Source organism: Cygnus olor, chromosome Z, assembly GCF_009769625.2.
Source record: "Cygnus olor isolate bCygOlo1 chromosome Z, bCygOlo1.pri.v2, whole genome shotgun sequence".
NCBI classification, from domain to species: Eukaryota; Metazoa; Chordata; class Aves; order Anseriformes; family Anatidae; genus Cygnus; species Cygnus olor.
Window position 1 is genome coordinate 46,220,807 of NC_049198.1, and position 253,652 is coordinate 46,474,458.

General features: G+C 39.5%; 3 protein-coding genes and 2 long non-coding RNA genes across 16 annotated transcripts; 2 read left to right on the forward strand and 3 right to left on the reverse strand.

The window, feature by feature from the left end:
- Window positions 1-34,196: 34,196 nt before the first annotated feature.
- DIRAS2 (DIRAS family GTPase 2) lies at window positions 34,197-48,706 on the reverse strand. 4 transcript variants are annotated; one of them, XM_040541495.1, is made up of 4 exons: window positions 48,364-48,706; window positions 43,740-43,853; window positions 36,284-36,419; window positions 34,197-35,040 (listed from the first exon to the last, which is right to left on the reverse strand). In XM_040541495.1, exon 4 carries the CDS (start codon window positions 34,999-35,001, stop codon window positions 34,402-34,404), a length of 600 nt encoding a protein of 199 aa, XP_040397429.1. In that variant the 5' UTR covers window positions 35,002-35,040; window positions 36,284-36,419; window positions 43,740-43,853; window positions 48,364-48,706; the 3' UTR covers window positions 34,197-34,401. The 4 variants fall into 4 exon arrangements, with proteins under 4 accessions (XP_040397429.1, XP_040397428.1, XP_040397430.1 ...); XM_040541494.1 differs by having other exon boundaries at window positions 36,232-36,419; window positions 48,364-48,703; XM_040541496.1 differs by lacking the exon at window positions 36,284-36,419.
- A 48,762-nt stretch (window positions 48,707-97,468) lies between these two features.
- SYK (spleen associated tyrosine kinase) lies at window positions 97,469-155,892 on the forward strand. Of its 6 annotated transcripts, none has more exons than XM_040540906.1 (14): window positions 97,469-97,853; window positions 119,604-120,060; window positions 121,542-121,702; window positions 135,295-135,433; window positions 136,887-136,968; window positions 138,018-138,064; window positions 139,819-139,887; window positions 146,610-146,703; window positions 147,368-147,545; window positions 148,847-149,056; window positions 149,483-149,672; window positions 150,988-151,128; window positions 151,485-151,597; window positions 153,602-155,892. In XM_040540906.1, exons 2-14 carry the CDS (start codon window positions 119,647-119,649, stop codon window positions 153,672-153,674), a joined length of 1,911 nt encoding a protein of 636 aa, XP_040396840.1. In that variant the 5' UTR covers window positions 97,469-97,853; window positions 119,604-119,646; the 3' UTR covers window positions 153,675-155,892. The 6 variants fall into 6 exon arrangements, with proteins under 6 accessions (XP_040396840.1, XP_040396844.1, XP_040396846.1 ...); XM_040540909.1 differs by lacking the exon at window positions 97,469-97,853 and adding an exon at window positions 97,946-98,090; XM_040540907.1 differs by lacking the exon at window positions 97,469-97,853 and adding an exon at window positions 97,963-99,057.
- Window positions 155,893-162,263: 6,371 nt separating this feature from the next.
- LOC121062135 (tubulin polymerization-promoting protein family member 2-like) lies at window positions 162,264-168,360 on the reverse strand. 4 transcript variants are annotated; one of them, XM_040541779.1, is made up of 4 exons: window positions 168,239-168,360; window positions 162,980-163,156; window positions 162,673-162,826; window positions 162,264-162,527 (listed from the first exon to the last, which is right to left on the reverse strand). In XM_040541779.1, exons 2-4 carry the CDS (start codon window positions 163,147-163,149, stop codon window positions 162,345-162,347), a joined length of 507 nt encoding a protein of 168 aa, XP_040397713.1. In that variant the 5' UTR covers window positions 163,150-163,156; window positions 168,239-168,360; the 3' UTR covers window positions 162,264-162,344. The 4 variants fall into 4 exon arrangements, with proteins under 4 accessions (XP_040397713.1, XP_040397711.1, XP_040397710.1 ...); XM_040541777.1 differs by lacking the exon at window positions 168,239-168,360 and adding an exon at window positions 163,969-164,050 and having other exon boundaries at window positions 162,980-163,153; XM_040541776.1 differs by lacking the exon at window positions 168,239-168,360 and adding an exon at window positions 163,248-163,347.
- Window positions 168,361-189,677: 21,317 nt separating this feature from the next.
- Window positions 189,678-190,996, forward strand: LOC121061582. The gene is made up of 2 exons (XR_005815170.1): window positions 189,678-190,354; window positions 190,770-190,996. It is a non-coding gene; the product is annotated as an uncharacterized LOC121061582 (long non-coding RNA).
- Window positions 190,997-201,257: 10,261 nt separating this feature from the next.
- On the reverse strand, window positions 201,258-218,354 carry LOC121061585. The gene is made up of 2 exons (XR_005815172.1): window positions 217,658-218,354; window positions 201,258-201,418 (listed from the first exon to the last, which is right to left on the reverse strand). It is a non-coding gene; the product is annotated as an uncharacterized LOC121061585 (long non-coding RNA).
- Window positions 218,355-253,652: the final 35,298 nt, after the last annotated feature.

Sequence of the window (253,652 nt, forward strand, 5' to 3'; positions counted from 1 at the left end):
GACATTTCCATTTATCTGTAAGCATATCTGTCTTTGTAAAGATGAATATCAATGCATGTTCAACTATTACTTTCAAAACACGATGAACACTAAGTTAGACTTAGAAGCACAGTACAATAGTGACACAATAGTGATAGTGAAACCATATTATCACTTCAGTCTGACATGATAAATTACCAGCATTGTTGCCAACATTCAAAAGTTTGATGTTTACTTTCTTGTAATATAGACATACTTGAAAGAAAAGATTGGATTTTTTAAACTCTTTGTGAATAGAGGGTTATGCTTAGTGGTGCAGAGTCTAGCTGTGGGCCCATAGCTAGAGGTGTCCTCCACAGGTCAGTGCTGGGTCTGGTCTTGTTCAGTTTATTCATCAGCGACCTGGACGATGGAACCGAGTGCACCCTCAGCAAGTTGCTGACAACACAAAGCTGGAAGGAGTGTCTGATACCCCAGAGGGCTGTGCTGCCATTCAGAGGGACTTCAACAGGCCGGAGGGTAGGGCCAAGAGGAACCTCATGAAGTTCAACAAGGGCAAGTGCAGGGTCCTGCACCTTGGGAGGGACAACCCCAAGCACCAGTACAGGCTGGGGGCTCACCTGCTGGAGAGCAGCTCTGCAGAGAGAGACATGGGAGTCCTGGTGGACAGCAGGCTTACCATGAGTCAGCAATGTACCCTTGTGGCAAAGAAGGCCAATGGTACCCTGGGGTACATTCACAAGAGTGTTGCCAGCAGGTCAAGGGAGGTGATCCTCCCCCTCTACTCAGCCCTGATGAGGGAACAGCTGGAGTACTGTGTCGAGTTCTGGGCTCCCCAATACAAGAAGGACATGGAGCTACTGGAATGAGTCCAGTGGACGGCTATGAAGATGTTTAGGGGCCTGGAGCACCTGTCATATGAGGACAGGCTGAAAGAGCTGGGCCTGTTTAGCTTGGAAAAGAGAAGGCTAAGGGGAGACCTCATTAATGTGTATAAATATCTGAGGGGAGGGTGTCGTGAGAATGGAGCCGGTCTCTTTTCAGTTGTGCCCAGCAACAGGACAAGAGGCAATGGGCACAAACTGAAGCACAGGAGGTTCCGGCTGAATGTGAGGGGGCACTTCTTTACTGTGAGGGTGACAGAGCACTGGAACAGATTACCCAGAGAGGTTGTGGAGTATCCTCCTCTGGAGATATTCAAAACCTGCCTGGATGCCATCCTGTGCAATGTGCTCCAGGTGATCCTGCTTGGCAGGGGGGTTGGACTAGATGATCTTCAGAGGTCCCTTCCAACCTCAACCATTCTGTGATTCTGCAATATTATGAAAAACACTGGTTGTAACGTGTATGTTTAGTGAGCGTAATTTAAACTTATCATAGAATCACAGAATGGTTTGGGTTGGAAGGGACCTTAAAGATAATCCAGTTCCAATCCTCCTGCCACAGGTAGGGACACCTCCCACTAGATCAGGTTGCCCAAAGCCCCATCCAGCCTGGCCTTGAACACTTCCAGGGATAGGGGGTCCACAGCTTCTCTGGGCAACCTGTGCCAGTGCCTTACCACCCCCTGAGTAAAGAATTTCTTCCTAATGTCTAATCAAAATCTACCCTTTTTTAGTTTGATGACACTACCCCTCATCTTCTCACTACACTCCCTGATAAAGAGTGAACTTCATTCATTCCTCTCCAGTGAAACATTAATCCTAAAATCTAGCTGACTACAAAATTAATTTTAATAGTTTTCTTTCTCAACTTCTTCTTCTTCTGAGAAATGTTTTATGCTACTTTATGGCACCTTGCAAAGATTCCCCCCCCCCCCCTTTTTTTTTTTTCTCTCATGCTAATATGTAGTAGAAGTTAAAATTGTCAAGCCTCCAGTTTCAGAGTTTTCTCAAAACAGAAGCATGCTGTCTGTGCAATAATTTTGTGTTCTTTGTAGCAAATACTAATGTCACAACTTTATAGATGCTCCAGGTGTATTGTCTGTAGTGGGATCAGTCCTTGGCTCACTGTTTTTGAAATGACTCCCTCTAATTCAGCTTTAGCTCTCTGCTCAAGAAGTTAGTGGATATACTCTCAAGATATGCCAAAACCTTGCAGCAGTGTGAAAATGTGTGTAAACACAATCATATAAAACTACATAGGGAGGTTCAGACAGCTTAGGCTTTCTGAGTTCTCTGGATTCTTTTCCTGAAATAAAGTTAGTAAAGAACAACCACTGAAGTTCTTGTTATGATTCCGAAGTTCTTGTTGTTTTTGTTCTTGTTACTTTTTAACAAGATGCTTTAAAGTATTTGCAAACAGTGTTCATGCATGTGATCTGTGTTTCTGCTGAGGAGCAGAGGGGAAGGTCCAGTCATTCATTTGTGATTAGATTTGGCTACAAGCTGTAAAGATGACCTAAATTTATGTGGTTTTCAAAGGAACAAAGATGTTTGTGCTGGCTTTTACCTTGGGTAGGACACATTTCTAATGTGCATGAGAGCTTTACACCTTTATGGTTTATCAGAGCTACAAGGACCTATAAAGGTTGAGTATTGTGTAAGAGAAAAACAAAGGTGTCCCTTTTGCTTTTGTTTTTGTTTGGGTTTTGTTTCTTTTTCTCCTATCTATGTAATTGTTTACTCTGGGGGCGTTTAGAGAAGAATCTCTTGAGATAGTTTCTTATTTCCCTACCAGGCCCAGCCAAGTTTCAGATTTGTGGAAACTCAGAAAATGAAAATTAATAGGGAATAAAAGTTAACCAGACTTTTTCAGATGACAGATATGATTAATTTTTAATCTAAGTCATTAGGCAGAGGAGTTAAGCCATCCAAAATTGCTTATCTTTCAATACATCTGTACTTAGATTTATAGATCTATACCTTATAACTTTGTGCTAATCTTTTAATATTTTCTTTTAATATTTCTTTTCTCTGCCTTCCTTCCCCTCTCTTCTAAAAAATCTTTATGTCCAGAGATTACACTCCCTTATGTAAATTATTACTACATGAAGTGGAAAGAGAAAAGAAATTGATCACCAGACTTTTATGTTCTCTTAACCAGAGTTATGTGGAGAGAGAGAGAGTGAGAGGGAGAGAGAGAGGGAGAGAGAGAGAGAGAGTTAAAGTTGACCTGTACAGAAAGTAAAGTTGGTAATGACTTTGCTGTAGTTCAATGCCTTAATCCTGCTTGAACTTGTAGCTGAGATGTGAATTTATGTGATAGCATTCTCTGACATGGCCTTTTCAGATTTTATGGTCTTATCCCTTATTATATTTTCGTATCTTAACAGTTCAAGGGGACAGACTAGCACTGTTTTACTCAGAAGGCCTAATTAACAGTGTCAACCCAACGAAGTCTCTTATGACTTGTCAGAAGTGTTAGGTGACAGAGGTACACACACTGTCACTAAATATAAAATCCTGTGTAACAGTATCCTTTCAGAACACTGCTTCACATGCAAAAAGGGTGAAGGATTTGTGGGGGAAGGGGAGATAAAAAAGCCTGTTCACATTTTATGTCTTACATTTTATGGTGTTTCTTTGAAGAAGAACTAAAGAAATGTTTCTTTGATCCTACCAACTCAAATACCTTAATGAAACAACAAAGCAAAACTGGAAAAAATTTGTAATATCCTGAAGCATCTTTGACCCAATTTAGCTAGTGCAGTGGATACAGAGCTCATTTATTCACAAGCAGAGTATTTGCCTTGAAGACATCTGGCGTTTTCATGCATGCCCTCAAACCATTTATCATCTGAAAATTAAGTTATGAAATTAGACCAATAGACAATTATTTAAGTTGGATTGCTTTTATGCAAAATAGCTTATTTGGTTGCTGAAGGGAATCCTCTCAATAAGTCAATGTTTTTTTCTCTCTCTGAATGATGTTATAACTTACAATTTTCAATTTCCCTTCAGCCTTTGCAGTTACTTCCAATATATAACTGGAAAGTGGACACTGCACGGAGTGGATGGGGATGCAGGGTGCATGCTGCACATCCAGCTAGGTGGGAGCTGCTTTCCTAGCAACAGTTTTCCAAATGGGACTGTACAAGCTTAAAGGAAGTCACCAAGCTGAGAAGGAAGGCTGATCTGCCAGCAGTCCTGGTGTTAGTTCACCTGGGAAAATATTTTGTTAACTCATAGAGTCAGAACTTGGAGCTGTTGTCAGAAGGAGAGAAAGATTTGGAGGAAAAAGACGCCATGAGATGCCCGGAGGACCAATGTCACCAAATCTAAAAGATTACTTGGAGCAACAAAGAAACTGTGGGTGAAGTTGAGATATTGGAGCATTGCATAAAGTGGCTCCCAGGCTGGTTAGTAAGTAAGTAGGTAATTGTGAGTTCTGGGAGAAATCCATACTCAGCTGTTGTGCGATTTGACCATTAGTGAGGCAAAGAATCTCCGTCACCTTATGACAATATCCAGAAACCCAAACTGAAGATAGCATTTAAATTGTAATCAAATGCATTCCATTGTGCACTTGTGGGTTATGAGTCCAAAAATTCAGTGACAGTCCAGTGTTTGGATATATATATCAGCTTCAACTTATATATCAATTTCAAGTTGAAGTTGTATATCAACGTCAGCACCTGTCAGGGTTGTTGGAATGGTCTGACAGAAGTGTTTTGTGTGACAGTGACATTTTTTGACACAGAGGTGTTTTTTCCCTTTTCAGCATGCATTGTGGCCTTCAGCCCTGATCCACCCACTCCACCCCTGTGGGGCTGGACATGCTGGCTCTTTGTGGTGCAACATAACACCCTGAGCATACACACAGGTGTTTTTTTGTTTGTTTGTTTGTTTGTTTTTTATGCAAGTAAACCTGCTTATATGGAAAGAATCCCTTTCCTGAACATTCAGACAGAGCACTTACTCCTTTGACAGAAGGAAGAGGTCCAGAGAGTGAGGGACATGACATTTGCAGATAAAGCTGCACCTTGTATTTCATGAAAATGCTTGGAAGTATTTCCCCAGTGCTCATCCATATAATTCAGAAACATTTCGTCAGTAAGCTAAGAAAAATATCTTCAAATCCTCTGAATTCTCATTTCAGTTACTAATAAATAAAATATTTCAAGAAATAGTCAGCGCAACTTCTGAAGGACTTCTACCTCAGACCACTGTAATTAAGAAATATAATTTAATATCCACAAATAAACAAACTTGATACATGCAGATATCTTTCCTTAGATTACTCTACAATGACAAATGGAGAAGAGACCATGTAGAAGTGCATTAGTGGGTGATGATTCATAAGTAATAGTCTCAGAATTGTTTGTTATCAAACGATTCACTCTCCTAGTGAAACTATGCCACAGGAGATCTTTTTATCACTATTCCTCTTTCCTCCCTGAGGCAAAACAGTTACAGCTTAACCCAACTGCAAATTCAAATAGAATGAGTATTCTAGGACTAGTGGAAATTGTTTTAACTTCACTTTATTAAAGCCAAAAGGAAATTGAAATAAAATGTACAATTTAATACTATGTTACTATACTAATATAGTATGTAATTACATTGTATTCAGCTATAAAGCAATTGTATTCAATAGCTCATAAGCAAATATTGCTTTATTTATGTATTTCTTTACTTTTATAATGTAGTTTTATACCTATATAAATTGCGACTGGTAGCAAACATATATATCTCAGAAATATTTTGTAATTAAATACAATATAAGAAAATCCATTCTATAGGAATGTTACACTTGTCCTCATTATCTCTAAACTAGGCAAAATCCCTAACAGTATTCCTTGAATACTGCAAGAATCATCATGTCTATAGTGCTTTTCTTACAGTCATAAAACATCAGTGCAGTTAAAAGAAGTTGCACGAGAGAACCACAAGCGTTCTAACTCAAATCCAACATTTCTGTGAGAAAGGCATATGTCTATATTCTCTGACTGTTCTTTCTAGAGGGGAAAAAAGAAAAAAAAATTAAGATAGTATTTAAAGCTTGGAGCTTAAAAAAAATAAAAAAATAATAATAGAATGATCAAGGTTTCAGGTGGTTTTGAAACTCCTTCAAAACATTCATGCACGTGATAGACTGAAATTAATTAGGCTGGATGATTAACTTTCATAGTTCTACTCTAAAAGCTTTGGATCTGCTCAACAGTAGTTATTTATTTTGAATGAATTTTCCTAGTCATGTATTTCTAACTTGCAGTTTTTAATAGGTCATACAGAGAAACATCCAGATTTGCCAGGTAGTAAGATTTCAGTCATATTTGTAAAGAGTAATTAATTGTGATGGTTAACATTGAACCAAGGTACTACTGAGTTTGAGAGCAGAGGGAAGCATAAGGGGACAAAAGTATTAACTTTTTATTTTATGCAATTTTAATTATTTTTACATAAGGTTATTTTGCAAATTTCTACCCAAAATATTTCCTAAAAATACTTGCTTTTTATTTATATTTCTAGTGTCTCTTCCACTTTCTTCTGTTCAGATTTTTTCTTTTCTATTTGCAGCTAAAGGAAGAAGCTGAATACTTTTGAATTTAATTAAAAAAAAAAAAATCACAAAAAGATCACAAGCTAGCACTGATTTGGAAAACATCCAGAATACAAGAATATGGATATTTCTGGCAATTATTTAGTCTACTAAGAAATAGTAAAAATGATATTTTTGTTTATATGAAGGTCAAGCAATTTATTAGCTGGTGATCTTATAAACACTATGTTAGCAAGATTTCCCACACATTCAAGTTAAAGATAGCAGCTGCTTCATCACTTTTGTGCTTTAAAATGTAAATTGCCTTGATGTTGTACAGAGTGTAAAGCAGAACAGGAGAGACACTGTTCTCTTGCATAGTATCTACTGCATAAAACAGTTCACAGCCTTAGTACCATACAGCAGAGAAAAGTAGATCACTTAATTAAAATAAATAAATTTTCACCAATCATTTCTCCCTGTCGTAACACAGTGAAAGGGTTTTTTGATGAAGAAATGCATCCCAGTGCATGGGGACAGGATGCTTCATTTCAGCTAAAATGGAGGCCTCTGACAGATTTGTAATATACGCAAAATGAATATGTTCCCATTCATATCAAACCTGAAGCCAAAAATTTGCCTTGGAAAAGGAATTGAAATCATCAGTAAACAAAAATAAACTTGAAACTAAAGTATTTCATATGAGATGAAAGAATATAGATAATTTGATTCTGCTAGGTTTATATATATACTGGAACTCTTGTTAAAAGAATATGTTTATCTTTCAACTCAGAAATGTATTCAATATTCACTTGTTTATTTTCATGACAGTAAGATGTTCAGTGTTTCTAACAGAGTCAGCACAGCAAGTGCACTAAGTGGAATTTATTTCCAGGTGAGGGTAGTGATGTTTTCTTTAGATATAGAAGCAGGACTGTTATGTTACCACACAAGCTTAGCTGAAGCTAGTTGCTTTTTCAAGCTTAAAGTGGGTGGCTTCCTAATGACACATTGTGGGGTTACCTCAGCAGCTCTGCTCTGTTGTCAAAAGCAGAGTTTTTATGCTCCCTGCCTCAGGAGCAATATCTCTGATGGCATTTCAGAAAAGCATGACAGAATGAGCAACCACAGGCGGAAAAGAACAGGGCAATTTTTCAATCAAGTTAAAAAAAGAAAGTGCTCAGGAGCAGAGGCCATGCTACATAAAGCAAATGTAATGACACAACATACGACAAAGTGATTCTCCTGTGCTTTTCTGCTATTCACCAACTTTGTGGTAATAAGCCTCAAGTTCACTTAAGTTCAATAAGTATATCCAGGTAAGAATGTCTGGTTCATGTCCACTATATAGTCAGAAGAATTATTGTGGTTTTTGTCTCATACTTTGCATAAATGTTACAGCTTGGAACAGGGTTCACTTCAGCTACAAACTGATGCTCGCATTCCAGTTGTGAATTAGTATTTAATATCACGAAAGTATTATGTAAGCAGGTTTATCTAAAGGTAATGAATGGCAAGGTTTGCCCTCAGAAGTTCTTTCTTTTATTCTTTTCTTTATTCAAAGGGATAGAATTGGTTCAAAACATAGAAGATTTTGGCTGCACAAAACATTTTGTCAGTTTGAAGACAAACCAGATGAGAGGTTGTTTGCTTTGCATAACCATAAGCTTGTCTGATTTTTTCTCCCCCTACTTTGGATTAGACTGATAAAAGTAAATCTAGGATTTCCTTCTTCTTCCCAACAAACATCTGTTAATTCTAATGGGCTGGTCAAAATCCAGTGGGAATTGACATGTGCTGTTCACCTTGTTTTGTTTTTCTTTCTTCTGAAAACTTTTCATTTCTATGAAAACAAACACCACTAAAACAAACAAACAAGCAAACAAACAAACAAGCAAAGGAAGCTTTATTTAGAAATTATATGATTTCAATGTTTTGCAGTCTTACTTTTAGCTACTCATTAGTTCTTTGGTTTACTGAAATGAAGATTTACAGTGTTTCTCCCATGCTCCCATGCAAGATTATACTTTCCCCCACTGAATGGAAATGTCTCTCTGTGTTTCAGTATGTAATCTCATGAAAAAAAAAAAATCCTTAAAAATAGTATTTATTTGCTTATTGGCAGAGGACTTCAGCAGTAATTTAGCAGAAGACTGCCTCACTGTTGCATTTGGCTACACCCCTTTCTTTCTCTTTTTTAGCCTGTTTCTACTTTAGATTTTACTGGTTTGTACTACTTATTTGTAAAATTCACAGTGCATATGCCAAACATTATGACCCTATTTTCATTGAGTTGCTATTTTCCCCCTAACATTGCTGCCTAAGTAAAAACAGTTTTGTCTTTCTGGATTCTTGTCTCCAGTAAATTTTATTGGCAAATGTAGACTACATTATGTTAATGTGAACTTAGATATGTAACTTCCATGGCTCTTTAAAGGGAACTTAACACCAAGTCTAAATATTCAGATTCTGCTATTTAGTAGAGAATGTATTTTCATCATTCCCATATTTTATTTTTATTTTTTTTTTAGTCAGTATTTTATGATGGCCATTATTTTCAAAAAGCATTTTAAGAACAGTTAAAATTGGATGCTGAGGGACCATAAGAGTATTCGGTCAGTAGATACTGAGGTGTATACATGACTAAAACCATAGGATTACATAAAAAGCGGATGCTTCCCTTTGCATGCTATTGATAGCCTGAACATGTGAGATACGGATACACCTGGTTTAGGATTACATTATTCAATAACACAAGGTGCAAGATCTTAGAGATTAATAGCAATCATTTCTGTTAGGTATGAGCTTATCTGTTGGAAATGATAGAATGAGCTGGCTGTTACAATCAATCAAAAGATGATAGTGAGAGATGGTGAGGGAAAAAAATGTAGATCTATTATGTGTAAATCATGTTTTTTCAGTAGATCAAAACAAATTAAGACTGTTGCTGGTGAGGCTTTTTTTTCGTCTGATGTACTGTTCTGGCAACCTGTGTTTTAGAAAGATAAATTCAAAACAAAAGGAGGTTTGGGCAGGCTAAAAAGATGGTAAATAATATTTAAGTTAGAAGCTGGAAGATGATTTCATACTTTCAAAACTTGAAAGTTCTGGTAGTTAGTGCTTTAAAGAAGAGTTATGGGGCCAGTCCTTAAGTTATTGCTGTTAACTGGAGCATGTGCAGCTTGTGAGGAGGACAATATGATGTAGAGGTCTTGTTGTTTTCCCTGCATGGGACTCAAAGATACTTTTCCAGCCTTACCTTTCTTTTCCTACCTATGAAAGTCTGTGTAGCACCTGTTGTTCAGAACATCTTTTTATAAATAAAACACTTTTGCAATGTTAGAATGATATGTGTTGATTGGGTGCACGACAAAAACATTTAAATATTCTGTTACACATAAACATTTTAGAAATATTAATGGGGGGGGGGGGGAAGGGGAGAGAGAAGGGTAGGAGAAAGGGAGAACAGTAATAAAAAATAATATATGATTGTTTTACTTAAAGTTCCCCTGTAAGATACAGACTTAGTTCTTCTGGATGTTAATTAGGAAACTGTGTCAGATATTCCTTTTTTTGTTTGTTTGTTTTTTTTTTTTCCTTCTCATGCTATTTCATTTCAGTTATTAGAGATGGCATAAACATACTATGGGAGAAGTCTCATTACATGTTATTTTGTTCATCTGACATGAAGACCTACATAAAATCTTGAAGAGCAGTTGTTGTATTCATTAATAAACTTATTAGTCAAGGTAGCAATGATCTAACAGATGGTGATGTGAAAAAGGAGTTATATATAATGCATATATACATATATACGTATAATATAGATATACTCTCTAGGGAGAGAGTCTCAAAATCTAGTGCAAGCCAGCTACCTCACTGGCAAAGTTCTAGCCTAGTTACAGAATTAAATAGAATTAACAACAAATTTGGAAGGCACAGCTATATGAAAGCACAACAGTCTTTGACCTACTTGATTCCACTGACAGACCGCTAAGGCATTTTTCCAGTATTAGAGAAATTTATTAAAAATGCATTTGGTAAAACCACCATACTGCCCAGATGTACTGGGTCAGTTATAGAATAGTGGAAAATTAAACTTTTCCTCTTTTTTTTTTTTTTTTTTTTTTTTTCCTGGTGGCTCCATGGCACTTCTGCCAAGCAAGCAGGCTGGAATCCTTGGTAACCTGTGATCTCTGGGCTGTGCCTGGGAGCTAGGGACTCTATTAACCTGTCCTCCTCAAGGACCTGCCTGTCTTCTAGGATTTTGGCTCATGGGGCTGCAGTGAGCCATCTGGAAGTCCTGAATGATCTTCCAGGACAAGAAGCTTTGGGTTTCATAGCACAGGGCTTCCTTATTAGGGTATTTCCCTGGATTCTATAAAACTTAAAAAAAAAAAAAAAAAAAAAGGCATTTTTGTGCCAAACTGGATCATGTGAAATTGCAGAACACTGAAATAAACCCCTTGAAAATGAGAAACCCATTTAATCCAATTCTAAGAATACTGTTTTTATGTTTAGCAGGGTTACCCCACTTCTCGATTAAATTAAATTTATGTTTTCCTAGTGAGTTGTTAAAGAATGCAGATAGTGAAAGTAGTGCTCAGTTTAACAGTGCTAGCCATTAACCCTGCAAAATATCCTAAACTAGTAGTGAAAATTATATGCCAACACCACAGTCTGATTGGGCAAAACTAACTTATGTAAACAATTTTGTAATTAATGTGATGACAGTGGTAGTCTAGGTTTAAAATTATATAACATTAGGGCAAGATACACTGTTCTAAGAAAGCTTATGGAAACCAGCATTATTATAAAGGAAATAAAAAGGTGTGCATTGAAATCTGATCTTGAAAAAATAATCTATATTTTCAGGCATTGGGCTGGGTTCCAAGTACGGTTTTAGGAAGTCTAAAAATGATTATATTCTTTGTAAATGTTGTTCTCATTTGCATGGTGTGTCTTGCTCTGAATTCTGTGCTGAAAATAAACCATCCAACAGTCAAGAGGCATAAAAAGTAACGCTTACAGGATGTGAGATCACTCTCCTTATGAAATCTCCACATGGATATATAAAAATAATGCACTCTTTCTAAGGCAAGTGTTATGGCACAGGAAATGAAGATCAGAAAAACTATCAGTGTGTTTTAATGAGGGCAAGATAGTGTATCATTTCCAGCACTGAATGGAGAAATTTTAAATTCAAAGCCCAAATAACCACTTCTGTGATTTATAGGCTAAATCCAGGTTGTATAAGCCAGACTGTGCAACTCGGAAGTGTGCTGTTTCTACCTAAACCGAAGTATTCCATCTTAGACACCTAGGAGTATCAATCAAAGTTGTCCTTCCTGGCTCAGTGACTGAACCTTCACTGCCCTGTTGTCTCAATCCTGCAGATGCCTTTGGGAGCACCATACTTCCTGGATGTTTGGTGAACCAAGCTATTGGGGCGTCCTCAAAGCATACAGCTTAGCTGGCTTGCAAGAAGGAAATATTGAGATACCTGGATCTTAATGGTATACATCAGAGTATGCCTACAAGAAGCATAAAGCAATGCAAAATAATCCATATTTAAAAACAACAAGGCTGGAAAGAGCCAGCATGGGTTTATGAAGAGCACATTGTGCCTGACCTAGCTGACTGCCCTCCCTGATCATTTAGTTGACTCCATCAATGAATGGAGAAGAGCAAATGTTGTTAACCTTGACTTTAGCTGGTCTTTCAGCATGGTCTCATACCATTGGTCCTTGTAGCCAAGCTTGGGAGGTATGGATTGGATGAGTGGGCTACTAGGTGGGTTAAAAACTGGCTAGATTGTCATGCTCAAAGGGTGGTGCCAACAGTTGGAAGGCAGGTGTTGGACAGTTACTACTAGCACTCATTGGGGAATGATTCATCAAGTTCATAAATGGCATTGAGTTGTGAGAAGCAGCTGATAAACTGGAAAGCAATGCTGCCATTCAAAGGGAACTTAATAATCTGAAGAAACAGGCTGATAAAAACCTCATGAAATTCAATAAGGCACATGTAAACTCATGCCCATGTGATGAGCAAACTCCATGCCATACTGCAGGCTGGAAAGGACTGCTAGAAAGGGGCTTTGCAGAAGTTGCGAGGGTCCTAGTGAACAATAAACTGAGTATGGGTCAGCAATGTACCCTTGCAGTAATGAAGGCTAACCGCTGAACTAGCAAAGCGTAGGAAGCAGGTCGAATAAAATTATTACTTTCTTCTATTCGGCATTCATAAGCCCTCAGATGGACTACTGTGCAGATTTTCAGGTCCCCCAGTACAAAAACAAGTCATTAAGAACCTGGAAAATAGCCAGCAGAAGCTATGATGGCTGGGTAGCTGGAGCTGATGGCAGGATAACTTCTGTGCTAGAAGATGCTGACAGGGGGTTGTTGCGCAGTCTTAAGAGAAAGGTATTGGAAGGATTTATTACTATGTCCAACTACCATATGAAAGGGTGTAGAGCCACTCTTGCCAGGAGGTGTTGTTAGACAGGAACAGGGTGAAAGGTTACAGACTCAAACTACAGCAAGGGAATTTCCAATATACTAGGAAAAAAAAAAAATCACAATGTGGGTCATTCTCCACCATGACAAGTGCCACTGGGGAACATCTGTTATGAGAGAAATGGAGAATTTGACTAGGAAAGGTTCTGAGCAGCATCAGACATCTTTGAATATTTCCTTGCTTTGAACAGGAGTTGGGACTGGATGACTTTCAGAAGCCTTTTCCAACCTGTATTTTCCGTGTTTTTTTACTGCAGCACCCTTAAATCACACTCCTGCTGTTATAGTCAGTGGCTGCCTAGATGGACCAAAATGTTGATATGTGAGATCACTATCACAGTAGTTACATTACTTGGATAAATGCCCTTCCTCTGTTATAAATTTTCTGTGTCATCTGGTCCTCCATCCTTCATCCTTCACTATCTGTGAGGAAGGGTAATACTACTTCTTTACCTTGTAGATGTGCAGTAAAGAAAAATGTGTAAAACATTATGAGACAGATACTGTAGTAGCATGCGGCATATATGTCTGATCACTACCTTTCTTGTTAAGAGCTGTTTATTCAGATTGTGTTTTCTACAGCTGTGCTGAGTTCTATTTTAGCCTTTCCTGCAAAGCTTCTGGCATCAAAGTCCTTATTTTCTCTTCTCAGAATGGAATCAAAAGCCTATTTTTGTTGTTGTTGATGATGTTTTTTTCACTACAGATTAATTCTCTGATCCCCTTTCTAGACATTTAAAGGTGGCATACAACAAGAAAAACTAAAAGAAAAATGGGAAAAGATTTAACCCCTTCCCCTCCTACCACCAGCAACCACGACCCCATAAAGCAGTAGTTTTAATCTGAAAAGGTTTGTTTCAAAATTGTTTTCTTAATTTATTATATTGCTAGCTTTTGCCTTAAATTGGTAACTTTAAAACAAAGCTTATAGTCTCCTAGTGATTCAACACTAGCAGTCTACTTGCAGTATTTTTTACACACTTTCACATTCTATATCAAACTATATCATTCTATATCACTCTATATCTTTACCTATCTTATCTGGACAGTCAACAGGATGAACAAGTTGTACTGTCACACACATTAAAATATTTTAATCTCAAAGCCCTTTAAGAGGAAAAAATTAATCTGAAATATACAAAAGTGATTTTTATTAACAATGTAGCTGACATTTGATTTCAAAAACAAAACTCTATCATCAGTATTAAGCATATAATATAAACAAATTATTTTGAAATATAACGAAAGTCTAACCTAAGCTGTTTATTAAAATAAATTATTTTGAAATATGACAAAAGTCTAACCTGATTATTACGTGATTTTTCACCATAGTGGTTACAATGTTTTTTATAAAAGCACTCTGCAACGTAAAACACTAAGTCATCCATTTCAAGTGTAAGAAGAGTTTACTAGGCTGACCATGGAACAGTGGTAAAAGTAAAGATTGTAAAATTAGAATCTTCTAAGGTTATCTGTCATAATCACTTTTTAACCTATTTATCAGCATTACAGAATATTATTATTAATAAGAAAGTAGTTCTCTAGTTTTTCTTTCACCTTTATTTTATGTAAATCTCTGCAGTCTGCAATCATCAGTAATCTGGGATTATACCAATGTTGGATTATCCAACAAGAAAACTGGGTATGGAAATTATTTTTTTTATTTGATTCTTACATCTCATTACAATGACGTTATTAAGAAAAGTGGTTAGTATCACTGAGAGAACGGAAATTAAACTTGCCTTTTATTGAACAATAGCTTACGTTTAAGGATTGAAAATTTAGAGTCAGATTCTTTAAAATAGCAGGAACACTGTACACCTGAGTAAATTTTTAATGAGTTGGCTCATTTTTAGATTGTTATACTCAAACTTACCTGATTTTACTGCAGCAATTAATCTTTAGGATGCCTTTATTCATTCTAATTATCTTGATGATGTATAAATGTATTCATCATAAAATCAACTTTATGAACATGCTGTCTAAAAGAAATGTTCCCTTTGCATTTCCTCTCATCATTATCTTGCTTTTTATTTCAAAGATTGGAATGAATAAAAAACATTAGCTGAGAAACAACAAACCAGTATAATATGTCTTTTCAAAACCAAATTGATCTTTTCTGTGGTAATCAAAACATGCTGCTGGCAGTTTTCAGACTTCTCAAATAACATGAACAAAATTAGGAAAATTTACAGTAAGGAATGAAGATGCAATTCAGGTCCCCTCTCATCAATGACAAGATTTTTCGGACACCAAGAACAAGTGTTTCTAATATTTGTGTTCAATATTTTTTCTCAATATATGTGCTGAGGTTTATACATATAATGTAATGTATGAAGTTATTTTTGAAGTTAATCACAAAACTTTGGATCCCTGACAATCTGAATGTGCAAGTACATTGACTGTGGAGTAAAAATGCACCCATAATAATATATTAATGTAACATTAATAGTTATAAATTACATTCTACACTGCATATCACCATATTTTGTATTATTTTCTATCACCTTTGTCTGTTTTAGTGTGCTGTTTGTGTCAAAGGAAATATTTAAAGTCAATGCCTGGTTTGTTACACAGCACTGGGTGCTGCCATTTTTCTGAACAGCACAAACCACTGTGTGGCCTTGGACATAGGAAACAAGGATGCAAATTAAATTGGCAGTTTCATTGCTAATTGGTAAGTTGCTGTTCCCTCAGATCACCTCAACCACCTAGAAACTATTGCATGAAAATAAATCTACGAAAATAAACCTAGCTGTGTGATAATAATCGTGTTCATATGGTTTACTTCCAAAGATGTTGGAATTGTTAACTGGATGCCCTTAAGTGTGTGCCCTTAATATTGGTGTGTGTGTGTGTGTGTGTGTGTGATACAACAGATTTCAGATTTAGTTCATCTTCTTCCTGACATTTAGCATCATGCTTTGCTGACCCCAACCTTCTGCAAATGTCATATATTGTCAGCTCTCTTCTTGATTTGATGGCATGTAATTGAATAGGACGTGACTTGAAGTGGTAGTATTTTTGAAGTGAAGTTATTATAAATGTATTTAGTTATTTGTCAGTAACCAGGTTCTTAGAAAACAACTAGATGAAAAGTTTTCACATAATATGAATACCTTAAATCTGGCTTCTGGAGCAGCTGTCTCCCTTTGGTCCCTTTCCCCTTCTTTTCCTGAAGACATCATTATCCACAGCTCAGACTATGTGATGGTAGCCCAGTTTAGAACCCCATAAAGCATCCTGTACCAGAGTTATGGTTACTTCCATGCCATAGCAAGAACTTGCTGTCCTGGCAATTGCTGTAGATATTCCTCAACTACTTGCCTTCCTCTGGCTGTGTTTTCAAGACCACCTATGTCCCATTGAGGACACCTGGATAGCAATTGGCTTATAGATTTTGCATTTTTGCTCTGTTTTGAAGAGCTGTGGTCTTTCATGTGAAAAGGAAAGGCACAGAATCATAGAATCATAGAATTGTTCAATGCATGTTCTGTGACTGAGAATGACCCCATAGACTATATTGCCTATTTTGGTTGTTTATCATCTCCCATAAAAGTGACATGCATACATGGGGTGGGACATAGCTATGTATCATGCAGGACTGAAAGAAGAAACTAGATTTAAGGAAAAAAAAATCATCTAGGAAAATACAATTTTCCCAGCTATAATTCATCCCTAATTAATCAGTGCAAAAATCTCATTTTCTGTTAAATATCATACTTTTTTTTCTTGCTGTTTTTTGTTATTGTGAATTGATTGTTCTTTTTTCCTGATTTTGTGAAAGATTTATTTTTGCATTTTATCTTGCGTACAGCACTCAAGGCAATACTACTGTGATGCACCAGAGCCAGCACATAAAACCCATAATAACTTAGGCAGAATATTGCCACCTAAGTTTTCAGTATTGTTCTTGATCTTTAGTTAATGGTCTTATAAATATTTATAAAACAAACAAACAAATAAAAACTCACATATTTGAAAATATGTTACAGGTATTTTTTTTTTCCTAAATGCTTAAAAATACTGCTTCTTGAAGAGTTGTATCTGGATATTATATTACTCTGCAGTCTGAATCATTGACCAGAAAATCTGAATTAAATAGTAGGTTTGATTTATTTTTGAAGGTAACATTTCAAGCAGTAGTTATTTCAGCAAAATCAGATATTTCCAAACCAGGGAAAAGCAATTTCCTTCTTCTCAGACACTCAAGTAGCAGTGAATAAGAAAGCAAGTACTTTTGAACTCTTTGAAAGAGTTCTGCATATTCATCTTCCTGATCTTGAGTTCTGCAAATCTTTAAAGTTTGGAGGTTGCATACAAGTTTGGAATATGATCTGACTATCTATCCTTTAGATAGGCAGAAAAGCTAACACAATGGATGTTCGAAATCAACTATAAATCTTCCAAACAGAAGTCTTCATCTTTATACAAAGAAATGAAATGAAATGAAAACTTAATGTAAATATTATTCTGCCTCTATCAGTATTTAAAAATACTCTGGGTAAAATATGCAGGAGGTTGCCTGTGTTTCATGTATGTTGAGAGAATGATATAAAGTATTAAACAGTACATTTAAATCTGACAATAGACAATTACTATTGTATTAGAAATACTACTTTGTCATGGTAAACTTACTTTTAAAGATGTTAGATAATTGCATTTAACAGCATGCTAGTTAAATGTAGACCACAGAAAATTAATTTTAATAGGAATGGGTAACAAATTTATGTACTCAACCATTTATCACTGTGCATTTAAAACAAACAAAAAAAAGCCTGATCATAAAGTTAACGGTCATTAATCTGCAACATCATATGCTGCATTGTTAAAGTAGTCTCCAGTGGAGAAGTATACATCTGAAAGTATCACATTACATGTCTGAATGCACATGATAATAAAAACATTGAAGACACGGTTAGTGCTGAACCAACCACACTGCATTTAAGATTTGCACTTTTCAAATTACCCATTTTTTTTTCTTTGAAGGGAAGAAAAAGTAACTGGTGCAAAACCAGTCATTTAAATAAATTCTTTATTCTTCCAACTAACAGCAGTAAAACACATCTGAAAAAAAAAAATTAAAAAAAAGAGGATTAATGTCTTCAAATTACATTGGTATCTTCCCTGTGCACATACTTCCCCTTCCCAGAATGTTTTAAAGATGGTAAGGAACAAAACTTTAAATAAAAACTACTTTCAGAAAAATCTAAGCCACCATAGTGATCAACCATCTTGATAGGGAGTCAATCTTCTAGATAGACTGTTTTTCTCATTTTCTCTGCTTTTTTCTTTGTTTCTTTGTTTTAATGGATCTGTCATGATTAATCTCCCTTTGAGATTGCTTGCTATAGTAATCATATTGTCCATATGACTCTACGGTAATTTACAGAGTACTAAGTACTCAACAACATTTCAGATTTCTCATAAAACAAATCTCCAATCATTTTTGCTGGCAAACACTTTTGTGTTTCATAAAATTACGAAAGCCATCCTATTTTCCACATATCTAGACAAAAGAAAACAAACAAATGAACAAACAAACAAAACCAAATGATTAATAGAAACACAAAAAGATGCAATGAAAAAAGGATCTCCCTGCCCAAATTGCTGTTACCAGGGAAGCTTTTCTTGACAAGTGGGGATTTTCCTCCTACATCACTGTAGCTATGTCTAAAGGCCAGAAGAATTCCTTAATCATTCTGAACTAGTATTTATTATGTGCTTTTAAAAAATAACTATTTTTTTAAAGTGCAACCCACAGAAAAGAATAGACAAATCCCAATATTGCATTGTTCAAATGTTAATGTTTTGACTTTTTAGCACGTTTTTATGTCAACTTTTAAATAAAAAGTGATAGGATAAGCAATAATAAGCAATTGCTTACACTAATGATTATTGTAGTTCTTGTCATTGAACCAAATATTTTAAGCAGGATAAGCAGAAGAAATTATATTTAAGATGTTAGTCTTATTTGAGAAAACATAAAGAATATAAAAAATAGTAGCTTGGCAAACTTTATCTCATATATATATTTAAAATGTGCTGAACTGATTTTTCATAAGAGAATTATGTATTCAGTTGTTAGAATCTGCACAGGTATATGTTATTATTATGCTTTCCTGTGGTGCTAATAAAGATAGAATGGCTACAATTTAAGATACACTATAATAAATTTTTGATAACTCCTGTTGATTTCCAGAATAAGACAAAGAAATGTAGCTTTTTTTTTTTTTTTTGAATCAAAAAGAAAAAAAAATCCAATTGTTTCATTAAATTAGGAACTTACACTGTCTAGGACTTGAAGTAATGATATTTTTTTTTCTGCCACTTAAAAATCAATAGTAACAGACATACTATAAGGCCTGAAGAAAGAATCCTTCTCTTTATTATTTTTTTCCCCAAAATTTTTAGCCACAGGAATGGGTGAACAAAGACAAAAAAAAAGTTAAGAACTTCTATGAGGCTTTCCCAGGTAAAATATGGCTTTCTCTTTAGTTTAATGCAACCCAAATAGCAAAAACTAAACAACGTACAAACAGTTGTAAGAAAAAAAAGATATATATATATAGCATTCTCAGGATACCTTTTCTGTCTGTTTTGTCTTTAGTAGTGTCCAAATCCTACTGGAAGAGAATGCCCTGATAGTTCAGATGGTCATTTTTTTAAAAATAAAAGAAGCTTATACACCCAGTGTGCATCTCAAGCTCAATACTTAGATTGACTGCTCTTCATAATGAATCAAAATAGTGTACATAATATATAAAGGCAACACCCTTTAGTTAAATATATATGCATCCTCAGAAACATATTCTGAAACACAACCTCTGACTACAACACCTAGACACAATGTATCCACCAGTCCTACATTACACTGTTTGAATGTCCTATAATCTTCCTGGTAGTGCCATCTGCTGCTTCATGCACTTGATAATCCATTATATTGCAACCACTTTCTACATAATGAATTACCATAGTATATGCATTCCAATGCCATCTTTTTCCCTACTACTTACAGTACTAGATAACAGTGTGCTTGTTGTAAAGCCATGCATTAGAAGGATGGAATTGTCTGTTCCAGGATGGCTACCACAGAATCATAGAACAGCTTGGGTTAGAAGGTACCTTAAAGACCACCCAGTTCCAACCCCCTCCCATGGGCAGGGTTGCCAACTATTAGGTCAGGTTGCCCAGGGCCTTGTCCAACCTGGTCTTGAAAACCTTCAGGGATGGGGCATCAACAGCCTCTCTGGAGTGAAGAATTTCCTCCTAACCTCTAATCCAAATCTCCCCTCTTTTAGTTTAAAGCCATTCCCCCTCATCCTGACATTATCTGATAAAGCAATGAGTAGTTATCCATCTTTTTTATGTCCCCTTTAAGTACTGAAAGTTGCAATGAGGTCTCCCCAGAGACATCTCTGCTGTAGGCTGAACAGCCCCAGCTCTCTCGGCCTTCCCATGTAGGAGAGGTGCTCCAGCCCCTTGATCATCTTTGTGGCCCTCCTCTGAAGCGGCTCTAACAGCTCCACATCCTTCTTGTGCTGGGGGGTCCAGAGCTGGATGCAGTACTCCAGGTGGAGCCCCACAAGGGCAGAGTAGAGGGGGACAATCACCATGACTGTGATGGATCACAGAAGCAACAGAAAATGAGGACTTTCAGGCTCTGTCTGAGGTTATATATGTAATGTCATTATGTCATTAGTAAGCATGCCTCTTCTGCCAGTAAGTATTTTACCCTATGATGAGGACATTGCAAACAATGACACAGTTGCCCAGTTTGTCTCCCTGCTCAGTCTCCCTTCTGGTGCTTCCATGCTCAGAGGACTGGGAAATCTGCAGCAGCGGATGTGGAGCAGACTTTACTCTCTTCTTCTGTTACTGGCATAGAGTACTTTTACTACTTGTCTCTTCTCTGCTACCCCAACATTATTTATTTATTTATTTATTTTTTCCCCAACTATTCAACTCTTCAGCATAGTTCAGGCTTTCTAGATGTCCTCTTACTCCCACTGACCTTCTCTAGACCTCTTCAGCACATTTCTTAGTATGGACTCGAAGCTGAAGATAATACTTTGAGGCTTTTCTAGGTGGTTGAACTCTCTTACATTGCTGTTTGCTCATCTACATTCTTTTCATGTTGCAGTCACTTTCACCCATACTGTCTTCTGCTAGCCTACTCTCCATCATTTCTTCCCTATTGATTGACAATTACTGCAGACTGGAATGCACCTTTTGCTGTAGAAAAACCTCTACTTTCAGCATCCGAGAAGCAAGAAAATTTGCCACCACTCCCTTCTGAGACTTGCTGGACACATGTTTCTTGCTGAATTCTTTTCCCAGCTACACTTTGGACTGCTGAGGTCTTCCACATATCCTGTTTGTATAATAAGTATAATAATGCCAATTCCATTATTGTACTTTAGGTTTTAAAAACACTTTTCTCCTTACTCTTCTATATCATTATCTGTCTGGAAAGGTCTAAAATCACTAAAAGAGTCTAAAAAGGAGTGTTGTTTTAATCCAATGTCTATTAAAAAATGCTCCTGCATTTGTCATTTTTTAATACTCAGAGGTAAAATTAAAAACATAAAATTCACTCATACCAATTACAAAATTTTAGCGTATGAGAAGAGTATCAACAACACTGTTCAACACATTTCAGTTTGTGTGATAAATCTTACAAGCCTTGTTTGACTGGATTGGGTTTATGTGGCAAAGGTTTACTAACAGGAGGTTGCATGGTGGCCTCTGTGAGCAGAGCCCAGCAGCTGCCCCATGTCAGAGCAGAGCCAGCTCCAGCCCGCTCCAAAAGAGACCTGCTGCTGGGCAGAGCCGAGTCAGTGAGCAACGCTGGTTGGGACTCTGGGAGAGCAGATTGAAGAAAGAGGAAAAATAATCTGCTCTGCAACAGCATCTGGGAGAGAGGAGTGAGAAGCAGCCCTGCAGACCCTCAAGTCAGTGCAGAAGGAGGGAGAGGAGGTGCTCCAGGTGCCAGAGCTGAAGTTCCCCTGTGGCCTGTGGTACAGAGCCATGTGGGAGCAGTTCTTGAAGAGCTGCTGCCTGTGGGCAGCCCCCGCAGGCTCAGTTCGGGAAGGACGGCATCCCGTGGGAGGGACCCCATGGGGAGCAGGGGCAGAGAGGGACCGTGAGGGAGCGGCGGAGACAAAGCGTTAGGGACTGACCGCAGCCCCCAGTTCCCCATTCCCTGTGCCGCTCAGGGGGAGGAGGTAGAAGAGGGTGGATGGGGAGAAGGTGTTTTAAGTTTGCTTTTAGTTTTCTGTGCTGTATTCTGTTATCAATAGGCAATAAATTATATTTATCTCCATATGCTAAGTCTGTTTTGCCCATGATGATAATTGTTGACTGATCTCCCTGTACTTATCTCAACCTATGAGCTTTTTCCATTGTATTTTCTCCCCTTCTTCCTTTTCAGGAGGGGGAGTGAGAGAGCTGCATGGTTGTGCTGGTGTTACCTACTGGTGCTGGAGCTACTCAGAAGTGCTAAACCACCACATTGTTTTTGAAATAAAATGTTCAGTTGCAAAGAGAACAGATTTCAGAAGATATAAGTCACAATTTTGTTCTACGTTTTTCCTTAACAGAATTTTTATTTTGCATCCCATCTGCAGAATATCAGAGAAATCCCTGATTATATACATATATTTAATTATTGTTAAAGTAAAAATTAATAAACATGAGAGATTAGTATAAATAAACTCAATACTCCTGTATAAGCAGTATTTATTTTAAGAAGCATATGATTTCCTGGGATTTTCAAAAACTATGTTAATGTTGAAGAGAATTAATAATATTAAAAAAGTCAGTGAAGACAACAGCTTTTGAAATATGGTCACCTTTTAGCTGTGAACTAGGATGGGATCTTCATCTCAGTCCATATAATCTATTAACAGCCAGAGGGCCTTAAGCAGCCATCAAATTCAGAGGACTTAAAGGTGAAGTTCCCCAAATTTATACCCGTCGTCCTTAACCAGCACTCAGTCACGCAAGATTAATTGCAAAATGTCATATTCAGAAGATACCTATCTGTTTTAATTCATGATCCACAATTCAAATTCACAAAGTATTTCAATCTTTTCCCCATAATTCCATTAAATGTGAAAAGTTTCACTTGATGCTAAATGCGTTTCCACCTAAGAAGTGTTACTTCTTTGGTCTCTCAAGTTTGCTCTAGTTTAACCTAAGTAAATTCAGAATAGTGTCATTGACTTCAGCAAGAGATCATCATGACCTCATGACTTCAGCATCTCCCCTGTGTATGCCTCTAATGTGTTGTTAATCTCTGCATGATTGTGTGTTTCCTGCTTGTGTAAATCATTTAAGCATGCAGTGCATTCTGCCTTTATTTTACTGACATTTATTAAAGTATTCAAATATGCTGTTTCACAAAACCCTACCTCAAGGTGATATTCCAAGTTTGTGCATGTAATTATTTTAACCTCAGGGAAATGAACGTGGCTGAAAGCATTTGAGCTGGAACTGTGAGTGGTATGTTTTTCAGGCATTCATCTAATCCGAGCAAGCAGCAGTGGGTTCCAGAAACTCTCTTTGTTTGGTCAGGCACTTTGGAAAGACTGAAGGGCATTGTTTTCCTTTCACTTGCTGCCAACCTGCCTTCTTTCTTATAAATAAATGTTCTTTATTTATAAATGTTCTTTAAAATGAGTACATAAAAAGTAATTTACAAGAACTGGTTTCAAAAATAAAAATAATTAAAAAAAAAAAACCTGCCAAAAAAACACCAAAAACAAAAAACAATGCTGTTTTGGAAATTGAGCAGTGTAAATAAGGATCACGTAATATTTATCAGCAATCCCTGCAGGTCTACAAATGCAACATTCTTATTTTTAACACAAGTATTCATGCATGAATGCAGTGTTCAAACCATCTCTGACTCTACTGCACAGAAAGCACTAGACTTGCACTCAAGAACTGAATTATGGTTGTGATACTTTACTAATTTGTAATGTTTAATCAAGGTTTTGTGTGAGACTTTGCCTGTGTGCCTAACGCTGTGGTTTAACCCGACAGACAGCTAAATAGCACACAACTATTTGCTCACTCTTCCCCTCAGTGGGATGGGGGAGAAAACTGAAAACAAAAGTACAAGAACTTGTGGGTTGAGATAAGGACAGTTTAATAAGAAAAAAAAATAAAGGACATAAACCACAATAACAACAAATAACAAAATGATTAAACAAATAAATGGTGCACAGTGCAGTTGCTCACCACCAGCGTACCAATGTCCAGCCAGACCCCAAGCAGTGGCACCCCCCCAGCCAACTCCTCCAGTTTTATTGCTCAACATGACACCATATGATATGGGGCATCCTTTAGGCCAGTTTGGGTCAGCTGTCCTGGTCTTGTACCCCCTTCCCATCTTCTTGCACGCCCCCAGCTACAGGGCAGCATAAGCAGCAGGAAAAGTCTTTGGCTCAGCATAACACTGCTCTGCAACAACTAAAACATCAGTGTGTTATCACCACTGTTTTCATCTTAAATCCAAAACACAGCACCTTACCACTCCTAGGAAGAAAATTAACTCTATCCTAGCCAAAATTAGGACAGCAAAATAGTACAAATTTTCTTGTTGGTCTTTTAACATAAAACGTAGTATAAAAGTATTATGCTATACATATCTCTTTCAATTATATCAATTATAAAAATTGTTTATATCTGATCCTGCTATTGTTTAAAAAGTAGAAAATAGCGGGAAGAAGTTTTGAATAAAACTCACATGGAAGGTCATTGGTCATTCTCATTCTCAAAAAGATCACCTATTCAGACCAATTCATTCTCTGTCTTTGAAAGCTGTCCAAATGTCTCAAACAGCACTGGAAGCTTTCACAATAGATTTGGGAAATCCCGCTTTTGCTAGTAGAAATATTTTATTCCAAGAATCAGGCAAGTTGAGCTGTCGCCACAAAATTTAACAGTTTCTGTTCTAATACTGGTCGGTTATAAGAGCAATATTTATTAATTTATTGCAAAATAGCCAGCCTTCATAAAGGATCAGAAGTGTTACTTGCTACTCATCATACATGTCCAATCCATGAACAAATCTAAGCCAAGGCCTACTGAACTTAATTTACTGTTGTTGTTTTTTCCCCCCAAAAAAATTTCTCAGTGATTGAACATTCAAATATTCTAATGTAAATGTTGTCTCTTTTTCACACTACTGGAGATTAAAAGCAAAGTCAATAGAACCACCATCATCCCCTGCAGGTAACTTTTACTCTTTAGTTGGTTGCTCCACATATCATAACATGAGGCAATTAAGAGCTTTTGTCATTATAGTCTTGACCTCAGTAAATAAAACTATCTTGCCAGTCAAAGCAAAAGTCAATATTTTAATGTACTGAATTATTGCTTCTTTGGAGACTGAGATGAGGACTCAATTTGCTTCACAGTAAAGTTAGCGTTAAAGGAATGCACAAGGATGCTGTCATCTAACATGGTCTCTCCTCTTTAAATTTCAAAGATAAAACTAACCATTCAAGATGTTTTCTTTTAAAAAGAAAATCTCCTGTGAGGAAACATAAATTATATCATATCTTACAGACTAAAAAAAAGTACATTCAAATCTTACGCAATAAGAATTTTTCTAATCTCTAGGTTTGTATCTACACTGGTAGACAAGGTGATGAATACCATTACCTTAGACCATTGAAAAGAAAGCTGTCTACAGCCTCCAAAACAGCATCAGGATAACAGAACGTGGCAGATGATAGGGTGAAGACAACATCCAGAGGCATCTGCTAGCTGGAGTGGGAACATTCTCCATGCCAGCTCTGGTGCACGCAGCCTGAGAGCTGCCTACCAATTGCCTGTGCAGGGATCGGATCTGTGCTGTAGCCCAGCAAACATGACCTGCAAGCAACCAAACTCAGAGGAACAGAGGAGGTACTGCAGGTTGCTCCTCCAGCAAATGCAGGGGCCTGGAAGTACAGTCTCTCCACACACACCCTGCATCACTTCTGATTTCTCCATGGTGGTATCATCAACGTGGTGGAGCAGCAGTCATTATCAACAGAAGAGGGGCTTAGCAAGTGAAGTTGGAGGGAGAAAGCTATGTTGTTTCACACTGGAATATTTTGAAATGAAAGCATGAGACTCAAAAACGTAAATTCTGAGGTGTCCAGAAGGAAGAGATTTTTACATTGTGTTGTGAATTTAAAAAAGATAATAGGTTTTGAAAAATTGTCAGCTATATTACAAGAGAGCACTGAAATCAAACAAAACAAAACAAAACAAAACAAAACAAAAAACTAAAGAACTGAGATTTTCACATCATGTGTTCCATATGTATTCTTTGTTTTCTAGAAGAAAAAAAAATGTTGTTATTCCATTTTTATGCATAAGAAATTTGGACACATGGATATTAGTCATTTTGCTAAAAGCCAACGTTTGAGTTAGAAAAGGCAACAGAATTCCTAAATGTCCCTGCTTGTACCTTACTTACAGGTTTATCTTTAGTCCTTAAAGTCCAAAAGCCTGTTGTATGTTACCATACCAAGTCCCAAATATAGCATCCTTGACAACAAGCTGGAAAATATGGAAACAAATTTATTCCTAACTAAACCAAGAATGAGTTTGGTCTCTGGCATTCGGAAGAAAATAAATAAAGAAAGAAATAGAACTTGCATGTACTTCCATTTATTTGAAAGTTAAAATACAAGAAGCTCAAGCTGTTCCTATTCAAGCTTCTGCTTTGTGTTCTAAAATACCCATTTTAGTGACATTTCAAACCATAAAACATATTTGTGTGGGAAATAGATGACTAATACTGTCTCTACAAATGACTGTTAAATTTTCTGTTGAACTTCAAAATCTAATTGCCATTGAATGCACTTTAAAAATCTGTGGCTGAAAGTAGTCCTAATATGGAAGTTTCTTTCCTAAACTAACTTAACTTACACGATCAAGTAGAATAGCACTAATTTCAAGTTTCTGAGGAAACACAGCTGAAAGACAAAAGACAACACAACAACAAAGGCAATACAGTTGTAGCTACTAGCTTATATTTAAAAATACATAATCGTATACACTGTATAGTATAAAATAATGTGCTTTCTTGTCTGCTGTGCAACACTGATTTTGTAATCTAACTTATATGAAAAGCTGAAAGTAGTGCTGTGTCACCTAAATGACCCAACAATGTAAACATAGCATAAATGCTATCTTAACTTGACAGGCAGAGCTAACTGAGAACATAGCCACCGGAGGCTGTGTGGTAAAGATGAAGTGTGTGACATTTAGGTCACATCTTTTTTGAATCCCCTCTCATCACCATGCTAGCCCACAGTATATAAATACCAATTTATACTGCTAGAGTGACATACCAATGTATTGGGTTTATGTGGCAAGGTTTTGGTAGTGGGGGGCTACAGAGGTGGATTCTGTGAGAAGAATCCAGAAGCTGCCTCTTGTCAGATGAGAGTCAGTTTCAGCCAACTCCAAAGGGGACCCGCTGCTGGCCAGAGCCAAGCCATTAGCAATGTTGTTTCTGCCTCAGTGAGAGCATATTTAAGAAAAGGAATATAAAACTTTTTTTTTTCCTTTTTTTTTTTTTTTTTTTTTTTTTTTTTTCCCCTAAACTCTTAACTTCCAAGATTAAATAGAATAGCACAGCTGGGAGAGAGGAGTGAGAACCAGCCCTGCAGACCCCCCAGGTCAGTGCAGCAGGAGGGCAGGAGGTGCTCCAGGCACACAGCAGCAGTTCCCCTGTGGCCTGTGGAGGAGCCTCCGGTGGGGCAGGTGGACGTGGCCTGGAGGAGGCTGCGGCCCATGGAGAGCCCCTGCAGGAGCAGGCCCCGGGCCGGAGCTGCAGCCCGTGGAGAGGAGCCCACGCAGGAGCAGGGGGTCTGGGGGGAGCTGCCGCCCACCCGTGGGGGACCCGTGCTGGAGCAGTTTGCTCCTGGGGGATGGATGGACCCCGTGGTACGGAGCCGTGTGGGAGCAGTTCTTGAAGAGCTGCTGCCTGTGGGCAGCCCCCGCAGGCTCAGTTCGGGAAGGATGGCATCCCGTGGCAGGGACCCCACGGGGAGCAGGGGCAGAGAGTGACTGTGAAGGAGCAGTGGAGACAAAGCATCGGGGGCTGACAGCAGCCCCCATTCCCTGTTCCCCTGCACCACTTGGGGGGAGGAGGTAAGAAGAGTGTGGATGAGGGAAAGTTTTTTGTTGTTGTTGTTGTTGTTTTCTTTGTTTGTTTTTAGTTTCTCACTGCTTTAGCTTGTTAGTAATAGGTTAAAAATGACATAAATCTCCCTGTGCTGAGTCTGTTTTGCCTGTGATGATAATTGTTGAGTGATCTCCCTGTCCATATCTCAATCCTTGAGCCCTTTGCATCATATTTTTCTCCCCCTTTCCCTTTGAGGAGGGGAAGTAAGAGCTGTTGTGGTGGAGCTTGGCTGCCGAGTAGAGTAAAACCACCACAACCTCTCTCGCCGTCCTCCACCCTGCTGCCCTCTGCTCAGCTTAGGTAACTGCCTAGTCACCGTCCTGATTTTTGCAGATCCTTTCCATGGGTACCTATCTGCACTGCATAGAAGGGGAGAAGGGCTGGATGCTGTTATCGAACATCCACTAGAAGTTTCTGCTTTTGAAGAACTGAGACCCTTCCTGGACTCATACACAGGTGGATAAATTAGCCATTAAGTTTACCATTATTTTTATAATGAGTTATAGATTTGACTAGGTCACCGAGTGAGCAGCAACTGTTCTCCACAGGCAACTAACAGTTGTAAGGTCCATAACAGCAGTGCTCATTAACACAACTCAGCGTGACAACTGAATATTGATTTTTCCTTTGAAAATATACCTAGGAGTCTTGGTTGATCTCAGAATTTCCTGGGAAATAGAGAGTTCCTGTAAAATCTTCACTTACTTCTGACATTTCCGTTGCTTTCCCCCGAATTATATTCCTCCAATCTACTTAATACAGTGATCCAATTGTGTAGGGGACAGGTGGGCCACAGCAATTCCCACAGGTAAAATCTGGAATTAAATTCATATGCCTAACAATACAGTGCCATCGTATTGTTATTTTAAGACTGTCTGACCTTGACTAAGTTATTAAGTAGGTCCATGATCTGTATGTTTTAAGGACCACACTGACCAGCAGCAGGAACAGTACCAAATAAGGAAGGGAAGAACCGAAGGTGAAAGATCTTTACAACATCGCTGAGCAAAAGCCTCTGTAAAGTAAGCATAGATTAGAGTGACTGGCACCTTGGTGCTCTCCAAATCTCTGTCTAAAAGTGAATGAAAATTATCTTTGTCCTCTTACACATCAAAAAAAAATGATTTACCATAAACTTCTTGGGGAAAAGTACCTCTTCTGCTGCTTTATTTCCTGCTTTTTTCTACCAAAATTAATACAAATACAGTGGCAGCTTCCACGTGACAGACGCTGTCATCCACAGCTTTCAGGGCATCAGGATAAAACTGCACTTGTAGGATTCATTTTGGGCCATTTCTTAATATCTAAATGAGGTATAAGTACATCTGATTGAATAATAAATGCTCCTCTGTGCTTCAGTTCCATTATGACTTCTCAGTAGGTCCGCTATGACTCATTATAAAAAGCAGCACTCAACCAAAGAAAACTACATGAAACAGATGAGGCTTAATGTTTTCTATAAACCTCATATTACTCTGGTTAAATTAGAGCAGAGTCTGTGTCCCTCCAAAGAGGTACCCAGGTCCATGCTTTCAAAGGTGTTAAATTTCTGCACTCCCTCTCATTCCAGCTTTAGTGGGGTTGGACTTTAGGTACCATTGACTAAATTAAATAAACATTTGTATTAATTAGAAAACATGCATAGAAAGTGAGTGGGACATAGTTAAAATGCCAGTGAACTACATGTGACTTAAATTTGTATTCATAACTTTGAATGAGGACATATGCAAACTAGGAATATATTTTTCACTGGGAAACAAGAGTTGTAACCAAAGGAAAAAAATAAAGAGGCAAGCAAATTTTGTAATGCTTGTGGTGTTTATGTGGACAAATAGATGGACAACTACAGATAGAAAATAAAATAATTACTATATTGTGCAAACCTCTGGACTGTAAATCCACTATTCCAGGGCAGGTTGTGTCAGAATCAGGACAATGAATAGTAAATGAGGGTGTATTAGAAGAAAAACTAACAAAAAAAAAAAAAAAAAAAAAAACAGGATCAGAGGAATTATAAGGAATTTCTCATAAGGAATATAAGTATAGGGGCACTGTTTACCAAAAATGAAAAGCTTTTTTGACTGCTATGTCACGTTACTTCACAGTGGTATGAAATTTGCATTCAATACTCAATATTTCAACATTTCAAATGCTCACTAAAGTACCTAAGTATTCATGCTTGCTTGTTGATCTCTTCCTCTGCTGAGAACATATTATGGAATACATACAGAAAATAATCATTTAACTGAACAATTTCTGAATTACAAAATGTGTTAAATTATTATATTTGACTTTTTTGTTTTCAGGTGCAATAATATATTGTAGTAGGAAATTTTGTGAAAACGTCAAACATTTGGTAGGGAAGAGGAGGAATAGCAGGATCTGTACAATAAGTTTCAATTTTTGCACAAGCGCTAAGTTCATATCTGTCATTATTTAAAACTAAATAATAGAATACAGAATAGCTTCCAAAAATATTTTGCTTTTTGATGGAAAAAATATACACCTACTGATAACCTGTGTTTTATGAGGAAGGTAGATTGTTTTGAAAGTTTAGGCGTTTGTCTCACTGTAATAGAGTAAAGGAAAATGTTAAATAGGACAACCTCTTTCACCCCTCTTAGGTCTTTCCAGGAGTCTATTTGTGTAGTTGCAGATTTTAGGACACTGCCTAACGTGTCTGAATCTATTTTGATCTAGGGAATTGCCTTCTCCACTTTTAAAAACGATATGCTTAATATACATAGGAGATAAACACAATGCAGGCACCAACAAGGCTTTTTCCCAAAACAAGTCTCCATTTAAAACTTTATTTTTTATGTTTGGAACATCACAGGAAACATAGAAACTTGTAGGCACAAATGACTTAATATCCAGTTTTTGAATAAAATATTTGCTAATGAAATCACAATGACACATTTTTGTGATATCTATATAACTTAATACATATGATATACATACAAAAGTCATGCGTTGTAAAGAGTCATTTTCTCTATATGTTTGAGTGCTAAAGTTCACTGTAGATTTTACGTTTTAAATATGTAATATCTCTTCCATACACTTTAAAGAGTTTATTAGACTAATATCACATCCCCAAAGAAAACACAAAATGTAATAAAGCTGTGTATTTTCTTTATATTTTTTCCTGTATTAAAAAAAAAAAAAAAAAAAAAAAAAAAGGATAAGTAATAGCAAAACAAATGTTTTAAAACAGCTGACATATATGTAAGATATGCATAAACTAGTAGTATAAACCAGAATGACAATGCAAGGGTATAAAATATGTTCTCTTTTGAATCTGTGGTCCATGAGTAATATTGCTTCTGTACCGGCATTGCTTTGATACATGCAAGTCCATGAAATAATTCATGGCTCATTATGTAACAGGAGAGGAATGAACTGGGAATTAAAGGAAATGGATCTTAAGACTAACATTTGGCAGCTACTTGTTTAATTTCCAGCTTTGACACACAATTACTCTTTTCTTTCTATGAGGCACATTCAGCAAAAGCCAGGGGCCAAATTTCAGCCCATAATGTCCTTGCCATCATAACCTTTTTGGTCTAATTCAGATCCCCTACTCTCTACTACCACAAGATTCTTCATCATGCAAATAATTTCTTCAGCTGAAATAATAACTCCAAAAGGATAATTTCTTTATATGGCCTTTTTTTGTTTTGGCTTCTATTGTAATTCCATGCTGGTCTCCTAGAAGTGTACTATGCATAATGACCTTTTGGCACCAGCCTGTTTGCCTCAGTGGTACATCCCTGTCCTTCTGACCTCAGTATATGACTCATTGCTCCCCAAGTGTAGTCCTGCTTTGGATTTTGCAGTTCTGTTAGTGGAATCCAGTGCTGTAAAGATAAGTATCTTCAACTATTTGCTTACAAACAGAGTAAATGTATAAAAATGTAGAAAAGTCATACTAAACATAGTGCTTTTGAATGTTTTGCATCCCTGATCTGGAAATAGTTTGACCTATTGACACACTGAGAAGGAAAAGATGCACTTAGCTGTGTAAGCTATACCAGGCTTCTTTATATGTTTTAGGAAGTATGCAAGAGTCTGAAGAGTCAGTCTGACCAAAGGCAGACAGAGCACTGGATGGGGACTGGGGAGATCTGTTTTTCTACTTTGGCCTATCACTAACCTAATGGGTACCCTTGTGTGGTTGCTTCCTCTCTTTGTGCCTCAGTTTCATCACCTGCAAAGTTAAGGTAATGATGCTATCCTTTTGTAAGGTGCTTTGAGACTTATGGAGAAAAAGCAATGCTTAAGAGTCAGGAAATTATTGCTAAGGAAAAGTCTTAGCCTTTTTTCCTGCTCTCTCCAATTTTCTTTTCTAACATCATAAACACCAAAACTTTATCCCCTTTAAAATCAGTAGGAGTTTTACACTTGATATTAATGCTGCCAGGACTTCTTCTGAGTGAACGACATAAATTGTGCTCCTTTCTAGATAGTGCTAACAGCAGTTTTTGCTCAAAGACATGTATACTATCACACTAGCTATGAAATATCTGCACTTTTGTTTGGAAAGGTAGAAGGTAAACAAGCAGTAGCTTTAAGAGCAACAAGGTAACAATTCTTAATGTCAACACTGCATTTGAACTGCTATTAGAAGACATTTATAATGCAACAGCATGCATACTACTAATATTAATACTTGACAGCATTTTCTCATAGTATGGTTTTGATGTAAATGTTTCCCTAAAATATGACATTGGTTTTATTATTTCAAAGCAGCTCCTAATGTGCAAATTGTAGCTTATACAATTTTGATGTGTCTTAAAAAAAAAAAAAAAAAAAAAAAAAAAAAAAAAGTATGTGCTTCTTTTATCTTTGATGATCTTTGTTATGAGTAGGATACATACTTTGCTCATTCATATATTTTTTTAAAAAAGTTTTAAGAGAAATCCAGAAAAGCTCACATTTTTTAGCATTTATCCCCTTTAGAAGATTTTGACAAGAACAGTTTCCCCTGACAGAGTGGTTTGAACCATTTTTTTTATTATTATTTCTATTCTGAGCCTTGTATTGCTCTGTAACACAGTACTGATTGTAACTCTTAATATGCCAAATCCTGTAGTACTTACCCAGCAAGTCTTCTGTTAGAGACTCTTGTGGGTCCTAACACCAGATGTAGGATTTGGCTCTATAAATAGTCACAGCAGTTCAAATTGTGTGTTTAAACAGTGAATATAAAACCCTTTAGACAATATAAAGGCAATAAACCTAACAATGTATGAATGCAAAACCATTCTAACTGGAATATAGTGATGGAAAGAAGTTTTACTCAACTAATATGGTAATTTGAACTAAACCTTTCTGTACTACACTGACCCCTCTCCAACAGCATCAACAAGCTCAACAAACTTCCAGTCCGTTTGCAGATCACACTATCTGTTCATTTATTCATCAGCAGTTCTTAAACTGAGTCTTTTCCATAGAGGCTTTTGTACAGAACTCCCCAGCCAGTCCTCCCTGGGAAGTATTCTGTTTGTATATACACACTGTTTTTATGATCTGACATTCTCCAATGGCAAACATCTGCTCTTCTGAAATATCTTGGGGCCAAAAGTACGTCATTCCTGGAGTGATAGGTGCAGAATAGATGATCTCCATCTCTGGCTTTTCCTCATCTTCCAGTTCAAACACTGCGTCATACAAGAAAGACATCTCATGCTGGGGGCGGTAGAGGAAATCCCCATTCCTTCTAACTGTGCTATCCCCATACTTCCCTTTAGTGAGAAATAGTTTATTTGGCAGATCTGAGATTACTTTACGCACACTGCCCCATCAGTCAGTACTGAAAATTGCACAGAACCGTTTGTCCACAGCACTCTTTAAGAGTACGATAACTTCATCCAACATGCAGTTATATGTCGTAGGCTTCTTTGTTGACCTTGGTTTTTATTCTAGCATTATACATTGCCTTCCAGTGCAGTTACATGCAAATACAAATGTTATGATGCTGACTTCCAAAATCTTCCACAGTATGCTAAAGATGAAATTTCTTTCCCTATGTAAATTATTAAATTAGGTATCCTGGCCAATCTTTTTTTTTTTTTTTCAGTTCCTGGTCTTTTTTCACTGATATCTAGAACACACAATTTTTGAAAAAAATTCATAGTAACCACAGTAACTCATTTTTTTTTTCAAATTACAAATATTCCTTTCAAAACAGATACCAATCAATAGGGTCTTGTATGGTTGTTTGCTGTCTATAGGTAATATCAGGCAGGTGAGACAGCATGACTGACTTCTGTTAGTGCAGTATCACATGAGCACACACTTGCCTTTCAGCTTCTCTTTCCTTTTCTGTTGCTTGCTTTTTTTGCCATCGATTTGTAAACTCACAGTCCTGCGTTTCTCCAGGTTTAACAGCTCTTGGAATAACTCCTTCACATTGTGGTTCAGCTTGGCAGAGGTCTCCATGAAGGCACACTTCCACTTCTTGGCCATGGCTTCTCCTTCACTGCTGTCCACTTCTCGATTTTGATTCTCATCATTTTTGTTCCCCACCAGCATTATAGGAATGCTTTCTATGTCTCCCTTAATCTGACATATTTGTTCATAGATTGGTTTGAGTTCCTCCAAGGACTGTCGGCTGGTGATAGAGTAAACCAAAATGAAAGCATGTCCTTTAGAAATAGAAAGACGTTGCATGGCTGGAAATTGATGGCTTCCGGTAGTGTCAGTTATCTGCAAAGTGCATATACTTTTATCACAGCTGATCACCTGCCGATAGGTGTCTTCTATGGTAGGGATGTAGCTCTCTCTGAAAGTACCTTTCACAAATCTCAGGACCAGAGAACTTTTGCCAACTCCTCCAGCCCCGAACACAACAACCCTGTAATCATTGCTTTGCTCTGGCATGTTTCTTGGTGTCTTTGTTGCTCAGCTAGAGAGAAAAATCTAGGAAGGAAAATAAGAAAAACAACAACAACAATGACATTAATGCAGGTAAATTCAGGGATTGTACTTATCTTTTCCCAGAAGAGAAATGAATGTGGTGGAAGTGATGACATAATCTGCAATAGTTAAGAAGACTTGTAGTGGGTTATAGAATTATTTATTTCAGTAGTAGCTTTAGAACTTGCAGTCCAGCCTGGAATGGTAACAAAAGACCATCTTCATCACTTCATGACTTATTTGAAATGAACATTGTGATTCTAAGTATTATTCTTACCAGACTAACATCACTAGAATAAAAAGCTACATACAGGAACTGGTATTTTGGCAAGGCCAAGGCCTGAAAAATTATAAAAACTGAACTACTCCTTTGTCATTAAATAAAGTGTCTTCAAATCATCATAGAAAAATTGAAATTCAGTGGTAGATACATGTACAACAGTCAATTACTCTAAATATCTTATCTCTTCATAGTTAGGGAATTTATCTCCAGTGCCACTAGACAACATGCATTCATGGCTTGTTAAAAGTATTTGTAGATTATTCAGCAATATCACCAGATTCACTTTGTTTCTAACTCTTTGGGAGTATGTAGCCCAGTTTTATACATTTTTCCATTTTCATTTCAGGACAAAGAGTACAACGTGATAAACCTAGATAGTTCATGTTCAGTTTGACTTTTCATTCTAATGTTTATTTCACAGCAGATGATATTCAATTGGAGACATGCTATACTTATTGGAAAGGTTGTGAAGGCATCTTCACAACATTTTTAAGTGGTGCATATTTTCAGGCTTGGCAAATTCACATGTCAGCTGTCACTGTGATCTCTGAAGTTAGTGACATTTGACAAAAACTATCTTTAAACATTGTGACAACAAATATTGTCATTATTATTAAATAATAAAAATGGTAAAGCTGTCAGAAGCTCTCACAGGATTGAAAGCTATGGTTGTTTTAGAATTCATTGAAATAAAAGTGAAGATGAATTTGTCCTCCTATCAGTAGCAGCTCATTAGGTACACAGCATGTACAAGTCTCATTTTTGTTTAGTGAGATGTAAGTAAATGAACACTAAACAACTGAACCCTAGGAGGTGAAGAGAATCTAGGATATACTTGCTTTTCAAGCCAAAACTAGATAAAATATAATATAAATATGTGGGACAAACTGCAAAACGTGGTGCACACTTACTTGTTCTAAGGAAATTGGGATGATTTAAGAAGGAATATTGTAAGTGAAATACCAGTCTCTTGTCCAAGTGCCCCAGTAGTAGTTGAAGTTGCCTGTTGTAATGTTGCCTAGGTAGCAGCTGATCCAGAACAACCCACAGGGCTTCCTTACTGAGTCAGGAAAGCCTTCAAGCTATTTCTTCACTACAGCTGAAAGAGAGGTTGTGTTGTGGAGCAGAATTTTAGGTTACCATTTTTCTGTGCAGCACAGGGAGAATAGCAGTAATGTTGTAGAGGTACAAAAGTGAGTAGAGCCCCAGTGGCCTTTCCCCAGTTGCCAGCCCACACTGAATTCTGTATTTCTCCATCTTCAACGCTATTGCTGCCTGCGCCAGTTAGATTAAAATTGTGCCTGCCCATGCTGCACTAATGTTTTCATTTTGCTGTTCAAGCATACCCTGATTTTGTTGTCCTTCTTGTCCAGGGCATCCCTAGTCTTTCCTAATTCTTATGTCTGAGTAAGCTGAAAACATCTGTCTTTACATAATGTGTTGGATGAAGGAATTGTATTTCCTCATCTGCCACACCGTAGGCGGAATAACCAGTGCAACTGGGGATGCTGATCCTGAGGCATAACGCAGAGCTGTCACAGCTCTGCCTACCCAGCCTGGCTTCAGGCAGAAGGCAGCTTCACCCCTTCCATCTCTCTACGCTGCAGTCACTTTCACTCTCGGAGACCTGCTTAAATATAGGAAGGAAAGGCTGATAAATAAGGGTGTTTATCCTGAGGCACTGAAGCAAAATTGTTTCTCTCTGTCAGTAGAATTCAAGGAATTGAATAGTCACAGAAAACTCCGGTGTAAATGTTTATATAAGAGGAAAACCCTCTGAGGAACAAGAAAAATGTGCAAACAGCTCATGCTGTTGAGAAAACAAAATCAAAGTAGGTAGCAAGAAATAAGAGATGAGGAAGCTAGCAGGAACCTATTCCACTGGGAATAAACCTATGCATAAGACAGCTGCAAACGGGCAAACTGAGAACAGTTGTAGAGCTTAGGGTTTTACGTGACTGCAGAGAATGAGCTACCATGAGAATTACAGGTTAATAATTTCTATGAGTAAGAAGGCAAGAGAGAAAAGCATGGCTGTTTCATCTCTGAAGCAGCTTAAGTGTTGCACAATCAGATAATATGTAGCCTAGAAACAACAGGATAATGAGGGAAAAAAAAAAAAATACTATGAAAAACAGTGAAGCATTGTGAGTAAAAATTAAAATTAAAAAGCTGCCTTAGTGTATTCCTTTTGTATTAAACTTCTTGCTCTAAGTATACTCAGAAATCTCCAAGAAAGCTGGCACATACGATTGCCTGAAAGTTAGAACAAATTGAAATGTGACATTTATGGTATAAAGTATTAAGCATTTGAAAAGCTTCTAAGGAAACCTGAAATGACACGGTAACAGTATTCAAATACATAACAAATTGTTGCAAAGAGGGAGAGTTTGTATCTGTAGTGCAGAGAATAGATAGATAGATAGATAGATGAAACAGGAATTAAAGTGTTTAAATTGCAGAAGAAGTTCATATTAGACAACAGACACTGATGACCCATGCTTAGCCTGCTGTCTACTATGGTCCCAGGGCCTTTTGCTACAGAGCTGCTCCCCACCTTTTGGGCAGCCCTCAACCTGGGCCATTGCAAAGAATTAGTCTGTCCCACATACAGGTCTGTTAATCCTAAAGTCCATCATTTATACCAACATAACGAATAAATATTAATTTATTTTTTGTCCTGCTCAGGAGCTTGGAGCAAACAGCATAGAAGGCTACACAAGGCTTTTTAATAGCATAGCAGAAAGGCTTCCTTGGATAATTATTACTATGTAGTTACATTCTCTTATGTGTCTCTGGTCAGAGATTCTCCTGCAGTGAAATTCATTCTGTGTGACTGCTGTGCACTTGCACCCGGTAGTGCATTTGTTAATGTGTTTTATACTGCCCTATTAGGATATTGACTTTTCTTCATCTTAAAGTACATTGACTAAAACACACAACAAGACAAAGTAAAGTCCACATTGTTTCACCAATTCTTTCTCACCAATGTGGGTATGAAAAAATGAAGTTGAAAAAATTTTGACTTTTCACTTGCATATCTTCTTCCCTTATCCATACTTTGCAAACCTGACCATTTCATATTTTGTACATACAAAGCAGCAGTTGTTTTTTACACTAAAGGACTGACTTATCCATGAGTTTGTGTCTAATCGACTCATTTGCTGCTTTTGCTATGTGTACAAATTGCATCAATGAAAATTTACTAGCATCCGCTAAAGTGTCAGGTTTAATGAAACTATCCTCACTTAAGAAGGCAAAGCACTTTTCATCACATGTATTCATACCCTTCCTGTTTTAATTGGTCATTTGCAGAGTTCAGAAAGTTACTGCATCTCCATGTACCTTTGCTGACTTAGCTCTGTTTTCTTCAGGTGTTCTCTTAGCACGAGGCCTCAGCTGCTGATCTCTCTGGGCTGTTGACTGGGACAAGGTCTGCTTCCAGTTCAAGCTTAGCTATAGACCTTTACTAGCTGCACTGGAATGCATTCTTTCACTAGCTGTTTCTGACATGCCAGGTAAAAGAGCCAAATCTTTATGAGAGAAGGATGCAGTTTAGGGACTGAGTCTTTTTGATATAAAACTGACCAGCTAATTAGATAAAAAATATCAAAAATGTCCATTAAAATGTTTGAAGGTACCTCACATTACAGGTTATGCAGTCAATAATTTAAACTCTTGATATTCTTTGAGTGACTAATTACCTGTGCGTATGTTATCATCTACTGAATCAGTGCCACCAATCCTGTATTTAGTCGCTGTATCTTCATAGTTATCTTCTGCCTTTAAATAGTTTTTTTTGGTCTCACTTGTCTATCCATTATGTTTATGATATGCCCGTTATGTTTGTATTTGATCCATTAAAAATATATTAATTCCCTTTCACTGAAAAAAAAAAAAAAAAAAAAAAAAAAAAGATAGGAAGGCTGAATTCCTACACATTAAATACTTAGGTTTAGAGTAGAGAAAGATTAGAATATTGTCTAGGCTGATGGTGCTAGTAAAACCTTTCTCCTTTGTAAGCACGTAAGAAAAAAGTGTTCATCCTCCAACCACAGTTTTGTTTTTGTTGTAAAAGATTTTAACTATGTTGCATAGTCAGAATTCCATGCAATGTCACATGTTGCAAATTTCTATGAAATTGTTTGGCTAGATGGTATGTTTTAGGGTGGCATCCATTTTATGAAAATAAACAAACACAAACAAACAAGAACTGATACTACATTTTTTACCTGGAGTCAGAGGCTTTAATTTTTTCTTAGGTGATCCAGTTCTTGAGCTTTTATTGCATCCTACTGAGATGTCTGTCTGATATGCAATACAGCAATTGTTAGGCACTATGTATTAATTTTCTGAAAGCTCTTTTTCCTAACGTTAAATCGTCTCATGGTAGTCACTGATTATTAATTAATTAGATAAATAGTTTATTAAGCCTAAGGAGATGTCTTTGTTTGTATTCTCATTGTTCGGAAGAAAATCCAGTAAAGTATGAGCAATACATTTAGTTCAAAATCTTACATTGATGTAAAATAACAAACTGACTATCTAATCATGACACCACTGTACAAAGATACATGGTGCAAGGTGGAGAATAATAGATAATACAGTTATAGATAAGATGAATTTCAGCATGGTTGCAAGGATGGTGGCAGTTTCATCATGTTGAAGATGGAAAAAAGTTACATGTTATATACAGAGGGTTTTCATACAATTTTTACTTGTCTGTAAAAAGGCATTTCTGTGGGAATACTTTCAACATATTTGCCAATGAACATGGACATAAACATAGACGTAAAGAATGGGGATTTTCCTACTTCTGGTATTTCCATCTATTACAACTAGACTCTTTCATTCTTTACCCTTCCTTTTCTTTGCTTACTTTGCTTTGTTCTTTTCTTATCAATAGAAATTATGACATATTTGAAGACAAAACAGCTTCAAAACATAAGGTTCTAATGCATGTGTAAAGCACTTTTTTATTCTTATGCTGAACAAAATGTTCTCTGAAAGCCTGCTTCTTGATGATCAGCTAGTGTAAACTGTGATTTCTTCTCTGCAGGAATGTTGTAACACTTAATTTATGTCATCTCTGGCTTTTATGCAGGTGTTGTTCTTGCTATCTTTGTTAGCAGAGAAGAATATTTTCATACTGTTAATGCCTGCGTCAGTGATATTTGAGAAAAGCCTTGGTCACAGATAAATATCTGTTCAAACATCTCATCTTTTTACATGATATTTATGTAAAACAGGAGGACAGCTGGCCAAGTTACATCTACATAATCCATCCACGCATGGATTAATGGTACTAATAAGGGTAATTAAAATTATTTGATGCATTCAGAACAAAAATGCTTCTTGAGTTGGCTTTGTCATATCAGAATTTCAGTTTATTTATACACTGATGAATTCATTGCACTTGAATTTCAGTAGCTGTTAACATAAGTATCAGAGACTATCTGGAGGTTGCTGCATATTAGATTAAATAAATAAATACAGGTTAAATATTATTAATTCATACTTGTTGCAACTTTTTAAATACCTTCACAAGACAAAATTACAGGCGGGCATTTTGGACCATAGCTTCTTCCATACAAAAAGAAAGGAAGTCTTGAAATGCAAAAATGTCTTCGAAATAAGCAATTGACTACATTTTCCTTAAGGTATTTATGCAGTGCCAGAAACCTTTAATCCAACTGACCAAAGATTTCTCTGGGTTTTCTTGTCTCTAGTGCAGTTTGAGCAAAGCGTCTTGCTTTAGTCTGAAAAAGTAATTTTTGCCTACAGCTGTTCCACCTAATGATAACTCTTGGAAGAGCAACTCATTCTTAGGAAAGGTAGTTTCACTGCTTCTGATGACTGATTACTTAAATTAGTTGCTTCCTGGGTCTCCAGCACCAGTTTTGTTGTTGTTTCATAGTAATAGTTCGGTTTTTGTTAGTTTGTTTTTTGTTTTGTTTGTTTGCTAATTAGTCTAAAAAAATCATGATGGGTGTCCCTCCAAGACTAAAGTTTATGCAGTTGGTCACTGACTCCTGATGAAAATAAACATTGATCTCCATCAACTCTGCATGATGGTAAAAAATAATGCTTCAAAATAAAAGCCAGCTTCAAAATCAGTGAAGACTGATCTGCTTCAAGATTCCCAGCACTGAATGGCCAAGAACCAATGTACTGGATTACCAAAAGAAAGCTGCATAAATGTTATGTATTGGCATCATAAACAGGAAATGGGTTCTGCTCTTGTGGCCTGTAGGTCCCAGGATCTAACTGAACATTGTTTCTGAAGTCTGCATATATAGCATTCATGTAGTATAAGAGCTCTTGACAGTAGAACAAACATTAACAAGATCAGTAATTTTGGCAGGTCAGTAGATGTAGCAGTTACACGTGATGTGAAAATTTACAGGTAATAACAAGTTATGTTGACCAAAGAGAATTCAACTGCTGGACACTGAAAGCAGCTTAATAATCTAAGATCTGTGGGGAAGTTACTAAGTGTGCCCCCCAGAAAAGATCTCACTCAACGGGGCTTTTGGAATTCCAAATTTATTTTCAGAATCAATAAATATATTGTTTGGTGTAACAGGCAGACAATGACAACCAGATGTTCTAAAGTATAGTTTGAAAGAAAAGCAATGCCAATTTAGTACTTTGTACCATTAGCCAGAAGGAAGGAGACCAGACGGAGTTGCAGACAAAATAGTGTCCCCTATGAAAATAATAAGTAAACAAGGTTGCATGTCATAAACCTACCTTTATTCTCTGACACACTGTCTTTATTATAGTATTTACTTGATATTACTTCTGAAAGTAAGAGGCTTAATCAGACATTCTCCTTATTCAACATACTCATAGGAAGCACAAATTCAATCTACAAATTCAGTTTGTTTGAACGGAAACATACAGTTTTAGAGTTGGACTCTCTACCATGACTGAATTTTTTGAATTTGAATAGAAAAGTTACTGTTAAAAATTAATAAGTAAAATGAAAACAGTGCCTCAGTCAGTACAATACTAGATGGGACAGAGAGCAGCAAAATAAAATTGCCATGTGCAATCAGAAAGGAATCAAAGTGGGTGCTTTGGAGGAGTGTGGACTAAGTGATCATACCATGTGCTTTCAAGTATCTAAGAAAGAGAAAAAGAAATGGAAAAAAAAAATCTCAGTATTTCAGTGTTAGCTAAATTGTTTTTTGTGTTTGGGGCCAGATTGTCCATTACATTGCAAATGTGTGTGCAGATACAGTCCAGTTACTAAGCCAGGGTATTCACACAGAATCACAGAGGATGGCTGAGGTTGGAAGGGACCTGTGGAGGTTGTCTGGTCCAGTGCCTCTTCCTAAGCAGGGATAACTAGGGCAGGCTGCCCAGGACCATGTCCAGGTGTCTTTTGAAGATTTCCAAGGAGAGAGAGTCCACAGACTCTCCAGGCAACCTGTGCCAGTACACAGCAACCTGCACAGTAAAGAAGTGCTTCCTGATGTTCAGAGGGAACCTCTTGCATTTCAGTTTGTGCCCACTGCACCTTGTCCTGGGCACCACTGGAAAGAGCTTGCCTCTGACCTCTATGCATGTTCCGTATTCATTGTAAATGTATACTTTTTTTCAGGGAGGTTCTCAGAGCTTTAGTAGACTCCATATATACTACTGCCTTAACAAAGAGTATGTAGAGTAGTAGAAAGGATAACACTCTTTCAGAATAATTTGTCAGTTTTCTCCTGTATTTGCAGAAGTGGGATATTGTCTTAAGAACACCTCTTTTAAAGGCAAATGTGCATTTAAATGAGGTAGAATCCTATTTACTATTCTGTGGTCAGATGTGTCATGTTCTCCTCTAGCAAATTGTCATGTTTTTATCATGCCCATGTTGAACATCTCATTTTCCAAAACAATGCCTTTTCAAAATTGTTTGAGCCCCTATAAATTATATCAAATGGATCTAGCAGTTTTTTTTCCCTTGCTAAATCAAAGAAGCCAAACCTATGGTTGTAAGAAAATCTTCACAAGCTCTTTTGACTAATATGTGTCCAGCTGAAACTGCTGCAGTAGTTTCACTAGGCAAGAAAGAACTGGAAAGAGAAACGGGAGAGAATTAGATATGTTTTCTGTATGGCCAATATACAGCATTGATGTCTAAAACTGAGTTCATTGAAGTAGTGTTTCATGTTGAAGAAGGCAGGACTGATGACAGAAAAACAAATTATGTGGAAGTGTCTATTAATTTCCTTTTCTGCTGTGGATTTATCTGCACAAAACGTTGAAGATGCTAGGCCTCACCCAATATTGTGCTTTGGAGTCAGGAGTATACTTCTTTTGTCTGTTGTGGTCCAAGACCTTTCAGAAGTAGCCCTTTAGTAATGTGTATATACTAATGAACTGGTACCATAAAAACAGATTTACCATATTTGAACCTACTTACCACATGAAAAATCTTTCCCACTTTCACAAACAGAAATGATATCAAATGCCAAGTTTACCCAGGGTGGACTTGTGTCCTACTGGTTGTCACTTTCCAGTAAGTGGATTGGGTAATCTTAAAATTAAAAAAGACAAAAAAAAGAAAAAAAAGGAAAGAAAAATGAGAATTTGTTGACTCAGTTACTGTTTAAATTCAGCTTTAGTTTAGACATGTTAGCTACTTCATTGACTTATCTGGCACTGCTTTCAAATTTATAATTCCATATATTGCGAGATTCATGATAAAAATCCCAGCATAGACAAGACAGGTACATATAAATGTATGCATTTACACAGAAGAATGCATGTGTCCATGGAAGACTGGCTTCTGTTCAGTAGAGAAAACTGTACAAAGACCAGTGGCCCTTTTGCCTTTCCTCCATAGTCCTCAATTCCTTAACGTAAATTTGAGAATATTTGTACAGGTCTTCTACAGAAGGAGAATCATCAAGAATCAAGGCTTGCTGACTTGTTCAAATGAATATAGATCCCATTGTTGCCTTTCCTTGCCATACACATAGTGATTGCTATCTTGACTACTGAGATACTTCTGGTATTCTTATACAGCCCAAATAATACCCAATTCAAAACAACGTGGATTAGGTCTAACTGAGATATCATTATCTGTCTTGCTGTCTACGTTGTGCACGGCTAGTCCTCCAAAAACAGTACCACCCAATGTAATACATTTTGCAATTGCTTGTTAGGCAAGAACTTGTGAATAGGTTAATGCAGTTGGGTTCAGGACCCAGAATGATCTCTGGCAAGTGATTAAGCAATGCAGTCCCATTGTAAATAAGCTTCCAGGCACTCAGAAGAAACCTGTGGTTCCACCAGAAATTGATGCAAATCAAAAAGGTTGAAAGCCAGCAATTAAAGTATAACTCTGTGGCATGATACAGGAATGACAGATCTCTGACAGGTATTTCTAAATTTTCACAAGATGATATTTGCTATTTAGGGGAAAAATATTTTTCTTTCTCCTGAATTTTCTTTAACAATTAATTTGCAAATCTGCATCTCAGAACTTTCACAAAAATGATTACTTTTCTTACTGAAATTGTCTTTTTTTTTTTTTTAAGAGAAAAGTAATTTCTCTTTAAAAAAGAAAAAAAAGAGGGTTTGCAGCAATATTTTAGCTATTGGTGGTAGCCAATATTTCATTATTTAAATTACTAACCTTTTCAGAACAGATAAAAGCTACCAGTCTATATTTTCAAGCAAGAATATAAAAATAAATAAAAGAGGGTGCTTCTCCTATTCTTAACTTCACATCAATTTTAAGGCAGAACTACTGAACATTTAATAGGTAGGAAACACCTGTAGGCCAGGAATGGATTTGCTCTTTTCATGTGACTGCTTTCCGAAATACAGATTTTAAGGAGTGAAGTTAAAAGGCTGTTATGACTTCATTAACACCTACCCTGATTCACCTGAAACCAATTCCATTACCTCCAGTCAGGGTGAGGGAGATCTTATTTCACTGCCATAGCAGACTGCAGCCCAACACAGTCAGAGAAATCAGAGAATTGTTTTTATCTCTTACACCGAAGTCTAACATTCAATTCAAATTGCTAGAGAAGAGGTGCTCCTGAACTCATTGTCAGTGCGTCTGTGAGTGGCTGTCTGTCACAGCCTTGATACCCTCTTTTTGACATTTTTCTTGTCTTCCTTTGATACTCATATCAAGGATACAATAATCATACTCATACAACTCATATAATAATCAATATTTTTTGGCATTTTCTCAAAAAGGTATGTTCTGTTTCAATTTATGCATACAGTTGCATCGGCACGTAGTCTTTGATCACTGCTTTTGCAGCAATAAGACAATTTTTTACATCTTTTAGTTTTACTGCAACATCAAAAGTGTAGTGAAAGGATCTTTTTGCTGACACAAAAAATCTTTGGGTGGAAACTAAAAAATAACTCAAAATAAGCTTTCTTTTTTTTTTTTTTTTTTAAATGTTGTCCCTATGAAAACTGTTAATTTGAAAGGGAAAGTAATATTTCTAATATCTATTTACATTTCATAAAATTTCATTTTTCTTCTAGTAGGTAAGACTGATAATTCTTCAATTACGTCTAGTAGCACAAAATGTTAAGGGGAAAGAAACAAATATTTGGAAGGAGCCATACATACTGAACCAAATCTTCCAAGTCAAATACTGTTTCAGTTTCTGTATATGAATGGCTTGGTACTCATATGCTGCCTGGAAGCTGGAAGGTTCAAATGTAGCTCATTATTTATTACAGAATAGTTACTGTGGTTCACTGCAAATTGAGAGCAATCCAAAGTAATCATGTCTTCTTAAAAAAAAGAAAAAAAAAAAAAAGAAAGAAAGTAAAGTATTAGGCTAAAAAGAAAATAAGTGGAAGAAAAGGGTGTATAATATAATATAGAGTTGAATGGGGTCATTCTGCAAGGGCATCTTTGAGCCAGAGTACTTTTTATTGCAATTTTTCTAAAGTAAGCTAAGCCTGAGGGAATAAGGCATACTCCATCACAGTGAAAAGGTGTCTTTGATTTTAACACATGATGAGGAGATCTTCACATGGGCAGATGCAGGTTAGCACAAAAGTTAAGTTATCTGGTGAAACTCAAAGGATACTAAAATCAACACTAGTAACAAACTTCAGAATCAGCACAATCAGTTTATATTTTATGCACTTTTTTTTTTTTGGATATTACAGACTGCAGTGCTGGTGTAGGATATCATCATCTTGATCTTTCGGGCAGAAGGAGGAAGGAGCCTTGCCTCTGAACTCCAATCATTTTCTGAATAACTCTGCTCTGCACTATGAGAAGAGAACATTATTCAGCCTGATGACCACCAGGGCTTATGCATCTGCTGTAGGACCACAAACATAAGTGCAGCACGACCTAGAAAAAAAATATGCTTGCATTTGGCTTTGTTATGGGACGTGGAAAACTGTGTTTCAAAAGACGTTGACCCATTTGCAAAGAGATTTTTCAGTACAGGCAACATCCAGTGAATAGTTATGTAGCACTGGAAGAGACCTTCTGGAGTATCAAATCCAATTCTTTGCTATTGCAGGCAACCATTTAACATAATCCTTTCCATTGAGTTCCAACCAGAAAACATTCAGAACCTTTTCTTTCTATTAGAGGAACAAGAAAGTAATTTCAGTACCTTGCTGCTCTAATGGTTTGAAAACATCTAGCCTAAGTGTATTCGCATCCCTTTTATACCCATTTGTTCTTTACTTTTCCCAGAGATGAAGATAAATAATCGTACATTGCAGTCATTCTACCGGACTTTCAGTTCCATAAGGCTATTGATTAGCCTCATTGACCTAGTCTATGTTTGGACAGCTCTTCATGCATGAGCCTCACAAACATTGTGTGCAACATAAGAGAGCACGAAACCTGGATGGATATCCATCTCACAGTCCATGAACAATGGCACAGATGCCATTCCATGAGAAATGGGCACTACTGTGTTTAGTCAGCACAGCTGGATCCCCTGGCGTCAGCTCCTGAAACATGAGTGAAGTCCATCAGTTGGAAAAGTAAAGGGGTGGGGGGTGTGTGGGGGGAAGCAGACAAAATAACTATCTGACACAGAATTAACAACTGTGGAATCTGCAAAACATTCCCGGTACAATAAAGTGTAAACACTGGCAAAGGTAAAACAGCAGTCAGTTGTAACAGCTTCAGTTATATGTAAAGGCATGTGGACATACACATCACGTACCTGTAAATGCGTGCATTTATAAGCAGGCATATACATATCCATGTACAATCAGGCACCCGTAAAAGCAAAAGATTAGGAAAATGCTTCAAAAATGAAATACATCAAATCTTGTTGCTCCCCTCTGAGCTCACCCAGCTGTGATTGAATGCTGCAGCATGCAGTACATCCCACATTTTATGGGAAAGACAGCAAGGAATTCTTACCAACTCTGAATTCATGTCACTCAGACACTTGAGAATAGCCCCCCCATTAATTATTTTTGTTTATTCAATTGTGAATGGCAAAATATTCTAAGCAAATAAAATATTTTCTACCTATGAGAGCAATGCTGCAAAGTTGTATTTGTTTCAAAGAAACACCTGGTGTTATTTTATTCCGGCTCAACATTTTTGAGTTCTTTCATCACATAGGGTAAATGTAGCTTTCAGATAAAAATAAAACAAAAAAATAAAAACAAACAAACAAACAAACAAAATCTCTCTTTAAATCACTGCAATGGCAGCAGTATGAAGTAGGACAAAATTCAGCACATTGAGTTTTAATGAAAAAAAAAATGTTATGAAACCATTACTAGTATCCCAACAGACAGAAAAATAATGTTATTTGGCTGGTCAGTATGCATGTGACCAGCTTCTGCCTTCCTTATCAGCCCCAGCTGATAGCATGCCATGTTCCCTACACACAATAACAACTTGTATCAGATCTTGCAGTTGTAACCCACGCAAAACTCTACTGACTTCAGTGGAAATTTTTCCTGAGTGTAGACTGTGAACGTTGGTCAGAGTAGATAAAAAGACCTCTAATTTCTTTGCAAAGCTATGCTTTCTGAACAAGGCAATGCAGAAAAGCAACAGAAAAAAAAATTACCTGTGAAAGAACAGAATGCTCCAAAAACTCTTCAGTTTCTGCCTGTCATCACACCAACTGTTCGCCCTCTCTGCTGTGGGTTTTCTCCGCCAGAAAGGAGTCCGCGTCTTAATCAGAGGAGCTGTAGCTCTGTTGTCTGCTCCCCTGCCTCACGTCCTGTGCTGGCTGCTGCCTGCGCTGGGGCTTTTGCTCCTGTAGCTACGCTCCTCTCCCGCGCTCTCCTCGAGTGCCTGGGCCGGGGCTGATGCTTTTGTTGGCTCAGCTGCAGCCTCGCTCTTTCTTTCCACTGTTACAGATGGACTGACTCCAGCCTCTGCTGGTGAGCCTGCCTAAATGGCGACTGCACAGCTCATCTAGGCTTTTAACTGCCACCTACTGAATAATTGTGGAATATGTGTATGTATGTATATGTATATCAGCTGTGAAATTCTGGGTTCCTCTCCAGATGCAGTACATTGTCACAATTAAACTTTAAGCCCTCCAAATATTTAGTAGCTCATCACTTAAAGCTGTAGTTTATGTTAACCTGTGCTTATATTTTTTTTGTTCTTTCCTTTCCTTTTTTTTTTTTCTTCTTTTCTTCCCAGCAGCTAAATATGGAAAAAGCCTGTTCCTTTAACTTTAAAAGCGTACAAAGCCTTTGGTTAATCCCCAGTGGGCATAAATCATCATAGCCCCATTCAAATCAATGGAACTCTGCTGATATCGGCTGAGAAATTCATCCTTTAGTTCCAATATTTATTTGCAAAAGCACAATAGAAATCAAGTACTAAAAACATTCCATAGAAACAGAATTCATCCAACAGAGCTGCTCAAAATTTCAATCACTGGAAGCAGATGAGACAAATTTTTGGTGTGTGGTTTTAGAGACCAGTGTAAAATAGTTTTCTTGGTTTTTATGGTCAAATGAAAAGTAAACAAGTACATTGTTTTTCCAACTTCAATTGTATTTTTTTAATGAAAATCCAAAGACAAGATCTAATACTTCCTTCAGCTGTTTACTTCTAAATCAGCTCCTAGAAATGCTCAGAAATGGTTTTTCTTTCCAAAGCAGAAGTGGGGTCCAGCTGGAGATGTACCCCCTCCAAAGGGAAGCTCATGCAGTGGGTCTCTCTGCAGATTCTTGGGGGAAGGTGTGGGGAGATGGTACTTCATAACCCAGCATCAGGGATGTGTAGCACCGTGGTTGCTCTAAGCCTGTAACACATAGCTGGGCTGAGCCATGAAATAAAGGGGGCATGAGGAGTGCTGCCCTGTGGAGGACAGGTGGCATCCAGCACCCCGGCACAGTGGTACTGAAAGTGTTCAATTTTTAGGCTTGCTGTGGCTGCTTAGAGAAGCAAGGGTCAAGCAGTTATCTCACAACAGCTGCCATGGTCTGTTAAATGCCATCCTCGGTAAAGGGTAGCTTTGTTTTCCTTGTTTTCATGAAACATTCATTCATTGTCTTAATGCTTTTGCTAGACACAAAAATGAAAAGGTTTTTCCTTTACATGTGCATTTTACAGACCTATAAGCATATTAGGATACTGGATGACTTGGACAATAAGCCCTGAGGAAGTGATCTGTGCTAGGTGCAGGTCTGGTGCAGATTAATCCTGACCCCTGCCTGCACAGGCTCCCAGACAGCAAGCCCTTGATCCGACCACGTGCTGCTCCAAGCCACAAGCCTGCTTGAGCAGCATGCTGGCAAAGCCCTGCCAGCAGTTTTGTCACAAGTCTCAGCGACAATTTAATCCTGTGTGCTCAGAGAATTGGTTAATTAGTATCCTGAAAGCAAGAAGTCAAGGTATTATAAAACCATAATTACTGCAACAAAGTAAAGCTTAATCTATAAACTGTATAATATTACACAGGGATTCAGCCTTTTCTTGTACTGCCTCATGATAGCATGAGTGCAGGATCTGGCCCCACTTATCTCAGAGTCTACAAAGTGCTTCTGTAGTTACAAGCAATGCAGCTTCCAGTGATTTCCAAAAGTAACAGATCTCAGACCTCAGCAATAGTGCGCTTATTACAAAAGTTTCTTTCAACTTGCCTTAAGAAGTGGTAAAAGTACCTGATGAGCATTAGGTTCATGGTTTGTGGCAACTTTTATTCACTCAATTTATTCTACAAGTCTGGGATATTTTAATTCTTGAACCATATTCCAACAGGAAGCATGTTAGAACTTTCAAGAACGTATCTTACAAACTCCGGATACTTTCTGAAATCGAGTTTACTTCAATTACAAATATCATCGGTATGGCCTGCTTCCAAAGAAAAGAGTTCTCTCACCTGCAGATCGCAGGCACCTGTCTGCACGGACAGACACAAACTGTAGTTCTACCGCTGTTGCCCCTGCACTCCTCCCACTGCAATCATGGTGAGATCTTTCTGAGCAGAAGTACAGAGCCGTGCCGATGCACTGCAAGGCACTGTAAGGTATATTTGTATGTGATTTCCCTTCTTTGAGGAAAACTATCATGGCAGCTTCTGCCCTCAGCAATGGCTTTATAATGCTGCTACATTTAACAGGGTTGTCCAGGTGTGGAAGGCTGTGCAGACTTCCAAAGTCCAGGCATGCCTCACCTCACCATAAATACAGAGGATTCACAGCCAGTTCCACAGGCCTCATCCAGGATGGTACCATACACGCTAGCAGCAGGACATCAGGGTAATTTCCCACCCCAGTCTGCCAGGGATGTTGCATTTCTCCAAATGCTGGGTGTCAGCACTGGGCAGTGGGGACACAGCCCCACAGAGGGAGCCTATGCAACCAGGTTTGCATCCCAATGCCTCATAAGAGCCTGTGTTTCGTTTGCAGAGCAACCAGGATTATAGAGGCAACACCTAAGTCCTTCAGTCCAGTCTTGCTTTCTTAGTGTTTCACACAACCCTGGCCTTGCTGTGTTGTTCACACTGAAGAACTGCCCCTCTCCCAGGGGCAGCAAGGACCTCTGTTGTGAAACCCTGAAATACGTACCAGTGTGCCCCATGTGTTGCTGAGCAGAAGGGATGGTGGAACGGGCAAGAGTACACATCCCTGTGAGACTATTTCTATTAAAAGCTTCCATCAGAAGGAAAAGCCTTATGCAACCTACACAATTGTTGTGTTTCTGTAACACTTAGGAACAAGAGACCTCCTTAGTTAGCAAAATATGAGCTGTCTTAAGCTTGAATGCACATTTATCACAAACTGCATGTGTGCTCTGAAGTACAGCTTCTGAGTCAAAATTCAACCCATGGCCCATGTACAGCTTGCAAAAACGAGAAAGCTTCTTCAGCTTCCATGTATGTTTAGGAAGAAGAAAGCTTGCTTAGTTGTAAAGATATTTTTTTTTCTCTGCAAGGCAGGACAAAATCTTGACAAAGAGCTGCCAGCAGAGGTCAAAGGATAGGCTCAGTTTTGTCTTTTCTGCTGTGTTTTTCTCCTACTAATCTTTCTGATTCCCTGGAACACTCCCACTAAACCACATCCCGGCTAAAATGTACACATCTTCTCTTCCATACATGGAAAACTACTGTTTTAGCTATGCAATGTCAAAGAAATCTAGTTCTTCCCTAAAACTATCCTTAAAAAAGGTTAATAGTTACCCTCGATCTTCCCACTGAATTTCTGAGTTACATTCAAAAATGAGTTAATGATATAGCTTCATCAGCAGTGTGTAGCAGTACATCAACTTTACAAAAGGTCTTAGCACTATTATTTTTCACAAAGATTTACTGGTGTTTTCTTCCAACAGGAAGAAATTAATCTTAAAAAGAAATTATTAGGAATGTTTGTCCAGGACGGCTGATGGTCAGCAGTGGATCTGTTAATGTCTTGTACTTGGTGCAGTAATTAGATTCCTACTCTGCAAAATAGAAATTGTATTTGCAAATACAATATGACTGTACAGGACAGGTTATCATAAAGGCTGTATTTTGTATTTGTGCACTACATTTAAATGGCAATGTCCACCATTTTGTAAAAGAATCATACAATTTGCGTGGTCTTTTTAATGTCTACACATTGCTTTGAACTTGAGAAGCTTTAAAAAAAAAAGAGATAATTAGTAAGTCAATACTGCATATCATTTTAAAAATATAAGAATCAAATTATTCACTGTGTCTTTACAATTTGGCTAATGTGCATCATAACCTACTTACAATGCACTGCAGGATGTGGCTGTCACTGGTAGAATTGCATCTTATGTGATAAGCACACTTTATTAAAACTCATACAGAGTGTTATCAGGCAGTATAAGCCATGCTACTGGTCTACAACACCAGTTGGAGTGTGTTACTCTAGTATTTTCGAGCTTTGTTGGTGGATAGATGAGATACTGTGGTCTTTTAATTCATCACTTTGCAAGGCAATATCATATTGCACCCAAAAGTTAAAACATTAAAATAAATAAATTAATGCTATAATAATAAACTCTTAACTGCTCCTGGCTTGCAGTAATAGAGAGTGGCTACTCCAGCAAAATGACAAGATATCCCTATAGAGAAGACATATATTCCTATAGACTGTAGAGGGAATTAGCAGTTTGGAGAAAATATATTCAGATCCCATACAGTATTTTTTTTTTCTCCTTTAGATTTCATTGGATTTTAGCCCAGGCTTTCTTACTGTTAATCAAAACTGCAATATGATGAACACAGCTGCCTTTAGATACGCTCTTGACTCACAATTTCCATTATTGGCTGTATTACTCTGAACCACAATTTCCAAGTTTTGATCTGGTTCCTGGAGAAGGGAATGACACAAGGAAACCTTTTTTCCCTTACTGCCTGTGTGAGGGTTGTAACTCTAGGGTCTGCTTCTGAATAATTGATAGCAAGTAGGGTTTTGCTGATGATTTACATATGAAGCAAGACAGAGCTTAATCCCTGTTAACTTATTGGATGTCAGATACCATAAAGGTGGTTGAAGGAGATTGACTATTGATTCTAATACCTGTCAAGGTACACAGGGGAGAGTGTTATTATTACTGAAAATTTGTAGTTAACTGCAGTTAACCTGATTTTCTGTGAAATGGGAAAAGAACACAGCACTGCTCTGTATTTAACATGATCACTTCTGAAAAGTATAATGATGACATTCATAATAACCAAAGAAGAACAGGAGTAAAATATATCTTTGTTGTGGAGAGCAAAAAAAAGCTCACAGCTAACTGTCTAGTTTTCCCTTCTCCCCAGAAGCAGGCATTAAATGATGTACAAACACATGCACACAGAAAGCAGTGATTTGACATCAATAAATCATACAGAGTAAATCATATAGCAAATCTATACGAAAAAGTGACTATGCCATGTTACAAATGCATAAACTATATTTAATATTGGTAATAAAGTTTTGTGAAATTTCTAAACAATTAAGAATACTTTGTAGCAAAACAGAATATTTCTGTCTTCATTAATTTATATAAGCACCCATCACATTAGTTTGGTATCAGTTATATTTAAAACAGTCTTCTCACTTGCTGATTAATATTCACCCTAAAACCTGCACTGTCCTTGACCCAAAATCACCCAGGGAGACTGAGGAACACCTCTGCAGAAAAAGAAGGTTAAGATACATGTAACTCTATAAATGTGGATGAATGACATTGACCAGATGAGTTGTCCATTGATCTTAACTGCGCTGCTCGTGGGTGCCAATATATTACTGAGCATAAATGCTTTTTTGTACCAAGCATTTAGATACAACTGAAAACAAAGGAGAAGCAAATTTTCAGAGCTGGGATTACCCTTTTCTTCAACATTTACATAGGACTTAGAATCAGCAAAGACAACCAAGCTACTACAAATGTAATTACAGCTCACAGCAGGATGAATGATATTTTAGGTAGTCAAAGACTTAAATCCACATCAGCGTAACGCCTTAAAAATTCGAAAGTTATGAAAGCTACTTGCATCACACCTGAAAATAAATAAGTCGATAAATGATTTAAAAAAAAAAAAAGAAAGAAAAGAAAAGAAAGAAATACATAACTGTGCAAGTCTTCGTTTTATAATCCATTTGTCTTGTACCTCTAAAAAGGAAGACATCACCATTCCGGTTTAAGATCAGCTGTTAGGTGTAATCCATTACAGAGCATACAAAGACTGCGTGGCCAGTGAAAGAATTATAATTACTGTACTCAAAATCATTGAAAAAAGATTTTATTTACTGTTATCAGCCAGAAATAGGGGATTCTGTATAAGAAAATAGCATTATTTACCTTTAATGTATTAATTATCTGTTGCAACATTTTAAACGTAGATAACATATAAATATAAATAATTAAAATCTGCTTAGATTTGATACCAATTGTAACAATACATGTGCACAGTCATCATATTACTTTTGCACTTTCAATAGTTCGTAAGATAGCCATTCATTAGGTGCTCCTTTGTTGATACAGAACAGTCTGAAATTTGATTTCTTCATTTAAGACTAATTGGTCGAAGCTGTGGGTATTCTCTATTAATGCTTTGGAGTGGAGCATACAAAATTTTAACTATTGACAGCAGAATACACCCTTTGAAAATTACATTAGTTTTGTTTATGCAAAGTCACAGTTCCCAATTTTCTCTTCAGTCATTATAGTTGCCCATTCTAAACTGAAACTTTCATCATAGGTTGTCTTGACATCACTAAGTTAATTGGTACAATTGCAATTGCAATTGCAGTGACAATAAGATGTGAGCAGTGAAGGGAAAAGAGCCCTCTATTATTAGCCAGATTGCCACTTCCAATTGCTTTCGGACTTCTTTACATATAAAGAGTAGAATCAGAGCATTGATACTCGTCTCCTTGTTTGTATCCAGAGGTGTGCATTGCTGTTGTTCATCTCTTCCTTCAGGATATACACAGAGGATAGTAGAACTGTGCAGCTGCTGATGGTATCCGTCTAGTTGGGCCCTATGATCTTTAAGTACCTTATCATCAACTGTTTTACGCTCCTAACCTTGTCATTAAATGTTAAATATTACAGCAGTATTTGACCCAGTGTACAAGACTGTTGGTAGCAATGTTGACAAGAGTCTACTTTCTAAGTAAAACCTGTGGTGTGAAAGTGAAGCAAGGTGAAGAACATGTCTATTTCTTTTTGTTTGTCATGTATTACAGTGATGAACTGATCTGCTTCCCTTTACCTGTCCCACTCTGTCAGCCCTTTACTCCATTGATTCAATCCTCTCATCAGCATTTCTGGCTTTATAGAGATCTTATGTGTGTCTGGCAATTTTTAACTAGCAGTGCTCCATCACCTTGCCAAGAATAGCTGGGGATTTAACAGGCTTCACCCTCTCGGCTGGGAAGAGTTCTGTCTTTTACACTGAAATTCATCTTTACCTGTCAAGGTTAAAGAAGGAACACAGAATGCCACAGCCACCTGACTGTTTTTCAGCAATGCTGGCTGAGTCTGCTAAAATCTCCCCAGGGTGATGGGGGCATGCAGACTAGGATGGCAGTTCTGACAACATTATGCAAAAATCAGGCTGTGTTCTCTGCTGCTGTACAGCAGCTTGCTTAGCTAACAATGCTTGTCAGAGTGAAAGCTGATCAGACTGCCCCTTCTACACATCCTGTTCCTGGCATTGATCAGGGAGGCTTGTACCAGCAATGGCAGCTGCCTTCTGCCACCTCACACTACAGGGATCTGACTTTGCCCCACCCCACCCCACCTAGAGGATACCGCACACTAACAAAGGCAAAAAGTTATATGTTTTTCCAATATGAAAACTAAGTAGTTAATGAAAATGAGAAAGACAGTTGATAATATCTCGGCTAGATTTCTCCTTGTCACTGCCTACTGATGTGCCAAATTTTTACTGGAGTTCCATGTAAAAGACAGGAATATCCCTATCTCCCACTATGTCATGGTGATGTTTCCGTTTCCTTTACAGTTCTAGCTATATATTTGTCTATTAAATGTCTTACTATTTAAAGAGCTTTTCTGGGATCTGTACAACTGATCATATCTGCAGAAGTATGTAAAATGTCCTGGCATCAATGACACCTGACCCTTCTCACCAATTCTTCTTGCTCAATGTTGATACCATTACTGTGGATTCACTGCAGAAGCCAATAGGTCAGACATATTTACCCTCTTTATGAGGACAGCTTCTGTTCCCAGTGGGTCTGAGAAGATTTGATTTATCCTTCAAAATAAATTATTGTGAATGAAACTTGTTAGCCACACAAAGATGTGGAATTGTCACAGCAGAAAAGAACAACATGATAGACATAATTCCTTTGTCCTGAATTATCATATTAAACAGCTTGAACAAGCAAATAAATAAATAAAACCTTTATTTTTTTTTCTTTACTAGCTATTAATTACCTTTGAGAACGTAAAGTGTGGGGTGTTTAGTGGACGTTACAAAGTTCAAAGCCACTTTGGAACCAATGTTAGCCAATGTTAACAATGAGGAACAATATTTCAAGACACAGTTTCAGGTAAGCAAAATTTCTTGGCAGAAATTCATCATTCTTATATAATTTAGGGAAAATTATTTACCTTTCTGAATATTTTTCCAAGTAAGTAATCTTATAGTTCTTCAAATCTTTCCCAAGCACATGCTAGATGATAATCCAAGGACAGATAACTACCACGGTCCTTCTGTGGGTAGAGTTGAGGCCTAGAGAGGTGAATTCATGTGTCCAAGGTCGTCTACTCTACAGAGATAGGGCTAAGAATAAACCCTGCTGAGTCTTAGCAGAGCTTTTTGGACACTAGCACCTCCTGCTAATTTCTTATGTTCATTATGAGCAGGTAGCTGTGGCCTCATGGACCAGGGTATTTAAAAGTACTTATTAGATCATTCATAAACATAAAGTTAAGTGATTTTCACTGGATTCTGATGATACATCTTCACTGTTATTTAAGGGGGTAGAAGCAGTTTTACTGTAGTTGCACGGATGACAGTAAATTTGCTTGCATGGAATTGTGAGTCCCTTTGGTTAGACTGTTTTCAGAAACAAGTTATCAGTAGAACTTTTGGATATCTGTGTGCTTCACATCAGTAATCAATAAAGACATAATCTGAGTCACATATAAAAATTAACAAAAATGTTTAAGACCCTGTTTTGTTGTCTAGACATCTATACTCTCTTAGTTTTCATAGCATTCATTAAAATGTATGCATTTTTATGAATCCCCAGAGGTGCTTGTTTTCCTTTTAAGGTGATAGAGGACTTGCAAAACTGCCATTTGAACACTGAAGAAATCCCGGTCTTTTAGCTTATTTTATTTCAGTGACAGTTCTTCAGTGAATAATTTTCAGAATTGTACAGCTAGGAGAACATCACTAACAAACTACAGTTTCTGTAGCCTTGGAACTGAAAGAGGCAGTGAGGATGAGGAAGGAGGAAGTTAATGAGGTGAGAAAACATACATAGACTAAATATGTAGGGTAGAGCTACCAGCTGTTGAAGTCCTAGGATAGCTACAGCAACAATGGCCAGACTCATTCCAAAGCAAGAAACAGCCAACCCTGCATCAAGGACCAAGGCATGTTTAAAGGTCAAATAAAAACAGAAAAAACTGTGCTGCTGCCTCCCTTCACTGCTGTGATAATACTTTTGGGAAGACTAGTACACAAATCCCTGCTTGCTGGGCTGGGTAATGTCATTAGTAGCTGTCTGCTCCAAATGGAACTGTGAATCACTGATTGTATATGATGAGGCTTCCCGCATGCAGTTCATGCTACTGTTCTTGAGTACAAAATACAGTTCTTCCCCTGTACAAAATATTCCAGCATCAAAAAGGTGAGGTACCTGTATTCATAAACTGTTCATGGGCATCTCAGATATGCCCACTTATCGCAGCTGGTTGCCTGTTGATCTAAGATCAAGAAAGAAGAAAAAAAGCATATGCATCCCGTAGGATGTCAGGAATGTGACTGTAATAAAAATGTTCCCTGCTTGAAATATAACAGCCCTTTCAGTGTAATTTGAATGCCTGCTGTTCATTTAAATTTCCCACTGTGTGGGCTGTGTGCTATTATACTGTGCAAATATAAAAGGAATATATAGCATTTGCTTTCCCTAAGAAGAAATAAGGAATGGTAACTTAGCACATTTTCATAAAAGCATAATCATATTTATTTAAGAAAATTTGTTCTTAAAATGAAGAAAAACTTAAGAAATTATACCGCTTATGCAAGGTAGTTATACCCTTCTCTTTGCCATTGTTACTGTACTTTAGGCTTTTAATATGCAAGAACTCGGCTTTGTGTAGAGCGTTATAGGCCTCCCAAGACCTGGACTGATTGTCATCATGAAATTCTTTGTGTAGACAACCCGTTAGGCACCTACTAGATCAAAACTCAAGTCCTCTGATTATTTCTCTTGAGTAAACATGCTATAATAGGATGCAAGAAAGTGGTACAACTTCTGTTTGTAAGCTCTGGGTCATTTGGAGTATGACTAAAGAACACAATGTAGACTATGCAGAGATACCTGAGTCTGTGCCAAATAAGCTAGCTCCAAAATCAAAAACAGCACAGTCATCTCAGCTCAGCAGTTCTCAGAATAATTGGCTCTACCAAAAAGTGTAGTGTGATGACTTCAGGGACATGATGATTGTACTTCTGGGACCTCTGCTAGTTATTGGCTCCTGTTCTACATGCCTGTTTGCTGCATTTACACATTTCCAAAAAAGCCCACCAGCTGCACAGTGGTCAAAACATTGAAGGTTTGCACTCAGAGCATTAGGACTTTACATAGCTTTATTTACTGTGGAGTAATGCAATAATTTACACTCATGTTAATCTAGGACTACTGCATACTGAGTCACTCAGAATAAGCTGACAGTCACTCAGGGACATAAATGGTGTATCTTACAACACAATTTGTCCTGAAGATGCAACCTTTCTGTATAGACAGCTATGACATGGTCATAATAGTAACACTCATGGCATAACATTCTAATTGTTTTTACACTGGGGCTTTGTGGACTTTCTCTTGAGACAGAAATTTTAGCTAGTAGACTTTTGTAACACCTACTGAAAAAGAAGAGATTTCTCAGAATAAACTGAATTTTTCTATGGGATATTCCTGTATAAGACAACAAAACTTGTGTGCTTAACAAGAGTTCTCTTGACAGTTTTATAAAATATCCCAGGGCTAGCTTTGAGAAGTCTGTTTGTTTCTTTTGCCCTTTCTAGTGGACACTTTTTCAAGAAGTAAGCAACCTTAGGCCAAATATTCAGTGGATGAACCTTCACTGAAATTACGCTTCAAGATGTGCCAGTTTACAGAGCTGAGAACTGGGACCTACCTTCTAAGTGAGTTCTAAATAAATGAGCTCTTTCCCTTCTGTAACACTGCTGCAGTCCTGGAACAAGGATGAATGCAGGTATATTCTGACCAAATCAATTGTGCTGGCACAGACACAGAATACACTTGCGTCAGCTGCTACCATTTCATCATTCTGTGAGTAACACGATCTCTTAAAACCTAGGAAATGTTCTTTCCCTGCTAAATTTGCAGACGTTTCACATATAAACCTGATCATTCTAATTCACTGCTCTATGGATTTTGAACATTTTATTTATAAAATATTCTCAATATAATTTCAGGGCCAACTATGTTGATGCATACAAATTGGAAATAGGCAGTTTATTAAAACAAGTTTTGGATGGGAATGTAATGTCTTGAAAAGTTTTTCTTAGAAATGACTTGCTAACCTGTCTTGCTTAACCACAAAGGAATCTCCCTAAAGAAGGGCGCTATCAGAAAAAGCAAGAGCGAGAGGAATAATTTGAAAGATTTTGATGAACTCCTTGTAAGTAATAGAGAAGCTCTTTGATTATTTCTATAGCTTGTATTTCATTGGAAGAATCCTCTTTGTTGAGATTTGAGATGTTCTTTAAAAAAAATTTTGAATTCAGTGAAATTTATAAGGACTACCAATGAGCATGACAACCATGCCATTTCCTTTGGGAAGAGATTGGTTCGTACAATAATCAGGTGAAGCTGCAAAGTCCAGTTACAGCCTGGAGGTTCATTTGTGAAAGTGACACTTAATATAGGTGTGCAGTCTGATACTTCAGTTAAGCCAAAATTCTACATCTACATGCCTGTTTGGTTTGGGGAGCTTGTCTAAATGCAGTATCCCAATATCTTTTTGTTGTTGGTGGTGGTGGTTTTCTGTGTTTTATTATTACTTTGCAAAACACCAGCACGACCTGCTGATCCTTGCTAACTTTCAAAATAAATAAAAATACAAGAGTTGAGTCCCTCATTAAGTCCATATTGACAAAAGATTATCTGGATACTGTACGAGTTTTTCCTTTCTACTGATTTCATTAATCTTATACTTACATATTATATTAATATATAATCTATATATATTTTTAATTGCTCTTGTCCAACATAGCAAGATCTAAAATTCAGTTCAGGGGTGCATAACTAGGTGTTGTGGTTATATTCTGCTGCACAGCAGAGCTCCACCACAACAGGTCTCTCACTCCTCCTCCTCAACGGGAAAGGGGGAGAAACTACACTGAAAACGGCTCAAGGGTTGAGATGAGGACAGGGAGATCACTCCACAATTACAGTAACAGGCAAAAGAGACTCAGCACAGGGAGATTAATGAAATTTATTACCTATTACTAACAAGCTAAAGCAGTGAGAGACAAAGAAAAAAAAAAAAAAAAAAAAAACACCTTCCCCCCCCATCCACCCTCTTCCACCTCCTCTCACCAAACAACACAGGAGAACAGGGAATGGGGGCTGCTGTAAGTCCCTGATGGTTCTTCAGTCTCCGCCGCTCCCTCACGGTCCCTCTCTGCCCCTGCTCCCCGTGGGGTCCCTCCCACGGGATGCCGTCCTTCCCGAACTGAGCCTGCGGGGGCTGCCCACAGGCAGCAGCTCTTCAAGAACTGCTCCCACACGGCTCCGTACCACGGGGTCCATCCATCCCCCGGGAGCAAACTGCTCCAGCACGGGTCCCCCACGGGTGGGCGGCAGCTCCCCCCAGACCCCCTGCTCCTGCGTGGGCTCCTCTCCACGGGCTGCAGCTCCGGCCCGGGGCCTGCTCCTGCGGGGGGCTCTCCACGGGCCGCAGCCTCCTCCAGGCCACGTCCACCTGCTCCACCTGGGGCTCCTCCACGGGGGGGCTGCAGCGTGGAGATCTGCTCCGTGTGGGACCCATGGGCTGCAGGGGGACAGCCTGCTCCACCAGGGGCCTCTGCACAGGCCGCAGGGGAACTGCTGCTGCCTGCCTGGAGCACCTCCTGCCCTCCTGCTGCACTGACTTGAGGGTCTGCAGGGCTGCTTCTCACTCCTCTCTCCCAGATGCTGTTGCAGAGCAGATTATTTTTCCTCTTTCTTCAATCTGCTCTCCCAGAGTCCCAACCAGCGTTGCTCACTGACTCGGCTCTGCCCAGCAGCAGGTCTCTTTTGGAGCGGGCTGGAGCTGGCTCTGCTCTGACATGGGGCAGCTGCTGGGCTCTGCTCACAGAGGCCACCATGCAACCTCCTGTTAGTAAACCTTTGCCACATAAACCCAATCCAGTCAAACAAGACTTGTAAGATTTATCACACAAACTGAAATGTGTTGAACAGTGTTGTTGATACTCTTCTCATACGCTAAAATTTTGTAATTGGTATGAGTGAATTTTATGTTTTTAATTTTACCTCTGAGTATTAAAAAATGACAAATGCAGGAGCATTTTTTAATAGACATTGGATTAAAACAACACTCCTTTTTAGACTCTTTTAGTGATTTTAGACCTTTCCAGACAGATAATGATATAGAAGAGTAAGGAGAAAAGTGTTTTTAAAACCTAAAGTACAATAATGGAATTGGCATTATTATACTTATTATACAAACAGGATATGTGGAAGACCTCAGCAGTCCAAAGTGTAGCTGGGAAAAGAATTCAGCAAGAAACATGTGTCCAGCAAGTCTCAGAAGGGAGTGGTGGCAAATTTTCTTGCTTCTCGGATGCTGAAAGTAGAGGTTTTTCTACAGCAAAAGGTGCATTCCAGTCTGCAGTAATTGTCAATCAATAGGGAAGAAATGATGGAGAGTAGGCTAGCAGAAGACAGTATGGGTGAAAGTGACTGCAACATGAAAAGAATGTAGATGAGCAAACAGCAATGTAAGAGAGTTCAACCACCTAGAAAAGCTTCAAAGTATTATCTTCAGCTTCGAGTCCATACTAAGAAATGTGCTGAAAAGTTGAAGAGGTCTAGAGAAGGTCAGTGGGAGTAAGAGGACATCTAGAAAGCCTGAACTATGCTGAAGAGTTGGAAAATAAATAAATAAATAAATAAAAAGTGTTGGGGGTAGCAGAGAAGAGACAAGTAGTAAAAGCAGTAGTAGAGTTAATCTATGCTAGTAAGAGAAGAAGAGAGTAAAGTCTGCCCCACATCCGCTGCTGCAGATTTCCCAGTCCTCTGAGCGTGGAAGCACGAGAAGGGAGACTGAGCAGGGAGACAAACTGGGCAACTGTGTCATTGTGTGCAATGTCCTCATCATAGGGTAAAATACTTACTGGCAGGAGAGACATGGTTACTAATGACATAACCTCAGACACAGCCTGAAAGTCCTCATTTTCTGTTGCTTCTATGACGCATCACAGTCACTGGTGATTGTCCCCCTATGCTCTGCCCTTGTGAGGCATTCCTTCTACACTGATCTGGGTGTCTGCAGGGCTGTTTTTCTGTCAGTTTCTCATCCCTTTCTCCCAGCAGCTGTTGCACAGTTTTTTTGTTTGTTGGTTTGTTTGTTTGTTCCCCCCCCCCTTTCTTAAATCTGCTCTCACAGATGCACAAACATCATTGCTTATTGGCTTAGCTCTGGCCAGTGGTGGGTCCCTTTGGAGCCATCTGAAACAGGCCCTTATCTAACATTTCTCTTATGGTAAGCACTGGACTGCCATCCTCACTCTGATGAGGCAACAACCCTAAAAGAATCAGCACATGAGCCAGTACAAAGAAATGTGATTTTAACTGTCCTTGTATAGGGTGACTGAAATAAGAGGTAACATTACTCAAACAAAACTTACACTGATGAAAACAAGTTGCAAATTACGCCAGTTTTTAAGCCGCTGGTATCTTTCACCAGATATTCTGCACGTCCATGTTGTGGCCTCACATTATCGACAATTGCCTCCCCTGTCCTCAGTACACTTTTCTTCATTGCTCATTTCTGGATATGGCTGTGCACCCCACACCAGTCACTTGACCCCATTAGTACATAACTCTGCAAAAGACTTGCTTGTTTGAAGTACAGTTCTGAAAAATCCCGCATTAATCAGCACTTCACTGAAGCCTTTATATGATCAATGTTCTGGTGATTTCCATAGTCAACCTTGTTCCACTACAAAGCAGCTAAGCCTGAAGTCCTGTTGCTTTCAGGAGAGCTGCCTGTGGCCTAATGGTCAAAGCTGCCTCACTTTGCTAATTATTTCAATCCTTTAGACAGGCTTGACTGAATATCATGGTTCAGCACAAGTTATTTTAAGTCTTCTGTTAATCTTTTCCTTAGACACTACTTACACACCAAGTAATTTCCAGAAATACTATGTCTAGGAATCAGAAAGCAAAGGCTTCTCAGTGAGATTCCCAATGTCTTCTTATAGTTGTTCTCTTGAAGTTTATCAGTGTCTAGAAATTCAGTACAGAAAGCTATCCTGAGACAGGACACAGTCACCGGAATAGATTTACCTCTCATCAGGTCACAAAGAAAGCTGAGAAGGAAGGCTTATACCATATTTTAGATTATGCCCTTTTTAGGAGTTCAAAAACTCAACATTTGCTGTCTGTTGCATTTTCTACAGTTCTGTGGTAACTGACTAGCAAATAACAGAAATCTCTGCATCCTCTGACATTGCTGCTATGAAGAAAAAAGAATAATAATAATAAAAATAAAATCTATTTAAGAAATCCCACCTTGAAACAGAATAAATCCAAGGGAGATTAAATTAATATATTGAAATAAATAATGAAATAAATTTTGTCAACAGATATTTTTTCTCCCTTCTGTTTTTGTTGTTGTTGTTGTTGTTATGAATTCATCTGCGATTTCTACAATAGTAGCTGACCAGTCAGAAGCAAAGCTAAGAAAAGTAAAAGTCAGAATTTTACATCCAACGAATTACTAGCTCTCTGCTCTGCCTCAGAGTTTCTTGGCATTTAAGTGTGCATCTCCACACTGTAGTAATCTGTTTGAATTCTGTCTTTCAAATATCTCCTTTCAAGTCAATACAGTTGTACAGGACCCGATTCTGCAGATGCTTCTTTCAGGGAATTTGTCTGAAACAGCTGAATAGCCTGAGTATAAAGCTCAAGAGTAAGATTTCTCGTAACATGTCTAGTATGTGGACAGCTAACACCTGAGATGAAAAAGGCCCCACTTGTCTGCTGTTTGAAAGACTAAGGATGTCTAGTTTGGGTCAATTTCTCTGCAACACAGGATTCAAAAAGACTGTATTTCACAGCACATTACTGTCCCAGGTCAGCACCATGTGAAGGACCCTATAGCAGTAGGTTGTGGCTCTTCAAGACTTACAATGGGCACAGATACATGTTACATGGGCACACAAATACATGTTTGTATTTGGAGCATAAGCAGTCTTATGTAGTCATGTGAAAACACTGCTTTGTGGTGCCCAACTTCACACAGGGAATTTCAGTGTTAGGTTTGCTGATGTTACACCTTGTTTCTGACCAACCCTTCTAGCAACCAGATATGGCCATTTGTCTACTCAGCATAGTAGATAAATTAGCATTTATTTACTCAATTTTCCCACTTAGGCCCTTTATGATGTCTACGACCGATCTGTGGGACACTAAGGGGTACACTGTGGACTTCATTGCCCAGCTTTTAGCCATTATTTGGATGTTTTTGTCACCAAACCCACGAGATTTTTCACGTTGGCAATATGGCCTTCTCCTTCCACCATTTGGACACAGAAGGTCTGGACTAAGGCCACATATATGAGTGACCTCTGAGTCTGCAGTTATATTTTTAATGATTTTTTTTTTCAAAATATTCCTTATCTAATTATTACTTAGCCTCCATTTTGTCAAGTGCTGAGGCTATTCATTTCCAATTTCCAGTGAAATTGGGTACATGGAAAGATTTTTTCTGCTCCTCACTGGCTTCATGATTTGGATTAGTTTCTCATTTTTTTGAACTCAAGATTACTATCTGCCTTGTGACATCCATAACATTGCTCCCACAAAATTTGCCTTTCACTGGTTAAGAAATAGTGTGACATTTCAACTGTTGGTGCAGTATATATTAATCTTTGAGCTAAGAACAATTAACCAGAATACAAGATTTTTTTCCTGTTCTATTCAAGTATCATAGAATCATAGGATGGTTTGGGTTGGAAAGGACCTTAAAGATCATCCACTTCCAACCCCCCTGCCGTGAGCAAGGATATCTTCTATTAGACTATTTTCCCCAAAGCCCCATCCAACCTGGCCTTAAACACTTCCAGGGATAGGGTGAATTATGGTCTGTGTGAAGTCTGCTATCCTGTGTGAAGTTCAAGATGGGACTCAGACTAATAACAGATTATGCTTTAAGCAACCCTGGAAATTTAAATTAAAGTACCCTGTGTTTCATGCTCTGTTCTGTGTTTTCAGGTAATTCAGAGCAAAATCAAGCTAAGGAATAGTTAAAGGTACAAAAGGCACAGACAATGTATAGCATATTCTACTTGATAATGTGAAAGTGGTTGGCCTAAGGGTCAAATTCTGAAAGTGGGTGCTTCTTGAACAAGAAGAAAGACTGTCAGCCTTGTCACCAATTTCTTGCTGCTAATATAAGAGGTGCAGTCTTTATTAAAGCAGTAATCTCCAATCTGTGTTTTTCCTTTATCTTTTGAATTCTCTTCCCCGAAACAGTTAAGTTAAGCTAATGCTGTCCTCATTTGGTCTCTCAGTGATCCTTTCACCCTTTGCCCTATTGTCATAGCTCTGGCCTTGCAAACCAGGACAAAGCAAATCCAAGCAAATAAATTAGCTCTGTAATTTCTTAGAGTGCAATTTTCTCTACAAATATTTTCAACTGCCTTTTCACAGAACAAAGGGCCTTAGATTGGAGCAAGTCATAGCTGCAACAATTTCAGAACCCTTTTCATTGACATAATAGTGTAAAAGGGGGTTCTGCAAATATTAATCACACCTATTACCAGTTTTAGTGGATAGATCTTAAGCACAAAATATTTTCATGTTAGTCATAAAAATTATTTTTACAAGAAAATTCTTCACTGACTTCCTTTCAATGCATGTAAATTTTTAGCAGATATGAACAGAAGTTTGTAGTCAGGAATCTGTTAAATGCAACTAGATGGACAGACAAAATTAATTCCAATGTGGTAGAATTTCAGGGTCCAGCTACCAGAAAGTTCAGCCTAATGTACTGAACAGAAAAACGTGATAAAATTCAATCAGAAGATGGAGTAGAAATAATAAATAAAAACTATTGTGTCTTTAGCCCTTTTGAAGACAAAGAGAACCAGAGAAAAAGTTAAAATGACATTTTTAAATGATGCCGTGACATTCTGTCTCCAACAGGCACAGCAAAAAGTAAAGAAAATCAGAGATGACCACAATTTTAATAGATAATATAGAAAAGCCACAAAGGGAAAGTGTAAAAACTTCTCTGTTTGGTTACTCCACAGTGAAGAACTCAGGTTAAAATATTGGGTATCCATTTTTCTATAGAGTTTCTTCTGAAGTTCTCTGAACTACAGAGCTTAAATTACTGTAGTATGTCACCTAGGGGGTTGTACTGTATGTTCTACTGATTTCTATATTTTTCAGTACAGACTTACTTTTTGACATTCATGCACTGTAACAGTTAGATAAGTCAAAATCAGTAACAAAATTTCCCCCAAACTGTGGAATTTCATAGTTTTAACTAGGCTGTGTTTTAAATCATGTATCTTTTGTCCTCCATGCATTTCTGTATATTTATAAACAAATTAAAAAAAAAAAAAAAAAGTTGAAGTTTGTATAATAAAAGATTCATTTAGTTAAAAGTACCTATAACAGAAATCAATGTATCTCTCAAACAATTATCCATTATTTCCAAAATTTGATGACATGGTATATTCAGATATTGAGCAGAACGCTTTTGCTCAAAATATTGTACAAAACAAACAAACACACAACAACAGCCTATTTTTCTCTTCTTGGCTCCCTTGTCAATTCTCTACCTCCATGTCAAAATTCAGGGGAAACTGAGACATTTCAATTAAAGGATCTGGTTGAAATTCTCAATGTTTTGTTCATTCATTGAATACGTCGCTTTTTTGAGAATCTCAGTTACGATGATGAACTGAATCTGTGCTGATTACTGGTTACATGGCAGTGCTTGCTGTTATTTGTGTAGTATGTTGTTATATATTCAATTTCCACAGTCCAACCAATAGGAAAGCCAACATTTTGAGTGGATGTTTCATGCAACTTCTAAAATTTGTCCAGAAAATGTAAGTAACACATATCTTGCATTTTGTTCATCCTTTGAGAGGATGATGACAAAGTAAAAAAATAAAAATAAAAAAGTGCAGTGTTAAGTCTCTTCTGTTTCAAGCACCGGAACACAACTAATGTAATTGAATTTGAAACCAGTGGGCTGCTGCCAACCATATGTTTCTGAAAATTGGTCACATGTGAACACTTTTAGGAACTGAAACACACATAAACTAACATTTCTTGAGGGTTTGCAAATTTGGAGATGTTTATGATACATCAGAAAAAAACATGCCTGCATTTTTAGGATTATATGGTACTGGAGACCTGCACCATCTTATTCTTATACAAACCGTACCTGTAAATAATGAACACCAGACACCTCTGAAGAAGAATGGAGTTTCAGAATTAATGCTGGTGCTGATGAAGAAAGGTTCAACCAGTTGCTTTGCATGGGATATTTTCATATGAAACAGCTACTTACTTGTGTGTCAAAACTCCCCAACACTTGGCACTCTTTATCTAAAGTAAAGTTATATGAACAAATACTAAGCCCTTAAACATAGTATTGCACTATCCAAAACAGTTACATATTTTGACAAAAGTCTATTATCCTGTAGTCAGTCTTGCAAGGTCAGATGGGGGTCAGAATCTCAAATTGTGCTTTTCAGCTTTTACTTCATCACCTGAGGTTACTGCAGGCAAATACTAGGGGTTCCAAAATTAAAACCTAAAGTACTACTAAAGTGCATCAGCCCAAGCATAAAGTTCATTTGTTTCCCATTTACAAAACTTCTTTAGTAAAAATTCTGAGAAATTATGTATTTTTTTCTAACTTGCAGCTGCAGTTGCTAAACATATTCCCAGGCTCCTCCTGTACAGCATGTTATTTTACTTACTCCCCTTCAGTTATAATCTGTAAAAAAAAAATTAAATAAAAAAAATAAAAAAATAAAATAAATAAAAAATTAAAAATTAAAAAAAAAAATAAAAAAAATAAATAAAAATATAAAAAAGAGAACAAAAGTATCCAGCTTCAGTGGGGAAACATAACTGAACACTTGCAACAGCCGTGCTTCAGATTGAGTCAGTTGTTTCACACAACTCTGTTTATAGCCATTCACGTTGTGTGACTGAGTCAGAGTAAGCATTAGAAGTGGTTATAGAATGAATCAAGGAAGCTTTGGATTCTAAAATGTATATATAATAAATCTAGAACTGTTTAAGTGGCATGAGGTTTAGGATACATTTGTAAACCCATATTAACTCAGTTCTGTCATGCTGAATATAAGTAAGCTGGATGTATTAATTCTACTGGTATCTTACAGTACAAGAAAATCCTTATGTGTATGGAAAATGTTAATTTAAAATGAAGCAATTATTATTATAGATTAATGTACCTTCTATGTCCAATAATTTCCCATCCTAACATTTCCTATCATTTCCCAATGAATCACAGTTCATACTGTTCTGTGTATAAGTTCTCTATGTCAAAGAGCATATGCAGGGGTAAGATTTGTAAAGTGACATCCAAAAATGGAAAGAAAAAAAAATATCCAGATTAAGTAATGAAAAATTATCACTTCTGCAGGAGTTCTCTTTAAGTATGACGTTAAGTTCTCAGTGTTACTTACGAATTAGAGATATTTTTGAAAACAGTATTTTTTTTTCTTTTTATGCAAAAAGATCAATTATATCTTGAAAGAAAACAGTCTTTTTGTTTTAAGGAAAATATTAAAGAGGAGTCATTAATATGTGGTGGAATAAATCCATCCTTGGCTCACCCGGGTCAGCGCTAAAGAGGAAAGCCAGCCAAAGAGAAAAAGCTGAGGTAAGAGTTTCTAAATCCATAATGGGGCAATTAACAAACTATATTTGCTTCCATGCATCATAGATGTTTTCCTTGCTGCTGCTGTTATTACTATTTAGTAATTTTATTAATACTACCACTAGTATAAGGCCTTATTTCATTCATTCTGTTCAAGGAAAGGAAGCCAGAGAGTAACTGCTTAGTCCTGAGGGTATGAATTCCTGCCTATCTCCAAACATGCAAGTCTGGTACAAATTCTCAACATACTCTTTCTACAGTAAAAATAGACCATGGAGGATTGAACTTTCACTTCCACTGCCAATTTCAAGCAGAGAAATGAAATGATACTAAATCTCTTGCTTCACCTGGGATAAGTAGTTGTTGTATAAGAAGTTTCTCATTGATAAAGATGTTCTTGTGTCTCTGCCTCTCAGCCTGTGACCATGTTTGTGCCATCACAGACTGTGAAAATGCTGCTGTTTCTCTTCAATTTGTTTCTGCCTTAAAACGGACATAGCAACATTCTAGGAAACCAAATTATATTCAGTACTGAAACACTGTATATTTAAAAATTTTTGCATCAGTCACCTTCCTCTTCCAGATCATAACATGACTTGGCCATGGTAAAGTGTCTCCACTGACATCCCAAAAGTATTGCTAGGAGTCTTTTTACCAGACACAGATTAAATAGTAAATGCAGATCCTTACTTTCTTCCCAGAAAATATTATATTTAGAAGCCAAATAAGTGATATGCAGAGTTCCTATTGTCAACAAACCACTTGAGCAAGATTGTGATACAAATATTGTACAAATAGTCCTGGGCCCCAATTTCCCAATTTCCCTAAACCAAAGAATTCTGCTACTTTTGCCTGAAAAAAAAAAAAAAAAAAAAAAAAAAAAAAAAAAAAAGGAAAAAAAGAAGAAAAAAAAAAAACTTTTTGGACTTGTTATAATATGTCCTTTGGCCTTCTTGTTCTTCTTGTTCTGGGGGCCCCAGAGCTGAATGCCGTGCTCCAGGTGGGGTATCACAAGAGCAGAGTAGAGTGGGAGAATCACCTCCCTTGAACTGCTGGCCACGCTTCTTTTGATGTGATACAATTGACTTTCTGGTCTGCAAGCCTACATTGACAGATCATGTTGAGTTTTTCATCCACCAGTACCCCCAAGTCCTTCTTCACAGGGCTGCCTTCAATCCATTCATCACCCAGTCCGTATTAATGTTTGGGATTGCCTTGATCCAGGTGCAGCACCTTGCACTCGTCGTTGTTAAGCTTCAGGAGGTTTGCGTGGGCTTCTCTCTCAAGCTTGTCAATGTCCCTCTGGATGGCATCCCTTCCCTATGTTGTATCAACTGTACCACTCAGCTTGATGCCATTCTCAAACTTGCTGAAGGTGTACTCCATCCAATTGCCCATGCCACCAGTGAAGATATTAAACAGTTCCAGTCCCAGTATGGACCCCTGAGGGACACCACTTGTCACTGGTCTCCATCAGACATTGAGCCGTTGACTACAACTGTTTGGATTCAGCCATTCAGACAATTCCTCATTTACCAACTTGTCTATCCATCAAAAACAGCTCTCTCCAATTTAGAGACCAGGATGTTGTGTGGGACTGTATCAAAGATTTGCACAAGTCCAGGTAGATGACATCAGTTGCTTTTCCCTTGTCCACCAATGCTGTCAGACTGTTGTAGAAGGCCACCAAGTAGGCCACCAAGTTATTTAGGTATGATTCACCCATTGGGAAGGCATGATGGCTATCTCTAATCACCTCCCTGTCTTCCGTATGCCTTAACATGGTATTCAGGAGGGTTTGCTCCATGATCTTACTGGGCACAGGGCTGAGGATGACCAGTCTGTAGTTTCCTGGGTCCCCTATTTTATCCTTTTTAAAATCAGGGGTTATGTTTCCCCTTTTCCATTCACTGTGAACTTCATCTGACAGCCACAACTTTTCATATTTGATGGATAGTGGTTTAACAACTTCATCTGCCAGTTCTCTCAGGAACCTGGGATGCATCTCATTGAGTCCCATGGACTTGTGCACCTTCAGTTTTCTCAAATGGCCTTGACCCTGGTCTTCTCCTGTGATGGGTGGGACTTCTTTTCCCCAGTCCCTGCCTTGAGATTTTGGGATTTGGGAGGTATGGTAAGAGCATTTGTCAGTGAAGTCTGAGGCAAAAAAGTCGAGTACCTCAGCCTTCTTCACGTCAGTTGCAGTAGGCCTCCTGTCTCAGTCATCAGGGGTACAATTTCTTTTACCTTCATTTGCTGTCTTATACACCTGTAGAAACCCTTCTTGCTTTTTACATCCCTAGCTGAGTTTAGTTTACATCCCTACCTGTGCCTTGGCTTTCCTGATCCTATTCCTACACTTTTGGGCCATATCACAGTAATCTTCCAGAATGTATGTCCCTTCCTCCACTGTCTACGTATTGCCTTTTTGTGTTTTAGTTTGGTTATGAGTCCCTGACTCAGCCATGCTGGTTTCTTGCCTTCCTTGCCTCATATCTTGCAGGTTGGTATTGAGACATCTTCTAAACTAGGAAGACTGTCTTTAAATATCTCCCAGCTCACTTCTGCTCCTTTATTCCTGAGGAAAGTTTCCCAGGGGATCCCATGTCCCTAGAACACCTGAAAGTTTGCCTTCCTAAGGTTTAGGTCCTGATAGTTCTGGCAATATAGGCAGAAGCAGAAAGGAGCTTGATGCATATGTCTACCTTGAACCTTCTCACAGTGTTGAATTAATAATATTTACTGGCTTTTGCTATCAGCTATTGAAGGTCAGTGAATCACCTCTGATTTTTTTTTCCCTCAAAACAAACAAACAAACAAACAAATCAAAAAACGCTAACACTAGGTGAAAATTCCCCATATCTAAAGAAAATAGAAATCACATAAAAATACGAAACTGATATTTTAAAACTGCATTCCTTTTTAAATGATTTGCATTGAACAATTAAATGATTTTTCATGCTGTATTAACAAATGCTAAAGATAGAGTTTCCAACAATTTCTTTTGCTTACCCAAAACACCCACGGAAACTTATGCTGGCATACCTGCGTGATGAATTCTGTAACACCTCTATATCAGGTATCTCTCTTGTTCTCTAAAATTTCCACAGTTTCTTATTTTTTTCCCTTGTCTTTCTTCTTTTTTCTTTTTTTTTTCACTCCTTTTTTCAAATGAAAGGAAATACAAATAGAAACAATTGTAGAGAAATTAAAAATTGCTTTCTAAATTCATAATGAACTCACTGAAGCATTCTGTTATCACAATGGGAAATGGTGCCATTTTCAGCCCTTTTCATTCAGAGGTTTCTGCTGCAATACCTTATAAAAGTCAAAGAAATTGACATTAATGAAGTGGAGAATTTGGCTTCTTCTGTCAATGTTTTCTTCTTTATTGACAGTTCCTGGCAACAGATACAGCCTTTGACAAGAATACCTTTTCTGATAGACTGTTGCATCCAGAAAGTTTCCAGCTACTTTGTATATTGGTATAGTCATTGGTACTCAATATGTACTATTTTGTGCATACAATTCTGTTTGGAAATGTAGGTTGTAGTGTCAGGGAGCAGCAAGAGCGAACTGCTCCGTACAGGCAGGGTTGCGTGGAGGTGATGGAGGCTGGGAGGCTCCAGCAAGTCATCTCCCAGGTCTGTATCACACCAGTATTTTCCAGGAACATGATTTAAGGTCACTTCATATCAGTGATGGCATTGAGGACACACAGCCAAAGCACTGGGTGGGGAGAGGAGTTGGCAGACACTTTATTGCTGTGCTCAGTTTCTATATGACACTTAGTTTTTCCTTTCTCCCAGGAAAACAAAGATGTTTCCAAACCATAAAAGCTGATTTATACTATATCCCCACCCTCAGTCTCTGTTCAGAAAACGAAAACACATTGATAAGCAGTCAGCCATAAAATACAAATTGCTGTACAGCTACCTACAAACACCACAGCAGAAGAACGCAGTATAAAGAATTACCAATGTTATACTGACATTTTACTGGATAACTACTTTGTGTTTCTCTTCTTCTCCACCTAATTACAAAAGAGGTTCTTTAGGGCTGTGAGCATCAGTGAGATACGCGTCCCCAGTAGTGATCAGCTGCTCTCCAGTTCTGAAATAATCATGCAGCTAAGTGAGACTTAACATTTCTTTCATTAGGAAATTGCATAGCACATGACATTGCTATCTTGCATGTCCATTTTGATTGACAGTGATAAGATGAGATTTGTATGCAGTAATTGTCTCAGGCTGACAGTTTAATAATGTCTCTAAATTGCTGTCAGTGATAAACACTAATAATAAGCCTACCATTTCATAATATAGAAGTGATGTCCCTCATTCATTCTTCTTGGATCATCTTGAATAACTTCATGTCTTTCATGTGTCTTTTAGCAAATCAGTAAAAATCAAAGCTCCAATGAGTCATTTCCTCCGTAGCCTGAATGCACTGCTTTTGGCTTATTTCAGAAGCGAGAATTTGACACTGTTGTCAGATAGATTAGAATCAAATAGATTAGAAATTAGCTTAACGGTGTCAAATAATAGCATGATAGCTTCTCAATAGTACAGAAGTAGTGTTTGGGCTTGTGTATGGAGAAAAGTAAATTATGGAGAAATGTAAATGAAGAAAAGGTTCAAAATAGCAGCCCAGTGTAGGTAAGAAGCCAACATAATCTTCCTTATAATGCATTAATTAAAGAATATATGGGATGTAATTTCTGAGCATGTACTGCTGTGTACCAATGTTGAGGTGCAAAGTTTCTTCTGCGCTGCTGTCCCACCATGATGTAAAAACACCTCTGGAAATTTTGTTGTTTATTCTAGTCTGGGGACAAGCTGATGACTACTTCCAACAGCCACACAGAAAACAAGTGTTATGTGAACACAGCTTGAACACTATTGGTAGAGTATATGTGAAGAAGATAGCAATTTAAAATTGAAAGTATGGGGGAAAAAATAGTTCTTTGTTTTGTAGCACACAGATACTAATGCAATTATATAAGTATCAAGGGCAGATACAGTATAGACTCCACAATCAAATTATAGTGAATGAAATAGACAATAAAAGAGAAAAATCAGAAGTTTCCAGCAAATATTGGCAAGGCAAAAGGTCTGCACAGCTGGTAAAATAATAATGAAATCTATCAATGTACTTCCTTAATGTAAAATGTTTATATATATATATATATATATATATATATAAGTCAGATGAGTATTTTCTTCTGTCTTGTATATAGTAAATGAGATTTGGTGGTTCAGAAAAATCAGATGCTAAAAATACTGATTTCAGGCAAAGATTGTAAACTGATGTACAAAAAGTCACAATCCACTTCTGCCACAACTAATTAAAACTATACACAGCACCTCCCCTAGTCACAGTTTGAGATTCCTGAGCTGCAAATCCATTGTGGTGCACTGTTAGAGGAATATGCAATGTGGACAAAGCTCACTAAAAGAGAACACAAAATCAAAACCCAAAACTGAAACAAAAATATCCTGGGAAGAAATAAGCAAATACCTTTTAATTTATGACTTCCTAAAACTTAGGATCTGATTTTTTAACAGCTGCTGGGTGTGAATATACTCTATCATATAGAGAATATACTCAATCTTATTGTCTTCATGATGTTTTTGTACCACGCTTCACCACATAAAAGTTTAACTTCTGTTTCAAAACTTTACATGATATGCTTCCAGTTCTCTTCATTATTTAACTACATTGCATGATTCCCTGCTGGTACGTAACTGTACATGGAAACAATACACAGAGATCCCAGAAGAGCTATCACTCAGAGCTTTATTCTTGGCCAACGTGCTTTCATCTCTAATTTTCCACCTGTTGCTCTGTTCTCCTTGATGCCTAGTTAACTAGATTACCTGTTAACAACCTTACCTTTTCATAAGCATCTATATTCTAGAAACACTGTAGAGGCAAGCTCAACTCTTTTTCATTCATTTTAACCCCTTCTAGAAAGACATCAGTATGAAATGAACCTTCAGTAAAAAAATAAAAATAAAAAACGATGCCCTCAAGAGTGAAACAAAGCCATTTGTTCTGTATAACTACCAGGCACATTCTGCTGGCATTGCTGTAACAGGTTTTCTTACATTACTGTCCTTTCATACCTTGTATATATTGTCTTTTTGCTCTTTTTGGCACATTATGCTACAAATTCTGTAAGATTTTTGCTATCAACAATTGTTCCAGGAAGTACTTAGCAAATCTCTGGGAACTAAATTAAACTATGGCAATCAGCTGAATGGTCAAAAGTCCTAATACTAAAATAGTAGTACTTGCATAGTTCAAGATAACTCATAGTTTAATTCATGCATATTTTATGAGGAGAACTTATAAATGGAAATTATTGTCAGGAGTCTACACCACACTTACCATCACAGTGAGCACATTGCATAGGCAATTCATGTTTGAGAGATGATTTTTTTTTTTTTTTTAATTTCAAAATACTAATATATAATGTTTTTAACCTAAATCACTTTTAAGGAATATTTATGTTTGTTTAATACAGAAAGGTGATTCCTTGATATCAGTGTCAATGACAATCATTTATTCATAGCTTCTGTTTGCCCCCAAGTTTGAAAAGGCCTGAAGTCAGTAGTTATGTTTTCAAATAGGATAGCAATGCCAGCACCTACATATCAGATTCTTGCTGCCATCCTACTCAGTGGCACACATTTCTGTGCCAGTCCAGCTTAACTGAGCTGTCCAAATGTATCTGAAGTAGAACTATCTACACGCAGTCCTTTTTTTAAAATAAACAAACAAACAAAAAAAATCTGTCTTTATATATGTAAAAGCAATATGGGTGTTCTGTTTTTCACGTCTTGGTCTGTATTTACTCACTCCCAAACTGTCTTATCCATTCATAAGTTCTGTTGCTAGCAGATGTTGCTAGATGGTCAGGGAGTGGTAGACTTCCCTTTCATTATTAAAATAATGTTTAGATGGCAGTTCATATATATATATATATATATAATTATATATTATATCTTGTATATATAATTTTTAAAGAGAATTACACACACACACACAAACACACACAAAGACCACACACAAACTTGCCCAACATCCTGTTTAGAAAAGTGGTCAAAAGCGAATAACAAATAACCAGGGAAGACTTTACGAAGAAGGCAAACTTTCTGAATATTTTCCCAGTTGCCAACTACTTGAGTCTTAGGGACTTTCTGATCTAGACAAGGAATCTTTGAATAGGAAGATCTCCTTATTTAGAACCCTTCAAAATGTTTCTCTTTTAAAAGCATGGCCATTTGCCTCTTAATCTAGCACCCACTCTTTGAGTCTACAGCAACCTGTAGCAAGGCCTCCCACAGCTTAATTAGATGCTGTAAGAACTAAGCATTTGATTTATTTTGCACCTGTCATCTCAGCTCCAGTCACTCTGTAACTTCTTAGACCTGTAACAAGCCCCCGAGCTGACTGCTTCCTAGTTTGAAGAGGCATAATTTTTCCTCTTTTTCTTGGTTATTGTTTTCAAAACAGAACCTGTCACTGTAACAGTTACCATAGTGTAAATTGGTGCATTTAAAGCACAAATTCATGCCAAGGCAAGGGCCCAGCATTAAGCAGTAAAAGGCAATACAGAAGGTTTTTCTGCCAGTCATATGACATAAGACTGTTAGCCAAAGTTAAGCTTTTTTCCCTCAAAGTGCTATAGAATGCATAAAAAAATGCATAAATGAAATCACAAGCTCTGCCCTTTCCCCTCCAACTGACCTACCTAACCATGAGAGAAAATTGCCTAATCAGTTTGTCTCAGAATCCACTTTTTATGTCTTTACCTCATGATTTTATAGCCAGAAATTCCCCTGAACTGCAGCTATGGAATACAAAAAACAGGAAGGGGACCTTGTTTCTTCTCATTTTTGCATGGTGTCCATCACCATAACACCTGGACCACTGATTTAGGATATCTTATACCCCCTATACACCCAGGCATACATACCATACACACCACATAACACACAGAACACTCAGCAAGCACTGAACAGTATTTTCCCTCCACTCATGGCACAGGAAATCATACTTACATTTTTTCCTCCAAATACATGGAAGTTCATTGTCCTGCTAGACTACTTTTTTATAACAATGTCTTTTATGATTGAGTATCTGGTTGGTAGATCATTTTCTCCCAATAAATTCCTTGATGGGGAATATGAACTTCCTTTCTGAGGGGAACAAAAAAAAAATTTCAAAAGTTGTGTTCCTTCTGACAAATGAAAATCAAGAAATACAACCAAAAAGTAAATAGTCATACATATATGTGCAAACATGCCTTAGATAACTTTGATGAGGCTGATATAAATATATGCAAAAATAGACATTAAAGATTCCCCAGAAAAGCCAGACAAAACTAGAATGACTCCAAAGTAAAAGCGCAACATGAAAAAGGCAGAGCATTCTGTACAGGCCTTGCAAAAATTGCATGATAGACCAGATTTCAAATATAAATTATGCTGTACAATAGATATAGAGCATGAAACATTTTTTTCCTATCAAGGATGGTTACAAAATCATACCAAAAAAAAAAAAAAGGCTCTGTCTCTATTTTTTTGGGGAAAAAAAAAGGTGTCAATTTGTAAAACTGAAACAAAATGTTTCGTTTCAGATGCATTCAACATTAAATTGTACACCTCTGCTGTGGTGCACTGCTTCATAGGGGTTAGTGTCCAAGTTGTTGGAAACCCTCATTTTCTTGTATGTGTTAGCACTCAGACCAAACTACATATCATATACCTGAAAACATGTATCAAAAAGGAAATGGCTTTGCATTGTTAAATCCGTAGCTGAAGAGGACCTAAAACACAATCAAGAACTGAATCTAAAACAATTGTGCTCATACCTTAACTGCAGGTTAGTGTGGGCAATTAAATTTTTATACACTACTCAGCAGCCTGGTTTACTAAACATCATTTCCGCTGCTGCGCATACAAAATGGTTCTTATGGTTATTAACAGAATACTGCAGCACTGGGCCAATCCACAGAGCCCAAGCTAATCTACCCTGCCAGCTCTTTACAGGGCTTAGGTATCTCTGCAGAGTGTATGAACAGGGAATTCAGGAGGGTAAGAGACAGGGTCATCAAGGAAACCCTAGCCACACACCTAGGCACATCGAGTTGAGCTGTCCATGCTGTATGTTTTCAGCGGTAGAGCTAAAAGCAAGGGCGTAAGAAGACACACCAGAAGTTTCATAATTGGGAACAAAAGAGAAAGGAATAGGAACTTCTAAAAAGCTGTTGCGCTCTAGGAACAATCTGGAGGCAGTGACGTGGAGTACTGCCAGTTTTCTCTGTTGAGGCTTGCTTACAGCAAGATTGCAAACTACTCACTTCTCCTTTGATACTGCATTTTTCTAGCATTAAGTCTACTAGGCTGTGTATTCCAGCTCTGGTAAATGGTGCTGTTTGCAATAGCCAGGTGAATCAGGCATGTATGTGAGTTTTTTCCCAGTGCCTGCCTCTGCCCTTGAAGAATTATTCATGCAGAAAAAGGCCCAGTTTATTACCTAACATGCATTCCACCATGGATGTAGGCACATAGCACCTTACTGAGATCTCAGACACAATTAGCAGAAACATCATAGGAAATGCCTTTTCTGCAAGATATCAAATGCAGTAACAAATTCTGCAACCATCCTGAAAATCAAAGGATTTGACATGATTTAAATGACATCAGATGGATATGCAGGACACGGAGGAAAAATCTGCCTCTGTGATGCAGCTCAGAAAAGTGCAGACAGATGGAGAAGGAAAAACAATGAAGGGCTTTCTGTGGACTCCCGTGTCTTTTAAGTGGGAACTTCGTCATTGATATTCAATATGACATCTTACTCCTGCTAAAGCTTACCAAGAAGAGCATACCCTGCTGAGTTTTTTTCAGTATTGAGACATGATGTGCTAGGAAAGTTGTTTATTTTAGCAGGATTACTTAGGGTTTTCCAGACATTTTGTCCTACATCATGAAGCTCCGAATATAGCTTTTGCTAGCCAATTAATTCACCTTTTGGCCAGCCAACAGTGGAAAGCCCTGGATTAAGTAAATGGACTGTATTCACAGTAATCATGCTTTATAGCAATATTTATAAGTTGCTACATTAAGCTGTAGCTGGGCAAAGTGCTGCAAGTCATATATCTCACTTTTTGTCAGAAATCTCAGTATGAACACCCTGCTTGAAGATTAGCTTATGGTCCCCCCGGAAAGCAAATTATGCTAAGGAAGAAATAAATAAATAAATAAAATAATAAATTACTTCAAGGAGGTGCTTTCCCTCTGACAGCAAGAGAATATGGAGACTCTATAAAGCTCATTAGATGTTACATCATTAATTATAACATTATAAAGTGGTATGATATGTATGAAACTCCTACAGACATCTGACTGAGGAATTTTTTAGATCGTTTTCAGGCCATCTGATTTTTTTGTGTGTGTTACATAAAATATTGTATGCAAATGGATATGGCAGAGCATGTTTAATGTACACAAAGGAATTAATTTATATTGTTCAGGTAGCAGTGGACTAAAACAATGTAAAAGAAAACAAGTGTCATGTAGCTGTAAGAGCTACCATCTATGTGCGAGTTCAGATGTTTAGATACGCTAAAAAGTATGAAATGCCAGTTTAGACGTTGCATCAAAAGTAGTGGTTCCCAAACTAAAAGTAATGACCTCAGTAGGATCTGTGTCACACAAACATGGAGGGATGAACTGAATGGCAATAAACCTGCAGAACTGAGAATCATAAAAGGAGTCATAAATCTGGGGTCAAACTGGAAGTGCGGTCACGTTTGTGAGCTTATATTCATGGAGATTTTGATTTTTTACCCAGATCTCCTTTAGAGAAAATATATGCAATTATTTGCTATGAACTCACCTAAATCATACAGGAACTCATTACAATGCTGCTTTAGAGCTTACTGCTTACCTGGCACCTTGCTGATTATTTGATATGACTTGGCTACCATGCTGTGTACAACGACACTGAACAGGAGTCTTCCCTTGTACACCAGAAACAGCAATACTCTGTTAAGGTATCTCTGCAAAGACATTTTGATTACTGCTGGCTGTAAAGCTGCACCATTTACTTGCCACCGATGACCCTCTCCATTCACTTTGTTAATGTTTGTGTTTTAAGGTCAGTGGTAGTTTGTTCGCTGATGTTTCACAGCAGAGATTTTTAGTCATTATGACTATTCTAAATAACAGGGTATTGAAATGCACAGATATATTTCTCATCAAATATTTTGGAAGATACTACTCTTGACTGATGTTCCTATTCATGTTAAATACATAAATAAAAGAAGAAGACAGCAGAACAGAAGCTTGTCAAGATACTTTGATACTTGCAGAATCTTCTGAAACCTACATTTTTTGTTGACATATCTTCCAGCTAAGACAGCAAGACAGCAAATGAAGTGTCAAAATAAACTCTGTAAAGCCCAACTGAATTAATATATAATTCCATTGACATTAATTTGGACTGCAAAAACAGTAGCTCAAAGTGGAATTTAGACTTTTAGTTTTAGACAATACATATTAGTTTGTGAGCTGAAGAGATTATAATATTTCTTTAAAAACAAAACAAAACAAAACCAGGATGCTTATTTGTTTTCAAAACTATATTAATAATAAGAGCATTACATTGTACAATATTTAATATCTATGCTTACTTTATAGCAAAATCAACTGTGTGACAGCCCTTAACTTTAACTAATTGCACAAAGGTCTATAGCTATTTATATGAATGTGTGTCATCAACAGAACATGCAGAGTTATATAATTACTGGTGAATGTTCCCAGAGTTCGCTGAAAGAAATTATAACATCCAGGCTTATTAATTGAAGTAAGTTAAAGTCTTCTCATCTTAGTCACAGTCCTTACCTAACAACAATTATTCAGAAATCTCTTTGTTATTTGAAAAAAAATTATATATATATATTTTTTTTTCTGAGTTGTTAGAAACTTCATTTATGTATCAGAGCAACCTTTATCTGCAGTATATTATTCCATGAGCAAGAAAATACTCAGTACCTTTTTTTTTCCCTTTATCATGGTTTCTTTCCTTAAACATTTTTATATGAAAATCTAACTTAGGACACAATTTTGGAAACCTGTTTAAAACTGTATCCTACATGTCAAAATATGTGTCCAACAGTATTAATTGTGATATTCTTCCAACAGCGTTGTCTGTGAGTACCAGTTACTAACCCTATAGCTAAGATGAATCCATCTCAGGCTTATCAGTTAAGCCATTGCAATTCAGACAGCTGCAGTGAAGAAGGTGCCGCAGCTCCAAGCTGGCATCCCACTCACATCAGTTCAGCCATACATAAATTAGACATCTAGTCTAAGCTGCCTCAACAGTCTACAGAGAGAAAAGAATGAAGAAATCCAGTAGAGGAATTGTTCCATTTATATTGGACACTTACCTTCCTATAAAATTAATAATCTTTCAACAGCGTCTTTGTCCTTGGTTGGAGTCTAGATAGCCAACTGGTACTAAATATACAAACCATTTAGATGACGAAAGATGTGTGAAATTAGATGAGAGGACTCTCACCCTTTCTCTGTGTTGTGGATTAACATGGAGTCTTCATGCAGGGTGTGAATTGTACAGTGTGAATTTGCACCCTAACATATCACAAATTAGTTCCCTTGGGTAGGCTGTTTTCAAGCCTGACACGGTCAGTCAGTCAGAATTGTTCTCCTACTGAAACAGCTTTTTACCTAGGCATAGTAAACCATTTTAATTCAAAATATCTAGCCATGCATTATATCAACTTTGGAACTTTGCAGACAACGGAAATCACATCTGTATGTAACAGAGATTGTGGAACTATGTGAGGTGTGGGGGATATCTGGAGAAATGTTTCAAGAATTCATAACAAATGGGTCATGAGAGCATCACCATGTAATCTTCAACAATGTTCAGCATCAAATTGTTATCTTCTAATGACATACCACTGGCTTGTATGAAATTAGGGGGTGTTTTCAGTATGAGTGTCAATGGGCAGGTGTCTGGAGTGTTTTAATTTTTGTCATCTCAGGCATCACTGGTGCCCCCAAAATGTCCAAGAAGTAAACATGTTTGGAAACAAAGTAATCCCAATATTTTGTTTTAAGTAAACTGTTTGTTTTTTTTTTTTTTTTTTTTTTTTTTTTGTGTTCACTTTTGAACATGTTACTGAAACTCTAGGTGGAATTCATATTTAAATCTTTATTTGCCAAACAAGCCATGCATAAATTGTTGTATCTGGGCTACTGAACAGAGTAGGGAAGGAACCAATGCAAAACATACCACAGTGCTGAGGAAGTCCAAATATCAGGGTGTGAGAGCAGTCAGCAAAGGCTGTGCTAGCTTTCTGAGGAAGGCAAACCTACAAAAGACAGCCTGAGTGCCCAAGCAAGAGCCACACAGCATAAGATTACCCTTAAAATACTTCTCAATTAATTTACTTGTAGATTTTCCCAGAATTACTTTAAATTGGTTAGTCGGGCTCTTAAGCTCCCTTCTTTTTCTCTGTAGTTTTAAAAATATACTAGTATAATAACTTCTTATGAAAATTGACTACTGACGTCCAATACCTGTGTCCTTGGCTTTTAATTTCCTTTTATAAGAAACAGCTTAAAAGCAAACTAAGGCAAACTGAAAGCTTTAAATTATACTGTGGGTAATGTCAAGACTACAACTTTATGGTTCAGAAGTTGTACAACTATAGCTGTCATTCAGCTTTCAAAACTTCACTCTCAAAAATGCAGTTAAGGACACCAGAACAAGTATTGCTGGAATATATGATGACAATAGGAGGAATCTGCTACCTGTGGCAGAGATTCAAGTGGCAGAGATCTTTCCAATAGCAGAGATCTTTCCAGCTTATTTTAGGCAGTTTCTTCCTGAATAATGATTTATTAATTTCTGAATAATGGTGACCATATCAGCTTTTTTTTTTTATTTATTTATTGTTTTCAGGCTATAACTTTTTGTGAAAAATAAAGGCCAAAATCTACTCCATGTAGAATCAGAAAACTAATAAGGACTGTGAATATTTGCCTATGACTGGGGTTATGAGTTCTTACTGTGCTACAGACCACTTGCTGGAAACATAAAACAAACTAGCATGGATCTGCACACATCTCAAATTCACCATAGAAGATAAAATCTACTATATTCTCTTGCAGAGACTTGTAGAAAAATAGACCTAGAAAGACCAACGAGAGGGCATCTATGTCTGACTTCCTTCCCAATACTGGATAATAGGAGATATATGCCAGAGGCTTGTTTCTGTCTGAAGACCTTCAGAAACAGGGATTCCACAACCTCTCCACACTATCTATTCCCTCTACTACTATTCACTGCCCTCCTTATTAAAATGAATTTCCTCATTCGTAACCAGGCCTTTTTTTGTTGCAGTTCATGCACCTTATTTCTTGTCCTTGCCACTTTTCAGAGACAGGGAGAATAGATTATTTATTTATTTATTTATTTATTTATTTTAATAGCCCCTTTATTGTGAAAAGGTTACCATCATGTTTTCTCTTGTCTTCTTTATGCTAACAGTTCCACAAGGCTTGGTTCTCAGACCTCCGACCAGTTCTGTTAACTGCACAATTTCTGAATCTCTCTGCTCTGGACATTTTCCCTATATTTTATTGAAAACACATGTGCCCAGAGCTGGAAAAGGCACTTCAACCACAGCTTTAGTAATGCTGCCTATAGCAGAAGGAGGATTTTGCATACTTCGTTGGCCATTTTCTTCAAAAATTCCAATGCAATGATTGGGATATTTTGTAGTATCATGATATTGTTAACTCCAACTGAACTTGGTATCAAATGTAACCTGACAATCACTTTCAGATGAACTACTATCTCCAGTTGACTGTTGTCCCCCATTTCTGCCATTGGTACTCCTTCCTATATATAGTTCTTTTCATTTGTTCTTGAATTTTCATTCAATTTTGCGGAGCATTTCTCCACTTTGTTTTCCACTTTTAATTGTAATACTGCTTTCCAACTCACAGTGCCTCCCAGCTTCATATTCCCTGCTGTTTCGTTAAGCACATTTTGTATTCAAGCATAACTGAATAAATACTTTGTGCAGAGAAACAACAATAGTGTGAGCTCCATATTCTACATTGTCATTTGAGTAGCAGCCTGTAGTTCTGTGTAACTAAGAAATCACCCACACCTCTCTTTCTAAGCATATGAGGTAAGGACTGCAGAAGTTGTTCGATGACTCTTAGGAAAGCTTGGACCGTCCTCTGCAGCCTCCATGGTGTCCCCTCACTGAAGTTAAGCAAAGTGCCCTAGCTGCAAGACAGACACAGAAGCAAGTCAGATATACACAGTATGGTCACAACAGGTATATTGTCCTGTTCCACCGAGTTAGTGAAGGTCAGGGCTGCTCTACAGAGACCCCCTTCCCAAACAACCCCATTGCTCCTTGTTTTATATATGCCTCCCCTCCAAATAAACAAACCCACCCATTACATTTTTTACCCTGGTTTTGCTGACATTACACATTTATTTGGTAATTTCAAGCCAACAGCAACTCTGCTGAACCAAAACCACCCTGTTCGCTGTCTTTTGATGTCCTTCAGCCTACTGTTCTCTTTTCAGTAAATGATGTCTGAGTTTCTCTTATTATTGTGATATTAGTTTAGCTCAGTTTAGTTGCAGCTGGCCAACAGCTTATCACTTTCCATTGCATGCAATGTTCACCAGTTTTTTTGCATTGTTAGCTGTTAGTCAAACCTTGGGGGAAGATTGGACACCTCTAATATTGTCACAGACACAAGGAGGAAGGAACTACTACAGCCATGGATCAGAAAGGAGATACCCTGTTGTTCTAACTGATTCCTACAGAAGAAAGAAAAATAGAGGGAGTGCATCTGTGTTTGTCTGTGTGTGTGTGTCTGTGTGCACACATGCAGGAATGCATGTGACTGTGTGTGCATGTGTGTGTCTCTGTGTATGTAGATCGATTACTGTGAAATAGCCTGGGAGATAAAGACTACTGGATCAGACAGGACCATTTCCACTAACTGAGATAGTCCCACAACAGAATTTACTACAGAAACAAAAACCAGAAAATAATAAAAATTCTGGGAAGCCCTTCAAGTCATTGAAATGTGGAAACCTGAAAAAGTCTGCTGAGAATTTTCCCTGGAAAACGATATTAAATAGAGTTACAATATACTAAAAATAATCTTACTTAAAATCTTTCAAGACATCATTGCTCATATGATGAAATCCTTGAAAAGTATATGCTCTTAGGAGGAATCTGTGCTATTACTTCTGAGTAACTGATATAAACTGTGGAGCTTCCAAATTTGTAACATTGGTTAGCAATGGGCACAGACTGACCTGAAGCCAAATAATGAGGCTTTTCCCAAAGATTTTCCCAAAGATTTTCAAGTTCATGTATCACTGCTGGAAGATATATATGAACCGTAATGGCACAGAGATAAATATGTAAGGAAAATGAGACTTTTACTTTTTGAGTGAAAAAGGGTTTTGTGTTCCTCAATCTGGTAAAATCCTGTAAGTGATGAAAGCATCACCTTGCTATGATCCTTACGGGATTGCCATGATTCTGAGTGTAAATGTTTCATACTCTTTATAAGCTGAGTTCCTGCACTTTTTCCAGCAGGGCAGGGTCTGATTATATTTTAGAGATTCTTATTACTACAGCTTTTTATTTTCACTCTCTCTCTCTTTCTGTGCAAGTGTGTGAAAAATACTTTTTTATCTCAGCTGTCACATTTTCAAGATAAAAGAGCAGCAGAGATTTACTGAGGTGAATAACATTGTTGTCTCATAAAGCTCTCTGCCTCACTGACATTTTCAAGGCAATCTTTTTCTCACACCAGAGCTTAGTTAAGGATTGTGTGGTGCAGTGAGAAGGCAGTTTTCTGTTATTACCTCTTACTGTGACTGAGTAAAACTTATGGTAAGACCAGAATGACATTTTGAGAATCCTCCCTGGCACAGCAGCTAGCTTTTCTACATTGCTATTTACTTTTTCAAAATTAATTAGTATTTCATAGCAAAATATTGTATAGTGCCATCTCAAATTGACTGAAGTGTGAATTCAAAAAGTAATTTTAGACCCTAGGTCAAATTAATCCAATATTTTTAACATTCTACAGCTGATTCCGTGTTATCCAGCATTGTCATCCATTAGAAAGTAATTCAAAAGGAGAGAAAGTGCGGATGGACATGGCAGTAATTATTAATGCTAGACTGGCAGTCCTGGGGAAAGGTACTTATAAACTGATTTACAGAAAAAGCGTTGTTTTAGCTTCATAACACTACTCAGATATAGTGCCTCAGGCAAAATGCAATCACTTTAAGTGTCCAGTGTACATAGATCCTATTTTCCATCATTCTATTTTCTCCATCAACTGGGCTATCAGTTAAATCCTGTTGTGGAAATAATGATTTTCATTATCTATATATTCCATTTTTTTTTTTATTTTTTTTTTTTCCCCAGATAGAGACTCTGTATAAGCCACCAGTCATCAACTATGCATTTTATCTGCTACTCATTGTTACCTGACATACACATTTCCTCTTTTCAGTTGGAACTCCTGGGATGAAAGAGTTCAGCTGATCACATGGTTCACAAGTTTTCTTGTAGATCCTTAAATCAACACGAAGAATTTTCAGGAAGATTCTTAAAACAGGAAAGAACATTTGAATTAACAAAAATCATAGTAAACATTTATTTATCTTTCTCCCTTTCTTACTTTCTAGCCCTGAAATCATCTCTGAACATTTTTTTGGCATTTGGGGAACAGTGACTATAAACAAAAAATAGAATGGTGCAAATGCTGCAGACAGAGTTGTAGCTGAAGTTCATGACCTTTCCAGAAGGCCCTGTCGTCAGCTGCTTATAACTTCATCAGACCATGACCCCTCACTGAGTTTTTACATGCTCCAGTGCCTGCATAAAATTGATTCTTTCATAATTTCACTTTTAAAGTTTATCAGAAATAGCTTCTCTGATCCCCTTAAAACACTGGAATAAAAGTACCTTTGTCTATGTCAAAAAATATTTAGACCTATTCAGTAATGAATTCTAACAACTCTGTGAAGTGAAACAAGTATTTGATATATGTCATGGAGTATTTTGAGTGGAAGATATTTTGTGCTGTGTGGTAACTATAATGAGAGCTGACAAGGAATCCATCAGCTGTCCTCCCTGCTGCCCCATGCGGGCACTCTTAGCCACCCTCCCAGTAAAGGGAAGAGGCAGGAAGAAGGGCTTTCCTCTCCAAAAGTATGATGAGCCAACACACTGACAGACTCTCTCAGTTGCAGTGGAAGGTATCCACAGAGGAGGCTCCATGCACAGTTATTGTGCTTTAAACTTGTGCATGTATGTACAGTATCACACCCCGTCACAGGCAAGTCCTCGTTCTTCAAGAAGTGTCCAGTTAGGCTAAAAATGCCTGTGCTCACCAGAATTCCATCAGCAGAAATCTCCACCCAACCTGAGTCACTTTCAGAGCACGTGAATCTTGTTCATGCCATGAGTCAGGGTTCCTGGAAAAGATGGCTTATGGGCCATGCAATATAAGAAGATATATGCAGTGAAGCAGGACGACTTAAAACTCTGTACATGAATTTAAATTCTAGCAGTTCTTAACTTTAATTATTTAACTTTGTGACCTCAATGTTCTTTTACTGTAGTATTTCTAAGCATGTGTCCATACTTAGTAGATACGTTTTATTACATACACCCTCTTTAGGTAAGGTCTCATTCCTTTTTTTCTTTTTAGTTTTTATTTTCACCTTGTTCCTACCCACACACCACTATATTATTATTAGTCATGTTTTGCTTTACACCCACAAGGCTGGGGATTTGCTTTATAAATCTCTGAAATGTCATCTGTCCCTATGGTGCTATATAAATAATAATAAGTTGAAAAAATAAATCAGAAGCTTATTTTGTGGGCTCATATTATTATGTTTTGAAGAACTGCTGAATGAGATGTTTATTGTTTCAGCACATTGAAAAGTAGACTTGATGTTCTCTCACAGCTTTTTTATGTATTTCATTGTATTCAATACAAAATAAATTATTTGTCTTAGTTGGTTTAATGCAGTACTTGGTGCCACTAAGGAGACAGAATTTCAAAGCAGTAACACTTAAATCTTGTGTTAATGTAGTACAGTTTTTCAAAAACCTATGCTATCCTTTCACTGACACTCACTCTACTGAAAGATGAAAGCCCATTTCTTTGTCATACAAGAGTTACAGATATGACACATTAAGAATATATAAATTATGGCTATAGATAGAGAGAGAACAGAAACAAACAGATGATGCTGGGAAATCCAAGCGTGTGTGTGTGTGTAGATGTAGGAAGTCTCAAAATGTAAATCAGCTATCCCTAGAAGAATGTAACCTACCGCTGCCTTAATAGTAACACAGATGCATACAGATGAATACATAATATGTTCAAAACAACGCTTATCACAGATTTCCAAGTGTTTAAATATGAATGAGCTAAGCTGAGATAATGGAAACTTAGGAAATGAGATTTTACAACTGTATACCTGAAATTTGTCACAAAAAAATAAATAAATAAAATAAATAAAAATAAAATGATTGCATGCAGTCAAAATCACAGCAAAAATCTGCTATTTCTTCTAACATTTTTTATGAAGAAACTTGTATGTATCTTTGGGAGCTTGTGAATCCTGATATCACACAACCAGTTGCCGGAATTCTCCTAAGATACCCAAGTAATGGGCTTAGCAACCTGAGTGGTTCCTTAGCTCCATAGGCTAACTGGGAGCACCTCTCTCATTTTGTTACCTATGCATTTTTCATGTTTTAAAAGGTGCGTGAATTAAGTTGTGAAAGCAATAGCCATTTGGCTGTAACTGCTGCAGACCACATAGAGAGAAGAATAATTAACTGAAATGAAATGAAATGAAATGAAATGAAATAAATGAAATGAAATGAAACGAAATGAAATGAAACAAAACTGTACCTTCGAAGGGAAAAAAAAAAAAGTGAGGGAAAAAGAAATGTATTTCTTCTGCCTGGCCCTTTTAAAGAAGCCCAAATTTCCGACTGTTTGATTTTGTCTCTGACACATCATGCTTTTATAACAGAAAATAAATAAATAAATTAATTAATAATAAATAAGACTAACAAGAAAGAACTGTCTTTCAAGAACTAGTATATATTGTGTGTCTGTTCTTTAGTGTTCGCATGCTGTTAGAGTGCTGTGGTCATGACACATCAGAAAGGATATCACTCATGTGGTTAAGGTTGCTGGACATAATTAAGTGCTTCTACTTCCACCCCTAATGAGGGCTGTTTGCAATATAGTATGTGATTATAAAAGGGCTACTCTTTAGCTACTGTTTTCTCTTTCTGACTCAGACATCATGCCTACATTTAAAAAATTATCTAGAGAGATGTTCCTTTCTCATATAAAGCTCATTCATTTAACTTCTCAGTGCAGCTTCATAAGAGTTTTGCTTCTCTATGAGCATGGTTAGACACAACAGACATTACAGTCATTGAAAATAACTTTTAAAATATTATTCAAGAGGTCTGCTAGACTTAAAGTCATTGCTGTATAAAATCAATCTAAATAAATTGAATGTCAAACACACTTCTGCTTCCTGTTTCCTGCTTCCTATGAGATCCCCAGCAGTTTCAGTTCTCAAGTTACAAATATTTTCACATATACACTTGCACCTATTCTGATAGAAATTTGGTTGAGACAATTTTTCCCATGTTCACATTCTGAAGGGGAAACAACAGAGACAGCCCATATTTAGCTGGCCCATACTCCCAGTTCATTCTAAACATTTTTGAATTGTTTTGCCCTCAGGAGCCTCATTTTGAACTTGAAGTAGAGGTTGTTCCTGGGTTCTTCACTCTGATGGTATTCCATGGCTGTGAGGCTGCTTCCATTCTTGCACAGACCAGACAGACGTAATTGGTAGCATCAGAGAGGAAGAAAAACAATTATCATGCTGATATAGTTCTTTTTCATACCTTTGCATTATTCTAAAGGCAAGTATGCTTCTAAAGGCATGTTTGAGTTCAAACTGCTTTAGTTCCATACAAGCCATTAAAGATTTTTTTTTTCTAAGACATTTAAAAATCACGTGTATATCTGTAAACATATAGAGAAAAACATGCCACTAGACCCTACCAAATTTTGGTTTTATTTTGTGTCTTTCCTACAGTATGACTCAAATAAAATGCAGAAAAATAGACTAAAATTTTCTGATTGTGAAATCCTTCAGCTTTTTGGGAAAAAAAATCTGTCTTCCTGAAGAGAGACATTTTTCTAGCTCTTGGAAGGGTGGTTTATTTTTGGTAAAATCCTACTGTATATCCAATATTAGGAAACGAGTACCTGTATAAATGACGTATTCATTTGGACAGCCATAGTTCTGCTCCTCTTACAGAATAGAAGGCATGTTATGCAGACTTTTGCAACATAATAAGGGAGAGATTCCAAAGCCAATTCTACCAGTTCAAAACCTTCTGAAAAATCTTTTTTTTTTTTTTCTTTTTAAATAAAAACAATCAACAACAACAACAAAAAACCTTCAGTGTGGTTTTACATACTTCTTTTGCAAGATTTCAGAGACAAACTACGGAAAAGTAAAGTCAGCGCTAAATTAAGTCTCAAGAAGCAAAATCTGATGGAAAACAGAAAACTGTTATTTGTGCATCTTTAAGATATTCTATGGGTTACAACTTCTCAGCTATAATGGTTCAGCATGAAGGCCCCAGCTACTCATCATCAGCAAACAAACCCAAACTAAATTATGTATGAGAACTCTTGACGTTAAGGAATTGTATATTCTCGCTGTAGAGGCAGAAAAATAGGTTATGAGAGCAGATGGATAATATTCAGCATTATAAAAAGGCAGTGAATCCTGAGTTAGGTGCCCAGACAGTTTGGTGGGAAAAACATCTGTGACTGGGATGCAACATCAGCTCAGATCTGACAGGACGTGTTGGTTAAGTGCAGTGCTGTGGAAACGTAATCATATCTTTTCCAGTGCTAACTCTACTCCAAGAAATATGATATATGCTTTCTGTGCATCAGCCAAAATTTGTGACAATTATAACCTGGTTCGACGAAACGACAAAGGGTGTTTCACCACACTCTGTTCTTTTAAAAAGGAGTAGTTCTTGCTATTGGAAATGCCCTTTCTGCTCACTTAGGAAGCAGTGTGTTTCCAACTTAGTTTATTAGTTCCGAGCAGTACATGTGGTTGCTAATTCACATTCTAGAAGGGTTCAATAGGTTAAGTATAAATGCACAGATGTGGACTGGGCCAGCACTGCATCTAAGCAAATAAGAAAGAGGTTCTAGACCACAGTGCAAAGATGTAAAGTGGCTTTTAAGGAAGCAGCTTACATCTGTTGCAGCAAGAATAAATCTACGGCTGGATCCACACTGACTGTTGCACTCTCCCTCTCTCATTTGGTCCCCAGTCCTTAGATTAGGGAAGGGCTCATTAACAAACACACGACATGAGATGCCCAACTAATACATGTCTCTGTAGACCATGGAGTTTGTGAGAAATACTGTAGAAAAACCTATAAGCTTGGCTGGTACTGAATTAGCTTCATACTATCTGCAAGTATGTTTATAAATATATAAATAATACTATTTAAGTAATTCATACTATTTACAAGTCCAATCATGTTTCAGTTGAAAATAAAAATTTAGGACTTTTGTGGGACACTAGCAGGATTACACTGGGAACACTTTTTTGGGGATGTAGAATCTCTGCTTCTAATTTCTCTTAGGGGCTTGTAGCTTTTGTCTAGTTGACTCTGTATTTGCTGATGCCCTAATTTCAGCCTAAGCCTGTGTACTTTTATTATGCAAGTGAATATCTAATAGTCTTAGAATTCAATTTTAGACTTTAAATGCCAATGCCTATTACCATGTGGCATAATAGCTAATTGTATTCTATGTCCAACCCATACAGTCTCCCTTAACAGTATGCTTCCATTTATTACTGTCATGTTTTTATATTTCTGGGATGGTTGCACAGGAATGCCTACCTAGGCATTAAACATTGCAGTATACAAGAGGTGGTACGGTGAATTGTCCTGTCCGTTACCTGATCCCCCAACCAGGTGAAATCACAAACAGAACAGGAGTGAGAAAATGTGTACCCTAGCACATCCAGTCCATACTCCAGAATGTCTGTACACAACGAATCATGAAAAAAGGCTTATGTAGGTAGTATGACTTTATGATAAGGCAATCCTCAGCTCTAGCATACCGGCTTCCAACACCATTCTTGTTTGCTCTTTGAGACAGTCCAAGATAGTTTTCAGAAGTATAGAGATCCAGTATTTTACATATTTAAATTCTTCTGGAAATGGTGCTGAAACAGAATCTTTCCTCATTATTACTCAATCTTATGACAATTAAAAGATGAATTTGTTTTGTTTTCTTTAGTTTTGTTATTGCCATTATCATGATTCTCACACAGAGCTTACCAATTCTTTAACTCATGAATTCTTACCACATCATATCATAGAATGGGTTGGGTTATAAGGTATTTTAAAGATCATCCGGTTCCAACCCCCCTGCCATGGGCAGGGACACCTCCCACCAGACCAGGTTGCTCAAAGCCCCATCCAGCCTGGCCATGAACACCTCCAGGGATGGGGCATCCACAGCTTCTCTGGGCAGCCTGTGATAGTGCCTCACCACCCTCTGAGTGAAGAATTTCCTCCTAACATCTAATCTAAATCTCCCCTCTTTTAGTTTAAAGCATTTCCCCCCTGTCCTCTCATTATTTGCCCAAGCAAAAATTTGCTTTCCATCTTTAAGAGGGCTTAAGCCCTCTTCAAGCACTGAAAAGCTGCAATAAGATCACCCCCTGAGCCTTCTCTTCTTCAGGCTGAACAGCCCCAGCTCTCTCGGCCTTTCTTCATAGGAGTTTTCTTAAGGGTTTTTCTTAAGGGTCTTCTTAAGGGTCTTGCTCAAGAGATCTTAAAAATGTGTTTATCATCTTTTTGTTATCCACTGTTTAGTTATTTTCCGTGCTACAACTAGGCAATTATTTTAAAGAAAAATTCAACCTTGCAAAAGTTCTGGTTTTTGTCATATCCTGTCTCTCTATTGTATATGCTTTTGCACCTCTTGGCCATTATGCTCAAACGATGATCGAGAAATGCACCATTCTTATTGCTATTAAAACAAGAAAAACAACAAACACACACACACACACCAAAAAGCCCAAACTGATAACTAGCCATACTCATGTGGTATATGAAGTCATACAAGCAGGCCTATTAACCCAAGCCTATATCTTCATTTTAACACAACACATTTTGTAAGGTCATGTAAGTTCAGAAAACATCCTTTCTCAGCCAATCTACAATCTAGCCTGTATTATCCCACATAAATTTAGAAATGTAGGTATCATACTTTCTCACATCATGATCTTTCACAAACAATGAACACATCCTGAAACTACTCTTGATCAATAGTGGGCAAGACTTTCACTAGTTCTATAATAGACATACATAATGAATGTGCTCTATTTTTTTTTATTTATTTATTTTCAAGGTAAAAATAGAGGAGGAAAGTATGAAACGTAGCTCCTACAAGCAAAATTCTATTGCTTTTATATTATTATTGTCACATACGTAATGCAGATATCAGTGTTAGCTGATAATGAAAATATCCTGATGGCACTGAGTTTCCTAATTATTACTCTTAATTTCATATAGCAAAGAATATCACTACTGGCATCATCTAGACAACAGAAAATTAGCAAAATAGTCATAATTGATAGATTTGAGCAATGAGTAGGCAGGTGAATTAATTTGCTGTACATCTTGCCCAGTTTCCTTCTGTGTAATTGTACTCAGTTTTCCCTAGAGATTGCCACAACTCTTTTCCCTTTAAATTCAGATATATGTAAGTCAAATCCTTATGGAAGCACAAATAGCAGAATGTATGCAATATCTTCAGACCTTATTCTAATGTAAAATAAGGGTCTTTGCTATTCTTTGGATAACAGAAAGGGGCCGAAGGATAAGAGAATGTGGTCCTTACTTTTTGAGGCTTCTGATCCACCTTAGTTCCTTCTGACTGTAATACAGGAAATTTGTTTTTGTGTAAAAACATTGCTTTCAGGCTACTGGTTTTTGGTTTTGTACAATGTTGTTTACTGCTATTGTGCTAACACTGAATTACTGCTTCCTTCAAAATTAAAATGAAGTAGACAATAAATGGCTCCCAAATAGCATGTGTTTTTGTCCAAAGCATGACTGAATTCAATGAACTGTGCAGAAATTTTATATTCCTTAGGCAAAATGAGTCACTTCTATGTTCTTCTCTTTGTGTAGACTTGGAGTCCCATTGTACTGACACTAACTGCTTCTATCACAGATAGGTGCCTTTGACTTTAGCTGTAAATATGGTACAGTATCAAGAATTTGTAATTTGAACCTCAAATGAGCTTGTCCATTTGTGGTATATATATTGTGTTGCTACATCTTTTTGAGATTTTAACATTCAATGAGACAACAAAGTGTCAGCCTAGCTTACAACATCCTTTACTGTGGAAACAGAGATGGCATTTTAACAAATGCTCAGCTTCAATTTTTACTTACCTGGAGAGTGAGCTGCAGCAGGATCACTTGAGCTGGAGCAAAATTCAACCCTTGCCAACTGCAACTGCTTTCTTCTGTTTGAAACAAACTAGTAGAATAAATTTCATCATTGACAGCAATACCCCTCTGCTTCCACTTCTTAGGCCCTGTGAGTTCAAGAGGTCATCTGAATTGCTGTCACTAGGCAGGAAATTCTGCCAGATCATATGTGGAAATGCCAGGCCAGCTGATGACTGCAACAGTGTCACGGTATGTAAGAAATGGTCTAATTTCTTTTTTTTTTTTTTTTGATCCAGACTTTGTCTACAGTTAGTAGCTGGACTAAAAGTTAAAGTCGGCTTTAAGCATGAAGTTTCACCATAAAGAGTCATGGCATTTTTCCCAGGCTCCAGCTCCCCCACCTAGCATTGGTTGATATGGCACATGGTCATGTGGTTGCAAAGCCTCCCACCACAGTAGATGTATTAAGGAAACAGGCATGTCCTCAGAAAGCAGATGTCTTTCAAATTGTATTTGTTAGAAACTAAGCATCAAAACTTCCTCAGATGTTCACAAAAAGTATGGAGGATTACAAAGTAAATGATTGCAGTTGTTGTATGGAGACTGCTAGTGGGAGGCTACAAAGAAACTATTGGTTTCTACTGAATGCATTCATACTGGGCAGGAGATTCCACAGATCTACTGAATCACTCCAGAAGCATTAGCCATAACTTGTTCAGAGCTGTTTTGCCAGACATAAATTTCCCCCTCCCCTTCCCCAAAGAGAAGAATTATTTTACGTTATTGGTTACTGGCTTCCTAAAGAGTACAGCCATACACCAAAGGGGCAGGACAATGAGCAGTCATGTCACCTCCCACAAGCAGAGCGATGCCCAGGCAGTCTCCAAGCAGCAGCCACCTCAGAAGACAGCACTGCCCCCTGCCCTTCTCCATCTACCCCCATGCTGATTGCTGGGTATGGTATGGAATATTCCTTTAGTCCATTGAGGTCAGCTGTCCCATCTGTGTTCCCTCTTCTTACTGCCCACTGCTTGCCTGCTCGCCAGGGATGGGGCCAGAGTGGGAAACACAGAAAGCCTCAACGCTGTGCATGCAGTGTCCAGCAAAAGTCAAAATGGCAATGTGTTGCTGATACTGTTTTAGTCAAAATGCCAGACACAGCACCATATTGCCTGCTATGAATAAAGTTAAAACCACCCTGGGCAGGTCCAGTACACTTGCTCATGTATAATTTGAAGTCATGAAGTATTTGTGATATTTTACCAATTTAAGATGAGACTTCTACTTAAAAACAAGTTCATAGCACTGTAATGACTTTCTAAAAGCTGTTTCCTGCACATTATGCCCTGTTCACACTTGTATGTTGTTAGGAAAAGAGCCATGCCATCAAAACGTGTCCAAGAATCAGGCTTTTAAAATTTTATTTATTTATTTATTTATTTATTTATTTTTCTTCTAGCATGTAGGCAGTGCCAATATGAAGGATATCTACCCTAAAGCAATTACCAAGTCCTTCACTGAAACAGAGCAAAAACAGAGACCTTTTTAACCGGTACGAGACATGAGGCTTTTGTACTTTGGCAGCCCTACTAACTATAAGGGATGCGCTCCATCTTGCAATGAGAAAAGAGAGCCACTGTTTCCTCATAGAAGATAAGGTTTGTGCCCCCCGCTGCTGTAATACTGAGACAGGCTTCACGTCCCAGTGGCACTGCCCACCACGGACAGGCTGCATGCCCCACCTTGCAGTCACAGCTGATTGTGACGTGCTGCCTCGGCTGAGTCCGAGGACACTTGTGCCACTCGCCCTCCCAGGATCAGTTCATCCCTGGAGAAGGATGGTGGTCACCTTTCAGCTGCATTGGGCCACCTGTGTGGGAACTGGCTCTCCACCACTCGGGGTGCAGAGGAGGTTTTGAGAAGGGAGCTTCCTTTAGCTGTGTTTTGAGGCAGGGGAGTCTCCTCCACACCAGGAGTGGCTACAAAACTAGAACATATTTTTGATTGAAATACATTTTGAGTGAAATACAGGACGAAGAGGAGGTGCCGTCCTATGGCAGGCCCCTGCGTTGCTTCGGTGGGAAACTGTTTCCCCGCTCCAAAAGCGATTTTCTCCCCCAAACCCACCAAGGTCCTGAAACACACAGGACTCCACCTTTCCTTTTTATCACTTTTCTCCCACGTTTATCGCCCTCGGCTCCTTCACGCCGGGAGCGGAGCTGAGCCCCGCGGGGTCCGGGGCCGTGCCGAGCTGTGCCCGGGGGAGGGGTCCGGGGCACGGCGGCAGCGGCCGTGCCGGAGGAGGGCGAGCGCGCAGGCAGACAGACAGACAGACACCCCTTGAGGAAGTGGCCGGGGCTGCGAGAGAAAACGAGGAAGCGGCGGCTCCCGCGGAGACCAGCGCGGGTCCAGCCACGCTCCCGGCGCTTCGGCGGCCTGGCACGGTTCAGCACGGCACGGCACGGCTCGGCACGGCTCGGCACGGCTCGGCACGGCTCGGCACGGCCCGGGGAAGCCGCCCTGCCCCGCTTTGCTCCCGGCGGCAGCGGCAGGAGGCGGCGGCGGCGGCGTCCGAGCGAGCGGCGGTGAGCAGCGGGGCAGGGGTTGTAGGGGCGGCCGCTCCGCCGGGCGGTGCTGGGCGGTGTGGGGCGGTGTGTGGGGCGGTGTGTGGGGCATCCAGCCCCCCTCCGGGCAGAGGGAGGTTGGAGGAGAGAGGGGGGACGGGAGGCTGCGGGGCCCCGGCACCGGTGTCGCCCGTCGGGAGGTAGCGGCCGGCAAACGGGCTCCGGACGATGCGCCGGCTGGAGACGTCGGTGGAAAAGGTACAGAGCGCTGTGCCGGCGTCCGAGGAACCCAAATCTGGAATTTCAACGGGGAAAAATAGATTTAGCTAAGCCCAGGTGGAGATGGGTTTTAAACAGAGCGAAATTTGTACAACAGCGAGCGGCTGTAGGGCTTCTGAGTGGTGCATGATACGGCAAAGACTTGACACCCGACAAAATGTCTCTAAAAACGGGCTTCTTTCTTATCAAACTTCCTTATTTTGTTTCTGACAAAGCAACCATAGAGTGTTACTAGAAGTGTTGAAAGCGGGGTACTGCGGGCCTGATGACCAACTCATTGCTGATCACTTCTTGTGTGTGCCAACATTCATTTAATTTTCTTCTTTACTGCCGTACTGCTTAAATTTTGTGCTGGTTGAAGTGATGTTATCGGGGCCAAAACTGAGCAATACTTTTGTTAAGCTGCACTGACTCTACCAGATGTGGCAAACGGAGTCTCAGTTTGGCCAGATAGCGTGATACATTGTAAAATACTTCCATTTTAAAACAAAATTGTTCCTTTTAAGGGAATGATCTGCTCCTGATTTATTTACTTTTTAATGTTCTTTTCTGTTGAGCGTCTTTCATGCTCTTTTTGTCCGAAGAAGCTTAGGTCTCCTGACACTTTGGGCTGAATCTGCCGCCTAATCCATGGGCACAGCCATCCGGTGCAGAGCCAGTATCAGCATCTGAAGCTGCGTATTTTTACAGGCGTGGAGGCCATAAACTACAGCAGAGTGCAGCACATTGAGGCAGCCCACTTAGAGGAACTGTGACTTTTTTTTTTTTTTTATCCCTCTGTTGAGCATTGAGCGATAGACAGACAAATAAGGAAGTTTGAATGTTCTTTATATTCTAACAGTTTTCCTGTGGGGGAGAAAGATTATGGTTTGGTGAAGACAAAATAGTTTGAACTGAAGGGTTTGGAATCAGTTAACATGCCCACAAAAGACTGAAGTAGGTAGAGGTAAGTAATTGCTTCAAATTTCAAATTCACTTGAAATAACTGCAAAATCCCAAGGAAATACTTTTGAAACGTTCTGGTTTTGCTTCTTTTTAAAAATGTTAACACCATAAAATGAAGGGTGAACTGTGCTGCTCTTCCATTTTCACACTGTGGTTCTGACACAAGTGCAGGACTCGACCCAAAGTTGCATGAAGACAGAAAAAGAAAATAGTTTTTAGAAGCAGATGGCAGATTACATTGAGAACAAAATAACGTTTTAGAAGATTGATGGTAAAATTATAAGCTGGATTTAAGCACCTGTGAAGATACTGATAACAAAAATACTATATGGGGATGTAACCACAGTCTCCCATCCTTTCTTTTGGATCTGTTCTGCCAGAGGCATTAGGAGTGAGAGAAGTTACTTCTGAAATGTACGTTGTGTTTAGAGGTCATGGGATCACAACCATAATTTTTACTTTTTTATTTTTTATTTTTTTTTTCCTTCCTAAATGCTTTTACAGTATGCAGTATTTAGCAGAAAGCAATGAGTCTGCTGCTGGCATTCCTGGTTAGAATGTTATGACTGTAAGCAGTTGTGTTTGCATCTGTACTAACTGACAATTGAGAGTTTTCCTTTTTTTTTTTTTTTTTTTTTTTTTTTTTTTTTTTTTTTTTTTAGCTCTGTGGACTTTGTATCTTTAGCTTTTTTGATCAGTGCCTGGAGATCTGTTGTGTGCACATCAGCTGAATGTTTAGCTGCAGAGTAACAGAACTGAAAATGGGATCTTGTATGTTTTATATCTTAATTACAAGGAATACAATAAATATCTTTGAATATGAGTGATAACTACAGAAAAATCATCCCAATGAGCTATTTAAATTGTTTCTTTTGTACTTAGAGATAATCATGTGCTTATGTGAGTTCCTGACTTGGGACAAACATATGTGTACCACTCAGGCTACCCATGTCTTTGGATCTAGAGTGAAGAGTCCTTTCTAGAAGATGAAGATGTTTGTGAGCATGAGTAATAAGGTTCAGTCATAAGAATGAAAACATTTCACCTTGCAAGGGTTTGCAGGATCAGCTTCTTAATTTCTAATTTAGGAGGGGAAAAAAAAAAAAAAAAAGGCAATTTATTACAGAGAAACAGTTTCATAATCCAATTTAACAGTATTTTTGCTTGTCTTTGACAAACTAAAATCTTGGGGAGAGAGGCTGCATTAGCTCACTTTTTGATGTTTTAGCTGGCATTTCTAGGAATGCTTGTACAGATAAACATTCCTAATATTTGCTCCGCTTTGACAAAGAAACATTAAAAATTTTTGCAGCTTCAGTTAAGCATTTTGTTTTCTCCTAAGAGAAAAAGAGAAACCCTGGGTTTTGCAGAATCCTCTTACACTGCAGAGGGTAGTAAAATACACAATTATTAGTATCTATTTTGAGTGTAATAAAAATAATTTTATCACAAAATTCATGATTATCATCTGCATTTTCAGCCTGTAATTTCAGGTTTCAGCAGGAAGGTTACATAGGTAGTGTCATGTAGCTTTTAATTTCATGATACAGGGTAACATGGAGGTGTAAAATTAAGCAAAAGAAAACCCTTGGACACCGACTTCTGTGTTGCTTGTTGGGGCAACGAGGAAACGTGAGCGTTGCAAGTGCAAGAAGTGTGAAGGAGCCTTTATGCTCCTGCATCAAACCAGTGGAATACAGAAATTGCTGGAGGAATGGATAATTGATATGTTTGACACCTGCCTCAGAGAAATAAAATAAAACTTTGTAGCTTGTCTTTACATTCCAAAGCTAAATTTAGGTCATAACTTCCTGTCCCTGTACATACAATGACTAAGTGGCCACTTCTTTAAATGTGTTTGTTGAAAGGAAAGAAAGGGAGAATGTTTTTGAGACCTGCTGGGATCCTCATGTTCTAAGGACACCCCAGTATTTGCAAGATGCTGCAAGCCTTTCCGCTTTACCGGGTACCAGAGCAACTACAAATTTAGCAAGTGTTAGAATCTAAATAGCAAGCATGCAGAAGTATGATATAGAGTACTGCTTTGTGCAGTTTCACTATCACTCAGTTTGTAACTAGCTTATGTTGGAAATATGTTAATTTAAATGGCTAGAACTACCTTGCGATTTGTCTGGCTTTGTCTTTCCTTGCCTTGGCACAGTGTTCTTCAGGACAGGTATGGGATGCCAGGTGTCCTGGATGGATAAATCCTAATATGTACAGCAATTTCTCTTCCTTTCAAAATGCAAGGAGACAGTACAGGGAATATTTCAGAGCTGATGCTTAGTAAAGATATCAGAGGCACAAAAAGCTTTTGTAAAAAAGTAGGATTTGAGGCACTAGTATGTAAATCCAGCCTCATAAATCCACACAGTAACTCCTAGGCTGGGGATGGAGCTGAAGTTACAGGAATGCAGGAATCACAATTGTGGTTGGAGGTAGCTAGAGAAAACACAGGCAGGAAGTGTTAGAGTAGAATATATATACCAGGGAAATGGGTGCACAATCAACTAAATATTTTAATGTTATAAAGTAAACAAAAATAGAGTTTGACTTTTTTTTTTTTTTAATACTTAAAAATTCTTATCTTAAGCAACAGATTCAGTGAAATGAGTAAAATGACCAGGGGTCAACACTGAACGCATCAGCCACAGCTGTCCTGCACCCATCCTCCTACATAGTCTCTCGTATTATTCTCCTTTCCTTGGACTAGATAATGAAGTATGTGAGAAAAGGAAAAACTCTTTGTTTTTTAGACCACAGAGTCTAAAACATGCAAAAGCCTGTGGGGTTTCTCTTAGTTAAAGCAAGTGTATCTGAGAGCAGAATTAGACTTTAGGATGATGAGCTAAAATGTTAAAATGGATGTCACTGCTGATCACCGAATGTGAAGTTCTGCTTTTAAAAATTCTCGTTCAGATTTCACAATTGGCTCGACAAATTTCAGCAGAGTTAATCTTAGTTAAAAACAATGTCGTAATGTTTTTTAGAAACAGTATTTCTTGATTTTTGGTAGGGTTGCCTGAAAAGTTGGCTTCTTAATTTAGATTGAAAAACTGTGGCTAGAAACTTACTATAAAGACAGATTTCTTTCAACCTCTTTAAAAACATGGCACAGGAAAATTTGAACTGAACCCCCCTTTTTAACATATTGTTTGGAACGAACACAGAAAAGCAAGCTGGCGGGTGTTCTAAGCAGGGTGTTCTAAGCATCATACTTTGGTAATGCAAATCAAGAAAACAAGTTCACTGTATGTAAACACTAAAGCAAGACTGGCAAAGTGAAGGTCTCCAATATCTGAAATAAAGGGAATGTAAGTGAAGGAAGCAACATTAACGTAGTCTCTCTTTGACATACAGTGTTAGAACTTACAACTGTATATCAAAGAATACATGATATTTTGCTCAAAATTTAGTAAAACCAATCAGATGTTTAAGTAAGGATTATTTTTGTAAATCAGGCAGTAGGATTAGCTGTCTTTTGAATTAGGGGATCATCATGCAAATTTCTAAGAATCACACCAAGACGTGTGGTGCAGTCAACATGCTGGAGGGAAGGGATGCCATCCAGAGGCACCTGGACAGGCTTGAGAGGTGGGCTTGTGCGAACCTCATGGTGTTCAACAAGGCCAAGTGCAAGGTCCTGCTTCTGGGCTGGAACTACACCAAGCACACATACAAAGTGGGCAGAGAACAGATTGAAAGCAGCCCTAAGGAGAAGGACTTAGGAGTCTTGATTTATAAGAAGCTCAGCATGAGCTGTCAATATGCACTTGTAGCCCAGAAAGCCAACCATATCCTGAGACACATCAGAAGTGTGGCCAGCAGGGTGAGGGAGGTGATTCTTCCTTTCTACTTTGCTCCCATGAGACCCCATCTGGTGTACTGCATTTAATTCTGGAGCCCCCTGCATAAGAAGACTTGTTGAAGCAAGTCCAGAGTAGGGCCATGAAGACAATCAAAGGGTTGGAGCACCACAGGCTGAGGGAGTTGGGGTTGTTCAGCCTGGGGAAGAAAAAGCTCCAGGGAGACCTTACAGCAGCCTTCCAGTACCTAAAGGGGGCCCACAGGAAAGCTGAGGAGGGACTCTTTGTCATAGAGCATAGTGATAGGAGAAGGAACAATGGTTTTAAACTAAAAGAGGGTAGGTTTAGATTAGAAATAAGGAAGAAATTATTTACTGTGAGGGTGGTGAGCCACTGGCACAGGTTGCCCAGAGAAGCTGTGGATGCCCCATCCCTGGAAGTGTTCAAGGCCAGGCTGGATGGGGCTTTAAGCAACCTGGTCTGGTGGGAGGTGTCCCTGCCCATGGCAGGGGGTTGGAATGAGATAATCCTTAAGGTGCCTTCCAACCCAAACCATTCTATGATTCTAAGTGTTATTTAAAATAATGAGCATCAAGACAAAGAGCATAGTTCTGACCAATTCTGGTCATGCATATGTCAAGACAGGCCCAGAATCATAGCGGGAGGTGAGGCAGGTGGTATTGAGTGAACATTCTGTCCTCATGTCACATGAGGCAAGAAACCTGCTGCTGCTTCAGGTTAGCTGAACTACTTTGTGACTATCTCCATCCAGTGAGCATAACAAAGATCTGGTCAGGTGCATAGAAGTGCAGGAAAATATCCAGCAGAGGAAGAGTGAATTCAAATCCACCGGAGCCCTCTTTCTGCAAAAGATGCAGTTTTCTGTTAGCCTGCTGTATCAACTACCACCACTGGACCATTTGGCAGTGTAATCACTGACATTGCACAGAGGACTGTACACCATGAGTAAAGAAGCCTGACTATGAGCTATTTTTTTCCAGATTGGCAGTTTGTCATGCAAGAGCTAGGGAAATACTGCCTGTTGGCCCAGAACGTGTTGAGGCCAGGTGCATCCTCTCTCTGCCCAGAGTGATAAACGTGCCTTGTTGAGAGTCTTTCACTGGTCCAGGTGCTGCAAATGGGCTTCCTCTGCGGTAGGAAGGAGAGGGCTCATCTCTCTCTGCATTGCAGTTCTCGAACATTCTCATGTTTTATGTGAGAGGTAAGGGTACAGTTCATCCAACTGGTCGTTCGCTAGCTAAAAGTGTTTGCTGTCTCTTAGACTGGACTGTTGACTCAATGATGTGCTGATTGGTAGTATTTTCACTATGTAGTCTACCTTTCTAATGTATGTGTCTTCCTAAAAGCTAGCCAGGAAGAGCTGGCCCCATTTCTGGAAGATACTATTTTTGGAGAAGCCTTCCTTTGATCTGGCTTCTAATTAGAAAATTATTCAATAGATTTTATTTAAGAGACTGACCCTTAATGTTGGCAGTCTAGCTGTGTAAACTAATATCACATTACGACCTCTTCCCCTCTGACCACCCCTCCCCAAGAAAGAGAAAAAGAGACCAAAAAAAAAGGGGGTGGGGGTGGGGGGGGCGAGAGAGAGGTGGAAGGGAAGTGTTTTAAAAAAGTTTAGTGACATTTTGATGTGTTTTGGTTTTACTGTGACTTCTTGCTCATAACTATTTTGTTGTAGCTGTCTCTGGATTACAACCCAAGTCTTCTGTAAAAAGAATATATTCCATCTGGAAACATGCTATGTATGCTGACATGCTCAGTGTCACTCTGTCATTGAACCTGAAAATACCCAGGCCATTGGATGGGAAATTCCAGTTATTTTTAGCAATTCTTCTTGCAAGTAGACTGATAATATTTTTGTTTTGTTCTTCACATGTTCTCAATGACTTTATATGTTCATTTCACGGCTCTGTCTAGCAGCAGTGATAGCCTCTAGGGTATGTAAAGGCGCTTTACTTTCTCCTGTTTGAGTGCTATTATTTCTGGAAAGGCACTAAACATGAAATAAACAAACACACAAACAAACAAAAAGAGAAGAACTTTATATAAAAAATAAAAGAACTTTATATATCAGCTTAGTAGTTCAAGTACTTAGAGGTAGCTTTTGGCTCCCCAAATACAGTTTTCTAAGTGCTCCCCTACCCAGGCTTTTTTGTCAGCTTTGAGAAGAGACAGTTAACCATGTACTCTTCTGTAGTCACTGAAGAGCCCACAGCTGGTGGGACAAATTACATTTTGTTTGTTTGTTTGTTTGTTTTAGAATTCATACAGTGAGCATAGGACAACCCTGAATAGTATACATGGTGCTTTTCCCAAGCATCTGTGTTGGTGAACGGCAAGCTGTGCCCAAAAAGGTCTGTTCACATCTTGTCACAGGAGGAAAACTGTTTCTCAAGGGACTAGACAAGGGTCTGCCCGGAATATCTTGAATGCTTTCCTTTGAATATTAGCAAATCCCTAGTGGGTCCACTTTTTTGTATGATGGATTAATGGGTACTGATCAAAGTAAACTACTTTGCCCCAAAGGGAGCATGCTTCTATACAAATGATGCTACCTGTTTTAAGATAGGAATGCTTGCTTTGACAGGAGGCATCTTTAGCCGGAGGCAATCATTGCATTTGTGACAGCATAAGCTCCCTGGCAAAGGAGGCAAAGAAATAATGACTAGCAGAGAATGGTAAGAAGGGGAAAGGAAGTGTTGATATTTTTGTGATTTTTTTTCTTTTTTGTTTTTTCCTAAAGAAAAACAAAAAGAGAAAGCTTTGTTTATTTGTTTAAATATGTGTAAAAATGACAGAGTTTCTATTTCAAGGGAAAGAATAATCCACAAATGTCTGGCGGTATTTATTTATTTTTTTCAGTAACATTCTGACCATTTTAACGTTCAAAGTATAAAAATGCTTTTAGAGGAAAACTGTGAAATGTGAATATTTTTCCAAAGACAGGAGAGTTTGAAAAGGGATGTGTTGTGGAAGAGAGACAATAGATACGTAGCATCAGTGAAGGATGTTGTTTTTTTTAGTGAGCAATAGCTCTCCATAGCCTAAGTACAGAAGCTCATGGAAGGCAGCAAAGGACATTTTATGAGCACCAGAACAAATTCCATTTTGTTTGTTTGTTTGTTTTAGAATTCATACTGTGAGCATAGGAAGCCCCTGTATAACATACATTGTGCTTTTTCTAAGCATCTGTTTGCCTTGTAATAGGACAGTAATAGTGCTGCCAAGTCAAGTAATATTTCCTCAGGAAATATTTCACTAGCTATAGTGCCTGGAGTCATCTGATGATATCAGAGTGTCAGATGCAGTTTCAAATAACTGAAGGCTTTTCTGTCATGTTTCAGTGTAGATAAAAACATCTATCTAACCATCTTCAGTACAGATAGAAATGACTCTGGAAAGCACATCCAAACAAAAATATTTCTAAAATGACAGGTTTTTTTTAAGCTGGTAATACTTTTAAGTGTTTGTGATTTTTTTCCAGTTCTTTGGATGAATGAATGACTCTGGTACAAAGGAGCAGATAACTGGTGTTTACTCTAAACCTGATAGATGAAGTATAACTTGTTCAACAAGCATTTTTTTGTTCTCATGTGGCCAAAATGCTGAGGAGTTACATTAACTGGAGCAAACGCTGTTTTTACTTAAGATGAGAAAGCTGATAGCAAGGCCACTGACATTCAGAATCATGAGAACACACACAACCTGGCACAGATGGACAATCCCACTTGTTACTAATGGTATTATTAGACTCAGGTTGTGAACTGCTCAGCAGAAAAACCTTCTGGGCTCAAAGCTACTATATTCTATATCTTAAATACAGAACAGTTCAGTTGGAAGAGACCTTCAAAAACCATCTAGTCCAACTACCTAAGCACTTCAGGGCTAAACAAAGGTTAAAGAATATTAATGAGCACATTGTCAAAATGCCTCTTGAATAATGATAGGCTTGGAGCATCAACCACCTTGCTAGGAAGCCTCTTACAGTGTTTGACCACCCTCAGAATCAAGAAATTTTTCGTAATGTCCAGTCCAAACCGCCACTGGAGGTTCTTTGTGCCATTCCCACATGTCCTGTCAGGGCAAGAGAGACCAGCACCTGCTTCTTCACTTCCCCTCCTCAGTACCTTGTAGACAGCCATAAGGTTACCTCTTAGCCTCCTTTTCTCCAGACTGGACAACTCCAGTATCCTCAGCTTATCCTCACAGGACATGCCTTCCAGCCCTTTTATCAGCTTTGTTGCCCTCCTCTGGATGCACATTCTTTATATATTGAGGAGCCCAGAACTGCATACAATATTCAAGTCAATGCTAAATACATTAGGAAAATCATCTCTTTTGAATGGCCAACTATACTTTTTAATGCACCCCAAAATGTGGTTTGCCCTCTTGGCTGCCAGAGCATGCTACTGGCTCATGCTGAGCCTGCTGTTGACCAGCACCTCCAAATCCCTTTCTGCTGAGCTGCTCTATAGCCACTGGCCTCCTAGTCCATAGCTGTGTTCAGCATTACTGCATGCTAGGGGTATCATGTGGCATTTTCCTGTCTCAAACTTCATGCTGTTACTGATTGTCCAGTGCTCTAATCTATCTAGATCCCTCTACAAGGCCTCCCATCCCTCCAGGGAGTCAACAGCACCTCACAGTTAAGTGTCACTGGCAAACTTGCTGAGGATGTATTCCACTCCTGCATCCAGATCATTGATAACAATGTTGAATAGAACTGGACCTAGAACTGACCCCTGGCAAACACCACTGGTGACCAGCTGCCAGCTAGATGTAGCCCCATTCACAACATTTTCAGCACTGCTGTTGAGCTAGTTCATCACCCAGTGTAGCACGAAACTGTTTATCTCACAGTGAAGAATTTACCCAGAGGGATGCTGTGAGGGACAGCAGTAAATACCTCACTAAATTCAAGAAAGATTACATCCGCTGCCTTCTCTTTGTCCAGCAAGTGGGTCACTTTATCATAGAAGATCAGGTTAATAAGGCAGGATTTCCCCTTGATAAACCAATGTTGACTATTCCTGGTAATAGGTTTGTTCTTTAACTGACTTTCAGGATACCCCAGAACAATCTTCTCCATAACTTTTCCAGGGACGGAGGTTAGGCTAGCAGGTGTGTAGTTTCCTGGGTCTTCTCTCACGCCTTCTTGCTCCTTCCGTAAATGCATACAAGTTGGCTAGCTTTCATTCAGCAGGGATCTCTGCAGACTGACAAAACCTGAATAAATTATTGAGAGGGGTCCACCTATAGTGTCCTCTAATTCACTCAGCACTCTGAGGTGAATCCCGTCCCAACTCTGAGGACCAGGCAGCCTAAGATCTGTTGTTACTATTACATACTGAGGTTAAATAAATAAATAAATAAATAAAAATTAAAAAATCATTAAATGCTTCTGCCTTTTCCTTATCCTTACTTGTTAGGTTAACACCTACATTAGGTATCAGTTCAATGTTTTCCTTTGAACTAATCTTGCTTTTGACATACTTGATAAGTAAGTCCTTGTTTATTTGACACCACATTGGCCAGCGTCAACTCAAGTGGAGCTTTGGCTTTTCTTTATATTCCCTGCAGATGTGAACTGCAGATCTGTACTCTCCCTCTGGAGCCATCCTCAGATGGTACTGTACCATCCCTTGGCTTAACCTCAGTATTCCTAATTTCCTAGTGCCTAGTATTCCTAGTCCCTTGGTGATCCTTGTTTAAAGCCCTTCCAGACTCAGTCTCACTAGGTTATGGGCCAACTAACGTTTCCCCCACTGACGCAGGTAGGTCTCAGGACTAGCACCAGGCACAGCCCACAGCCTGCGAGCTGGGTGGTCGCATGAACTGCCTGGTTGCCGGAGTTCCACCCTACAGATCATGAGAGGAACAGAAGCAGAGGGCATGGCTTTCTGCTGGGTGGTCACCATGCCTGTGCCTCCTCATTGCCACACACCTGACAGAATATTGTTTAAATGTGTTGTGTTGTTGGCTCAGGAGGCCTCCCAGGCCACAGCCCACGCCTGCTAGTGAGCAGAGCAGGGGACCAGATAGGGCCGCCCACTGACAGAGTGACAGGGTGTGCAGCCCTTCTAATAGCGTGTCCCATGTACTGCCATGGAAACTGCTGTGGTTGCTGGCACTCTCTAGGTGTGGGTTATATGTGGCTGCCTGCCATTGGAACTGACTGCGCTTCAGCTGGCTGTGCCCAACTTGTGCCAGGCCCTCTCATGAGGCTGTTGTCTGCAGGCTGGTGCCTCCAGATACAGTGCACACGGAGCACAGAGGCCAAGAGTCAGGGCCCAGACACCCCCTCAGACACCTCCTGAGACCTCGCAAGCCCCACACACTTCTCAGTACACATCAGCTGCTGCTGTTGTGATTACTAGTGACCAAAGTCTTTTTCCCAGACAGACTTTATTTAAGCTGCAATTCTGTTAAATGTACATCTCAATGTTTAAACTCCCTAGCAGGATCACTGTAGTTATTCTAAAAATACTGCAAGAAATCAGAATTATTTGAAAGTATGAAAATGCTTCTGAAACTGAACTGCTATAAAGTAAAATATGGAACTTGGCACCCAAAACAGATGTCTGATAAAAGTGCTAAGGAGAGACTAAGGCTGAAGAAATAGTATCAGCGAAATTTGCTTGAAGTCTAATAGGTATGCTTTGTGTATCTGTCAGCATGGCCTGGGAGTATGTGTGGAGCAACAGAAGGCCAACGGCATCTTGGCTGTTACCAGGAATAGCATAGCCAGCAGGACCAGGGAGGTGATCATCTTCCTGTACTCTGCTCTGGTGAGGCCACACCTTGAGTACTGTGTTCAGCTTTGGGCCCCTCACTACAAGAAGGACATCAAGGCCATGGAACGTGTCCAGAGAAGGGCTATGAAGCTAGTGAAGGGCCTGGAACACAAGTCCTATGAGGAGCAGCTGAGGGAACTGGGGTTGTTTAGTCTGGAGAAGAGGAGGCTCAGGAGAGACTTCGTTCTCTCTACAACTACCTGAAAGGAAGGTGTGGGGAGCTGGGGGTCGGCCTCTTCTCACAGGTAACTAGTGACAGGACTAGAGGGAATGGCCTCAAGTTGTGCCAGAGAAGGTTTAGTTTGGAAATTAGGAGACATTTCTTCTCAGTAAGAGTAGTCAGGCATTGGAATGGGTTGCACAGGGAAGTGGCGGAGTCACCATCCCTGGGTGTGTTTAAGGAAAGGCTGGATGTGGTGGTTAGGGACATGGTTTAGTGAGTGATCTTGGTGGTAGGGGGATGGTTGGACCAGGTGATCTAGGAGGTCTTTTCCAATCTTAATGATTCTATGAAAGAAGGCATATTGTAGAGTCTGAAGTGTAGAATAAAAATAGTGCAGCATAATACTTAGATGCTCAGACGGAGGCTACAGAAATCAGAGAGATTACCTTGACTGTAGGAAGAAAACTTCTCATGGAGACATTGGAGAAAACTCGTGTATAAAGGTCATGAGTTTTCTCATGGAGATGGAGGTCCAAGGATGAGTGGTGGAAAAGCTGCTGTAGACTGTAAGCTGGTGAGAGATGCAATAGAAGGACACTGAAATGGACTGCCCTAGGCTTCAGTACACAGCCAGGATGCTTCCCCGAGGAAGACTAACATACCGCAAGAAATGTGGTGGTGATCCTGTGGATGTCACCTCTTTCTTTATGCCAGCACTATACCCATCTCTTTCGTTATGATGAATGGACATTGTTCAGAGATGTCACTATCTACAAAAGCTGTAAAAATCATCAGTGTTACTAGCTGAATTAATAAGATCTCAGGTTTTTCCAGTAGGTCAGAAAGTTCAACCTAGTGTCCTGATCAAACTTGAGTTCGTTGGAGTGACTTGAGAGAACAGTATTCTGCTTCATTTCCTTCCCTGCCTATTTTTAAACATTCACTGTGTTCCTCCTGATTTCAGCATAATTTTCACATAAAAATTCCTCTCCCAAGGTCCAGATAGATATTAAATCTTTATGCAGGAAGGTAAAGCAGACATGTAAAGCTAATCTGATAAATCAAATTAAGACAAACAGCTGCTTAGACAGACTGGAAGGTGATTCTAAAGCTGAACTTGAAGAAAAGAGATTATTATTATTATTATTATTTTATCCATTGTATTTGGTAAAATACTATACAGATGTAAATATCTGCTCTAGATGCATAAAGATGTAAATACCTGTGAGGTGATAACAATAAATTTATAATGCCTTTATGGTAATCATGACAGAATTTATATAATTACAGAATATACCATTAAGATTATAGAAAGCCCTGAAAATACCACAATACTTAATGTACTGAGTGAAGTCACAATCAAATATATGTGTGCTTAATTCCTTTCAGCTTTTGTGTGTGGTATGTAATGTAAGAACATAGAAAAGGATCTTGGAATTAAAAATGTTAGTGCTGTTCACAGATGCACACATCTTGATTTCAAGAGCCGTAGTTAAACAAGAATTTTAGATAAAAATGTATACTCACATTATTTATTTTTTTTTTTTTTCCCCTCTGTATAATCAGAGAACTGTTGAGATTTCAAGTTAGGTGTTTAAAGTATCACCCTGTGCTAGAACAAATTGTTGTACTGTATTTTCATCATTCTGTCCAGTAAGTATTTCTTATGTCTTGACCATGAGGAAGACGTTTACTCTGAACTATACTTCCTTACTTCTTTGACTGCCCACAGAATATTACTTTGAAAAACAAAGGAATGGAAAAATTAACTCTGTTCAAATAAAGAGCTTACTCAGAGCTCTGTTTCACCATTGCATGTTTTTGATCTTTTGTCATAATTCAGTCCTTTTATTCTTTCTATAGTTGGATGAGTACAGTGATCACTTGGGTGACCCTAAGTCTCCTTCCATATCCTTGTTTGGTCTTTGTAGTAAGATTCGTATTCCTATTTATTATTTTTTAGGTACAGTGGAGATCAATACCTCAGTAACACTGTGCTCACTGCTAAGAAAACCTATCAATAACACAATTATTTTAGCCTTATCCTTGTCTAAACATAACAGATTAAAGAGGAGTAAGCTATGGGTATCTGCATGATCAGCACAGATTCTTTCAAACACTGTCAAGGTGTGTTTTCCTAAGTTTCGCTCCTCTGTTTTGTAAGATTGTTCCACCTTTCTCCATGGATGAAAGGGCTGAGATGCTAAACTTGTGTATTATGTCTGGAGCACCCACTCACTCTCTGCAACACTGATGAGGAAGTTACCCAAAGGGAAGTGCGTAACTGATTTTCCTATGTATTTGCATAATACCTTTTTTTTTTTTTTTTTTTTTTTTCCCCACATATTAGATAACCACAATCTTTGTTTGCATTTTAGCTTCCTTAAAAGTCAAATTTCATGGCTATGGGGAGAGATGTACTTCAGAGCCTCTACAGTCAAGTACATCTCTCACGTACTTCCTTCAGCCTTTGGGGACTGAATCTCCATCTCAGAGCCTCACATTTGTAACTGTGCTAACTCGATGAGCTCAGAATTATATGTCCTCTGGAGGAACTGAGAGGAGGGAAAAAATGTGAATCAAAATACTTCTACTATCTTACTAGAAGGACATTAAACTCCAAAAATGAAGGCAAAATGTGAAGGTCCAGGCAAAGAAAACATCCATCTCAAACTCAGAAATTCTTCCAAATTTGAAGTTTTTAAACATTATCTAATGTTTTGTGTGTATATTTGTCTCCTTGCACGTCCATGGGGCACTACATCAGTCCAAACATCTTCCAGTGTTGTCAAACACTGATTATTCTTCATATATTAGAGGTGGTAAAGAAACCATGTCTCAAATCCATCAACACTAACCTGCTTTTTAACCAGTACATTTTTTTTTCCTATTCTAGAAACTATAAACTGGTAAAAAGGGAAAACAATATTTTAAAACTAATCCATTACAGGAGGACATTAGTCATAGCATAGAAACATTGTTTGAAAAAAAAAAAATCGTAGAACAGAAACCTCTTACTGGAAAGTTTTAAACAGTAGAACATTTGCCTGTACTCTAGGTCTTGTCATAGCCATGCAGCCTTCCTAAGAGTAAGTTTGTGTTCTCTTGGGTACCGTCAGAAGGATGCCTAAAGAAGCCAGGTGAAGAGGGGAATCCAAAGATGTTGCTTAATTTTTTCTCATTACAATGAATTGTGAATAAATTTAATTTAGGGCATAGGGAGCACAATTAAACATACATGTTACTTCTCTTATATTTTGGCCTAGGTGAGAAGCACCTGTCTTTGAGTGAGGATAGGCTTCTAGCCTGGATGACTTTGCTTCAATATGTTTGTTGTTGTCTTTTTGTGGGGAGGTCAGCTTGTAGGTATGACAATGAAAGCAAAGTGAAAGAAAGAAGTCTTGCACCTGGAACTGATTTTTTTTTCCTCTGTCATTCACTGTGTTGAAAGAACCTTCTATGAGGAAAAATTTAATTGGCTTACAGAGGTGTCTGTTGTGCCAAGAATGCATTATTGCCCACAGTCTTCCTCTCAGAATTGTAAAAGTCTTGATTATGACTTTAGCTCATAGCACCCAGCATGTTAAGGAGGAAATATATTTTACTGCTTTGTAGTAACTGAAGTTTACTAAAGAATGAAGACTTACTGAATAAATATTCTGTGCAATTCTGAGGTATTGCATACAGCCTGATCCTGCAAATACACATCTGCCCTATAGATGAGTAGATGCCATTGTTCTGCTGGGGTTTCAGAGCCTACCTTAGCTTTTATGGTATTTCCCGTGCTTTGGAGAATTCTGGATTTGCTGTGAACTGCTAGATCACATTTCAACTATTTTTTGCCTAGTTTTCTGAACGGACTGTCTTATGCAATTACTATCCTGTCAATGTCTTCCTGATAATGTTTTAATTTTGACCTAATTTCTCAGTGGAGAGGGTCTCATGAAGAGTCCAACAAATAATTTGTGGGAATAAATGAATGCCTACAGAGGAGAACAAGCCAACAAAGTGTCTCCATTACATGAAAACGTGAATTCAACATGTATCTGTTTCTTTTAAGCCTATAACTAGTACATAGCTGAAGTATGTGCTTCCTACCTATCCAGTAGGTATTGGATTACAAGGAAGCTGAAAGTACTTGTATTGGTAATAATTTTGGAAGACAGAGCAAGAGCAAGCCAAAAGGGATGGTCCAGGATTATTGCTTAAAGACTGTAGTGTATCAATTCATAGGAAACAAGGCCACATTCACAGAGCAGTTTGGTATTTCAAGGAGACATTTACATGCAATTCAATAATAAAAACTAAAAAGAAAAGAGTATTGAAAGTAAAAATACATTTTATTTTATTTAAGTTTCTTTTTTTCAAACATCCACACACTGACTGCTTCTAGAAACACAGTCATAAAATCATATAAAATCATTTAGGTTTTGAAAATGTATATGAGATCATCTAGTCCAACCTTAAGAGACAGAGTAGTACAGTGGATAAAATCAGTAAAGAAGAATGATTAATCCAATTGCCAAATATCAATCCCCTAATTCCCCTCCTCTGACGGATATCAGGGAAGAAGGACTCAATGTTGGGAAAGGCAGAAGGAAATACCTTTGCAGGACAGAATGCCTGAGGGTGGAAGGGACCTCTGGAGGTCCTCTTGGAAAATGTCCACGCTCCAGCAGGCTCCCCTCCAGCAGGTGACCCAGGACCATGTCCCGATGATGTTTGAATATCCCCAGGGATGGAGACTCTACCACCTCCCTGGACAACCTGTTCCAGTCCTAAGTCACCTTCACAGTCCAAAAGTGTCTCCTGATTACTGGCTCACAGAGTCACATAGAGGCTGAGGTTGGAAGTGGTCTCTGGAATTAATCTAGACCATCTTCTCTGCTCAAGCAAGGCCTTCTGGAGTGCATTTCCCAGGATCACATCCTGGCATATTTTGAATATCTCCAGAGAAGGAGACTCCACTAGTCCTCCTGGCAATATTTTCTACCATTTTGTCACTCTCACAGTAAAGAATTTTTTCCTCATACTCTGATGGAACTTCCTGTGTTTCAGTTTGTGCCTGTTGTTCTTGTCCTTTCACTTGTTACCACTGAAAAGAGTCTATCCCTATCTTTTGATACTCTCTCACCAGATACTTACATACATTGATATGATCCCCTCTCACTCTGCTCTTCTCCAGGCTAAACAGGCTCAGCTCTCTGGGCCTCTCTTTGTATGACAAGTGCTCTGTGTCTATCATAGTCTTCTTCTGGACTCGCTCTAGGAGCTCCATGTTCATCTTGTACTTGGGAGTCCAGAACTGGACACAATACTCCAGGTGTGGCTTAACCAGGACTGAGTAAAAGGGGGGAGGATTACTTCCCTCAGCCTGCTGGCAACACTCTTCCTAATGCACCCCAGGATACCATTGGCCTTCTTGGCTGCAAGGGCACATTGCTTACTGATGGTTAACCTGCTGCCACCAGGAATCCCAGCTCCTTCTCCACAGTCCTGCACTCCAGCAGGTCAGCCCCCAGCCTTTACTGGTGCATGGGATTATTCCTCCCTAGGTGCAGGATCCTGCACTTGCCTTTGTTGAACTTCAAGAGGTTCCTCACTGCCCAACTGTACAGCCTGTCCAGATGTCTCACAGCCCCCTGCTGTATCAGCCACTCCTCCCAGTTTTGTATCATCAGCAAAATTCCTGAGTGTGCACTCTGTCCCTTCATCCAGGTCACTGATGAGTAAGTTGAGCAAAACTGGACCTAGTACTGACCCGTGGGAGACACCGCTAGCTACATGCCTCCAACTAGACTCTGCACCTCTGAGCACAACCCTCTGAGCTCTGCCATCCAGCCAGTTCTCAATCCACCTCACCATCCACTCATCTATCCCACACTTTCTGAGCTTGCCTATGAGGTTCTAATGGGAGACAGTGTCAAAAGCCTTGCTAAAGTCAAGGGAGACCACATCCACTGCTCTCCCCTCATCTACCCAGCCAGTCATTCCATGTTAAAAGGCTATCAGATTGGTTAAGCATGATTTCCCCTTGGTGAATCACCCGTTTAGGAATGAAGTTGAGACTGACTGGCTTGTAGTTTTCTGGGACCTTCTTGCCCTTTTTGAAGACTGGAGTGACACTGACATTCTTCAGTCCTCAGGCACCTCTCCTGTTCTCCATAACCTTTCAAAGATAATGGACTGGCCTGGCAATAACTTCCACCAGCTCCCCCATCACTCGGGAGTGCATCCCATCCGCACCCACAGATTTGTGGGTGTTAAGTTTGCATAAATGATCTCTGTCCTGATCCTTCTTGACCAAGGGAAAATCTTCCTTTATGCAGGCTTTCTTTCTTGTTTCCAGGGTCTGGGATTCCTGAGGGCAGGCCTTAGCAGTGAAGACTGAAGTAAAGAAGGCATTCAGTAACTCTGCCTTCTCTGTATCCTTTCTCAATAGGGCACCCACCCCATTCAGCAGCAGGCCCACATTTTCCCCAGTCTTCCTTTTGCTACTGATGTATTTGAAGAAGCCCTTCTTGTTGTCCTTGACATCCCTTGCCGTATTTAATTCCAAATGGGCCTTAGCCTTCCTCATCACATCTCTGCATTCTCTGACAACATTCCTATATTCCTCCCAAGTGACCTGTCCCTTTTTCCACATTCTGTATACTTCCTTTTTCTGTTTGAGTTTTGCCAGGTGCTCCTTGCTCACCCATGCAGGTCTCCTGCCCCTTTTGTTTGCCTTCTTACTCACAGGGATGCACCAACCTTGAGCTTGGAGGAAGTTGCTTGAATATTGACCAGCTCTTTTGGACCCCCTTCCTTCTAGGGCCCTAACTAATGAGATTCCTTCAAGTAGGTCCTTGAAGAGGATAAAGTTTGCTCACCTAAAGCCCAGGGTTGCAACCCTTCTTGTTGCCCTGCTTCCTCCTCCACATAGGATCCTGAACTCCACCATATCATTGTCGGTCACTGCAAGCAAGGCTGCCTCCATCCTTTGAATCTCCAACCAGTCCTTCTTTGTTTGTTAGTACAAGGTCCAGCAGCACACTTCTTGTCTCCTCCACTACCTGTGTCAAAAAGTTATTACCAATGATCTGCAGGAAAACTGTTTGTGCCTAGGTGTGTGGTCTTCCCAGCAGATGTCAGAGTGATTGAAGTCCCCCATAAGAACCAGGAACTGTGACCATGAGGCTACTTTCAGCTGTGTGTAGAAAGCCTCATTGACTTTCTCTTCCTAATCAGGTGGCCTGAAGTAAACACCCACAACAGTGTCATCCATGTTAGCCTGTCCTTTAATTGTTACCTGTCGACTCACTTCTTCATCCACCCCTAGGCAGAGCTTAATACACTCCACTCTCACATAAAGTGCAACTCCCCTACCTCATCTTCCTTTGCATGGCCACAGCCATGCACGCAGCAGGGCTGCCAGGGAAGATGTTAGCCTAGAGCACATTGTGCCAAGAGGTCCTTTGTTAAGATGTCTACTCCCCAGTTGCAGCTTTGCATCATGGACTCTCCCTTCTTAGGTGGTCTTCCCTAAAATTCTCTTCACCCATACTCACGTGATTCAGTTGCACACTTCAGCCAGCTGCAAGCTGAGACGTCTGTTAACCCTGTTTATGTACATCTGAATTACTTCATGCTGATTCCGTGGGCTGCTGCCTGGCTTTCCTAAAATTCTGCCCTTTCTTTTAAGTGTGAATGGCACACTGCTTCTGCTGCTAGATCCTGCACAGCAATAGAGACAGGAACTGAGTTTCCAATCCTTTTGTTAGCTTTTATTCAAGGTAATGGAAGGTGGGAAAAGAGAGTTGCAGTAACCTAAATAAAACAGATAACAGGTTTATAGGTTAACATCCCTGTTTTGGTTTTATATAATGATAATAATGATAATGGTAATGGTAATGGTAATGATGATGATGATGATGATGATGATAATAATAATAATAATAATAATAATAATAATAATAATTTAGCATGCATACATTTTTCTTAATATACATACATTGAAAAAAATAATACAAGATATGCAGTTATCTTGTAAGTACAAAGAACAATATTTTTCCTTTCATATATTTGTAGTGTTGACTAGTTAGCTTAAAATCTACATAATACACTGTAGATAATGGAGGCTGTCATCTGTTATCTATATCTGAGACTGTTTCAAAATTAAGTTGTCAAAACCAAACTTAAAACACAAGCAAATCATAATTCTGGCAATGAAGTTGTGAGGTAGTTCCTAAGGAAAAGCTTCCTTTAATAAACACAAGTAATGCAAATATAAGCAAGTCCTGCTAGCTGTATTCAGCATTTCATGTATTCTCTGAAAGTCATTATTCATCTGATGACTTTAAATATGCAGAGGCAATAATACTTAGTGGATTCTTTTCTCTTCAATAGTCGTTCTTTCTAAACTGAAAGATGTAGAACTGATCCTAAATGGAACTTTCAGTTTTATGCCCCATAAACTGTGGATGTAACAGTATACAATCAGTCCCAATTAAAGTGTGATTGGATCTGGAAAGCATTTGGAGGAGGAAGTATATGAAAACTCCTAATGTTGCAGGAAACAATTCATGAATTGACTGGTGAACTTGGCATGACATAAGTAATTGCAGTTGTGCATCACTCCATCTGTTAAAACAAAGCTTGCAAATATTATTGCAAGAATGCAGTTCCCATTAGCGTCTTAATATATTCACTTCCTGTACATTTAAATGCTGTCAGTAGGTAGCTGTGGTGTTCTTCCCTGTTTCTATTAGATAGTCATTTAAACAGCACTAAGACAAATAATAAACCAAATGCATCTCTTCCATTCCGATGTATATGCTTCAGTGACTTGAAAGTGACAAAAGTAATTCCAGCATAATACCTAGCTGTCCAGATAGTGAAAATGTCATAGGTTTTAATGAAAATAAGTTTCTCTGCTGACAATGTAGAAGACTGAAATAGCTCAGGGGGAAGATAGGACACAAGAAAAAAAGAAGAATAGTATTCCTGAGTTCTATGAATGCTTTTTTTTTTTTTTAACATGTGAGTTTTTTAATTATTAAATTAAGAATAAAAGAATTGAAGCAATTTATATTGTCTTCACTCTTATTCTTCAGAAATGCTGAACTTTGTTCTCTTCTATGTGTTTTTTGGCAGTGTGCCTTTATATTGTTTCAATATAATCTGTTTGAAATGAAAGCTTTTCAGGATGACACTACTACATTAACTATTTTTTCACCAATAAAAAAAATAATAAAAAATAAAAACTTGTTTTCTGGTGAAGCTCTGTGAGGGAAAAATGTTGACTATTTTAATATAGGACTTTTGTCCATATTCAGCCCACTTACTGGCATAAGCTACCCTTATAAGCAAAATTATAGTCACACAAAACTGGAAATAAAACCTACTCAATCAGTCTTTCTTACCTATTTATTTCTTTCCATTGAGAAACATCTCAAGGCAGAATGAAAGGATTGATAGAGATATTTGGGCAAGTGAAAATGTCAAGACTCTATATGGCTAGGAAAAAGACCAGAGGACACAGAAAGAATTACAGGATACTTGTGGAGTTTGACAAAACTTCTATAGCAGTACATAACCAGGAGAAACTTGCTATTGGCATTTAGAAAGACAACCTCTAACAAGATAAAAACAAAAATGTTACCTTCTTCCCAAAAGTTTTTCAAAAATATATTAAAAACATACCACACATGAACTGCCATGTTACGGCTTTATCCTCTCTTTTTTCAACTGATAATCATGTCTCCTTCTTTCTTTTCAGGTATTAAACATTAAGTTGGCGTCTTAGAAAGAAAAAAAAAATCATGGCTTCCAGCACGACTAACCCAGCTAACCATTTGCCATACTTCTTTGGCAATATTACACGTGAGGAAGCTGAGGAGTATCTGATGCAAGGAGGTGTGAGTGATGGACTATATCTGCTTCGCCAAAGTCGGAATTACCTTGGAGGCTTTGCCTTATCCTTGGCCCATGGAAGGAAGGTTCATCATTATACAATTGAGAGGGAGCTGAGTGGCACATATGCTATTGCAGGAGGGAAGTCTCATGCAAGTCCTGCTGAACTAATTAACTATCATTCAGAGGAAGCGGATGGCCTAATCTGTCTACTGAGAAAACCTTTCAACCGACCACCAGGCATTGAACCCAAAACAGGGCCCTTTGAAGATTTAAAAGAGAACCTCATCAGAGAGTACGTCAAACAAACTTGGAATTTGCAGGTAAATTTGCAGGCTGATTTTGCCATAAAGTGGTCTTCGAATTAGGATAAAAAGAAATTACAGGGTTTGGTTCCAGCAGTTGCTGTTGCTGTAGCTAACATGAGTTCATGAGGGGAAAGTCCTGCTTAACTAACTTGCACTGACTAAGACATCTTGATAGATTAGAGAGCTGGGTAATCACCAACCATATGAAATTTAACAAGAACAAGTGCCAGATTCTGCACCTGGGACAGAGTAATCCTGGATGTCTGTACAGACGGGAGGATGACGACTGGAGATAGGATTAATGGAAAGGGATCTGTGGGTTCTAGCCAAGAACAATTTGAATGTGAATCAACTGTGGCAGTCATAAGGGCCAACCGTATCCTGGGATACATCAGGCACAGCACTGCTAGCCAGTCGAGGGAAGGGATTGTCCTGCTGTGCTCTGTGCTGGTGCAGCCTCACCTCAAGTACTGTGTGCAGTTTGGGGCACCACAATACAAGAGCATAAAACTATTAGAGAGTGTCTGGGGTGGGGGGCAACAAAGATTGTCACAGGTCTATTGGGCAAGACGTATGAGGAGCAGCTGGGGTCCTTGGTTTGCTCAGCCCAGAGCAGAGCAGGCTGAGGGGAGGCATCATGGCGGCCTGCAGCTCCCTCACGAGGGGAGCGGAGGGGCAGGCGCTGAGCTCTGCTCTCTGGGGACAGCGACAGGACCCGAGGGAACGGCATGGAGCTGGGACAGGGGAGGGTCAGGCTGGGGGTTAGGGAAAGGTTCTGCACCCAGAGAGGGGTCGGACACTGGCACAGGCTCCCCAGGGAGGTGGTCACAGACCAAGCCTGCTGGAGTTCAAGTATTTGGATAGTACTCTCAGATATATGGCTTAATTTTCAGGAGGTCCTTTATGAAGCCATAAGTTGGACTCAATGATCCTTGTGGGTCCCTTCCAACTTGGATATTCTGCCAAATACACACAAACACAATACATCAATCCCAAATATGCTATGTAGTATGTTGTCGCAACAGAATTTTAATTATCAGATTTTTATGAGCAGTGGGTATTTTTCCTGCAGTACATTGCAATATGTACATGCTGAAACTGTGCAAAGTGTGTTTAGTTTATTTCAGCAAGCTGAAGGTATGTAATATGGAGGTATGTTATGACATCTCAGAGTGACATCAAGTATATTAGCTATGCCTGACTAGCATAAAAATATGACACAGTTTTTGGTTGAGATGTTGATCTATTTATGGTTTACTCATTATTTTTCCTTCCACTTCTCAGAGATAAAAGAAAAATCCCAGCTTTGTAATGTTTAGATTACCCTATTTTATCTTTTGTTTTAATGTCTTTGTAGCAACTATTGCTTTTCCTCACATACAACAAAATGTACAGGTTTCAGATGTCCCAAAAGCCATACAAAACTGGGAGTCTATATGTAAACTTTCTATCGCAGAAGACAGTTTGATTGTCCCATTATGTTTCTACCACTCTAGGGTCATGCTCTTGAACAAGCTATCATAAGTCAAAAACCTCAGCTGGAGAAATTGATTGCTACTACAGCCCATGAGAAGATGCCTTGGTTCCATGGGAGGATTTCTCGGGAAGAATCAGAGCACCGTATCCTCATTGGGTCAAGAAACAATGGAAAATTTTTGTGAGTGCTTTTTCCTACATTATTGCTGTTTGCCCTTAGTGTTATTACATAGTTCACTTGAATGAATCTCAAGTGAGAGAGTGTCCTAAGAGATGGCTTTTTCACAGAGAGGTATCAGTCCAGCATGATATATATTACATAATGTAACTATTCCTATACTAAACAAGTGTGTCCAAGATTCGGTTTTCTCTTAACTGAAGATGGGAAACTATAGTAAATGCTTGGTCACTGTTTTTTAAGCAAGTATTCTAAATGGAACATCAAAGAAGCTCAGTGTCAAAAAATAAAAATAAAAAATAAATAAAAATAAATCATTGGACTTTGTTTTACAATTGATAAGCAGTACTAAATGATTGTGGTGGGTTAACATCAGCCCACCCAGTCAGTCTCATAATCCCCCAGCTCAAATGGAGAGGGGGAGAAAATAAAATGGAAAAGCTTGTTGGTCAAGATGAGGAGAGAGAGCAGGGAGAGTGTTTACCAGTCCTTGTCACAGGCAAAACAGACTTTGCTTGGATAAAATTAATTTAATTACCAATTAAAATAATCTGGATTGTAAGTAACAAAGACAAAAACATAAAACAACATATTGCACTCATACCACGTCCCCACATTTTCACAGGTTCAACTTTACTCCTTCCAGCCTAACTCTTTTCCCCAACAGATGGCAAAGGGTGATGGGGGTCGTGGACATCATCACAGAATGATCATAGAATGGCTTGGGCAGGAAGAGACCTCAAAGATTATCTAGTTCCAACCCCTGTGCCATAAGCAAAGATGCCACCCACTAGATCAGGTTGCTCAGGGACTCATCTAACCTGGTCTTGAACACCTCCAGGGATAGGGCATCCAGAGCCTCTCTGGGCAAACTGTTCCAGTGCTCACGACCCTCTGAGTGAAGAATTTTCTCTTCACCTCTAATCTATATCTCCCCTCTTCTAGTTTAAAATCATTCCCCCTTGTCCTGTCATTATCCAATTGAGCAAAGAATTACTCCCCATCTTTTTATAAGTCCCCTTCAGGTACTGAAAGGTTGCAGTAAGGTGCCCCTGGAGCCTTCTCTTCTGTAGGCTGAATATTCCCAGCTCTCTCAGCTTTTCTAAGTAAGAGAGGTGCTCCAGTCCCTTGATCATCTTTGTGGCCCTCCTCTGGACCCACTCCAACAGCTCCACATCCTTCATGTGCTGGGGGCTCCAGACCTGGAAGCAGTACTCCAAGTGGAGCCTCAAAAGGGCAGAGCGGAGGGGGACAATCACTTCCCTCTCCCTGCTGGCCACTCCTCTTTTATTGCAGCCCAGGATGCATTTGGCCTTCTGGGCTGCAAGCACGCACTGCTGGCTCATGTCGAGCTTTTCATCCACCAGAACCCCCAAGTCCTTCTCTGCAGGGCTGCTCTCAATGAGTTCTTCTCCCAGTCTGTATTCATGCCTGGGATTGCCCCGGCCCAGGTGCAGCACCCTGCATTTAGACTTGTTGAAGCTCATTAGGTTCACATAGGCCCACTTCTCAAGTTTGTTCAAATCCCTTCGGATGGTGTCTCTTCCTTCTATTGTATCAGCTGCACCACTCAGCTTGGTGTCATCTGCAAATTTGCTGAGGGTGCACTCGATCCCACTGTCCATGTCACTGATAAAGTTAAAGACCTCTTTGTCTTGCATGTGCCTTGACATTGCTTCCAGGAGGATCTTTTCCATGATCTTTCCAGGCACAGAGGTGAAGCTCGTCAATTTGTCATTCCCCGGCTCCTTCTTTCTACCCTTTTTAAAAAGAGGTGTGATGTTTCCCTTTTTCCAGCCACCAGGGACTTCACTGCCTGACTGCCAGGACTTTTCAAATGTAATGGAGAGAGGCAACTATATCATCCAGTTCCCTCAGGACCCTGAGATGCATGTCATCAGGTCCCATAGACTTGTACCTTTTTAATTTCATCAGGTGGTCTCGAACCTGCTCTTCACTTACAGTGGGTGGGACTTTGCTCCCCCAGCCTCCATCTACGGTTTCAGGGAGACGGACCCATGGCCAGTCCATAACTGTTTCTCTCTGTCTCCTTTCTCCCCACACTTTTTCCTGCAGAAATGCATGTTCTCCGTTGGCTACAGTTCCTCCTGGAACTGTCCACATCCTTGGAGGGCGGCAGTGTGCGCACACGGCTGAGGATAGAGTGGTGCCCTCCATGGGGCCTACTGCAGACAGCTGGAACTGGCTGGACACAGCCATGCCTGGCAGAGGGCAGCCCACCCTCCTCCCAGTGTGCCCCCCAGCCAAAGCCTCGCCTCCAACACCCAACGCACTGATTTAACCAAAGCAGAATAAGTATTAGCAAGCTGTCTGTCTTACACTTCTGGTATCCGTAACTGTCAGCGTTCCTAAGGACAGAGATGTGCCTTTCTTTTGCAATTAAGCCAGAGAAGGAAATTCTTTCACCTTAGTAACTTCATTTTGTGTCTGTCTCCCTCTGTGCCAATGTAGCCCCATTATTAGAATTTATGAGCGCAAACATATCAGTTAAGGTGGTGACTAGCAGCCATCATCTTGTCAGGATCAGAGCCAGTCAAAATCTTCTAGCAAAACAGTTTTTGTTTGAGAAAATCCTCATTTGAAAAGTATACATGTTTTCTTTATGGCATTTTTGCCCCCTTCCATCCTTCTCTCCCCCTGCGCCACCCCCCCACTCCCCCCCCCAAGAAAGAATCACTTAGAGCTATGTAATTCCTGAAAGAAATTTCATCACATAACTATGTAATCTTCTTCAGTACTCATCTATCTATGACTTTTCTAAAGCTTGTCCAAAGTAAAACCCTAGAAATGTGTACAGGGTGGATACATTTCTTTAGTACCCACTGTCTCACTTCACTGATTTGACACATTATTTGTTAGTGTCAATGTAGCTTTCATATGTTTCCATATTGAATAGTTTGTATTTTCAGTCTCAAATATTTATTTTAAGAACTATTAAATCTTCTAAATCTTTCTTTCCAGTAGAGTTAATTCCTATCAGGTCTTACCTACTAATAATTTGAGTATACTGACATCTCCTTTCTTCAAATCTTCTGCCTTGTCTCAGCCCCTTTTTATTTTGTAGTTACTCTCACCCAAGTTGCCACTGTGTAGGGCTTATGTGGCAAAGCTTTGGTAACAGGACGTTGCACGGGTGGCCTCTGTGAGCAGCGTCCAGCAGCTGCCCCATGTCAGAGCACAGCCAGCTCCAACCAGCTCTAAAAGGGATCTGCTGCTGGCCAGAGCTGAGCCAGGGAGTGACACTGGTTGGGCTTCTGGGAGAGCAGATTTAAGAAAGGGAAAAAACCTGCTGTGCAGCAGCTGGGAGAGAGAGGAGTGAGAAGCAGCCCTGCAGACCCCCAGGTCAGTGCAGCAGGAGGGCAGGAGGTGCTCCAGGCAGGCAGCAGCAGTTCCCCTGCAGCCTGTGCAGGGAGAGGCCCCTGGTGGAGCAGGCTGCCCCCCTGCAGCCCACGGGTCCCACACGGAGCAGATCTGCACGCTGCAGCCCGTGGAGGAGCCCCCGGTGGAGCAGGCTGTCCCCCTGCAGCCCATGGGTCCCACATGGAGCAGATCTCCACGCTGCAGCCCGTGGAGGAGCCCCCGGTGGAGCAGGTGGACGTGGCCTGGAGGAGGCTGCGGCCCGTGGAGAGCCCCCGCAGGAGCAGGCCCCGGGCCGGAGCTGCAGCCCGTGGAGAGGAGCCCACGCAGGAGCAGGGGGTCTGGGGGGAGCTGCCGCCCACCCGTGGGGGACCCGTGCTGGAGCAGTTTGCTCCTGGGGGATGGATGGGCCCCGTGGTACGGAGCTGTGTGGGAGCAGTTCTTGAAGAGCTGCTGCCTGTGGGCAGCCCCCGCAGGCTCAGTTCGGGAAGGACGGCATCCCGTGGGAGGGACCCCACGGGGAGCAGGGGCAGAGAGGGACCGTGAGGGAGCGGCGAAGACGAAGCCTTAGGGACTGACCACAGCCACCGTTCCCTGTTCCCCATTCCCTTGCGCTGCTCAGGGGGGAGGAGGTAGAAGAGGGTGGATGGGAGGAAGGTGTTTTTAATTTGCTTTTAGTTTCTCACTGTTCTAGTGATAGGCAATAAATTATATTAATCTCCCTGTGCTAAGTCTGTTTTGCCCTTGATGATAATTGTTGAGTGATCTCCCTGTCCTTACCTAAACCCTTGAGCCCTTTACATCTTTTTTCTCCCACTTCTCCTCTGAGGAGGGTGAATGAGAGAGTAGCTATGGTGGAGCTCAGCTGCCGAGCAGGGTAAAACTATCACAGCCAAGCACCTTCGTATTCTCAGCCTACTACTTTCTGTTTCTTAGGTTCACACTCTGAAAGTCATTACCCAGTTGTTTTCTCTGCAGATTGTAAGGAGGAAATATTACAAGTTTGTGGAGCCAAATATTCCCATTGTCACAGATTCACCTCTTCTGAAATCTTCTTTCAGTAGCACAGGAGAGGTTTCACTGATTCGTAGTCACTGTAGTAGATTACCAGCACAACAATGCCATACTTTCTCTCCTTTTCATTCTCTTGTTACTTTGTTACTCTCTTTTGCTATTTTTCTTCATTGGGGCAAAAGTATATATAATCCTAAAATGAAACAACTCTTTTTTATGACTTTTTTTTTTCTAAAATATTATTTTAGGCATTAACATATTTCCAGATGATTGCTTCATCATCTGAGTCGTGATGTTGATGATGTATTAAAATTTGCAGTTTTTCCAGTTTACCCCTTGCACACATTGGTTTCTATGTCATGAAAGTGCTTCTCTTTGGAAAAAAAAAAAAAAAAAAAAAAAAAAAAAAGCTAGATTTCTTTAAAAAAAGAAAAAAAAACAGAGAAAATTGATTTGTTAGCTAACATTTCATAAACACAAGGATAGGGTTTGGAGTTAGGGCAGTTTTTTAGCAGACTTGACATTTTCAGTCTCCATTGTAGTTCCTGGTCTCTTTTTAATCTTCTTTAAGCATGCCTATAGTTTTAAATAGAAATTCTTTCCCAGCATTTTCCTGCTTCCCTCAGAGGTAGCCAAAGAGGCATCTCTGGTTCTGTTTGCAGTGATACACTTGATGAGTAGATAGACCTTCTTCCCTGTGGGACTGGTTATGTCAGTGGGTGTGCTTAGCTCTGCTGCAGCTCAGAAGGCTTCTTTCACATCAGGTAGATAAACCCTTAGAGAGGAAAATTCTGACTTAGAGGTTCTGTTTAAACTGTAAGATGTGCCATTGGAGCCTGAATAGTTTTCTTTTGCATCTGCAGGGTGCTTTCAAATGCATTAATTGTTCTTGCATAGACTGCCTATCTGGCGGGTGTAGAGCTCAGTAGCCACCTAGCAGCTGTTGACTCATGCTTCTAGGGAAAAAAAAACAGGACAAGATCTTTGCCCTGTAATTCAGCAGCCAGACGAGCAAAAGAAGTAGTGTTGCTCATTTGTACCAGAAATCTGTTGTTTTTCCTTCTGGAGTCCTTTTGGCTCTCAGATAAGTAGACCTGTTACTTGCCCATAGCAAGTAACAAATCAAATGTCTAATTCAGAGACATTTTCTGTTTCTGCAGTGGTTTGCCCAACACATGCTTGCTTAGCTTTGACAAATAAATCACTCATTTTTTAGCTAACTGAAACAATAGCATCAAAACTGTGAGTGCTAGAGAGGTGCATTGTTTTCTACTTCAGGCACACATATTTTGTAATTTTTCCTTACCCAGTACCAGTGGATGTCAGAATCTTCTGTACATCTGTGGACTGAATACTGTGAATTTGTGCTTGCAAATGTAGCTGTGCAGGGACTTTTTTCTCACATTGGTTGAGACACTCAAGTGTGGTAGCTTACTGAAGGATAAAATTTAGAAACATTCACTGTCTAAAAGAAGGTCACTTGTTGAAGTGGGAATTGGAGAGCATCCAGGGAACATAAAGGGAAGCTAGATTTTGGAAAAGATGAACTCCAGAGCTATTGATCAACTGCACAAGCAGACCTGAATTAAGTGCTGGTATATGACAAACACAATCTTGTTTATTACAGGAAAGATAATAAATTTTAGAAGGTTACAATATTTCTTTATATTCTTTTGCAAGGGTCACTAAAAATGTAATCACACCGGAAATCTGATGTCTGACCTACCTTGAAACAAAATTGAGTACAGGGGTCTCTGTGAGACCACATGTAATGCTTAGATTTCTTTACCAGTTTATTGCATCACTACAAGATTATCAGAGCTACATATGTTTGTGTACAATAACTATGGAAATAGTTGAAAAGGTTTCTGATTTCATTTCAAAATGTTCTGAATAGCATCAGAAATTTAGCACTGTCCCTCACACAAGCTGCTGGAAGAGTTCTGTGGTAACAATGTTTCACTAAGGTATTTTCAAAGGTTTTTTTAAGGTTTTTGTCAGGACTGAAAAGCCAGGGAAATAAGAATGTATGTAGGTGCTGTAGAGTTTGTTTTCAAAGACAAATGTAGAAACAATGTCATGACATGACAAGAAATAGGAAGCAGCGCCCACCTCTTCTGGGAAAAACATTCATGGAAAAGATTGCCACTCTAGCCACAAAATTTGGAGGAAAAATTATAGCGGCAGAATACAAGGAAAATATGACATCTGTAAAACGATCCGAAGAGCAACTGAAAACAAAGGATTTAAACTGTTTAAAGACTCCAGTCGTTTTGTTATTAGTGTTCATGCCATATAGGACTTTGTTTCTTACCAGAATTCTGCAAAGTATTAGTTTTTCATTGAACTTTGCCTGGTAGAGGACATAATTATAGAATATGGCAAACAGTGTTATATAGGTGATCATAGTTAATATTATTATTAATAACATAACATACTTAAAGTGATTTAATAATGTGTTGTTATTGTTGTTGTTAGTAATACTACCTATATGAGCTCATGCATGCATGGACCAGTTGAAAAATAAACTAAATATTTGCTAATGGTGACATACCAGCAGTATTAAAAATACTTTCTCTGCAGTTTCACACAGGAAACGATTCTATTAAGTGTGTGATAGCTCTTGGCACATCTTACTTTGTCATTGGTGGTGACCACTTCAGCTATATAAACATGTGATCTTGTATATGTGCTAAAAACCAGAAATTCTGAAGCTGAAGAAAAATAAACAATTATTCAGAAATAGTGTTAAACATAAAAGGTCAACTTTAAGGAAAGTGTGGTTGAAGGCATTGCACAATTAGCAGTTTAGGCTCCATAAACCTTTTTATGTAGTTCACATAAAATGTGAACGGTAATGTAAAAAAATTTAGAATCAAAAAACTGTCTTTAATATGTAACTAAATATATTAAAATGTACAAGACTGGTCTAGACTGATAAATTGGCTCACAGCACTACTCATAATGGCATCTCTTGACCTCTAGGGACCAAGCTGCCTCTTATATGCCACAATAGTTAACACCAGTAACACCACGTTCATATAATAAGTTCTGAAGTGCAGTTGTTTGTAAGAGTTTACTTGTCTTTTGTCCAAACAAAAAACTGTAGCTGTCAAAAAATACATGTAGCTGCCTATATTTGCATTACTCTTACTGTCCTCCTCTAGGCATTTGACGCTACAATACTGCATACCTAGTTAGGTGCATCATTTATCTGACTTTGCAGAGTATTCTTTAATATTCATTTACCCTTATTATGTTTGTATTCATAAATAGACCTGGACATTGTTGACATCAGACAAGATGAAAATAATCCTAGTAAACCTGACCTTAATTCAGGGACATTAATTAATGATGGCATTCCTCTTCAAGATGCCGAGCAGTTGCCAGGCTTAGATGGCTATGGCAATTTTACAAGATAAATGACAAAATATAGACTGTTAACCATGCTTCTGGAAGTGATTAATTCCCCCTCACAGAAACCCTCTTTGGAAGAGATTTACTTCCCCTCACAGAAGCTGTCTTTGGAAGATCTGTTTATTTATCTTCAGTTAGGTACATAGGTAGGTGCCACTTGCAGACCACAGCAGTAGGACCATGGCTTCTCAAAGCTGTCTCTGTGCTATGTGCTCCAGCAGCAGAGTGTGTCAGAGGTGATCAGAGAGGTCAGCAAAAGATGTGAATCCTGACTGAAATAGCTGTAGTGAGAAACCCTATAGCAGGTGTGGTTTTACAGCAAAGCTTTAGAAGCAAAGTAGGGTTTAGGAGCAGTGTCCTGTATTTTGCTGTGAGCAAAATAGATGCCTGTGATTCAATCCTGCTTGCTAAGGTGTTTTCTCACTGTGCAGCACACCACAATAGCCTTATCAGGAGATCAAATTTTAGGTTCCATTGTAGATAACAACAGCCTGCGGCTCAGCTAACTCTTAAATTCTATAGCATGCTAACATTTCTGCAGTGGTTTTGAATATGTACCTAAATGGAGGAGTAGAAGTGGTGTAAAGGAAGACTGCAGTCAGTCCTTTTTCACCTCTGTATGGTCGTATTACAGATGGCACCAAGTTCATTCCTTATCGTCCTCAAACTTGGAATGTGTGCAGTGTGCTGCGGATATTTGTAGTGATAATTAATAGCCATGTTAGAAATAACATTACAAGAAAGACGGTCCTAGCAGCAGACAAGCAGGGGATGGCTGTGGCTTGATGTACAGAGAGGAATGTCAGTATCTTTGCCATGAAAGAAGCTGTTATGGCTGAGAAGGCAAAACAGTACCAAGAACAAATGTTAACACACCTTTCGACTCAGGAGTGGGCATAAGTTCCCACCATTGCTAAAGCAAACATTTTGCTTATTGATTTCCCTTGCTTTTCCACACTAGAATGCTGGGTCTTCTTTTATTTATTTGTTTGTTTGTTTGTTTGTTTTATTTTAATACAGTCAATGAGCTATGTTGTAATAGCAAATTTTTTATTTTTTTTTTTTACCCTCGGGGTTTTTTCCTTGAGAAGGAAAGAGATCTTCATTTTCTGCACTCTTCATTTGACCAGAAAAATTAGGGCATCATTCTGTTTGCTTTCAAACAAAATTAGGATTTCATCAAAGAAAAGAATGTGTAGCTATTTACAGAGTTTGTCATGATACACCAAATAGTTAATAATTGCTCTATTTGGGTCGCAGGAATAAAAACAAAAGAAATACACAAGGATTGATGGCATGAAAATTAAAATCAATAACTAAGATTTTTTTTTTTTATTTTATTTTTTTTACATTGCATTATGTAACAGTTTGAGTTTCTCCATTCCATGTAAAATTGCTGCTTCAAAAATACATAGCAATAGAAATTTTAGATACTTTAGTGCTTTTTTTCATTGTATCTGTGAATTCAAATTTCCACTCAGTGAAGTTGTTGAAAGTTTAATGCTCATGTCAGTGGATGAAGGGGCAATATTGATATTGTTTCTTCGCAGGTGTTTATTCTCTTTATTTTTTCTTTCTATAGATCTGTAATTCTCTATAATGTCATAAAATGAAAGACCATATGATATTTCACTGCTGGCTTCCTTCCTTGTCAAAATGCTTTAAAAATAGAGCTTTTTTAAATAAAGATTTTTTTTTTTTACGTTGTATTGAAGAATAGTATATGTCATGCTTAATTTCAGAGCACGTTAAAGCACGTAAGGTGGTTGGAATTTGGGATTTTTCTCTCAACGTTCTTGAAATTTTCATTTTTCATAGACTGAAACTTCCCTATATAGAGATAGTCCCCAAATTTGGTGTGATGACTGTGAGTATCTCAGGCACCATCAGGATGATGTGAAAACCTTGATTTCTGTTTAAGGAGGTTCCATTTTGCAACCTTTCAGTTTGAGCAGCCTTTTCCTTTATTTAATTTTTTTAAGGTAAACGTAAAGTACTGAATACTGCGTATCTAGCTGTTGTGGTTTTCCTCAAATGAGCTCCACCACAACTGCTCTCTCACTCCCCCTCCTCAAAGGGAAAGGGAAAAAAAATACGATGAAAAGAGCTCAAGGGTTTAGGTAAGGACAGGGAGATCACTCAACATGTATCATCACGGGCAAAACATACTCAGTGTATGGAGATTACAGACATTTATTGCCTATTACTAACAAGATAGAGAAATGAAAAACAAAGAAAACAAACTGAAAACACCGTGCCCCCATCCATGCTCTTCTACCTCCTCCCCTGGAGCGGCACAGGGGAATGGGGAACGGGGGCTGTGGTCAGTCCTTAACGCTTCGTCTCCGCTGCTCCCTCACGGTCCCTCTCTGCCCCAGCTCCCCGTGGGGTCCCTCCCACAGGATGCCGTCCTTCCCGAACTGAGCCTGCGGGGGCTGCCCACAGGCAGCAGCTCTTCAAGAACTGCTCCCACACGGCTCCGTACCACGGGGTCCATCCATCCCCCAGGAGCAAACTGCTCCAGCACGGGTCCCCCACGGGTGGGCGGCAGCTCCCCCCAGACCCCCTGCTCCTGCGTGGGCTCCATATGCCATATTACAAATCTGCCATATTACAATCCTTGTCAACAAAGGTAGTAAAGTTTTCAGTTTGGATTGTGGTGTTGAGTTCTGTAGGAGTACTATGGATATACAGTGGTAGAGCGGTCAGACAGAAGCTGCCACGACTGTGAACTACGGATGTCTTCAGAGTTAGGTAGTTGTTTGTTTGGGGAAAGGAAGAGCACAGAAATGCAATTATAACTTTACAAACATAAATTCTTCGTAAACCATGCACTGGATATTGATAGGGCTGTTGGATCTATGCTGTGATCCTAAGAAATCAGGATTCTCTTCACCCACTGATGTCTGTGCTCTTAAAAACATTTAGAGTGCCTCTTGCGATAGTAACAACAGCTGCAAAAGGGAATCAGTTTCAGTAGAACTAATAATATTTGAGCCACCATTGCCATATATGAAGCATGAAGCAAACTTGTTACTGGGAAATAATCCATTACATTTTATAATCTTACTTGTGCTGTATTCTGAAGAAAACAAAATGCTATTTGTGTTTTAGACATTGTCTTCTATTCTGAAAATATCTTTCCAAGTCTTACTTGCTAAGAGCAAGTCAAAGGAAGAGGAAGACAAAGCATTCTTTGCTCTCCACCGGTCAGTCAGCACAGGAAATCAACATGCTGAGAAAATACCTGCATGTCATGAAAAACCACGATGTGTTTCAAGTTGCTTTAGAGACAGTATGCAAGCTACTTTGGTTTTAGAAAAAAAACATCTCTACTTCCCTTTTCCTTTAGCCAGTGTCCTGTTCACATCTTAGGCAACAAGAAGCACTCTGCATGAAAAATAGTTGCATGAGTAGTTGAAGTAAAACGCAGTTGTAGTTCGGAGTTGAGTGAGTGAGTGAGGAGCAGAATTTAATGCTTGCTGCTGCAGTCTCTGGAGATGTGATTGCAAGTTGTAGCATTGCATCTGCAATGCCTCCCAGCACTTTAGCAAGGGTATTCTGCGGTATTTTTTTCATGGCTTTTGAAAAATTACTGAGTATATTGTAACCTTGTCGTAGTTACCCACATTATTTGGAATAAAGTAGTGCTGTTTTCTCTAGGTGATAACTGCTGATGTAAATGCTCACAGGTAATGTCAGTTTCAATGTGGAATCTGAGAACTGTTTGGCAGATATAGTTAGCCCCAGAAGTCTTTCCTCTTGCCAAAAAAAAAAAAAAAAATAAAAAAATAAAAGTTCTGAAAACCCTGTTCTCAAATCTTTCTGAGCAGCAATTTTGTCTGATAAAAAGCTGGGATTTGTCACCTGGTGTGCAATAAGCCAATCCACACACGAGGTTGAGTTATTGTTTATTTCAGAATTGTGCAAGTCTGTTTGGTTACCAGGTGGTTTCCCACAAAGGAAGGTGCACCTTAGGACTTTCCATGCAACTCTTTGTACAATCCCTTATCACTATATTTACATGTTTGTACGAGCCCCTAGCCTCAGATTGGTTACAGAACTCTCACGCTGCTGACACAACAGAATCACTCTGCGCATCCTCGAAGTGTCCCTTGCTGGGCCGGGGTCTCCCAGGCTATGGGCATGATTTTTATTAATGAGGATAGTTCACAGATAGTTCACATTAGAATACTCTTAATCTTTGTTTTTCAGCCAACTATCCACATTATGTTGATTGGTGATGTACTCAAAGGCATACATCAGGATGTTTCCATCAAGAATGGCAACATAATGGTCTTCCTGATTAGCAGTTCCTCAGTTAATCATCCTTTAGACACCTCCAAGGCCTGGGTCATCTTGCCCTTTCCTCAAAGTACATATTTTATCCCTTTCACACAAAACAGAATTAACTGGTATCACTTTGAACATTTTCTTGGGGGACATTCAAATCCAGGCATCATTGATTTGGGAACTTTAAACATTTACTGAGTTGTTCAGTTCCCCACACAGCTCTAGGAGAGAAGTGGTCAAGTGGGTTGCTCCCTAGTTTGCAATGGCTCTTAAGGCCCTGGTTCATCAGCATCATATGCTGTCAGTAAAGTGGGGACCATGATAAAGAAAAGGAGGCAATCTCAATGGAGGGTACCTTTCTGTGCACACCAGAACAGAAAATGTCTGCGTTGCCAAATCTGGGCTTTTCATAGAGGAAAAACATATATATTGCAGAAAATTTTCAGCTAACTCCACTTCTATCTCACTATCAGCAATAATTGAACACAGGCATCTCAAACTAAAACCTGCTTTCTAAACTTAGAAACCCTAGGCCAACTATGATGGAGCTCGTAGCAAGTTCCTACCTATTCTGGGTCCAGTCACTAGAAGACATTGTTCTCAGTGTGAGCTAACCCTGAGTAAGCTTTAAACAACTATGCAACACAGTGAAGGTATCTCAGACGTTGTTTCCAGATCTTCTAGAAGCAGGAGATCATGCTGGCTACCCATGAATTTTAGACGATTATTTTATATTACATTCCATGATTTCTCCCAAGTGAAATTAAGAGCAGGTCTATAACCAACTACTGTGTGAAATTTCATGTGAAATTTACATGAAATCTGCAAGAAAACATTAACATCTTTCCAGAAATTAAAAGAATTAATGATAACAGGAATGTACAAGATATTTTCATTTCCCAGGCAAACCAGAAACTGCTTCTGTGCACAAAGAAAATTTTCCTTATATTTGTATTTTCTATTACGTTCTATTTTGTTTTCTCTCCTCACTGTCATCTCTTTGTTTCAAAATTAAAGATAAACGAGAGAAATCTTATTTTAATGGAGGCACTCATCTGTTGTTTTTAATTTTAGGTCAGCTGGGGAAGAGATAGAAGTATAGCTGCTTATACATGCTGGATCCTGTCCTCAGACTTCCGTGGGCTTTGGTAGGGCTGCAGTGTAGAAGCCTTCAAGCGCTTCCTAGCTCAGAGAGCACTTTGTGCACTGCACAATGTTCTGTAGCTGCCTAGCAAAGAACTCCACGTTGTGGATTTTCTGTCATCATATGTTGACTCTTGAGATAAAAAGAGGAACTTAGGGAATTCTATCTGAAAACAAATTACACTAAGAAATAAATGAAAGGCTTAGCAAAATGTCTTCAGAAGTTGCAACACAGATTTTCCTTTGTTTTTAATTTGAAAGTTGAGAAAAGCTGATTTAAAAAAGCATCTTCAACCTAGTTACTCATTGCTAGCAAAGAATAATCCTAAAAATCTTTCTTATTCCTGCAGAATTCGAGAAAGGGACAGCAATGGTTCCTATGCCCTGTGTCTGCTCAACGATGGAAAAGTACTGCATTACCGTATTGACAGAGATAAGACAGGAAAGCTCTCCATACCAGATGGAAAAAGATTTGACACCCTCTGGCAGGTCTGTTAAGATTGAATTGCTTGGATATCTGTCATCATGTTGCAATACAACCCAGCTAGGCAGTTTGTTTTACTTTGCTGTGCGTCAACTGTCTTTGGCTAAACAGCAGCATGTTTTGGCAGTTTATTTGTCAAGTTTCCGCCTTTTTATGGCTTTCATACATGGATAAAATGTATGTTAGTGTAGAAAGCTAAGTAAGAGTAGAGTTTTTAATCATATTTAAATGTGATGTTGAAGCCTCACTGAGTTTAATATTGCTGTAATCATTATTCAATTAGCTGAACATTCTCTAAAATGGAAGACCATTTGCATTTGTAAGTGACCGTATTCAATAGTAGCTGTGCCAGGTACAGTCTTTGGCTTATGTCCTTTATAGTAATGATAAGCAGAATTCTGGGAAGCACATAGGTTTTTTGGGATGCTGCACACACACTGCATTTTTTAGCATTGAAATTCCCGACTTTGTAGACTGAATAAACATAGTTTGCTAACAGTTACTTCCAAAATATGTCTGAATTGTGGTAAAACTAAAGCAACTGAGGACTGGCTAGTTAACTATGCCATAGTTGTTAATAAAACAGAATAAAACTGGAGAAATGACTGGGTAAAGTGAAGTAAAAACCATGAAGAATTTTCTTCTTGCTTAAAACTCTATTAAGACAAATAAAGTCAGTCATAAATCTAAAATATGTGTCTTTAATTGTATATATTAACTCAGTCTTGCTTGTAAATATCCTGCATATTTCTTTTCCTGAGTCAATGGAACTTTAAAGCAACCTGCAAAACTTGCACATTTTTTGAAATTCTGTAAATTTTTCACTTGCAGACACCCACCTTCCTACCCAAATGTACCATAGCCAAAATAGCAGTCATATACCTGTGATAAAATGGCAAAAGGCATGGACAGGATAACGCAGGAACACAAATGTGCACAACTGTTGGTACTATACATTTATTAATTGTTTACATCCCATTGTGAGTCTGGAGCCCAAAGAAACCATTAAATAGGAAGATAATTCCTGCCCTAGAGTTTTGACCATCTTTAAAACAAAAACTCAAAAACAGACAAACAAACCAAACCAAACCAAACCAAACCAAAACAAAACAAAACCAACAAAGATAGAAGTCAGACGTGTAAAAAGAAGTGATTTGCTCAGAGTTACAAAGCTGGTTCATAGCAGAGTCAGGTGTGGCATGTTATATCTCACAAATCCAGTTCTTGGGTGAGGTTCCAGATTCAGCCAGGAAGTTGCTTCAGAAATATACACCTCTGATAGAGAGTAAAATAGCAGTAAAATTCTGCTGTATGCTCAGTTCATTTGCTGTAACATATATCAAATATTGTACATATGCGTGTGATTATAAGCAGACAATCTATTTAATAATACCTCTCTTACCTTTTTTTTCTCTCTCTTCTTTCTTTCTTTTTTTTTTTTTTCTCTCATTCTGTTAGTTAGTTGAGCATTATTCATACAAACCAGATGGATTATTAAGGGTTCTTACCATTCCCTGTCCACGACTTGGCTTAGAAAGTGGTGAGTTATTCCTATTATTTTGAAATGGATAAATAGCTGTGTTAAAGATGATGAAAAATTCATGCATTTTTTTGACGTGGAGGGTGTGTGGGTGCAGATTTCTGTAGATGCAATTTTAAATTTGGATTTTAAAAAAAATGAAATATTAAATTTCTAACTTTTCAAATGAGTTAAGATCTGCCAGGTCATGCAGGATAGAGTCAGATCCTGTACCTTAAGGGATGATACCACCCGCAGCTCTAAAATTAACATCAGATCCAAAATGCAGTTTACTGCTCAAAATGGCAGTCTGTTGTACTTGGCCCGTACATGCTAACAGCGTGGCTGTCCTGGCACTCCTCCTCCAGTGACCTTTACTTCAAGCGGAGACTGGCATGCCAGCAGCTCTGGCACAAGCATTTTGGTTGGGTGCAATGAGACAGGTGAGCTGCTGGTAGATGAGGACTTCCCATGCTGGTGAGCACAAGAGACAGGCAGTACAAACATTTGGTTGCACCTGATGCTGAAAAGGGGGGTCTTCAAACTGCCACCCACTCACAGTGCCTGCAGGAATTAATTTCTGGGAGGGTTAGGGGTGTCCTGACCTCCAATGTGCTCTTGGGCCTCTTTCTTTTTTAATCCCATATGTCATCTGTGTTTACACAGATGAGACCTAGTCATCTCTTCCACTGCTTGCCAGGACAAAGATGCTCCTGCCTGATCCTTGTCTGACTCTTGCTATTCCAGAAGTGGTCTTGTCTCTCTCAGGGCCCCTCTTCTGTCTTTCTGACTGGAAACCAGGGCCATGGTGTACAGATATGCCCTTACTTTTTACACTCCCATTAAGGCAATGCACATACCTTTTTTTCCGTAGCAGCAAGTAGCAGAGTGTGACTGCCCCACATTAGAGCACAAAGCCAAGAAGATGGGCCAGGAGAAATGCTGCAATATGATCTAAAAGCTAGAAAGTTGTCCCCCTATGTAATTATGTATTTATTTTTTGTAATTATTATTATTGTAGTACATTTCTAACCTTGTTCAGTATCTTTCTACATTTGATTCTTTTACAGATAATGTTGTTTTTGACACTCGGCCTCTTCCTGGAACCCCTTCAAAGGTAAGAGTAGGTGGTGATGTAGCAGTAAGTTCATTTAAGAAGCCTTACAGACACATAATACTCTAGGAATCATACAACTTGGATATTGTTGCAGTAAATTTTTTTTTAGGGATTGTTTTAGAAGTAGGTAGCAAATAAGCTTAACATTTTTGTCATACTTATTGTTTTCATCAGATTTTTGTACTGAGCTATTAAGCATTTAATTTTGTGAATTTGTTTTATATACATAATATACATGGAAATCAGTATCTTCATATATGTCTCATTGAGCATTATGTTCAAAATGCCTCATTGAACATTAACGGTCAAGTTGTTCAGTGACTCCTCACTCGGAGGAGAGATACTGCTCTGTTTAAATTGCCCATTTTGAGACTGCTGGCAGAAGCAAAATGAAGGTTCACTTTATTGAGTAAAGCCAAATATTTTCATACCTGGTGTATGCGGTTAACATCTGCCTTTGCACAATGGTTTGACTCCTTGTGCAGTGAAAATAATAATTTTCACTACCAACTGGCACTGTTGCTGTCCTTGATCAGGTTTTAAAATTACTATCAGTATATATTTGACTATCTAATACAAACATTTGAGTTAAGAACTATTACCATAAAGACAGTGGAAATGGCTGCTAGGTGAAGTGCTGGGAGTTACTCTTGTTATAAAAGTATAATATGTAGCCATGTGCTATGTTCACCACATGCAAACACTTACACCCTTACAGAATTTATTTATTGTAAAATAATAACTAAGGAGTGCCTTGGGTTTCCTTTATTCACAATTGGAAAGAGAATTTTATGAGGTAAAAGAAAATAACAGATTCAATAAGCCTTTTCAATATGCAGTTACTGAATTCTCATACAGCTATGAAGAGGGTCAAGGATTGAGGAAGTTTGTTCTTCCATCAGGAATACGGACTGCACAGCTATACTTGATGTTTTTAAACAAAGGATACCTTTCTATGTAAAATCAAATAAAGATAAGCTTGGAAAAAAATATCATTTTGATCCAATCATTAGAAAAACTATTTTTTGAGCTAAATAAAAAAAAAAAAATAATTTGAAGTGACTAAGGATGTGGATCACATTACTATTTCAACCTGACATACAGGCAAAATGCTTGCTCAATAAGTACTGCAGTTTTAATTAGGCAGGTATGATCTCTCAGTGACCACTAGAAATGCTTACTAGTCACATTTAATTAAATGAATGTACTCTTTTAAAACATAGTTGAATTTTTAAAAGTTATCTTTATACAGAACATAAGTGCACTTGAAAAATTTAAGGCCTGTTTATTTTTGTTGGAATTAATGTCAATTTGTGTGCTTTTTGCTTCAATAACCACAATGTTTGTTGTAAGACCAAGGGGTGCTTCCAACTTTGCTTTATACATTAGTCATCCTTCAACACACTAAACTTAACAACTGATTCACGTAGCTAAATATGTTTGGAAGGAGTTTAAGCTCAATAACAGAGGCAGAAGAAACATAGTGTAAAGCAACCAGGGAAGGGGCAGTCTGTGAATTAAACGCTGCTTTAAGATACATGTACAGATCCAAGGTGGTTTAAAATAACATCGTCTAAAGAAAATTTAGTGTTAAGATTTCATACACTATATTTGTTGCTTTATTTTTGTACTTAACCAGGCTCACACAAGAGAAAGGTTGGGTTATGTTCTTTTGTACTACATCTGTTTTGTAAAATACCTTCAGCAATTTTCCTGACACATTTACTGTTCCTCTTTGACATTGTGGTTTCTAGAGTTGGGCAAGAGGTGGAATTATCTCAAGACTCAAATCGTACACCTTTCCAAAGGCTGGCAGCAAAAAGGTGCCTCATACTGTCTTCTTAGGTTTTTGGTTGAGTTAAAAGGACTTACACTTAACTAATTTCACTCTTCCTTTTTCCTGTTGGCTTGCTGTTACTGAATGTGTGTCTTGAATACTAACAATCTGATTGTGAAGATTTTGTAAGCTTTCTGCTTTTTTTAGTAATCATCTGCATAACTGTAGCCTTAACTAAAGCAATAGCTTTAAAGAAGTTTAAAAAAAATGGGAGGGGAGGGGAGAGGGGGGCTATTTTCAAGTAATTTTTCACATTCCAAAATATTAGTACTGTTCTCAACATGTCTGCAAATAAAGTGTAAATGATAAAATGCTTCAGAAAACACTTATAGCAGAACAAAGTGATATTTCTAGCAGTAAATACCATTCCTAATTAGAAAATTGGCTTGGTTACTAGATTATTTCTGTGCACATTTAGGGAACAATTTGTTAATAGCAATCACAAAATGTATTCCTACAGAACTTGTGTGCACAAATCTTGTTATACATTGAAGTTTAGGCAAGTGTAAGATTTTGCAAGACCAAGCAGAATGGGAAAGTAGATGTCAGGGTGTCAAAGGGAACACAGTCCTGTACTAATGAAAGTGTTGCTGCATGGCCAGAAAATGATACTGTCCAGTAATTGGTGCAGTTGTGAAGCATGTAATTAATTATGGGCTTGCATGCTGAGAATAATATGTGTGTTCCTGTTCTATCCACGATTCTTTCATTTTATTTGTTTATTTATTTATTTATTACTGGTTGCTCTGGAACAAAAATGAGCAGGCACAAAAAGCCCTAGAGATACACTGCTGTTCAGAAAAGCTGACCTATAGTATATTTGATAATCCTGATAAAAACAACTATTCTTTTTTTATACAACTTTAGTTCACTGTTATATTAAGGTACCAGTAGCTGTTGTCATCTGCACACCCTCAAAATTATTATAGGACTCTTGCCTCATTTTTATTCTCTGTCATTTTATACAATTATATATATAATATCTGGGCATGTTCTAAAGCTATCTGGAAAAAATTGCCTTACTATCACATATTAGACAAGAGGGGTATTTTGGCTATGTTCAGAAAAGTGAGTATGGAGTCTGAAGCCTCTAGACATGGCTTTGGTCACTGCTGTCTGTTCACATGATAAAACCTGTGCTTCTGTCAGGTTGCTTTCTGCAATAAAACGCCTTTATTCTGCTTCCCAGGGAAAGCACACAGAGTACTAACTGCAGCATAGAGAGAAAAACCAATCATTTAAGGAAATAATTCAGAAATCTGTTTGGATCATAATTTTTCTTTAAGCACAAATTTCATCTTACTGACAAATTCAGACCCTAAAGAAAACAAACAAACAAACAAACAGTCCAGCTTTTAACGTTTCCAAGATTAGCCATCCGTTAGCCCCAACACAGACAGCTTACCTGACACACCTAACACCCTTACACCTGGTTACTTACATACAGCTACTTCTCTTACATCAGACAGTAAAGCATAAAATTTACACCATTATATTTTTTCTGACTTGCAAAATGTGTTGGTATTATTATTATTATTATTATTATTATTATTATTATTATTATTATTATTATTATTATTATTATTATTATTATTATTGTTATTATTATTTCACGAACTGGTTATTTGTATGTATTTTTAGCACTCTGATCAATTTTTTTTCAGCTGTTTTACTCGTGAAATCGTCATTTTAGACTATTTAAATGAACTTGTGCCACCTAGTGGTAACCTAGTTTTAGTGAAAATTCATTGAGTAGTTGGCTACCATGGTCTTTGTCATGCAGCATTTTGCTTCGCAGTTGGTTTAGCAAAATAAGATGACTTTATGGTCCTAGATATACGTTTGGTTTATTGCAAATCAGAATTACTAACGTGAAAAGAAATAATACTTGCTGTACTAATTGCCTGCATAAATACAATATTTACTATCAAATAACAGTCTTTACTATATGAATGAGACAGAAAAATGAGAGCCTTTTCATTCATATTTTAAAGCAAATGGTAAATGCATCTCATTCTCAGTGTAGCAACTGGATGCTATCATACATGCTTAGGGGTTATCCTACTGAGGCCTTAACCATACACAGAAAGTGTTATTCCTTTTACTAGAGAGTTACCTTTGACTCAGACCAAACTCTCTACCTCCTACTTTCCTCTTATTGTGAGTTACAAGGCTGCTACATCAGTAAAGTCAGTCCCTAATAAGGGAAAGAATAGCATATTTAGATTAGATTAACTGTGTATATCTGAAAATTTCAACCAATTGAAATTAAATCCTAGCTGAAAAATAAATAAAATAAAATAAAATAAAATAAAATAAAATAAAATAAAATAAAATAAAATAAAATAAAATAAAATAAAATAAAATAAATCTGTTCATGTTAAAAAATGGTCAAGGTCACAGCAGCAATCTAGTAGGAAAGCATGATATGACATCTTGCCTCACAGTTTACAAGAGTTCATACAACACGGTATCACATAATATGTGCCATTTTTAATGGGTTCCTCTAGCGGAGTCTTCATATATTATTTTTTTAGGTGTAAGAGCAAGTTCATAGTTATTTTGCCCATTCTCTGGTTCTGATAAGAATATAAGGAGTAATCCTCTAGCCTATACATGGGCTGTATTAAGGCAAAGCTCCCTTTGTCAGAAAAGACCTGCAGAATTAAACTTGCTGCTTTCAAAGCAAGGACAGAAAGGACTCTGAATTTGAACGACAGTTAAATAAAAGGCAGTTTTTGTTGTACTATTACCCAGGCCACCAGATATACAAAGATACATAACTTCTGCACCATTTCTAGACCGTGGCTCTTGACTGCAAGAGAAAAATTCCAACCTTTCTGTTAGAATATCCTGTTCAAAGGCAAGCAGGGTGCTACGTGTCACAAATACATAATTGTCAGAACTAAGGAAGAGAATGCTGCTGTTTGAGGTTTTCTGAGTGCTACACAATATTCCCAAGTTACTCGCATGAGCTGAAAAGGTGAAGCATCAAATTACAGTTCAAACAAATATTAATTATATATATATATATATATTGTTAAGCTATTTAATCGAACTGCAGCAATGGGGAATATCATTCCACACATACATATGTATTAGTTAACTAAGCTAGCCTTAATGATATGTAAGACATTATCACTCATCTTAAACATGAGAAGCTTTCTGAGAAAGAATCCGCTCAAAAGTTTGTTAAATTTGGTGTTACTGTGTCATCTACAGAGATTAATTCACAAGAATAGAAGTAAAGCACTTGTTTTTAATGCACTTTCTGAACAAGATGACCCGGTCCTTTCTGATTCTTTTGTTTTGTTCTTGAATTATAAAGGAAAGGAAATGTCTGTCTACCTCTCACATAAGGAGTCAGCTATGTCATAGTCAAAAGTATATTTTTACCAATTTTTGTGCACTGGTGAAGAGCTTCTTGTGAGACATATGAATATGGTGTATGTCAGTTTGTTTGTCCAGTGGAAAGTATGCCAGTTCATACACTGAGACCTAGATTCAGGGATATTTAACTACTTCTCTAGTGCCCAGGTAATACTAATCACATGAAAGTATATGCCCTCTGAGGTTTTTAAAGTTTGAGTTTGAGGGGCTGCCTAGTACTGTCTGAGCCTACTGAACTTCTAAGTGTTTCTGCCCCATTGTTCAGCAATAATCACATAAATCTCACTTATCAGATTTGTACAAGGTATTGCAGCAGAATTACCATCATTATATTTCTGCCTGCAGCGTTGTTACTACATCAAACAAGAATCACTTCTTGCAGCACTAAGTTCACGTCCATTTGAAAACCTGAGTTTATTACTTTAAAGGCCTTTTTCAAAGTGCTTGTATCTCATTTCTCCTAAGCTTCAGCTATAGTGACAAGTGGTGCACAAACTTTTTACTCATGTGAAAACTAGAAAGATCTGCTGACATTGTACCCTATATGGGCTTAACTTATATTCCTCATCATGTAACAGCAACCACAAACTCTAGCAAGAACTTGACCTTTTGTGGAAAGGAAAAAGGGCTACCATGCTTCATTCATTAGCCTGGAGCTACAGATGTGCTTCACATAACTGTGACAACAGAAAGATTTCAGTGTTTTAAGTGAGAGGTATGATGTGGGACATTCCAAGGCTCAGATATTCACATCACTCTTTAGGTTTATTGTCAAGGTACTCCCCAGAATGAACAGAGAACAATTGATAAGTCCTACTAAAGCTTTCAAAAAGCATATAAGTCCCAGAACAATGTGGTATCTTGGAGATGTCATTTACTGAATACTTTGCATTTCTGTCAGAAAGATTATTTTAAGGATAAAGTATGCAAAGGTATTCTTTGTAACTGTTCTGTGATCATTCCAAACTGTGATCATTCCAAAGCATTTCATAACTTTTCTTCCAGTACCTTGGAAGCTGCCACTGAAGATTCAATATCTGAGCCCCTTTCCAAATTTGTCAACATATTTTTCTCCTTTTTTGACTCTCGTTTTGAACTTCTTGGCCACTGAAGGCTTCCATAAAACCCATGCAATGTAATAATTTGCAACAGCTTCCTTTGTACATATATCTATCTAACTACAGGTATTAATGTCAACCTATATTGCTTTGTATCCACTCAGTGAGTTACTTGTTTCTAATTATCTTTTGGACTGTAAAATTATCTCCGTATAAGTACACTTAACTGCGGAAGCAAGAATACATCTAGAAAGCCATTCAGTGGAGCTAGAGACACTTCCCAGTGGTGATAGGGAATGGGTCATAGTAATTATCAGTAAGATTAAAAAACAAACAAACAAAAAAGGAGTCTTGGCATGTTCTGAAGCAATAAAGAATATATTAAATCCACAAATTAAAATGACTGTGCCCTCAGTAACTGTAATTGCATCTGATTTGATTTTCCTTTGGAAAAAAAATAGTGTTGATTGACCATAAGTATTTCCTTATATATCTGGAGATAGCATAGGGAAAAACTATCCTAAGTGTGTTCACAGTAAAACTGGTAGCCTATTGCTTGAGGGGATTAGGATTGAATTCCAATTTTAGTTCCGTTTTTTTTTTTTTTTTTTTGGTTAGTGAATTTTTTACCAAGGCATATGTCCTGTGCGTAAAATCAAGTGATTTAGGCCTTGGAAATGCAGGTCTTAACATGCAGATCTGGCAAGGTTTACCTGGCTAGGAAAACAAAATCAGGACTGAGGAGAAAGAATGGATCTTGTTCTATACCATTCGTCTCCTTATTCTTGAAGCTGGCTGGTCAGTTTTGTCCCTGACCTATCTCAGAACTGTGTCAGTAGTCTTGTGGCTTACCCTGATAATAAATGGCCTTTCAACACTGTTCCACAAGACTAAATGACTCAAGTCAGAAATGTTACCCTTACCATCTGTGATGCCACCACACTCATCCCGCTAGGTGAGAATCTTGCTGAGCGTTTGTCTCTTACTTGTGGTTTGCTGTAAAGTTTGTGTAGAAACCTCTTCTGCTTTATCCACCTGGGCAGATTACTTCATTATGATTTAATGATCTGTACATCCTGGGTCAAACAGCTGCTTCCAAGTGATAAAATGCCAATTAACTCCTAGACATTTCCCTATTTCATCTTACTTGCAAACCACAACTGTTTCAGGCAGAAACTTATACCACTGAAATCTTCAGTTATTAAAAATAATTATATACTTGAATATTTGCAAAATATCTTTATCCAGTGTTTTGCAAGTACAATGCATTTTTATTTCCTACTAGAACTGAGCAAACTCTTGCTGATCTCTGAATTTCTGGTTTTGAAGCACTCTCTTAGGAAAGTGAAGTCATTCATCACTAGAGTAAAAATTTAACATTGAGAAAGAAACATTACTGATTTGCAGAAATAATTTCTGTAATTCTCTGTTCTTAAAAGTAATGTCTCCCTGATCACAGACAGAACAAAGCAGGTTATAAATTTCACTAACCTATAGATTATTGTGTGAAATTCATCCTTCAACCAAGCAGCTACAGAACACACAGTGTTTCTTCCAGGTTCGTTTGTGTGCTCCATGAAATTCTTCTGACTAAAACAACGAAGGCAGAGGAATAATATTTGAATCAGATTTTCAAATGTAGTAGAAATTTGGTAATTTTCTCCCTCCTCAGACCAGAAAGAGCAGACAGGCTGGCCCAGAGTATCTGGTCCATGATGTTCATTCATTCAAGCCTATTAAAATAATTTCTTTTTTACCCTTGTTTCATCCAAGTTGAGACAGTCTACAACATCCACAGGAAAAACAGGGTAGGGTTTTTGTTTGTTTGTTTTCATTAGTTCTAGGAACTTCTCTACGGCCTAGATATAGTGAGAAAGAACTTGGAGGGGTAGGAAGGACAAATTAAAGGGAAATTCTTAGGACTTGCAATGTTACATGGCAGATTTGAAGACAGCATGAAAATTTAATATCTGCAGGGTAAGATTTGTGCATGACCCATTCCAGTTAATTCTCTCAGATCAAATGTTCTGAAATATTTGCAGTAACTTTTTATGCTTTAGCAGTGTATGTGTAATTTGGCCTGCATATATACTCAAGCAATAGCCTCCAGAATGAATAAGCTTTGTTTGATCCTTTTCTTACTCTCTGATTCTTATCTATGTGTCTCTTGCAATCATTATGCCATAATCCTCTGGAAAAAAAAATGCTTTTAACTTACATATATATTGCTAAACTTAATAATTCTATCTGTGTGCTACAGCTTCAGCCACCTATTGGCTCCCCATCTGATGACCAAGCAGCTTTTAATCCTTACGTGCTACAAAGGACAAGAGGTCTTATAGGAGCAGAGAAAGGTAAGCAGAGTAATTTATGCTATGAATAACGTCTGTTTCCTTATGTGAGAGGTCTTCCTTCTACCCACATTTCTTTTTTCTTGCTTATATTTCACACCATGTTGTGTATTGTTTTACTACTATCATAGCTCAAGTCTGGTAGCTGAGACTGCCAGACGTCAGCATCTGTAATAGAAGTGATTTAACAGTAATCCCTTTTTTGCATGTTGAAGTGGAGGATTATTATCTCTTTGACTCTAAAAGCTGCATCCTTACACTTCATAGAAAGAATTGTGCCCCACTGAATCCACAGTGCCAAGCTGTTGCCAAGGCTTTCTGTAAAATGTAATTAAATATTGCATTCCAAGTGAAGAATTGTCTGAGTGCTAATGGGAAGCGCTAAGAAGAAAGGCACATCTTTAACCCTTCTCCTGTCGAGGAGCCTCCTAGCAGTAACATTATGCGGTTATTCAACAGCTAGAACATGTCACCAGGTAGAGGTCACTCTATTTTTGGATGTTCTAAAGTGCCTGTGGCTGGACTGCATGTGGTTTTGTTATAATGCACTCCTAAGTCAAGCCCAAAGATGCAGTCGATAATCCTGAACATGAATGTGGTGAATATAAAACTGTGACAGCAAAATAGTCTCACATAATCTCTGATATGTTTATTCACTGAACTGCAGGTGATCAGAGAGAGGCCTTACCCATGGACACCGAGGTCTACGAAAGCCCATACGCTGATCCAGATGAAATGAAACCAAAAAATGTCACTCTTGACAGGAAATTGTTAACCCTGGAGGAAGGAGAACTTGGCTCTGGCAACTTTGGTACTGTAAAGAAAGGGTTCTATAAGATGAAAAAGTAAGTATTTATTTCCGTTTTCATGAAGTTTAATCCTTAAAATCTTTATCGCTTATCTGAGCAGAAGTAATCTTACCTTGTCATTTGGGTTGACAGATTGTACCCAAGTAATTTGGCCCAAAATTCACCAGTTTCTGTCTTTGTACATGGAAGCCCATGCACTCATTTTCTTCAGCTTGCAAACATCTCTTGGCTGCAGCATAGTCACGTCCTAGTTCTTATTTTTGTCTATAAAGTGGGGAAATGCCCATTATTACTATTTACTCTCCTCTCTGGGATAAAATAGAGTGAGAAGTCCTCTGCCTTTTCACTACACAATGTATGGGCAGTCATACTACTCCTTGTCTTTCACAACTGCAGTCTCTCTAAGAGAAATTGTGTAGAGTGTCATGCACAGTTTACCTGGAGCAAATGGATTTTCACCTAAAATAATTACGATAAATACCTGTTTCATGAAGCTGGAGGGTTGATTTTCAAGTAGACAGAACGTGTTGTGTCCTCCCTTATCATGCAATTTCTGTAGGAACAGACCCTGTTTAAACTGGCAGAAGTGGGAGCACCTGACTGTTTGTGCATTTTCATAATAAAATGTTATCAGTATGTTGTTTAAGTGCATGGACTGATTATGTATACACTTTTACCATTCAGAACTGGAGGCATTTCTTTAACTGAGATTTTCAGAGCCAAGAAGAATTTTTCATTTTCCAGTTCAGTCTGAGGGGATTTGAAGGGCTCTGGTGCCAGCTTGTGTATTTGCTAACCTTGTTTCACAGCATTTGTTCGTATTTGAGCTCTGCCATCTCATCAGTGATTTTTTCATGTATATGAGCTGTAGGTTGCAGGAGCAGGCTTAGTTTCTCTGTAGGTCAGAACACTGCCTTGGGGCTTTCCAATGCTGCATATTCTAGTCTCACCCCCAAAACACCTCAGTGCTGAGAAAGGCCCTTATAGTTTTTCTTCTGGGAGCTCTTTAGTAAATCTTTCCACTAGTCCTGGTCTTTTTATTAGTTGAGACTAGCCAGAATGGACAAGATAATACTGTTAGGTACATTTATTTCAAAGCTTGTCTAGACCTTTTATAACTACTTTTAATTTTCTTTCTATTCTCTTTCTTTTGCTTAGCTGTCCTCTGAGCATTCGATAGTTATTCCCATTACAATCAGTTTCTTTTCTGTCTTAATGTTCAATTCTGTTTTTTGTCACATTTTGTACTGTGTGCAGAGGAGGATCAGTTGACGATTATGTACGTTTGCACACAGATTTTTCAGCAACTAATCCCAGAGTTGGATTCTTCTTTGTAGGGGTGCCAAGCCAGTGGCTGTAAAAATTCTTAAGAATGAGAGTAATGATCCAGCCATAAAGGATGAATTACTGAGAGAAGCAAATGTAATGCAGCAACTGGATAACCCATATATTGTCCGAATGATAGGCATATGTGAAGCTGAGGCCTGGATGTTAGTAATGGAAATGGCTGAACTTGGGCCACTGAACAAATTTTTGCAAAAAAATAGGTATGTAAGCTTTGATTCCTTTTCATAGCATTTATCCAAAAGGGGGAAAACAGACAGGTCTGTTTTGTCTTTAAATTCAGGGACATTTTACATTGAAATGCCGTTTATCTAATAATTATTGTAGTTACTCTTCACCTAGACATAAATGTCTTGCAGATGTCTCCAAACTGTCAAACCTTTCTGGTAAAATAGTGCATTCTGAATAAATTAAAGAATTTTCAGACATTCTTCAATTGCTCATTTATTGATATGTTCACATATTGTCTTGTTCAGGACATGCTTATGCTACCTGTTCTAATTAAAGCTTACCTAAACATAAATGGATCACATTGCTAGTATGATGTGAGGAAGTTCATAGACAGAATTTGTGTTAGAACTTGAAAAATCATGAAAATGAACTCTTAAAGATTCAATTATGATTTCCAGACATGTCACGGAAAAGAATATAACAGAGCTGGTACATCAGGTTTCCATGGGGATGAAATACCTGGAGGAGAATAACTTTGTGCATAGGGATCTGGCTGCAAGGAACGTGCTATTAGTCACCCAACATTATGCCAAAATCAGTGACTTTGGACTTTCTAAGGCTCTTAGCGCTGATGAAAATTATTACAAGGTAAGGTTTACGTAAGATACCAAAGCTGTGTATTTGTGTATTAACATACCTTAATGAGATTATTTTCAGATTAAGTGCAGTTGTTTTTAAGAGTTGAAAATAAGAAATGCTATGTGTCATTTATTGTTTCACTGTCTGCTAGTAGGTCATGGATTTTTTAAATGAGTGATCAACGTTAAGAGATAGGGAGGGAAAAGATAATCCCTTACATAGTTGCTTCTTTTATTTACTGTCAGTAAATTTGTCATTAGAGGGTAGAAATATTCTGTAGAAATTAGATATTTCCTTCCATAAAAGGGGGAAAAAGTCTTTGTTGCACGTACGAATTTAGTACGTGGTTTTCACCATGTCCAAGGAAAATATAGGCTAGCACACTGTGTAACTAACAGAATTGGATTGGGGGATTTTGTTGAAGGAGTATAGTTGGTAAGCAATCATTGGATATAAGAAATGTTTGTTCAGATTAGTTTTAAATTATTTGGATCTTTGTACAGCTAAAGAGACTGAAATAACTACCACATCTAATGAGGTAAAAACATCCTTGGGAGATGAATATTCTACATGTCTACATATTCTTTTCTGATATATTGCTCTTAAAGTTAAAATTATTTATTTTTGCCTGTTTCCTTTCATCAGTAAGTCAGACTATGAAACACTGCAGAGAAGGAGCAAGCACATACTGCCTTCTGATGACCTTCCTATGGGAACAGTAACTGCTGCCAGAAAAGGCAGTAACATCACTGCCACTAGCCTAGCTTGTCAGAGGTTTGAGATCTGGTATCAAAGGCCCATTCCTTTTACAACTTCACAAAATACAGCGGGATTATATTACCAGATCTAGCATTGTGCTGGTATGGTTTGACACTTGCATTGTTGTAACACAGTGTTATGGCATAATTTAAGCAAATTGCAGCTTGCAGCTGCTTTGAAACAAAATATTGACTTCAGCTAAAAAGAAGACTCAATGTAGCTAAGTAGATATCTCTTACCTCCTGCAAAAAATAGATTTGAAAAATCTTTGAAAGAGTTTAAAATTGAATGCTGCTGAAAACATAACTCCAGGTCCTTTAGCTAAGCTTGGCTTTACCATAGCATTCATTTCAGTGCATTATTTGAGTGTGGAAGATTAAGAACAATTTTATAACAGTTTTGAAGAAGCTGCTGCATATTTTCTCTAATGCCAGCTACATCAGAAATACTTGGTACAAATGCAGGCAAATCTAAGTTAAATTGACGTATAGGAATTACAGTGTTGTTTACTACGTACTACTGTCTTCTAGACTGCTTTTTTCTTTTCTGTTATTGCTTATTTTAGGCACAAAGTCATGGAAAATGGCCAGTCAAGTGGTATGCTCCAGAATGTATGAATTTCTACAAGTTTTCTAGCAAAAGTGATGTCTGGAGCTTTGGGGTTTTAATGTGGGAAGCTTTCTCTTATGGGCAAAAACCATATAAGGTGAGTAGTTCTATCTGGCAGTTCTTTCACTGTAAAAATTCAGAGCAAATTTTAACCAACACCTTTCTTTTTATACCTGGAAGAGTAGTTACAGGTTGAAGAAGGCCTTAGCACCCCATCTTCAGGTTGGAAATTAGGAGAAATTTATTCTCAGAAAGAGTAGTCAGGCATTGGAATGGGTTGCCCAGGGAAGTGGTGGAGTCACTGTCCCTGGGGACGTTCAAGGAAAGGTTGGATGTTGTGCTTAGGGACATGGTTTGGTGGGTGACATTGGTAGTAGGGTGATGATTGGACCAGATGATCTAGGAGGTTTTTTCCAACCTTAATGATTCTATGATTCTATGATTCTATTCCAGGGTATGAAAGGTGGTGAAGTCGCACAGATGATTGAAAGAGGAGAACGAATGGAACGGCCTGAAGCTTGTCCAACAGAAGTCTATAACTTAATGAAATTGTGTTGGACATACAAGTGAGTGTGATGATCTCTCTTTTAATAGCAGTATAATTTAGTCTGCATAGTTGACATCCAGAAAGTATAATATAAGAGTATTTCAAAGCATATCATTTCAGCTGGTATTTAGCTTACAAACAACATGCAAAGGAAGGAGTCAGTTACACTTTCAAATGAAAATTATGTGAGTTATCAAATGTACCACAGGAATCTGATTTTAAACAGGTGATCTATTTTTTGCTGGAACTGTTATAAATAAATAAATAATAAAAAAAGTATCATCAGAAACAATTATTCCACCAGAATGTCAGTCTGATGCATTTCAAAAAGAAAGTATGAAATTAATGAAACATTCCTGTTTCATTTTGGTTTGTATTTGGTTTCATTTTGGTTTCCAAGACTTTACTAAAATTTCAATCATGTTATCAAATCATTCCTCTATTGCTCACTTATTAATTGTTTTGACTTTTTCTTCTGTCATTTCTAAATATCTGCAATTTGGATACCACATTGACTTCCTACTAGTGAAAGGCAAAACATCTTTCCAAGTTGTACCTAATGTTTAGGAAACATTTTTTTCTGATCGGCAACATTTCAAAAGTTAGAATTATGAAATACAGATAAGAGGGAAAAAAGAAAGAAGGAAGGAAGGAAGGAGGGAAGGAAGGAAGGAAGGAAGGAAGGAGGGAAGGAAGGAAGGAAGGAAGGAAGGAAGGAAGGAGGGAAGGAGGGAAGGAAGAGAAAGAAAGAAAGAGAGAAAGAGAGAGAGAGAAAAAGAGAGAGAAAGAAAGAGGTAGAAAGGGAGGAAGAAAGAGAGAAAGAGAGAAAGAGAGAAAGAGAGAAAGAGAGAGAGAGGAAGAAAGAGAAAGAGAGAAAGAGAGAGAGAGAGAAAGAGAGAAAAAGAGAGAAAGACAGAGAAAGAGAGAGAGAAAGGAAGAAAGGAAGAAAGGAAGAAAGAAAAAGAAAGTAAGAAAGAAAGAAAGAAAGGGAGAAAGAAAGAAAGAAAGAAGGAAAGAAAGCCCACCTAATACTCTCTTTTTTTTTTAATCAGTATATTGCAAAATTCATTTAAAATGTTTTAAAATTTGTCATTTTAAACTATTTTGTTGAAGCTACCTTTAGCTGTAGAAAGGGTTCCAAAAAGCATCCGAAGTCCATTGTCACTTACTTTGCCAATTCACCATCTGGAGAGTACATGAAGAATATTTTCAGCAAAGGTCTCTGGGTTCCATTTCAGGAGGTGTGGTACTTCACCTTTAGGTACCTTGCTTCTTCGGTAGTTTTATTACACCTGGTACTCTAGAAAGAACATGGAGCCATAAAATAATTTCTGCATTTTTGTTTGTCTCAAATAATGCTTTAGCAGTTTTAGAGTAAATCTGTATCATTTTCTTTGTGATTAGTAATCATATTATCGAGGGTAGTGGTTTTTATTTGTTTGTACTCGAATATCCTTAACATTGGAAAGGAAAAGAAAAAAAAATTAAAAAATCCATAATAAGAATGCTCAGGTCATGCAGTATAACTATCTCAATATGTAATGTACTATTGTCAGGTCTTGTCACTTTAATTATATTCTCCCAAATCAACAGAGGTGCAGATAAAGAGGAAATGAAAGCAGTATGGCCATGTATTGTATGCCTAGGCTTCTCTCAGTAGAGCTAAGCTGCTCTGTATGACTGTAGTACCCATTGTAAGGCAGATAATGCCCTGTAAATTTTCTTTCCTTCTTACTACTGAAGTAAACAAAGTAGAAAATTAAATGGGGCCGATTTACCATATATTTCTAGTAACACCTTCATCAACAGAAAGTAGCAGGTATGACAATTAATTCACTGACAGGATGCTCTGTATTGTCATTTGCCACTTGATTATCACTTGGTAGCAACATTTTGGTAGCCTTAAAGTACTGTGAGCAGCTTATAGGATCTGTCACTGAGATAAAGTCCAAGGTGTTGCAAGGCCAATGCACCTTTTCAGCTTCCTCCTTCCTGTGCAGTGATATTTGTCATCTTTCCACAGTGTTGATGACCGACCAGGATTCGTTGCGGTTGAGCTGAGATTACGTAACTACTATTACGACATTTCCCACTAACAACATTAAGAACAGCAGCTGCCTTGTCTTCAGCAAACATCTTCTAAGAAGCAGTTCAGTTTCCGAAACCAAGTGACTTGGATTTTTGTACTTCCACTTTCACCATATAAAGCTCGGAGCTAAGCCCTGTTTGTAGGTTTGCCTTTTCTTTCTTGCTTGCAGAATAGCAAGGTCCAAAATAAAGTTGAAAACATTGGAATACAAAGTGAGCAGCACGAATATAAGTGCGGATGCTTAGACTTTTGCTACCTTCCATTTCATTTTATTTACAGCTTTATAGGCTTTACATTTTTCTGTCATGTAAAAGTATTTAAAGTTTTTCAGCCCTCTTCCTGTATTGTATTTGAGTTCAGATGGGGATTTAAATTCTTGTAAATAATTTTTTTAGCTCTTAAATAAACCAAGTATTGTTCCAGTTTTCCCCCTACCTGAGGAAGAATAGCGTAAGCACTTCTCACAGTGAAGGAAATTTGCTGTGAAAGTGTCAGTCATTTTGACTGACAGTGTGTTTGATTTTACCCCCAAGCTGCTTTATAACCAAATTGTGTTCTCAGTAATAATGTAAGCAGCAAGATACTGGGAGATGAGAATTTCTAACACGTGGAAAGAGGAATCATCAGCTCTTAACCTTTAAGTGTTACCAGCTCCTCTCTTTCCTCACCTCATGTGGAAGCCCAGCTGTCCATCAGGGTGTTATTTTTTTTCCTGGTGGAACCTGGGAACTCAGGGACTTGCTCTCACCTTGGGACAAAGTGTATCAGCACCTTAGACAATGACTCTGGGTTTTAGCCTGAAGTCCATAAGTGCAGTTCCTGAAAAGGCAGCTGTGCATTGAAAGGTGAAGGAGCAACAACTTTTTCCTTTGTGTGGTCTGAGCCTTCTCTAGAGATATCTTTTCCATGTACCTCTTTGGATATACCAAAGCTTCTTGTGTTTTGTTGAGTGACAACCATTTCTTTTTTCAAACCTTTCTTGAAAAGCATTTGTGAGAATTCACCACAGCTTATAACCTCTGAAGCTAAGTTTCAGTCCCAGATCAAATGTTTTAAAATAGGCTTAAGGATATCCAGTTTACTTTCATCCTTTCCTAAATGTTAGTATTTATCCTGTTATTAATGTTAGTGAGCATCTCAGGAAAAGGTGTTTGTCGTACCATTTTTTTTAATGGCCCAAGCAGGGTTTCCAGTACTGTGTGTGTATAGCAATGATAATTACAAATTATGTAGCCAATCTCTATTCCCATTTTTTACCTTTATGTGTTTTTTATCCAATCTCATTTTAAATATTCTAGAAGTCAAAATTTCTGCTTGTGCGTTCCCCACAAGCAGGCACATTACAGGCACTTATGTGTATCTCAGGATTCTACTAGATATAGAGATTTTAGAAGAATATGAAAAATAAGATTTAGAGTTAGATATACTTGTTGCATACAGCTGTTTAGAGCATATGTTTTTAATTGTTTGAACAGGGTACTCTTAGAGATGCAGTGATTTTTTTTTTTCCCTAAGAAAGAAATTGTGTGGGCAATTACAATGAGAAAGTGTGAAAAAATATGCATAAAATATGACTATAAAAATGTGGGATTTACTGTAAAACTATTTGTTTCTTTATACTCATTTTATGGTGTATTTAAAAAAAAAAAAAAAAAGCCTAGTGATTTTGGTAGTTTCATTTTGGGGAATCCAGTGCCAGAAACTTCAGAAAGCACATGCTACTGAAAGATACTGAGTGCAATAGGCCATGTTTCAAATGTGAGTCAAACATGACTTATATTCAAGATAATTTTTTTATTATTACTTTTAGTAAACATTTTTTCTACATGGACAGCTTGCGTAGATGTTGCCCATAGTTATATATAGTTGTTTTTTAGCATTATCCCTATTGCAGAGAAACTGTCAGCTTTATATGTGCAATTAGTACATTCATGGGGATATCAGTCATAAATCAATTGCACAAATCAAAAACAATTGCACAGCCAGTGAGTGACAGCACTCTATTTCCCTGCAATATATATGTATATATGTTTTTAAAAATGTTACCTAGTAGTAGAAAACTGGAGGAATAGTTCTTCCCCTCTCTTCTGAGTGAATGTCTCTTTTGGTGTTGCTTGATTGTTTTTAGCTTCACTGTTCTGTAATAAAAGTTTACAATGAGGATATGAAGTATTTTGAAATAACTGGATTAGGTTTTTAAACTGAGATTAAAGACATTGTTTTAGAAACTCTGCTGTTTTAAGAAGAATCCTTCAGATTTAAAGTGTTTTCTGAAAAATGCTGATGATGTGCAGAGCTTGTGTATTTACTGAATTACTGTAGTTGTAGAAAACTGAGATTCCCTTATTGACACTGAGTGGTACCTGACAGGACAGATAAACCCACTAAGGCCTGAGGCTGCTTTTGGAACTACTCAGGGCTAGCAGGAAAATCCCTCAAAATATGTGTGTTGTTATTACACCCAAGCCTTTCCAAGATACTGCATTTCAGTGACACTGTGCTGCATATGGGAAGTTAGAGGTGCTGGGAGCCAAGCTATCCAACGATTTCTGCATTACGAGTATCAGCTGTGCAGGGTTTAAAGTCACATTAGTCCACACGGAGCCTCCCTTAAATGTGCAGGCCACTCTTTTAGATATTCTGAAAAAACAGAGATCTTAACTCTTTCATTTAGCTTTTGCTGCAAGGACAAGTCTCCAGGAAAGAAAAAGCTGGATGTGACTGAGTTTGAGACTGAATAATAAATAACAAAGGCTAAAAGATAGACAATTCCTCAAGCAGGTACTTCCAACTTCCCATTTGTAGGAATGTGCTATAAACAGCCACTGGTATGAAGAGGCCTTTGTATTTTTTGTATATGGATTTGATTATTATTATTACTGTTGTTGTTGTTATTGTTATTAATTTTAGATTGATTCACATCAGAAATGTCATTTGGCAGTATAGCCCCATAAGTAATTGTCAGAGCAGAGCTAAGGGGTAGCAAACCGCAGCACGGAGGCAGGGGAGCTGGTGTGAGTGACTCAGGGAAGAAGAAGCAGGTGAGAACATGTAAAACCAGTTTTTCCTTAAAGGAAAATACAGTGTGTTTACAGTTTTGTAATTTAGGACTCAAATCTACAAATGCATGTTTATTTTTGAGAATGGGAGTCCATCCACCTTTTTCCATAGAGACCAACCCAAACTGCACAAAAAAAAATAAATAAAAATAAAAAAAAAAATGCACCAATCTCCACCTACTTCAAACACGGTGCAAAACAGGGAATTTTAAGCAGAGAATGGAGGGTATCCATACGTTTTATTTCTGGAATGATTGCAGTCAGAACTGCAGGTTTGATGAAGTGAGCATCTGAGAATGACCTGAAGAGCCTGGTTTTGTGGTTAAGCAGCTCTATGACATGGCCCTGCCAGAAGGTGGCAATAGTTGAACGCTTTTAGGCTGATGCACTTGTCTGAGCATTTCTGGCCATGCCCATCCCGTCCTGGTTCTTGCTGTGTCTGTGCAGCACAGAGGAGCTCGTTAATCTGTTCACTGCTTGCTGTGAAATGTACTCACTTGCTGTGAGTGTACTGCATGTGAGTACAGTTCATGAATGATTTATGTCATAAATGGTTAGTTGTGAGTGATTAGCAAAGTCTTCTGAAACCCCTTGTGACCCTTTGTCTCTGATACCAAAAGTGGGAAATTCCAGGTAGCACGATACAGAATATATCCCACATCTGCACAGAACGGAGTGAGGGTGGCATCTGGCTGAGAGACAAGGAATGAAATGCACCCAGCGTGGGTGGGTGCATCTAAGGCTGCACAAAGATATTGCACTTTTGAGAGAGAGAGAGAGAGAGAGAAGAAAAAGGCTATGGCTGTGCTGAATACAGGGCACATAGTCAGCAATTATAACTACTAGCTTTAAGTTTAGTGAGCACAAACACCCCTTAAGTCATGCAGAAAAAAAAAAAAAAAAAAAAAAAAAGATGTTTTTTATTTTTTAAAGTACCATATGGTTCCTTACAATCACAGTGAAGAAAACCAACACCAGAGGTAAAATAATCCCAGACTTCGAGGGAAAAGAGCCACTTCATACTCAGTATTACCCGTTTCCCAGCGCTGTCCCAGCACTGCACAGCATGGTGAGATGCAAGGCTACGGCACGACCGTGTTTGGTCCCCAGCTCTCCCTGCCGGGGCAACCTGTGGGCCCAGTGGTGTTAGGCAATGTTTGTCAGGCTGATGGGCAAGGCTCAACAGCTAAGTGCCTCCTGTTGCAGCTGCAGGCGGCTGGGGGCTGAGACTCAAACACTGTTACTGGGGCACCCAGACAACCTGTGAAGCTGTCCCAGGGGTTGCAGCTGGGTTTGGAGCTGGAAAAGGAGGGGAGAAATAAAGGCAGGGCATGAGCAATGGTCACAAAGGAAGAGCGTGTAGGGAAAGAAAATTTTTACCCAGTAGATTAGTTAATATTGCTGGAAAAAGATGCAAGCCTATGGCATGTGCATCTTCCTTCGACTTTATAATTCACCATGAAATCCAGTGAAACAACAGAGCAACTTACTGCAAACCCAACTGAAAGCAAGAGTTGTCCAAGTATCTAGAGCTCTCAGAAGCCAAACTAGTACTGTGCACTGATCTCCAAATGTCTCCTTGCCTTGCCTTGCCTTGCCTTGCCTTGCCTTCCCTTCCCTTCCTTTCCCTTCCCTCTCATGGATACATGACCCCCTGTCATGCGGGTGCAGCTACAGCTGCCCACCTGGCACACCCTCTGCAACCATGGGTCCATAAGCTCAGTGCTGGGCTCCCCACACCTCTAGCCAGCTCTGCGGTCACATTAGAAAGACAACCTGCAACAACAACAACAACAACAACAACAAAAACAAATGTGCAAAGGCAGGGCCAATACCACAGCAAACAGGGTGAGCCACCAGCCCACACTGCCATGCAAGTGTTACTTTACATGGATAGTCATTTATCTGTCCTACGGCATTGCCACCAGCGGTGGCTGCATTAACGCAAGTTATCTGTTCTTTCTTATTCCTGCTTTGTCAAAGTAAAGTAAAACTGTGCTGGTTTCAGCAACAGCAAGTCTGTTACTGCATGTCCATGTGGCAAAAGGGGTAGCAGAGGTCTTAAGTAGTTTGAAGACCTTGCTTTAAAACCATTACACACATGGATGTATCTGTAGTTTCTTATCTGTTTCCTGCCTGTGTTAGATAACTCCCTGTCCTACTGCCTCTGCACTTGCAGCACAGTCACAAAGACGTATCTTCAGATCTTGTTCTAGTTTGTGTGCAGATTTCATCAATATTATCAAGCATATTCTACCTGACTGGTGTAACAGGTAACATGCTCCAGTACCCTGAAGCAATGACCAGCTGGCAAAGAACTACTAAATTTGGTCTTGAGTCAAATTTCTAGAAGACAGCAAGAAAACTGCATGGAATGGAAGGGCTGGAGTCTGGGCGTTGAGGGGTATGTCCAGAGACACACCACAGAAACAAGCCTGCTGAGCTTTCCAAAGAACAGGATTTAGTGGTTTTTTGTTTGTTTGTTTGTTTTGTTTTGCCTTTGTGTTAAAGTGGTTGTAAATTGACAGCATGTCTTGATCCAATGTTTCTTTCCCCCCCAGATAATTTGGAGCCAATCCTTCTCCATTTTTTCCACAGTAATGACACATTTTAGCCATAGCTGGGTATAATCTCCTAGATTAGCAGCATTGTTCTGTTTCAGCAAGTTTTCCAGCGTTCCCAGTATATCCCCCAAATCCAGTGCTTTGCATGTATAGAGCTACGTAGCTCTTCTGGCAGCTTCCACCGGCCTTGTTGTTCTCATTACTGCACAAACACGTGCCTATCTTTCAACAGGAGTGCCAGTGGGCATCCTCGCCTTTCCCGCGATGTTCACAGGGGGAGGACAGTGCAGGGAAATGATGCACAACACACTCCTGCTGCTGCCATGGGGAAGGCTCCTAACCTCTTTCTCCTGGGATGGCTGGTTTGCTAGACAGTATGGCCTCTGTAAGAGAGCATACACAAAATGGTGCAGAAATTTAGTATTAGATGGCAGTGGTGTAAGAGGAGCCCCCCATCCCACCTTGCACTGGGCAGTCTCCTCAATTTTTGCAGGCTCCCAATGTACTAAAGCATAAACTGTTTTTTGTCTACGTGTTTGTTTGTTTCTTTTGTGTTGGTTTTGGTTTTGTGTTTTGTTCTGTCCTGCTTGCAGATGTGTTTTTCATGCTGCCATTGATACATGCATGCCTTTATTTTAAAATCTTAGATCCACTGTTATTACTGCTTCCCCAGGGGCATGTAGTAATCAGGTACTATTTTTGAACTCCTCAGTCAAGCACAACTTCCTTTTCATCTGTCCACTCCGCAGCTGCTGTAGGGAGTGAGCATGGCATTCCTCATCTTTTTGTGGTTTCTACTTATAAGGAATAGGCAGGACAAGCAGTGGTTCTTGTTGGTACTGGAGTACTACACAAGTTAGATTACAGGATGAAGTAGATTGAATCATGTCTCAGAAATTCACCCTCCAGTGTCACACTGTACCCAAGTTAATGCAAACCAGAACTCACAGTACACAAGCACAAGTACAAAGCTCACAGTCTGTTCCCTAAGCTCCCACAGCTTTTTCTGTGCCAACTATATATACATAAAGAAAAAAAGAAGAAAAAAGAATGAAAAAAAAAAAAGAAGCTAATATTACAATACATCAACATACAACACATCAACACATCCCTGTGTTTGTTTGCAGAACTTTATGGAGACTATTCCTTGATTCATTTATAAGAAAACTGAGGTCTTAACAAAGAAATAATCAAGGTTCTTGAGGACAGTCCATGTCTTCCTTTCCTCCAAAATGACAAGGTCCTGAGCTGCTCAAAGTGTGGCAAGAAGGAATGGCACCAAACACCACACCAATCCTGGACATTGGTACAGCTGTGAGATGGCTGGTGCCTACGTCTTTTGCTCGAAAACTGTGCTGTCTGGTGGAGCTGGTATGCCTTTCTGCTTGGCCACCAAGGGGTAGTGGGACACTGGTGATTACTACCCACCATGTGTTAATAAGCCCTTGTAAGGGATGGAGCTGGAGGGTGGGAAGTACTGGGAGAACCTCAAACCCATACCTTGGATAACACTATAATGCACACCTGCTGTAATCTCCACATAGAGCTTTGTTCTGGGGAGAAAACCAACCAGGCCTCCATCCTAGGAAAAGCAGGGGACCTCCAGAGAAAGGAGTTAAGGAGCTGTGTCCAGGCCCAGGCCCAGGGCACTGTCAAACAGTCCTGCAGACTCCCAGTAGACTCTCTGCAGACTCCTGTTTTCACCAGAGCATCTCAAGAGCAATGAGTTGAGTAGAGCCACTTCAGGAACAATACAAAGTGTCAGGAACAACAATCATAGCTCTGAAATATTAATACTTGTTGCAATTACCTGCTGACTGCATTAAAATAAGGAATTGTATAACACCAAAAGCAGATCTAGGTGAGAATGTTCTTCCATTGTTACATAAGTGCATTACCTTTTCTTTTGTGGACAATGCCCTGCTACCTGTTAAGCTACATGTACTTTGATTAAACTGTTTTACAGCACATGGTGTACTATGCCAGCGTTGCTGCCACCTTCAATGTGTTTTATCTGAGTTACAAAAAGCCAATTAAAAAGTGGGCATATGGCCTTTATTTTTTACATATATTTCAGCGCTATTTTTTCCATCTTAGTTTGTGCATTTCATCCTGTTGTGTCATCTCAAGTCTGAATTTCACAGAATTTTGTTTATTGCCAATTAAGGTAAAGTTTTAATGATCAGTTCTGGTACTGAGAAATAAAGACAAGCAATCGAACAAACACTTAGGGAAAGCACCCCAGCTTCTCTTTTGACACCTCTCTTGCCCCCTTCCTGGTCTCCCATCCCCTCAAAACCCTCAGGGAGGGCATGGGCAGCACAGGAGGCCACGGTCAGTCATCACACTTTATTCACTGTCCTTGAGGTCATGAACTCTTCCCCAGCTGCCAGCACACTGAAACCAGGGGAAATAGTGTTGAGTGACTCAGGCACGTGCTAGGAATATGTGAGGGGGTTTAACCTGGGGGATGGGAAAAAGCAAAAAGCAGGAACTGGTGTTATTGGGACCCCTACCATCCTCCCAAGGTAGTACCTGTTGCATTCTATGCCTCACAAGGGTACTCTTCAAGGTATGGTAGGTACTGCTGGTGAGCTGTCTGCCACCAGAAACTGCCAGCGTAAAATGCCAGTGAGGCAATACAAAGACAAGCATGCATTGCTCCCCAAGGCAAAAATAACAACAAAATACAAGTGTGTTCGGAGGGGAGAATAAAAATAATGAGTGAATATTTGAAGACTAACCTACTGTTCACTTAATTAGAAATGAGAAGCCATGTGATAGCAGTGGCCTATTTGGCCCGTAGACTTTTCTCCAGAAGGTTGTCTTGTCCTTGGATTGAGGTGCTTTCAAGCCCTGCTGCACAGCAATCAAAGCACCATTGGATGGGGAACCTCCGCCACACAACCATCATCCAGTGCCCGCCCCATGCATTCCCACCCTGTCAGATTTGGTGTGCACAGACACAGAAGGCCAGTTGCATGAGATATTTATTTGCCTCTCCTCCCAAGTAATAGGGGAAGAAAGTCCTTGCTTTCCTAAGCAGTTTCATGCCTAATGTGTCTTGTCGTAAGTGCCTGCTCCCTTGTAGCCACCAACATAGCCGCTGTTGTCGCTCAGGTCCTCGCGGCCAACAAGACCTTTCCCTTTGCCACTCTCATCAAAGCGCTCCTTGTGACTGCCGGTGTATTTGCTAGTGTCCGTCAGCCTCTCAACCCCACCAACCTTGGTGGCTTTCTGCAAGAAAGGAGACCAGCCGGAGACAGCCAGCATTAGGAGTGAGATCACAGATAGGCTCTTCTCTACATGCAAGGATAGCCCTTGGGACATGTGGTCCCACGGCAGCTCCAGCTACACAGCAGGCAAGGAAGCTCCTACTCACCGTGGTGCCTGCACTGCCTGGCTCCTTCCCCTCGATGAGGCCATACACAGCCTGCAGTGCTTCCTCTGGTGTTTTGCCCTTGAAGCGCTTACCACAGAGTTCCTTCATGGCCTGCTGGAACTCAGCAAATGTGATGGTGCGGGCACCCTTGGTCCTACAGCCAGGGGAGACCAAGAGGAAAGTTACCTTGCAGGTGGGTGGCAATGGGATGGGAAAACCCCAGGGCTGCCCCCTGTCTGAGAGCCTGGTTGCCATCTCCTCTGCCCACCCAACAGCGCTGCCCAATGCCCCTTGCTGCGACGCTCACTTGACTTTGTTGAATACTATGTCGACATCAGTGCTGGTCACGGCTTTTCCATCCATCACCCCACACTCTTTGCATATCTTGGAAAAGTTTTTCCCGGTCATCTCATTGCCACTGGCAGCTGTGTCACCGTATACTGCGAATTTACGGAAAGCATCTTCTACACCAGACATCTTGCTGCTGTGGAGAAAAGGAAGGAGAAGAGGAAGGAGCATGGAGTGAGCTGAGATCACCTGCAGCTGCCTGACTGGCACTCACATCCCACCTGTACCTGGTGTCCTGCAGTAAAAATGGCACTGCCACGGGCATCTCTCTGCCATGGGACTGCCATGGCAACCAAATGGGCAACGTCATAGAACGGGTGGGATCCGGGCAGGGACAGTTTGGGACCCAAGGGAAGGCAAAGGAGAAATGGAGGTGGGGCTTTGGGGCAAATGACCTCTGTATGTGAAGCAATGGGGCATCCAAAGCCTCTGAACCTTTTGGAAAAAAAGTTTCAGTTAGACTGCCTCAAGAACAAATGCCCGCATTTGTAAATGATTTATACTTTGCCTGTTATCTGATGACAGAAGTACCAGATTTGTCTTCCAGGCCCCAGATAATTGCCTAAATGTTGCAGACTGCCTTGTAAGTAGTCACCAAACTGTCCCCATCTTTCCAATCACACTTCGTCCCCTGAACAGCTCCCTGAATGAGGTTGTCCTCCTCCTGACCCCAGTAAATTTTCTACTACTGATTAAGTTAGACTACCACAACTGGGTAGCAGGGATCTCTGAGAGAATAAAAACCATTGTGCAGCCTGTAAATCAGTCTGCTACAACTTGAGCAGTCAACTCCTGTTGCTTGTGAGATGCATTTGAATCCTCTTGAAATGCCAAGACTCTCCTAAAGCCTTGAGCTTCACCCAGGGCTCTGGGTCTCACAGTTGCTTGCACGCTGCTATTTAACGTAAATCCCGGGTGAGGCCCCCTGGAGGCCTGGGCCCAGCTCACCTGTGTGAGGTGGCAGTGCTGCTGGCGGTGCTGGCAGCGGTGCTGGCGGCAGCACTGTCCCAGCTGTGTCCCTGGAGGTGGCGGGCACGCCCTGTGCCTCGCTTGCAGATTGTCTGCCTCAGCACCTGTGTCACAGTCCTCACCAAGAATACCGCGGCCGGGCGGCAATGCCATTTTCTGTGGGGCGGGGGTGGGGGTCACTGGACCTTCAGCCCACTGGGATAATAAGCGAATACTGTATGGTTTCCAGCCAGCATACGTCTCACATCATCTGTACTGGGATGTGTAGTGTTCCTCCAGTGGGAAGGGGGGCTACCCCTGTAACCAGTGAACACAGCCAGCCCTTGTTCATGCTTCCCTGAGGAGATGATCTGCTACCAGCATCAGGCCCTGGCTAGGGGTTGAGCCCGGGCAGTCACCAGCAAACCAATGACTCCAGAAGCCAGGGCAGGAGGGGAAGGGGGAGAGATATGACATACGCCACATGTGCAAAATCTTACAGAAACACTTTTTTTTCCACTCCTATGCCAACAAAATTAAAGTAGAAAACTGAGGTGAAAACAGAGACTAGGACTTCCAGGACATCAGTAAGGCTCAAGAGAACATGGAACCATGTATAAATATACCTTATTTCAGAAATATTTTATTCTTGCTGCTAATTAACAGGAATGTATTTTCTGGTCCTGCTGCCAGTCACAGTATACCCAGCTCTAAGCGGTTGGGTGAGCTTGGTGAAGGTTTACCTCTCCCAGGAGGAAAACCTTGCAGTTACTGCTGTACACTCACTGCCTTTGCTCATCTTTATGGCCTTTGCTCTTCCTGCTGAGCTGTCCATAATTCCTCATCAATTACGCTGTTAATGAGAGAAACTCATTTGCCCTTGGCAGGTTTTGTGCAAAGGGCACTGCCTGGCAGTGAGGATCCAAGCAAGGCTGAAATTGCTAAAAAACACCCAGTGCCACCCCTTGCTGCTGCCAGGGATGGGATATAGGCATCCCACCCTACCAGGGCAGCAGCAGAGCCATAACTCTGGCTGGTTTTGAAGTGCCACAAGATGCTAATGAGCTGGGAATGGGGAGTGAGGATGCCAATGTAATCCTCAGCCAAACCAGGCAAACAGATAGATGTGCATGTTGTTGGTGGGGATTTTTCTTACATTCTGGAAAGACTTTTCTATAGCAAAGCATATATTTGGAATAGAACTTTTTTTTTTCTTTTAATTGCATTAAATATATATATATACACATATATATTTTAATTGAGCAATGTATAACTTGTCTAAGGTGACTAAGTAAAGCTGACAGCCTCAGAAAGAAGGCAATATTTTGTTAGAGTGAGTAGCCAAACATCAATAAATTCTGAGGTCAGGAATTCACCTCCTTTTTCCCCTATAACTCAAAATTATTACAGTTCAGCTGTGATGATGACAGCTTCTTTGTTTCTCCTCCTCCTAGTCTGGATGTGACAATGGATGAACCAGAAGGTCACTTCCCTTAAAGTTATTATGGCATTGCTCCCTAGTCATGAGCTCAACAAAACCGTAAACAAAAACAGCTCAAACCAGACAAGTGTCCAAAACTTCAAAGATTGCCATGAAAGGTGGGGCAAGTACTTGAGAGTCTGCAAGGGTTGAACAGGTGGTCTCTTTCAACTCCTGTCTGAGCAAAAGGACAAAGCCCTCTTCAGATATGCACTTTCTAGGTAGAGTAAGAGTACGCAAAGCTTACCACAGATCACCAAATTTTAACATGCTTCATAATAATATGCTTGTATATACTATATCATAATACATATAAGAGAAGTTTGTCATCTCTAACCTTGAGTTCCAGTTCCTGAGGGAAAATAAAAAATGTCATATGCACGCATGCATGCATGGCCAGAGATTCCTGTTATCAATACACCTCTTTAGCAAAAAGGCAAATGGCCAGATCGTTGTTCTGAAATTTTCTGCATGACTTCTCTATAGTTATATTTCCCCAGAAGAATCTTAGTTCCTTTTGTGATCAACAAATTTTATCAACAGTAATTTTACCTGTATTTTCTTTTCACTGATAAAAATGTGAAAGAGCATTGGGCCAAGCACTAAAAGCTGCAGATTTCCACCACAGACACCTCTAAGGACAAACATCTCCTATGATCTGCCAGTTCACTATTGCTAAATTCATTTAACCTGGAGGACAAGGTTTTAAAGAGCCACTCTTTAGAATGATAGCATGCAACTGACAGATCACACAGCAAAATTGTATTAATATGTTCCAGACATAGTGCTCCAGTGAAGTTAACACAGAGATTAATCTGACATTGTGCCTATGGTCTTCACTTTTCAATTCTCTCATGGCTACATGCCAAATTTTTTCTGCTTTCAGTTGGAAGGGTTTCGACAAAATCAGGCCAAGGGAGTACAGAAATGGTCCCAAGTAACTAGTTAAGTATTTGAGGCTGCTGCCAGCCTGCTATGAGCTCAGCTTAAAGTTGCATTTGGGGAGGTTTGAAGTATCTTAGATTGGCCAGAGATGAAGAAATAGAGGAGAATCACCAGAAGGAAAAAAAATAAAAAATAAAGGACGAGGAAAAAAAGAAGAAAAAAATTTGTGTTTTAATAAAATAATACAAATAACATATAGAAACAGACACACACACTATTCCCCTGTTCCCAAAGCAGATAAACCATTAAAAAGAAGTTCTCATATTATGAAGGGATATGCTAAATTGCTTAAATCCTCAGTCTTAGGGAAGTGATTTATTCTATACCAATAAAATGGTTAGCTGCAGAACAGAGAGCTGAATGCAGTGTTCTATTCAAATTCCTACATAAATCTGCAGGAAAGTTGGAAGACAACTTTGATACCATCTTCATGGAATCAGCATTATTTATTTAAGGAAAAACAGTATTTTGAAGAGACTAAAAAGTACAAAAAAAAAAATGTTAAGGCATTTGTAACATTGAAGCAAACCAAACTAGCTCTGCAGAATAGTAGAAATCCGGGAGAAAAGATTAATTATGTCTGAAGCTCTTTTGTAGGCAAGAAGAATATTAACTTCTGCTGTTATGAATAAATGAATTCTAAATTATTCTTTGTCTGCTAGATTTTATGAACTATTACCATAATCACATAAACCTCCTTTTTTCACATAAAGCTATGTATAGCATAAGACTTCCTTTCCAGTGCCATGATCAGAGAAACTGTTTGAATGAAGACATTAAAGCAGTGAAATTCCAATTACTGTATGAAACATTCTAAATCTATCAAAATGAGCTGCTCGGACTACAGCTAGACCCAGAAAACCCCAAAAGATGGTGGATGAAGGTAAATTGAAACTCAGACATGGAGCTCTCCATCTGATTCCAGACTGTGTACTTTTGCAGCCAAATTGTCCCTTTCCTGGTCTCTGAGTATGTGAAGAACAAAGTTTTATTTAAAATGAGGGTCAAGTGTGAGAGTGTAATGCATAGCACAAGTTTGAAAGGCAGTGACTTTAGCCGTCCTGCTGAACAAATACAATCTGTCTGATACGGATATATGGGGAAAGAGGGGAGAACAGAGGAATGTGTTGGTGCCTAGGCTTGAAAGAGAATTTTAAAGAATAGCTGAAAGAACCAGAATCGTGCACTGACAAATTTGAAGCTACTGGTCAGAAAGTAAAATAGAGCTAAAGAGACCAAACATAGCTGCTGCGTGTAAAAACAGTTCATGGGATTCCTTTTCAGTATTTTCAGTTCTAGTGCATTTTTTATTATTATTTTTATTATTTGTCAGGCATACACACATTCACACACACTATAAGAAAGCCTTTTTAAGACACAGATCAAACTGTTGTTCAAGGGAGTAAATTAGGACAAGTTTAATACACACTAATTGTACAGTTTTATAAATAACAAGCTTCTAATGAAAATTACCAGCCCGGATAAATCCCATCTTGTGTGTGCCCAATCCCAATGTAAGAAAAAGAACAATGTGCAGTAGCTCCTCATGGTCTTTCTGAGCTGAAAACTTCTGTGTCATCCCATAGTGAAGTGACCTCGTCTATATGCCTTGGTCTAGCCCACATGAACTAGAGAGTTTTGTCCTTTACTTGGAAACCAACACGTGGAAAACTATGTTTCTGCATTGTCCTGATCTGCAGACCCCTACGGTGAGCCCACAGCAATAAAACAAGAAGTTATTCACCCTTATACCTATGGTGAACCACTGTCTTTTATGAGCATACCCATTTAGTAAAAAAATGCATAATTACATAAAATAGATTCCCTCTCTATCAAGGAAATTACCTGTCTCTTGTTTTGGAGGCTGAGCACACAAAGAGTTGAGAACTTTGTTTGTACAGTTCCTTATATTATGCAAATGTTATCCTGTAGTTAGTTAACTTCAGTGTCCTCCTCAGGCTGTGTAGGTGAACATGGACTGGAAAAGGTATAAGAACAAGATAAACTGAAGGTTAAGACAGTTCTCTTTGCAAGTTCCAGCCACTGCTTTGTTTTCTCCTTGAATGCCTTTTGGACCACAGTTTAGCTGGAACTGTTTTCAGCTGGAGAGCCAATGAAGTTTTTCTCCCCAAACACCGCTCCCACATGAGGGCTCCAGCACATTATTGGTTTACGTACCTCGTCCCATTGCTTTTTCTCTTTACACAGTAAAATCATTGTGAAAGTGTCTGATGATCTAGATGCACCCTCGTGTTCTTGACCTGTACAAAGAAGTTTGGTGCTTTAGATTGAGCAGTTTTAAACAATGTTAGTTTATTTTCATGAAAATTTGAGAGTATTTTTTTCCACAGTTGGCTCTGCTTATTTCAAGAATCATCTCAATCACAGAACAAAAACAAATTTATATATAAAAAAAGGAAAGGCCTTTTAAAGATATCAACCACAGAGGAAACCTAAATGCTATAAGTGTAGTCTGTACATTTTGATCAGCGCACATAACTTAATTTGAGGGACACTGTGGCTGTATTTTGAAGTTATTGTTTGTTATATTATCAGATACAATAAATTCAAAATAATTTGTGTAGGATAAATCATGTTCCCCTTGGCCAGAAGTCAGTGTATTACAACAACAATCTTCAGGAGTAAATTTTTTGTATGTATTCCTGTCGACATTGACATCAGGTTTTTTGTTTGTTTTTATATGGAAAACATTCCACTCTGCTATAATCCAAACAATATTTGTACGTCTGAGAAAAAATAACAGAATAATTTCTTAAGGTACAGTGCCCGTAACAAGCAGTTTCCAGCTACGTGACAAATCCTTTCAAAGCAGGATGAAAGGTACTTTGGTACATGCTTTCCTATTGTAATGGTCTTTCTTGGCATATGTGAGAGTGGGCTATGGCCCATGGTAACATATGAAAATGCTGGACTGCTAAGCAGGTGTGCCACATTGCTGAAACTCTCCCAAGACTTAGAAAAAAGCTCTTAGACAAGTGCTGCTACAACACTTCAACTAACTCATTAGGAAATATGGCATTTAATACTTGATTTATTATGTGATTAGTAACACATTAAAAAAGGTCATTTTCATATATATCTATATGATAATGTGAATCATATTCATCACCAATGTAACATCTGCTGATTCCACTGTAGTTATATTAAGAATTAATTTTGCTCCTGAAGTATGTTTTCCTATTCTATTTTAGCTACATTATATTAGCTCCCTCCACAGCAAACCTGCATTTATCTCAAACTTGATTTGATGCAATCATGCAGGAATAAATGATGTTGTTTTGACTCATTTCAACAAGTTGAGCCATTTGCACGCTGTTCCAACAACATCCTTCTGCATGCAAAAGTCTCTTGGCAGTTCTTCAACTCTGACCCAGAATTCCATCTGAAAAGCTACAGCTTTTGTGTGTACATACTGTAGAAGCACAAATGTTGCTGCTAACTTTTTTCCACAACGCATCAAAGCATTCTGTAGGGGGAGGAGGTTCAAGAAATATTAGGTTAAAGCATTTTTATGCATATATAGTTGCATACAAATAGCAAGTGTAACATATATGCGTATATTAAAAGTATATATATATAGTGGCAAATCACATTTTAGGTGCTTGTGAGAAACGTATCGCTAGATACCTATTTTAACTCAAGCTCCTGAATTCCTTAGATCCTTATAGAAAGGTATTTGCAAGTCTTCAGTTGTGTGCTGTCATTCAGGCCAACATAAAACTCTGATGGTGGCATGCATCAAGAACAAATAGGACAAGCATACTTCCTCATCACTTATTACCTGGCACCTTTATGAACAAATTCAATGATCTTCCTGAGCTATTCTCACTCATAACACAGTTGGAGTTGGCCCACCATTTTCCTATTATAGATCAAGACTTCTGGCCTTTTCCAGCTAGCTGCCCAGGCCTATTTCAGCCAGAGAATGTTATTTCAAGCTTTTAAAAGTGAGTCTCAAGCAAAAGAAGAAAAAATTAACAACTAATTACCAGTATTAATTTTGTGCCTTATTTTATCAAACAGTAAGATTCTTCAATATGATTCTATAAAGGTCATAGTTTAAATAACATTTAAAAACACAGATCTGGCCTTATTTTCTGTGATAATAAGCAATATGACCAGTTTCACAAATTTCAGTGTTAGTATTACACCTTCCTGGCACTATGTCTTTACCATTTCTTATATCTTGCCTTCCATAAAAGCAAAGAAACCACTTATACAACAGTGCCCAAACAAAAGCACTGAGCATAACCAAGCTTAAACAACTCAAGATGACTTACATTACATTTTAGAGCTTCCTACTAGATTGATTAGTGTTTCTGCACCCTGTTTTGTAAACAAAGGTACTGTGCAAACAGGAGATTGTGATGTCCAAGAGCAGATGTAAGGATTATCATGGGGTCTAGATTTTTAAAGTGACAGACCTATTCCTATTCTGATCCATCAATGAAAACACACACACAAACATATATATAATGCTTTCGTCATTACTAAGGAAATACACCGCTTTTTTCAAAACAAACTGCAGATGAAAAGGAAGATGCTTGTCTTTTCTTCACTGTAAGGCGACAGCTTAGACTTCAGTCATCTTGGTGAAGTCAAAGAGCAAAGACAGAGAACTGGGCACTCTCCCATTTATGCACTTAGCCAGGTGTTGTGGTTTAGCCCCAGCAGGCAGGTCAGCACCATGCAGCCACTCGCTCCCTCTCCCCAGGTGTTATGGGAGGGAGAATTGGAGAAGTAAAAGAGCAAGAACTCACACGTGGAGATAAAGACAGTACCCTACTGGCAGGGCAGTGTGAGAAGCTGAAAGGTCCTTGACTTAGTGTAAGTACTGCTCTGCAACCAGCAGTATGTCATCACCACTATTTTAATCAAAAATCCAAAACACAGCATCACACAAACCTCTATGAAGAAAAATAGCTCTATGCTAGCCAAAACCATGATACCAGGGAAGCATGTTGGCTAAAATGCAGAAGGCTCTTTCTGCTGTTTTTCTGAGTGGCTGGTGTTGATAAAAAGAGAGTTTCAGCTTTGACTGAACACCTCCTGGACAGCTCAAGAAGGGATGCACCTAGCTGGTGTGGTGGCCTGGCTCCTTCCAAAGGCAGTGACTGCTCCTGAGCGAGCATTGTAAGGGCCTAAGAAACCAGTGAGGACTTCTCATTTTTCTGGTTACAGTCTTACAGGTGTTCCCAAAACCTGGGGTGTCCGAGTCCAGGTGTCCAGCAAGTCTAGAAGTGGCAAAAGAAATCTGGTGGCTATCAATGGCCTTGTGCACCTTGTATCTGCCAGCTCTCGCTCAATTAATATTTCAGAGGCCAGCCCTCAGGAGCTGATCTGTCTTTACACTGTGTGATTATGGCACCTGGGAAATGCAGATCAGATCCACGTTAGGACCTTTAGGCACAGATGCAGTAAAATTGATCAATAGTGCTGATATCCCTGCAGTCAGTGACTCACCAAGCTGTACCAGGTCATGGCACCCTGTACCCCTCTAACCTGGGTGTAGCCTAGCAAGAACATTTATAACTAGGAGTTATGATCCGTGGCATAGCCAAATTCACTCTATCTCTGTGTGGTTTTTTTTTTTTTTTCATATCTCTTCTGGGTGCTGTTACAGTCCAATAGGTTTTCCTGTGTTTTTGTTGTTTCTTTCTTTCTTTTTGTGCTTCTGTGCTTTTGCATCAGGCTGAGAAATGGCAACTCCTCACTCTGTCCTTATTTACAGGCTGCAATGTTACAAGCAAGTAAAAGAACATGTTGTTCCTCACAATGTAAAATGGTGGAACTCATCCATCATGAGATGCTTTATGTAAGAGGCTCATGCTTTATAAAGAAGCTCAACAAGCAATTTGGCAAAACCATGAAAGGAAGTCCTTAAAAGGGTTGCTGGATGTAGAGAGGCAGCAACCTCCAGCCTGGGAAGTCTCTGAGCCTGACTGGTAGCCAGGAGGTTTTAGACTGGAGGATGCCCCAGGACCATGTGCTTCCTCTGCTCTGAGCACAGGTCAGAGACAGGACATGTGTGTGGATAAGCTTTTCTTCCAACCTTATATGGTTGCTTTTGTGTTCACAGTCAATTTCATTTATTTCTTTTCTAATTTATGTAGGCCTATCATTTTCTCCCCAATTCTCATTCTTCCACTTTTCCACTACAGTGTGGCTCCTAGAAAATGGGAAAACCTACTGTGGTCAGAGATTCTTCTAAAGCAACCAAAACAAACAAACTGCTAGCACACCACAAAATACTGTTTCTTTTAGGCTGGAAAAGTGGTAAAAACTATGTGCTGCTGCAGTCAGGATCCAGATCAGCTTACAGTTGCATCCAGCCTTGCAATCAAACTGAAGGGTATTAACAGAGTCCTAGACACATGACACTGAGAGAGGACAGCTTATCAGGTAGCAGTAGAGTGGGAGTGCTCATTTTTCAGGTTTGCAGCTTGAGCTCATATTTGACATAAGTAACAGTGATATTTTCTAGCTTGTGTTGGAAGAGCTGACACCTGTTTTGCATAGTCTACACGTCTCAAGTACACTTCTCAGTACATGGTGATGGAGACAGAAGTTTGGGCTCTGCATGCCCATGTGGCTGCAGCATGCCTGAACTTTCCAAGGGGAGTTAATTTACTTCAAGCTGCCTGCTAGGCCTTGTCACAAGCAGTGGCTGAGGCTACAGGGCTGTTCTGCCACCAGTTCACTGATGCTGGTACCCATTTGTTGCTTCTCTGGATGTGGTGCCCGGCCCCTTTTCACAGCTCACTTTGACAATACTTGTCCCATAAAACCAGGACGAAGGACAAGGCGGGCAGAGCCAGTTTTCGGATAGGTCTGAAACCGCAGAACAAAACAGAAAACCTCTTCTGGCTAAGAACATTTTGTCTTCGGAAGCAGCATTCTTGCATGATTTCACTGCCCATGTGGGATTATTTTGTGGAATTGGGATGATTTGTGGCATGATTTTTATTTTGAGAAATATATGTGTGCAGCCATCAATAGCAGTCACTGCAGCTTAAAATTCTGCAGGCTGGCAGCCCTGCTCCCAGTGACACTGTGAAGACCAGCAGCAGTCTCAGCTCTGGGTGTGGGCTCCTCACCACCTCGTGAATCTCAATGCAAAAGGACCTGCTTCTTTTATGCTTTTTCTCGAGGGCCAGACTCTCAGCAGGTGCAAATCAGCCTCCCCATGCTGCAGTCAGCAGGTCTGTGCCAGTCAGCACCAGCTGAGGATTTGGCTGGCGGTCCTTATTTTCCTGAAGGCATAGCAACAGTCCCGAAATGTGACAGGGGCGTTAGGCTGTGCTGCGCTCTCTCTCCCATCCCTCCTGGCAACAAACCTAGGTGCGAGGAGTCAGCTAGGAAAGTATGTGCCCATTTTTAAAAGCCTTACTTGCAGAAGGGAAGGGAGAGCTCCCCAGTGCCTTCCCTTTCTCGTTCTTGCAGAGGCGCTTCGCTGCCCCATGGAGGGAGAAGGTTTGCTGGACACGAGCCACAGCCCCGCTGGATGTTTCCACCAGCCCAGTGAAGCGGAACAGTCCCATCGCTGTCAGGCCAGAGCCAACGCACAATATTTTACGCAACTATTTTTGTGGTGGGATCAAATGGCCTGGTATCTGGGACATCTGCCGGAAGCAAGACACCCTTTGTGGGAGTCTACACAACTCAGCTGGCCTCACGCTACCGGTTGCTGAAGCCACAGCCTGGGACTGCTTTTCAGGTCTGGTTAAGGACAGAAAAAAAATAAAACCCAGCTTGCTTCAAACAGATATCAATCATGCCCTGTGCTACTCTGTTAGGTGCATCTTGTGCAAAAAACGAGAACTAGCGATATACCCCCACGCACCTCCCCGCTTCCCCAAATCCTATTTTTGAGTGAGGAGCCGGGGTGAACTCATGGTTGTGGCAGGACTTCACCCCATGCCACCTCTAATTATAGGGGAGCCCTGGTCTGTACTGGCAGAAGAATAATCCCCCCCCCCTGCCCGCACAGACGTTGACACTCGGGCTCAGAGAGTGCAACCGTTCAACTGACAGCTTCAGGCTCTGGTTCCTTCACGGCAGCAAGATATAAATATAAACCTTCACAGCCCTGAGGTCTCCTTTTTTTGACTTTAACCCTGGTATTTATTTATTTTTTCTGTAGCTGATTCTTAAGGTCAGTTTTGTGATGGCAAATCCAACACGCAGGGCCGTCAACTGTCTTAATTCCAGGTGCCCATCCTGTTAAGCCCGTATCTGTTGCTATCAATAGGTGCTCCAGGCACAAGGGGAGGGAGGTCAGGTAATAGAAGGGTTTTTGACTGACCTCCTCCACCTGTGCTGAAGAAAAACCTTGTCGCAGGCTAATTGCACTACTGCGTGCAGAAAAGACACTTGTCACTTCTGGCTGCAGTGAGATTTTGTTATCAGGAGTAATGCCATGTGAGGCTGTGTGAAAGTAGCATGGGGTCAAGATCTATACACCCTCCTGAGGCCTTCTTGCTTAATCTGTGGCAAATACTCTAGACAATGTCGGAGGACTACCTGTGTAATAGTGGCAGCACCTAGCCCTGGCCTTGGGTGCTACTTACCCAAGGGCATATTTCCACACATGCATGCACATATACATAAAGGAGAGAATTACCTTAAGTTTTACTCTGAAGCTCTTGTAAAATCATTCAAGAAAAGGCATTCTAAAGTCTCCATACAGAACACTTTTTTGGAGAATGGATCTTACCTTTTTGACATGACAGGAGACCACAGCAGTCCCTTTGGCTTTAAGACTCACCAGAAGCTTAGCTTCAAGCAGGCTCTGGGGCAGAGTGAAATGCATGGTTCACCTACCATGAAAAGAAGAGCTGTCCCTTCTTTTTCCCTTCGTTGTCTGCTGACTGAGGACTGGCATAGTCTGCAAACTAGCCAGGCCTAGTAACAGAGAAGACCACCCAAACAACCCTGTGATTAATACCCTCCCTGTGATCCAGCCCCATATACTTAGTGGCACAGGAAGCAGCTCTGAGGCCTCTGCGTGAGCTCCGAGGACCTTCACCTCAAGTGTACCACATCTTTCCTTGGCGGGACAGTGGCATGGGATCGGTTTGTTCTTTGCCAAACTCTAAATCCAAAATTATATTCTTTATCTACAGTTTACTGGAGTGTGGTTTAACAAGGTCACATGCTATTTCAGATATTTAACCAAATGCAGTCAGAAAATCACAGAAAATCAAAACCAGCTTATTGCACTCAAGTAGTCAACAATTATGTGCAAGTCCTCCATAATATGCTGTCAGGAAAATAGAAGAGGGCAGGCAGAAATCCCAAGGAGCCATAAATCGCAGGAAAAAGGGAGAGGAAGAAGGCAGAAGTCTGTAAGAGACTTCAAGAGGCCAGCTATTTCTTTTCTTAGGGCAAAATCACCATCTATGTCATTCCCTACGAATGTTTGTCTTATCTTAGGTGAGAGAAGACAAACATCAAACACTAGTAATGGGGACTCCACAGCCTCTCAACACAATCTATCCCGGTGGTTCACTATCTCTGCTTTTAATGTCTCTCATGAATCATCTTTCTATACTTCGAAAATGGGTAGGAGAAAAGTACTTTGAATAAGGGATTGCAAATGCTTTTTTTTTTTTCTTTCTTTCTTTTCTTTTCTTTGCAAATTGAGCTTAAGTTGTTTTGGTGTGCAAATAAAGATTATTCTGTGATTTTTTCTTTTCTTTCTCTCCCTCTTTCTCTCTGCTGGTAATCTGCTGCAAACTGAAAACGCAGCAGTAACAGTTAATCCATGCAAAGATGTGGAGATGGTGAAGAATACTGAAATCTTTCCTCAACCTATTTACTAGTGTGCCTGTAAGAGGTCTGAATCAACAAGACCTGGAGTGTCTTCAGAAGGTCTAATGGGGCCTTCAGTGCTTAATACCTAGAAAGGTAGGACCAGACTTGATATTCTTACGTGCATGCTGAAGTTTTTAGACATATTCTGGTTTGATCAGAACGCTCCTCTCAGGAAACAGTCTTACCACTCATTCAGTTTGAGAACTTCTCATGATTTCTAAGCAATGTCTTTCTGTGTGCAGGCTGTAACATGACTATTTCATTGCCACAAAGTGTGGCATGTTCCTATGCAGAACACAGCTTGCAAAAGTGATGTTTTTGAGGCTGGCATTCTATTCCCATGGAAGGACACTAGTCAATGTTGATGACCATATTCATCTTGTCCCACATTACCCACACAAACACATATTTGCAGAAGCCAATGGGCAGATCTACTGTAGGTAATAAGCTGTCATAGCTTCACTGACTTCAGCTGGATAGCAGTGATTTCCATAAATTAAGGATCTGGTCCACAACATCTACATGTTTGGTTTCTTTTTGTGTTTACAGAGATACTCTTCACTAACTACACATTAAAGGGAAATTAACCCTCTATATGTGGGCAGATCTCAGCTCCTTTTGGACGCTTTCCTGAACATATTATGGTTGTGAGAGCAATCCTTCAGCTCAGCATGATCACAGACACTTCAGTACTTGATAGTAGGACACAGAAAAGTCAGATTTTTAGAAACTGAATCAAAAACTAACTATGCTTTATAATCAGGATAGTTGAGCATCGAAAAGAATGTATTAATGATTGCAGTACTATAATTTAAGTGGGAACAGTTTTGTATTTTGTAACATAAACAAGCTTTGCCACAGAAATGATTTTGACAGTATAGTGGTAAGAACCTTTTTAAACTTTAATACTTATGGTACATATCCAGTAAAATAATAACACTTACAAAAAAGTTTGTCATTTGTGTTTTATTGGAGTTCTACTCACAAAATTCAAACTATGCTGTAAAGGTAAGCCTGCAAACTGGTATAATTATGGGGAAGAAAAAAAAGTCATACCCAGGAATTAACTGCTTACAATGGCTTAAATGAGAATCAGACAGGTAAACTATTTGAAGCCTCTTCTGAAAAGACTAATAACTTTTTCTTCAGGTACCTGCAGGGAGAGAGCAAACAGAAATATTATGTCGGTAAGGCAATCATGAGCAGAATTTCAGCATCTATGGATTTTGGTGAGAAAGGGCATGAGAAACTCCCGGGCATAGTATGTGCACAAACAAACCTGAACATTTCAAGCTTTCTAGATCAAAATTCTATCCATCACAAACATTTAGGCCAAGGCTGCAAGGTGCAGAGCAGCTGGGCACTCTGCTCAACAAATCCTCCTAACAGAAATTGTTTTACACCACATAACTCTACTAACAGAGTACAAGTTTGATGGGGCAGGGCACAATCTGCTACAAACTCCTGATCTGTAGAAACACAGAAGCACTTGTACAACTTTACATCCATGATCAGATCGTTTGCAATAACAGGTCAGTTCTCTTAAGCAACTCTTCTTGTGTTTTGCAAGAACTGACTTTTCATCTTTTGATTTGTTTAAACATGACATGTCCACCAACCTGCATTGCCAAGATTTTCCCAGGACCGAAGAAACAAACAAATAAACAGGGGAGAAGAAAAAAAAAAAAAGAAAAAAAAAAGGGGGCTTTTTTTAAGAAGAGTGTGTGCCTTCTTTTCTCTTATCCATGACTTAATGCTATTACTTTCCCAAAGAACAGAGGCACATATCCAACATCCCACAGCTCTGAGAGACTTTCCTGAGCAATGAGCTCCACTTTATTTTTCTTCAACATCTCTGCATAGCTGGAGCAGAATGTGGCCTCAAATCTCTTACTCATCTCCCATCTCTGTGTGTGATCGCAGGCATTGCCCACCAGCGTTGAAAGGTACTGTCAGCACAGCTATGATTTCTTTCTCATTCCCTGCCTGACATTCTTGTAATGCCAAAAGCTCTAGACGCAAGCTACATTTGGCAATAAAGTTGTAATTGCCAACACAGCTAAAAGGAATTACTTTATCATATAAGAACGAAAAAAATCAGTGTTGTTTTAACAGAGGTTCCCTGGAAAAGTGTGCTAACAAAATCCCTCTGGTGTGGGCAAGATCTCATCTTCATTTTTCCTTCCTGGCCCCTGTATGTGAGGCAGCCAGAAACTCATATATAATATCAGAAGAACAGGGAGAAACCTCAGATGTTCAGCCAACTGCCCAGCTGTGTTCCTGAGAGGCTGGGGGTAGCACGTGCCTGGGAGGCTCTGTTTCCCTGCATTGTGCTACCAGAATCCAGATCAGACTTGGCAGGTCAGCAGAGAAACGCCCCAAAAACCTCAGTGGGACTTCCCAGCATTGACAAATCCCTAGGAAGCTCTGCCAGCTTCCCAGTCACTCTCAGTAGGCTGATATAGCAGGCTGATGGTAAGCCAGATGTAATAGAGTACATTTTATGTTAAAGTGCAAGAATTAATGAATGTTCAGTAAGGAAGGAGTTATGACAACACAAAACTCGTGTCTAGCTGAGGAGGGCTTTCAGCCAGTAGTTCCAGTAAGGCTAATTTTTGGGACAAGCTCTCACCTCTAACAAAGACACAATCTTTCTTTATATTGCTCTTTTCTTGATGGTTTTGCATGCGTGCACATGTGCCCTTAAGGATTTTCAGTAACCTCCAGCTCCAGCAGCTGATTCAACGAGGATGTCAGCTTGAATCTGTCTATCTGCCTTACTAATTCAATCCCACGTATCACCAGCCTAGCAGTTGGTGGGAAGATTGCTTTTTAAATACATCTTCACAAAGGGCAGGTATAGAGCTGTGGTTGAAAGCTGCATTATCTTTGAGTTCATGTAAGTCTATGGCTGCAATGACTAGAACTATTTATTTATAAATCTGTAGAAAGAATAAAGAACACAGGTTATTAGTACTGTGTGATAGAGTTTAAGCATATGTCAAGCAAGTAAGTTCGGACACAACAGTATCCATGGGAAGGCAGTCTTTAGACACGACGTGCTTAGTGGAAATGGGGAACAACCAGTATGTCTTCCATGGCAACATCCTCTTTTACTCCCTGAAATCATAAGGATTTCCTCCTAGAAGACCAGAACAAGGCACTTTCTGCCCCTTGGACATTCTGCACAGCTCTCTTTGCCCGGGTCGTAGTCTTACTCTTACTTAAAAGTCAGCAAAATGTGCTGTTGCCATGTAACCACAAACTACAGTGGTCTTGTATCAAGTTATCCATAATTTGCTATTGGGACTATCAGCTATTTACCAGATGTAATCAGGACTCTCTTCTAAAGTTGTGAAATTAATTAGTTTCACCAATAATGTGAGAAGTTTTCTAATTAACCTCTACAGCACAGCAAAACACCTTCCTCATTCTGTCCCGGTAACTCTTGTCCAATAGGACTTCAGCAGCATCCTGAGATGTTACACCCGGGGAGAGACATCAAGCGCCTCATTATAATTAGCATTTTATGACACTTAAATTGGAGATCTCTGACTAATGGTATTAACTAACATGAGCTAAATGTTATGAAGAGCTAGAGGAAAGCTAAATTTTGTCCCAGGGAATATTGTTTACTTCTGCTGAGCAGCAGGGGGAAGGGGAGCCCTTGCATATTAGGAGGAGAAATCAGAAATGCAGCCACCTAATTTCTTGTCATTTGTCAATTCAAAAAAACATATTTGGATGCTGTTCCTTTGAATGAGTCAAAAACAAATGACAAATGTTCTAAAAGTCAGTTAACAGTGCCCTAGACCTGAATGCCAGCGTTTGTGCCACCATCTCTCCCTGTCTTCCCTTAGGCTCACTACCAAACAAACCACTACCCTTTTTTCTGATCCAGCCTCTGGTTTGGAAATCATTACTTCCAAGCTGTTCAAGGAGAAGAAAGGGTTTTGAAAGCTGAGCACAGGCACATTGTCCCTTCTCTGAAGCTGTTTTGTGCTGTGAAAGAACCTGCAGGTTCATTCTTATGGATAAAAAGAATGAGAGAGGGCAAGAACCTGACAGATGCCCAAGTGTGACTGTCACACAGCTGCTCCAGGTACATCTGCCATGCCAGCTTTATCCAAGTGATCAACACCTAGACATACGGATTCAGGCTAACATCCTCATGCTCTGAGCTAGAGGAAAATATGATGTTACTTTTGTCCCCACCAGCCTTTGCCTTCAGCTACCCATGGTTACGGGATATAGGACTCTTTCCAATTCCCTTGCACAAGACTTTGCTTACTCTAGCCTGTTTCCATGGAAAGTCCCAGAAGACCTATCAACCACCAGCCGTGGACATTCATTGATTGTTGTCAACATGTATGTCTTGACTCCATATCCCCACTAGACTAAACGTGCCCCAGCTTAAAGCAGCTCTGACCTCCCAGCAGGGGCAGCTCCCAGAGCCTTTGAGCAAAGAGCTGCTCAAGTCCCCATGCTAAGGAGAGAAAGAAGGCAGAAAGCTTTCTGAGCCACAGTCACCACCCAAATATTTTCTATGCCATGAGTGCTAGCACTTAAGTCATTAGCACTGTAGCTGTAACCATACTTCTTGACATAAACTCAACTTTTAAATTATTGTGAGAGCAAGTTTGCTCGACCACCCTGTAATGCCAAATTAAGCTAGTTTCTAACAAATGCTATTAATACTTCACTGTAAACAGAAGTACCATTTTTCAAATAGATAACAGCAGTTTGCCTTGTGGCTGAATTAAAAAACAAAACAAAACAAAACAAAACAAAAAAAAAACAGTTACTTGCCTAGTGAGCAACCTGGAACAAACCAATGTCTTACAGGTAAAGATAAAAGTACTGTGTAAGATGCAGAGCTGTCTGTCCAAACCCTTGCAAAGTTTAATGATATTATGTAGGATGCAGCTGCTAATTTAAACCATAAATAATTAGAAGGGACCTTCTGAAGGTCTTGTGTGGCTTTTTTTGGAGTTGTTGTTTTTTGTTTTTCTCCAATAAGTCTTATTGTTTTAGAGTAGAAAAGTTGCACACGAGATTGGGAGTTAGTGAGCTGAATGGGTCAGGCCCAGAAATAGTGATATCCCTGAGCTGAGCTGAGCTGAGCTGGTGATCCTCAGGAGTATTAAGGATGAGATTCTTGGTCTGTCACAATGTACAACATCGTTTTGCATCCTTCCGATGCTTTTTGCCCCTTTTACTTTGCTGAAAAGAGACGGAGGTCTGCACCAGGCCCTGGCCAGCACAGACCTCGGCTTGGTCCCCACAGTCATCCTCCTCTTCCTCTTCTTCCTCCTACTTCTCAGCCTCCTCCTCCTTCATCTATCCTCCATCCATCCATCCATCTATCCATCCATCCATCCACCCAGCCACCCACCAGCTCTCAGTGGCAGACAAAGCCAAGCCCCGGCTGCAGCGCCGGGCCCGGCTGCCCCTTCATGGCCATGCTGTGGTCAGCGCGCGGTTGCTCCAACTCAGAATTCCTCCTCGCTGGTGTTTACAGATACCTGCTACTCACTCAGACCTGCCGTTTGTGGCACCAACGTGAGAAGCTGCATGCCGGTTTTAGTTCTCCTTCCTGCCGTGGTATCTGTAACCGACGGCGATTAACGCCTCTTTGGAGCACGCTCCGCTCCTGCTGCTGTAACTGTAAATACCATGCAGCATGCACTCAGGGCAGCTCTCGCTCGTGGCTGTCTTTGGGCCTGCTAGGGTTTCTGTTTTGTGGTCAGAGCAGCAGCAGAAGGTGGGATTAGCTGTCTGTACTGCCATGGTTAGCCTAAACCTTCCCTGTGGTCACCATTAAAGCTTCATTCACAAAACCGGAGGTTCAAACAGGAAAAAGAAAAGATAGATTTCAAACAGAAGTGGACATTTTAACTTCCTCTTCTTTCCAAAGCAATATGGCTTTAAGCTCTACCTGTTCTCCCCCATTTTCTAACCAACAGAAGTAATAAATAGCAGGAGCTAGCACACATGGACTATCTATCTTCGAGACCACCCTTGCCTGTTGTGGAGTCACCTCACCTTTCCTCAGTGCTTCAAGTTTCCCACAACAGCTGCCCAGTTTTCCCAGTTTTTCCAGTTTGAGGGAAAAGTGCTGCCTGTGACAAGCATTACTGCAGGACAGCCCAGATCCCTGCACTGGCGAGTGAGCCAGACAGCCTCATCTAGCAGACGGTGCTGTTGATCTTCCGTGATCCCAGCCGCACTTCTACAGCTCTGGTCCCAAGTCTGCCTTCACAGGGTGCCTCATTTACACGCAGGCTTGGTCTTTCACAAGCTGTCACAACCACAGACTCAAGCATAGTGAGGGTAAAAACAATGTTTTGAATGTCAAAATATTGATTTTTATTTGCCATTTGTAAACTTCCCACTTGTGAATAACATAGAGATTTTTTAGTTTTATTTTTTGCTTTACAAAAGGGTAGCAGATAAACATTTCAGCAATTTTTAACTTGAAGTTATTCTTCAATACTCATACTTCAATTCAGCCCAATGTAACGTCCACCTACCACACCTACACTGACAATTTTGGCAGGGCTGTGGGAGATCTTCCCTGAAGGACAAGCCACATGTCCCACCTGCCTCTTAGGCTGCATGTCTGTGCAGTAACCCCATCGTCCCTGGCTACATCCTGCAACTCCATTGCTCTCCTTCTGCCTCTTTTCTTGGAAAATGGCTGCTCAGAGCCACTGGGCATGGGTAGACCTGTCAGGGGCTCAGTGGGGACCCATGTTGTGATGCTGGGTCAGCACCTCCACAGTGGGAACACAGGAGGCAGTTGAGAGCAACCTCATTTTCTCCACAAGCTGATGAGCATTGTATGGTCACTCAGGGGCTGAGGACAGAGGAATAAGAAATATATATACATATATATGTATGTATATATGTATATATATAAATATATATGCACACACATGTATATGCGATATATATGCCAATATATGCATAGCAATTATATATATATATATATATATATATATATATATATATATATATATACACATATATATATATATATGACAAAAGTAGCATAAGGAGGAACCTGGCTGGAGTATTATGTGTGGACAGGCAGGATGGGAATAGTCAGAGAGAAATAGATGGAGCCTGCAGACAGGAGGGAGTAAGGACTTCTCCATTTTCCAACAGATATGCTTTTTTTGTCTTTGTATGTCTTTATTTCTAAAGCTAGAATTGTGGAAAGAATAATAATAGACTGTTGGTTTCCATGTAAGTGTATAAACTTTATCATTAATGTATGTAGCAGACATGTAAAAACAAGGTGGAGGTATACATACATAGTCTCACGAGATTCAAACTATCATCATGTCCTCAAAAAAAATTTAATCTGTGTATAAACAAAAATGAGCTATGTTGTGGACTGAATGTTTCCAGTGGATGAAAAATTAATCCTTTTAAGTAGTAAGGGAGCATAGTGAGACAAACTTTGACTATGAACTTCTGGAGTATCAGCTTGAATGAAATCTTTACTCATGCCCAAACTCAGAAAAAGCAACAATAACATGAACAGTTATTACCCTGCTATATTATAATACTTGAATATATTGCATGTGGCCCTGCTCTTCTCAGCAGAAAACAGCTAGCACAAGCCCAGTTCTTGCACTTCTTAGCAGGTGCCCTTCATCTGCTTTTCAGCATTTTTAAGACTCTCACTCAGCTTACCTGAAGTACTAATGACGCTCAGTGCAACAGACCACATTAAGTTTTGCATGAAGGTTACACAGCACAACATGAACTATGTGGGAATACAGAGGGAATACTGAACCTGTAGTGAGAAGAGGAAGAAAATGCTGGAGAAGAAGGCATGCTGAAAGCCATCAGACAAAGAGGGCTTCGCAAGTAGAACCAAGCACTTTGCACCTGCCTGCCCAGAAACGGCTGGGCAGCCTGCAGCATGGTGCTGCATGTGGAAGGAAGCACCAGCCAAAACTGAAGAACTGGTGCATGGCAAAATAAGCTGGTGTGCCTGCCAGGGTGCATGGTGCATGAACCATCAGTGGCACCAACCTCTTTGAGTCTAGGCAATATATGTGAGAAGCACTACCACACATTGTCCTTGTCCGGTTTCCATCGTATGTATACCATATATAGCCCCATTCATCCCTGCACTAGTGTGGGGTTGCTTCTTTGTCAGCACAGGTGTCTCCCTTGCTGGGGCAGGAAGCTCAGCAAAGAATAGCAGAAGCAAACTCCAGCACCCCATGGGGATGGGAAGGCAACAGAAATCAGAGCACCAGCAGAGAAAAATGACTGAGAGATACAGTATTCATGAGGTAAAAACAGCCTAATTACAAGTGTAGACAAGGGAGTAATTGCAAAAGCTAAACAAGTAGACATGTATAAATTAATACTTAATTTATACCACTAGTGATACTGATTAGCAATGCCTTTAAGAACTAAATATTTAGAAATAGACTCTTACTCACGTAGAGAATATCCTTCTGCATGGAGTGCTGAATTAATTATTACCGATGAAGTTAGCTCAGTAGTCCAGCTTTGACTCCAGTGGCCAAGGTCTAAAAGTCATTGCTACCTAGGCTGGATGTGAGCTACAGACCATCAGCCACCAAATTGTTCTAATGAGCAATTTATTTTAGTTCTAGCTATAGAAGACAAGACCTGAGAAGTTGAGAGACAGGTCCCATTGAAAATTGTTCAAATTCTTTCACAGACCCAGAAACAGAGGAAAAAACGGTGCATTTTTTTATTTGTTTGTTTGTTTTACGCAAGTGCAGAAAAGTAGATTCCACTTCAGGATGCCTATGAGGTGCGCCGTGGGGGTGTACCTGATTGTGTGCCCTCCCTCACCAGGAGGGTATGCAGTGGAGAAGGAGCTGGATGTGATTTTTGGGCTCCTGCCTGCTTGGCCGTCAGGATAAGAGCTGTCATCGATAGCCACGCACAACGCAACTCCACAAGTTGCCTTTGACTTCATAGCTGTTTCCAACCAGGGGCAATACAGGAGCTATAAAGCATGAATGCAATCTAGGACTGCCTCTGCTCACAACTGTGCACTTTCCTGTGTCTTGCCCTTACATGAGCAATAGTAGCACTGTGAAGAAATGTGTCTGCAGTGCATGTGGAGACACTTGTACTCCCTAGTTTGATTAGCTATGCTGCTTAAACACACACACTTATTCAGAAAATCCCTATTTTTCCCAAGTACTGTATTCAAATTAAATATTCATCTCCCTTAAAAAGCAATTAAATTTTACTGTCTAGTAATTTGCAAATCTAAACAGCAAATGTAGAAAAATAATTAGCATAGTAAGAAATCAGTTATTTCTCTGATAAGCTCATAAACCCTTTTAATTAAAATCACAATATTTTTAATTACTAAAGGGAATATTTTGTTTATAATAGCAAACATTTCTAAGTTTTAATTTAAGTTCCAATCTAATATTGTGATAATTGAGAAATGGCCTCCAGGGGGCAACAGTATCCACCAAACAAAATAATGTGCCTCTTAACTCTACCAAAGGATTTTCACGCATGAAAATTTATCTTCTTGGGGTACAGCAAAGAAAGCTAACCTATATGAACTTTGACAAGTCTCATGTGAGCACCCACCAAGGGAAACACTTGCTGTTCATTTCAAAAACACACTAACTTAGAAATTATTATTAATTAAGATGCAAGATTATGCTTTAAGAAACTGGATGTATGCAAACTAGAATACAATTTGTAACCAAACGTGAAAAGATGTGATTTGCCTCTTAAGCTTTCAGAAATACCTTGGAATTGCATTGCTTATGTGTTGCTTTTCCCATCAAGAGCAACTTAATGATGTGTAAACGATTTATGAAAGTTAGTGGCCTGACAGTAGTGAGGCTGCCACCACTCCTAAAATGTTGCTGGGTCCTGCAGGTAGCGATGCTCAGCATATATTCCCAGTAGGCACAGAGACACACAGAGTACTTATACACATGCCCTCATCTCCCTCACGCAAAAGCAAGCAACAACAGCAGCCTTGTCCTGTTCCCCTTGCTGGCTGGTCAGGATGAAGGGCCATTACTGGGAAATACATACAAATATAAGCACAATGTGGATCCCTCCATTAGCTGTCTTCTGGGGCTGCCCAGGGGGCACAGGGCAGGATTTAGAGTCTCTCATGGGGTTATTGGGTCTCCTCCAACTGCTGGTGGTATGCTGGACTCCTCTGTCATGTTCACATAGCTGATTACGGAGCCTAACAATGAGCACATCTAAGTTGTGCATGATGGATGGTAGGAAGCACATTTCTCAGTGCTAGGCCACCAGCATTAACCAACCAGAAGAAATCTTTTAAAGAAGCCACAAGTGACTTAGGTACCTTTGAAACTGCCATTGCCTGGGGACGTCAATCATGAGGCATAAGCTTATGGTGCCTAACTTCATGAGAAAGAACTTATCCCAAACAGCATATCGGCCAAAACTACAGAAACACACAAAAAACTGAAGTAGAGGAAAAATTGTACAAGTATGGTCACTATAAATTGATCCTACCTCGCAGATAAGTATGAGGCATGAAGGTAGTAGCAGGAAAGGGGAAGGGAAGGGAAGGGAAGGGAAGGGAAGGGAAGGGAAGGGAAGGGAAGGGAAGGGAAGGGAAGGGAAGGGAAGGGAAGGGAAGGGAAGGGAAGGGAAGGGAAGGGAAGGGAAGGGAAGGGAAGGGAAGGGAAGGGAAGGGAAGGGAAGGGAAGGGAAGGGAAGGGAAGGGAAGGGAAGGGAAGGGAAGGGAAGGGAAGGGGATGGGGTGGGGAAGGGGATGGGGTGGGGAAGGGGTTAGGGAAGGGAAGGGGAAGGGGAAGGGGAAGGGGAAGGGGAAGGGGAAGGGGAAGGGGAAGGGGAAGGGGAGGGGAGGGGAGGGGAGGGGAGGGGAGGGGAGGGGAGGGGAGGGGAGGGGAGGGGAGGGAAGGGAAGGGAAGGGAAGGGAAGGGAAGGGAAGGGAAGGGAAGGGAAGGGAAAGGAAGGGAAGGGAAGGGAAGGGAAGGGAAGGGAAGGGAAGGGAAGGGAAGGGAAGGGAAGGGAAGGGAAGGGAAGGGAAGGGAAGGGAAGGGAAGGGAAGGGAAGGGAAGGGAAGGGAAGGGAAGGGAAGGGAAGGGAAGGGAAGGGAAGGGAAGGGAAGGGAAGGGAAGGGAAGGGAAGGGAAGGGAAGGGAAGGGAAGGGAAGGGAAGGGAAGGGAAGGGAAGGGAAGGGAAGGGAAGGGAAGGGAAGGGAAGGAAATCTAAAGAAAAAAGAATATGGTCATATCACCAGGAGCAGTTTCTTAAGAACTAAGAGGAAGGAGAATTAAAGCAGAAGACCAAAGACAGGAGAAAATCACAGCAGTCAAGAATTTGACATTCATGGAGACAGAGATCCCTTCTTCCTTCTGGACAACATCAACAAAGATCTGGACTGAGACAGATGGAAGGAGAGTCAGTTTAGTGCAGGATTTTGTTCAGATGTGGTCACTTCTCTTTCGATTCTCCAAGATGTGTGAGTGACATTGAGATCCAAAAGGCTCACTCACTACTTGAGTGTAACACTGTCCACTTGGTGATCTCTTGTTTCAGTTTCTCTTTTCTCTTCATTATCTACATAGCAGTCAGAACATGACCTTAAATTAAACTTTGTCATGCTTAACTCATTATTTTTTTTTCCAGGATTTGAGATCCTGGTGGGATATTTTTGCTGATCATAAAGAAGTAACTATATTTTGAAACCCATTTTGTCTTCCATTCATCAGCTTTTGTAGTTCACCATGTCCAGGCTTGACTAAGCATTGATCTATCATTCATTGAGCACATGACTCAGACAGCACAAAGCACAATGAAAGCTGTGTTTCTCTGACTGCAGAATATTTTAGTACAAGGAAACTACTCTTTTAAGAATGCCAACTTTTTTCACCCTCCATTCAAAGGGAGGTCCAATCAACCTTAAAATAAAAAGATGTCAAAATGGCTGTCTTCCTGCATGCAAGCTAATATTTTAGAGCCTGTTTCAAAAGCCTTTAACTGAAATACTTCAGCAGAAGTTAGATTAAGTATCAATTAGCATGACATTAATAAAACTGTCTTCAACCAGTAAAGATTGTAGGTAATTTTTTGCTGTTGCTATCAGTCAAAAATGGAAATTTTAAATTGTTGGAGAGGGGTGGAAAACTCTGTGTTGCATAATTATTTAAAATTATTTTAATATCTTCACATAATTTTGTGTAATAAAAACATCTACTATTGGGTTTTGTAAACAACAAAATATTTGACAAAGATATATAAAGATATCATTACATTAAAAAGAACATGAGAGAATAGAATCACAATATCAATATATTCCTGTGTTACCTCATTAAATAAAAACTGAAGTAACCAGTTTGTTCCAGGACGAAAAGCATAGTGTCAACTTCATTTTGATAGCTATTTTGTAGCTTGCTACTTTACTAAATTATGCCAGATGAACTTTCTTTTGGTTCATTCACTTGTTCATGGGTTATGTTTCCTTGAAGAAGTTGTGAAGAATGTACGGCTCAAGATTTCACAGCATAGAAATTAAAAAAAAAAAAAAAAAAAAGAAAGAAAACTTACTTCATTAGCTGTTAATGACCTGGCTTGTATAATTTCTGACCTTTGGTAGCCAACTATTAAAGTGTATTATGAGGTAGGCCCTCAAAAAGTAGTTGAGAAAGCATACGTGGTTAGAAGTCTAAAAAACAATGGAAAAACAAACTATCGGTAAAACCAAACCTCAGCAGCCAACCTTGTTTCATGAGTAGAAACATGAAAAAAATGCAAGTACATAACACAGAGAACAAAACTCCTGAATCTGTATGCATTAAGGATTAATGTATCTGGGATCAGCTACAACTGCAAGGCAGTTTTCTTATCTAACAGCTGAAAAGTAGAAGCTGAGAACATCTTTTGCTACAGATAACTGATTGGGAGTGCTGGTTTGTCTAGCAGGGCATATCTGTACATATCACACATCAGTTGTCATGACAGCACGAACACTCCTTGCATCAAAGTGGCCTATTACTGCAGGTTTTCCACCTGACGCTCATCAATGCAACATGTCCAATCAACTGTGCAACTTGTTTAGGAGATTCTCCACTGAGGCTATTAAAGCAAAAGCTTTACTGGAAGTTCAGGCCCCATACAAAGCTTTTCTTTGGGAAAGAATCCCCATTCATGTTTATTAATTATACCAAGTCCCAATGCACTTATTTCCTTATTATTTCCTTGTTTAGTAAACTAGTATTGTTTGCTAGTAGAAAATAGTCATCTGATCATTTCCTTTTGGAAATTATTAGTCTGGCTTTGTGATTGTGTCCTTTTTTTTTTTTTTTTTTTTTTTTTTTTTTTTTTTTTTTTAATAAAATCTGGAAGCATCTGAAATTGTTTCTTAGCAACCCTTTTCAGTTTGCCATTTCCTTCTATTCAACTCCCCATAGAGTGCTTCTAAAGCTGTAGTAAGGTTGGCCATTTCAGAGAAGCTATTATGTTTCCTCTTCTTGTATAAACGGTAAGATTGAGCCCAGATACCACAGCCTACTAGAAATATTCTCCAGTATATTAAAAATTGTCCTTGAAACAATAAAATACTTTCAAATTGAGATAATAAATGAAATATTGGCAAGAATACTGATAGCTGTACTTATTGTTCTTGGAAAGGACAAGAGAGGATAAGGACAGCTATTTCCTTATTGTTCTGTGCAGAAGGTTAATTTTGTCTAAACCAAAGCTTAGCCATTTATCCGAGTCTACAAAGGTACTTCTGACTCTCATCATCTACTTCTAGTACCTTCCCTTACCTATCCATACCCATTGGCAGCATGGTTATCCACCATCCCACAGAGCACTCAGAAAGCCCCTGCACCCTTGAAAATATACCAAATCAATAGTATGTATTTTACATGTTACGAGACCAAATGACTCAAGCATCAACCCCTTTGCTTTTCGTAGGTCCGCCAAAATACACTTCAGTCATACAAAAGTGAAAATCCTTTCAAAAAGCTCAGGGCCACAATGGTGATTCCTGTTCCTGTATTTTCCAGTTCCATCATGTAAAGAAGAGTGACAAACTGCTTCAGAAGTGAGTTTTTTTCACAGCATGCTCTGACAGTGGTAAGCAACACTTTTAAGTTAATTTATAGCAAAATAGTAAACCAGAACAGAACAGAGTGCTCTACAATGGAAAATCTATGCCAGCAAAAGTCTGTTCACCCATTAACTTCTGTGGAAAGGCTCTGAGACATACAATGGGCTGCTGATTAAAAGGAATGGGTCTGCTGTTCATTTGCTGCTCAACAGTCCCAGTCAATGTACGGTGTTCCCTTTTGTTTCCTGGCACTCCTCCCACTTTAATGGGTGCCATTTACCACAGCACTGATTAGTTTATCTATATGTGAACACATTCCAGGAAAAATGTCAAAGTTTTGCATGCATCCTTCAGCACAGTTTGGGACTTATTTTTTGTTGCTGTTGTTGCCTACAGTAAGTGCATTGCCAGAATCCTGCAATAAACCATCTCTTTGTCTAGGACCTTGTCCTAGCCTACTGCCTTCTGCTGTTTCTCCAGCAAAAAAGGGACTTCACATTGATCAGGAAAGGCAACTGGGATGTCACCCACCACAGGAAAAATCTCCTTCATGCTCTTTGTGTAGCTGTTTTAGGCATGGTCTCTGTCTGCAGTGTGGAAATTTAGGCAATGAATTCCACCATGACAACAAGTGGTTATTACTGTGTGCAATAATAAAATGGCTTTCTGGCATCTCTTTTTTGCCTGAGCTTTCAGGACAGAGAAACCAAGTGGAGTTCTGGTACATTTTGGGCATCCATTGCTTTAACCACCTGAGTTTCAACAAGTTGTAAGATTAGAGATACGTTAATATTATCTTCCTTCTTTAATCAAGCTTGTGGATCTGAACTGAAAATCTGAAAACCTATTAGTCTAGTTTACAGAGAGGCTGGGATGAAACCATCTGGGAGGGCATTTGGCAACACTTTAATTGCTTCTTTTTCTGTTAAAACTGTGCTGGTCTGTGCATATACACCCAGTCTCAGCCTTGCCTCTACTGCATTCATTGACATGACTGGCACTGGGATCAACAGTAGCAGAAGGAGGGCCAAAATGGATATGTTAATTGCCAAATCTGTAATTTACGTAACCTGTTAGGAAGTCCTGTGACATATACCAGCTCCGATGAAGGAAGATCAGGTTATATCATGCCATCATATGACATAACGCAACACAGCCACACACAGCTTAGTGTCAACATCCAGCAGCACCAGTCACTCAGAGGAAACACCATATGGAACAGATGGATTAGCTGGTTGGATAACCAGGGTTATGTCTGCATTTCTGCCCCTTCCATGGATATTTCAGCTTTACCAGGTCTCCAGAGATGCTATTGCACTTTGGTGTGGCATTAATTATGACACCTGTCACTCTAACAGAATTTGCTGTCCCTGCGATGTTCCTTCCAAAGTTACAAAACTTTGTGGTACTGTGTTACCTTTCTCCCACTTAAGACCTTGGCTTTCATATACAGCAGGAGGACACTTGGTGGCACTCATTCAACATCATTTTTACTTCCCATACCACAGATTTTGTAGGTTAATCTAAACAGGCGAATAATTCTCCTTAATAAGATTATCTCATGAACTTTGTCACTACAGACCAACTCCTGCAGTCACTACTCAGTTTTGACTTAATCGTTAATGGAGTAAAGAATTATTCAGCTTGTGTAACAGAAAACTAAGGATTAGTTTATGATAGTGAACTGATGGCTAATTTGGGGCTGAACTGTTTTTGCCTTCCCATTACTCTGTAAAATCTTCACTTTTCTGCTTGGCTGGGTACAAAAGACTTATTCCCTGTGTTACGTGTAAATTCTTTGTCCTGCAACTGGCATGCAGCTGTTTGGAGAACAAACAAATAAACGCTGTCTGAAGAGTCTAGTAACCAAAATACAACTGAGAAAGAGACAACTGTGAAGGAGGTAGAGAGTTGCACTTGTACTGTGCCCAGAAGCCGTTCTAATTTACACTTCTGGGTGACTGCCATCTGCAACCCAATATTCATACTGTGTTCTGAGAAAGATACACAGGAAGGCCCAGCACCCTACATAACTAGGTGAACAAATACCCATAACTCCTCTATAAAATCCTTCTTTTCCAGGAATTGCCCCAGTTGCTCACGGATAGTACCCTAAACCCATGCCAAGGGCCCTGGCCTTATTGCTGACACCTGGCAGTCGTTCCCATCAAAGCTGCTGAAAGATCTAACGGTCAATAGGGGATTTCTTTATTGCCCTTAACAGCAGGGCACTATTACGTTAGCTAAGGATAATCCACCACAAGATAGCCCAAAGCTTGACTGAAGGTGCCTCCTTCGTGAGAGGGGAAGACTGAGCCCAGATGCCCCTGGATCTCTCCACTTAACAGCACTCAAAATAAAACTTCTGCGAAACACAGGTTACAAACAGGTCAGCAGCCATGTGCAGCCGAGGCATCCTCGGTGGGAAATGCCTTAAAGCAGTGGAGCAGATCCGAGCAGACAACCTGTCCACTCAAAACACAGAACCAGCTGCACTCCTTTGGAACAGAACAGGGCTGTCCCCACCATCCTCTGAGAGCACAACGGCCAGAAGAGTGACCCACAGCTGCTCACTGGGGTCACAGTGCCCATGGACCTTGGTTACTCCATGGATGTCCATTGGCCCTGAGCCTACGAATTCTGTGCTGGCAGGAAATGCCCTTCTCAGAAGTTTTGCTTTCATTCGTCTTCCAAGTTTTACCAGCTGCACCAGGGAAGCTTTAACTTCTTTGGACAAAGAACATGTTTCATTACCTGCACATACTTGCATGCACTTTGTTTGTATGCTCAGTGGTATTTACGTACTTGGAGGAAAAAAACAAAAAAACAAAAAAAAAAAAACACCTCTGCTGACAATATGTCAGCAGATATCCAATATCCAATAATCATGTCTTTATTAATACCCAGCATGTACTTCTCAGACCAAGCAAATAAAATAGTAGTCTAAAAGGTGTGTGCCCAAGCCAAATCATTAACTTCAGAACATTTTACTTCTGTCCTGTTCAAGAAGAGTTTTATACTTAAAATTGAGAGAAAGATATCTTCTCCCTTTCATAACTCTTACACAACTAAAAGGTTTTTCCTCTAGCATTTTTTTTTTCAGAGTGGAAAACCAAACAACTGAACTAAAAACACACCACTGTTTTAAGAGAAACACAGGAAAGCAAAATGTGATGAAAAGGCGAGTTGCAGCCAACCGGCCAAAGATCGTCCTGCCCATGGTTTGGTAGTGCTTCAGCCCCAGCACACCTTCCCTTGGTCTCACCACCGGGGCAGGATGCTGGCCACAGCGGCACAGCCAAGGGCAGCACCTCCTCTTTGCATCATGTCCACGGTCTGTCTGTCCCCTTGCAGGACGATGGAGCTGCATTGTACATAAATGCCACCGGTGCTATTTCTGTCCGTGCGAGGAACTGTAGTTACATCATGCTTTACCACGGGGATTGTTTTGTCGAAGATGGGTTACTGGCAGATAATGGCCGGGTCAGACGCCGATCCCAGGGAAGCTTACGGCAATAGACAAACAAATAAAAGACACTCTTCGTATCGAGGTGGCTGGTACCGGGCCATAAACCCCCACCCCCACCCCCACCCCCCCCCCCAACAGACCGTGCTGCGGGGAGAGGCTGGGGGCACACGGCCGGGGACTGGTGCAGGATGCTGCGGCTGCGGCTTCCCGAGGCTTTGGGATCCGGGGAGCCCCGGGACCTGTGAGGGTCTGTGCAGCTCGGAGGGACGTGCAGCAAAAAGTAGGTCAGCCGTGCCGAGCGGGGTGGCTGCAGAGGGAGGGACACGGGCGACAAAAGCCGCCCGCTGCCGGCTGCCCGCAGCCATCGGCGGGCACCGCTGGTGGTATTCACAGCCTGGTACACGGCTGTGTTTTCGTAAATACACGGACACATTCAAGGAATTTGAAGGGGGGGGGGGGGGGGGGGCGGGGTGGAAGGGAAGGCACTTAAAATTAAGAGTGAAGCACAATTTGAAACCCTGCCTACACCAGAGCTTTTATAATCAGCTTGTGACATGCTTGGCACTAAACACTGTTTATGTCCACAATTAATACAGTTAATACTAGGTTAGTAACTGTGGCAGTCGGCCACGTGCGTAGCCTGGCACATGGGTGCCTGCTCGTAACTGAAGAGGCACACTTTCCTCCTCGGTGTGCACGGCCGGGCCAGCTCTAGCACATCTGGAACCAGTTTAACTGGGGCCTCCCTCCAATGCAGCACTCAGCATTGCCAGTGTATTCTTTTAATTAAAATGCTATGAAAGGGGGAGGAGGAATTAGGACAAAAATGGGAGTGGGAGAGCATGAAAAAAAAAAAAAAAAAAAAAAGGAGGAGCGCTAGGCTCTTTCCAAACCAAGCCACCCTGCTGCAGCAGGTTTTGTAGCCTGCCTGAACAAGACCCAGTACCAGGGAGCCCCCAGCTGGGCCTCTATAACCAGTCTGGCCAGTTCTTGTTTCTCCTATCTCTCCCTGCAGTAGGACATCTCCGCCTGCATTACCCACCCGCAGCTGGGTGTTGTCCCCAGCAGGTGAGGGACAGCGGCAGTGCTGTTCTCTGTAGAAAATGGCTCACCTAAGGGGCACTGCATCTTGCACCAGCCCAGCACAAGCAGGTAAACTCCAGTAACCCACAGATGATGTTTTTCAAAAATGCTTTTCCAGAGGCAGAGGTACCATGTTGCAACATCAAGATGAGCATCTCGTGAGCTGGTTGCAAAACTCCACTTGTACTTTTGGGGCAGGAGGTGAATTTTGAAACTGCATTTTTACAAGGTTCAAAAGCTCTGGCAAGACTCCTGCAGGCAAGTTCAAGGCTTCCTGGGGAAACCAAGCATCTTCAAACATTGTACCTATGCAAAGTCTGACCTGCTCAGTAATACACCAGGAACACTGATGCCATAACACACCCTGCTTTTCTTCAATGGCCACTCACAACTTCAGTGAGGGTAGGTGCAGTTTAGTCATGCACTAAGTAATCCCACTAGCATCTATCACATATTTCTTCACTTATTCTTTCTCCAAGGAGAGGAGGGTTTGTTTAGGCATTTTGCACGCCCCTAAACATTTATGCCAGAAACATAAAGGTCAAAGAAAACTGTTATACACCTGTGCTAGGAGCTGGTGAAACCTGACATCAGCTCCTAGAGAGAAGGAAGCCTACTTCAGTCATGGCCTGGCCATCAAAAATTACTGCCCTCTGCACAGATACGTCATTTCTCATCGAGAAACATACCTCATGCCAGAAGAACATCCGTGTCGACCCTCATCCTTTAACCTAATTCTTTAGATAGCCTGAGATGATCTGTCACATCAATTCCTCCCTCCCCTGGCACGGTTACAACAGAGGCAAGCTCTATATCTCACTTTTGTTCCACAGAACCTGGATGAGTAGATTCTTCAATGACACTTTACACATAGTGATTAGTATTCTCTTACGTCATGCTAAGCAAATGGGAAAGGTGAGGGGGTTCTGATTGTTTGTTTTTGTTTGTTTTAATTAAGGTACAAATTCATTGAAGGGAATAAACACTTCATAGGGGACAAGAGATGACACGTGTCTGTTGTTACCTACCTCCACATTTCTTTAGGAATTCCATTCTGGATCACCTGCTGAAAGTTATTGCCAAAAAGGTAGCAAATACATTGCAACACATGCTTGAAAGGGTGCTATTCTTTCCCATTTCAAAGTTTCAGAAATAACTTTGATCTGCAAGCCTCCAGAAGTCACACACACACACACACAGAGTGGATTTTTTTTTTTTTTAAAAAAGAAAATCAATTACTGATCTCCACTGAAAATGATCTTCAGCTGAGGCACTTTTCATTTTGACACACTTAAATACCATAGAATTAACACTGAATACAGATAACAAAAGGGTCACGCACTCATCAGCAATTAAAAAAAAAAAAATCACCTAGCAATGGAAAAAGCTTAAGCGTACAGAAAAGGATTGTGTCCAAACAATGCAAGGATTATGAGGAAAGAAACATCTACATCTGTTGAAGGGAAATAGCATCCTACCCAGGTTGCAGTCATTGGGTATATTAGAGTGATATTTTATCTCCTAAATAATGAAGAAGGGGGATTAGGTGGAGTTGCTGTTCATTGTTAAGTAAAGTTGCCTTTTTTCCACCATCACAAACTCATATTTAGAAAGGCAGGATAGTGTGGAAGGATAGACCCAGTCTCCTCCTGCTGTTGAGCTCCTTGCTACTGCTCAGGGCAAATGACATCCCAGCGACACACAGTTTAAAATGCCTGCTCTAATCATTTGCCCATCAAGCAGAATCAAAGTGTTTCAGCATGCTGCTTAGTCTCACTGTCCCCAGCTCCTTGGGGCTGACCAGAGCCAAAAGAGATACACATTATTTGGCAGGTTTATAAGCTGTCTTCCTGGACTCTGCTAGTCATTAAGTAACATTTTAAGTCTTTAAAGATGGAAGGACACAAAGAGCCTAGAATGGACATGGAAAACATATGTTTTTTTCATTCAAATTATCGAGTGTTAATTATCATCACTGTACTAATGAGGTCAGTCATTCATGCTCTTCTACTTTGAGCTGGAAAGCACTGATCGCGAATATAGTCCACTCAGATGACTCCTTGTGGGAAGAAATATGTGGGAAGCCCTGGTTTCAGTACAGTGGTGAAGATTATGGAAATCATTAAAATCAAGTGGTAGAGAGGTCATTTTATGAAACCTAAAAGTCATTTAGTTGTATGCATTCATGTGTTTGTACAGACCATTTCTCTATTTTCAAATGGATTTGGTATACTTCATTTCTTAGCAGCCTGTTTGGGAAGACTCAGTAAACAGGAGACTGGACAGAAATGCACCTAGGTGATCATGAGTGGTGAAATGTGGCAGGCAAGCAATGCCACCATTCACTGCCAGGTTACCAGACCGATGGCATGCCTCAGAACAAGCACTGGCTTTGGAGGTCAGTGAAAAGCCAAACCACATCTTACTGGGCAAAAGGGAAATTTGGCCCCTAATTCTTCCCTCTCTGGCTCCTGGGATAAGCAGAACTTATAAGAGCTCAGGATGATTACAAGATTGCCTTTGATTCACAACAGAGAATAATTACCCCATTAGCTATTGTTGTGTTACTGGGTTCTGCTACACATCGTGTGGGGTAGAGCTGACTAAAATGTGTGCCTTCAGCCGTTTGTTGACTAACACAATCTTTGTGGTCGACTCATGCTGCAAAAGCTTTTGATAACACTGTTATAAAGGCATGTGAATGTCAGTGTAGGAGGGCAAAATATTTTGAGCTGCTCAGCTTCACTTTATAAATATTTTTGGAAGCAACCAATGTGAAATGCTCCATTCACATTCAGCACTAAAAAAAAATAATGGCTTCTTCTAAAACAAAGACACATCTGTCAGTGCAGTAGAGTATATGAATTTACACAATCTGCAGCACAGAAAAAGTACTTTCTCAAACAAATTAAGTTGAAGCAGGCAGAGAAAGAACAGCATGAAGCTCTCTATGCAATGTCAACAATAATTAACAGAGCACTTTATAGTCTGTGAATGCTTCCTGTGAGTAAGGTACTCTCAGATATTTGGTATGAGCCGGCTGCCCTCACGTTCCTCTGCTCCTTGAGCCCAAAGCCACAAGTGTTAGCTTTTAGCAGCTAGCCTTTCATTAACTTTTGAAATCTTGTATGCCACCCAATGTTTCCCCTTCCATGGACAGGAGACAGAGGGCAAGAAGACACAGTTGCAACTGCTGCAGGGATTCATGGGGTTTGCTTGGCTTCTGCATCAGACTGGGAAAATTGGGGATTTGAATGTTTCTCAGGTGCACAAGGAGAAAAAAAAAAAAAAAAAAAGCATACTGCAACACACAGACAGCCTATTATTCTCTGCATTCCTGAGTTTTCCTGTCGAAAGCTTTGGAGAAGACAGCTTTCTCACTTCCCTCAGGGACACGTGCAACATTTGGAAGTTTTCTTCGCTCCCCCTGACTCTCCAGGGAGGCATTCTGCAGCAGGCAGTCTTCTCTCCTGGGCTGCTTGTGTGCAAAAGGCAGAACGGATGTGAGCCTACTTTAGCACAGAGCACTGTGTTGCTCCAGTGCTTCTGATCTAATCGTGTTGCCTTTGCAAATGTTTATGGATTAAATTTCCAATATTGCCACAGAATGCCACAGTTCTTTCTTTGCAGATAGCAAAACTGCAGCCTTGCCTGGAGCAGAGGAATTTCCAAAAGTTTTTCCTTCTAGACTGAATGTGAATGATGTCTTCCACATACAAGAGTGCTCCAATGGTTGTCAGGGAGACTACTGTTGGCACAACTTTGCCTTGCTATTTGGGAGGCTCGGCCAGTCGACTGCTTTCCAGTGGGCTGCGCAAATGCAGCATGCAGGAGGATGGACAGACATGGCTTTTTCCTTTGCCAGCTTTTCATGAGCATGCACTACCTCCAAATTACAGCTGGGAGGGACAGACAGCATACCTCGGCCAGTGTTGTTTGAACTAGTCTGAGCAGCAGCGCAGCAAAAGCATGGAAACCAAAAGTCAAGTGCAGCCAGTGTGAGACATGGGGGTTATTTGGCAGGTTGGTCTGCAGTGTGTGTATTGCTCAGTAGTTGTTTAAACTCTTCCAGGCCAAGATGGAGCTCTGCAGCAATGCTTCCCTGATGCTGGCGTCCTTCATGCAGTACATCCCTCAGCCCCTCAGCCTGATTCCCATCAGCCTGCAGTTTGTGCCATCGTCTGCATCTCCTCTGCAGACCTCAGCAATTTCCTACTTCCCCTCCATCAAGCTGTGACCAAACCTAAATCAAAACAGCCATCACGTCCCTGAATTTGTGTAAAGGTTGAAAACAAGGATAATGAACTTTGCACCGGCTGAAGCTAATTAGTGTGCAGGCAGTCATTTATAATTAAGCCAAGCAAAACAATTGCCAGTAGTGTGAGAACTGAATGCTGCAGGACAGTAAGGGCCCAAGGCACACAGAAGTTAAGTGACTTGCCCAGTTTGACACAGCAATTCAGTGACAGAGGTAGAAATGGGCTGCTCAGTTCTCTCTCTCAAAGAAGGTCTAATCTCCAGATCATGCTTTGATCTCCCTTTAGCAGCAGAAAATAAAACCCCTTCTGTTCATGCTATAAGTTATTACAGAAATTACTTTCAAGTTACAGACTCACCATTATCACATCGCTGCAAGATCAAAAAAAAAGAGGGTAGTAAGAGAGGAAAAGAAGGGTTACTTTGTGTCATTTACTTCCACAGTCTGCTCAACAAAGCCAAAGAGGAAAAACATTTTTTTTTTGACAGATGCCTTTTACAACACATCAAACACTTCTCATGGGCGTATGTCAGAGACATTTTACTACAAAGGCTTTGTCCTTTGCATTCATGACAGTCCGGATGTTTATCAGGATTTTCCATTCCCTAAATTCAAGATCAAATTGGGATCTGCATTCTGATAGCAGCAGAAGTACATCAACATAGTCCACAATGCAAAACCATTATTGAAAAGAAAGCATTAACTCAACATGGTCCTGCAATAGCCGTGAGGTGGGGGTAGTTTCTGTCTCATGCCACCCCAACAGACTGATCTTCTCTACTTAGGAATGGATGCAGGAGCCAGGCCTGAAGGTTTTCCAGTCCTCCAAAACCCATTAGCAACAGTATAATGACCAAATATTTACTATATACCCAATGCCTCCACTCTTTTTGCTTTTTGACACCGAGCTTCAACAAGATATTCTGTCTCCTCACTGTAAATGTTAGTGTTTTGGTTAGGTGGAAATTTAATTGCGAGCCTGAAGAACAGCTCCTACACCAACAGTAGAAAAAGACAATAGGCAGAAAGAAATGTTTAAGGTCCTTCCCTTTGCTTCTGTCTGGAATATCAAAAATTTAGTAATTCTTTTCTGTCAGTTTTGTAATAGATTCCAGTGTTTTCCAGTTCTAGTGCGTGATCCTGGTTTCTCAAGGAGGGTAAGCCACCAGGTAATCCCACACTTACCCTAGCCTCTACCACCATTGTCACTGTCTAGTGTTACACAGAATTTCCAATGCACACCAGCTTCTGCATTGGCCTTGCTTCCCCCACCAGAGAATGAACAGACCCATCCAGCAGGCTCCAGCAAACGTGAGTAGCTGTGTCTGCAAAGAACAGGACTTGTGTATGTTACTTGCAGCAGTAACTCTTTGAGTCACTCAGTAACTCAGTCACTGAGCAGTAACTCAGTGACTCTGCATGAGCAGTCTCTTCACCTGGGTTGAATCAAAAGGAGCTTGTTCTCCCTCAGAGATACCACTGGATGGATGGGTCACCCCAAAAGTCCTGCCTTTCAGATCTTACGCTGCTTCCATGAAAATGGTGGGTAAGTTTCTGGCAGCTCTTCCAGTTCACAGCAGGCTGGGGAAAAGCAGCATGTAATTTTCTGGCAACAACAGTGGAACAATAAAATTAATGAGCCTCTACAGCTATTCCCACCTGTTCTTAGTGCAATATATATATTGGATATATACCCACCCATGAGTCTCCCTGTGATGTATGCTCAAACTAAACTTTAACAAGAAAAATAAAATAAAAAATAAAAAAAAAATGGAAGCCTCCTCAGCCTTTCCTTGGTTGGAAAAAGTGTGTAAAAGACCAGGTGGGAACTTCACCTGTTTCTGCATCACACTTAAGTTGGTCCTAAGCCCTTTCCACAGAATGGAATTAATACAGGACAGATGGGACAGCAGCAGTGTCAACCCAAGGCTGATACTGACCACATATATCATAAGGTAAAAAGATGGAGCAAGACATGGGTGAGTCAGCAGAATACATTTGTCTTCTATGCAGAGTCCTAAAATCTGGCTCTCTCCTTCAGGAAATTACACTACTATTGAATCACTGTTCTATACACTGCTCTGTACAGAAGTTTTCCATGGTGAGGAAGTCGTTGTTAGGTTTTACAGTTTAATGCTGTGCTGCTATTTTAAAATATGTCCCGGAGCAGCCAGCTGACTCTGGGCAGGAAAGTATTTGAAGCACATCTGACTTCCATTCTCCCCAGTAAAAACTCCAAGATAGTCCAGGGATACGGGCAGCAACCATTCCATATTCTTCCTGGGGAAAAAAAAAAAAATAGTTTGTGACTTTTCACTTCCAAAACATCCCAGAAAAGAAGATTAAAAGAACTGGAAAAGATCAGTGGAACACTCATAAAATGGAATTTTATCTCATGACAAACATATTAGGATTGCATGGAATTTTTCTGAGATTTTTTTTTTTTTTTCCCCCACATAATATATTTGTTAGTGGACATACTTTCAAGATGAATATTCTCATTTGAAATGCTTACATTGTGATTAGAATTGCTTAGCCTGTCCTGCTCAGCAAACTTTACCAAAAGCCCTGGCAAAGTATTCTTAAAAAAGCCCCCAAGATTTGGGAGGCTAAGGGGGAGTTAATCTAAACACAACTGTAGCAAAACATGTTTAAAATGTATTTCTTCTAATGGTTATTAAATGTTCAAAGTGCAGTACAGAAGATTTGCTGATAATTGAAAAACCTCCCTTTTGCAAATATAACAATAATAAGGCATCATTGCACAAGGGAAAAAACAGATAAGCATTTTATCCTAGATAACCTTCCCCTTGGACAGTGTGGCCTTTGGCAAACGTAGGGACTGTGATGTTACCCAGGTCTTTAAGTAGTGAAGTTTTCAAACAAAAGGTTGCGAAAAAGATTTGAAGAAAATATGTTTATAATTAACAATGGAGGTTGGAAGAAGACCAACAATGAAAGCAATTCTTGTTTTCTAACCTGGAGAACAAGCTTTCTATAAACACTCACAGTGAAGGAGATTACCATAGTAATGAAGTAAAGCAATGAAGTGAAACAGGGTACGCATACTACACTTGAAAATGTTTCAGACTTTCGGCTATTCTCAGCCAAGACACAAGCTATCTAGCACAGATAGACTTCAGATGTAACATCAGTGGAGGTCTGTGGAGACAGCCTCACTCTTACATTAGTACAGCTCCACAGTCCACACTCCCCAAATGATTCTTCTTCCTTCCACAGCTATTCCTGCATAGAAATGTTTCTACTATCTTTCTAGTGTTCCATAAATCAGCACCGCATACAGCAAAACAGTTGAATTGCAGTTGTTCTTTTTAGTGTGAGCTGGTTTTACACATTTTTGGCTAGCTCTCTATGTAAGGCTTCAGCCTAGCTATAGGAAAAAAATAAAAAATAAAAAAATAATAATAAAAAAAGAGGTGGTTTGGGCTTTGCAAAAGCCAAACCAAAGCTGTTTCAGTTCCAGGTCCCATTTACTCTGAACCCTGAAAGTTAAAGCCTGAATGGTTTGGATAAGTGCTTCTAATTCTAGCATATCCCTATTTAAAATAAGAGGGAGGATTTGTTTTTAAAAAGCTAAAACTAGGATGATCTGGAACAAAGTCTAAAGACATTTAGGGACAATTCAGATAAACAATTCACCACCACGTACACATCAGTATCTGTCCTGAATTTTTATCTTATCCCTTCCTTGCTTTCTGTCTCTCAGATATTGTTTGCTTCCCCTCAATTTCCAATGGAGCTTGAAATTAGATTTGTTTTACTTCCTTGTTTGCAAACAGAGCTCTGAACTACATATCTGTGTGTAAGTTCCATACTGAGTCACTCAGTTACTCTCCACTTCTGTACCTGAACCAGTTGAGACTGTGCAACAGAAATCACCATATATGCATGCCTTTTTCCCTCTCACTGTCATTATTTAATTTTGGGAAGGAAAATTCTGATTATACCTGGAAGGAGATAGAACCGTTCAATTGTAATGGTTTCAGCCTCGAATTATGACAGCAGAAAAGGGCCAACATTATGGCTCAAGATAGTATTTATTGTCACAATTTATAACTTCATCAAGAGTTAACTTGGGAACTGCAAGCTGGCAGCAATAATTCTTACATTGCTGCAAACTGTGTTTTCATCATTTTTGTTGATACTGGCAAAATGCTTGTTTTGGCTTTCTGCATGTTGCAGTCATTAGTATAATATAGTATAGCCACTCTCAGATATATTTATGGGAAGGTCATTTTTATTCAACTAATTACATACTGGAAACTTAAATAAACAAGTGAGTTAAAGACATCAGCAATCCCACTCCTTGATCCATGCCAAACTCAATTCCAAAAGCTGGTTGGTTCAATTAGAGGAAAAGTCAAGTAGTGATTATGTCAGCAGGAGGAAAGAGGACATTACACTTCCTTTCACTGGAGGAATACCTGGAATGGTGCTACTTGATAATAGCTAAGTAAATCCATGAAGTTGTAGGTGTTCAAAGACAAGCTCGAACAAGCTCAGTAACTACGACATTAGCACAATTATTCATCCTGTTCATAATCAGCAAAATTCCTATTGAGATTTCACCAAGCACAAAGTACAGAATCAAGATCATTTATTTACAGCTGTTTGAAGAGGTTTTCCAAGGCAGGAAAGGACACCGTCCTTGAGAATGATATTTGGCGGGAAAGAAAAATCCACGTTTTTCATTTTGTGAGTTTGTAACTGTGAAAGTTACAAAACAAGTCACTTTTGAGAAGTACTTATCTTTTATGCTCATTAGATTGCAATCCAGCGATGACTGAACATGATATTTAAACGGTAGTGTTTTTGCCAATGAGTTACATGATCAACACGAACTGCTAATGTTTTCTATTCTAAACCTTCTCAAAATGTCAAGTGTTCTCGTCAGCTGAGTAGAAGTGGCATAAAAGTAACTTTTTAAGTTGCTGTTGATGAGATACCCTTGGGGAACTTAGTATATACACTGAAATCATATTCACAATATGCTCTAATCTCCCCTGCTGCAAAAGGATTAGGCTCTTAACTCTCATTTCCATTAATGGCAATGTAGCACAGCCTGGGTCTTCCTTCCAAAAAAGACATAGGGCATTCTAAAATAACATAAGTCTTATTTCCTGAATTTATTCAAGCTGGAAGAAAATAAAAATATAAAATAAAATAAGGAAATTGCTTCTGAAAACCTAGGCCTGGTAATTCTGCTACAACCCTCCTAGTTTTAGCACTGTTTTTTGTTTGTTTGTTCCTTTGTTTTAGCACAGCTAAACAGCACAGAAATTCATAGTTATCTAAGATACTCACTGTAGCAGGCTCACTGTTTCTTTGGAGTTCTGCAAGCAAAAATATCAGGAAAAGGTAAGCAAGATGGTGCATTACCTGAGCTTCTTGACAAGTATGAAGAAGACCAGGGTTTGTTCCTGGGTGACTCATGTTTATCAGATGTGATAATGGACAAGACATACAGAGCTATTTCCAGTAACGTACTGAGGCAAAACATCAACTTGTGTGTCCAGAGATCTCATAGCTTTGCTTAGGTGCCTCCAGAGCTCTGTAGACATCTGCTGGGCACCACTGCCTCTCATTGATTTTATTCTAGTGACCCAGAAAAGACCACAGACTTACAGAATTTTGTCCCCCAAAGCGGAGGTTGTTAAAGTACTTTCGGCAGAAGGCATGAACTAACTTGCTTCTAAAGTTTCACTAAAGATCACTACCAACATTGTATTTCCAGAACCGTGGGTCTCACTTGTTGACAGATTTCAAGATAAGGCTTTTTTGGAATCCCTTTCTTGACTGATGAACAGATTTTTTTGTTTGTTTTTTTGTTTTGTTTTGTTTTTTTTTTTTTGTTTTGTTTTTTGTTTTTTTTTTTTTTTACTCAAAGTTTTTTCATGCACAAATATCTAATTACATTATTATTACATTTCTCCATTACATGGAGAAATCCATTACATGGAGAAATCAGTTTTGAGTTTTAGCACTGTACATCCAGAGTAACAGCACTGGTATATAACTTGGCCCAACTCATAAGTGTTTATGAAGATGAGGTTTTATATCCAGCCTTTACGCCCATGGATAAAGTGTAAATCAACATAAAAATCAGAAAGCAGGGCAGGATTTGGTATGTGTTTTATTATATCCAATTTTGTATTTGCTTTTTTTTTTTCCCACTTGGCCTGTAGAAAATGTTAGTTGGGATATTGGTTCAATTAAATAAACATTTCAAAATTTGAGTGCTTTGAAATTGCTAATTGCTCATTTGTGATCAGTTAGCAACACTCAGTGCTAACTTCTCTAAAACAAGTAATCCATGTCTAAACTGATTTTTACACTGCTGAAAAGTAAAAGGTCAAGGATGTTGGAAGAACAAGTAAGCCTCCAAAAACATTTTGGGGTCATTTCACATGTTGGATCACATCTGCTCTTGTAACTGTGTCATGCATTGCTGGATTTAAAAGTTCATTTTCAGGCGGGTAATATGATCCTTCACAGCATTGTAGTCTCTCATTCACGTCACATTCACAAACGTAGCAAGTGGGCTGAAAAACACACTGTGATATTCAGTAACTAGGCTAACCCACATCCACAGATATCCAGAATGTGGGTTAAGCACAGGTAGATATGTACAGCTGCCACATCCAGGTCAATGAGATGCATCTGGGTTCCCAGCCCATCCTTGCCTCAGCTGGCTTCCTATGTAAACGAGGCAACTGTGCCAGTTGGTGATGCTGCTTAGCAGCTTGCCCTATAAGCAAGGCACTTTCGCTCCTTTTAGCCCAACTAATATTACTATGATGACAGTAACAAATCTTGGCATTTTGCAACATCAACTCATTACCACAACGTTTGAAATTAATCTTTAGACTATCACATAAAGTAGCAACTTTCTTCATTGGTAATAAGGTTCTCAAAACCCTCAGTAAAACAGATAGCCATGAATGCAGCAAAAACCACCCCATCCATATGAATTTTGAACTGAAACATCAGAAGCCGGGAGGCTGACTAGAAGCAAGAGGCTCTGGATGATTATAATAGATAATAATAACTTTAATGCTTGTAATTTTCAGGTGATTTATTTAATCCTCATACACACCCATAATGAAGGAAAAAAAAAAGATCTTGCCTTTGCTGTACAGAGACTATGAGGCAGTGAGAATACGGGATTTGCCCAAGGCCACGCATGAGAAGTGAGGAATGTCTGGCTGCCAGCCCCATTCTCAAAATACGTCGCTCCTTTTCTAAAGGCAGCAGCTGTTTGTTCTCTGACACTCCTAAAGCACCTAAGTTTATTTCCACTGAAGATAATAATCTGTCCAGTCCAGTGCGAGAGAAATTAGGTCATAAATGGTTAAGCCAGTCCAGTTTTCCTGAAGACTCCTGGTAAGCACATGGTTACATGTAACATCATAATTACCAGGTTCAATTTGGGAAGGCAACTGGCACACCAGGAAGGATGGTGCTTAGGCAATAGCCCAAGAGCTGTGGGTTCAGTACAGTGATTGATCTTCTGGCTAGGGCAATTCCTGTAGCCTGAAATGCAGCTAAGGTTTGTATGCACGCTGTGAATCCTCCCATGCCACAACTGGAGGTGGGTATCTCATGCAAGAAATACACAAGCATGTCCCCAGACCATGACTGGTGCATGCACTGGAGATGTGTGAAAGCATGAGGCCTTGTGAGTGAAGGCTTCCTCTGGAACATATGCACGTCTTGCATCTTGCTTGTGTGATGGCCTTGTCCATCCCATGAGACAAGAGTGGAGTCCAAGAGAAAGTGGCAAAGAAAAGGGCATAGACATGAGGAACTGTCTCAGAAAGCAAGATCCAGACTTGAAGCCCGGGAAGGATGTCCTTGTTATGCTTGGGTCTTTCTGTGAGACTTTGGGTAAAACAGAAGCATTTACATTTTTCTACATTAAGGCTACTGAAAAGAAGGTGGTAGGTTTATTTTGCATGTTTTGGGGGAAGTGAAGGTTTGGAGGATTTTTATTTTTATTTTTTGCTTACCATGATGTCAGGATGTTCTCCAAGATTTGATCATTTTTATATGGTAGTACCTTGCAGTAATGTACCTTGCAGTTCCAAGACAGAGCCCCAGTGCTTCTGACTTCCAGCATGTGCCTACTTAAGCATGACATGGCAGCCAGGAGTCAGAGGAACTTTTCTATCTAGAGCACTACCACTTAATGAATTAAATTGGAGTAACGGGAGTAATGAATACTCCCATTTCTACTGAATTAAATTGGTTCTTATGATTCTAATTAATATTCCTTTTTTTATGATTGTTGTTGTTGGTTTTTTTTTTTTTTTTTTAGTAGAGGCAGGCAGAATGGTAATAGACTTTTATCAGCCTGCTTATTACTGACTCTTTTTCCTGCTTTTCCTGGCCTTGCCTGCCAGAACTGACCCTTTCTGTACATCCATAGGTCTGAGATTTACTCTTCCTCAGTGCAGGCATTTTTACCTAGGCAATCTGAGTTGCAGTCTAGTCACTTTGGACACCCGTACTGTCAGTGAAGAAATACTGGTACCATGGAAGGACAATTAAGCCCACCTAAGAATCCAAAAGTGTGTCAAACAGCTAATGCTGGGTCTTGTAACAGCCTACAATTAGCATGTAAAGCCCAAGGCATCTGCACATTGACAGCATGGATTAATCCAGTAATAAAGTAGGCTAAAATGATCATTATACCTAATAGCATTTTTAACAGAAGTGAAACTAGAAAAGAAGCTACACAAACATATTGATTTCAGCTATGCTTCCCTGACAAGTCTGTATAGATTTTGTTATTTATGCCCCCCCCCTTTTTTTTTTTCTTTTCCAGAAAGAACACAAGGCTTACAACTGTAGAAATCTCTGGTTGTGTGAAATGGACAGTTGTGCATCAAAATGAGGGATTTGCATGTTTAACTGCCTACATTTGTATCTTCCTACCCAGTTTGCATATGCAAAGGCGAGGGTTGTTATATTTATCAGTGCATAAATGAAAGGAGAGGAGATAAATGACCTGGTTTGCAGAGGTGCTGAGCACATGCAGTTCCCATTTATTTCAACTGGAGTGTGAAAAACAGGCCCTAAGTGACTGGCCCAAGCTCACACAATGCATGATTGTCAGTGCCAGGAAGAAAACTCAGAAATCCTTCCAGTCTAATCCTCCCAGTCTAAATCCTCCCCAGTCTAAACTCTAGACACAGTCTCCCTCAGAAAAAAAAAAAAAAAAAAAAAAAAAAAAAAAAAAAGCTCTACAACAGCCTGGCCATCCCTACTTTAGTTTGCTAAGAAAATTAAAAAAAAAAAAAAAAAAAAAAAAAGGGGTGGGGTGGGCACATGAAAAACTCCTGCATGATCTCTAATGACTAACAAATAATGCCAAGTAGGGCACGTAAATATGTGAGAAGCATTGCTCACACACCCAGCAACTTGCATGTGTGTCACAGATGGTTTTAGTGAAGAGCCAAGAAGAGAAAAGAAAGAAAGAAAGAAAGAAAGAAAGAAAGAAAGAAAGAAAGAAAGAAAGAAAGAAAGAAAGAAAGAAAGAAAAGAAAGAAAGAAAGAAAGAGGAAGAGGAAAACAAGTTTGTCCAGATAAAGAGAAAAATAGAGAGACAAAGACATTTTACAATGTAAAAAATAAAAAAATAAAAAAAATCCCTTAAATGCTACAAAAGCAAATGATAAAAACCATAGAACCATTCCTTTTCCTTGATAACGTGTAGGCTAATCTCTACATAAATAGAAATAACAGCCCTTTGAAATGGCAATGATTTGCTTGGAAAACATTCATTAAAAACGTCCTGCAATTATTGACTCTATCATTATTTCTTGGCAGCAGCTGAGTCTCACTGCATCTTGTGTTGTTTTTCCAATGAAAAGCAAAGCATTGTTTAAAAAAAAAAATTAAAAAAGCAAGGACATTGTATTTGAAATATGTGCTTGGTGACATGTAGCTGATTGCCCAAAGGAATCAGGATACATATATTTGTATTATTGTACACGTGAGTAGCTTGAATCATGTACTGTTCGCTCTCTTTGTTTGGATTATGCAGCTTGGCTGGGCAGCCATCCAAAAGATTCACATTAAATTCTAGCTATATTCAGCACAAAAGTCATCTAGCATCAGAGGATCAAAGTTACATCAACCAACAAGCACCAAGGAATTGATAAGCCGCTAAAATTAGGTCATCTCCTAGCAGCTGCTTTTGATGGATGAAGTAGAATTTAGCCTCAGGTTTTCTATTTAAAGATCTGTTACAGCATCTTTTCCTGCAGCTACAATGAGAACACAACAAAGTATAATGCTTCTGATTAAATGTTTAATCATTACTCTTTATTCTTCTGATTGTTTCTGAAATGCCACAGATTTACTGCGACAGCGTATTTGCAGCTTTCCTAGCCCTTTCTAAACTGATGTTAAAATAGTCAAGATTTTTTAATTCCTAAGGTATAAATGTTAAGAGAGGACTTTAAAAAATATGGATAAAAATCTTGCAAAGCTATTTACTTATCATACTTAGAAAGGTAGACTGCCACTTATGGGAAACTGAAAACAAATCTCTATGCAATTATCACACTACTGTGTCCGCTGGAAGAAATCACTGGAAAATCACTAGGAAGAGTTTAAATACAAAATTACATATCCATGCATAAATGTATGTGGGGCTAAATAAATTTATCATATCTACCTATCTATCTATATATGGCTACATATATATGGCTATATATTCTATGTGGCTACTTTTTGGGAAATTGCCAACTTAAACTAATTAACACACTTTTAAAGGCACTTGCTAGGGCAGTAGGCTATCTTAGGCCTTTAGCAGCTGTCATTGTGATAACTATAAAGAGTACAATATATGCCCTACCAAGATGTGCTTGTGATTTCAGTGCAATACAAAATGTACCATCACTAGCAGCCTTAGAGGAGAGCTGAAAAAGGAAATAAACAGAAAGACTTGAATTAGTTTCATACCCAAAGAACCGGCCCTTGACCTGCTCAGAACACGACCCAGGTCTGCTGGCTGCAGCACGCATACAACATTGTATTGCCATTATCTTTGTAAATGAAACTAGCACAGGACTTTGTCATCAGGGTTTTCAATATGACATCTCTTATGTCTGTTAAAATCAGTATAACCTAATTTAAATAATCTTGAGAAACATGGGAGGGGAAAAGAAGGAGCACCTGTCCTGTGATAAATAAGGTTAACAGCCTTTTGCCTTTTCAAGTCAAAAATGATGGGGACAAAGACTGAAAAACATAGTACATGATAATGTTAGGCAAGATACATAACCTACCTTTCTACAGATGATGGACTTATGTATGCTACTCTCTAATGGTCTTACCCTGGTTTCATTTTGCCTGCCTAGTAAGCAGAGTATTGCTGGGTAAGGTTTATAAGGGGTGGGAACTCCCTGTGCATTTCAGTTCCAAATTTGGTATGCCCAATCTTTATTACTGGAGAAAGCAGCACTATGCACTATAGCTCAAAATTTTAATCTATTTTTTTCCAGCTATGTACCTATTTTTCAATTAAAAACCTAAACTGGGGCAGGAGGGAGAGTGTGTAATATGTCTGGAGCAGACAACACATCACAAACTTTTCCTTTTTAAGGAAGAATCTTTATGAGCAGAATGTAAATGAGTTTAATTTGTCAGCATCGCTTAGTACTGCAGTCTGCTTGGCTCTCAAGCTAATCAGCTTTCTCTTTTGCTCAGGGCCTTGGAGAAAAAGCCAGCCAGGGAGCCAGCTTGTAGGTGCCTAACTGGCTCATGGAATAGGACATCTGGTGAGATGGGGATGCTTTGATGCCACATACATTTCTGACAACCTCATCTGAAGGCTGTCTGTCATAACATCTGCTATCTTACAGTGCTATCGCCACACTTTCTTCCTATGCATTGAATATATCTGATGTTACGCTACGCAGAATTTGGGAGTTCAGTTCTGCCTAAAAAGAAGTGGGAGAGAAGTACCTTTCCTGCCCTCTAGCTGCCCTTCTTGGCTCATCTTAGCATTAATACCCTTTTTGTTCACTTGTTTACTAGCAGAATTACCTCATGACCTACTATTAACCATATGCTCTAGGCCAAAGAAGACAGAACACAAGAAGAGTTTGCTTACTTTGTGACATTACATCTCAACATCGATCTAAGGAAATAAACACAATGCCCTCTGTTGTTAAACAAAATCTGTGAAACCTTTTCAAAGGAGTAAAGCCATATATTTTCAATAGGCCTACAAAGTTTGTTTAACTCAAACACAAAAGAAGAATAACATGAACACCACAAGCAGAACATTTGCAGGAGAAATTGCCATTACCCTGGTCAACTTCTTTTGGCAAGGGTTATGATTTAGAGTTAAACATACTACTCAATCTTCCCTTCTTTACTGTTATGCTATTCTTGACAGTGATGAACATGCACAAATGAGAGTGGGAGTTCACTATTATTCTGTGTGATGCTAATCCCAATGTAATGCAGCATTCCTTAATTCATAAACATAAATTAAACCTCAATTGTTCAGGAACCAATCTGAGGCACATAAAAAATCTAGTTGGCCAATTTATCATTTGACAATATGAACAATTACTTTTTCCTACTTTTTCTTTCTTTGAAAACTAAATAATTTTAAAATCCACCCCCCCCCTTTTTTTTTTTTTTTTTTTTTTTTTTTTTTTTTTTACAGCCATTTGATGCAATAAATTCTTTTATGATCATTTTCTGGGGATATCTAAAGAAGGAAGAACATCTCCATTCTCTTCCATTGCTGCTACCTGCTTTATAAAATGTCAATATTCTAGAAAAGTTTCGTGAGGAAAAAAAGAAATGCCAACAGAAAAACAAAATAAATAAATAAAAAGAAATTAATATGAGGTGCAGCAGTTTCTTCTTTTATTCCAGTTAGTGACTAAATTAGGGGAAGGAAATGGCTCTTCCCCTCACCTCTCTGTATTTTCAAAACATAGATGTTTGGCACATCTACAGTTCTTAGTTTTGAGAAAACATTGTATTTGTAAATAACAGTGTTATTTTACTTTACTCACAAAATCACAGAATGGATTAGGTTGGCAGGGACCTCTGTCTGTAGGTCTTTTAGTCCAACCCCACTAGCTCAGGCAGAGCCACTTAGGGCCAGTTGCCCAGGACCATGCCTAGAGAGCACAACTGTTATTTTAATAAATCATAATTTTTTACTCAATAAAGTGAAGAATAATTGCAAACAAATCAAAGAACATTTTTATGAGCTCCAGTCCTATTCACCAGGTATGAAAGCACTAGTAGTTGTAGATCATCTCACTCGCCCACATGTGGTTGCTATGCATTATGTTCCAAAATGCAAAATGCACAAACCTACTGACGACAAGAGTCTGTAAGAAGAGGAAAATTGTGGTTACTTGTCGTAAATGAGAAGACCTGCTTCTTTTAGGCCTCCTTGTCTATGTCAGAACAGTTTCATCATGCTATCTGTGTCTTCTTGGATCAGCAATGTGTCCTACCTCCATGTAAAGGTTGAGCATTTGGCAATGAATGTGAAAAAATGCTGTGCAAGATCTCATTAGAGAGATCCCTGCTAGCTAGCCTAAAAATCGTTATCAGGTAATCCCTGTTCCTTGCTTATGTTGAAGGTGAACAGAGGGCTGGAGCACCTTTTCTATGAAAAAAGGCTGAGAGCTGGGGCTGTTTAGCCTGAAGAGAAGGTTCCAGGGAGACCTCATTGCAGCTTTTCAAAACCTGAAGGGGCCTTAAAGAAAAAAATGGAGAGTAACTTTTTGTTCAGTCAGATAATGATAGGACAAGGGAGAAAGGTTTTAAACTGAAAGAGGGGAGATTTAGATTAGAGGTTAGGAGGAAAATCTTCCCATAGAGGGTGGTGAGGCACTGGCACAGGTTGCCCAGAGAAGCTGTGGATGCCCCATCCCTGGAGGTGTTCAAGGCCAGGCTGGATGGGGCCTTGACCAACCTGGTCTGGTGGGAGGTGTCCCTGCACATGGCAGGGGGTTGGAACCAGGTGATCTTTAAGGTCCCTTCCAACCCAAGCCATTCTGTGTTTTATGATTTTATGTTTTTGAACTGAGAGGATCGTGTTATATACACAGTTCACAGTACACTGTACAGCTATAAAAATCTTCCACAGGAGAGGAAGTGTTTATAGAAGAATTATATAATGCCATACTTTGATAGGTCACTAATCTAAGCAGGCCATAGGGAAGATTAACGTAGGTTGACAGTATGAGGTTTGGTTTGTGGTTATGAATGCTGAGGAATCAACAGTGCCAGCTGTGTTTCAGAAAGAGACATAGTTGTTTTCTACACCCATAAACTGCACTGTGAAGAAAAAAAAAGAAAAAAAAAAACTGTGAAAAGAATAATAAGACTCCCAAGATCAAGCCCTTGAACATGAGCAAATTAAGAAGCAGTATTAGGTTTTCCACTGCCTCTTCACTGAGCCCCCCACACTCAGTTCATGTGACCATGTTTTGTTACACAGTTTCATACCCCTATGTTGGTATAATAATAAAAATGTGGACAAACATTCTTCTTCTACTGCAACTTTTCCTTCTTCCAGTGGATGGCTATATATTTGTTTATCCTACTCCTTCAGCTTGTGACTTCAGGTGTCATTTACTGCACGCCTTTCAAACCCAGCAAGCAAGAGTTTTCTTATTGTCTGGCTTTTACATCATAATATTTTTCCATTGTTTTCTGTTTGCTTTTTTTCTTTAAATAAAGATGAAAAAATTACCAACAGTAAAACATCATTGTTTTAATGTTTGGATGCAGAGGAAAGCATGTTTCAGAGAAAATAAAGTAAAATTTGTGTTCAGCATGAGCTAATTTGGGGGCCAGTTTGAGATGCCAACTACAATTCTCAGTACTTGATAGCACCCTGTATTTGCTGAATATCGTTCTCACTGCCATCAGTTTCAGCCGTGAAGGTTTAAATTTCTGCAAATCCGATCAACACCTCTCATAATGGATATTCCTAAGTCAAGAACCTACTGCGCTTCCCCACCCATCCAGGATCCTTCTCTTCACCTGCTGTTTTTCACCCTTTCAGCAACTGTATCACATCATATCTGTGATCTCCTCCTACCAGGGCAATAAGATTTGAACTGCTGAGAAGACAGCACGTCTACTTTTGGGTCTGGCTTTCAGCTCCAGATAAGTGCTGAGAGCAACAATTTTGAAGGAAATTTACCATGAAAAGTCTCTCCTTCAAGGTCTGTGTATGTGTGTTCACATGTGTGTAGCAGAGGCGACTGAAGTAGAAAACTATCATTGTCCATTGCCTTTATCTAATTTTCTGTCTACAGCCCTTTGAGCCCAATTTCTTTTCCAGACGGTGACTTGTTGCAGTAGGTATAGGACCCACCTCTACGTGTCCCCCACACATTTCACTTTCTCCCCACTGCATCCATGGAGTCTTGGGCTGGGATTGCCCAGCTAGTGATAAGACCCATAACTCTGAGGGGTTTAGAAAGGTATAGTGAGATGATTGTGAATGAAGCCAAGAGAATAGAAAAGTGTTGGCTGAATACAAGGGAGAAAATTATCACTGTCAGAAAGTTATTAAAATCTGGACCAGATATCCATGTGAAATGGTGGAAGACATCCATTTGAGACTCTTGAAACTCAAGTGGACAAAAGCATGTACTCCCAGGGGATGATTTGAACATGTTGTACTAGACCCTTCGCAGCTAAGATTTCCAGGATTAAAACTTAGTCTTGATATGCTGCCAGCAGCCTGTATACACCCTTCCTAGCTGCAGTGGTCAAGAAAGGGACCTTCATAGCTATATCAAGGCCTTTCCCACTTATTTGCAATAGCAGTAATGAGTATACGAAATATTTTATGTCCCCTTTCTTTGCCATATATAGCAATTATTCTGTCATTCATCAAATGTACACAAATTCCTTTTCATATGTAAATACAGCATTTGCTTCACAACTCTAGCCAAACAGTTGTGCAGTTCTTTGTCAAGAAGATAATATATTTAATCATGGAGTGCCTTGTTTCCATTGTATTGAACAGGTGTTGCTTAATAGCATAGCCATTGTAACACTATATTCATTTATTAATGTGAGTGTAGCGAACATATTGTAGAGACAAGAATGTGCTGGTCTCATGGTTAGGGTTAGTGGTTTCTTATGATGTGGTATGTGTAGGATAGTGGCTTTGATTCAGAGCTGCAGAGAAGCAGGAGTTCATTAAAGCAAGTACAACTGATGTGGCTGTTTTTGGCCCTTGCTCACTTTTGAAAAGCAGAGAATACTTGAAAGACTTCATTGAAAATGTGCAAGTTATTCAGTGTGGTTAATTCTATGTTAGCTTCATTCCCACCTTCTTTTGAGACTGTGTACATGACCATGCCTTCTGAAACAGCAAAACCAATCTGAAATGGGTTCATGTTGCTTTTTGATATGTGCAAAATCCCTGGAATCCTATTTCATGAAATGACCTGTCTTCAGATATGATGGAAGAAGACAGGAGGTGATCAGCTAAAACTATGAAACTATGCTGAGTTGGCCAGCGCAGCTACAGAAGCTCTGTCTCCTCGTTTACTCATTTTTAAGCACACTGCCACATTTTTAAGAGTTACTGCTCTGAGGATTCTCTACCTAGAATTGCAGCTCAGCCAGCTGTTAAGGTAGCTACAGTTGCACAGGCAAATCAGGTGAATAAATGGAATAACGTAAGCACCTGATATTTCATATTGCATGAAATCACCCATTTACCATCAGCCCTCAAGGAAACACAATTGACAAACACAGGTAAATGTCTGCAGTGGACATTTAGTTTATGGAACTCAAGTGTCTACTTCAGTTTCTTTGGACACGTCTAGTATTTTTTTGTGAAGTGCTTTATGTTAACTGTGATGTCCTATATCATTATTATGCAGTGCATTAGAAGTATCCCCCCCACACACCCCATACACTCACATTTGGAAATGTTGCCTTTAAATTTCACGGTATGTACTTAAATGATTGTATTGGAGAGAAGATTAATAAATGTAACTGTCTTCACCTCTGTACAATACCATCTGTTATATGACATATTTTAGCTTTTATATCGTCTGGCAAATGAATAATCTTAATCTTGTTAATCTCTATTTATACAAAGACACTTTAATCCATAATGCTAACTGGCTCTTTCACATCACTTTCTATCAGTCAGCCATAAGCACTTTCCCACTGAAGCAAATGACAGTATCCCTCTAATGATTTCCATTGCTGCGTTCTGGACTCTGTCAGTTCCCAATGTTTTACTTTTAATGGAGGGCCAAGAACAGAACAAGGAAGCTATGAAGTAAAATAAAATGTTAATGTTATTAAAATATTTTCTGAACTCTTCTTGTGACCCTTCTTTAAATTGTCACAAGAGATTGATCAAATGCCCTCAAGAAGTTGTCCAGTCCTTCTTTCTTCTTTTCTTAGACTCAGAAATCTTTCTCTTCATTTTCTCCTCACTAACATCAGCTTTGTAGTCTTCCAACTCCTGTTTCAGCTGAATTACCTCATAGTTGTGAGCGAGTAAAGAGGAAAAAATGATTCATTATCTGCTTTGTAATTTTCTCCCATTGGTCTTGGGATAAAAGCAGAGTGTTTAATTCAAGCAGGAAGCAAAGTTACTTTTGTTTTCAAGATCAGCTATGATCTGGGCAGAGAGAAAAGGCTCCATGTATGAACCCTGAGCCCTGGCATGATCACTAAGCCTGGACAGTGCTGCTTTGATCTGCCATGGCCAAAGAGGAGAGATGAAAAATTTGGACCCTTACTTGAGCCACTTCACTGATCTGCTGTCTTACTACATCAGCTAATTATTGTGTCTTTGCTCCCAAATCAGATTCTGTCCTACACCTCAGACTGTTTACTGTATTTTTATCCTCTTAACTCAGGCAACAGTGCCAGACTTTGTCCCTCTCATTGCAAGCTCCCTCTCCTCTGGATAGAAATCTTTCATGATTTCTTCCATGAAACTAGATTTTATCCATCTGCCTCCCAAACAGCACAGGCTAGAAGACAGCAGGGAAATCACCATTCAGAGCCACACTGGTTTGGTGTGTGCTGTACCAGTGACATCTAGCACAGATGCTCACAAAACTTTAGAGGTTCCTGTCTCAGCTAAGGTCTTGTTGGATACCATATAGGCACATCCTGAAATATAGACTCTTGCCAAAGTAATTGGTCTGTACAAATGTACAGGACTGACAATGGATTTTTTTTTTTTTTTTTTTTTTGAGCGGAGGCAGGAGCCATTTGCCTACTGTTACAAAACAAGACAGTGAGAAAACTCAGAGCAAAAGCATCTTTTGGCTTCCTGACATAATACTGTGTCTGACAAGCTGTGTCAGTCTGTTTTATTTAGCTGTTTTTTATATTTTTTAAACTGATTTTTATATTAGCCAGAATGAATTTTATAACCAGACTGAATAGTAGCCAACAGCCAACCCTACTGTAAAATAACTGTGGTGACAGCCCACACACCCTTCTTACCAGCTGAGTGACTGCTCTTCCATCAGAGGACACAGACCATGGTTCTGTGGATCAAATTATTGATTAACACAGGTCACATTTTCACCCCTTCTCTTCGTTAACCACTCAGCCTCATCACATGCAATGGGAGACCTCAGGATGGGTTTTGAAGTTTTCCTGTCATGAAAATCAGATTTTAAAAAATTACCCTCTCTTGGGTGAAACTGACAGCACAACCAGGTTTACCTACAGGATCAGCCTGCAGCCTGGACTTCGGAAGGACAGACACCATGGACGGCTAAATCTATGCATGGCCCTTAGCAGAATATGCTCACACATCTTTGCTACAAGAAAGCAAAAATATATCACTTTTATACTCAATCTGGAGCTGGAGTGCAGAAAAGCAGCTCTCCAGTCTCTGCCATGCTAAAGAAAGTATGATGAAAGTACGAATTTGACAGAATCCTCTTAACTAGCTGTCCTGTGAAATACAAACATAAGGCAGGGCAGGGGGGCATTCTATTACATGCCAGTTAGAGAGACATATGAGACCTCACAGTCAATATTCATTTTTCACAGATTGCCCTTCCAGCCACATCAGGAGATTGCATCATTAACTGCAGTAAAAGCTTTTCCTACGTGGTGGAAAAATGTTCTGATGGTGGCAGTGAGAAATACTATTTCACTACACAGTGAAAATGAAAAGACTGTATTCTTAAAAAGACAAAAAGAAATCTCCAATTGATAGAAAAAGGCAAACAAATTCTATTCACAGCTCTGTGTGAATCAATGATACTACCCAACTTATCCTGAATTGTCAGCAATGTAGCAAACTTTGGCCAGTAACTATGGTGCATCTTATCTTACTATAAACAGAATTGCTAACATGCTAACTGATACCCAACCACAGCTGCACAAAAATAGCGGAACAGCTAGGTAGGGAAGCCAAGTGATCACAGGTTTTTGAAAAATAATTGTCCCTAAACAATAGAGATTCTCTGCTCAAAAGCTTCCTAATGGAAAGATCAATATCTTTTAACTATTATTTCAACAACACTATTCTTCATTAACAGAATAAACATATTAATATTGTACTTCATCACTTAAGTGATAATAATGGTAATAAACCACTTTAAGAAGAACTCATCTGTTTCCAAATTTAGCTGTCATTCACCCTGAAAAAAATAATGTTACTAAATATATATATATATTTTTTTTTTCTACAGCCTTTCCATTAGGAAACTCTACCTTTTTTTTTTTTTTTTTCTAAAGATTTATGAAGACTACATAAAGCTCAAGCATTTCTGTAGTGAAACTAGAGCTTATACAGCAGAGGAGGATGCAGTGATCTTTGACAGCATAATTCCCTCTTTCTAAACATTCAACTATGCCTGAACTTATGAGGTGTACATGGGCACAACGCAGCTGTTGTATAGTCTCAGGCAAAGCACAAGGGAGACTGAAGTCATACGGGTGCTAAAATGATGTCACTAAACATAGCTATCATTAAATTATTTTTAAAATTTTAGCACGGAAACATGATCTTGCTAGTCAACAGTTACTGGATGGACCAGCTGGGAGGATCTACTGGCAGCCTAATTCAGGATGTAGACATTCAACACATTGCATATGAACCTCAAAATAAGTAGAAAGAAGGGCAGCATTCCAGAATTATTTTTAAAAACAATTTCATAACAACTCTCTCTACCACGCCAACTACTCAGTGCTGTAGGACACTCCCTGATAACTGCTGTGCTATTGCTATCATGTTCTCATCTTGAATTCTCATTATATAATAAGCAAGGAAAAAAAAAATCTTGTCACCAGGGTGGAAAAACTTTATATTCTAGACAGCCAGAGGACTCACAATTTAGTGATATTAGCTGCTGTGTTTTCCTCCATCAGCTTCCTAAAATCTACTTGCTAAGAAAAACATGGGATTTGCTCTTTCTGCTCATTCTGTTTCACTGTTGACTGCCACTGTTGGCATGCAGGTTAGGACAGGACAGGATGGAGTGGACAGCACAACTAGAGTTTGCTGGCTTGACGTCCGAGCTACACCTGGCACTCTTAGCAAGGAAACTGAGAGCAGAGGGTGTGCCATGTCAACATGTAAGATGAGTCTCAGTAAGCAACGGGATTTCAGAAACAGGACTCCCAATGGTTTGTTGGAAATGTCTACCATTACCTGGAGCTACTATGATGCCATATATGAGAAGAGTACTTAAAAAAAATATAGCCTTTTTTCAGTGATACTAATCAGGTTTTGTTTACCCATCCTCACTGTGCAGACTTCTATCTAATGAGCTATTATCTTTCTCAAGTTATGCAACACTCCCATAAGAGCTTTCAGATTACAAATGGATTTTTTCCAGGCATCATATTGCCATGTGGCCCCAAATTATCAACTGACCTGCATTAATCCAGAACTTCTAAAAAGTCATTAGGCAACACAGCAACAGAGCTACAGGAGCAGAGGTTAGTCATTACCGTGCCCCTAACTGAAGCGACAGCACTAAAATCACATTAGGGAAGAATTTCGAAAGGCTACACCTACTGTGTCTAAGTAAAGAACATAGATGAAGTGTTAATTGAAAGTCAGAGAAGTAGCAAGTTATGAAAATAAGATTAGAAGAAGAGTTACAGAGGAAAGAGAGACTCAGCTGATTAGAGAGAAATTATTCATAAGACCAACTGCTGTAATTTGAAAAAAAAAAAAAACTCCACAAGCATCCAATTTGATATTACCATATTTATATTAAATTCAACACTGTGAAAGACAATTACTAAAGATGCTAAAACCATACACCAGGGAACTCACAAGAGGATGCTGACCATGCCTGACATTTAGGATAAAATTCCATGAGGTTGCACTGTTCCTTTTTCTTGCCCTCTGCACTCCTCCATTATTGCCTGGTGGTGATATATTCAGAAGGAAACCTGACCGGCTCTGAACAGTAATGAAGTGCCATTGTGTTACAATGGCATGCTTAACTTATATGTTTCAATGTTATTTTTGGCAGCCATGTGATAAAAATCAAAAACTCTGTATGTGTGCGCAAGCACATTACATTCAAGTCACATGAGCACCAGGCATAATTCTGTCCCAGAAATAAATGTACTATCATGGCTTAAGTTTTCTAAAAGTGTTCTTTCCCATCTGATGCTCATTTGGGCAAAGAAAAATCAGCTTGTCTTACGGGCAGAGGCAGCAGGAATTTGCAGTAGTAAGCTTTGCCCCCCACACACACCCTGTAACACACTCCCAGTGCTGCTGCACTCCCATGTACAAACTAGCTGTGGTGTCAGGAGAAATTCTTGCTCCTCTCCCCTAACATCCAGCTTAGTCTGCAATGGAGCTTCTGGCCTCTGCACAGCACTTGGGTGGTGCACTGTGACCAAAGCAGTGAGGAGGGCGATGCTGCTCCTAACTCAAATACAAGGTGCTTGTAACCCACCCCCACCGACACTGAGAAGCCCAATCACCAACAGGCTTCCTCGCAGTCGGTGTATCACCTAAAGAGAAGAAATGGAGTGCCATCCAAGAGTACAACTCCCCGTAGTTTCCAAGTGGCCTTCGGGTGATGGACAAACTAAGAAAGAAGAGCGGTGTGAAACAGCAATGACTATTAGCTTGTACAGGAGACTGTGGAGAAACCCACGTTAACTCCACACAAGCTAACTCGGGAGCACTTCTGCCTGCACCCCCTGCAGCTCTCCGCAGCCTGCTTCGCAGTCCTCCTGCAGAAACATCCTCCCGTTTCTGGCAGAGAAGCAAAACAACCAGAGGGTTTTGGAAGCTGTTTCCTTGTCATGGCAACACATGCAACAACCTTTGTGGACGTCAGGAAATTGCTGGGCTTGAACAGGCAGCGATCTCCCCTCACAGCAGTAGCAGAAGCAGGCTAAAGGCCCCACAGAGCCACCTGAAAGGCAGAAGCAGGGCACACAGTTGTCTGTGCTCCAGGTCCTGGAGGAGGCAGTATATGTGGGCTGGCTTGGACACGTGGCAGGTGCAGTGACACAGAAAGAAGCCACCTAAATGTGTCTGTGTCCTGTACCTGGTTGCCGCTGAGTCATCCAGTGCCTTTGAGCAAGTTAAGTCTCTGTGAAGAGAAGGTCTCAGTTTCTTCCCTTTGAAAGCAGAATAATGTTTCCTTAGTGGAGTAAACCTCAGAAACAGCAAATGCCTGCCCGATGCTTTGAAGCTTACATGTACCACTTAACCACACAGAGTCATCCCCTTTTCTTCTGCTGCTGTTTCCAGTATGAAAAAGAAATTACTCCATGAATGTTAAAATGAAACTGGCTGCTCACGGAGGCCAAGTCTTTGTCCCATCAGCTTTCTTTCCCCAGTCACTGCAGCCCTAACCCATCTCCTCAGTCCCCACTGTGTCCCTGGTACGTGCTCTGTATGCACAACATGATGTCTGCTGTGTTAGGGAGCTCTGTGCTGGCCGTAACACCTATGCTTTGCCTGCCTTCTCTCAATGGAGGCACTACCTTTGCATCTCTTCCTCTAGAGAGAAAGCAGTTTTCATAAATCTAGTCAAAACATAATTATCTGTAATCCCTTTTCAAATCCAGCTGAGGACTGAATGAGCTCAGAAGCTACTAGTGAGGGGGACTAGCAGACAGACTGATGACAAAGAAAGATTGCATAAGCCTCATTTTCTTACGAAGCCAAGCTACAGTACAATTAGGAGATTCAAAATGATGTTCTGCAAAGACTATAATTCATCCACAGTTTACAAATTATTATAGAGCAATGTGATTCATTTAGCACAGAAACACAAAATGTTACATAGGAAAAATGAGGGCTGGTCCTTTATTTATAGTTGGTTGAGGGGTCCTGAACCTGATCACGGGTCTTGGAAGCAAATAAAATATCTTAATGATAACCTTGCATAATTTCACTTAGCAATGAGAACTTACAGAAAATTGATTTAACAGATTAATTGGCATTTGGATTTATCCTCAAATTGTCATAAAGCCAAACTACACTATTTTAGCTATCTAACTGAAACACTGATTAATCCCACATATATCCCACATTTTATGTTATGGTAACATTGGTGACCCTTCTAAAATTCAGTAGGCATAGGGTAGTCTTCCTCATGACCATTCATGTCTATACAACTGAATGTGGTTCCCACAACCGAGTTCCCTGCTGAAGCTGTTTTGCAGTGGTATATGCACTTTACATTTCAGTAGTAAGCACACTTTAGTTTATACACGTATTAGCTTTCTGTTTAGTGTAAATTGCTCATTCTACTCATGGTTGCCATCAAAGTGGTTAACCTTGTTTAAAACCCCTAGAACTGAAGGGTTACCCCAGCAATATTGAAGCCTATGCATTTCTGACAACCTGCATCCAGCCATTTTAAGTCAACAAACATGTCTTTTCCCTGACCCTTCTGAGCTTTTGTTCAAAAGTTTGAAGGCTGCTTAGTGACAAGTGATTTGTTTCCATTAGAACATGCCTCATTCCAGCCATCCGTGACCATTTTGTACTTAGGGCTTTATAACCAGCACGTCTCAACATTCCTAAAATCCCAGAGAGGATCTGAAAATAGAATAAGAAATGAGCATTTAAATTAAAAACAACAGCCCCTGCATGAAGCTGCCAGGTTTTTATGGTAGATAGTGTCTTTTTGCCCACCCCCACTCTCTCTACTCCCCCTCCGTCACAGGGTTGTAAACCGCATTTTCCATAATATTTTGCAATGCCACCTAGGGTTACATTCACTCTATTTATAGGAGCCTGTTTTAAAGTGAAACAGGTGTCAGCTTGAATGAGGCTGTTGTCAGCATACATGTCCTCTTGGGGAGGGGATGGGAGGTTTACTACTTTCTGTACTTGGGGGATTTACAGTTTGATCGCTAATCTCTCACTGCAGGGTTTGGAGGGAGGAGGGGGAAGAACAGAAGAGCAGTGGAAGGAAAGGTTAGCTTTCTGCTGAAGCTATGCAGTGCTGCCTCTCCCCCGGCTCCCTGCAACCAGACCTTTCCTTTTTTCATGTGCTGAAACTGATCTGAGTGCTTGTGGAAGGGGCCAGACAGCCTGTCCTGAGGAATGAAACCCTTCAAACGGCTCCCAAGCAGGCACAGCTCAAATGAGGTGGGGGAGGAGTAGAATTCACTCCTCCCAACCGCCCTGTTTCATCCATCCCACCGGAGACCATTTCTGAGGCACAAAGTTCAGCGTAATGCCCCCATGCCTCTCCATCTTACGCTACTTTTGTTATTACCTGCTAAATAGCAAGGCATTAACCTAGCATTTAGGAACTCTGGGAGGAGGCAAGATAGAGACCACTGTGCTACGTAGTGTTGAAATAAGCACCAGCATAAGAAGTCCCTGACCTACTGAGCTCAGTGTCAGGCCAAGGAGGCAATGAGCACATGAACAGATGAAGGGCGTGGGGGTGGCATGGGAAGATGAGGTAACACTTAAAGAGGATTTAGTGAAAAGCAGAAGTCACAGCTCATTGCTTGCCTTCGTTTTGACATGCACATTAACCATGGTTATTGCCTAAGTAGCTGCATACGTGATTTTTAAGAACAAAAGACAGGCCACTAAGACATTTCACACAGGCCAGTAACAGTTCATGAACTGCAGTAACTATTAATCACTACCTATATCAAAATAAAACTCTTACTACAGTGAATGCCTGCCACTCCATTGTGTGTCAGACATGCAACAGGGGCAAGCAAGAGTTGCTGCTTGCCCAGAAAAACATCCAATGTGCAGAATTTGACTCGATGAACAGAGGGAGGACAAAGGTACCATAATCCGTGCAGACAGCTGCTTAGAGAAAGGAGAGTGGAGCAAAACGATTTGTGACTGAAGGTGACTTTTCTTGCTGAGGTCATTTAATGCAAAGATGAGCGTCTTTCTGGCACAGTAGAGAAAGCACTGGAACGAGAAGTTCACAAATGGCATACACTTGTAGGGGGAAGCTGGGAGAGATGCCCAGGGTCAGTGGGAAGGCTTGGTATGCACTGCAGAGACTGGAAACAGAGCTGCCAGGGTGAACACTGAGTTGTGAGAAAAGACAGTTATAGAGGCAACTTGGTAAGTGAGGTGTTCATAGAAAGGAAAAAAGGTTGCATGTGACACTAGTGACAATGATTTAGAAGTGTCTTGGACTCATTTGGCATCATCGGTATACCAGTCTGGCTATACGAAGTTCATTTTTTGTATTCACTGGTATCCGTCAGGGGCTAGAACATAACAACTTCCACTGCATCTGAAAAGAAAGACGCGGCCATATTGGAGACAGTTCAGTGTAGGGCCACCAAGATGATGAGGGGCCTGGAGCCCCTCTCCTATGAGGAAAGGCTGAGAGAGCTGGTGATGTTCAGCCTGGAGAAGAGAAGGCTCAGGGGAGATCACAGAATGACAGAATCACAAAATCATTAAGGTTGGAAAACACCTTCAAGATTTCATTTATGTCTACAAATACCTGCAGGGAGGATGCCTTGAGGACACTTTTTCAGGCTCTTTTCAGTGGTGCCCAGTGCCAAGACAAGAGGCAGTGTACAGAAAAATGGAACACAGGAGGTTCCCTCTGAAGATCAGGCAGTGCTTCTGTACTGTGTGGTTAAACAAGCACTGACACAGGTTGTCCAGAGAGGCTGTGGAGTCTCACTCCTTGGAGATCTTCTAAAGCTGCCTGGACCCAGTCCTGGGCAACCTGCTCTGTGTGTTCCTGCTTGAGCAGGGGTGGGACCAGGTGACCTCCAGAGCTCCCTTCCAATTTGAACCAGTCTGTGAAAGGGAAGCATCTTTCAGGAGATACAATTACAGAATGATCAGGCAGAGAGGAATATTTAAGGTGTATTAGGCCACCATACTAATTTCTACCAGAAGAAAGTAATCTTTAGTTCTTGGACAGATGTAATACATAGAATCACAGAATGAATCACAGAATGGCTCGGATTAGAAGGGACCTTAAAGATCATCTAACTCCACTCCCCTGCCATAGGCAAAGACACCTCCCACTCAATCAGGTTGCTCAGGGCCTCATCTAACCTGGCCTTGAACACCTCCAGGGATGGGGCATCCACAGCCTCTCTGGGCAACCTGTTCCAGTGCCTCACTGCCCTCTGAGAGAAGAATTTCCTAATCCCTAAGCCAAATCTCCTTTCTTTTGGTTTAAAACCATTCCCCCTCGTCCTCTCATTACCTGATTGAGCAAAGGGTCACTCTCCATCTTTTTATAAACCCCCTTCATGTACTGAAAGATTGCAATGAGGTCACCCCAGAGCCTTCTCTTCTGTAGTCTGAACATCCCCAGCTCTCCCTGCATTTCTAAGTAGGAGACATGCTCCAGCCCTCTGATCATCTTTGTGGCCTTCCTCTGGACCCGCTCTAACAGCCCCACATCCTTCTTGTGCTGGGGGACCCCAGACGTGGATGCAGTACTCCAGGTGGGGCCTCACAAGGGTGGAGCAGAGTGGGACAATTACCTCCCTTGACCTCCTCTGTTGATGCAGCCCAGGACACAATTGGTCTTCTGGGCTGCAAGCACACACTGACGACTCATGTCAAGCTTTTCATCCACCAGAACCAGAAACCATCCACCAGAAATCCTTCTCTGCAGGGCTGCTCTCAATGAGTCTGTACTCCCAGTCTGTACTCTTATCTGGGATTGCCCCAACCCGGGTACAGCACCCTGCACTTGGACTTGTTGAACTTCATGAGGTACATGTGGGCCCACTTCTCAAGCTTGTCCAGGTCCCTTTGGATGGCATCCCTTCCTTCTATTGTATCAAATGCACCACTCAGCTTGGTGTCATCTGCAAATTTGCTGAGGGTGCACTCGATCCCACTGTCCACATCATTGATAAAGGTATTAAACAGTACCAGTCTCAGGACAGACCCCTGAAGGATGTCACTTTCCACCAGCCTCCAGCTGGACATAGAGCCATTGACCACCACTCTCTAGGTGTGACCTTCAAGACAACTCCTTATCCACTGAATGGTCCAGCCATCAAATCCATACCTCTCCAATTTGAAGACTAGGATGTCATGTGGGACCAGGTCAAAAGCCTTGCAGAAGTCCAGGTAGATGACATCGGTCGATCTTCCCTTGTAAATATGTAAAACTCTTATTTATCCAAGAAACAAGGCATTAAGGCAACTGGATTTACATATTTAAAAAGAAAAAAAAAAAAAAAACGTTCAGCATGTGTTTGTGGATTTACTGTGATTCAATAGACATTCATGTTAATTGGCTATACAAATAACTTGTTTTTTAAATTTAGTATTTCTGCTTGGAGTGTTTGGAGTTATCACTACTGAATAACTCATCATGGTATTTGTGGTTTCACTCATGCACATATTTATGAACACTTGGATTTTAAATATCATGAAAATCACAAAACTATGAAAATCCCAGTGCACAGCAATGCAATTGAAGTCTTGCAGAACTATTTAGTTTTGTTTTATTTAACAAGGAAATAAATTCAGAAAATAACAATGAAAAACACCACATAACTTCACAGAAAATGGGCTTTGGAGAAGATACACAAATATTTAAGTACAAAAGGTTACATTTTCAGAAGTGCTCACCAGCTCCCATTCCTGAAAATGAACACCAGATCCACTGGATGCTGAGTGCTGTCAAAAATCTAACCACTTCACTGAAGAGCCTAACTGGGAGCTGAACTGTCTTTGTAATCTGATCCCATCTGGGAGATGTGGCATACCAAATTCTTTGCAAAGAACTAGATCTTATCATTGCTGTTTCTGAAATAATAAAATACAGTTGAAAGAGTGCTTTGTGCAATATAAATCATTTTGATAACAAATTTACATGCTGCAAAAACAAACAAGCAAACAAAGCCCCTGAAGATAGGAAGCAGCAGTCTGTTCTTAGGGGGGGGCATCGAAATAGGTAGCTGGTAAAGCCCTACCTGCTTAAACACTTTGGGCATGACTTCACTGGACTTTGCCCTTCCCTAACCTCCAGGGCTTCTGTTTCCCCTCACACACAAGAAAAACCTGTGAGAGCTGGAGATAGTACACAAGCACAGCTCTGCTGGCTGCTGCATTGTCTTCCAAAGGATGGCACCACTGTCTCCTCCATTTTGCCATCCCTGTCATGCCCATGAGAAACTTCTTACTCAATTACTTCTTACTCATGATTCAGGTGGATACAATATCTATATATTTATACATTTATAAGTTCATGGTTTCCAGACAGGTTATCTTTAGGTGATTACAAAGCAGTTGCTTCCAGTGGGGAAGCCTGAATTAGACTGCTCTCTGGAAACCACCTGGGTCTTGAGTTCGGCTATAACCAAAGAAAACACCTTCCAGACAAGCTCTGCTACCAATCCCCTGCATCATTCAAACATTTGTCAAACCTCATGCCCCTAAGCAAATGCCCATAGCTTGAATTTAAGGAAATAGAGATGACTATAACTGCAGTCTTTCTTGCCATTTTTTAGGACACGATTGCTAATATTCTTGGCAATTGATCACCTAATGTTATCTCTACCAACCCAATTAAATCTACTACCTGCCAACCATAGATAGCTCTTCATTTTGTTCTACTCTCACGGAGATTCAGCTCACTTTGCACTTTTTTTCAGACCACAGTTCTTACAATTATTTCTGAAAAATGTCCTTGTGTCTTCAGCATCACACATCTGCATTATATTTTCACTGTATGCCTGGACTTGATTCTTGAAGGTCACCAAACTGCATTTAAAAAATCCTTGTTGGCTACAGCAGAAGCCTGTACATCACTCTTTCTGCTGTAAAAGTAATGAAATAATAAAAGCATCCACTGTGCAGCAGGAACTTCATGTTCACCTTTCAAAGGATTTGCCACCCTTATGGAGTTAATTTACATTAACATAAATATTCCATTAGTAAAAATGTTTATAACACACTTCTCTCTCAAGAGGCATTCTGCAACATGATTCTTCAACCACTTATGTTTGACTAATGTGTATCACATTTGAATAATATAAAAAGACAACTGAGTTAAGTGATTGAATGCCTGGAGAAAACCAATGTTAATTTCCACTAAAAGCGAAGCACATTCTCTTAATTTTGCAGCTTAATTACTGCAGTATTTGGCTCACAAATAAAAAATGGTTCAAGAAAAAGTTTCCAATGATAGGGTGCTGAAGAAGCTTTTTTTTTCTTTTTTCTTTTTTTTTTCTTTTTTCTTTTCTTTTTCCCCCCCACTCCTATGTAATTGCAAAAAGGATTTTTCATACACGTTACTTCAAGTTTGTTCCTGTGACCCAGACCAAGGCTGGTAATGTTGAATACTTGCTTCCTGATATGTTGTTAATGTAATCTGAAACCCTTGCAGGAGCTTGGCATGGGATGTCTTCTACATCCCAAGCTAATTTAGTGCCAAAAATCCATCCAAAGAATATGCTTGAGGTAAAACAATGCTCTTCTTCTTGGTTCCTTCTGATAGCAAATCCTTTACTGACACCTGAATTTTTCAGAAGAAGCTTTATGAGTTAACTCTAGAAATGGGCTGATACCCATGCTATCTGTTTTGCTGCTGAGCTAACTTGTTGGCCATACGTTTCTAATAATAGCATCAGTGACTTGCTGAGGCTACTCAGTTAAGATGAAGGATATACCGTGTTTGATATAAACCTCATCTCACTGATACCCCCAAAAATTGAGTCAGTCTTCCTGCCATATAGAAGACAATCTTAAAGAGAAATCCATTAAAATGAATAGGAGGCAAAGGAAAGAGAGTAAGAAAAGAATCTATTAAAATGTAAAGCTTAAGCAGCCTTCTAGTTTATGCATAGAAAACATGTCACTGACAGAGTTAAGACAAGCTCAGAAAAAACTTGTGGCCAGATTCTGATACCATGAGCAGCATCACTCCTTTGACTTCAGTAGAAACAGGGCAATTTATCTGGAATACAGCAGTGTTCTGATGTTTTACATTATTGCTCAGTGGAGCAGTGACCCAGATTTCTACTCCAGGCAGCTGGAAACATGTCATAAGGGTCACGTAAAGTGTAATTATTCCTACTTTATCATGGTTATAGAAAGTTAGCTTGCCTTGTGCTGAAGTCTTGTGAAATTTCTAAAACTCAGTTGCTATAAATTTGGTTCTAGCGGGTGGTGCTAAAGCAGTCAGATGAAGACGCAACAGAAATACAGAGAATTATTAACTTGAGCCTTGTGAAGATTTCATTCTTTCCTTTAATCTATGACTGTTAATTTTTTATTTCTTTCTTTCTGTATGCAATAAAATCTTTCATTTTGCTCTAAATAATGTAAAAAAAATCTGTAAATTGACAACAGCAGAAGGAGAAACATTCATTTCAAGTCAAGATTCAACCATCTTTAAAAAGAGTGCATATTTCACTGAATAAATATAATTTCTTATACGCTCAGTTCATCCTGTTTCTCTAGACTCTTACCATAGTGTCTGAGATGCACGCAACTAGTGTACTGTTAAAGAGTCATCCTTTAATGCAACTGGACCTTCACCTTTTAGTGAGACATTTTTCCTCAAGATACACTTACATTATGGTACACTGAGGTGGCTGACTTGTATTATTGACTTCAAGGGACTATGTAAGTAGAAGACCTCTGCAGTGTGGACATAAAAATGGGCAGAAGGATAATGTCCATTAGAGACTGGAAATAGAAGGCTTCAAGAGCTTTTAGAGCTTCATAGAATCATAGAATGGTTTGGGTTGGAAGGGACCTTAAAGACCATGTAGTTCCAATCCCCTTGCCATGGACAATACCTTCCACTACACCAGGTTGCCCAAACCCCCATCCAACATGGTCTTGAACACTTCTAGGGATGGGGCATCCACAGCCTCTCTGGACAACCTGTTCCAGTGCCTAACCACTCTCTGAGTAAAGAATGTCTTCCTTATATCTAATCTAAATTTACCATTTTTAGTATAAAGCTATTACCCCTTGTCCTATCAGTACATTTTTTGATAAAGAGTTCCTCCCCAGCTTTCCTGTTGGCCACCTTTAGGTACTGGAATGCTGCTCTAAGGTCTCCCTGGAGCCTTGTCTTTTCTGTACTAAAATCCCCCTGATCTCTCAGCCTGTCTTCATATGAGAGGTGCTCCAGCCCTTTGGGCCCTCCTCTGGACCTGCTCAAACAGGTCCACATCCTTCATGGACTGTTGTGGTTTAGCGTGGCTGGCAGCCAAACACCACACAGCCGTTCGCTCACCCTCCCCCCTCCCTCTCCGGGATGGGGGAGAGAAACGGGAAAGTGAAGTCTGTGAGTTGAGATAAAGACAGTTTATTAAGACATGGAAAATAATAATAATAATAATAATAATAATAATAATAATAATAATAATAATAATAATAATAATAATAATAGTATTAATAGTAATAATGTGTACGAAATAAGTGATGCACAATGCAATTGCTCACCACCCGTTGACCGATGCCCAGCCTATCCCCGAGCAGCCAGCCCCAACCCCCCCCCTGGCTAGCCACCCCTATATATTGTTCAGCATGACGTCAGATGGTATGGAATACCCCTTTGGCCAGTTTGGGTCAGCTGTCCTGGGTCTGTCCCCTCCCAGCTCCTGCTGCATCCCTAGCCTGCTCGCTAGCAGGACAGAGCGAGAAGCTGAAAAGTCCTTGGCTTGGTGTAAGCACTGCTCTACAACAATTAAAACATCAGCATGTTATCAGCGCTCTTCTCATTCTAATCCAAAACATAGCACCCTGCCAGCTACTAGGAGGAAAATTAACTCTGTCCTACCTGAAACCAGGACATGGACCCAGAGCTGAACGCAGTGCTCCAGATGAGGTCTCAGAAGACTAGAGGGGGAGAATCACCTCTCTTACCCTGCTGGCCACGCTTATTTTGATGCAGCCCAGGATATGGCTGGCTTTCTGGGCTTTCCGGGCTGCAAGCACACATTGATGGCTTATGTCGAGCTTCTCATCAATCAACACCCCCAAGTCCTTCTCCTCAGGGCTGATCTCAGTCCATTTCCCACCCAGCCTGTATTTGTGCTTGGGATTGCCCTGGCCCAGGTGCAGGACCTTGCACTTGGCCTTGTTGAACCTCATGAGGTTCACACAGGCCCACCTATCCAGCCTGTCCAGGTCCCTCTGGATGTCATCCCTTCCCTCAAGCGTGTTGAGTGCACTACACATCTCAGTGTCATCAGTAAACTTGCTGAGGGTGCACTTGATTCCACCAAGTCACCAACAAAGGTGTTAAACAGGTCCCAGAACTGACCCCTGAGGAACACCACTTGTCACTGATCTCCACCTGGACATTGAGCTATTGACTGCAACTCTTTGAGTGCAACCATCCAGCCAATTCCCTACCCCTGAGTAGTCCATCCATTAAATTTAAGGCATCACTTTTCAGATGAGCACAAGAAATAATTTAAGTTAAAAAGTCTGCCATGTGATTTTATTCTGAAGAAGTTCCTATTTCTCACATACCACATTGAAGGTTCTGATTAATACAAAGGCATAGGCAATTTAGTTACTTGCTCGCTCATGCAAGGGGCCATTCGACACAATCAGCCAGTAGTAAGAATAACTATCATGCTCATGCAGATTCTGTCCACTACTGCGTGCAAAGGAAAAACATGTCTTTAAGGGAATTAAATAAGAAAACTTGCTCTTAATTGTAGTTTTTACGTATATGATTAGGAAAATTTTCTTATCCATACAGAGTTCCACATGTTCAGTGACCTTTCTTATCACCAGATGTCATGCCAATTATCATTTACTGAGTGAAGGAGGTGCCTTATTGTCAACATTTGCTGGAGGAAATGGTTGTATCTATGTGACTCTGACTCAGTGTTTTTGTCTCTGGGTATATTAATTCCATTTACAGCCTAAACCAGCAGAGCTGTTCTTCTGAACATCAATCCAGCAACGAATCTAGGTGTACACCTAATTTTACACATGCAAGTATATTCATGAAAATTGCTTAATTTATCTGAAGCTAGACAGGTAATGAAGTTCCTGATGTGAATCTGATTTCTTACTGATGAATGAAGTCTTATTCTCATGCCTAACATCCATTTGAGTACACTACCACAGACAATTAAAAACAGTACCTGAATGTTTCATGGCAATTCTGCAGACTTCAGATACTGCTAATCCACTAATTAGGCAGTGGCACTGCCTTATCTTGAGGCTGCAAACATCTGCTCTGCATCAGACAGAAAACACAGTATCTCTATTTTAGTGATTAATTCATCAGCCAAAATGTTGCCACAAGAATTGATAGAAATGAACAATGAGAAGGTTGGATGATGCTGTTTGTATAAAACACAGGATGCCACTGAAATCAAGTAGAAATTGTGATGTATTGTAATGGAAATAAAAATTGGGTTATAGAAGAGAAGAGGTCCTGAATCTGATTGGGTAAAGCACAGGGCTGTAGAGCAGACTGCGGGGATTTCTGAATGTGCATGGAAGTATTAAGTATGAAACTGTTGTGGGGAACTTTCCAAGCTGGAAGGGATTTGCAGAATGCCCAGAGAGTATGTATATCAGAAAACATGGTGATACAGCAGAGAGATTAAGAGAAATGAAGCAGCAAGCCTCAGAAGAGCTACGGGAGCAAGAAGACAACCTGTGCACACATCTCTACACCCTGGACAACTCTTTCGTGGCAAAATCTCCCTTCTGCTGCTATATAGTGACAGTCATCAATGTCAAGGAAAACACATCAGAAACATGTAAACACAAAACAAAACAGCAATTCCAGCACTTAAGCTACATTGACACTTAATACCTGTAATTGCATTCAAAACAATAAACTCCAAGCAGCTGAACATTCAGGGTACATTTGATCACACAGAGTTTTGAAATAGTGTCAGAAAAGATGAGGCCTTCCAGAGGACTTCTTTGTAAGTGTGCCTGATGGAGGATGTTTGCCACTCACGTCTGATAGCTATGTGAATTATTTAAATCCTAAATTTCTTCCAACAATGCTCTGTGCATTGTACCAGTTGGTGTTGAGGCTTGGGAAAGCTGCACTCTCCCCTACATGGTAAGAAGCTACATGGCAAGAAGCAGTGTGATAAAGCAGTAGCTACAGTATGCTGAAAAGACTATACACATTTGGACCTCTCTCTATATGTATATGTATAAAATCAGCATTGTCATGTGAGTTCCTCACAGCTCTCCCCACGAAGGGGAAAGGTTAGAGCTACCCAGCCTTCCTTACACATTCATGTGTCAACATAAACTTTGCCACTGAAGGCCAGTAGAGCCACAGCCTCAAGGAGAATCACCTAAATGTTTCCTGTAGAACATGTATCAGTATGAGGAAATATCACAGAGAAGCAGCTATCTGCCCACTGGGCATCCTTCTTTTTTTGTTTTACAGGAAAAAATATATTCTTAGCATTCACAGTAGTGCTTTTTCAAAGAAAGGTTATATAAAGTGATATAACACACACACACAGACACACGCAAAAAAGAAATGTGAATGACTCACTGCACTTATGCAAACTAAGTTGCGTAAGCCTGTTTTTCTCAGCTCTAAAAAAAAAAAAAAAAGAAGAAAAGCACATACACAACCCTAAAAAATGAGCTGAAATTCTCAGTTATGAAAGTTAAAAATGTTGAATAAAAGCAGAACTCCCTCAGCTTCTCAGGGTCCTTCACGCCCACATCTGGTGTAGTGTTTACCAGTGGATAAAAATAGAAAGTTGAAACTTAATAGACTCTAACATTTATCACAGTATTTAAGAATCTATCAAAACAGAAAACATCAGAGAAGTGGAATACACTTCAGAGAAAATAACCCTGAAAACTGAGAGATCAACAGCTACATTTGAAAGTGGATTTAGTAATATTCACTGAAATATTACCCCTCAGGTACATAACAAGGGCAGACTAGACAGAAAAGAACAGACTGTACTTCTTCAATTCAACAGGTACCTATAATAATGTAACCTGAAAAAAAAAAAAATTAATCTTTTTTAAAAATCTTGCAGAATTTCCTCTAAACGATTATCATGATTTTAATTGTTGGCAGATGACGTCATAGGAATTGATGTTTTTAGACAAGCACGAGGTCTGTCTTTCTTGGTAAAGGGCAGGCGCATTTCCTTATCTGCCAGAGCCGGCAGTTGACAGCACACATGCTCGAGATGGGATGGGACACAAACAGACCGGGAACGCTGCACGTCACTGTCCGGGGGTCAAGAACCTTTGTCTGTCACAGGAGTGAGGCATCGCCAATCATCGAGCTCTTCGACTGTGTCGGTTTGGAAAAGACATTGACAGCTTGGCAAACCAATCTTGAGAACTGCCAAACCGTGCCTTTGAACAGATAGGCCGCAAAATTTAGATAAATTAAACTCTGCGTTAAGGAAAGTGTAACACAAAATGAATCTTCTAATGTATTCTCAGAAGTGTGATCCACAATAATTTAAGAGAGCGTTTGCAAATAACCCTTCTTTTAATTGCAGTAGTAGCATTACTTTGGTGAATTATTCAAATCTATGGCTGATGAGATAATATCAGGACAGAAAACTATATGAGTCAGCTAACCTACTCTCACAGGATTCTGCTCTTTCTCTCTCATTCACAGCACATAGGCATACAACACACAGGCAGCATCTGATTGATTAGCAATCAGATCCTATGGGAAACTGGATGTCAGCCCCACGGGACTGAAGGGACCAGTCAGCACGAGCAAAGAAGCCAGAGACCTGAGCGTATCACTGCCGATATCACATCTCTGGCACCAGGCCGAGCCAGAGCAGTAGCACCAGAGCAGCCGGCAGGACTCTGGCAATGACTGTGATGGAGCAGAGCAGTAGATAAAGCTACACAGGTACAGGGCAGCAAAGAAGAGGGAGAGAAGAGGGCAGCATGGGGAAGGCTCGCTAGGAACCTTAGGCAGGGGAACAAGAAATACGAAAGATAAGGCTGTTTTTTAAACAGATGGCACCACGTAGGTGCCAAAATAATAAGTATCATATTTAAAACGAAAAGCCTGAGCAAATTTTAAGTTAGTGGCTGCAACTCTATCTCAGGGTTCTGGTACCTATGCATGAGACTTCATTCCAGGTTTCTGGCTTCAGAAGAAGCCTCTGATGGCATTCCCGTCTCATAATTCAAAGAGCTGCCTGTTTTGTTTTACAAGATACATGAACATGAGTCCTGGTCCTGTGCCTGCTGCCTGTTACTTACTCAACATGACAGACACAAAGAAAGCAGAACAGAGTAGTGTATTTAGAGGAAAAGGAAGCCTAGACTCTTAAGGCCACAAGCCACAGCTCAATGGTTCTATAAGATATCTTTAGCAAAATGCCATTTTCTGTGTTGTGGTAAATTGACATTTTCCATTTCAATAAAAAGACTGATTTTTGAGCTACAGCGTTGCTGTTACAGATCATAAAAAACAAATTTTTGCTGTCACAAGAGGAATCAAAGTGACACTCATTTTCAGAGAGCTTGTGGATAACCACACTTCAGTTTTAAACTGCTGTCAGTATATCAGCTCTGAAGTACAAGTTTAAAGGACGCTGGTAACTCAACAATACGACTGCAGTCTTGATTCAGATGTGGAGACTAACAGCATTCAGGAACCAGTTCTGCTCTAACAGCCAGCCCAAGGCAAAATCAGCAGTCCCACTGCCTTCAGAAGTTAATCTCAGTTAACACTAACTACACAAAGAAGCACCACAGTCATGGGCTCCACACACTCCAAGCAAGGTGTAGTCTCACAATGAATAAAATGATAACACTTACCACTTACCCTTGATTTTCCTAAGATGCTTCTGGTACTAGGTGTGAAAACTCCTTCAAAACTGAAAACTAGTCTAGACTTGGTTTTGAAGAAGAGCTCCAGAAATCACAGTTAGCTGCTGCATAGCATTCCCCTGAACATCAGAACTCCAGGTCAGTGCAGGAGACAGAGATGATCTGGGGAAAAGTATGCCACGCTAGACACAGAAGCAGCAAGACAATATCTTTGCTAAAGATATATCAGTAAACTATGTATTAAACAGAAATTTCAATTAAAAAAGCACTGTAAAACATTCCATTCTGAGAAACCAGATGAAAGACCGTTCACTCTGATGACTGCTTTAGCATGCTTTAGAAACAATTTGTTGCAGGTACCAGAAACTTCTAATACCTCAACACAGAGCTTTGCATGGATCATGTCCTGCGCTCTTCCAAGTAGACTGGATCTAGAAACCTTGTTATTTTTTTTTTTTAATAAAAAAATAAAAATCCGTACATTTATGAAATTTACGTGCAGAATCACAGATTCAGTTTGACAGGTATGAGCAACACTGGCTGAGAAAGATGCAGGAGGATCTGGAAGAAACCACGATATACATCCAAGCCTATCCTTCAGTCTTAACTCTATCTTATTACAAGTCATAGAAATTAACTTCAAGATCTGAAGATACTTTGCAAATAGAATAATGCAGAAATAATAAAGTGGAAGAAAGTCCCCAGTCCTACAAAGTTTTAAGTGGGTAGTTAACTTTATTTCCATGGTTAAAGTCACATAAAGTCAGATCATGTACAACTCTTTGCATAATGGGAACTTTTCCTTGTAAGCCTTTTGCAGGAAGAATGGTCTTGCATGACTAATATAAGCCAATATATTGTGCATATATAAGTAATACTATTTCAATATATTTGGATTTCCACTTGATTTTTGTCATTCAGTACAGCCCTAAACAAAGAAACAAGCTTATTTCCTGCATTCTGTCCTTCAGACAACACAATGGTGGATAAAGACAAAAAGCCCTGTCAGAGAGGGCAAAATTCTTTTACAAGAATTCATTTTACTGGAAGCTGCCAAAAATATTAGTTTAGTTTCAAGGCCTAACCCTGACCAATGACAAGAAACTCAAAATTCCACTGGAGATGGGGATGATCACAAGCTGGTACTCCATAATGCTTGCACCAATAAATTGACGTTGTTTCTAGGAAATACAGACTTTATTTTCAGAAAGTACTACTACCACACACAGATTCCATTTTAATGGACAGGCAAGAATCTCCATACTCAAGCTAGATCACTCACATCATAATTTAAGGAAAAGGCAGGGATTATATTTTATTTATTTTATTTTATTTTATTTTATTTATTTTATTTTTTGTGTTATTCACTGCTTAACAACTTCCTGATCCTCTTTCCATCAGAGCAGGATGAAGAACAAGACTATCATATTATTCATTTTGAGACTACACAAATATAAAAAAGCAATGATACATGTAAAAGGAATTTGAGAATGACTGAACTTTTAGGCTGCATAACTACAGTGCACCCGTGGACACAAGCATACTTTTTCTGAAAATGACATTTCATCTGTCAAATTATTCATTGGAGTTGAGGTGAGGCCAAAATTTATAAGTCGACCAGTCCTAAGTGTTGACTGGTTGGTCAAGGTCAGAGGACAGATACCCTAGACCTGCAAAATGCCAATCCAATGGACTGAAGCTGGATAGCTGTGACTTGGTAACACACACACAAGCTTTCTGACCAAGAACGTCTGTGCAAACCATATGAAACAAAGCACTGCTCTAATCCAGAGAGATTAGGTATATAAGTTCCTGACCTAAAAGCGTCACTGCTGGGCACCCTTCTTCAGTAGACAAGCTCAAAAAGGATAATGATGAGAATCAAAGTGTTTTCTTCCAGCCCCTGAGGCAGGTCTGTGTCACACTAAGCAGAGCGGCTCAGGAAAGCATGAACTACCGCTGCCAGCCTTGGTTTTGATGGAAGATGCTAGGCTCAGCAATTACACCAGACAATTCACATGTAACATCCAAATTCAACTCCTGGTCCATGAGGAGATAGCTGGAAAGACAAACCCAGAGGTTGCTTTCTTTCAATAAGGATTTTTTAAATACTCTTTATGCATGAGGATACGTTGTGCACACTGGTATACATGCAAATATGTTATTATATATTAACGAATATATTAGTATATATTTAATAGAGACATGTTACATAAACATACATAAATACATATAGTATGTTTATGTGCATTTCATAGAATTACATGTCATTCCTTCCTGGAATCATCATTTCAGCTATGTAAGCAGCACTAGTTTTTCTGAACTTACTTTGAAAAAAAAAACCTCTAAATTTAAGCTACACTACATTTTTAATGTTAATTATGCCATTCCTGATATTAAAGCCACTAACACATGCTAAAAATACCTAGTGCTGTGTCCCACACAACATTTACTGTTTAAATAGACCCTTTACCTAATGGGGAGAAGCTCATGCTAACAGCTCAAGTAACACTATGCAACCTAGAACTGCTTCAGGTAGAGTTGTTTTATGTTGACTGGAGCACCAATGACAACAGAGAACTGATCTGTAGTTTAATAAAACTTTTCCACGACACAGCATTTGCTTTGCTTGGACTCCAAAAATGAACATTTGTTAATTTTTGCATACAACGTGTGCACAGATGGGTCTACTTTTTGCTAAGCTACCCTAAACCAGTAATAAAAATCTTGTAGCATACTAGCACATGAAGAACTTGACCCATTTTGTAATCTTTGGATTTAACTTCAGCTGTGAGTTAGTTATAATTCAAATATAAAATGACTTGAAGAACAAGAGAACAGCAACAGTCTGCGCAATTTTTTTACTTTACATACTTATTAGATAGACATAGGCATATGTACATTGCCTCTGCAGATAGCTGGCTTATGCAATTACATGAAAAATTTTAGTATCTACAACTCTTTTATTCTCAAGGATGAAAACTGGTAATATAAATAGTTGATAGCAGAGGATATTGTCCATTTGACTACTGAAATAATTGACAAGTACAGGCCTACAACTCAGTTCAAAGAATACTGTAAGAGAAGCCTACTCAGAGAAAAGGTATTGGGTGGGTGGATGTACTGCCACATCATGTATGCTGTAAAAGCAGGACCTCTTTCAGCTGCTGCACCTCTAACTCCCTTCAGTCATTCATCATTCACAAATTAAGTCCACCTGATTGTCAGCTGCAGTCGCAAGCAAGTTCTTTATCAAAGCTTCTCTATTAGTAGCTATGGGTAACCTGACCAACCTCAGAGCTCTGCTTTCCTTCCTACCTACTGAGGTATGCTTATATTTAGGGGAAGAAAAGAAAGAAAGAAGTAAAGAAAGATGTGGTATGCTAGCCCTGCAAAACACAGGTCAGATGTGATACACCAAGTTATTGTTTTGATTCATCACTGCCAAATGAAAACATCCTGGATGGTCAGGTAGCTGGCAGCCCCTGTCTTCTGGGGGGTCATATTGTCTTCCAGGTAGCTGCTTGTTTGTTAAGCTCTATATAAAGATCCCTATAAAAAGAAGTAATTACTGAGGTGCCTGGGATTGTACGAAGAAAAAGGGAGGTTGAGGACTAACAAGCAAACAAAAGTTTGCAGGAGGTTGCAGAAAAGTGATCAGAGACATTTTGGACAGTGCCAGTTGCTGCAATTCAAACTTGTCAAAATCACAGAGAAATTCCAGTTGTACACTTCAAGAATAACATATTCTGAGACATATTTCCCAAGAAGCCTGTATTATGTGGAAACTGGTGAACAAGCACAAGCACAGACTATTTCCTGGCCCTGTAAAAGCACTATTTACTGCACTTCTTTGTATTAGAAAGCCTCAAAATGACATTCAAGAATTAAGTCCTGTCATCCTTTCAAGGTGAAGTATTAGCCTTCTTTGCCTATGCAACTCAACAGCAAGTTCAGAACTATCTTCTGTATGCTGATTATTAGTGTCACCTGCTAAGTCTTAGGCCTAACTGATTTCTCAGTGAACACAATATAAATTGTCAAAGACCCATTTTCTCAAGAGATGTGGTTCAGCTGGAGGAGAAAGACAGCAGCAGAAGACACATTTGCTCCCAAGTCCTCTTACTACACCTGCCCAAGAAGGGATTTCCTGTCCTGTGAGGGGAATTCCTCCCACTAATACTTAAGTTTCCATTCCGTCAAACCAGCCTCCTCGTTTCAGCTCAGTACATAACAATTTAGGAGTGTGGAACAATGAGAAAGAGATTATGGACAGAGTGCACACCCATCAGCCAGAAATTTATTTATTTATTGAAAAATTGTAGTTCAGACTATATGTGTGTTTTAACATAAATGTCTTTAGGTACAATTGCTACAATGTGACTCAATGATCCTTGTGGGTCTCTTCCAACTCAGGATATTCTATGATTCTTCTGCTAATACACCAGACCTTATCTTCTTCTCCCAGTTGAGTTCCACGCACTTTGCAGACAGCCTGTTGTATCTGATAAGATTACATTTCCTCAGCCCATTAGAATACTGAGAAACAAGCCCTATTCTAGAAAAACAAAAAGGCCTAAATATATATCAAACACATGATTTTGCAAATTCCAAACTCAAACAAATTCTGACTCTAAGGTCAGATACAAAAATAAGAACTATTCACCTACGTTACAATCCTCAGAACAAACCACCAGTCAGCCCTTGTCTACCCATGAAGACATCTGAACTCTTGCAGAATAGTGTCAAATGCTGCACTCCCGTATAACATAAAGCTTTCTCAGTCTAACTTACCAGACACCTCATTCAGACACTGACACCAATTGTAAGCCTAGAAAGCAGGTGCTTCTTCTGTCTCCCCTTAAAGACAGATTAGTCTCCTCATTGGGTCAGGCTTATACAAAAAATATTAGTCACTAACTCTTTTTCAGTACAGCTGGAGGTGGTATAGGTGATACTCAGTTTTAGATTGGATCTTGTTTTACCCAGGATGTTCAACAACCAGAAGTTACCACCTTGGAAAGGTATCACTGTGTGTTTCACAGGAAGGCATCCTGGGAGCCTTAACCTAGAGGAGTGACACTCTTCACACCTGCTGGAATTGCACCATTGCTCAGCAAATTACTGATGGGGACTTGGAGCACGCATAAATGCCTGACATATCTGGTGGCCTTCTACGATAGAGCTACAGCATTGGTGGATAGGGGAAGAGAAACTGGCATCATCTACCTGGATTTGTGCAAAGCATTTGACATTGTCCCTCATAATATCCTTGTCTGTAAACTGGATTTGGTGGATGGACAACTTCGTGGGTAAGGAATTAGCTGGGTGGTCACACCCAAAGAACTGTGGTCAACAGCTCCACGTCCAGGTGGAAATCAGCAACAAGTGGTGTTCCACAGCGGCCAGTATTTTGACTGGCAGTGTTTAACATCTTTGTAGGTGACGTGGGCCATGGGATCAAGTGCACCCTCAGCAAGTTTGCTAACACCAAGCTGTGTGGTGTGGTCAAGGGATATCATCCAGAGGGACCTGGACAGGCTTGAGAGGTGGGGCTGCGCAACCCTCATGAGGTTCAGCAAGGCCGAGTGCTAGGCCTTGAATATGGGCCACGGCAATCCCAAGCACACATACAAAGTGGGTGGAGAATGGATCGATTAAGAATATTTCCTTAGATATAGGGAAGAAATTCTTTATTCTGAAGGTGACGAGACACTGGCACAGGTTGCCCAGAGAAGCTGTGGATGCCCCATGGAGGTGTTCAACGCCAGGCTGGATGGGGCTTTGAGCAACCTGGTCTGGTGGGAGGTGTTCCTGCCCATGGCAGGGGGGTTGGAACTGGTTGATCTTTAAGGTCCCGTCCAACCCAAACCATTCTATAATTCTGTGATTCTATATTAATGCATGTATAACAGAGTGAGTCTCTCTGGGCAGGAAACTGGGCCATTCACCTGAAGGCAGGGAGACCTCCATTTTAGTCACCAGATGAAACACAAAAACAATTCTACAAGCAGGAACAAGAACTCTTTAGAACTCTTTTTTAACACAGAAGGGCATAGGCAGTAACCTAGCAATTTTACTATTCTCTCACAGGAAGAAACAAATGTGGATTTGAACGGAGGAGACACAGATAACTGAAGTAATTTCTTTCAGAAATTAGCAATCCACTTGCTGTCCAGAGAATGCAGAACTTTAACAAAGGTTTTTGGATTCCATTCTGAGACCTAAACATTTGCCTTCTACCTAGGCCTTCTTTTGGATCTCTGATCAGGCTTAAGACAGTCTTTCATGCAGCTACTTCCCCTTCTAAAGAGCTGCTTTTACCTGAAGGTAAGTGGTCCATATTACCCCAAAAAGCTCATTATAATCAACTGTGTTGGTATTTTTTGCTTAGCTTTTGACATTCTTGTCTGTTGAAACTCCTCTGACCTTGGGCTGTATCCCACAGATCCTGCTTTAATCCACCCCTACATTTTTCCATAATGAGGCTCATATACCCCTATGCACCACATACAAACACACACACAGACAATGTTTTAAATAATTAGTAATTTTCCCTTAAGGGTAAAAATGTTCTGTAATAGTATTTCTTTTTGTTATGAAATAATGTAAACGATCTTGGTGTGGTAATATTTTGTAATATGGCTGCGTTATGCAATAAAGGCTGTAGGGTTCAGATGGCTTACACGCACCTGGAGATACGTGCTAGAGTCTTGAAGCTGTTAAGAACACTTAAATGTGTGTATACATCTATATACACATGCGCATAAATACACAAACATGACTTCCTACCATCTGGCTATGTTCTTTTCTAAGAAAAAAGGAAAAAAAAAAAGAAGTTCTATGTAGTTTAACTTTCCTTTCCTTTCCTTTCCTTTCCTTTCCTTTCCTTTCCTTTCCTTTCCTTTCCTTTCCTTTCCTTTCCTTTCCTTTCCTTTCCTTTCCTTTCCTTTCCTTTCCTTCCTTCCCTTCCCTTCCCTTCCCTTCCCTTCCCGTCCCTGCCCGTCCCTTCCCGTCCCGTCCCTTCCCTTCCCTTCCCTTCCCTGCCCGTCCCTTTTTCCTTTCCTTTCCTTGCCTGTCCTTTCCTTTCCTTTTTTTTTTTTCTTTAGTGAGGATCACCATTTAGACCTAATGAAATAAATCTTGTGGCTCTTTTTACAGAGGTAGACCTTGGCTCCTTCTCTTCTGCTAAGACATGTAAATCCTGTTGACTTCAGGAAGTATGTGTTTGGGTCAGTGCAACTCAATATGCTCAACTTCAATTTTGATTCCTTTCCTCAGCTTTTAATTTAGTTTTGCTGAAGAAAATGTAGAAACTTGCCAAAGGTTCATGTGTGCAAAGCAAATTCTACTGCCAAGAATATAAGAATTTATTTATTTAGTGACTTTTTTGATTTGTCTCCTTTAAGGTCATCGTTGGGTTAAGGTAATGTGAATGACATAACATTCTTATGAAAACGAGTTTCTCACTTCATCTTCCTCTTTCTTTAATTCCAACAAAGACAGTGGCTGACTTTGCATAACCAAAAGTTTATCTCAAAATCACTGTGGACCATGTGGTTGTGCCTACAGAAGTTAACCATCAGCTGAGTTAAACATCAGACTGCTGACTGCCTTAGCCCAAGCACTACAGTAATCACATACCTATCCTGGCAAGAACAGATATTTTTTTTACCACTTTCCATCACTCCCAGATTCTTTCATTTCAGGATTGTGGGACAGAAAAACTGTGCGGTAAAGGTAGCTTTTAATACTCACAAAAAGGTTGGTGTGACCAGGAAGTAGTCTATTTTCTGAACAGAAAGTTTAATGTTTGGGGAATAAAGAGGATTTGACAAGAGGGGGCAGCATCAGGTATTACTTCAAAGATAATACAAGGATAATGTGAATTGTGATTTAAAAAAAAAAAAAAAATGAAGCCTTTGCAAAGCTAAATGGTAGAGGAAGAGAAGATTCCTGGAAACAAAATTGTATTAGTCCACCACTCTAAGAATTTTAATTTGTTTCAACAATTGTTTCCACATGATTCCCTTTTTGTCCTTCATTTTTCCTTGAACTTGTAGTCTGTCTCACTCAGTACTGGGGTGCTGTGCAGGGCCAGACCTGGGATAGGCCATAGTGCAGTTCCACTGTATGGACAAACACACAATTGTGGCTTGCATATCTTGTAATCAGTGCACAGTTATATATCTAAAATACGGAGCATGAAATGCAGAGCAAAGTATTCATACATTTGCCATACCAGATATGAGCATTCCATGAAATGGTCTGGCATCCACAACACTTCCATGACCCTGGCACACTTTACCTATACTGTGCTTGTGAAATCTACCTGCCCTCGTAACAGGCAACACAGGACTCCTCCAGGAAGAATCTCACAACATGTTGTATGTTCGGTGCTGGTCATCAGGAGGTAGATCTGATTTGTACAGCTGCACGTCCAGGCTCAGAGTTCAGGGTCTTTGGCACACAGCAGGAAAATGTGCTCTTCAGTACACTACAACAGAAGATGTATTCAAGTTTCGTCTCCCACCCTTCCTTTACCTGACAGGTTGCATGCTCCAGAGCTTGTCTACAAGCACACTTCAGTGAGTTCAGTGTCAAGCCCAATGGACTGCTCCTCACAATGTAACTGTTGCCAAAGTTACTGACAATGTAATATTACATAGGTATATAGAGACAGTTTTTCAAACCAACATTGCAAGGGAAGTTTAGGGGGTTTGAAAGAAGGGGGTTTGCTTTGGAAGACCTGTTGAACTCTGAGAAGTGCCACACTGCTTGCTTTAAGCACGTAACATGCATGAATTTCAAATCAAACTGAGGACCCTAACTTCCCTCTGTAGGCAATGGAGAAGGACTGATGCTGCCAGCAGGCAGGACTGAGCCCACCTAAATCTATCTGGACACCTCTGGAAACGCGTATTCACTTCACCAAACTGGTAAACTGCTGTTTTGATTTTGGCAATTAATGAGCTTGCCAAACTCCTGTGAGCAATGAGGATTCTTAGTACTTCACAGGATTTGACCCTAAGAAGCTGTACCTCAGCTGTACCTCAGACACATATTTTGCAGAGTTCATTATAATGAAATACCTACTTCAGAAATGATCCACAGATACATTTTTTTTGTTTGTTTTTGGTTAATCTTTCTGTATCTATCATTCTAGGTGATATCTACCTCTTACAGAGACAAAAGGTCTTCTTTTACCTGAACCCTTAAATTTAGTCCTTATGCCAACAGCTAGGCCATAATGAGCTAATATTGCAGCACTTCTGAAAATATGTAAATCACCTGTAGGTGCAAAGGGAATCCAAAAGACTTTCTCCTTTCTCATCCAGTAACTCTATCAAACCACACTTTTAATCCAAGAAATTACTTTAAAGCAAACATAAGAACCCTATTTGACTAAGATGCATTACAAGTGCTTTTTTTTTCCACATGAATAACTCTTGCTCTCATTTTCTTTTTCATAATTACAGAAAATGGGGTGTTTTTTAATGTCTGTTCCAGCAGAGCTGAAGATGTTGATTTCAGAGTCATTCAGACTTTAAAGTCTAATTCATGCAGTTGCTCCACAACATTAACCGGAGTGCAGGTCTCATCAATTTGATAAAGTGCCTTTATAACAACAGATGGTAATTTGTTGATACTTAAAGGTTTAAATGGACTCTGTTACAAAACCACTTAAAATGCTTTCTTAAAAAAAAAAGAAAAAAGTAGAAAAAAAAACCACACAAGTGTTCAGATACTTTAACCCAAAGAAATTGCTGACAGATTTGTTTTCAGCCCAGCAGAGTAAAGAGCTGACAACATATTTTTGCTGGATATGGTAACTTGGGTCTATTTTTAGGACCCTTTTTTTTTTTTTTTTAAGTACACCAAAATAGCAGTGGGTTTAAAAATCACCATCTGCTTCTAGCAATGAAATAATTCTCTGAAGAATAGATAATAAGCATAAAAAAAACCACCCTCAACTCTTACATTCCCCACAGCAAGACTGAAAGTAACAATGATGTATTTCTTGACAGTACTATTTATTTCATAAACAGTTCTGCAGCATCTTAACATACCTGTGAATGTTCAAAATACCTATTTATCAGTTACTAATTCACCAGCATAAACTATTTACATTTCAGTCACGAATGACTGACTGGTAAGTGCTATTGTAATTGTTTTTATGAGTTAAAATAGCCTAAAGCTGCTCATATTTGGGGCAAAATGCAGACTCTCTCCCTAGCCCCTGCCTGTCCCCCTGCCCCCTCTTGATTTAATTTGGATTTAGTAAAGGCAATGAAGAATTCTTATTTGTAGGGACTGATTTATTTTTTTTTAATGCCTACTATGCTATACTGCCATTAGGAATTGCAGTATGTAACTGCAAATGCATGCAAAGAAATCTGAGTAGGTGTGCATCCATGCAGTTTGGATACTGGTAACAATGAACCATTATGTCAGTTCAGGATGGCCCCAGACCTGGAAACTTGCTTACTGGAGGAAGCATGTGACTACAGTTTCTTAGATCTCAACAGAGCTGATGTACCCTATACTCCACCCATGTATTGTTAGCCTTAGGAAACAAAGTTTTATTACAAAAATGTCAGTCCTCACTCTTTTACCCTTTGAACCCTTACACAATATAAATTGTACTTGGAAGAGGAGAATGACCTATTATTTTTCTATAGGTGGTTCAATGGAAAACAAATCTCAGTCTAGTGTCCCCCTTCCCATCTTCCCCCTAAACAAGAACTTGCCTAACTTGGTCACTGAGCTTTCTGTCCGGAGGCTCCATCTGCAGCCAGCACACCTGTAGCTACACAGCACACTCACCTGGCCCTCCTCAGCCAGGGGTGTCCTGATCCACATGAGCACGGACAACTGCTAAGGGACAGGCAAAAGGTGAGAAAGGCTAAACGGCCGAGAAAACCAGTTTCACTAGCTCTGGCACTGGGGCCCTGTTTGTTGGTTCTGTGATTTCAGTGAGATGACGGACTTCGATTTCGTAATAATTTCAGTTTAAAACCTTTCAAGGTTTTAAACCACAGAACAGGAGTTATCTTTTTAGTATAATCTGAGAGAATGGCACTGCTTTTTTTTAACCCCTATAGTACTCCAGGAAAAATCAATCTGTTTTCGGACATCTAGATCAATTCTTCTAAAGATAGAAAACAAGTAAAGCTGCCGCAGGATGCTTCAAACGACACATAAGATGGTTTATAAACAATCGATTTTACAGAACAAAGCTATTTTGGAAGTAGTAGTATTTAACAAGTAACATTTCTTATGTATTTGTCATGGTGGTATTTAACTAATTTCTAAGCTTACAACAACAGCAGTCTGAAAAAGGAGATGCCCATAATTCGTACTTGTACTTGGTGGATCACAACTCTTGTGACAACTAACTCTGTCTCACTTTTAAAAGACTTACTAGTGGCCACCACAATGGCAGAGTTTTGGTTGACTTCCACATTTTGAAAAAAAAGAGAACAGAAAAATCATGGAGAAGCACAGGCTTTTTGTTTTATCTTGTTCTGCAAGGACAGGACTTCTTCTCAGTAATATACAAAAAGTATACAATTATGAAATAATTTATTAATAAGAATTTTTTTTTCTCAGTCGGCAGTCAATAACTAGCATAGGAAAGGAAAAAAAGAAAAGGGAAATGGTAGTTTTAAGAAACCTAGTGTTCTCTAGACCTTTTCAAATGGGTTGCTCTTCATTCAAGAATGATTAAAGAAAAAAAAAAGGGACTGTGAATAGCCAAGACTCCCAGTGATCTCACTGCAAATTACACATTTATTTGGAATGCATTACAGGAATAATGTTACAGACTTAAGACCTGATCCAAATTCCATTATGTAAATGGAAAAAGAAAATTTTGTTGTCTTAAAAGGAAATTTAATTTAGTTTTCAGTTCCCAGTTAATGAGATACTAATAAAAGTAAAGAACTGCAAGGAAAGTGATCAAAGAGAAATGCATTTTTTATTTTTTCTTCTTCTTTTCATATTAAATACTTACCTAAGCTGCAGTTTACTCATATATCTAAAGTGGCTCTCAGATCCAATGGAAAAGCAAGCTGCAACTGACTTAACGTCATCCTTAATGAATGAACAGAAACGGGGCATATCACAGACTCTAAATGTGCAATTAGTGTCTAAGGATAAGCAAAAAGAGCTGTGTAACCTGTAGGTGATCCATTGGTTATTCCATGCAATATAATCCTTTCTTCAAAATAATGTTAAGATTGTTGCTATTATTAAGGATATATCTTGTTTTGAAACAAACACTTCAAAGACACCTCTTTCTTTTACAGACTGGACGCTTTTGTGATTTCGTTTCAGTCTGAACCTAATACAGTTGCTTTCCTTAGTGTATGGAACCACCTAAACAGGCCCCAGATCTGCTAAATGATCTCAAAAACAGGTCTTCCTACTTCTGCTAAGCTACACATAGGTCAATTGGCTACGCATAGGTCAACTGGTCTCACACTGTGTGCACATTTCCTAGCACCTGAATTAAACCCCACGATCAAAGCACTGACGTTTTGTCCTGCACAATCTTGAATGCTCTCAGCTTTTACTGGACCCAGAATGAGCTCAAGGTACTCAGAAACCCAGTTGCACAGCAGGACTTTTGTAGCAGAATATCATAGCCACGAGATTTTTGTTTCTTCTCTAAAGGAATAGGCACACACAGGGGACTATAAGTAATGTGAATTTCAAGACAGGAACAGATCCATTTTGATCTGCCAGCTTTATTTAAAATTAATAAATTCAGTCCATGTATAAACTATCCAGTCATATCCTGTAAAGGTTTAAACAGTGAAACCACAAGGGAAAATAAACTAACATCTCTTCCCTTTTTATCTTAAAAGTGTCTGAAATGAATTGGTTGCTAAAGAAACCTGATATAATTGTGACAGACTGTTTTGAAACCCTTAGCGCAGTTCATCTGAAACCTCAGCATAACAAGTGGCCTCTTATCTGCGTACTATTCCAGGAAGAAATGCATGGCATTTCGTCATCACAGCTGAAAGACTAGCTGGCTCTGCACGTAGGCTAAGCGAGAATAAGAGCCCTCAGCTATAATGAGGGCACGGTGGTAGCTAATGCTTAGTCAGAGGCTGTTTCCTTTAGCCTTTGCTACTGCTTGTAGGAGTTGGAATGCAGGAAAAAGCAAAAATTAAAGAGAACATACAGAAGGTCAATGTTTACCTTCTCTGTTTGTTCTCAGTGAAGATTATTTTGGAAGAAGCGGAATGCATGAAGTAATATAGTGACATCCTAAACCATCTTGCCTATTATAAGGACTTTAAGTAGTTTTATTTAGTGTGACTATTTGTGAGAAGGATTACTTACAGGAGAGAGAATCATAAAAAGCAGATGTATTTTTTTTAGTCTGACATTTAAATGCAAATTAGTAAGCGGAAGTTTAATATAGTTATTTCCTTGTGAAAACTGATCTTGAATTTCCAAACAGGCAAACAACTTTCTCCTTAACAAAGCCACTGAATCATAGATAACTGGTAGCAATTATTTCAAAATTATTTCAAAAACAAGGTTACACCTTCATATGTGGAGAAACATGGTGAGGAACATTTATTTTTACAGGTTTTTCCTCTCTTTTACATCCTTAAGATCATAACATCCATGGTGCTCTGTCATCGTGCTTTTTAACATAAGAATCTGTAAAATGTGAACATGGAATGACCAATCAACATAAAATGAAAATGTTAAATGGGAACATGTAGTGATGTTCAGACTGTAGGTTTGAGAGCTGATTCATTCAGGACAGCATTTTGTTTTGTTATTTTGGCAGCAGAAATATCACAGCAATTATTGTGAATTTACTCTGCTATAACCAAGCTGATTTAAGCACACAACTGTATGCACTATAATACTGAACACACTGGACTGAGTCATTTACACACATGCAGTTCCTGATCTAAATAAGGGCTAGATTTAACTTGCTCTGTTTAACTCACTGCCTGAACACTGAAAATTGTTGGCACGAATTTTTCTCAGGAAACTCAAACTTACACAAGCAGAGGAAAAACATTGCGAATGAGATGCTGCTGTGTGCAAAAATTCATCTTGGGTAAAACTTTAAAACCTAAAAATAAATCTTGTGTGCAGTTCTCCCAAATAGGCTTTTCTGTTCAACTCTGACGGTTTAAAGCAGTTGTTAATCATGTACTGTACACAGTGCTAAGCAGGAAAGTGTTCAGTTATTTCTGAAACACGTTATTTTGAGGCTATATTTGAATCTTCCATATTTATGTGATGAGAGTTATGTCACAAAGTTAATCATTCCCAGGATGCTAGCATTCAGGGTAATGAAAAACTTCTTGTGCAAGCAGCCATTAATCAGTGAGTATAACATTGCATAATGCTTTCTGAAGCATGTGTTATGTGATCAGAGTACAAGGCTGTATAATACAGCAAAGTGTTTATGCCATATGCTGACCTTTTCTAAAGCAGAAATGGAGCCATGTGATGTGCTGCTCTTGCCAGCAGTTGCTTATTGCCAATAATTAAGTTTGACGATATGAAGAAACACAAACTTGTATTGCTTTAGAGTTCTAAAAGGAAGAAGCTTTGAAGTTTTTGGCACTGCAAAGCACAAAGATTGCCAACTTGGCTTGCATACACTACCGTTGTCCATTATAGGCACCGCCCAACAAAACTGGAATCAAGTGCCCTGTTCAAGTGGTTACTGGCATTTGTGTAAAGGAAAACATGCTCCGTCGTTACAGGACTGCAGTATTATCCGAAAGAGCACAAAGGTCACAGGAACAAAGCAGCCAAAAGCATGCTTGGTACCTCAAATCTCAGTACATCACAATAACATTTGATGTTCTTGTGCAATAGTGCTAGTAAGCAGCTATTACTTAATCTCCTACCAGTATTACACAAATGTATACTTGCGAAATACTTCAGATAAATATGCTGTAATTATATGAACTATAAAAGCATGTATAGTACAAAATGTTTTTGTAACTCGAAACACACATACCTGTGGAGACGTGGTTTTAATGAGCTATTTTAACAACGGGAACAATGCTTCAAAAGCTTCCATGAACAACCATAAAACTATGTGCTGGAAGCAGAGTGGACATATGGACATGCATTTTATATATTATGTATATATACACACACAAAGTGATCAAAATTTTGCCCTAAACACAGTTACTTTGTGCTTCACTGTTGGCAGAATCAGGTTGCAAAGCTGGAATAACCAGCTTCGTACGACTGCTTTAGCACAAGCAACCATTCTGGTAGCGTAGCTATGCCATGGCTGCTCCTGCACCATCTCCTCCCTGACTTGCTAGGGTTTCCTTTTACCTAACTGATGACAGCCAGACTACTTAGGGGAGCTGGTAAAGAAAGGGGTAGCTAAATTCCATAAGCATTACCACCTGTTAACAGCAACACAGTTCCATCATGGGACTGACTGTATGTCATCAGTGGTTAAAGTGATTCCTGATATACCTCTGCTAAAGAACTATTTTCAAGCTTAACTAACAGTCCTAAAGCACAAAGCAGTCTAGAAACACAATCACAAAGGTGCACATGTAAGAATAAGACTACGCGGGAGCTTAGGTGCCCAAGCCAAAAATTTAGATTATCAAAATTCCTGCTTAACTGTCGAGGTTTTCCTTTCTCCTTTGAAGCCATGCTCCTGATGTATTAGACAATGGCAGCCATGCTGTATGTAAGACCTTCCAGGATTTATGAATTAAGACTTCCACAGCTAAGGAATCTGAGTCAGAAGGCATCTTCACACTTGACAGACAGGAATCCACAGAGTACAAAGGAGATGTTGGGGATGAGAGCAAAGCCAGCAGGACTCTATCCTTGCTCCACAATCTATCAATAAAAGTGTAATACTCGCTGCAAGACAGATCTTCCCTTTCCAATCTAATAGGCTAATGGCCATTACTACTATGTCTCAACAAGACAAATGGTAGACTAAGTAATTAAAATAAAAATGTTTAATCAGGATTGACCGAGAACCTCCAGTGATCAGGTCACTCTTGAAGGAGTGTTCAGATCAATTCAGTGAAAGGAGGGAGCAAAAATGGATCTGCTCTGAGTTTCATGAGTACTCCAACTACTCAGAAATTAGATCAAGTAAGTGAAGCATACCCTCTTCACTTTTTCAGTAAAGGACTGATTTCAACCCAGGTATGAAAAATGTGTAAGAATCCAAAATGAATTGGATTTGTGAATCCAAACTGAAGAAAGGAATTCCCTTCAGCAGAAGGTGGATAAAAAGAGCCCTAAAACACGTCCATGTCCTCCCTTATGAACTGATGATATAGGCAGAACCGTTCTCATTATGCTGTCTTTTGTGGACCCAACCTTCTTTCAAATACTATGTATAGATAGCCTAGGAATCATAAATGGACGTTACAATCTCTATAAGTGATTAGGGTATAGAACTGGCTGAAACAAGCCAGAACAGAAAAATCTGTGGAGTTGCTCACAAAAATATCAGAAATGACTGTGCTGAACTTAAACACTGCAGCCTGAACACACTATACAAACCATTTCTTCCATCCACCCTTACAAGACCCACTACTTCTTCGAAGCATGGTTCTTGGCTCTCTCCTCCTTTCACCACTGCTTTGAAGAGGAGGCTGGCCAAAATAACACAACCAAAACAATATTCAATATTAATAATTTTTTTTGGATCAGTCCTGAGTGGTCACTATCTGTGAATGCTTACATTTGTTTACGTAAATAGTTCAGCTACATACGAGCTTTGGAGAGAACAGTTCTGGCAGTATGGACTTATTACATAAAAAAAAAAACAAAAAAAAAAACACAAAAACAGTCAAAACACAAGCACATATACACGTTATTAACATTTACATGTAATGAAAACACAACCTTCAAAACTCTGTCCTTATAATTTAAATTTTAAACTTTGTCTTTCTAAGCTACATGAAAGAGACGCTTTTTAAAGAATCTGTACAACTGGCATCAGATTTTTGAACATGCTAGAAAGAATTGAGCCAAAGATGATATCAGAAAGTCCCTTATGCTTAAATCAAAATGTTAAATCAATTAGCAATTGCTAGAATAAAGAAGCAACTATTTGCTGTATGTTCCCTAAAATAAAAAACATCAAAATCTTCATGTTCTTTTGAAAGTGATTATATTATGCAACATGAAAACTGCAACACATTCTCACCTCTTTAATGTTATAAAAGCTTTATTAGCATACACTTTAGAAATTATAATCAAAGAGTAGTAGTCACTAACGAGAACATT

What these genes read in the sequence shown, in the direction of transcription:
- DIRAS2 (XM_040541498.1), bottom strand. Translation starts at nt 35,001, where the DNA reads ATGCCAGAGCAAAGCAATGATTACAGGGTTGTTGTGTTCGGGGCTGGA.
- SYK (XM_040540906.1), top strand. Translation starts at nt 119,647, where the DNA reads ATGGCTTCCAGCACGACTAACCCAGCTAACCATTTGCCATACTTCTTT. An exon ending in ACGACTTGGCTTAGAAAGTG is followed by an intron (nt 136,969 to 138,017) that starts GTGAGTTATTCC and finishes ATTCTTTTACAG; the next exon opens with ATAATGTTGTTTTTGACACT. An exon ending in ATGGGCAAAAACCATATAAG is followed by an intron (nt 151,129 to 151,484) that starts GTGAGTAGTTCT and finishes ATTCTATTCCAG; the next exon opens with GGTATGAAAGGTGGTGAAGT.
- LOC121062135 (XM_040541775.1), bottom strand. Translation starts at nt 163,330, where the DNA reads ATGACGTTGCCCATTTGGTTGCCATGGCAGTCCCATGGCAGAGAGATG. An exon ending in CTGCAGGACACCAGGTACAG is followed by an intron (nt 163,157 to 163,241) that starts GTGGGATGTGAG and finishes TTTTCTCCACAG; the next exon opens with CAGCAAGATGTCTGGTGTAG. An exon ending in CAGGCAGTGCAGGCACCACG is followed by an intron (nt 162,528 to 162,672) that starts GTGAGTAGGAGC and finishes CCTTTCTTGCAG; the next exon opens with AAAGCCACCAAGGTTGGTGG.